This window comes from Schistocerca nitens, chromosome 1 (genome assembly GCF_023898315.1).
Source record: "Schistocerca nitens isolate TAMUIC-IGC-003100 chromosome 1, iqSchNite1.1, whole genome shotgun sequence".
Taxonomy (NCBI): Eukaryota; Metazoa; Arthropoda; class Insecta; order Orthoptera; family Acrididae; genus Schistocerca; species Schistocerca nitens.
Genome location: NC_064614.1, coordinates 1,001,184,973 through 1,001,473,330, shown reverse-complemented (window position 1 = coordinate 1,001,473,330; position 288,358 = coordinate 1,001,184,973). Strand labels below are relative to the sequence as shown.

The window sequence follows — 288,358 nt, the reverse complement described above, 5'->3', positions numbered from 1 at the left end:
ATATTTCCTCTCACTTTATTACGGGTGTGCCTACGTACTGAAACTATGGTGTCGTTATACGGCTGTAACTATGTAGGTGACAACTCAAAATCGAAGGTCTGATTCGCCAAATGTAACACGACTGGTAGTCATCTAGAAAACTTCGTGGTCCGGAAGCTATTAAACGGTTCTTGGCCTTACGCCTTGTCGGTCCGAAATAAATAAATACAGGAAAAAGATGCGGACATTTCGAGGACGGACTTGACACACTTGTGCAGTGCTGTTCCAGATTTTCCACCAGTTTACCTCTCGCTTGCAGCCCTCGAATTTAAATGTGGCTTCTTTGATGTTTACGCAATATCTGACGTCAAAGCTCCAATTGCCGAGCACGAAAAACCTCTTAATCTTATCCACACGAGAGCTTGAAATAGCAAAAGGCCCCCGGCATACATGTTTTTCAGCATCTGCCACGGATCTAAAATGAGACATCCGTTTTGAATATTCGCCATAGTCGAAGGTTCTCTTGTCTCTCTATCCCTTTTTAGGTTTCCTCGCCTCAGTCAATAAAAAACGGAATCCTTGTAGTATCGCCTTGTTCTCTGTCTCTCTGTTTGTCAGGCTGTTAAAAACCCTTTTTCTCAGGTACGGGTGCACGTACGAGGGGCGTTTGAAAAGTCTGTGCAAAAATAAAAACTACTTACGTGTCCGGAATAAACCTTTTTTTGTTTTTCGACATAGTCTCCTTTTAGACTTATACACTTCGTCCAACGCTGTTCTAATTTGTTGATCCCTTCCGAATAATAGGAATTGTCCAAGTCTGCAAAATAGCTATTAGTTGCTGCAGTCCCCTCCTCGTTGGAATAAAATCTTTGTCCTGCCAGCCATTTGTTCAAATTGGGGAACAAACTGTAGTCCGAGGGAGCCAAGTCTGGAGAATAGGCGGCATGTGAAACGAGTTGGAATCCTATTTCCATTAATTTTGCGACCACAACTGCTGAGGTGCGTGCTGGTGCATCGTCGTGATGGAAAAGGACTTTTTTGCGGTCCAATCGCCGATGTTTTTCTTGCAGCTCGGTTTTCAAACGGTTCAATAACGATGAATAACATTCACCTGTAATAGTTTTACCCTTTTCCAGATAGTCGATGAGGATTATCCCTTGCGATTCAGAAAAGACAGTCGCCATAACCTTTCTAGTCGAAGGAATGGTCTTCGCCTTTTTTGGTGCAGATTCTCCCTTTGTAACACATTGTTTAGATTGTTGTTTGGTCTCAGAAGCTTGTAAGAGGTCCGAGCAGATGTAATTTCGATGTATCGCTCACGCGCTGCCTGCGATATGCAAGGTATAAGAGATTCTCAGACCAGACAGCAGTGTTGACTGCAGTAGGAACTGTGCAACTGTAGCAGTAAGTTGTTGCTAGCGAGCTGTCTGGTCTGGTGTATCGTGTTGGCTGGGCCGGTCGCGGTGCAGCGATGCCGGAGCCTGAGCATTGCTGTATAAGGTAAAAAGCAGCCTCGCGCATATGTAGTATTGTTATCTCAAGTCCCATGTAAATGTTTTAAAAATCTCCTAATAATAATCTTTCTCATAAAAAGTAACTTTTAACAACCATTCACTTCAATTTAAAGAATTTACTAATTTCTCCAATCCATGATCATCCCGATTATTGCAAAAGAAAAATCAGTTGTTTCCTTTCATAAATGACAAATCTATCGGCCAGCATTGCACAGGGCTGTGCCAGAAAAATTTATTGTGAGAGCAGATATACACTCCTGGAAATGGAAAAAAGAACACATTGACACCGGTTTGTCAGACCCACCATACTTGCTCCGGACACTGCGAGAGGGCTGTACAAGCAATGATCACACATACGGCACAGCGGACACACCAGGAACCGCGGTGTTGGCCGTCGAATGGCGCTAGCTGCGCAGCATTTGTGCACCGCCGCCGTCAGTGTCAGCCAGTTTGCCGTGGCATACGGAGCCCCATCGCAGTCTTTAACACTGGTAGCATGCCGCGACAGCGTGGACGTGAACCGTATGTGCAGTTGACGGACTTTGAGCGAGGGCGTATAGTGGGCATGCGGGAGGCCGGGTGGACGTACCGCCGAATTGCTCAACACGTGGGGCGTGAGGTCTCCACAGTACATCGATGTTGTCGCCAGTGGTCAGCGGAAGGTGCACGTGCCCGTCGACCTGGGACCGGACCGCAGCGACGCACGGATGCACGCCAAGACCGTAGGATCCTACGCAGTGCCGTAGGGGACCGCACCGCCACTTCCCAGCAAAGTAGGGACACTGTTGCTCCTGGGGTATCGGCGAGGACCATTCGCAACCGTCTCCATGAAGCTGGGCTACGGTCCCGCACACCGTTAGGCCGTCTTCCGCTCACGCCCCAACATCGTGCAGCCCGCCTCCAGTGGTGTCGCGACAGGCGTGAATGGAGGGACGAATGGAGACGTGTCGTCTTCAGCGATGAGAGTCGCATCTGCCTTGGTGCCAATGATGGTCGTATGCGTGTTTGGCGCCGTGCAGGTGAGCGCCACAATCAGGACTGCATACGACCGAGGCACACAGGGCCAACACCCGGCATCATGGTGTGGGGAGCGATATCCTACACTGGCCGTACACCACTGGTGATCGTCGAGGGGACACTGAATAGTGCACGGTACATCCAAACCGTCATCGAACCCATCGTTCTACCATTCCTAGACCGGCAAGGGAACTTGCTGTTCCAACAGGACAATGCACGTCCGCATGTATCCCGTGCCACCCAACGTGCTCTAGAAGGTGTAAGTCAACTACCCTGGCCAGCAAGATCTCCGGATCTGTCCCCCATTGAGCATGTTTGGGACTGGATGAAGCGTCGTCTCACGCGGTCTGCACGTCCAGCACGAACGCTGGTCCAACTCAGGCGCCAGGTGGAAATGGCATGGCAAGCCGTTCCACAGGACTACATCCAGCATCTCTACGGTCGTCTCCATGGGAGAATAGCAGCCTGCATTGCTGCGAAAGGTGGATATACACTGTACTAGTGCCGACATTGTGCATGCTCTGTTGCCTGTGTCTATGTGCCTGTGGTTCTGTCAGTGTGATCATGTGATGTGTCTGACCCCAGGAATGTGTCAATAAAGTTTCCCCTTCCTGGGACAATGAATTCACGGTGTTCTTATTTCAATTTCCAGGAGTGTATATGCGTTATCCGGCGACTTCATTGAGGTAAAAATTTTTCTTTTTTATTCAGAATAATCTTTCAGGGCCATGACGCAGCACTGGTGACGTCCAAAATTTACCAGGTTAAATTCACAGTCAATTATTGAAATGTTATAAGTGAGCAACAATTTAATTGAGAGGTTAGTTACATTGTATTATTACCAGGTTACTGAATTTATTTTTTGTTAGGACGTTACACTGCATGTGAACGACATAATTATATTTTTTACTGTTGTAAGGTTGTGGGGAAGTTACACTAAATTAGAATATTATTCATATTCATATTATTTATTTTATTTTGTGGGGAGGTTACACTTGTCGACAACCTGCCAGGATCGTATTTCTTTGTGAATTTCTGAGAAGTAGTCAGTTATATATCTGCTCTTATTTACTTAAATGTGGTTTGCATCTGGCGCAACGCATTTACTAATTTGTCACTCTTTCTTTCACAGATCATCGGCAATTTATTGCTCTTTGTTGTAATTCTGTTTGTTCCATTTTTGCTTTGTCTTTGTTTCATTTTGTGCTTAATTTTGATTTGTGAAAATGCCGCGAGAAACTGTTAACAGTACATCGCGATGTGCAATGAGTGATATAGCCGACTCGAATAATTTGACCGATAATACTTGCGACACTCAGTGTAATAGTGACAATCCTCTAATTACAGATAATCAGTGCCTGCCGATCACTAGTATTGAGTTAAATCCTAATGATGGGCAAACAAATACAATTATGTCCACAGTAAATTTAACAATTGATGACGCAGCACGTTCCGTTACAATGAACGCTGCCCATTTTGAAACACCTGATTTGCAAAGTTTACACAGTGAACTGACAAATGTTTCTAACGAAGGTGAACAATATACACAAAACGCGTCAGATTTATTTGATTCCGGTGTAGTGACCAAGAGTGCACATTCAGTTGGCAAACTTTTTCAAGAATCAGAGAATGACCAAATGGTTACACAAAACGTGACAGTTGCAGATACGCCATCAAACAGCACAGAGAGTAGAGTAGGTAATATTGGCTGGGATGAAGTTATGGCAGTATTGCTACAAATTAGTGAATCGCATAAACAACTTAATGAAAATCTCAAACAACAAATTAATGAAAATAATGAAGATCTCAAACAACAACTTAATGAAAAACTAGACAGCAATTCCAAACAGTCGAATGATAAACAAGACAACAATTTCAAACAACTTAATGAACAGATTACAGCCGTTGCCGCGCAATGTCATGATACTAAAGAACAATTACGTGAGGAAATTAAGGCTTGTGCTAGGAACAGTAGTGAAGAAATTAGATCTATGGCACAAGAATTAAGTAATACACATGCAGCCACAACTAAATTACTTAGAGATGAAATTAGTGCAGTCGCTAAACAATGTTCTGAAAACGCAACACAGTTAGGCGACGAGTTTAAATTAATGTCAGCACTACTTTCACGCACACTGGATGCGAAAGTAGACACGAAATTTGACCAACAGAACAGCCAAATTGACTAACGTTTTAACCACCACCTACAAAACAGTGAAACGCGTTACCGTAAATTTATACAGGAACAGAATAAAGTAAAGCAACAAGTCATGGAAACAATTACTGCACAGAGATAGGAAGATAAGCGTAAATTGCTTACGAAAGCAAAAACATACGTAGACAGCAATATTGCTACAGTATCGGACGAAATCAAACAGTTGAACACCGAATTGCATGATGAAACCTCCGATCTTAAAACAAAAACAGACACACACACATTAGACTTTCAGACAATGACCAACAGACTTGAAAAGTTGGAACTAATACAGGATCCCGATGCCATCAAAGCAGACGTTAAAAAATTGAACAAAACCACACGTAAAATACAAAAACAAATTAATGCTTGTGATACTAAAAACGATGATCAGGTAAAAGCACTGACTGAAAAATATGATGAATTGGCCAGTCGTATTGATGTTGCCGAAAATAATAATGACACCAAATCAGACGATAAGTCACCAGTTTCGCTTAATCAAACACCCGAATTCCAAAATTTACAGCAGACGATCAGTGAGATAGGTTCGTCCAATAATACATTACGTAGAAAATTGTCATCTTTACAGCACGAATTGACAGAGATGAAAAATATTTCAGCCTTTAACACATCACAGCATACGCCACTTTCCGAACATTTGTCAGACTCACACAGCCTGCATAATTTAGGTAATTTACAGAGAGTACGTGAGTTAGATTCCGAACAGTCACAGACAAACAGATTATCATACAACCCTGAACCTGTTCATACATACAGAGATGATAATTTTGATTATAAGCACTTTCTATCCGTGAGAAAATTTAAGGTATTTAAGAATGACAGAACACAGATTCACTCTTTCGACTGGATACGACAATTTGCTTTTGTATTTTCACCAGCTTGGCCTGTAATGCAGAAACTAGCATTGGACTGGGTACAACAATTTGTTTTTGAATTTTCACCGGCATTGCCTGTAATGCAGAAACTAAAATTTATTTGCAGCACGTAAGAGACCTCAGGGGATTCATTATGCTTCGATGAATATGTGCCATAGCGTGCACAGGGCCCCGAGCCGTAGTAGTGCTATTTCATCTTTAGTTTTCTGCACTGCTGCCTTCTCTTCTACTATCCTTTATATCTATCAAAACAGCTCTTCAGCTATCGATCTATCTAGTATTATGAATGTGTAAAGAAAACCAGATGCGACAAGTTTTACATGAAAGTGACAGTTATCATTATACGCTTCAGAAATGGTAACCACGAGAACTTTAATACCAGACAAAAGTTTAATTATCAGTATCGTCAAAATTATCAGCAAGAGCAAACACATTTTGGTAACAGTAGAGGGTTTTCCCCGCAACAGCATCAAAGCCAGCCGGTTAGCATACCTAACCAACAATGTAATGTGCAAGGTCAACCAAGCTTTAATGTTTCGCCGCCTACACGTATAACGTCGGCTCCGCCAAATAGTAACGCACAGCAACAAGGAAATCACTACGTACAGAAGACACATCATTTCAATTCCTATCGCAACGCGCCGTATAGCAATGACTATCATGACAGACGTAAAAGTAATGAGCACAATTTTCAGCGTACGTTTAATAACAGTCGATCTTACCAGCAGCAAAATCATCCGCAACAACAGATTATCATGAATGAACCAGATAGTAGGTATCATCCCGAACCTAATGCGTCAGGAAGAAATAACAGAACAGTACAAATAGTCGAGATGCCACAGCATCCTCCCGCAAACAACAACACGTCAGAAAGAATTTGACTAGATACAGTACAGGTTGCATCTTCCAGCAACGCAAGCAATACTTTTGACACAGAGAATCTTGTTCACGAAAATGTTATTACTTTTGACGACATCCGAGACACACTTTTGCATGAAAAACCAGTTATTCAAAAAACCATTTCCCACCCTGTCATTGAAGTAAAGATTGGATCATCCAAATTTTCAACAGTAATCGATTCTGGATCACCTATGTCAGTTATAAATGAGGAAACCTTCAACGAATGTAACAAAGGGAATATTTATCTTACGTTACCATTAGGCAAAACTAGAGTAAAAGGAGCAGTATCTCGTAAAGGAGTAGATGTAAAGCTACAGACACACTTATCCTTTTGTATTGCAGGTCATACGTTTCACTCAAATTTTTGGATTGTTCCCTTATTGACAACAGACGTTATTCTAGGTACGAATTTTTTGGTACAACATGACGCAATTATTGACTTTCAAATTTCCTATTTAATGTTAAAGGATGAAAATGTACAACTGGCATTAGAATTTCAGCACGCTTTATCTGCAGATGAACAGGCAATTAACAGAACACAGGTCTTTTCTACATCGCGTAACACGGACTGCCATTCCACATTGTTCACAGATACGTATGTACACAACTATAATACACCAGACGAAGCCGACTATGACGTTATGCAAATGATTTCTGATACAGTAAAACAAAGCAGTGCAAATACAGACGACGAACGTACTCAACTACGCAATATTCTTTTACAGCAAGCTCCAGTTTTTGACAATGTCCCTGGTACTATGTCCGGTTTTATGTATGAATTTCAAGTTAAACAACACGACACATTTAAAGCCAAACATTATCCCATTCCTTATATTCACAGAGAACAAGTTAAGAAAGAATTGCAAGCTATGCTTGACCAAGGTATTATTGAACCGGCAGTTAGTCCGTACATAAACCCGCTCCATATTGTTAAGAAAAAGGATGGTTCACTTCGGCTCGTACTTGATTCGCGTAACATCAATGACATTATTATTAATGAAACAGATCGTCCACAGACACTAGAAGAACTTCTACAGAAATTTCACGGTACTGCTATTTATTCCACATTAGATTCGAAATCGGGATTTTGGCAAATTCAGCTCCATCCGAACTGCAGAAAGTACACAGATTTTCTCTGTTTTGGGGACTGTTATCAATTTTATAAATTACCGTTCGGTTTAACAATTTCTTCAGCAGCATTTATTCGTGGTTTGAATACTATACTTCCGACAGAACTAAAAGACAGAATCACAACGTATGTAGACGACATTCTTATTGCAGAAGCTAACTGGTCTGAACACAATTTGATTCTTGAACAACTGTTACAATCTTTTCGTGCACAAGGACTCACAGTTAATCTTAGCAAATCGCACTTTGGTAAAACTTCCATAAAATTTCTTGGACATGTAATTTCAGCAGAAGGCATTGCGCCTGACCCGGAAAAACTTCAGGCTTTACGTGACATTACTGTTCCAACGACGCAGAAACAATTACGGAGCTATCTGGGATTAATTTACTTTTTCCGTAAATTTATTCATTACGCTGCTTTAGACACACCTATATTATGTCAATTGACGGGTAAAAACACTATTTGGTCCTGGGATAGCCAAGCACATTCTGAATTTGTCAATCTAAAACAAGCTTTGTTGAACGCACCTCTTTTATCACACCCTGATCCTACCAGAAATTTTTCCATTGCCACCGACAGTTCTAACACCGCTTTAGGCGTACACGTTTTTCAGGAAATTGAAGAAGACGGTACTACAGTAATTAAAAACATCGCCTTTGCAAGTCGCATTCTGTCACCTGCTGAACGCAATTATTCTGTTACAGAAGTTGAACCACTATGTGTTGTATGGGCATTTACCAGATTTAGGCATTTTCTTTATGGAAGACACACTACCGTTTACACAGATCATAGAGCTGTACAGTTTTTACTTTCTGCAAAATTTACACACGACAGATCAAGCAGATGGAAACTTTATTTACAGGAATTTAATTTTGCAATTGTTCACATTCCCGGTACACAAAATGTTGTAGCAGACGCACTATCCCGTTCTCTCAGCAACAATCAGGAAGACATCGCAACCAACTTCTGCCAAGCAAATTCTAGCGTCATGTATATTCAGCAAGTCGCATTTTAAAATTTCATTTCATCATCATTACGAGACATAGCACAAGAGCAGAGCAAAGACAACGTGTGGAAAGAAATTAAACACCTTTGGCAAGATAGGAACAATGTTACCATCAGAAACCATTGCACTGTACGCAATAACATTCTGTTTCGCCGCTCTCACCCTGACAGCAACAATTGGTTACTATAGGTTTTTGCTACATCTTTGTCGCTGTTGAACTCACTTCGAAATTTGTTACATTCACTCCGTTACGCAAAGCTACTGCTAAAACTATTTCGAATGCATTTGTAAAACATTTTTTATTTCATGTAGGGCATGTATTGGAAGTTATTTCCGACAGTGGACCACAATTTCGATCTGCGATATGGACACGTATGTTACGAGCTAGAAACATTTCTCCGATCTATATATCCAAGTATCACGCTTCTTCGAACCCTTATGAACGACTAATGAAAGAAATTGGTAAACTATGTAGAATATACGGCCATAAAAAACATATTGATTGGGATACACACATACTCTCATTCCAGGATGTACTTAACTCCATACCAAATGAATCTACTATGCTATCTCCGACCGTTATATTGAAAAATGTTGAACCACCTAACAAAATTAAAGAACTCGTATATTTTCCTACATCTCGTCGACTACGCCACCATGAAATAATTGACATTGCGGTGAACAACATCAAACGCGCCGCAAAGCGCCGGAGGAGACAGCAAAAACAAGTTTGTACACGCCGTGACTTTCACATAGGACAGAAGATATTAGTACGTACACACTATTTATCCAACAGAGGAAAGAGTAGATGCAGTAAATTTGAGCTTCTATACGCAGGTCCATATAGAATTCGCAGCATTTCTCACCCCAATGTAGTACATGTTGAAACTTTGAGAACCAGAAAAAGCAAAGGCAATCACCATGTCTCCAATATTAAACCCTTTATTGAATGAACATACTTTACGATTTTTCACACTGTAATGCCATTTCCTGATATTTATATGAACACTTATGCAATTATATTTATGTGACCACTTACTGATAATGATCGTATTTTTTCTTGGCAAGTGCCCGGCAAGGTAAGGTTAGCAGGTCGCTTTTCTTGTCGTTACACATCAGACCGTGCACATTTTTCCAGATAAACTTACATATTTTATGACCACTTATGCAAATCTATCTATGTGACTACTTACTGATGATTATCATATTTTTTCTTGGCAAGTGCCCGGCAAGGTAAGGTTAGCAGGCCGCTTTTCTTGTCGTTACACATCAGACGGTGCACATTTTCCATTTTTTGTGTATGTATGATCGTTTTCCTATCGAAAGTAGAATTTTTGTCTGTATGCACTATGTAATCTTTAAGATATAACAAACACCAGTGAACTTTGACATTTTTGCCTTATGATATCTCAACATCGTGACTATTTTACATTTTTTTTGCTACTACATTATGATACTCTGTGTACTTTTTTTTTGCACTTGAAAACTGTCTATGTTTTTGACATAATACGTTTTCTGTCATGCTATGCTGTATGCTTAATTATATCACTAGAAACAAGTTTTTATTTAATGAGTATGTGATTTAAATGCAAGATATTAATCCTTATTCATCATTTTCAGAAAGCAATAACGTGTAAAAGAAATAAATTAAACAAACCACAGTGGATTACTATGAAATGGGAATTTCACCTTCGGAATGAACGAAAGAAAATGCAATACCTTGTCATGAAGAGTAAATGGATCAGAATTAACAAGCATTAACAAGAATATACTATACACATCGTATGATAGCAGTCTTAACTAATTATTTTTCTTTCAGAATACGAGGCGATTGATGCAGGCTGTCAGACAGAACTACACATCTTAGTTTTAGTGATGAAATATGCTAGAAATAAGAAACTCTATAATATGAATAGTTGTATGAAGTAAATGGTAATATGAATAATGAATAATGAAGTGTCTTTTTTGCAGATGATAATAAAAGATGATGAATAGTTATATGAAGAATATGCTAATATGAATAATAAAGTTTTTCTTTGCAGGTGATGATAGTGATGAAGTTATGGTAATATGAATAATGAAGTTTTTCTTTGCAGATGATGATAATGATGACGTTTATATATTTACTGTTAGTTAAGAAATGCTATGTAGTTATTTAAGTATTTGTTGCAGTTCCTTTTGACAGTATGTCTTATGTTGCATGGTATAATGACTGAATGTTTTGGAAAAGACAGCTAGAGTACATACATATTGAGTACACGTTTCATTACCTGTTAATTCGAAGTTCACTACTTTTCAGCATAACATGCATTTCTTTTTTCCGCTCAATAATCCATTTTGTATATTTTCCAGGAGAAGCTTTTCATGATATTAATATGCTATAAACACTTAGTTATGAAACCTGTTCTAATACTTGCATTTTTTTACCCATTTGTGTGTATCATTCATGAATGTGATCACATATACTCTACTTGTTTCATAACCTTGCTACAGCTGACTCATGACAAATGACGTTATTAATCCTTATTTCCAGCAATAAGTCAAAAGCAAATATTTTCACGTCCCAGCAATTAATGATCGATCTCAACGCAATGCATTGCTAGCACAAAAAAATCTATTAGCAGTCCCAAATAATGCTACCAGTTTAAGATATATTTCTAGTCCTAAATGTAACGCAAATTTCTCTGATGTATTGATTCCATTATGTCTATGTATTATTGTAATACAGACTTTGAATAATATTTCCAATGTCTTATATTTTAAATTCGTCTTATGTCACTTACATGATATCATATATGAATACCAGTAGCTTGATGCTACACTCATTAGCTCCTGTTTTGAATGATGACTTCTGAATAATGCATAAAAATGGTTTGTAACTGGCCAATGAGTGCCAGTAATTACCATAATGAGATGAGTTATGAAAAGTGTTTTGTAATATTCAATACTTGCTACATGTTTAGTAACTGTCCAATGAATGCCACTGTTTACTGTAATATGATGACTTATGTATAAATGCTATGCCATTAATTAACTCTTGCTTTGAATGATGACTTCTGAATAATGCATAAAAATGGTTTGTAACTGGCCAATGAGTGCCAATATTTACTGTAATCAGATGAATAATGTTCTGTAATACTCGATACATAGTACAGAAATGTTTAGTAACTAGGCAATGAGTACCAACAATTACTCAAATCGGTTGATAGACTAGTGTAATTCTCAATTATGACTAGCATAAGACTTAATGTCCTTCACCTTCTGACCTAATTACCAGAAATTACTGCAATATCCCTTTGTCCTGTCCATCCTCATGATCATGGAGCACTATATTTGGTTTTTGCACTAATTCTACGTTGGTGAAAGAGTATGGATTCTACAAGAATGTGGTGTTGACACATCATGCTGTCCACCACCTTGAACGATGGAGATGTTATTATGGTCCTACTGTTTGGTGTACCTAATGTACTACCAAAATGATAACATTGAATATTAATACAACATTTCAGTGTCTTGGCTACACTGATAAATACTTCAGGGAAGAGAACTTCAGATTGTCTCACTTGGTGTTGTGCTTCTGTAGAAAGATATGGACTTTCGGTGCAACTACGTGCAACCTACTGTGCTACAATCATGATGCAATCCTTCCCATTCCTTTCCTAGTTCTTGTAAAATGCTAAAGATTTTTACAGTGCGTGTGCACTTTATTTCATTTGATAATATGATCAGTCGTCCTAAATATGCTAAAGAGTTGTACAGTGCGTGTGCACTTTATTTCACTACATGATATGTTGTAAATATGTTAAAGACTTCTACAGTGCATGTGCACTTTATTTCATTTTTAGGGTAATCAGTTCTTGTAAAATGCTAAAGATTTTTACAGTGTGTGTGCACTTTATTTCATTTGTTAATAAGATCAGTTGTCCTAAAAATACTAAAGATTTATACAGTGCGTCTGCACTTTATGTCATTTGTTAATATATTTTGTATTCAGTGCATGTGCACTTTATTTCAGTTCATGATATGTTATGTAAAAATGCTACAGACTTATACAGTGCATGTGCACTTTGTCATTTGTTAATATCTTTTGTACTCATTGCGTATACATTTTGTCATTACTTAATATGTTCTGCACTTATCAATAATGCATTTACTCTGTGACTGTAGACTTAGTTAATTAAGTAGATTATCGAAAAATTTGTTGCTCATGGCAAATCCAATTGACTCACCATCGCTGCCAAATTTTTGCCCCCCCAGTGGAGGGTTATGTAAGAGGTCCGAGCAGATCTAATTTCGATGTATTGCTCACGCACTGCCTGCGATATGCAAGGTATAAGAGAATCTCAGACCAGAAAGCAGTGTTGACTGCAGTAGGAACTGTGTAGCTGTAGCAGTAAGTTGTTGCTAGCGAGCTGTCTGGTCTGGTGTATCGTGTTGGCTGGGCCGCTCGCGGTGCAGCGATGCCGGAGCCTGAGCATTATTGTATAAGGTAAAAAGCAGCCTCGCGCATATGTAGTATTGTTATCTCAAGTCCCATGTAAATGTTTTAAAAATCTCCTAATAATAATCTTTCTCATAAAAAGTAACTTTTAACAACCATTCATTTCAATTTAAAGAATTTACTAATTTCTCCAATCCATGATCATCCCGATTATTGCAAAAGAAAAATCAGTTGTTTCCTTTCATAAATGACAAATCTATCGGCCAGCATTGCACAGGGCTGTGCCAGAAAAATTTATTGTAAGAGCAGATATATATGCGTTATCCGGCGACTTCATTGAGGTAAAAATTTTTCTTTTTTATTCAGAATAATCTTTCAGGGCCCTGACGCAGCACTGCTGACGTCCAAAATTTACCAGGTTAAATTCACAGTCAATTACTGAAAAGTCATAAGTGGGCGACAATTTAATTGAGAGGTTAGTTACATTGTATTATTACCAGGTTACTGAATTTATTTTTTGTTAGGACGTTACACTGCATGTGAACGACGTAACTATATTTTTTACTGTTGAGAGGTTGTGGAGAAGTTACACTAAATTAGAATATTATTCATATTCATATTATTTATTTTATTTTGTGGGGAGGTTACAAGCTCTCCTGCGAACCTAGCAGAACTAGCACTCCTGAAAGAGAGGATATTGCGGAGACATGGCTTCGCCACAGCCTGGGGGATGTACCCGTTCATTTGACATGCCCACAGCACTAGTAATCTCCCGCACCTTAACTCCTCTGTCATCCATCACCGTATCATGGATTTTATCAATGATTTCTGGAGTCGTAACCTTCACAGGGCGTCCAGAACGTTCAGCATCACTTGTGCCCATATAGCCACTCCGAAAATTTTGAAACCACTTATAAACTGTTCTAATCGAAGGTGCAGAGTCACCGTAATGTTTATAAAGCTTCTCTTTTGTCTCCTCAGGCGTTTTGCCTTTCATAAAGTAATGTTTAATCACCACACAAAATTATTTTTCGTCCAGTTTTTGACAATTACTCGACTTGATTCACACGAAAGCCAAACACAAAGAAATAGACCAATATGGCTGAAAGTTGGTGTGCGTTCTTTCCAAAGATGATACTAACTAAACATGACTTCGATACGCGCCGGTGGTGCCATCTCTCGGAATTTGCCCGGACTTTTCAAACGCCCCTCGTATCAAGTTGAAATTTATTGATTGGCGACTCCATAGTGTCCTGTGCACTACGACCAGATAATGGGTATACTTGGAAGGAGAGACAGCATTGGTCGTATATTTTTGTTTATTATCGCAAAATCGATTTTCGGTCACTTCGTGACCATCTTCAGTGCTGTAATATATAACTTAAATTAGTAAGCACTGGTGTCAATAAGCATTACGGCGATCACATAGTCTATGTGATCGCCGTAATGCTTATTGACACCAGTGCTTACTAATTTATATATTACAGCACTGAAGATGGTCACGAAGTGACCGAAAATCGATTTTGCGATAATAAACAAAAATATACGACCAATGCTGTCTCTCCTTCCAAGTTGAAATTTATGTCCCATACTAAGGTCTATGGTCCCTTGGCGTTATAATAAACGTTAGCTTCTAAGTCAGTGCAGTGTAAAGGTACAGCAATTTATGCCACATATTTCGATATTCGCAAACTCATTCATCAAAACACATACGGTAATTTCCGTTGATTTAAAATGATTAAATTTGGCAAGAAGTAAGATTTCGCAGTACAAATAAAGAATAAATCCGAAAATTGTTGAATTGTAATTATGTCAAACGAAATTTTTTTATCTTTTGTCATTTGTTATCTGATGTCAAAGTTGAAACTAGATCAGTCAGCAGTTTTGCATTCAGGCTGACTGGGTCGCAATATTAGAAGTCAAACATTAGGCAAGGAATTACTTTACGGCCCATATGACGCGCTTAGCAATTTAGCCATCATCAGATATCTACGAGATATGGCGTGTCAAGTTGTATGTGAAACAAACATTCGCAGATTAGTCTGGGAATGTTTGCTTCACTTACAACCTGAAAATCTACGCTCAGCAATCGCTCCTAGGTATCTACCTGATGATGGACAAATTTCTAACTGCGTCATAAGAGCAATAAAATCATTCCCTGTCTGGTCTTTGACTTTTACCATTGCGACTCAGCCAGATCGAATGCAGAACTACTGATTATTATAGCAATGGTTGCCCGCCTCCTGCATGATTTATGACACATTTATGTTATTGAAATTAAAACATTCTAGAAAATATTGGAATTCCTGGGACCGATGTCATGCCAGTATTAGTGACGATAACATGCAAAAATGATGGAGATTATCGATTCTCGGAGTGTATGACTGTCTACATACATAACTAAGTTTATACGGAATACTCAGTGCGCAAGTCCTACACGCAGGAGACTAATTCCTTTTAGTTGCACGATGAAAGTAAGCATCTGCTTAACATACTACGCTTCATTCAACAGTGCGTTTTTCTAGGATGTTCCAGATTACAGTTGGCCACTATAATATGGTGTGACTGAAGTAAATTGTAAACAGAAAACAAACAGCATCTAATTTTCAAATTATTAAAATAACTGTTTTGACATTCACTTACATATAACCATTTATCCTGTTTAAATTGGGCACCTCAAGTATTTTACAAACTGTGATACTTCCAGTAAAATAAGTTCTGCATCCAAGATAGAATGTTAATTATTCTGAGACGGGACGTACCGTAAAGGCTACAGCGGGAGTGAAAATGCTCAGGTTTAATTTGAAGTTAATGGTAGATTTAAACAAAAATTCCCACTTAGCTGGAATATGCGCTGTGTTAACTTAGATTTTTTACCGTTCTGACAAAACCAGGCGCAGAAATCGCTACGGCAGAGCGATAAACTAGGTGGCGATTGAAGGTGTTAAAAATTTAGCATTGTGCAATGAAATACATCGTAGTCTTCATCAAAATTAATCGTATTTCGTATCGCAAACAATATTAGACGGCAGGTTCTGAAAGAGATACTGCAAATATGCATCTGATAACACGTGGATAACGCGTAATCGTCACATCGCTAAACTTTTCGGTCCCACCGGGGTTTATTAGCTGTAATATGTAACATGCTTGTACAGACAATTATTGACAAGTCAATTAAATCTTCAGAAAATTCATTATTCGCAAATTTTCTTACAATTGGAGATATGTCTTCCTTACATGGTCCTAGGCAGCGGAAGGAGAATAAATCAAGTTGAGTGCAAGAAAAACTCTTATTGTTGGATGTGAGGTCCGCCAGTTATGCAAAACACCGTTTTTTCTCAGTACCAAGTATGTTTCGGCACCGCTGTGCCATCATCAATGAGTTTTCGTTTTTATTTATTCTGTAATGTGGACATTTATGTTAAATGATTATAAAATTATGTGCATCTTGAGTTCAAACAATAGATCGTTACTTTTTGTAATTACCTTTACATTTGGTGAGCATGAATTTTCTGGACCACTTGTGTTTTAATTACTACAGGTAATGTGCAGCTAAACGATGGTGATGAGAAAGTTTTTTGCTGGGAGTTAACCTATCTTCTAGAATGTAATTAAGTTTGTCGCGATGTTTGCGCGCCTATTTTCGTTTTTACTTAGATTTTCGTGTGGCAAGCACTTCCATTCTCCGCATCATGCTGAGGTGTTGTGATGCACACATAAGTATAACAAGTATTTTTCACAAATAACTTAGGAGACACTATTTAACACATTAAATGAACTTAACAAATAAAAACAGCACAAACAGATAAAGTCTACACACACACACACACACACACACACACACAAATATAAAATGCAAACAAAATTCAAATTTGGCGCCGAACTCTCTGGTGAACAAATGAACACTGACTGGGCTGGGACACACAACAAACCACAATCACACTGTGTTTTGGTGAAGTGAAAAGTGTTTTACTACGTTATTTGTGAAAAACACGTGTTACAGTTACCTGTGCATCACAACACCTCAGCATGATGCGGAGAATGGAAGTGCTTGCCATACGAAAACGAAAGTAAAAACGAATATAGGCGCGCAAACATCGCGACAAACTAAATTACATTCTAGAAGATAGGTTAACTCCCAGGAAGAAACTTCTCATCAACATCGTTTGGGTACAGATGACAAGCTACCTGTAGTAATTAACACACAAGTGATCCAGAAATAAAGGTATTTACAAAAAGAAACGATATATTGTTTGAACTAAAGATGCACATAATTTTATAATCATTTAACAAAAATGTTCACATTACAGAATAAATAAAAACGAAAACCTACTGACGATGGCACAGTGGTGCCGAAACATGTTTGGCTACTGAGAAAAGACGGTGTTTTGCATAACTGGCGGACCTCACATTCAACAATTTTAACTGCAAATACGGCCAACACATGGAGCTGCAAATCAAAATGATGAAACACTCTTAGTCAGCCTCCCTTGGTTTCTTTTTTTAGAAAATATCGAAAATACACCATTGACTTTAGCACATTGAGTCCCGTGACGTACGTTCTCTTTTATCACATTATTTAAATAAGCGATATACACTCTATGGCAAAAATATGACGCACCAGGAAGGAATTATCCGAATGGGACGGAAATCGATAGATGTAATGTACATACGCATATTGCCGCCAACACACGGAATGTCATGAAACTAAAGAGGATGAAGCGGGAATATTCCATGGTGTATCACAACAAATCCTGCGTTTTTTTTAACCGGAACTGGCCGAAAAAAGTGTTACATCACCTATTCCTCACCGCTTGCAGACAGTCGTTTATCTCTCGCTCTGTTTTCAAGTGTATCAAATGGTTCAAACGGCTCTGAGCACTATGGGACTTAACATCTATGGTCATCAGTCCCCTAGAACTTAGAACTACTTAAACCTAACTAACCTAAGGACATCACGAGGCAGAGAAAATCCCTGACCCCGCCGGAAACCCGGGCGCGGGAAGCGAGAACGCTACCGCACGACCACGAGCTGCGGACTGCAAGTGTATCAGGAAAGGATATGATTAGCAGGGCCTAGTTGTACAGGGTACATGAACGTAAATGTCAGGACCGTCACCGTTATGGACCTTGTCCAGACATCCCGACAAGTCCCGATTTTGCAAAATACTGTTACTAGCTTGAATCAAGTAGTGAAATAACACCGTCTGTCGGCGCAACAGGTAAATGCAGCTTCAGTTAATTTTATTTATTTCAGAAGTTTATGTTGACAGGGTCGTCTCACAGATGGCGTTGCACGTTGCTTATCCTTTACTGACGATGCAAGCACCTTCTAGATCTAGCGCCATGATTCGAGAAAACACCAGACTTCTCCAGTAGTACGGGGCAGGAACTGTTTAAGAAGCGCCACGCGGAAGACTCGGGCAGTCCCCATTTGCATAGCTTTCTAATAAGATGATTCTTCCTAAACGTGATACCATCAGTGAGTGCAAGTTAGTCATATCTGAAGTGTTTCTTTTGGGTATACAGGGCATGAAGTGTATAGTGACGAGTACTTCGATGACTACAGTGTTGTTGTCGACTGTTTATCGTCGAACACACATGTCTAATCATAGCTTAACGAAAATGCCGAAGGATGGAAAGATAAAGTGTCACTTCTCGGATGATTACACGAAGGAGTCAAAAAAGAACGTACGTGCCGGGAAGCGTTGTGTGAGATTTGTAGCTATTTCATCTCAGTAACTTACGGAGATAAGGTAGATGTGAAGCATAACGTTTCTACGAAGAATCATACAAATAGATTCGCGGTAGCATCGACATCAGAGCCTGTTTCTATCTTCATGATTAAAGAAAATACCCAGGAAGAATTCCTCGTTGCTACAGCAGAACTAACAACAGCTTATAAAGTTGTCGAGCATCATCAGTCCCTCAGTTCTATTGACTCTACCGTAAAACTGAATGCCACAATGTATCAAGATTCCAAAAGTCGCCGCAAAGCTGTCTACAGCCAAGGCCATAGCTACAGCGATTGCTAAAAATATTCCCGCACCATACTTCGTGTCCGAATGCATAAGATCAGTTGCATGAACTATCATTTTACGGCATAGGCGCCGAACCGCAATGAAAAGATGTTTCCTTCAAAGTTGTTCAATACTTTACTGAAACAGACGGAATCCAAGAGAAGCTGTTGAAGTTTTATTCGCTGAATAACGAAACAATTGCAAAGCTTTGCCTAGACACTTCAAGACAACTGCAAATTTCATTAGATGAATTAATGGCCTTTTATGGAGAGAATACCAATACTAACTTCGGAGGGCTTCATCGACGCGGCCAGCGGAATGTGTTTCGCCGAATTAAAGAAGAACTACAAAAAAATGTAGAAAAATGTTTCGAATGGCTCTGAGCACTATGGGACTTAACATCTGAGGTCCCCTAGAACTTAGAACTACTTAAACCTAACTAACCTAAGGACATAACACACATCCGTGCCCGAGGCAGGACTCGAACCTGCGACCGTAGCGGTCACGCGGTTCCAGAGTGAAGCGCCTAGAACCGCACGGCCACACCGGCCGGCAATGTGGGTCTCACGGGGAGCGTGCAAGGAATAAATCCCTGTAGTAGCATTATCCTCTGTGCCCTCGGTGGCTCAGATGGACAGAGCGTCTGCCATGTAAGCAGGAGATCCCGGGTTCTAGTCCCGGCCGGGGCACATATTTTCAACTGTCCCCGTTGATGTATAGCAACGCCTGTCGGCAGCTTAGGGTCTTCATTTAATTATCAGCGTTAAAGTCTGATGTTAGTTCTGCCACAGTTCGCCGCCTGTCCTTTTTTACCAGTCTGCCCAGCCTACGACGTCCCACATTTGTAATGAGGGGTGGCCGCTCAACACCATGACGTCTGGACGTGGTTTCACCTTGGTTTCGCCACGTGTTGAAGGCGCTCAACAGCACTCCTTGAATCCCCAGCAAGTCGTGCAGTTTCCTCCGGACCGTCAAAATCTGCACTCGGTCAAACGCAGAGAGATCGCGCGCCTTCACCGTTCTACACACGGACGTGCCGGCCGTGGTGACCGAGCGGTTCTAGGCGCTTTAGTCCGGATCCGCCCGACTGCTACGGTCGCAGGTTCGAATCCTGCCTCGGGCATGGATGTGTGTGATGTCCTTAGGTTAGGTAGGTTTAAGTAGTCCTAAGTTCTAGGGGACTGATGACCTCAGATGTTAAGTCCCATAGTGCTCAGAGTCACTTGAATTTTTTACACACGGACAATTCTCCCACTGATACTAAACAAACCGTGCGCGTGTCTACCAGTCATTCTCGTCAGGTGACTCTGCCGTCATCTGTACGGGCTTTATCGGTAGTAAGTAGGTGGACATTATGTTCTGGTTGATCAGTGTAGCTCTCAGCTACGGAAAGTCTTTGATACAAGGCGGAAGGCAGTACCACCACAAAACACAACAGGCAGAACTACCATAAAAGCAAAGAAAAAAAGAAGTATCCATGTGCAACGATGATTATGGTTTTGTCGGTGGTTTTTCCGCTGATGTTCATCATAGTTCTACTATTGGTGGACTGTGGATTGAAGGTGATTGCTTCCAGAGCTACACTGATGAGCAAAAACATAATGACCATCTGGTTAACACTACATAGGGTCACCTATGGAACAGAATCCAACAATGATCGTGGAACGCCTGGATTCGAAGCCCCATGTTAGGTTTACGGAGGTGTGGCGGCAGATGTTTATGCACGGGTCACGCAATTCCCGCAAACTGCCGGGCCGTGGTCTGCGGGAGAGGAGCTGTCATCCGATAGCATCGAAGATGTGCTCCATCAGGTTCATATCAAGCGCATTTGGTGGCCAAGACATGAACGTGACTTCCTTAGCATGCTCCTCAAACGGAAGTAACATGATTTTGACCTTGTGATATGGACAGTTAGCCTGCTGGATGATGCCTTCGTTGTCGGGGAGGACACAAGCACAAAGCGATGCAGAGGTTCAGCCTGCCTTCGATTACTACGTTCCACAGGACCCATGGTGAATGTCCTTAACAGCGTAATACTGCCTCCACCGGCCTGCGTCCGTGGCGTAGCGCGCGTTTCGAGGAGACGTTCGCCCGGACGACGGCGTATTCGGACACGAATACCGACCTGGTGCAACAAGAAACTTAATTCTTCCGACTTGTTTCCATTGATCGACGGTCCAACCTCGCTGAACTGCAGTCTTAATTGATGATGTCCTCTGGCCAGTATGGGAACGCCTAGGGGTCGTCTGATGCAGAGTCTTACGTTCAACAACGTGCAATGAACTGGGTGACCGCACAAGCACAGCATTCTGTTGACAGACCTGTCACAGATCGCTACCAATTCTGCTTTACAGAACCGGGAATCCTCGGACTTCGACGTCCTTTGATGAGGCATGACTGCCCAACACATTGTCGCCTACTCGTGGTTTCACCGTCCTCAACGACTTTCCAGTGGTCCTCACGACAGCTACACGCGAACAGCTGACCAGATTCCCCGTTTATGTAATGCTCGTTTCAAGGCACCAGGCCGTAACAATCTTACATCAATGGAATTCCCAATCTGCACCCTTATTGCCGCTTGAATAATTCCCCATTCGTCTCTGCTCCGTTGTTATGTACGTTCCTGATCGCGTCACGTGCCCTTAATCCCATCAGGCGAATTTCAGTCTCAGGTTGGTGGTTACAATGTTCTGGCTCATCGGTGTCAGTGCGGCAATTGAGGGATGGTCGAGGAACTCCTCGAATCTTGTGGAGGAACGAAGGACTGTTTATGACGGGGAACTGAACACCTACCTTAGAAGCTGTAATGGCAGAACGCTTCAGAGAAAGGTGCAGATGGTTGTGAGTATATTCCTCTATTACGCTGTGGTAAAAGCGGGCGGGGAGGGGGGGGGGGGAATGCCGACCTATCAGCTATAGGCACTAGGGGACTCACGTGACTGGAATGGGTGGAAGGAACAGAGATTCATATGATGATGCATTACAAGGTGTACATTACTTTGAGGAGTTAGAGGACCGGTTCGAAAGGGTATCATGTTAGACGCGCTAGGGATAATAATTGCAGACTCAAGTTATTCGATTCCTTTAACGTAAAGTAGGGAATCGATAACAATACGGAAGTTAAATTAAAGTCAGAAGGTGTTAATAAGAACATTAAGAAAGACAGGATATATTTATACTTAGTACCTAAGTTATCACTATCATATACAGGGTGTTACAAAAAGATACGGCCAAACTTTCAGGAAACATTCCTCACACACAAAGAAAGAAAATATGTTATGTGGACATGTGTCCGGAAACGCTTACTTTCCATGTTAGAAGAGTAATTTGGCTTGGCATTGATTGACAGAGTTGTTGGATATCCCTTATCCAAGGAGTATCTCTGCTTGGAATTGACTGACAGAGTTGTTGGATGTCCAACAGGCGCGTTATATCGTCAAAATCCCGAGCTGGTTGCAGGGCGCTGTCCATAATGCCCCAAACATTCTCATCTGGAGAGAGATCCGTTAACCTTGCTGGCCACGGTAAGTTTTGGCAAGCACGAAGACAAACAGTAGAAACTCCTGCACGGTCGGGAGGTCATTATCTTGCTGAAATGTAAGGCCACGATGCCTTGTCATGAAGGGCGACAAAACGGGGCACTGAATATCGTCTACGCATTGCTGTGCTGTAAGGGTGCAGCGGATGACAACCAAAGGGGTCCTGCTACGACAAGAAATTGCACAACGTAACTCCTGGTTGTAGGGCCGTATAACGGGCGACGTTCAGGTTGACATAACCGCTGTATGGGACGTTCCCAGACACGTCCTCGGTGACCATCGCGGCACAGTTCGAAGCGGGACTCATCGCTGAAGATAATTCTACTTCAGTCAATGAGATTCCAGGACGAAGACGTATCTGGAGACGCCCCAGGCAGTGGTGGAATACCACCAACATGACAATCAATCTAGCACGTCCAGAAATAAAAGCCATGGTATGACAAGCAGCGTATTGGGATTTTATACACAAGTTACACTGATGGAGCTGCAGGCAGAGATTACAGAACCCAATTTAAAAAATACAGTGAGAGTTAAGATAGCTATAAAACAATAAAGTCTGGTATGTAAAATATTAAAAATATTAATCAGTTGCTAAAATGCAAAAAAAAGGGAGACTGAAGAGTTACGTAAACGTAAATTGGCAAAGAACTGGTCCAATACAATAAGCAGCCTCTACTGTAACGAATATTTTATCATACGTGGAGTGAGGACATACAGACAGTATCTTTGTTCAAAATAATAATACAGTATATTAAAATGTTAAGCAGGAAGAAGTTATTGTACATTTGTAAGTAGGCTGTTTAGGTTGTTTTGTTGGTGACGCCACGTAGCGCTCTGTATGAAAATCACTGACTGTGCTGTGTGCAGTCTGTGGCTGGTGACTCATTGTTGGGATATTCGCTTGTGTAGTGTTGGGCAGTTGGATGTATAATGAGTTTTTAACACTATTAAGGTAAATACATTGTTTGTTCTCTATCAAAATCTTTCATTTGCTAACTATGCCTATCAGTAGTTAGTGCATTTATTAGTTAGAATCTTTTATTTAGCTGTCAGTATTGACGCTCGCTGCATTACAGAAGTTCGAGTAACGAAGATTTTTGTGAGTTAAGTGATTCATGAAAGGTATAGGTTATTGTTAATCAGGGCCATTCTTTTGTAGGGATTATTGAAAGTCAGATGGCGTGGCGCTAACAATATTGTGTGTCAGTTTAGTGATGATCAGAATAAGTAAAGAGAGAAATGTCTGAGTACGTTAAGTTTTGCTCAGCTGTTTGAAAATCAAATAACGTAAGAGTTTTTCCAGCACTGTCATTCTTTACATACAAAGGGGAAGTTTCACATTAACTGAAAAACAATACTGCCCTGTAAGAGGAGTGGATGAGACTTAATAGAGACTATACTTAAGAACCTGAAGATGGTAATTGCAGACAGATATTTATAGTAAGTTTGCAGTCCAGGAGTGGGTTGAAAGAGAATCCAAAATCAGCATTTCCTGGATCGCAGTTGCTTCATAAAAACATGAGAAATCGACATCGTAACGAATTATCGCACATGTAGCTAGTGGAAAAATTAGCTAACTCAATGAAGAAACCACTGTAGTGCACCGCCCTTGACAGAAATTGTTAAACTCCCCGAATAACTAATTTGCGGTCTGCCAGCTGAAAGTGTTTACCAGCTGCAAGGACAAGACTCTTCTGGCAGATTTCCCGGACGTATAGTGGCCATTGCGCCATCCGTCCTTAGAGACGAACCCGTGGACAAGCGCGGACCAGTGGCCAGCTAATGACGCGAACAGCCGCCAAGTTCAGTGCCAGCCCTGTAGGCCGCCAGCGGCCTCCGCAGCTCAAAGACCCCCACCTCACAGAGGGGAACCAACCAGGCGACGGACTGCGATGCCACGGATGACCTTGTTGCGCGGAGCACTACAGCTGCTTTTAATAAGCTGTGCCACGAGGGGGAGTTTGAACCGGCTCCAACAAAAAAAGTATTTATGACAAACGATTCGATTTAGGAAGAGTCTTTCGCGGCTACCAAAGAGAACGCTTCTGCCAATTATCCCATATGTGTTACACTACTTTCCATTAAAATTGCTACACCACGAAGATGACGTACTACAGACGCGAAATTTAACCGACAGGAAGAAGGTGCTGTGATATGCAAATGATTAGCTTTTCACAGTATTCACACAAGGTTGGCGCCGGTGGAGACACCTACAACGTGCTGACATGAGGAGAGTTTCCAACCGATTTCTCATACACAAACAGCAGTTGACCGGCGCTGCCTGGTGAAACGTTGTTGTGATGCCTCGTGTAAGGAGGAGAAATGCGTACCATCACGTTTCCGACTTTGACAAAGATCGGATTGTAACCTATCGTGATTGCTGTTTATCGTATCGTGACATTGCTGTTCGCGTTGGTCGAGATCCAATGACTGTTAGCAGAATATGGAATCGGTCGGTTTAGGAGGTATAACGCCTCTTCTTCTTGATGATTTGGTCTGATTTGTACTTGGCCTCGGCTAAAACTCGGGGACAGTCGGTAGAGTGTTGCGATCGTTGTCAAGTTACGAAGACGATGTTACACAAAATAACAGTGCTGAACCGAAATGTCGCATTGTGTGAGATATTTACTTCACCAAGAATCGTAATTAATCGTTCGTAATCGATGTTTAACTGATTAATGATCAAATATTAATGATGAAACCAATACAGTCACATCCACAACAAATTCCCTACAAGCTGGTCGTAATTTCAAGTATCTAAGAAATCGTAACAGTGGGCTTGTTATTTGAGTCAAAGATTCTACACAAGCGCTACAGTCAAATATTATCGCTCCGCGTAATTATTACTCGGGAGTTTCATGTCAATAATTTGATAGAATTTTAAATCACAAATGCACGACTTGGCACGAGAGGGTGTTTTATTGCACAATATCAGTCACTTCCTAACCGAGCCTTGAGAAGAAAACTTTCCCAGGTGTTGGGGGGATTTAAATTATATGCTTCGGACCTATCACTGAAGTTCCATAAACCACTGGCTATTATGAATGAAAATTGTCTATCAGTGTTCGTTGCCTAAATCACTGTCTAAGTAATGTTTAGTTCAATTATCTAGTTAAAAGTTCACTTTATTCTAGTAGGTAAAAGTCCTCCGTTTGAATTCTAATGCCGTGATATTTGAAGTCAGAAGATCGTATTACTGCGTCATAATAGATCGCAATTATTCAATCTCAAACTCTCGTAACGTAGTGACAATGCATTGAATTATACTTAGTCATTACTCACGATTCCCAAAGAGCACTCACACGGAGTATTCTTTGGGATCGTTGGTTTTACTTTGCGAATGTTAATTTATGCTAATTTTGCGATTTATTATGATTTTGATTTTAATTTTACTGAAATTTAATCTTTCTTTCGTAGATTGCTAAATTGTCAAGTCTTAGATTCCTGATTTAATTAGTTGTTATTGTCCTAATAATAGTGATCAATGGAACTTCGTTCGCTTATTCACTTTTCTGGGAATTTGGGACTTGGGGGGAAATCTTTGGGGTATTGGGAGCTAATTTTTGATTTTTATTTCTCGTCCGAGGAAGTGACTTCACAGAGGGTAATACGGAACGCCGTGCTGGATCCCAAAGGCCTCGTATCACTAGCAGTCGAGATGACAGGCATCTTATCCGCATGGCTGTAAAAGATCGTGCAGCCACGTCTCGATCCCTGAGTCAACAGTTGGGGACGTTTGCAAGACAATAACCATCTGCACGAACAGTTCGACGACGTTTGCAGCAGCATGGACTATCAGCTCGGAGACCATGGCGGCGGTTACCCTTGACGCTGCACCACAGATAGGAGCGCCTCAACGACGAACCTGGATGCACGAATGGCAAAACGTCATTTTTTGGATGAATCCACGTTCTGTTTACAGCATCATGATGCTCGTATCCGCGTTTGGCGACATCGCGGTGAACGCACGTTGGAAACGTTTAATCGTCGTCGCCATACTGGCGTATCACGCGGCGTAATGGTACGGGATGCCATTGGTTACACGTCTCGGTCACCTCTTGTTCGCATTGACGGCACTTTGAACAGTGGACGTTACATCTCAGATGTGTTACGACCCGTGGCTCTACCCTTCATTCGATGCCTGCAAAACCCTACATTTCAGCAGGATAATGCACGACCGCATGTTGAAGGTCCTGTACGGGCCTTTCTGGATGCAGAAAATGTTCGACTGCTGTCCTGGCCAGCATATTCACCAGATCTCTCACCAATTGAAAACGTCTGGTCAATGGTGGCCGAGCAACTGGCTCCTCACAATACGCCAGTCACTACTCTTGATGAACTGTGGTATCGTGTTGAAGTTGCTTGCGCAGGTGTACCTGTACACGTCATCCAAGCTCTGTTTGACTCAATGCCCAGGCGTATCAAGGCCGTTATTATTGCCACAGGTGGCTGTTCTGGGTACTGATTTCTCAGGATCTATGCACCCAAATTGCGTGAAAATGTAATCACGTGCCAGTTTTAGTATGATATATTTGTCCAATATATCATCTGCATTTCTTTTTGGTGTAGCAATTTTAATTCCCAGTAGTGTATAAACGCGAAAGTTTGTATGTTGGTAACACCTTCACACTGAAACTGCTGGCCCGGTTTGGAAGAAATCTCGAATGCAATTATCTCATACCCTTAATTATCACATATACTACTTTTAAAAGTGTTAGTTCGAGATATTTATTGATTCGAAAAATACAACGCGAAATGTGGAACAATAATTTCTCTTACAAAAAGCTATTTACTCTTTGAGTTTTATCGTATTTGCAAAAATGCTTTTAGTATGTCCTACATAATACGATTCAACGTAATGAATACGATGCTTTTACAATCCTCAAATTGTTATTCCGTACTTCCACACAAGCCCGTTACATTTTAGCCGCTGAGCGCTAGGCGTGTCTCATAGTTTCTGACACGCTTGAAGACTCACAGCGACAAAGTAACGTCGTGCCTTTACATATGGAACGTGATTGTGATATATGAACGTATCCACTGGCAAAAGGTACACACGTGTGGGCAGATGGCGTTGTCACACGTAGAAATATTACAAAAGTGGCGCTGCACAGAACTAGAAATTGCTTTTTTTCTTTCTTCGTCCTTTCTGTGTCTAGGTAGTATGTTACTGCTTTTCGCTGATGCTCTGGACGGATTTCGACGAACTGTGGAATGGAGACAGTCTATACCCTGAAGTAACACACGGGATACCATTTATTCTGAAAAAAAAAATAACTTTTCTCGTCGGATGGTCAACGTGACTACAGTTCCCGTGGGATGCGTAACGTGACTATGTTTTCGCTGCGTAAGCAAACGTAGAAAGATTGCATCTCACAACTAATATGAGTATACAGCGTTACAGCGACACTGAGTATGACTTCTTTGCACAATACATCCTCGAGATAGCTGACGGCCGCCCGGCAATGGATGCGGAAGCCTTAATAAATTCTGAGAGCCGCGTCTGCAGTGTTGTAAGTTCAGAAGATAAGCTAATTAATGAGGTTTTCCCGAGCTTGCAGAAAAATTTTAGAAACGGTAAGTTGTTATGTGAAAGAGCAGTACTGGCACCCAAGAATGAATCCGTCGGAAACATCAGTAAAAAATGGTTCAAATGGCTCTGAGCACTATGGGACCTAACTACTGAGGTCATCAGTCCCCTAACCTAATCTAAGGACATCACACACATCCATGCCCGTGGCAGGATTCTAACCTGCGACTGTAGCGGTCGCGCGATTCCAGACTGTAGCGCCTAGAACCGCTCGGCCACTCCGGCTGGCAAACATCATTAAAAAACAAGTATTTATCAAGTACCTGATGAGATAACCACCTTCATGCCAAATGATACAGTGATGACAAGAGACGACGATACTACATACCTTGTAGAGTTTTTAAATTAATTAGACCTGTCGGGTGTGCCGTCACACAAGTTGCAACTAAAGCTGGGTGTGCCTGTCATACTGATGCCTAACCTGTGTGCTCCAATACTGCGCAATGGCACCAGGTTACGCATCACGGAGCTGAGAAGGCATGTCGAGCCGCACACGTTTGATTAAACGTTAAAAGTGGCAGGTTTTTATCTGGGCACACCATGTTTCTTTCACGGACAGCTCTACGTTGGCAGTTAGCATGTATTGAGAGCCATAACTCTCTAAATCTACGCAGAGAACAAGAAATCTCGGAACATTATTTACAGAGACGTATTACAGTAGATTTCTGGCTCTCTATACACATCACTACAGTCACGATCTTTTCCGAGATAGACACATCGCAAACAGTCGTGACATTGTTTACTCACTTTCCTGACACATTTTGTAATTCGATACTCGGCCACGTAAAAATTTGTTCCATTAAGTACATGAGTGAGTTGTGAGCGATATTTATTCTGTGAGCTTCTTCCATCGTTTTAAAATGCGGGTTTTTTTTTCGATGTCGCGAGGTTTGCTTGGCCGCAATTTGTTCGCTTTTGAGATGGCGCATACTATTGGATAGTAAGTTTCGGCGTTAACATTTCTTTATAAACAACTGTTTGAACGCAGGTAACGATGCGGGGCGCAGCTGGTATTGAATATCTCTCTAATTACCTTGTGAAGATCACTACATTAAATTTTTACATACTTAAAAGGTGAGTCAAAATCTTCGCTCATAACACTGATAGCCATAAAAAGAGCTGTACACAGAAGGACAAGGCAGATTGCAATAATTGTTAGTAGGCAGGCGGACGGTACTGCACATACGAAATGAGTACACTTTGAACTTTGAAGGGCGGACATTTATTCAGCTACACGCCACAAAACGCACATGTTAGTACGGCGTTGAGCCACCATGGTTGCGAATACGAGTGTCCATTCGCCATGGGTGACGTTTCACATGTCTCAGACGTAGTCCTGTCAAACCCCATCCCATGCCGCTTACTCCTGGGCGCCCATTTTCCTCAGACTGGTGGCTGCAGGTGAAGCCCAGCTGGGACGCTCCAAGACGCCCCCCTACATTCTCGATCGAGGAGAGGGTGGGCGACGCCCGTAGCAGACTATTCATAGTTTTTCAAGGCACGCTCAGGAGATGATAGCAGCAGCCGGCTGAGACACAAGCAGCAACAGGGAAGTAACCAAATTTGTGCCATTTTACGAGTTCCTAACCTGGAGCGAATTGTATAGTTTAATCTGTGTACTTTATTAGTTTAATTCCTTGACTTTCTGTGTGTTAATTTAATATTTAATAGATACAGATCTCGCGTTTTTCTCCGTGTCTACAGTAGAGTTCCATAGTGTGTGTCGAGTGCCCTTGTTTGTCTGTGTAATGTAGTTTTTCACGGTCTTGAGTATGGATAGGGATTGTGATTGCTGTGTGCGGATGCGATACAAGTTGGTGACACTTCGTTGACAGCTCCAGGCTGTGATGGCTTCGGTTACACACCTTGAAGCTGCAGAGGATGGGCCACACTGTTGCGGGCCGGCTGTGAGGAACCAACGGACGTCCGGCACATCTGAGACGGCCAATAGGTCCACACTGGTGGCCATCCCGGATACTGCCTGCACTGACGTTGAACCCTCACCTGTGCTTGATTGTGAGATCGCCTCAGGGCGTGGCAGGTGGCGAAAGACTTCACAGCGGGGCGTACATAACTCCTCCCCTGTTAGTCTGACAAACCCGTTACAGGTGCTGCCTGTGTCTGACACTGTCCCTCAGCCAGATGCAATCGCTTGTCCCTTTTCAGAGGAAACCTCTCAGCCTGCAAGATCCGGACAATCACAGAGGGTGGGATTATTGATAGTTGGGAGCTCCAATGTTGTTATGAGGCCCCTTAGGGGTGTGGCAGCCAAGAACAGAAAGAAAGCCATTGAGCACTCCGTGTGGCTACTAGGTGGAGTCATTTCAGGTGTGGAACCGGTCCTTTCGGATGCCATGAAGAACACACGGAGCAGTCAAATTCACGTCGGAACCAATGATGCATTTCGCTTTGGATCGGAAGAGATTTTCTTTGGTTCTGACCAGCTAACAGGAGTGGTAAAGGTTGCCAGTCATGCTTGCGAGATGAAAGCAGAGCTCACCATATGCAGCATAGTCGACACGACCGATTCCGTACCTCTGTGAGTGGAGGGTCTGAATCAAAGGCTAAGACGGTTCTGCGACCGTGTAGGCTGCAGATTTCTCGACATACGCCACAGGGTGGTTGGGCTTCCAAGTTGCGCTGAATAGGCCAGGAGTCCACTATACACAGGAGGCGGCTACAAGAGTTGGAGCGACTCTGTGACTTGGACTGGGAGGATTTTTAGGTTAAAGGGTCTTGGGGAAACGCAAAAAGGTCTTCAGTTGCAAAGGGTGCAGGTCGAACACAGGAAGAAGGTAGATACAGGAACCATCGGTATAACAGTTGTAAATTGTTGTAGCTGTGTTGAGAAAGTTCCAGAGCTCCTAGCGCTGATAGAAGCACTGATGCTCAAATCATTATAGATACTGAAAGCTGGCTACAAACAGAGATAAATTCAGACCAAATTATTGCGAAGAACATAAAGGTGTTCCAAAAGGATAGGTTAAACACAGTTGGGGGTGGCGTGTTTGTTGCAGCTAGAAGTAGTTTATCTTGTGACGAGGAAGTAAATAGTTAATGTGAGTTAGTATGGGTAAAGATCATTCTTGGCAACACGAATAAAATAATAATTGGATCCTTGGACCGACCTCCCAACTCAGATGATACAGTTGCTGAAAGGTTCAAAGAAAACTTGACTTTAATTTCAAACATGTATCCGACTCATACAATTATAGTGGTGGTGACTTTAGTTTATTCTCGATATGTTGGCGAAAATACATGTTTAAATGCGGAGGTACGCATAAAACACCATCCGAATTTGAGTAAACACTTCCTCTGAAAAATATTTCGAGCAGTTAGTTCATGAGCCCACGAGAATATTGAACGGTTGTGAAACACATTTGACCCCGTAGCAACAAATAATCCTGAGCTAATAACAGGTTTCAAACCGGATACATGGATTAATGAACAGAGGGTTGTCGTAGCAAGAGTAAATATTGTAACCCATAAATCCTCCAAAAATAAACGGAAGATATACTCTTTCAAAAAAGCAGATAAAAATTCACTTGACGCTTTCCTGAAAGACAATGTTAACTCCTTCCAAATTTACAATGTAAGTGCAGACCAGATGTGGCTTGAATCCAAAGAAATAGTACCGACAAAAGTTGAAAGATTTATACCACATTAATTAACAAACGACGAAGCTGATCCCCTTCGTACACAAAATGAACAAAAACACTGTTGCAGAAACAACGAAAGAAGCATGCCAAATTTCAACGAAAGCAAAATCCCCAAGATTGGCGATGTTTTACAGAAGCTCATAATTTAGCGCGGATTCAATACGAAATGCTTATAACAGTTTCCGCAACGAAGCTTTGCCTCGAAACCTGGCAGAAAATCCAATGAGATTCTGGTAGTATGTAAAGTATGCTAGCGGCAAAACACAGTCAATGGCTTCTCTGCGCCACAGCAATGGAAATATTATCGATTGCAGTGCTGCCAAAGCAGAGTTACTGAACACAGCTCTCCGAAATTCCTTCACCAAAGAAGACGAAGTAAATATTCCAGAACCAAGCACAAATTGTTCAAATGGCTCTGAGTATTATGGGATTTAAAATTTGAGGTCATCAGTCTCCTAGAACTTAAAACTACTTAAACCTAACTAACCTAAGAACATCACATACATCCATGCCAGAAGTAGAATTCGAACCTGCGATCGTAGCGGTCGCTTGGTTCCAGACTGAAGCGCCTAGAACCGTTCGGCCACAACCGACGGCAATCAAGAACAGCTGCCAACATGAGAAACTTAGAAGGAGATACCCTCGGAGTAGCGGAGCAACTTAAATCACTTAATAAAAGCAAGTTTTCTGGTCCGGACTGTACACCAATTTGGTTCTTTCAGAGTATGCTGATGCAATAGCTCCATACGTAACAATTATATACAACCGCTCGCTCAACGATAGATCCGTACCCAGATACTGGAAAGTTGCACAGGTCACACCAATATTCAAGAAAGGTAGTAGGAGTAATCCGCTAAATTACAGGCTAGTATTATTAACGTCGATATGCAGCAGGATTTTGGAACATATATTGTATTCGAACATTGTGAATGACATCGAAGAGAACGGTATATTGACACGCAGTCGACACGGATTTAGAAAAGATCGTTCATGTGAAACACAACTTTACCCACACGAAGTGTTGAGTGCTGTTGACAAGGGATTTCGAACTGTACTTCACAAGCGGTTTCTAGTTAAACTGCACGCTTATGGAATATCGTCTTAGTTATCTGACTGGATTCGTGATTTCCTGTCAGAGAGGTCACAGTTCGTAGTAACTGACCGAAAGTCATCGAGTAAAACAGAAGTGATTTCTGGTCTTCCTCAAGGTAAAATTATAGGCCATCTGCTGTTCCTTATCTATATAAACGGTTTAGGAGACAATCTGAGCAGCCGTCATAGTTTGTTTGCAGACGATGCTGGCGTTTATCGTCTAGTAAAGTCATCAGAAGATCAAAACAAATCGTAAAGCGGCTTAGAGACGATATCTGTATGGTGCGAAAATTGGCCATTGAGCTTAAATAAATAAAAGTGTGCGGTCATCCACATGAGTACTAAAACGACTACGCTTAACTTCGGTTACACGATAAATCAGTCAAATCTAAAGGCCGTAAATTCAGTTAAATATCTAGGAATTACAGTTACGAAAAGCTTAAATTGGAAAGAACACATAGAAAATGTTGTGGGGAAGGCAAACCAAAGACTGGCAGAACACGCAGAAAATGTAACAGATCTACTAAAGAGACTGCCTACACTACGCTTGTCCTTCCTCTTTTGGAGTACTGATTTGTGGTGTGGGGTCCTTACCAGATTGGATTAACGGACTGCATCGAGAAAGTTAGAAGAGTGGCATGTTTTGTATTATCGCAAAATAAGTGAGAGAGTCACTGACATGTTATAGGATTTGGGGTGGACATCACTAGAACAAAGGCGTTTTTCGTTTCGGCGGAATGTTCTCACGAAATTTCAGTCACCAACTTTCTCCTCCGAAATCGACAATATTTTGTTGATGCCGACCTACATAGGGAGAAACAAGCATCACAATAAAATAATGGAAATCAGAGCTTGCACGGAAAGATAAGGTGTTTGTTTTTTTCTCGCGCTGTTCGAGATTGAAATAATAGAGAGTTGTTGTGAAGATGGTTCGATGAACCCTCTGCCAGGCACTTGCGTGTGATTTGCAGAGTATCCACGTAGATGTAGATGAAGATGTAGGTGTAGAATGAGAGTTGTCCTATTGAAATAGGGCATGGGTGTTAACGAACTGGAGTGACCAGCATGTTCTCCAGTCATGAACCCTATCGAACATGCCTGGGATAGACTGAAAAGGGCTGTTTATGGACGACGTGTTCCACCAACCACTCTGAGGGATCTACGTCGAATCGCTGTTGAGGAGTGGGACAATCTGGACCAACAGTGCCTTGATTAACTTGTGGATAGTATGCCACGACGAATACAGGTATGCATCAGTGCAAGAGGACGTGCTATAGGATATTAGAGGTACCGGTGTGTACAGCATTCTGGACCACCACCTCTGAAGGTCTCGCCCGTATGGTGGTACAACATGCGATGTTCGGTTTTCATTAGCAATAAAAAGAGCGGAAATGATGTTTATCTTGATCTGTATTCCAATTTTCTATGCAGGTTCCGGAACTCTCGGAACCGAGGTGACGCAAAACGTTATTTGATGTGTGTATAGCTTTAAGTTTTAGGAATTTTTTTTAACGTATTTGTCTGGATGGAAAGATTCTGTAGAAATGAAACATCATCGGTAAACATTATAGTCAAGAAGAGGAGAGTATGTTTTGTACTTGCTGCTACAGAAGAGCCGGCCGAAGTGGCCGTGCGGTTAAAGGCGCTGCAGTCTGGAACCGCAAGACCGCTACGGTCGCAGGTTCGAATCCTGCCTCGGGCATGGATGTTTGTGATGTCCTTAGGTTAGTTAGGTTTAACTAGTTTTAAGTTCTAGGGGACTAATGACCTCAGCAGTAAAGTCCCATAGTGCTCAGAGCCATTTGAACCATTTTTTTGCTACAGAAGACTGCTGAAGATTAGAGGGATAAATCGGACAAATAATGAAGAGGCATTGAATCTATTAGAGAAAAAATAAATTTATGGCATGAATTGACTGAAGGAAGGAATCGATTGATAGGACACATCTTGAGCCACCAATAAACAATTAATTTAGTAACGAAGTGTGAGGTGTGAACATTGTAGAGGGAGACCAAAGCTTGAGAACGTTAAGCACATTCGAGTGTGTAGAGTCTTGTACCACAAGGAAGAGGATGTTGTTATGGATGGCTGATATGCTCTTTCTACAACACAAATGTACACGTGTATTAATACAGTTCTTTATTTACACGAATATTTACTTAACTTAGATAGAGTCCGTGTGTTCCTTTGCAGGCAATATTGGCAATCCTGCTATAGTCACTTATCTGGTCGCTACATATTGTCGTAGCCTGTGACGTGAACTGAGCCCGCTCAGCAATATACTGACAGACGCCAACTTGGATAGTGAGTCATTGAGGCCCTACGGTCGGCATCGGCGGCCTAAATACTTGCTGTCGAGAGGGCGTTGGCGGCTTGTTGCTTGTCGGTGTGTCTCTGGCCTGTCTCGGGATAGGCGCACTTGAACCAGCGCCTACTGTTGATCTTCACAGTACATCTTTGCCGACCGGCGTGCTGGCAACACCTAACGCCAGCACAGAGTGAATGTAGGTAGCAGTAGTTATGCAGAGATGAAGAGGTTTCCTGTACAAACCCATGACATGCTGCTAATCAGTGGACCATTTTTGCTTCTTATACTCAACCTACCTTGTAATAACTCCAGACTAACAAGTAATACTGAACAAAAAAACGCACATAGACGTTATAAGCCACATCATTTGTGGATGAATTATTTTTCTTACGATTGTTCCAGCGAATTTATCTCTCATGTGCCTTTTCTGGGATCAGTTTTACATTGTTGTGCTCAGCCATTTAGGCTGAAGACGTATACACGTAGATATTTTATAGGATTGAACACGCCAACAAATGTTAAAGACATTACACATACATTCGCTAAAAGAAGTGAATCAATGGGCTCAGTCACGATACCATTACTGTCGATAGTCCAAAGAATGTCCCTGATCCTACCACTACGTTTTTGCCATCCGCTACAAAACAAGAGCATTAGTGGAAATCTTCGAGGATCCCACTTCACCAAGAAACTGGTAAGCCAAACTTGTAAAATATCCTTTCAGACCCTACTGTATTGATTCATAAACTTCATGTCTGTCTTCAGAAGGTCCTTGATAGCATCCTCAGCCAATGAATCTACCAGTATGGTGGCTAAGAAGATATGAGCACAATGATTTATGACATCATCTTTACCTTCCCCTTCCTCGATTTATGATCCTCTTCCCTAGATTCATGATATCTATCGCCCCTCTCCCCCCTCCCCCCTCAGCCATCTAGGGTGATTATGAAGGGTAGGCTGTGGCTGGCTGTTATGCTGTTGACTGGATGGCAGATAAGGGTGTTTATTTTGCATACTTATTGCTACTCTTTTATTAACAAATAAGAGTGGGCTGTTATCCTATTTGTTGGATAGCAGATAAGGGTGTTTATTTAAATGATTAAAATTTCAGAAAAATTGGATGATTTACTCAAGAGAAAGAACTTTATAAATTGAGCTGCTCAGTAAAGCATTGGTCCTACCCTGGCTCTTACGAAAGCAGTTCTTCGGCTTGGCATTGATTAAAAGAGTATTTGGATGTCCTCATGAGGGCTATCGTGCCACATTCTGTCGAATTGGCAGACAGGTCATCGAAATCCTGAACTGGTTGGGAGGCTCTGCCCACAATGCTCAAAACATTTTCGGTTGGGGACAGATGCGACGACTTTGCTGGCCAAGGTACGATTTGGCAACCAAGAAGACAAGCAGTAGAAAGTCGCATCGTTTGTGGGTGGGCATTATCTTGCTGCAATGTAAGTCCTGAATGGCTTGGCATGAAGGGGTGTAGATATCGTCGACGTACCGCTGTGCTGCGCCACGGATGACAACTAAAGGTGTTCTGCAGTGACAGGAAATGGCATAACAGACTATCACTCCTGGTTATCAGGAATATAGTGGGTGACAGTCAGATTGGTATCCCACCGCTGGGGCATTTCCTAACATCTATTTGGTGCCCATCGGGGCTTAGATCGAAGCCAAGCTCGTCACTGAAGACAACTGTACTCCAGTCAGTGCGAGTCCAGGGCGAGGACGTGTGTGGAGACGCAGACAGCGTTGGGATACCAAGCCGACTGTCGCCCGCCTAACCACCTGACAACCAAGAGCGATGGTCTTTCTTAGCAGGACCCCGTTCTTTGTCATCTGCGGCACTCTTACAATACAGCGGTTCGCTCACGATGTTATATGCCCCGTTCTGCTGCCCTTCATGGCAAGCTATCCTGGCCTTTCATTTCAGCAAGATAATGCCCACCTGCACACGACGAGAGTTTCTACTACTTGTCTTTTCGTGCTTGGCCAGCAAATTGGCCGGCTGTTGCCTCAGGTGGTAATGTTTGCAGCATTATGGGCAGGGCCCTCCAACCATTTCTGGATTTTAACAATCCAACGAGCCAGTTGGACAGAATTTGGTTCGATGTCCCTCATGAGGACATCCAATACTTCTGTCAATCAATGTCAAACCGAATAATTACTTGTATGAGGGTCAGAGGTCGTTACCGCATTATTGGCTTACTCAGTTTGTGAAGTTCTTTCTCTTGAATAAATCATGCCATTTTTCTGAGATTTTAATCATTTGTTTGCCTGCACATTTGCATCACATCTGCCGATTTCCTTCCCCTTCGGATAATTCCTTCCTGACGCGTCATGTTTTTGAATTCGAGTGTATTATCCAATTAGCATAATTTGTTACCTATCTATCCTTATCACTTGGATAAGTTTTTTGCGCCGTCACCCCCTTTCCCTCCTTCTCCCCTCTCCTCTATTCAACGTTGGCATTCTAATGGTTGCCTCGCGACTATGTGTAAGAGACTTTTTTAAACAAAGTAGTCTCTTGCTACGTAACAACTACACTGCAGAAGTGTTGGGGTTCATTTTTTAAACAATGTACATCTTGCTAGATTACAATTACAGTGTGGAGGTGTTGTGGTTCATTTCTTTAAGCAAATTACACTCCTGCTATGCAACAGTTACATTGTGGAAGTGGTGGTGTTCAGTTTCTTTTACTAAAAAAATAATAACATTCTTGCCGTGTAACAGTTGCAGTGTGGAGGTGTTGGGATTCTTTGTGTTTCTTACAAATTCACTCTTGCTGCATAGCAACTACAATGTGAATGTGTTGAGATTCGTTTTTATTTTTAAAAAGTACAGTTTTCCTACTTAATAATTATACTGTAGAGCTACTGGGATCCATTTTTTTAAACAAAGTACACTCTTGCAATTACACCGTGGAGTTGGAGGCCTTATTTTCCGAAACAAATTACAATGATAGTCCCTCGTTCCATCATCGTATCATGTACATTTTTGCTTCAGGCATCGTCGCCTGTTTCAGTTTCAGACCGATACGGTCGCAGGTTCGAATCCTGCCTCGGGCATGGATGTGTGTGATGTCCTTAGGTTAGTTAGGTTTAAGTAGTTATAAGTTCTAGGGGACTAATAACCTCAGAAGTTAAGTCCCATAGTGCTCAGAGCCATTTGAACCATTTTTGAACCAGTTCCTCAGAATTTACGTGGTAGAACTGTGCAGATATCATACGTCATTGTTGCTGATGATGCATTTGCTTTAAAAAGTTGTATTATGAAGCCCTACCCTTTTAGATGACAACCAGTGCAAAATCATGTGTTTAACTATCGTCTGTCTGAAAGCTTTTTTGGGCTTATATGCACACGTTTTCGAGTATTACGAACGCAAATTCTTCTAAACCCAGAGAAATCGAGGCAAATTGTCAAAGCGGTTTGTGCTCTTCACAACTTTTTACTCACAGAAGAGAGAAGAAATTCTGTTTATGCCCCACCTGGCACATTTGATTCTCAAGATTTACAGACGCAAGGAGAATGGCGCAGATACATATGGACAGAAACGAATATACCAATAAACATACGTAATTGGCCACAGATGGCCAAGTCAGAAATGAATTCACAAACTACTTTGTTTCACCAGAAGGGGAAGTAGCCTGGCAATACACACGCCTTTAAATTTCAATTGATTTCTGATGAGCCCGCATCTCGTGGTCGTGCGGTAGCGTTCTCGCTTCCCACGCCCGGGTTCCCGGGTTCGATTCCCGGCGGGGTCAGGTATTTTCTCTGCCTCGTGATGGCTGGGTGTTGTGCGCTGTCCTTAGGTTAGTTAGGTTTATGTAGTTCTAAGTTCTAGGGGACTTATGACCACAGCAGTTGAGTCCCATAGTGCTCAGAGCCATTTGAACCATTTTGATTTCTGATGAGAGTGTAAACATAAATACATCTGTAATAAAAGTAATAAATACTATATGCAGAATATTAAATTTGTTTCACTTACCATATTATCTTCGGTTTGTTTTGGTGTGTAGGAACGAAACATAAATCTCATGGAATCAAGGAATTCCCATTTACTTTTATATAAGTCGTCTGAACTTTGTCCACTTTTTCTTTTCTTCGATTTATTTAGTTTTTGATTATACTGCGTACGCAAAGTGTGGATTTTTTCCCGTATTTCTGGCTCTGTAGTATTGAATTCTGACGCAGTAATTTCCAATGCGTTTTTGTTTTTTTAACCGATTTTTAAAGTCCGTGTGTTGTGTGTCCCACAACACGGGAAAACACTCCACTCGCTGAATAAGTCATTGTGTTTTTTCAACTCGTCAACACGAACTTCAAGACTGACATTTCGTGCTGTATACACTTCTGCAAGTTCCGAAAAAACTTCCCGCAACTGGCAAGTCCAGCAAGTAATTGCAGCAAGCTACAGAGAACCGTTTACACTAGCTTGGGGAGGCTACTTCTCCAAGTGGACGAAGACTGCGGAAGTCAACTTGCTGCGGGTGTTTCAACGTGCAAAGAACTTGCAGAAGTAGATTCTGCAAGCGACTTGCGGAAGTTTACTTGCTAGTGGACGCGCGCCTTAATACATGAGATTTCACATCCCAGCTATTTAATAGCATTTATTTGTCGTAGCGATTTGTCATCATTTATTATTTTTGCTCTTAAATGCTCCTTACCAGGAAATGATTTTATTTTAGTTTTATTTTACATATTGTCATATGATAACCATTTGCTGCCTTGTGCAAGGACTAAATTGAACTCTGTAATTTGTTTTCTCATTCCACTAAGATTATTTGATCATCCACAAAAAGGAGTGTATTTATAAATTTATTATTAAGCTTATAATGGTGCAGTACTTTATTGTGTCGGATTTATACATCGCCTAAGTCTCTATTAAATAATGTTGGTAATAAAGGACACGTTGTCTCCCTCCTTGACAGAAGGTACTGAAACGTCCCATTTTTAACAATTATACATGACTGTGCTTAAACTGACACAATATTTTTAGCGCAACGCAATCTGACTCTCAATAATCCCTACAAAAGAATGGCCCTGACTAACATTAACCTATACCTTTCACAAATCACTTAACTCACAAAAAACTTCGTTACTCGAACTACTGCAATACAGCGAGCGCCACTACTGCCAGCTAAATAAAAGATTCAAACTACGGAAGGCACTAACTACTGACAGGATTAGTTAGCAAATGAAAGATTTTAATAGAGAACAAACAATGTATTTACCTTAATAGTGTTGAAAACTCATAACATACATAGCAGGTCATGACATCCAGTCACAAATTTCAAAACTCCGCCATCTCTCTCCCCACATGCATCACTGCTGGCGGCTCACCTCCAACTGCGCAACGCTACGCGCTGTTCGCATCCAGCTGCCGCTGCCCAACACTACAATGGCAGACAACAATGCAAACTAGCCACAGACTGCACACAGCACAGCCAGTGATTTTCATACAGAGCGCTACGTAACGTTGCCAATAAGAAAACATAAACAGCCTACTTACAGTACTTGCGAACAGAATTCCTTTTTTTGATTTGATTTTGTGGTGTGTATACACATTCTGAATAACACTTATTAGACGCTGGAGTATACCATTATTCTGTAAAATTTCCCATAACTCAACTCTGTTAACTTCATCAAAAGCTTTCTCAGAATGAATAAAAGCTACGTATATGGGATGATTTTATTCTCTGTGTTTTTCAGTATTTTGGCAGGCTGAAACAACACTGCTTAAGAAAGATCTTCCCATCCGAAAGCCATCCTGTTCATCTCTAAGAAACGTTTCCGAAAGTACTTTTAATCTATTTATTATTAGTTTCGTATATATCTTGTATCCACAGTTCTGTAGATTAATATCTTGATAACTACCACATATCATTTGATATCCTCTTTTTTTAAAAAAAATATAACGGGGTAACAACTGCAGTTTGCTAATCTGCTGGTATATTGCTGTATTTCCAAGTATTCACAAAGTTCAATAGTTTTAAGAATAGTGATTTTGAAGCATGTTTACATAATTCACCACTGAGGCTGGCTTTGCCCTAGTGATATTCTGTTTTTGGGTGTCTTTAACGCATCCTTTTGTTTTCTGTATACTCATCAAATGATTGGTTCTCATAGAAAATGTATTCTGTAAGCTTCTTCTTGTGTTTGTTTTTCGACTATGCTTTTATTACTGTACAGTGGGATTCATAGGTTTGATATTACTAGAAAATGGTAATCATATCCTCTGCAGATTCTGGTGTCTTCTATTAAGGGGATCGTTTTCTCATTTGTAATAACTTAGTCTATTGTAGATCTAGTACCCCTAGCACTCCATGTAAATTTACGAATATCTTTATGGGGGAAAAAGTTATTTGCAATTCTTAAGTGGCTGAAGGCAGAAAAAATCTCTTAACTGATCTCCATTATAGTTTATAGCATGTTCTTCATGTGGTCCCACTATTCGTTTAATGGTAGATTTACCTATCCCCACACTGACATATCCAGCAGTTATTAAATATTGTGCTTTACATATTCCATTAACCGTCTTCTGAATGCATCGTAGATTGGATGCGTTTCTTCAAAATGGTTCAAATGGCTCTGAGCACTATGGGACTTAACATCTATGGTCATCAGTCCCCTAGAACTTAGAACTACTTAAACCTAACTAACCTAAGGACAGCACACAACACCCAGTCATCACGAGGCAGAGAGAAAATCCCCGACCCCGCCGGGAATCGAACCCGGGAACCCGTGCGTGGGAAGCGAGAACGCTACCGCACGACCACGAGCTGCGGACTGCGTTTCTTCTCTCATCAGTATTTCATTTATGAAATCATATGAGTGCAACCATTTTGTGAGGGTACATTTGATCATAGCGGCGAGTCCAGTTCTTAGCTGTTCAGTTCTACTTACTCCTCTCTCTCTCTCTCTCTCTCTCTCTCTCTCTCTCTCTCTCTCTCTCTTCTTCTTTGTTTCTCATATTACAGCAATATCAATTTTTCAGTCTTTAGTTTCCTGGTTAGTTGTTCGTCTTTAGTTCCCATTCCTCTCACATTGCATGTGGCTATATTCAAAATTTTCCCACTCATTTTGTGCTCAACCTTTTTTTTCGTTGCTTTGGTCGTCATTAAAAGATCAGTTAGTTTTTCTATTTGATTTTTGTGAGTAATGTTGTAATTCCCCCATTACAGGGTACCAACTTGTAGCCAAAGTAGCTAGGTGGTGGGGATGCCTATTTTAGGTATCCCAGCTCACGTGATTTCTCTTGGAGTTGTCTCCTCTTAACCTTCACTACGGCTATGGATTCATCTCTCCAGGTTTTGTAAAGTGTCCTTTCCTGTTTTGAATTAAGGTTGTCTCCTCTAGGAGGTTCGGCTTCCCTACGCGTAGGAACCCCCCCCCCCCTCCCTAACCCCCCTCCTCCTCCACCACCACCACCACCACCACCACCACCACCAACTCCGTGTGTCGTGGACTGCTTTTCGTCTGATTCCTGCCCAAAAGACCTGTCTGTCCGGGTGGTCCTCCCAGAATAGTTGTCTGGGTCACAGCAAGGAGCGCAAACCTCTTCTGCACGGTAAGGCAGCAGCCGTCGAGGAAGCAGCGCCACGTTCCATGTTTAACAATTATCGCAGGCATTTTTTATATGGTATCACTGTACTGCAGAGAATAGTAGGAAGGAAGGAAACAATAACAAAATTTTATTATTGGAGCAGTACAGCCAACAGATGCTTGTCTGTTTCGCCTGAAAATACGCTTGTAAAAATTCAATTTCCCATTACCGCATTAGGGGGGGGGGGGGGCGGCTCAGTTCATGTTTGATGCGCTTTTAGAGAGCTGTGAGACGGCGGACTTAACGCAGGCAGTCACGCACTGCGGTGTGCACACCGACGCGCCGTTCTGCGAGTCGCCTGTTTTGTTATAATGTGCGTGTACCTAAGGAAGATGGGTGTTATGTCTACACCTTAGTTAAACACAATACGGTTTATAGCAGTCGCCGCATAGGATAAGCCATTACAACTAGTGCCACATGGCATCAATCTCACGTGTTTTTTTTTCCCGCACAGATGCAGACAGATTTTTCAGCTGTAGTAATATTAAATTTTTATTGCATCCACTGGCCGACACTGACGGCAAGGTACCAAACGCGACCAGATATGTAACATAGATTTCTACCGTTCCATTGAGGCTATGTCCTGTCGTCAGTTGTGGCTCTTATAGTAAGATACCTCATTTAGCTTAGTAACAATTGTATACTGCTTACCATCGTATCAGCAGGCCAGCATTACTTAACACAATGTCGTCTTCCGTCGAGGGGGCAGCACAGCGAAGAGCTCTTTAAGAGTTCAGAAATGCGAATGTGATTTCAAAAGTTCTGCAAATCGTAAAACAGAATTAAAGAAAATAACTCGTTTTACAAAATACCTTTGCAGTCCTTCAATATAATCTCCGTGCGTGCTTATGACAGCTTCCCAACGTTTTGGCAACTTCTGTATTCTTCTTCAGCTGCTTGATTACTCAGATCGCCTTACTGGAAACTTCATCAGTTACATCAAAACGCTTTCCACGGAGTTGTTCCTTCTGCTTGGGAAACAAATCAAAGTCTGATGGACTCATATCAGGACTGTTTGGTGAGTGGGAAAGTATTTCCGATCCGTATTTGTCGAGCGTTTCTCTCACAGGTAGGGCAATACGAGGGCTTGCCTTATTGTGCGAAATGAGGACACCAGTTGCAAGCATGTCCGCCGAATTTTCAGGCCCAAAACATTTTTCAGATACAGCTTCTAGTACGCACTTATGACAGACGTCCATCGGGGCACTTCGTAGTTATGATTCCATTCATGTCATATGCAAAGATCATCATCAGTTTCTCCTTTGTTGCTGGCGGGTTAGTTTTTTCGGACGTGGAGATTCGGAACTTTTCCATTGTGACGAGTGAGACTTCAGTTCTGGCTCAAAATCTCGTATCTAGGTTTCATGTAGTGCAATAGATCTTTTCAGAAAAGTTCGATAGCTTTGAAGCAGTTGTTCTGCGATTATTTTGCTTCTTGTTTTCTATTCTTCACTTGGATCATGCGGAATCCATCTGGCACAACTTTCCTCTCTTTAACTTTCCAGTTATGATTCAGTAAACTGAAGTGATAGACATTGTGGCCTCATACGCACTTTCTTCACAAGTTTTTCGTCGATCCTCTTTAAAACGTCGTTTACGATAACCTGTGAGATGTACGTCTTTTGCAGTTGATGGCCTTCCACATCTTGGGTTGTCCTCAGTGCTTGCCCGGCTTTCACGGAAACGTGTAAACCACCGTGATATTGCGCTGCGATCCACTACACTACTCCCACACACCTCTCTCAGAGCGTTGTAAATTTCCGCTGCGTTCTTTCCACGAGGTAATTCGATTTTGATGTAGGAACGCTTGTCATTACGTGTAATACGATCTGACTCGATTTAAGCCTCCATTTTAAAACTGAATTACTCGCGACACTGTCACAAGCAAACAAATAATTGTACGATCGTCGCGCCTAAAGTCTCGCTCACAACTGACATGAATTTCAACTTCATGACGCCACTATAACGGTCGCGCATGTGCAGTGTGCAGGACTTTTGAAATGACCCTCGTATTTAGATGTCTGTTTTACGAACAGTTAATTTTTTCCCATATACTAGTCGAGAGCAGAATGGCTGATATGGCTGGTTTTGAAACTGTTTTTTGCCTAGATGGTGACACATACCTCCTGCCACTTGGGCATTATGCATGCCAGAACTTGCCGTACTTCTCAGTTGCTTGTAGTGCGCTGTGGGATATACAGAACAAAATCTAACTATTTAACAAATTGTAGGTTAGAGTCTAGGATTGGGGAGAAGAGGAGTTTGTGGCACAACTTGACCAGAAGAAGGGATCGGTTGGTAGAACATGTTCTGAGGCATCAAGGGATCACCAATTTAGTATTGGAGGGCATCGTGGAGGGTAAAAATCGTAGGGGGAGACCAAGAGATGAATACACTAAGCAGATTCAGAAGGATGTAGGTTGCAGTAGGTACTGGGAGATGAAGAAGCTTGCACAGGATAGAGTAACATGGAGAGCTGCATCAAACCAGTCTCAGGACTGAAGACCACAACAACAACAGGTTAGAGTCTCTAGATTGCAGCTAAGGTTTGCTGAAAGCTTCATGTGACAGCTTGCTGAGAGAAGATATTGCAAGAACTAGAGTGTCATGGTTCGATGGTTACCTCTACGATCACAGAAACTGCATGGAGAAGAAGCTGAAAAGATTAAAAAAATGTGGAAAAAGTATGTGCTCGATTTTTTTCTAGCCTCTTTTTACCTACTCGTATAATTTGTTATCCAGCTCATCATCTTTCGAGACAAGAAGATAACCTTCGACAAAGCTGAGAGATGTGCTCGAGATTTGCGACCGTTTGTTAAGTACAAAGACCAGCCTGAGAGTTGCTTTGGATGGTTTTTGATATCCGCATATGAAAAACTCGGGCTGGTTTTTCATCTCTGCATTATAAATAGTATTTTGTGCATTTTAGGTGTTTCATTTCGAGAAACTGTAGAGTAATATTCCTGGTAATTCTCTCGTAATCATGTCGCAGTGCAACAGTAACATCTCTTTAGATAGAAAGCTGTCTCCGCCCAGCCTCTCACTGGCTGTGTAGACCACTGTAACAATGAAAAAATAAAATGCTAAATATTCAAAAGCATAAAATACACAGCCATGCAGGATTTCCTATAACATATCCGTCAACACAACGCACGTACCTACGCCGACAGGCAAAGGATAAAAAAGAAATAGAAGTGTGATGACTGAGAGTCAACCCCGAGCTTAAATAAATGCAACGTACTGCACAAAAATACAGGTAGATCTGTCAGTGTTGAACTAAACTAGTATCAATAGTACCAACCACAAAATACCTCATCAGCGCTCTGTGGGTCACTGCAGTGGCTTATCTCGTTTGCGTCAGGCTACAGGAATAAAAAGAAGATAAGATAGTCATTATTTTGTGCTGTCTGGGCTCAGTGTGAATATGTCATTACAGCTTACTGTCAGATTTGAAGTTCTGTACGGAAACATTTTGTTGACTCCTATCTACGTAAGGACAAATGGTCATCGTAATAGAAATTAGAGGTCGTGTAGAAAGAATTACGTGTTCAAAAAATTTTATAGTATTGTCCGAAATACGAAATATGTTATTATAATTTTGTGTATTCAGCGTATAGAACGAGTCTCAGCCACACTAAAACCATCGTATTTGCAACGTTTTTAAGTCTTCACTCGAGGAGTACTTAACTAATGAGCTAATAGAACCAGTGCACTATACCGGATGTCTCATATTTCAGTATACTTAAACGATTTAGCAGACAGGATGATCAGCACTATAAGACTGTTCGGTGACGATACTGCCGTGCAGGGGTATCATCCCTGCACAGTCATAAAGAATTGTGTAAAACCGAAGATAAAATTTCCTCTGGATATGATGAAAGATGTTTACTTTAAATATACAATAATGGCTATGACGCAGAGGAAGGAACTTACAGTACACAATTACAAGATTACCGCCGAACATCATACACGTATTCATGTGAAATGCTATTAAATGGAGCGATCATGTAAAATCATTATTAGGGAAGGCAAGTGGAAGCGTTCAGGGAAGCTGGGACAGGTTTTTTTTTAAAAAAAATTCATCGATTCAAGTTGTGAATTGTGTTCCATACTTGAACGTTAACAATTTACACGACAGCAATTTATATCCTTAGGTTTCTGACGCAATGAGAAAGACTTATGTAACGCATAATTCAGGCTTCTGTATAGTTTGCTTCAATAAAGCTCCAATTAGGATAATTTATTACCGTGCTATCCTTATCACTAGGATAATTTATTACCTACCACTCCCTCTCCCTTTCACTCCTTCTCCCCTCTACTCTATTCGTGGCTGGTTATCCTTTTGGTTACATCACTTCTATGTGTAAGAGACTGTTTTAGACGAAGTAAACACTTGATATGCAACGTTTACACTTTGGAGTTGTTGGGGTTAATTTCTTTAAACAAGTTATACTCTTGCTGTGTAACAATTACACTGTGAGGGTGTTGGGGTTCATGTCTTTAAACAAATTACATTCTTGCTGCGTAACAGTTATACTGTGTAGGTGTTCTGGTTCGTTATGTTAAACAAAGCACACTGTAACTGAATAAGTTGAGATGTTGAGATTCACTGTTTTTAAACAACGTACACTCTTGCTACATAACAGTTGCACTTTGGAGATGTTGGGATTCATTTTTTAACACAAAGTACGCTTTTGCTACGTAACAATTTCACTGTGGAGTTGCGGACTTCATATTACACTGATAGCCCCTGGATCCATGTTTAACCATTAACGTTGAAACGCGGAAAGCGTTTTACATTGGGGTTTCGTCAATGAGTAGAACATATTACTCATTCTGAGGCTGACTGTAGGGAAAATCCGTATAGAAAATGTTATTGATATTATAAAACATGGTGGCGGGCAGTACGTTATCCATTTAACATTGCGCACAAATATTTAGAGGTTAGTTTTTAAAGAGGAGTCCAGCCTGAAATTAGTTTTGGAGGGTTAAGGGAAATTCTATACCGCGGAGATTTTGAAACGCAGGTGTTTCTTTTTGTTTGGTCCCGTTGCACTGCTCAGTGTAGTAGCAAGCAAGGGAACAACCACAACTTTTTTTTTTTTTTTTTTTTTTTTTTTACACAGACATTCACTCCACATCTCCACCAGCCAGCGCAAACAACAGCCATGGTGTCCCTCCTCTTTGCTCTCTCAATATCAGACGGTAAACACCAGGCGCTGTAAGGGGCCCTGGTGGGTAGGAGATTGCCGTGAATGTAACTGTAGTCTATGAAAATGTCTTTACGTGGGAAAGCGATGAGGATATATGATGCGCCACTGCCGTGGGCGGTAAGCTGGAGGTGGGAGCCAGCCAGCTCTTCGATCAGGATGCCTATTAAGCTGTGCTGGCATCGGATCTACAACTTGATCATCGTTCTGATGTAGAGGGCAGCCGCTCGTAATTCGACGATGACGAGACCTAGGCCGCTGTCGCTGATAGGAAGGGTGAGTGTATCATATCGAATGTTTAGTATCAGTCCTGCAGAGTGAAGTAGACAAATACCGCCATCAACTTGTGTGGGGCATGATCAATGGCATCGATAAAATGGTAGCCAAGTGGGGTATTCTGGAAGCCAAATGAACGTTGACATAAGCAACCGTTTGAATCATGTTTAGTGTCCTGAGTAGATTGCCTCGCGCGTATTCCTTCAAGCATCGGGTACAACTAATCACCGCCGTCCTCCTGGAGTCGGATATGAAGGCAGTCCCTAAACATTTAAGTGTATGTTGCAATCGGAACAGGGTCACACTTCCTTCTTTGAGACCCTGCCACCACCACTGCTTAAGCACTCCGTCTTCAGGCCACAAGTGGTCCATCGGTATCATCGACTGCCGTGTGATCCTCAGCTGAGAATGTGGCTAGGAGGGGCGTGTGGTCAGCACAGCACTCTCCCGGACGTTATGGCGGTTTTCTCTGACCAGAGTCGCTACTATTCGGTCGAGTAGCTCCTCAATTGTCATGACGAGGCTGAGTGCACCCCATAAAATGGCAACAGCACATGGCGGCCCGGATGGTCACCCATCCCAGTTCCGGCAAAGCCCGACGGGAACCGGTGTACCCACCGTTGCCCACCACTGCTTAGGACTTCATTAAATTCCTATGGTTATCTGCAGCAAGTCCGAATGTGGCAGTCCATTCCAGCGTCCCTTGCACTTCGTCACCCGATCGCGCCAGAAGCACCAGATCGTCCGCATATGCTCGGCATATGAAGGCATGACCTTTCAGTGCAGTTCCCGTCAACCGGCATCGCAGCCAATGTAACAGTGGTTCGAGGGCTATGGCATACAGAATTACTGATAGTGGGCATCCTTGCTGTACCGATCTGGAGATGGCCTTTGAGCCTGCCATGTGTTCATTGATTATCACTTGTGACGTAGCACCTGGGAGTAGACGCATGACTGTGTTGATGAAGGCCGGGGGAAGGCCATTCGTCACAACACCGCCCTCAGGTGGTCATAATTCATTCTATTAAAGGCGTGGTCGAAGTACATCGACAACATAACTCCACTGAAGCGACAAGCCTCTGCCGGGGCGATGGCGACCCTATGATCTTCGAGTGCTGTCTGTATATTTCTGTTACTGTTCAGCCAAGGAAACAATTCGGGCAGGACACACCGAATGCGAGTGGTTAGAAACCGGTTAAAGAGTCTGAAGTCACTATTAAGCATAGTGAGAGGGCGATAATGTGCAACGCCACTGCCGCTCGATGGCGTGGCGATCGGAGGAAGGAGGCTTCCGACGAATTCAGGTAGTAGTGAGGAGCCATAAGGTCGTTTAAAGCGCAGCGGAAAACCATCCACATCTGGTGATTTGTTATTAGCCCCTTTGAGAAGAGCAATTTCAATGTGATCGGTCGGGTTCAGGCTCTTAACGTCGTCTCTCCATCGAGAACACCAGCCAGCTAATGGAGAAGATCGTCACTCGCTGAGGCATCGTGGTTCTCTGCTATTAGAACCGCCGTCGATGTTCCAGAAATGATTCTGCAGGCGTCGGCCAGCCGGCATGTCGAGGGCATGTACCAACGTCCTCCGGCAGCGCTGTTTCTCGCGGATGATACGGTGAATGGATGTAGGTTCGCCTCCGATCCAATCCTGACAATGCGCGCACGTACGAGTGTACGCTCCAGACGGCGTCGTGTGAGGGTGATGATATTCGCCTTTATCCGCCGTAATTCCATCTGTCCTGCTTCAGTTAGCACTTGGGCGGGGATCTCCCATAGCAGCATGAAATAGTTCGCCATTGTTTGGTGACGCCAACTCATTGTTTCGCAGCCGTATTGGATCAGTGTGCGTTGGAGGGCGGGCATGGTGCATTCGAGCCACCACCTAAGCGTGGTCGGATGTGATGGTAGGCATCTCTCACATTCCCTCGGCTTCTCTGTTATCAAATGTCGGCACTGTGGTTCCTTGAGGAGCACAACATTCAGTTTCCGTAAGTCCCGCCCATGTTGCGCCTTCTGCCACGGTAAGGATAACGTGCAGACATAAGCAACATAGTCAGTGAATGCCGTCGGAAATGGTTTCACATCAAGCGTCCTGTGGGGATGTAGACACGATCAAGGCGGCTCGCCGAGTGGCTGGTTATACAAGTGAATCCTCGCTGGTTGCCGTGTACGCGTAGCCATGTATCTTTGAGGTGCAGTTCATTTACAAGCTGGCTCAGTTCTGCGTATTTAGTGAAGTGTGGTATTCAGTCCTTCTGGGATAAGATGCAGTTCAAGTCATTCCCAAGGACGATGTGGTCGTAACGACCTCCAAACAGTGGCGCTATCTCTTCCATATTAAATTGGATCCGTTCTCTTCGTTCATCAGTACCAGAGGGAGCATATTATAAGTTGAGGATCCTGACATCCCGAAAAGAGACGACCGGATTGGAGCTAGATCACGTTGTCCATCTCAATACCTTTCTTCAGGAGTATGGCTGTCCAAAGGCCATTGTCCATGCACAGTGTATGGTGGATGTCGCACACATAAATAGGTGAGAGCAGATCAAGCGAAGCTTCTTGCAGGAGAGCCACATCAAGACCTGCAGCCCTCAGCATGTTACAGAACATCTGGAGCTTGACACGTGTACCGATGGTACAGAGAGCAACAGCGTCTATCCGATAAGGTGTTCGCTGAACGGAGAAATTAGAAGCGCTCATGAGGGTATGAAGAGCCGCAGTATTTCGGAACGACTCTGCCTCCGCCAACACACCCTTTCATAAGTCCTTCATCAGTCAAAATTCGCGGAGTGGCGTAGTTGCAGTCGGCACAACCGCCCCATAGAATGGGCTTTCATCGACATCGTCGGACAACAGCAGGATTGGTTGTCGTCCTGTTGAGGCACTCTGCCTGTAGTGGTCAGTATTTTATCTGCTGTGGAGTCGTGGGATAGCTCCGTTGTTGTCCTACATCTATTGGCATTTCGCTGTATGTGTGTGTTGCCAATGCAGTCGCCACCAGGGGACGGACTGGAGGTTCTGTCACTATTTCGTCCTGCAAATAAGGATGCTGCCATTGGGGTCATCTTCTTCCTGAGACAGTATCCGGCAGGAATCCACTGGACCCAGCCGGTGTTTCTTCCTTCGCTTTGGAGAGGTTTGTTTGCACACATGGGTGTCAGTGTCCGAAAACGCCTGAATGTCCGCCAGGGACGAAGGCTTTGGTTGGCTCAACCGTGGATGCGACTTCTATCCCCAACGCCTGTGTCACCCGTCGTCTCGTGATGAAGGCTTAGCCGGAGAGGACTCAGCCGACATCTTCATTCCTTCTGCGTTGTCCTGCTGCTGCTCGAGAGGCGACGATGGTCGTGATAAAGACGACGACGCGGTCGGTGAGTGGTGGTCGACTTAAAGAGCGTACGTCAATGAGAACACAGTTGGTGTAGGCATCGTCTGCTGCTCCTCTGGCAGTAACTGGGTAATTCGACGTTACAGACAGTTAGAACGTACATGACTTCTTGACTGCATTTCGAAAGTGTTCTTCGGTTGACGGTCATAGATGATGATGGCACGACAGCTGCCAATGTATAAATGGGACGGGACATGTTTGGAAAGTTCAGTGCAGATCTGTCGCACCCCAATAAGAACTAGGTATGCGGTGACGTACGCCCATTTTCAGCCGTATTGGTAATCACTTTTCTATAGGTGCTCAACGCAGTAACCACCACGTCGTCGGGACATTCAAACAGTCATTCAAAGACCCGAATAGTCGTCTGTCTGAACCCCACATGTTCCATCTGGACATTACTTATACGCCTGTCCGAATGTCGAAATTCAAGACCATCTCGCGTCGCATTAAAAATCCTGCTGCAAGCAGTGACATTGACCATCATCACGTGTACCACACTGCTCACGATTGAAAGATGAATGATGATCATTATAATCAGTCCGGACTTCGTGTGTAGGAATCGTTAAATTTCTAATGGCAATAAGATGAAGAATCCCACACTAGCCGTACTCAGCTGCGAAGTTTCCGGTGTGAATGCGCTAGTCTTTTCCTGAAGAATACACAGTTTCGTTAACGTCCGTGATTTTGTTAATGAAGTGGTCGTAATGTAGAACTAATTATTTCGAATTTTGTTGTCTGACGCTGAATTTCACGACGTCAGCTTTAGTAGGCATAGATCTGCTACCCAATAGAGACATACGAAAATTTATGGCGGACAGGGACTCTAACCCAGATTTCTCACTTGTCACAAGCAGTCGCCTTAACCACTTCGGTTATCCCTGTACGCTACCCAGATCGACCCAAACTTCCTTATGCCACACTGACTACATCCTTATATCGCAGTCTCCTAAATTCATCAACTAATGCTCGCAACATTATTTGGATTCCCGCAACAGGAAAAATGAAACTATGAAAAATCGGGACAAATGTTGTTATCATCGTGTGCCTGCCTAGGCCTGTGGTACCAGGTGGTCATTATAACAATGCAGATTCTCACAGTGGTCCACCAGGTGCGTATCTGGCGCTCACAGCATCTCGTTAACGTCTCCGGTGCTCATATTGAACAAATTGTGTCATCAGTGGCATAATCTACATTATGCCTTTCTTACTTGTTTTACCTTTTCTGCCCACATCCTATTTCTAATATATCACAAATGGAACCATTTCTATATGTCTTTCTTGCATTCACAGCGCCAGATTTGCACCTGGTGGCCAAAATCGGAACTACACTATTGGCCACTAAAATTGCTACACCAAGAAGAAATGCAGATGATAAACGGGTATTCATTGGACAAATATATTATACTAGAACTGCCATGTGATTACATTTTCACGCAATTTGGGTGTATAGATCCCGAGAAATCAGTACCCAGAGCAACCACGTCTGGCCGTAATAACGGCCCTCATACGCCTGGGCATTGAGTCAAACAGAGCTTGGATGGCGTGTACAGTTACAGCTGCCCATGCACCTTCAGCTGGATACTACAGTTCATCAAGAGTAATACTGGCGTATTGTGACGAGCCAGCTGCTCGGCCACCATTGGCCACACGTTTTCAGTTGGTGAGAGATCTGGACAATGTTCTGGCCTGGGCAGCAGTCGAACATTTTCTGTATCCAGAAAGGCCCGTACAGGACCTACAACATGAGGTCGTGCATTATCCTGCTGAAATGTAGGGTTTCGCAGGGATCGAATCAAGAGTAGAGCCACGGGTCGTAACACATCTGACATGTAGCGTCCACTGTTCAAAGTGCCGTCAATGCGAACAAGAGGTGACCGAGACGTGTAACCAATGGCACCCCATAACATCACGCCGGGTGATACGCCAGTATGACGATGACGAATACACGCTTCCAATGTGCGTTCACCGCGATGTCGCCAAACAGGGATGCGACCATCATGATGCTGTAAACAGAATCTGGATTCATCCGAAAAAATGTCGTTTTACCATTCCTGCACCCAGGTTCGTCGTTGAGTACGCCATCACAGGCGCTCCTGTCTGTGATGCAGCGTCAAGGGTAACCGCAGCCATGGTCTCCGAGCTTATGGTCCATGCTCCTGCAAACGTCGTCGAACTGTTCATGCAGATGGTTGTTGTCTTGCAAACTTCCCCATCTGTTGACTCAGGGATCGAGACGTGGCTGCACGATCCGTTACAGCCATGCGGATAAGATGCCCGTCATCTCGACTGCTAGTGATACGAGGCCGTTGGGATCCAGCACGGCCTTCTGTATTACCCTCCTGAATCCACCGATTCCATATTCTGCTTAGTCATTGGATCTCGACCAACGCGAGCAGCAATGTCGCGATACGATAAACCGGAATCACGATAGGCTACAATCCGACCTTTATCAAAGTCGGAAACGTGGTGGTACGTATTTCCCCTCCTTACACGAGGCATCACAACAACGTTTCACCAGGCAACGCCGGTCGACTGCTGTTTGTATATGAGAAATCGGTTGGAAACTTTCCGTATGTCAGCACGTCGTAGGTGTCGCCACCGGCGCCAACCTTGTGTGAATGCTCTGAAAAGCTAATCATTTGCATATGACAGCATCTTCTTCCTGTCGGTTAAATTTCGCGTCTGTAGCACGTCATCTTCGTGGTGTAGCAATTTTAATGGCCAGTAGTGTAATTTTTGCCAGTATAAATCGGTTCCGCCTTAGCATATCCGCTAGGAAGTTTCATACCAACGTACACTCCGCTGCAGAGTGAAAATTTCATTCCGGAAACATCCTACAGGCTGTGGCTAAGTCATGTTTCCGCAATATCCTTTCTTCCAGGAGTGCTAGTTCTGCAAGGTTCGCCGAAGAGCTTCTGTGGAGTCAGGAAGGTAGGAGACGAGATATTGGCAGAACTGAAGCTGTGAGGATGGGCCGTGAGTCGTGCTTGGGTTGCACAGATAGTAGAGCACTTGCCTGCGGAAGGCAAAAGTCCCAAGTTCGAGTCTCTGCTCGGAAGTTCCATACCAGCGCACACTCCGCTGCAGAGTGAAAATTTCATTCTGGAGACACGTTTCAGTTATTCAGGCATTACTTCGAGGTGATAAAGAAAATAACGTAATGTATGGTGAGTTGTCGCTTAAAAAAGTTTTGGATGGCGGACTTGACTTTCGAGTTGTGAAGCTTGATTTTACCTATCGGGCCATGTGAACAGGTATACTAATTGCTACTGGTCAGTGCAAACCCTCAAATCGCGCAACAAATTACGCTTCACAGTGATTTCTGGCAGTCAAATTACCGTCTCGAAGTTCTGTGAAACCACTGTCAATATGGACGTTTATCTCCAAGTAGTCGAATACCTCTAGTCTCAGGTAAAAGAATATGAAAGGCGCTCTGCTTTTTCCAGCAATAGGAGACTACATGCCACATATGTCGTTAGTTGCTCTCTCGTGTTCATGAAGCCTTCGCAGAAGGATGCTCGATAAGCAAAGGTTTGTAGCCGCCACGTTCGTCGGATCTGTTTTTGATTATTGTCTATGGGAACACTGAAAGTAAAAGAGGCCGAAAATAACCCTAAAACGGCAGATCAGTTGAAGGGAAATATAAGTCGGAGTACTGAAACAATGGATGTTAAAGTTCTGCGTAAAGTGAGTTTGAATGTGACAGATGGAACACAAAAATGGAGAGCGACTGTTTTCAACAATGGTAGTTTAAAAGTACTTTCTGATTATAATTTTCTACGACTAACCGTGCGTATTATTGCCTTGAGCCACATTCATATTGGAGATCCTGTATGTCAACGTCAGCTCTACGCGCTACGAATCCGTCCCCGTTCTCAGCTGTTTGCCGCCCTCTTTTCTGCTCTGCCTTGCGGTCGGGACTAGACGCAGACTGACAGACAAAAAAGATGCGGCACCAGATGATGAAAGCGGCGCAGATAGCTCCAGAGAACAATTCAGCCGAAAGCGGGCCGACGCTTCCATATAGCCTGATAGCTTTTCAATTAGAAGATTACTGCACAACAGGGTGGACCAAGGACGTCGGCAAACGAACACAGCTGGATGTTCTTTTGAAGTCGAAGAAAAGTTCTGGTTAACGAGATCCCTCAGCGCTACTATTTCTTTGATAGATGACAGGAAAAATTAATTAATGTCAGCGATAATTACGATAAAAATGAAACCGAGAAGCACTTGCTGACGATACAGGCTACATCTTTGGCTTTGAACTCAGGGGGACTTGCTGATGGCACGACCGAAAAAATTTTTATCGGTGCGTCCACAATTTTTCTATACGAACATGGACTGCATAAGCCTGAAGCGTCATTCCAGTAATGGGTTTCATGAGTACCAATGAGATAGTAAGACAACGTAGAAGGACAGCTGAAATAAATCAGTGTAGCGTGAAGTGACCCGCAGTTTTTCTGTAGATTTAGTCATTTTTTCTAAACAGTCATCAGCAGAGATCGGGTTTCCGAGGAAAATGCTAGATAAGCGAAATGATATACTTCGTAAGAAGTTATGATTACGACTGATATTGCTTCTAAATGTCTCTTAGACGGAAGATCTTTGCTAGCTTACTTTATAATTCTGAATTAAAGCTGTTATGATAAAGGTGTGTTTTACTTCTAGCCATGGTTGTTGACATTAGCTTTTTGTCGGGTTTTAAGGAGCTTAAGTTGCATGCGCTAAAAAGGAGCTATGCTGCGGTATAATTATCAATGTTGCGAAATTGTATTGCGTAAGTGAAAACCGGAGAGAAGTTCGGGATTCCCCGGCGAGCTTGTAGTGCGACTAAGCAGTTGAACGTATTATCAGTGGTGCGATTACGAGTTACAAAAAAAATTGACACTGTTGTGTTATGAAATACGTCGCGACGTAGTGAAGAAGTCAGCACAAAAAAAGTGCGGGAAGTCAATACAACATTGAAGAATTTTGTAGTTAGCGCTGTTGATCCACTTAAGAGTGCCTACAGTTCTAGGTACACAGATGGCACGTTCCCTAGTGGTGTTTTTAGTTCATCCTTGATTGTGAAGAAACTAATTTAGTTAGTACAGAAGACAACTTTATGAAGATTTGCATTGAAATTTGTAGTTTCTTCTTGCCCGCATCTCGTGGTCATGCGGTAGCGTTCTCGCTTCCCACGCCCGGGTTCCCGGGTTCGATTCCCGGCGGGGTCAGGGATTTTCTCTGCCTCGTGATGGCTGGGTGTTGTGTGCTGTCCTTAGGTTAGTTAGGTTTAAGTAGTTCTAAGTTCGGGGGGGGGGGGGGGGGACTGATGACCATAGATGTTAAGTCCCGTAGTGCTCAGAGCCATTTGAACCATTTTTTTGTAGTTTCTTCGTTGCTGAGTTCTTACAGAGCATAAAACCTGCAACATAAAGACGACTTCTAGCTAATCTCAGTCTCAGTGTCACAATTCATTTATTTCTGTAACAATAGCTTACTGTCTTCGGTGACGATTTTTTAAGTGCTGGAGTTACTGCAGCACAATACACTCTTCTACTCTGATGCACTCCAGAACTCGTGATGGTGTAATCATCAGAATCCTCGATTCCCTTAAGTTTCTTTTTTGTCTCACTTATTAGAGTTCCGTGCTTCAATACATAAAAACTGAACCTTATAGAATCACTCTGTTGTCCGTCTGTCCAGCTGTCTGTCCGTTCAACTGTTCAAAACCCTTTTTCTCAGGAACGGTAGCCATATCAATTTGAAACTTATGTGACATATTAAGGTCTATAGGCACTTGGTGGTATAATAAATATAAGCTTCAAAGTCAAGCTACCGAAAGATACGGGCCATTTATGTCACATACTTCGATACTCGCAAACGTACTCACCGAAACCTACTGAATACTTTGGACTCACGTACAATCATGAAATTTGCCATGAAGAAATGTTTCGTGGTTCAAGTAAAGGAAAAAATCCGAAATTGTTAATTTGTAATTATATCAAAAGAAAAAAAAATGGCATTTTTTAGCTGACACTCCGTCCTCTGTATGTGAAGACATTTCTCAGGAACGGGTATACCTATCAATTTGAAACTTAAGTTACGTACTCAGGTCTATAGTTCTTTGGTGGTGCAAAAATGTTAAAGTATCTAAGGCAACGCAGTTAAAAGATACGCAATTTATTCACATATCTTGCTACTCGCAAACTCACTCACTGGAACCTATAAGGTAGCCTTCTTCCCTTTGACGTGGAATCATTAAATTTGGCAAGAACAGTGATTTCACAGCTGAAGGAAAGGAAAACATTAGAACATGCTACCAGAATGAGATTTCCACTCTGCAGCGGAGTGTGCGCTGATATGAAACTTCGTGACGGATTAAAACCGTGTACCGGACCGAAACTCGAACTCGGAACCTTCGCCTTTCGCGGGCAAGTGCTCTACCATCTGAGCTAACCAAGCACGACTCACGATCCGTGGCAAAAAAAATGGTTCAAATGGCTCTGAGCACTATGGGACTTAACATCTATGGTCATCAGTCCCCTAGAACTTAGAACTACTTAAACCTAACTAACCTAAGGACAGCACACAACACCCAGTCATCACGAGGCAGAGAAAATCCCTGACCCCGCCGGGAATCGAACCCGGGAACCCGGGCGTGGGAAGCGAGAACGCTACCGCACGACCACGAGCTGCGGACTGCACGAGCTGTCCCCATGTCTTTGCAGAAGAGCTTCTGTGAAGTCTGGAAGGTAGGAGACGAGGTACTGGAAGAATTGAAGCTGTGCGGACGGCACACAGTTTTAATCTGTCAGGAAGTTTTAGAACATGCTAATTTATAATATATGTCACGAAAAAATATTTCTTTTGTCGTTTGTTAATCGGCTTTAAACTTTCTCGAAAGTAATGGAATCCCTGGGCCCGTAGATTGCCAATATCGATGCCGATAACAGGCAAAAATCGTTGTAATTCTCGATTCGCGGAATCGATGAACTCTTCATATTTACACTTAAGCTTGTAGGGAAACCTCAGTTCGCGAGCTCTGCTCGCACCTAGCCAGTATTTTATGTACCGTTTCTTTAACTTGCCATTTAGGTCTTGCCCTTTGCTACATTCTACATGGCAAGTGAATTTGCACTTAATACGTAATCGTATGTCTCTTTATTCGCTTAGTTTGTCTCTGCTAGAATTCTCTGCTTCTAAATGACTGAAAAATAGCCTTGGCCGCTTTATGAACGCACTGTAGGATGAACCCAGTACTGGTTCTGGTTTTGAGGCGGCGGCGTTTGATATCAAGGTTCAGTACATTACGGATGGTGCTTTAACCGCGTCTCCAGAGCGGTCTCTACGCTGTGAAGAAGGACACACTTCGTTTGGCTCCACTGACAAGGTCTGGCCGACTTGAGTATTGCTCACGCTACCGCCGGGAAGGAGCTCAAATGCCTCGAAGAAACAGTGCGGAAAAGAGCAATAAATTCTCGAAGAAACATAACAAATCCAACAGAAATAAACAATTTAATATTCGCAGAAAGGCAGGAAAGGTGTAGTCCCCAGACGTGGGATGGAGGACATTTCACTTATTTCTTTATGTAAAACGGAGGCTTCATTTACAACTTCGTGAGGCAAGTAGAAGACTGAACCACCTCTCTGCGGCAGAGGTATGAAGTGGATTCTGGAATACGGCAGTTCATATTTCAGTCATCCAGAATTAGGTTTTCCGTGATTTCCCTAAATCGCTTAAGGCAAATGCCAGAATGGTCCCGCTGAAACGGTCACGGTTGATTTCCCTCCATTTCCTTCCCGAACGATAGCTTTGCTTTCTAAGACATCGTCGCCGACGGGGCGTTAAATCCTGATTTTCCTTCCTTCTACTACCTTCCTCGACATAGACCATATCCTACATATTTGAAAAGAATTGATAGGAGACAGCGAACAGATAGTAAAAATGGAACACCATATCATGTCTTACAGGGCTATACCCTAGCTGAAGAAACAGACAGAAACGCGAGTGTTGAAGGGTAAAAGTGTCCACGAGGCAGACACCACAGAAAATTCAAGCAAGTCCAGTAGACGAGCGCAGGGAACAAGAAAGCAGCTCCAACATCTATACAATTGCTTGAGCGAGCAATGGAATAGTGGAAAAAAGCAGGCACATTTGGTACGTGGCGAATGAGCTGTATAAACTGAAGTTACACGTTCTAGACTGTCATCACGTGATCTGGACGGAAAAAATTTTGATGTGCTCAACGACATGACAGTCTGGCACATAACGTATAGAAAAACTCCTCACAGTAATATAACAGTAAAATATATGCCTCTTCTTCAAACTAAAATTGGAAAAATACGACTATAGGTGACAAGACTGACATCTCCTGAAATGTACGGTCCGAATCGGTGGGCAAACCGACATAAAAAGCAAAAGGGAATAGTAGTCGTAGTAGGACTGTAATATTAGCGCCGTTCGTATAAATATTACTAGTAAAATCAAAGTATTGGTAATAGTAACAGGGAATTCAGAAGTTAGTTCTAATAGTAGATGAAGTGGAGTATAATTGCAATAGCAGCAGTGGTAGCATCGACAACATTAAATATAAAAGAGGGATCGGAAATAATGCAAATCCGAGGTTGAGACTCTGTGACTGGAAAATGAAAAAAAAAGAAACAGCCAACTAGGAACGGAGAATAATACCAATAAAAGCTACAGTAAGGTGAAAGTAGGCTGATAGTTACAGAAGTAAAAGAAATGTAGCATAATTAATAAGAGAAATATTGTAAATTTTAGTATTTGGTGTAGAACAAAGCATACCAACTAAAAAGGTCATATTTTATTGTCGACTAATTTTAAACTTTGCTCTCAAAACTGGGCGCTTTTAGGAATGGGTAAATACGAAGATTAAGAAAATATTTTAAGGTAGGCTAAGTTTTTCATGGACACTTTCCTCATTTTCATACTTGATACCAGCAGATCTCTTTTGTTACAGAAAACTGTTTGCTCCGTCATATACTTCTGATATCTTCCTTACTTTGGCAGCGTTGAATGATCTTCCTTTCAGGGAGGGAGAATGATTTAACTTATCCTACTGCTGTGTCTCTCAGTTATAAAGCTCAACATGTAGCAATTTACCTTTCTTCTACTCTACATTTTCTTTTTCCTACTTTGGTTATATTTACCCCATAACTGGAGCTGAGTACGCTTTCCATTAATTCCAGTATATCTTCGAAGTCTCCCTTACTTTCGTAGACAATACCTGTGTCGTCTGTATACCATAGAATACAAATCTGTCCCACTTATTTTTTTCTAAAACCAAATTAAACTCCGTGCAGTAACTCTTCAATTTTCTTTTCTGTTCTCCTGCAAATCATTCTAGAGACCCATTTACAAACTTGAAATGTCAAACAGATATTCCAACAGCTTGTACATTCATCCGCACTTGTCTTTTTACACGGTATGATGATGACGCTCTTGTAAAAAATATGATAATACATACCTGGTTATCTACAGTTTTAACGCTAAATGTAAAATATGTTCTTATATCTTCAAATAAATTTAGCCACTCCAGAAATACGTCTTCGAATCTAAGTACTTTGAGTTCAGATCATACATAGCTCTGTCCTATTCTGACTGGTAGACTGCATAATATGTTTTTTCCACATCAACACCGAGCGAGTAGACGCAGTTATTTGGAGTCGTATTCAGGAGGATGGCGGTTCAGATCCCGGTGCAGCCATCCAGTTTCAGGTTTCCCGCGGTTTCCACAATTCAGTTTTGGTAAATGTGTAGGTCAGTGATACTCAACCTGAGGGTAATTATCCACTAAGGGATAAAATGAAATTTTCTGAGGGGGAAAAACATAACGGTGCACTTACGTTTCGGTCAAGGAGCTAAATAATCTTTTAAGACCATTATTGTTACCACTGTTTGGTAAGACTGTAATACTGATTACAAGTTTCCAACAAGTCCAATTTATTTCAAAATATTAGCGTTAAAACCTGACACGGTGTGAAGGAAGTTAATCTTGTCATAGAATTTTCTATCAACATTTTCCTCACATAGTCCACCCGCTAAACACTTAATTCTCTGTTGGTCCATACAGGACAGGGGACATTGGCTGGTTAAATAACTGTCAATGTCAATGACATTCACCAACAGCCGTGTAACTTATGATGTTATTTTATTTTATTTTGATGGCTACCAGTTGGAGAGAAGCGTATGGGGCCTGTTGATAGCATAGTGGAATGCTGAAACTGGTGGCCTTCAAAATAAAAATAACATCTTAAGTTACACAGCTGTTGGCGATTTTCATTGACATTGACAAACACATGCTTTGTTCTTTGTGCTATTGATCATTTATACAGAAATATCTTAGTAAAATAGGTTTTCACAGTTGTTGGTAGTTCCCGGAATAGACCACAAATTACTTCATTATGCATTTCGCGACAATAAAAGAAGTAATTGATAGCACAAGAGTAAATCCACTGGTGCTGTCAAAACCATGGAATAGCGATGTGCACATATAGCGGCAGTGCCTTGGCGGAGCTGTCATTTGTCCTCAGGTGATTCACGTGGAAAGGTTTCCGACGTGATTGTGACCACAGAACGGGAATTAACAGACTTCGAACGTGGAGTGGGAGTAAGAGCTAGTCGCATGGGTCATTCAATTTCGGAAATCGCTAGGGAATTAAGTTTTCCGAGATCTACACTATCAAGAGTGCGCCGAGAATACCAAATTGCAGGCTTTATCTCTTATCATGAACAACGCAGCGGCCGACGGCCTTCACGTAACGACCGAGAGTAGAGGCGTTTGCGTATAGTTGCCAGTGCTGACAAACAGGCAACAGTGCGTGAAAATAACCTCAGAAATCAATGTGGGACCTAGGATGAACGTATCCCTTAGGACAGTGATGCGAAATTTGGAGTTAATGGGCTACGGCAGCAGACAGCCGACGTGAGTGCCTTTGTTAACAGCACGACATCGCCTGCAGCGCCTCTCCTCGGCTCGTGACCATAACAATTGGGCCATAGACGACTGGAAAACCGTGGCCTGGTCAGATAAGCCCCAATTTCACTTAGTAAGAGCTGATGGTAGGGTTCGAGTAGACCCACGAAGTCATGGACCCACGTTGCCAATAAGCCACTGTGCAAGCTGGTGTGGGCTGTGTTTACATGGAATGGACTGGGTCGTTTGGACCAACTAAACAGATCACTAACTGGTTCGATTATATTCGGTCACTTGGAGACCATCTGCAGCCATTTGGGGACTTCATGTTCCCAAACAACGATGGAATTATTGTGGATGGCAATGAACCATGTCAGCGGGTGACAATAGCTCGCGATTGGTTTGACTAACATTCTGGACAATTCAAGCGAATGATTTGGCCACCCAGATAGGCCGACTTGAATCGCATCGAAATTTATGGGACATAATCGAGAGGTCAGGTCGTGCACAAAACCCTGCACCGGCAACACTTTATGGATGGATTTAGAGGCAATATGGCTCAATATTTCTACAGGTGACTTCCGACTTGTTGGGTGCATACCATGTCGAGTTGCTGCACTAAGGCAAAAGATGGTCCGACACGATATTAGGAGGTGTCCCAGTGTATATAATGGCTACTACACTGCAGTAGCACCTACACATTATTATTATTAGTGGCAGTGGTCTGACACAAAGCATTCGCAGCTTGCAGACTTCCAGTTTCTGCCAGTTCAGAAGTAAGGAGTCTTGCAATAAAATGATTCACATGCGACAAATGTAGTGCATAAATTTTAATTTGATTGATTTTACATGGGTATGCGGGGTGTGAGTGAAGCAACTGTCAGTAAGGAGAGGAATGGTGTAGAGGAATCATATTTTGTAACATGTGGATAGTCAGTTTCCTTTTCCGGAAGGGAGTCCTTGTAGCACTCACGATGCACTGAGAATTGCTTCATCGTCGTATAAAAAGGGTTGTTAGAAATAAACAGTTCCAGTTGTCTCATTGATCAGTAGTTCATGGGTAAAAAATTAAAAAAAGACACAAAAGAAATACAAAACAGCTACAAAAGTGAAATAAAATTTATCTTTCATCATTTTAAAAACGGTAACGTTCAAAGAAATTGGTTTTTCATTCTAAAGTTTATGCAGGCCTCATGCTGATGATCGTGTGTGGGGTTGGGTGGGGGACGTGGGGAGAGGAGGGATTACTTGCTTATATCTGATTGAAATCAGGGGTAATGGTCTCAGAAAGGCTGGGAACCACTGGTATAGACAGTCCTTTTTGGAAAGGCCACTGCCGAATTTCTTCTCAATTCTTCTCCAACAGCAGCTTGTGCTCTGTATGAAATGAACTTCTCGTTGTTGTTTGGTCTTTAGTACGAAGACTGAGTCTCCACGCTGTCCTATGCAAACTTATTCATCTCCGAATCGCTACTGCAACGTACATCCATTTGATCCTGCCTGCTGTATTCGTTTCTTCGTGTACCTCTGAGTACACCCCACAGTTGCGTCTAACACTAAAATGATGCTCTCTGGAGGTCTTAGAATATGTCCTATCAACAGGACCCTTCTTTTAGTCAAGTTCTGCCACAGATGTTTCTACCACAACTGTATTAAGTACTTCCTCAGTAGTTCTCCCTCAAGTTTCGTTCCTTTTCAGAATTTTTCTTTGGCTTCCTTTACTTTTTGCTCAGTGTACAAATTGAATAACATCGGTGATAGGCTACAGTCCTGTCTCACTTCCTGTTCCACCAGTGATCCTCATTGATGTCTGGTCTCTGTACAAGCTTTTTCTCCAGTCTTCTGTAAATAATAATTCGTGTCAGTATTTTCAACCACGATTGAAGTGATAGTTCGGTAATATTCTTACTGTCAGCACCTTTTCTTTTGTAATTGGAATTATTACAATACTCTTGAAGTCTGTGGGTATTCCACCTGTTTCATAGATCTTGCGCACCAGGGGAAACTGTTTGGTCACGGTTGTCTCTCCAAAGGATATCGACAGTTTTGAGGGAAAGTCTCCCGGCTTCGACTTAGGTCTTTCAGTGCTCTGTCAAATTCTTCTCGCAGTATCGTATCTCCCACTTCTACGTGCTCTTCCATGTTTATGATGTTACCTTTAAGCTCATTTCGCTTGTATAATCCCTGTATACACTGATAAGCAAGAACATTATGACCAACGGCCTACTATCAATATGAGCCAGTCTAGGCGATAGCAGCGTCACCTGGCGAGGAATGACTGCAGGTGAAATCACGACCAGACGTCGTGAAGTTGGGCGGCAACCCCTCATTACAGATATCGGAGGACGTAGGCTGGGCACACGAGTAAAAAAGGACAGGCGCCGAATTGTGGCGAACTAACATCAGACCTTAATGCAGGGCAGAGTACAAGACTGTCTTATCACACAGTGCACCAATAGACGTCCATAGCTAACGACCCATGCGTGTGCTAATGTTAACTCCACAATATCGGTAACTACGACTGAAATGGCCACGTGACCATCGGCACAGGCCGTTCGCGCAGTGAAAGAACATTGCATGCTCTGATGAATCCCGATAGCTGCTTCATCATGCCAGTGGGAGAGCACGAATCCGTCGCCTTCCAGGGCAACAGCTCCTTGACACCTGTACTGTGGGGCGGAGCCAAGCTAGGGGCGACTCAGTTATGCTCAGGGGAACATTCTCTTGGGCATCCATGAGTACAGTGGAGATCAGCAACGCACCGTGACGGCCAAGGAACATCGTACACTGGTTGTAGACCACGTACATCCCTTCACGACGATAATGTTTCCCAACATCAGTGGTATTTTTCAAAAAGCTAATGAGCCATGTCGCAAGACCAGAAGTGTGTTGTAGTGGTTCGAGGAACACAGTAATGAGTTCCAGTTGATGTGCTGGCCCTCCAACTCGCCATATCTGCACGCGGTCGAACACATCTCTCATGTGACTGACCCTGGCGTCAGAGCTCAACGTCCTCTTCGGAATTTACCGGAATCAGGTGATGTGTGTGCAGATGTGGTCTCAGCTCCCTCCAGCAACTTACCACGGCCTCATTGCTTCCATGTCACGATGAGTCGCCGCTGTTCTCGTTGCCAGAGGTGGACACACCAGCTATTGGGTAGGTGGTAATAATGTCCTGGCTAATCAGTGTATATTCCTTCCTCCTTCCAGTTTTATCTTCTTTGCTAGGTACTGATTTTCCATCTTTCTTAATATTCAGACTCCCACTTCCCTTTTCTCCAAATGTCTCTTTAATTGAAATATAGGCGCTATCTACCTTTCTCCTAGTTATATTCTGAAGAGTCAAGGAAACTGGTACACCTGCCTAATATCGTGTAGGGTGCCCGCGAGCACGCAGAAGTGCCGCAACACGACGTTGTATGGACTCGACTGATGTCTGAAGTAGAGCTGGAGGGAACAGACACCATGAAGCCTGCAGGATTGTTCATAAATCCGTAAGAGTACGAGGGGGTGGAGATCTCTTCTGAACAGCACGTTGCAAGGCATCCAAGATATGCCCAATAATGTTCATGTCTGGGGAGTTTGGCGGCCAGAGGAAGTGTTCAAAATCATAAGAATGTTCCTGGAGCCAATCTGTAGCAATTTTGGAAGTGTGGGGTGTCGCATTGTCCTGTTGGAATTGCCAAAGTCCTTCGGAATCCACAATCAACATGAATGGATGCAGGTGACCAGACAGGATGCTTACATACGTGTCACCTGTCATTGTTGTATCTAGACTTATGAGGGGTGATGATTCACTCCAAATGCACACGTTCCACACCATTTCAGAGCCTCCACCAGCTTGAACAATCTTGCTGACATGCAGGGTTCATGGATTCATGAGGTCAGGAGACATATCCTAATTTCGTGTCGGACCTTCTTTTGCCTTAGTACAGCAACTAGACGTGGTATGGACTCAACGAGTCAGAAGTCCCCTGCAGAAATATTGAGCCATATTATCTCTACAGCCATCCATAATGAAAAACAAAACTGACGTGTGCGAAAAGACACGATTCTTGTGGCCAAAACGTCTAAATTTCACACAGATTCACTGTGAAATTCTGGCGGTACATGGGCCGAATACAACGTCGCGTCCAGCCCCAGTGAAATGGTGTCAACACCTTTACCAAGAACGCACAGTCGTCATATGCAGGAAATAACTTTAGAATAGATCTTTAAAATTACTGGAATAAGTGTGGCTTGAGAAATCTGTTTGTTCATTTAACATAGATTCTGTGTTTTGATTTTGTGTAGGTATATCTCTAGTTACTGTAACGAATTTAGGGTCTTACCATCGGCTTCATTATGTACTACTATCAAATTGTTTTCATGACTGTTGATGACATGTTTCGTTTCCAACATATGTTGTGCAGTGACTGATTTTTCGAAGTGGTTGAGCCTTAAAGCAGTTACGTGTTCTTGAAAACGGGTTTGAAGCTTCTGCCTGTTTTCCCTACATAGTAGACAGGACAACTGGGGCATGATACTTTGTACACTCCGCTGTTGTTGTATGTTTGCGTATTTGATTTTATGTTATGGATAGGAATATGCATTCCATAGAAAAATTAAAGCATGTATTAAGAAAAAATTACACCTGATAAGGGACCTACAGGGTCCGAAATGCTTCGTGCACTCAACTAAACACGAAAAGTTGTGACAGAATGCGTTTTTAATTCATACCTCCATTGTACTGAATACAGTCACGTCTGAAGCTGCGAAATACGCATAAAATTAAAGTAAATATATATTGCCCCACAAAAAAAGTGAAGCATCAAGAATGGGAAGAGGAAATGAAATGAAACTTCACCCGTTGAGGCAATTTATGAAATTTTTCAGTGACTACAAAATCGAGAAAAATTTACAAAGAAGTTGGCACCATAACCCCACTCATCAGTATGCGTTGCACCCCTCGGGCCTGGACGAATGCACTGAGTCGGTTAGGAGGGGTTTCATAAAACCGTTGTATCGTCTCCTGAGGCAATCAGGTCCACAACTATTGTAACTGGTCTTTGGTACCCGGACACAGCCACTGGGATGGAGTTGGAGTTCGAGCACTTGAAACGTCCCCTTAGAAAAATTTATGAATTACTATGCTTGTTGACCCCTTACTCAGACATTTCGCTCTTTACTTATTCTGATCAACACTAAACTGACACACAATATTTTTAGCGCAACGCAATCTGACTTCCAAAAATCCCTACAAAAGAATGGCCCTGACTAACATTAACCTATACGTTTCACAAATCACGTACCTCACAAAAATCTTTGTTACTCGAACTACTGCAATACAGCGAGCGCCACTACTGCCAGCTAAATAAAAGATTCAAACTACTGAAGGCACTAACTACTGATAGGCACAGTTAGCAAAAGAAAGATTTTGATAGAGAACAAACAATGTATTTACCTTAATATTGTTCAAAAGTCATATTATATATATCAGTTCATGACATCCAGTCTTACAAATTTACTCTTTCTTAATGAGACACGTCCAGATCGTCCGCTCTCAAAATTCCGCCATCTCTCTCCCCACATCCACCACTTCTGGCGGCTCACCTCCAACTGCGCAACGGTACGCGCTGTTAACATCCAGCTGCCCAACACTACAATTGCAGACAACAATGCAAACTAGCCACAGACTGCACACAGCACAGCCAGTGATTTTCATACAGAGCGCTACGTGGCGTTACCAATAAGAAAACCTAAACAGCCTACTTACACCCTTCCGACATATATTCTATTGGAGACAGATTTGGAGATCTTGGGGGGAGGGGTCAAGGGGGTACCTCAACGTCGTGCAGACAGCTCGTAAAAATGCGTGTCTTGTGTGGACGAGCATTGTCCTGTTGGAAAATGGCACCACGACACTGTCGCATGAGAGGTAATACTTGAGGATGCAGGATGTCTATGACTACCGCTGTGCCCTCAGAGATCCCTCAATAACTGCGAGCCGTGGCATTAAGTCGTACTCGATTTCTCTCCACACCATGACGTCATGAGTTAACAGCACTGTGCTTTTCTAAAATGTTGGAAGAATGGGACTTCTCCTTAGGTCGCCGCCATAGTCGTGAACGGTGACCTCGGTGGTAGGGAAGAGCCGCAATTTATCGCCGAACACAATGCTACGCTATTCATCAGCAAACCGTATTTCCTGAGCACGGTACCACTCCAGACACAGCGCGTGGGATGTTCTCGGATGGCTAACGCAACGTGAAGGGGTAACGCCACCATAAGCTTGACGGCTAGAATTCCTGTCCTGATGCAATCCAACATCGAGCCACTGTTACATCCAGTTGCCTACAAGTCTGGATGCTGCATCTGTCATCTAACTAGCCAAATTTAGAGCCACAGTGATACACCTTTCACTCTTTGTGAGGTACTGATAACACTCTCTCACATGAATATTTGACAACTACGTGTCGATGACAATGATCATTCAACATCTGAAGCTATTCACGCCGACAGCAATAAACACCAACTACAGTACTGCACTCTGGTGGCCCGTGTATCACAAAAAATTTGCAACTCTAATTATTTACATACACTAGATCACGGTACACGTACGTGTACGAAGTCACGTTAACATTACGCCATGTGTTTTGAGTGCTTCACTTTTTTATCAGGCAATGTATATATGTAATAATACAAGGCTTCTTATTTATAGGGTAAGATGAAAGACAATATCGACAAATTACAAATAAAAAATGGCTTGGTGAAAGTTAAAATCAGATGCAAAAACAGTGAATATGTGGTAGTTACAACGGAAATGGAGTAGCGAACATGTTCCAGTACGATTGTGACCTCTTGTTCACACACTGGTTGCGATCGTACGGATAAGCAAAGACTTCCTGCATGCTATATGTGCTCCTGATTTATAGTTGGAGATACTGGCTTCTGACATAATGTTTGACAGTAGTTATGGGTTGTCATACATTTGAGTAGGGAGTCACAGTACACCTGAAGATGGTCTGTTTATGCCTGAAACTGAGTGTGTAATAAACTGCCGAATGAGGCTGCGTGAAAGCATTATTTTCCAACAACTTTTAAAATCTGTAAATCATCGCCTCCTCAAAATATAATCTGCTGAGTTCTGGTAAAAAGCTAAAGCAAGTACGAATTTATTTGCAGTGTTTACACCGTTTACGAAGGATCCAACTAGTCTGTGCATCGTCGTCCACCAGGTCGAAGCGAAATAACAATCAAAGCAAAAAGGGAAGTCGTCAGGGGGAAAGCTTAAGGCCTTCTTTTTGCGGCATGCGAAAGCGAACTCTCTCTTTCTACTGTTATGAAATAACAATTTTTTGACCTAATAAAACACAGCCTTTCACTGGAAGTCTGAGAAATTTTACTGCAGTGTTGCTATACTGTATCTGTCTTTGCCTCATCCAGTGAAATGAAATTCCGAGGGTGGTTTGAAAAGTTCTCGGAATCACCATGAGAGGTCAGCGCTAGCGCAACGAGTTGTTCACGTGACATTCATTGGATTGTTGCCTGTAAACACGTGCTGCGTTGTTTGAGACACCTTGTCACGGATTGCGCGGCCGCTCCCGCCGGAGGTTCGAGTCCTCCCTTGGGCATGGGTGTGTGTGTTGTTGGTAGCATAAGTTAGTTTAAGTGGCGTGCAAGTGTAGGGACTGATGACCTCAGCAGTTTGGTCCATTATGAATTCGCACACACACATGTGCCACGTCATTGCTCTTGGAAGACAGCTGTGGCGATGACGTGGCTCTGTTGTTGTTCCCGCGTAGTGATTTGCGAAGATCGAAAAAATCGAGATTAAGTACTTCGTAAAGAAAGGTATAAAAGCAAAGGACATTCATGCCAATTTACAGAATACATTGGGGGACTCTGCTCCTTCATATTCAACCGTGGACAAATGAATTTAAATTTGGTCGGGAGTGCTTAGACGATGATCGGCGTAGTGGTCGGCCAAGATGTGTCACTACTCAAGAAATCTTTGCAAAAGTGCACAAAATTGTCATGGAGGATCGCCGATTGAAAGTCCGTGAAATTGCTCATGGTTGCTAGATGTCATCTAAAAGGGTATATTACATTTTAACTGAAGAATTACAAATGAATAAATTATCTGCAAGATGGGTACCGCGACTCTTGACGCTGGATCAAAAACGCATGATACTGGACATATCGGAACAATGTTGGCCCGTTTTAGGAGAAACGAACAAGTTATTTTGCCCCGGTTGTGACCACAGATGAAACTTGGGTGCACTACTATACCGCCGTGCGGTTAAACGCGCTGCAGTCTGGAACCGCAGGACCGCTACGGTCGCAGGTTCGAATCCTGCCTCGGGCATGGATGTTTGTGATGTCCTTAGGTTAGTTAGGTTTAACTAGTTCTAAGCTCTAGGGGACTAATGACCTCAGCAGTTGAGTCCCATAGTGCTCAGAGAGAGCCACTACTATACCTAACATGCTGATTCTCCGCCGCCAAAGACAGAAAAGACTTTCTTCTGCGGGAAAAGTCATGGCATCAGTGTTCTGGGATGCGAATGGGATTCTGTTTGTAGATTACCTCCCCACTGGGCAAACAATTACTGGAGAATACTATGATAACCTCCTGGACAAATTGCAACAAAAGATACACGATAAAAGGACAGGTTTAGCAAGGAAGAAAGTCATCGTCCATCAAGACAATGCGCGCCTGTACATGTGTGCCGTCGCCATGGCAAAATTACACGAACTAAGGTATGAATTGTTGCCACACCCGCCTTATTCACTTGATGTGGCTCCGCCAGACTTCCATCTCTTCCCAAAATTGAAAATTTTTCTTGGTGTACGAAGATTCAATGCACACGAAGAATTGATAGCTGGAGTTCATAACTATTTTGCAGGCCTGGAGGAAACGCATTTTCGAGATGGGATCAAGGCAATGGAACATCGTTGGACCAAGTGCATTAATCTACAAGGAAACGACATTGAAAAATTAAAAAAATGTTTCAGTGATGTAGGTACTTTTTTCTCATCCGATCCGAGAACTTTTCAAACCACCCTCGTAATTCTCTCGATGCAGCGACAAAATCTATTAAAATTTGAATGTGTACGGCGTAAGTAGTGTGCATCGAAGTAGTTTACGTTTTAATGCTTCGATAAAGTGTTGATACGTTGTAAGTAAAGCATATTTCTGCAGACGAGTTTCGTGTCGAATGTGTTTCACTCCCGTTAGTCTTTTCAATAATTTCCCATAGCAAACAAGATCACCACTTAATGGTGGTGGTGGTTAGTGTTTAACGTCCCGTCGATAACGAGGTCATTAAAGACGGAGCGCAAGCTCGGGTTAGGGAAGGATTGGGAAGGAAATCGGCAGTGCCCTTTCAAAGGAACCATCCCGGCATTTGCCTGACCACTTAATGGTCCGCCTGCTTAGCTGCGTAGTAACGTTCATGCCACCCATGCACTCGGCCCGGGTTCGATTCCCGGACGGGTAGGAGATTTTCGTGAACTGGGTGTTGTGTTAGCATCATTTCATCCTCATCATCGGCCGCAAGTCGACCAATGTGGTGCCGAATGAAATAAGACTTGCAGTTGGCGGCAGAACTCGAATGGAACATCCCGCTCAACAATGCCATCCGATTTTTTCATTTGATTTTACTACTTAATGCAATTTATTCCACAAGTAGCATTCATATTAATAGATAACCAATATGTACTGTTTACTTGATAATTAGTCCAACGTTGTTAGAAAGAATTCAAGAGGTTATGCTGCACACATGTTGAAAGACGAAAAGGGGTTCTTCTTTATGCATTTCTGACAATTATTAAAGTAACGCTTGCTTAATATCAAACAATTTTCAAGATTAACTGGCCGAGAAAAATAATCAGAATAGGCATGGTTTGCAAAATAAAATAAAATCATGTTTCATCACGGTCAGACATATAACCATAAATGCATTTTGGCAATGAGAAAACTGAGGTTTTGAAATAGAAATTTTGGGATTATTCTCCCTATTCACCCGATTTGACACCCTCTGGTTTCCATGTATTTCCACATCAAAATAAATTTGTGATTGGAAAACGTAATTATGTCACCCTTGGACAGTTTTCAGACCTTCTGGAATCACACTCTAAAAGAAAGATTGGAAAAAAGCACACTGACGTAGAAGAAGACTGTATCGAAATGTAAATAAATTTTTTGATTAAAAATCATTTGTTCACGGAAAGAGCGAGTAATAATTCTTCCTTAATATCGTAGCTGACGCTACTTTGGCGACTGGATCTGAACCTTATAAGCGGCATTGACCGTGCCTCCATTAATTGAGGAGTCGTGTCCGCTGATGAAAGTAAATCTGGGGAACATTGTTCTTCATTGCCACACCGTTAACGGTGCTGTTGTTGATGCAGGCCAGCAAAGCAGTGCTTTTTATAATCGTGAAAGGGGCTGACGTGTGACCACCACGCTGCGGCGTCCTGTTGGTTATCAACGCTAGATCCAGTGACGAAGCGTTACGTGACCAGCATAATACAGTATACTGAAAAACGAATACTGAAACTGAAAATATATTACAGATCTATTGTTAATAAAATTGTAACTACCACACAGTACATAAATCAGATATCCATTCAACATCGCAGAAAGCGGCTCATGAAATATATAGCTTCGGTTATATAAACCTGGTGTTTCGGAATTAAAAGTGAGAACGTTTGTGTTATGACAGTTGGCTGGCGACTTGTAGGACTTATTAACAGGGTAAAGTTGTGAAATAAAACGGATGACCAGAACGCAGGTTTACACTTCGTTCCACTGTGTTTAAGCAGCACCCAACATAAACATGACTGAAACAGTCGTCAAAGATCGTCACAGAAACACCACAATCTGAACTATGTAATGTATTGTATGTCAGGTAGTGGAACTGTTTATTTAACAAGCTAGTTACATTATTGTAATTCTTCATGATTTCCCGGCGATCTGTTGACATCTTAGACATTCGGGAATCTAGCCGGATATTCGCGTCGTTCCCGCACGATATTTCAACAGCGTGCCTCGCTGTCTTCTTCAGGTGTTACCTCAGACAGTCTCAGGTAGCACCTGAAGACGACAGCGGGGCACGCTGTAGAAATATCGTGCGGGAACGACGCGAATATCCGGCTGGATTCCCGAATATCCTATTTACAATATTGTTGCAGTAGGTACAAGATGTCGGTGTTTACGTGACATGACATGGAGAGCCAATTTCAGAGTAAAGATCGCGGCGTACACCATTATAAGTTAAGACCCATGGAAGTTCACCCTTGTGAGGTCGGTAAATACGTGATACATGGTCTGTCACCCATATATACAACCTATGCTGTAATATTATTTAAGCATATGTTTCAGATAACTGGTAAATGTGTAAACACCATTGGTGTTTATTACTACATTACTATATTTATAAATGATGAATTGTCCCATACAGCCGGCCGAAGTGGCCGTGCGGTTAAAGGCGCTGCAGTCTGGAACCGCAAGACCGCTACGGTCGCAGGTTCGAATCCTGCCTCGGGCATGGATGTTTGTGATGTCCTTACGTTAGTTAGGTTTAACTAGTTCTAAGTTCTAGGGGACTAATAACCTCAGCAGTTGAGTCCCATAGTGCTCAGAGCCATTTGAACCATTTTGTCCCATACATTTTATGTTTTCAGTTTTTAGAACATTTACAAAATGGTTCAAATGGCTCTGAGCAATATGGGACTTAACATCTGAGGTCATTAGTCCCCTAGAACTTAGAACTACTTAAACCTAACTAACCTAAGGACATCACACACATCTATGCCCGAGGCAGGATTCGAACCTGCGATCGTAGCGGTCGCGTGGTTCCAGACTGAAGCGCCTAGAGCCGCTCGGCCACTCCGGCCGGCTAACTCTCATACAGTGAGAGGCTTACCTTCTATCTTAAACACATGGTTAAGTAATGTTGCAGTATAGATTGAATATATGGGTTACACTGTGAACATTGGTTCCCTCTCTCTCTCTCTCTCTCTTTCCCTCTTTCCCTTTCTTCTCCAAGTACATAGTCGGCCTACCTCACCTTACCTCCCCTCCCACACCACACACAACCCTCCACCCATTCTCTAGCCTTTTCTTCTGATTTAATTTTGTCATTTCCAATCTGCGTCTTACCCTCGTCCACTATGACTCACGCTTGAATATTTCGTCTTTTATACGATTCTTTAAAGGTTTTATATAAAACGGGTTGTAACTTTTATCGATATTGATAACCATTTATTTTATGTTATGGACCATGTATCAAACATGCTCTTGTGTATGGTGCTTGTAATCTTTAACGATATTTACAAGTATTTATTTTTGTGACGGATCTTGTACCAAATATTTAACGATTTCACAAGGTTGAACTTTTATGTCACTTAAATTACAATGGTATATGTTGTGATCTTTACTGTGAAGTTGATTGAGGACGCCATGTATTGTAAATATTTTCATCTTGTACCTACTGCAAAGATAACGTTAAATAAACAGTTCCACTACCTGACATATCACAGATTATGCTGTTTAGACTATGGTGTTTCTGTGACAATCGTTTCATTTATCGTATGTTGGGTGCTGCTTAGACACAATGAAACGAAATGTATATCTAGAATCTGGTCATTCGTTTTATTTCACAGCTTTGTCACGTTAATAAATCATGCAAGTCGCCAGCCCATTCATATATCATAAAAATGTTCTCACTGTCCTTTCGAAATATCAGGTTTATATAACCAAAGATAAATACTTTAACGACTGCTGCTGACAGCCCGCCCCAATGAGGAATTGAAATACAATAAATAAAAAAAAATTAACAATTATTCTCCAAAGAAATTTCAACCGTCTCCCTCTCCCGGACAACGAACTAGACACTGACACATATCCGCCCTACTACCAACTCTGAATCCATCCTACCCTACCAACACCCCCCTCCCAATCCTCTCCCAAGGACTCCCCCTCCTCCTCCACAACCCCCCCTTCCTCCCCCCTGGAATCTGTAGACCGATACCAATTACCGCTCTCTCCATGTCTCCCACAGCTCCTCCTGCCTCGTCACCACCTCTTACTAGTCCTCAGTCCTCTTCATCACCACTCTCCTATCTCCTTCCATACCCACCCTTCTTTTCCTCTACAATCTACTGTCCCAGGTCAGGTCGTTTTCCAGTTTTAGTGAAAATGCATGGTGCTCCGTTTTTACTGGTCTGTTATCTAGCGTCTTTTTCAGCGTTTCTTCAAGTGCTTATTGTTCTTCAAGTGTTTACCAAGTATATTTAACTGTGCTGTCTGTCCATATTTTTATCACTGTTTTCAAACAATTCATGAAGCCTGCATTGTATTATTTATATTTCTATCATTTATGTCACCTTCTCAAATAATTTTAAATTCATAGTATATATGTCTCCTTGTTGTTTTTGTTTTAGCATTTAAGTTAGCCTTAAATTCTAGTGGCTGAAGAACGGGTTATTTGTACCGCTGAAACAACAATGAAGAAGGAAAAAGAAGTTTAACGATGACTTGTGTTCCACAAAAGTAAGATGATATTCGACATGTAAGTAAAAAAAAAATCGTATAATCTATACATTAATTATATTTTTGCCTTATTTTTCTGCAACTCATGCTTTTAGTGTATTTTTTCACTCCAGTCGTAACACTTGAAAATGGCCTGAGTCTGAAATCTAGATCGTACAATAAAGGGTTTCATACATTCAAATACGTGTATATCTTTCCGTAAGTTTTATATAACTTTGGTTCCAGATGAAGGAAAAAATTGAGGCAGGACTGTTACAAGTAATACGAATATTAATACATCTTTCGGTACCACAATTTCGTGCGGTAACGTTTTCGCTTACCGCGCCCGGGTTCCCGGGTTCGATTCCCGGCGGGGTTAGGGATTTTCTCTGCCTCGTGATGACTGGGTGTTGTGTGATGTCCTTACGTTAGTTAGGTCTAAGTAGTTCTAAGTTCTAGGGGACTGATGACCATAGGTGTTAAGTCCCATAGTGCTCAGAGCCATTTGAACCATTTTTTTGGTACCACAATTTCGCCGCTGCGGTGCATTCAAAGATTCGTTGGCTATTCGCAGTGTACCGTATTGTAAAACGGCATTACTGCATTCTTTCCGTTTGTTTCTGTACTGGTATCAACTACACACTCTACACATAGTTCATGAAATAACTAAACGACTGAAGCCCTTAAAGGATTGAGCCAAAAATTTTTAGAGGTAAAACTGAACCACTCATCACATGACAGGTAATCGTCTTGAATCTGAAGGGTTCTTAAGAAACGTACAGCAATGAAGCACAGAATGCTGCAATACAAAGCATAAACCACGTATGCGAAATGTGCATACACTGTACAGTAATATGATTTCATAATACCGCTAAGTAATTGCATGAAGATGTTGTGGTAAACTTAGCAGTTACCGTCTTTTCTTTTATTTACTGGGAATGGAATAACATTATGTGAGAAGCGGGGCTAAGCGTTCCACCAGACCAACCTATTTAAGTTTCTTATGGCGAATATCTACACTCCTGGAAATTGAAATAAGAACACCGTGAATTCATTGTCCCAGGAAGGGGAAACTTTATTGACACATTCCTGGGGTCAGATACATCACATGATCACACTGACAGAACCACAGGCACATAGACACAGGCAACAGAGCATGCACAATGTCGGCACTAGTACAGTGTATATCCACCTTTCGCAGCAATGCAGGCTGCTATTCTCCCATGGAGACGATCGTAGAGATGCTGGATGTAGTCCTGTGGAACGGCTTGCCATGCCATTTCCACCTGGCGCCTCAGTTGGACCAGCGTTCGTGCTGGACGTGCAGACCGCGTGAGACGACGCTTCATCCAGTCCCAAACATGCTCAATGGGGGACAGATCCGGAGATCTTGCTGGCCAGGGTAGTTGACTTACACCTTCTAGAGCACGTTGGGTGGCACGGGATACATGCGGACGTGCATTGTCCTGTTGGAACAGCAAGTTCCCTTGCCGGTCTACGAATGGTAGAACGATGGGTTCGATGATGGTTTGGATGTACCGTGCACTATTCAGTGTCCCCTCGACGATCACCAGTGGTGTACGGCCAGTGTAGGAGATCGCTCCCCACACCATGATGCCGGGTGTTGGCCCTGTGTGCCTCGGTCGTATGCAGTCCTGATTGTGGCGCTCACCTGCACGGCGCCAAACACGCATACGACCATCATTGGCACCAAGGCAGAAGCGACTCTCATCGCTGAAGACGACACGTCTCCATTCGTCCCTCTATTCACGCCTGTCGCGACACCACTGGAGGCGGGCTGCACGATGTTGGGGCATGAGCGGAAGACGGCCTAACGGTGTGCGGGACCGTAGCCCAGCTTCATGGAGACGGTTGCGAATGGTCCTCGCCGATACCCCAGGAGCAACAGTGTCCCTAATTTGCTGGGAAGTGGCGGTGCGGTCCCCTACGGCACTGCGTAGGATCCTACGGTCTTGGCGTGCATCCGTGCGTCGCTGCGGTCCGGTCCCAGGTCGATGGGCACGTGCACCTTCCGTCGACCACTGGCGACAACATCGATGTACTGTGGAGACCTCACGCCCCACGTGTTGAGCAATTCGGCGGTACGTCCACCCGGCCTCCCGCATGCCCACTATACGCCCTCGCTCAAAGTCCGTCAACTGCACATACGGTTCACGTCCACGCTGTCGCGGCATGCTACCAGTGTTAAAGACTGCGATGGAGCTCCGTATGCCACGGCAAACTGGCTGACACTGACGGCGGCGGTGCACAAATGCTGCGCAGCTAGCGCCATTCGCCGGCCAACACCGCGGTTCCTGGTGTGTCCGCTGTGCCGTGCGTGTGATCATTGCTTGTACAGCCCTCTCGCAGTGTCCGGAGCAAGTATGGTGGGTCTGACACACCGGTGTCAATGTGTTCTTTTTTCCATTTCCAGGAGTGTAGATACTTCCTTTTAAAAGGGCACAAATAGTCTCTACACAGATCTTTGTCCAGTTCTAGCTCAGGTTGGATCTGTAATGACGGTTAACGTGCACGTCGGTTCTGGACTGCCAGAAACTCCCAGATAATATTTCATACGTGACTCATGTTCTAAAGCTGGTATGCTCCCGGGACCTCCATTTTGTGCTTGGTTTACTGGAGGTATCCGGTGATTAGCGGACTGAGAAGAGCGAAAGTTCATAGCGCTAGGGGATAATTTTTGTGGAAATCGTTTGCGCGGACTAGGTAAGAAACGCTATAAAAACTTTTATCTAAAAATCTCTCTAGAAAAACAGGAAAGTAACGGTTAGAATATCGAGTAGACGAGCTGAACAAAGGAACTAAGAAAATGTCCACAGTGAAATGTAGTATGTAAGGAAATTTGAATCTCCACTCACATTTACTCTAAAACGCCAAAGAAACTGGTACAGGCATGCAAATACAGAGATATGTAAACTGGCAGAATATGGCGCTGCGGTCGACAACGCCTACATAACACAACGTGTGTTTGGCGCAGTTGTTATATCGGGTACTGCTGCTACAATGGCGTGTTATCGAAATTTAAGTGAGTTTGAACTTGGTGTTACAATCGGCGCACGAGCGATGGGACACGGCATCTCCGAGGCAGCGATGTAGTGGAGATTTCCCCCATGACCATTTCACGAGTGTACCGTGAATATCAGGAATCCGGTGAAACATGAAATCAGCCACATCGGTGTGGCCGGAAAAAGAAGAACGGGACCAACGACAACTGAAGAGATACGTTCAAGGCGACACAGAAATGCAACCATTCCGCAAACTGCTGCAGATTTCAATGCTGGGCCAGCAAAAAGTGTCAGCGTGCAAACCATTCAACGAAAGGCCCACTCGTCTACCCTTAATGACTGCACGACACAAAGCTTTACGCTCTCCTGGGCCCGTCAACATCGACATTGTACTGTTGATGACTGAAAAAATGTTGCTGGTCGGACGAATCTCGTTTCAAATTGTATTGAGCGGATGGACGTGTATGGGTATGGAGACAACCTCATGAATGCATGGACCCTGTATGTCAGTAGGGGACTGTTCAAACTGGTGGAGGCTCTATACTGGTGTCGGCCATGTGCAGTTGGAGTGATATGGGGCCCGTGATACATCTAGATACGACTCAGACAGGTGACACGTACGTAAGCATCCTCTATGATCACCTGCATCCATTCATGTTCATTGTACTTTCCAGCAGGACAATGCGACAATCCGCAAGTCCAGGATTGCTACAGAGTGGCTCCAGGAACACTCTCCTGAGTTTAAACACTTCCGCTGGTGACCAGACTCCCCAGATATGAACATTATAGAGCATATCTGGGATGCCTTGCAACGTGCTGTTCAGAAGAGGTCTCCACCGCGTTACCCTTACGGATTTATGGACAGCCCTGCAGGACTCATGGTGTCAGTTTCTTCCAGCACTACTTCAGACATTAGTCGACTCCATGCCACATCGTGTTGCCGCTCTTCTGCGTGCTCGCAATGGCCCTACACGATATTAGACATGTGTACCAGTTTCTTTGGCTCTCCAGTGAAATTATTTTTCTGTTACAAGGGCACACAAGGAAAGGAATGAACAGAAACTATAGAATGAGAAACAGAAAAATCTGTTGCTCAGTAGTTTATAAATAATACAGAATGTCTGGATAAAATACTACACAATGTTATTTTCAGGGACAAGATGGTTCTTGCTAATCTCACATCTGTGTAGAAATGTGTACACGAATCAAAGGAAATACTGCAGTAAAATTTTCCTCGAATATCCTTTTTGAAGGTACAATTAACGACTTCACAACGACGGTTTTTACTCTCTCAGTTGATGTCTATTATATTCTGTTTGGATTGCGCTCTGCGAAGCTTATAGAGTTGTCTGAGAGAACGAGGCTAATCAGAAGCCAGCTGAGGGCATTACAAAGGTGTTCATTAAGACATAGAGTTGAAGTACAAAAGGGAACGTGGTGCTCTTTCCGTCAGCGCCATGGACATTAGCTCTTTAAGGATACCAGTCGTCATCACCAGCCGTCACCTCGAAGAGTAGAAATTTTCGACACGCCGGTGCGAATCAGTTAAAAGTATTTTTCTAGATGTCATCCCTGCGTGTCCCAGCAACATGTAGTTCCTTGCGTCCTGCAACAGAGATCGGTCCGCGAACTCTGCGTAGTGCCGTTGTGATAGTGAGTCGTAACGAGTTCCTGCTCCATGAAGTTGAGTTGCCTTCAGTAAACATGTACGAAAAAATAAAAAGGATTTCATCTACGACGATTTCAGTTAGTTTGTGATGCAGCCCTTTGCAAACGATCGCTTCTGAAATGCTAGGTAAGTTATACGCCTGTCTGCGGGCAACTGCATTAAGAGCATCTTGGTTTCAAACCGCTGTTGGGGATACAGGCCAGCAACTGGCAACCACAACGCTCGCACGCACTCACTTTGATTGTTCCACGCCTGCATTTCCACGAGCAGTTCGCGGGAGAGCGTTGGCCGTAACTGGCCACTGTTACACGCAATTGAAGTTTAATGTCACGGAGGGAAGCATTTTACGTTAAACTGAGATTCCGCCGCGCCAGCAGACTTCCAACGGTAAATATTACCTAACCGTCTGATGTCGGCATTTTCTTTAAGCTTGTTACAGGTAGCAACAGCAAAACACCACAGTTCTTGGACAAATGTTCTAGGTGGTGTTGTCACCTGTTAACATTGATTAACACGTTGAAACCCACCTCCGTAGCCGAGGCAGCTAATGCACGCTTGTGGGCTGTCACACGGCTCGGAGGTAGCTGGTTCAAATCCTGGTACAGAAAGAAATTTCCATGTCCAGTATTTGATCCCCAAAGTGAAGTGAGGTGGTCGCGTACAGCTTCAAATACCACATAAACATTCATAGCGACAATTTCCTGAAATAAATTACAAATCTCTCCTGCGGTGCTTCATAGAGTGAACTGATGTTGTCGATGGTTTTCCGTCTATCGGATGGGGACGTTAAGTTCGACCACTCCCTTGGTGCTGTGAGAGAGGAGAGGCTATGTTACGGCATTTGGTTTCGCCCACTGTCTTCTTTTATCATCATACAACAAAAACACTGCACTGATATGTGTCTCGATGGCAGCACAAATATCCAAATAGCAATGATTGAACCAATTTATTTAGGAAAGACAAATAAAATAAACAAAAATAAGTCACTACTTGAAATAGAACACACTTTTGGTGGTTGAAGGCTGGTTAGATCGTCACTGAGACTAACTTCATTAAACACACACTCTGTAAAAGTTCGAGTCCGATAGAACGCTCCGTGCTGAAGTACAAATTGAATAAACAACGGTTAATTCCCATAGGAAAGCTGGATTACATCAGGGTCAGGCAGAGATTCTGAAATCAGATATTGGATTGTAAGGCGTACCCAGGAGCAGATACAGACAGAGATCACAAAATACTCGTAGTAGTGATGAAGAGTAGGCTGAAGCTTAAGACATTAGTCAGGAAAACGAATACGCAAAGAAGTGGGATACGGAAGTACTAAGGAATGACGAGATGCGCTTTAACTTCTCTAAGGCTATAGATACAGCATTAAGGAATAGCTCAGTAGGCACCACAGTTGAAGAGGAATGGACATCTCTAAAAAAGGCCATCACAGAAGTTGGGAAGGAAAACATAGGTACAAAGAAAGTAACTGTGAAGAAACGATGCATAAAAGAAGAAATACTTCAGTTGATTGATGAAAGGAGGTAGTACAAAAATGTTCTGGGAAACTCAAGAATACAGTAATAAAAGTGACTGAGCAATGAAATAAATAGCAACTGCAAGGAAGCTAAGACGAAATGACTGTTGGAAAAATGTGATTCCATCAGAATTTCTAGCCCGCATCTCGTGGTCGTGCGGTAGCGTTCTCGCTTCCCACGCCCGGGTTCCCGGGTTCGATTCCCGGCGGGGTCAGGGATTTTCTCTGCCTCGTGATGGCTGGGTGTTGTGTGCTGTCATTAGGTTAGTTAGGTTTAAGTAGTTCTAAGTTCTAGGGGACTTATGACCACAGTAGTTGAGTCCCATAGTGCTCAGAGCCATTTGAACCATTTTTTTTCAGAATTTCTAAAATCATTGGGGGAAGTGGCAACTTCGCTTTGGTGTGTAGAATGTATGAGTCTGGCGACATACCATCTGACTTTCGGAAAAGCATCATCCACACAATTCCGAAGACGGCAAGAGCTGAAAAGTGAGAGAATTATCGCAAATCAGCTTAACAGCTCATGCATCCAAGTTTCTTACAAGAATAATGTACAGAAGAATGGAAAAGAAAATTAAGGATGCGCTAGATGACAATCAGTTTGGCTTTAGGAAAGGTAAAGGCACGAGAGAAGAAATTCTGACGTTGCGGTTAATAATGGAAGCGAGACTAAAGAAAAATCAAGACACGTTCATAAGAATTGTCGACTTGGAAAAAGCGTTCGACAATGTAAAATGGTGCAAGATGTTCGCAATTCTGAAAAAAGTAGGGATAAGCTATAGGGAAATACGGGTCATACACAACAAGTACAACAGCAATGAGGGAATAATAAGACTGGACGGCCAAGAACGAAGTGCTCGTATTAGAAAGGGTGTAAGACAACGATGTAGCCTCTGTCCCCTACTGTTCAATCTGTACATCGAGGAAACAATGATGAAAATAAAAGAAAAGTTCAGGAGTGGAATAAAAATTCAAGGTGACAGGATATCAATGATACGATTTGCTGTTGACATTGCTACCCTGAGTGAAAGCGAAGAAGAATTACGTGATCTGCTGAACGCAATGAACAGTCTAATGAGTACACAGTATGGACTGAGAGTAAACCTAAGAAAGACGAAGGTAATGAGAAGTAGTAGAAATGAGAACAGCGAGAAACTTGACAACGGGATTGACGGTCACGAAGTAGATGAAGTTAAGTAATTCTGTTACCTAGGCAGTAAAATAACCAATGATGGACGGAACAAGGAGGACCCCAAAAACAGACTAGATATGACAAAAAAGGCATTCCTGGCCAAGAGAAGTCTACTAATATCAAATACTGGCCTTAATTTGAGGAAGAAATTTCTGAGAATGTACGTCTGGAGTACAGCATTATATGATAGTGAAACGTGGACTGTGGAAAAACCGGAACAGAACAGAATCGAAGTATTTGAGATGTGTTGCTACAGACGAAAGTTGAAAATTAGGTGGACTGATAAGGCAATGAATGAGGAATTTCTACGCAGAATCGGAGAGGAAAGGAATATGTGGAAAACACTGAGAAGGAAAAGGGACAGGATAACAGGATATCTGTTAAGACATGAGGGAATGACTTCCATGGTACTACAGGGAGCTGTAGAGGAAATTGTAGAGGAAGACAGAGATTGGAATACGTCCAGCAAATAATTGAGGACGTAGGTTGCAAGTGCTACTCTGAGATGAAGAGGTTAGCACAGGAGAGGAATTCGTGGCGGGCTACATCAAACGAGTCAAAAGACTGGTGACAAAAAAAACCGTGTCTATGTCCGACGTGTAGCCATTTGCAAGTCAAACAGGAACAAATTTTCAAGTCCACAAGTCTGCCACGACGACAGAGTCCCTGGCGTCTGTGGCGAGGAGACCACGAACATTCTTAAGTCCATAGCTGGCAGCACCTAGGGTTACGAAATCAGATGTGAATGGCACTGACGTCGTGGAGGCGGCTCTCGAGTGAGACTCCTGATGGACGGAATGCTTGCGAAATAGGTGCCTGGCCCAGGAATCTCACTCGGAGCCGACTGGTCTGGTCTGGCCCAAGCGCTGCTCTAAGTACCGCTCAGTGCCGGATACAGTCGCGTCTATTTCCTATCAGGCGTCCATGCGGTCCACGCTCTCTAGTGGAGCTCGGGTCGCCTCCCGATGAACCGTCGGAGCATCGACCTCTTTCTTACGGTAAATAGTCCCCTGTGTGCTAGGCATCTTCAAGCACACAGGTTGCAGGCATCATAGGTGTTAAGCCTCGGTACAGCGGTCACTACGCTATAAATAAATAAATAAATAAAAAACCCTCAGTACAGGCACCTACATTCAGCAGACACATTTATGCCACCACTCGAGCACTTTGTGAAGCAAAATTTTCGTTCTGCATGTCATTGCGAACCTTGCGACATGACCTTGTCATCTAACTGTAAGTGAAGACATGTAAGCAGGTGGAGAGACCAATTATCACTGGAAACATTTATACTTCAGTCTCTGTAGTTGTATTTAACAGCACGACATTCAACGTTGTCTTTCGTCTTTCTAACTAACGTACTGATGTTACACCAAATTACTTTCTACATCAGTAAATTATCGAAACTATCAAACTGCTTTACAGTGTCTTTTAAGTGAAGACAACAGATTAAAATTCCATTTTTTTTAATATAACAGCGTTTCCTGAACGGCCTTCCACTTCCGTCCCTCAAGAATGTAGCGGAAGAAACCAAGTTTATTAACTAATGAAAGACAATTTCGTTTTTGGAAAGTTTTCCTGGTCAATAATTCAGATCTGAAACTACAAAGCTTAAATTATTATTAATTCGCTACGTTGTCAGTAAAATAAGAATAAGAAAAGCAGTAGATGAAACTTCATCAACGGAATTTTCAAATGCAAACAGTTTTCTAAAAATTTCACTCTAAAACCTTTCTCTGGCACGATTCAATTATTTATTCTCCTCTCAATAATCTTCTTTCTTCCTTGTAAAACAAAATATTGAAAAATGAGCAGAAAGACAAAGGTAAGGGAATAATCAAACGAACTGGGAATAAGTAATAAGATCCAACGAAATAATTTCCAAAAAATTAACAAAAATTCGATAAATCTACTTTCGGCGGAGCTGGGCCTTCATCATAAATGAAAAATAATCGCCTTTAAGCAACTTGGATGCTTCAGATGCTAACAATTTACTTGTGAAATTAAGATTCTAGAAACTGGCACACAGCTTTATTGTTCTGTCATGTTGGTGTCAGCTTGCGTTCATTTCCTGATTGGAAGTTTTGCTGTTGGCGAAAATAGAAGAAAAAGAACAGAAAATTCATACGCATGCTCTCTCACAGCCATCTACATGTGGTAATTCATGCAGATCGTGTCAGCATGCCAGGTAAACAGATCGATGTGTTAACTCTTTGTACTCGTACATTTTCATTCCTATTTTCTTGTGACATATTCTACTGTAACTAACAAGAAAAAGATAGATTAAAACTGTAGTATTCTTCGAAGGGTAATTTGCACACGAAAATCTAAGTAGTTATAGTATTTTTTTAGAAATAAGCAATACGAATTTTTGCAATGTGATCAGTTAAATTATTCACAAGACGACCAAGCTGTAGGACTGAGCGTCCGTCATTGATGAACCACAGGCGGGAAAACGCAATACAGTCTCTCTCCGCAAACACGAGAGAAATTTTTTGTGGTCTTGTATTGTGCGCTTCCTATTCGTTGGGAGTTGATTTTTTGCGGTCTTACATTGTGCGCTTACTATTCGCTGGGAACCATTTTTCACAAATGTATTTTTCGCGGTAGTTGCTACTAATGGCGTTATCCTGGGAATGAAACTGTACCATCTCGCTGTATGTTAGTCAATATATTGGCGCTCGGAACGTGGAGAAGTTGATCCCATATAAGCGCCCGTGCGCAGCAGGCGACTTAAACAGGCATTAATAACGGAATATCGGATAACGATAGAGCCCCGGTATGCAACGGAAATTAATTAAACTAACTTCGAATTTGAATGAGTTTCTGGGAAATTGCTTGTTTTGCACTGCTAGGGTTCACTTCATCATACTCTCGAAATTATTAACGGCGAGGAAAACCATTCAGTTTAAAGTGGGAGCAACTGGATAGAATGAACAGTAATTAACACAAACTCGCATGACTTTTTAGCAGTGGGCAGCAGATACTGTTTAACCATTTCCCTGCACTACATGGACCAGAAGGTGCATATTGAACGCTTATGTCTGATTCGCCATACAAATAATATATGTTATTCAGTCTTTGTAATTTGAGCCGTTTGTTGTTTGGTACATACCAGTTGACGAGATTACTGTTTAAATAAATAATTGACATTTTTCTGTCGGTGATTTAAAACACGAGAAGAATTTCTTTCTTACGAATACGATCATTATTATCAATGCAAAGGAAACAAAAGACAAGTTTGTAATCTCAATTCTGTAGCTTTTGCTGCAAGGTTTATTGAAATCATTCAAATATCTCACATCATAAGCTATCACTATCTAATTCACGTATTTTACTAATACGATTGACCTCTGAGGTTTAGTGGGCACGTCATCTTGAAAAAATAAATAAATAAATAAATAAAGCCCAGAAAATATCAGTTTCGTTTACATCAAACGAGATGGCGCATTAGTTAAGATATTCAACTAATCTTGTAGAGAAACAGTTCTCAAACCTTTGTCTGACCACCTTGATATTGATTTTTCGGTGTTGCATTTGAATAGCTCCGGAAGCGTATTTTCATTACATCTCGCAACATTCACGCCGCGTCCATTGTAGGTTAGAGTTCAGTGACTTTGAACTCTGATGAATCTACACTCATGCTCATAAATTAAGGATAATTGCAGAATGTGGTGCCAAACAACGTGGCACTACACAAAACTGGCGCTAATAGCATAGGCACATAGGAAACACACACGACACAGATCTGTAAGTCGAAAGTATTGGCGATAAGTTGAGAAAACCGTCCCGAAACACATGTGCTACAGAACGCCACTGTTTCCTGCGCATGTACCCCGACATCAGTTTGGGATATGATCACCATGCACACGTACACAGGCCGCACAACGGGTTGGCATACTCTGGATCAGGTGGTCGAGCAGCTGCTGGGGTATAGCCTCCCATTCTTGCACCAGTGCCTGTCGGAGCTCCTGAAGTTCAAATGGTTCAAATGGCTCTGAGCACTATGGGACTCAACTGCTGAGGTCATTAGTCCCCTAGAACTTAGAACTAGTTAAACCTAACTAACCTAATGACATCACAAACATCCATGCCCGAGGCAGGATTCGAACCTGCGACCGTAGCGGTCTTGCGGTTCTAGACTGCAGCGCCTTTAACCGCACGGCCACTTCGGCCGGCTAGCTCCTGAAGTGTCGTAGGGGTTTGAAGACGTGCAGCGATACGTCGACCGAGAGCATCCCAGACGTGCTCAATGGGGTTTAAGTCTGGAGAACAGGCAGGGCACTCCATTCGCCTGATATCTTCTGTTTCAAGGTACTCCTCCACGATGGTAGCTCGGTGGGGCCGTGCGTTATTATCCATCAGAAGGAAGTCAGGACCCACTGCACCCCTGAAAAGGCGGACATACTGGTGCAAAATGACGTCCCGACACACCTGACCTGTTACAGTCCCTCTGTCAAAGACATGCAGTGGTGTACACGCACCAGTCGTAACCCCACCCTACACCATCAAACCACGACCTCCATACAGGTCCCTTTCAAGCACATTAAGGGGTTGGTATCTGGTTCCTGGTTCACGCCAGATGAAAACCCGGCGAGAATCACTGTTCAGACTATACCTGGACTCGTCCGTGATCATAACCTGGGTCCACTGTTCCAATGACCCTGTACTGTGTTTTTGACACCAGGCTTTACGGGCTCTCCTGCGACCAGGGATCAGTGAAATGCACTTTGCAGGTCTCCGTCAAAATAAACCATGTCTGTTCAGTCATCTGAAGATGGTGTGTCTGGAGACAACTGTACCAGTGGCTGCGGTAAGGTCCCGAGCAAGGCTATCTGCAGTACTCCGTGGCCGTCTGCGGGCACTGATGGTGAGATATCGTTCTTCTTGTGGTGTTGTATATTATGGACGTCCAGTACTGTAGCACCTGGATACGTTTCCTGTCTGCTAGAATCGTTGCCATAATCTTGATATCACACTTTGTGGCACACGGAGGGCCCGTGCTATGACCTGCTGTGTTTGACCGGCCTCCAGTCGCCCTAGTATTCTACCCCTCATAACGTCATCAATATGTGTTCTTTGAGCCATTTTCAACACACAGTCACCATTAGCACGTCTGTAAACGCCTGCACACTTACTCGCTGCACCGTACTCTGAAATGCACCAACACACCTTTGCGTATGTGGACTGCTGCCAGCGCCACCGCATGGCCATACCTCGAGGTGATTTAAACCCGCAAACCGCCCACCAGAGCGTTGTTTCACCATGTATCAGCATTATCCTTAATTTATGAGCATGAGTGTAGTGAGTGAGTTACTTGTTCCATAGATCATATTCACTGTGACGATGGAACAAACATACAATGCCCGCACACACATACAACACACTCACACGCACGCAAATACGCGACTCAATAGAGCTGTAAGCTTGGCGGTAGCAGTGGGCGTGGACCGGGCCAGCGCTGCCGCTGTTGCAGTACTGGTTATTATTCGAGTTTTGCTGTCCCTGTTAATACATGCCGATAAAACGGATATCGGACTAGACTAATCTGGGACCTCTCTATTGAACGGGCACTTCAAATTTCGCTTTAAAAATCATTTTGTTTACAACGGATAACAAAGCGACGCTTTCCGTCGACACTGTGCGTCGCATGAAAGACGTGACAAGCAGTATTTGTTTGGGCTGACTCCAGATACACAATACAAGAACGAAATTGCAAATATCTGATGAAATACTAGAGAAAATGCGCCTGACGATTCTTAGGAGAGACACCTCGTATAGCAGTAGTCCACCTATTGGTGGACGTTCACATGGGAGGTGTCCACCCTTCGCATTTGATATTGGATTGAACTCCACTGGGGCCACTTTAAATGATGTGTCAGAATGTCAGTGGAGGAACGGCAGCCCATTCTTCCTCCAGAGCCGAAACCAAAGAAGGTGGTGATGTCGGACGCTGGGGTCTGGAGCGAAGCAGACTTTCTAATTCATCCCTAAGGTGTTCCACTGGGTTCAGGTTGGGACTCTGGGCAGGCCAGTCCAGTACAGGAACGGTATTGTCCACAAATCATTGCCTCGCAGATGTTGCTTTATGGCATGGTGTACTGTTCTGATACGAACTGTTCCTCTACTGTACGCAGCACACAAGGCTGTTAAAATGGTTCAAGTGGTTCAAATGGCTCTGAGCACTATGGGACTTAGCATCTGAGGTCATCAGTCCCCTAGAACTTAGAACTACTTAAGAACGTAACGAACCTAAGGACATCACACACATCCCTGTCCGAGGCAGGATTCGAACCTGCGACCGTAGCGGTCGCACGGGTCCAGACTGAAGCGCCTAGAACCGCTCGGCCACACAGGCCGGCTCACAAGGCGTAGAATGCGATCATATCCACCCGCATTTAGCGTTTTCTTAACCACAGTATGGGAATGAGCCGCTAATAACAAAAAAATATCGCTATACCTTAACGCCATCTTTTCTGTCCTTCATTGCTGGCACCACGCATGATTGCAGATAACGTTCCCCAGGCATTCGTCAATCATAAGCCTTTCCATCACACTGCCGCAGAGTATAGCGTGATTCATCACTCCAAATCACTTGTTTCCAGTTGTCCACTGTCCAGTGTTGTCGCTCTTTACAACAAAGCCAAAGTCGTTTCGCCCTGACTACAGAAATGTGCGACTCATGAGGTGCTGCTCAACCACTGCACACCATTCTTTTTTACCCCCTACGCAAAGTCGCTGTGCTTGCTGGAGCGCTGCAACGCTTTGGAACTCAAGCTCAGTGCACACAAAGTGTTTCAGCTGTCGGGTGCTCGACGGTCCCTGTCCTTCGGTACATGAGGTCTACTTCGGTTTAGTTTAGCTGTGGTTCTGCCTTCGCGTTTCCATTTCACAGGCACATTAGCAACGGTCGATATGGGTAACTTTACAAGAACTGAAATGTCTGTGATGGACATCCAACGACTAAACCACGTTCCAAGTCGCTGACCTGTCCCGCCCGACCCATGGATCTGTTACTGCTTCTTTGCTGACAACAGAAAACTCCCTCCCTGCTATTGTACCGGTGCGACCGCCTCTCATGTCTCATGAGATGTAGTGATTATCGTTCAAATGGCTCTGAACACTATGGGACCTAACATCTGAGGTCATCAGTCCCCTAGAACTGCGAACTACTTAAACCTAACTAACCTAAGGACATCACACACATCCATGCCCGAGGCAGGATTCGAACCTGCGACCGTAGCGGTTGCGCGGCTCCAGAGTGAAGCGCCTAGAACTACTCGGCCACACCGGCCGGCCTCTTGTGATTAGTTTCGCATCACGTATGGGTGTCCGCTTACTTGTGATCGGATAATGTATGTAAAGATGAAAAAAAATATTGATTCCCTACAAGCTGGCCATTGGAAGTATTTTCTGTAGAAATGACTACTTATTCCCACTAAAGAATTCCTCTTTGGTGTAGGAGTTGGTAAGGAGAACTGTACTTAATCTGTCCTCTACCTGTCAGACATTTTATTTCCATGCGTACATTTCATTTATTTTTATAGCTGCGTATTTCACCCCTTCCCGTACTAAAGTTAGATTCATAAAAGAGTGACAATCCTTCTTCCTTTTAGAGTTGCACTTGAGAAATCTCTGTTATTCTTGGACCGAGATGGATTAATTATAACAAATTTCGTGTTTCTTTTCTATATTTTTTTACAACCTTCCACTCCATCGGCGAGGGACATGGCAGGCTGCAGTGGGCAAAGTACCTCTTCAGCAATGACCTGTGCGGCTGTGATTAATGTTCCCAGTCGCTTAAAGAGATGCGAGATGCACGCATATGAACCCCATATATAACTCTTGGTGTCGTGCAATAAATTCTCTTTGCTTAAGTGAAGAATTACCTCAAAATATTATTCTATAAGACAACAGCGAAAGAAAACGTGCAAAGTTCATTAACTTACAGAATTCTTTACTCTCAGTGTTAGCAATCACTCTTATGGCAAAAGAAGCCGAACGGAAACATTTTAGCAGATCTAGTATATGGTTTCTCCAGTTTAAAGTTCATCAATATGCACAACTAAGATCTAAGAAATTAAGACCAAGCTATCATGTTTATTGTTTATTACTGGAATACTAGGTTAGTATGAGGTGGAATCTCTTTGCCAGTACAAATCCAGAGGTGCTGTTTCTTTCTTTTTTTAATAGTTTAAAACTAACCCATTTGTGGAAACCAGTCGACAACTTTCACAAACTCGTAATTTACTGTTTTCCTAGTTGATGCTTCTTTGTTCGGCTTAACAACAATGTTATGTAATCTGCAAACGGGATCAATTCTGCTTCCGGATTCAAATAAAGATTTGTTTTATTTATATTTAAAGACAATCATTTTACTGTTAGCAGAAATTAAACTGGTTATCCGAAAAGGACAATATGGGGCAATATAATTGATTGTAGCAGATTAGCTCTGGGAGTAAAGAAAAGTTACAGAAGAAATTAGCATAGAAATGTTGCTTTATAGATGATCTCTTAGCTTACTTACTGTTTACGTAAACTATCTTCAGTGGCCGACACCTTACGCCAGAATGGTGATGGGGTGCGCCTTAAAGCGCTTACCAAGCAACATTCCACCATTATTTAGACCATGAATTGGATTTCTAGGTAAGTCTAAATCCTGTTTTCATTTGAACTAATTTTCGAGCTCTCTTTGCTACATTTGTTAATTTCTGTACCCAAACAAAGAGCTTTACTGTAGAATACCCGATTTCTCATTGAAGTATTTATTGTATAATGTAAGTATATGATTGTAAGAACTACATATGGAAATGAAATCAAATAAAAACGAAAACTTAAAGTTGAACATTGCAAGTAAAGTAATACACACATAAAAAAATGTTTCGCATCACCTCGGTTCCCAGAACTGTTGAAGATAGACGTTGACTGTGGATATTGTATCACAGACACAGTCCCTTTGACTGTTCAGAGGTGTCACTAAAACCACCCAAAGGTGTAAACAACTATGCATGAACAGCGCCTGTTAAACGGAGAGGGTCCGACAACCGATCAGTTCCAGTCATTCCACCAGAAACGAGGTACACGACTCGTGTCAATACCGCGACTCGATCGCGTCCGCATTGTTATTTTGTGCCAGGAAGGGCTGTCAACAAGGAAAGTTTGCAGACGTCTCGGAGTGAACAAAAGCGATGTTGTTCGGACATGGAGAAGATTGAGACAGGATCTGTCGATGACATGCCTCACTCAGGCTGCCCAACGGCTACTACTGCAATGGATGACCGCTACCTACGGATTACGGCTCGGAGGAACCCTGACAGCAACGCCACTTTGTTGAATAATGCTTTTCGTGCACCCACAGGACGTCGTGTTACGACTCAAACTGTGCGCAATAGGCTGCATGGTGCGCAACTTCACTCCCAAGGTCCATGGGAGGGCCATCTTTGCAACCACGACACCATGCAGCGGGGTAGAAATGGGCCCAACAACAAGCCAAATAGACCGCTCAGGATTCGCATCACGTTCTCTTCACCAATGAGTGTCGCTAATGCCTTCAATCAGACAATCTTAGGAGACGTGTTTGGAGGCAACCCGGTCAGGCTGAACACCTTAGACACACTGTCCAGCGAGTGCAACAAGGTGGAGGTTCCCTGCTGTTTTGGGGTGGCGTTATGTGGGGCCGACGTACGCCGCTGGTGGTCATGGACGTAATGGCTGTACGATACGTGAATGCCATCCTCCGACCGATAGTGCAACCATATCGGCAGCATATTGGCGAGACATTCGTCTTCGTAGACGACAATTTGCGCCGCCATCGTGCACATCTTGTGAATAACTTCCTTCAGAATAACGACATCGCTCGACTAGAGTGGCCAGCGTGTTCTGCAGACATGAACCCTATCGAAGATGCATGGGGTAGATTGAAAAGGGCTGTTTATGGAGGACGTGACCCACCAACCACTCTGAGGGATCTACGCCGAATCGCCGTTCAGGAGCGGGAAATCTGGGCCAACAGTGCCTTGATGAACTTGTGGACAGTTTGCCGCGACGAATGCAGGCATGCATCAATGCAAGGTATTAGAGGTACCGGTGTGCACAACAGTATGGACCACCACCTCTGAAGGTCTCGCTGTATGGTGGTACAACATGCAATATATGGTTTTCATAAGCAATAAAAAGGGAGGAAATGGTGTTTATGTTGATTTCTATTCCAATTTTCTGTACAGGTTCCGGGACTCTCGGAACCGAGGTGATGCAAAACTTTTTTGATGTGTGTATTAGAGCGACTTGGATAGGATTATATTTTTTGTGTAATAATCTTGTATTTCTCATGAAAACAGAAGCGAGTTGACATAAGAAGAACGCAGAAACTTAATTAGTGTGGGTATAATGAGAACTATTATACGGGGAATATTTTTCTAGCTTCTCTGAAACTTAAATGCTATTTGGGGTTGAGCGTTACTGGCTGTGCGTCTTGGTTACTTTGATGCCAAACAGTCTGGATTAGTAGATGTACTGTTGTATGACATGATGTCTCAGGCAGCTGTCTCATGACTGTATGCAATGCGACGTGTGTTAGGAAATTGCGATTCCTTGGCATATCACAGTATCTGTCAGCGTCATTGAAATTGCTTCAGAAACTGGTAGTCAATGCAGATTCATCTTCAACAGCATCTATCGTCAAATCTGCGTGGGTGCTGTCAGGAATTGGCGCTTCTACAGTAGAGCATGCCTAGTGAATAGATGACTGCAGTAGAAAGAATTGGTGGCTGCCAAAGGTTATGTGATCACTGTATCAGATGCATCTGGGGGTCAGCTCAATAACTGTCATCTGACGTAACGAATGCCAAATGAACGAGACCCACAAAGCTCCCGTCGTTTTAACGGTTCAGGTTCCAGTCTTCTGCATTGTTTCAAATATCTGTGTCATGATTTTTCTTCCATTTGTTACAAGTTTTCTGTCGTTCCAACGACAGTGTGGGTTTTTTGAAAAATAATCGCAATTCTTTTCCATAGTCACATTATTCGGCCACTCTTCATTTACCCACACGTTGCTAACTTATTCCAAGATGTGCGCAAAGCTTCTGAACATGCTCAAGTTTGTAGTAACGTCTCTACATGTACCACTGAAGATCCTTCAGTTTTTCAGCGTGTGAGAATATTTCTAGCTAGCGTAATTTTCTGGACGTCATTTCTCGCGTCCTGGAATAGGGTCCATACATATGTGAGCGAGACCGAGGGAGGAACGGGGTCTTTCTGTTGATGGCCTTATTTTTGACTTTTTCAGAGCATCGCTAATGCTTACGCCTTTCTGGTGTCAGTTCAGCGCCAATTACTTGCAGTTTTCGCCGTATAGTTGGTACTTCATTATGCTGGTTTGGCTTGAATTTCCCGGAATTCTCAGGCAGAGGGTGCGATACCAAATTCTCAAGGGAGGGCGACAACAAGATAAAAAATTATAATTACTTACACAGCCTGACAAAAGGTGAAGCGCTATCACAAGTAGATGCCTTCGGATTGATGCCCTGACTGGGAAGCATGGACTGCAGGTGAATTTTGTTCAGTGATGAATCAAGGTTCTAGATTACTGGGATGATCATCATTGGCGAGTATGGCGGCGTGGCGGCGACGTGTGGAGCAGTCCTATTTTTCTAATGATTTGGAGAGGTACGATGTTGGAAGACATCGGGTATGACTTCAGGTCATGGCTGGTACTGCTTGATGGACCTCTGATGGCACAACGGTACGTTAGGGTCATACCATGTCCTCGTGTGTTACTCCTCATGCTACAGTATTGTGTCCACCAGGAAAATTCTCGTCCACGTATAGCAATTGTCTCTGTGAACTGTCTGTCTCATGAGGTATTCTAGCAAGATATTCAGATCTGTCCCCGATAAAACATGTGTTGGACCAGCTCGAACGTCAATTCTTTTCCAGTGACAATATCCTGCATATCAAGGACCAGTTACAACAGCTTTAAGGCCCCTTTCCAACCGAATCGGTGCACGCATTCAGGCAAGAGAGTGGGAAATGTCATACTGATTAATAGGTTCATGCTGCCAAGTTCTTTGTAAAGTTGACTCGAATTTGCAAACTTCAACGTTTGTGGCAGAGCTCGGAGTGAATGACCGCGTGTCGCAGTCGATGAGATTAATCGGAATCGGGTTGATGAACGCATCAGAGCAAATCGTCGGATAACACAGACTCAGCTCTCATGTATGTGTGGCATATCACGAGAGCGTGAAAGGCCATCATTGCAGAACTGCGCTACATTAAACTGTATGCACAGTGGGTACCTCCAATGCTCACACCTGGTTTGAGACAGAGGAGTTCGAACATATTTCAACAATATCTTTTGCGTTTTGAGGATGATGGGTGTGGTGTCACCGCCAGACACCACACTTGCTAGGTGGTAGCCTTTAAATCGGCCGCGGTCCGGTAGTATACGTCGGACCCGCGTGTCGCCACTGTCAGTGATTGCAGACCGAGCGCCGCCACACGGCAGGTCTAGAGAGACGTCCTAGCACTCGCCCCAGTTGTACAGACGACTTTGCTAGCGATGCTATACTGACAAACTACGCTCTCATTTGCCGAGACGATAGTTAGCATAGCCTTCAGCTACGTCATTTGCTACGACCTAGCACGGCGCCATTACCAGTTTATATTGAGATTATAATTAATGTATCAAAAAGAGCGATGTTCTCCAATTATGGATTAAAGTTAAGTATTCCAACAACTAAGTTCTTTTCTAGATAGCATAATTACTTTACCTTGTTCCAGACCTCACGCCAGTCTGCGTGAGCTTAAACGCGTGCATTTCGGCCTCCTCTAGCAACACGGTGTTGGCTCTTCTGCCAACACATCAATGGGTTCCTTAATAACACTGTGACACGACACAAAGGATCGCCGACTCCAAAAATTTCATGACCATGCCATCATCAGGTAAAGCAACGCTAAAATAGAAATAAATTACATAAAAGCTCCGCAAAGTACTGCAAGACCCTCAGGAAAGTGAAAGAACGTATTCGAAGAGTTCGTCCGCACCTGGAGAAACATAGACCCGACTTGACTTCATCCAATTTTCATCTATTTCCAAAACGTAAAAAATATCGTAAAGGACTTCACGTTGATAGTGACAAAGTGGCCCAACCAGAGGTAAGGTTGTAGAACCGTCAACAAATTCAAACATTCTACAGTGGCGATAACAACAAACTTGTCCCTCGTTGGCAGAAATGTCATTGTCGCCAAGATGACTATGTTGAGAAACAACTACATAGATATGAACAATAAAGTTGTAGAATGTTAATAAAATTTATTATAGTTAAAATGTGTTAACAGATTTCACGTAAATAATTCGGAGATACCAGTTTTCAGCACACCCTCATATATTAGTCACTACAATTCGTCCCCCCATTATAGTTAAAATGTGTTAACAGATTTCACGTAAATAATTCGGAGATACCAGTTTTCAGCACACCCTCATATATTAGTCGCTACAATTCTTCCCCCCATAGAAATTAACTTTCCAAAATGGACTCTCAGTGTAACCTACTGCAAGGTACAATTGTCAACAAGGCAACACAATGACACCTAACTATGAACAACACTTTAAACAAAGACAGACAGACAACCTGGACAACATACACCATTTATAGGCACACAGTAACCCAAAGTAGGTCATCAATAATCATGGCTCACAGAAACGTAACTTGACTCACTAAAACCTAGTTGCTAAAATACAATTCCTCACGTAACTCACTGCTTTTTAGTATCCACCCACAGACGGCCTCACTATGTTTCGGCCAGCCGCTGTGGCCGAGCGGTTCTAGGCGTTTCAGTCTGGAACCGCGCGACCGCTACGGTCGCAGGTTCGAATCCTGCCTCGGGCATGGATGTGTGTGATGTCCTTAGGTAAGTTAGGTTTAAGTAGTTCTAAGTGCTCGGGGATTGATGACTTCTTAAATCCCATAGTGCTCAGAGCCATTTGAACCATTTTTCAGTCACTTCCCACAGCGGCCAGACTTAGTTTCCCAGTCCAAGTTACCGCTCCAAGTCTCCGCTTCAAACTTCAGGCTGCCCTTAGCTATTCCACACTGCTACAGCAAACCTTGGCGTGGTGCTGCATTCACCAGCTTACTGATCCCCACACCCTCTGGTGCGACTGCAGCTCCTGACCCGTGCTAGTGAGAACTGATGGCCAAGGTGGGAACTCAGATATGCCATGAAAAAGCTGTTACACAGAAAATGAGCGTAAAAATTTACGTATCAGTTTTTTGTGTTATGCAAGGATGATCAAGAGGTATAGAGGTATATTCGTCCAGATTTTTGTAACGCAATATTTAGTTGTGTTAAAAAACTACTCAGTTAAAAAGCTACTCAGTATGAACTTGAACACTCTCATCCCAATACCTGGCCACGTACCATTCCAGATTGATCATTCCACAACTCCTACAAAAGATACAAGAGGCCATAAAAAGTAATGCAACTTTGGTTTGCCGACTGTTTTCTTTGGGAGCAGAGGTTTTAAATAGTACAATAAAAGCGGTGGCTCTCACTTTTTGGCCTGCCTTCAAGAGGTCAACATGCGCTTCTGCGATAGGTACAGTCAACCTCCTAACCATTTAGACCTACAGTTTTGGCGCAGTGCGGTGAAAGTCTTCCTGGGTGCTGAAGCCTCAGACTTTTGGTGAAGAATGACAGTTTTCGACAAGCAAATTTTTTAAAGCACTTTGATACTTGCTAGTCGCGACAACTTTTTTGACAGGTATTAAGATGACAGCTCGAAAGAACGACTAAAGCCAAACCACTAAGTCACCCCTACTGCCTCTCAGCTAACAGCAAATGCCTGCTGGCATCACATCATAGTTTGACAGAATCTCTCTGTCTCATTCGCCTTCATTTTCTTGTACATTTCAATGATTGTTCCGCGTGATTTTCTCCTACTGACAGAGCAGTAATTTCTGGACCAATAACCTGTAAAATGTGGACAGTCTAGCACACTTTGCCACGCATTTAAGGAATATCACATTAACTGATTGAGTAGGCTTCTTGTATCTCTAACTGAAGGCTTTATTCTATTATTTATTTCTTCCGCTCTCACTACAACTCCTATTTATGAAGCATTATGGTATGTTCATCTGTCTTCCGTTTCTATTAGTAGGTCGACCACAGTGATTAACCGAGAGGCCAAGATTAACTACGCCTGCAAGTATCAAAGGGAGTTTATCGCTTGTGTCACGAATAGGACAGGAAGCTGTAAGGCAGGAGCCCATTTTATTAAAAAGAGATTCAGAAATGCGCGTTTCATCCAGACACGACATCATTAGGTTGTCTTGTCTGAAGTACGTCATTCATAGCAGCGTAGAACAAGACCATGGTCCCAGAACAAAGTGCCGAGGGCCTATAAGCGCTTACAAAGTGTAAACACAGTATACGTGTAATGTATACATAGCTTCACTATATGTATATTGTGTATACACTGTGTGAGCGTGGGTCGCCTCTCGGCAGTTTGTTCCGCGGCCATGTTTACAGTCTATGAGCGAGGTCTTGTTCTATGCTGCTATGAATAATGAATCACATCACAAGAGATATCCTGATGATGGACTACCCGGGTGAAACGTGTCGGTTTTGAATCAGTAAACAATATTGTGCAACTTGGGACTGTTTTTAATGTTTATTACAATAGGTTATTGCTGTACCTCTGTGCCACAATGGATTTAAATAAAAACAGACGGCACCATGAGAGGATCCATTACATGCGTTGAACTCGCAAGCGAACTCTGGTTTTTGACTGAGTGACGCACTAAGAGTTGATTTAATGAGGAACTTAGTTCAAATCCATATACTGATCTCCAGATTTAGTTTTGTGTGGATGTTCTATATCTGTTACAGTGAACGCAAGGATAGCTGCTTTGGAAAAGAGATAAGTGGCTGTCTCTACCGCTCTTGTCGTATCCAAGCTCGTGTCGCATTTCGACAGAACGTTAAATTCTAATCATCTTTCCGTCCATCCTAAACAAATTCCTTTTCTTCCTCATACCTTCGGAGTAAGTGAGCCACAATGTACTGTGCTGTTAACTTTATGCTGCAATATTTATTTTATGTTAATTTATTATGGATAAAATTAGAATTTGTTCTTACAATAATGTCATCCTAAGGAAGTTGTCCTACTATTAGACGGTTTTTTAAATCTTTCCTGAACTTGTGTCATGCATGCGCAACATCATGTGTGCTCTGTTATCAATAGTGTCTGCCCTGTGTATGTCTCTGCCCCGCTTCTGGGAAACTGGAGGACCCTTTCAGCAACAGGGCACATGAGCTGAGCAATGTCGAGGGGGGGGGGGGTAAGGGGAGGAATAGGGGCGAGTGCAACAAGCAGAAGTAGGAGCACATACTGCGATCGGTGTGGAGAGTTCGAAGTCCGGTTTTACCTAGGATATGTGAACGCTCTGTTGGGCCGCACGTAGTTCGAAGGTGACGGCATAGCATCTGGAGTGTTATTGGAGCCATCTCACCGGTTGGAGTTCAACTGTCAGCTACTGGACCATTGGTAGATGCGAAACAGTTTGTGGAACAATTGCGTGCCTACATTGTGGACTTCATGGAGAGCCCTATTCTGTGACAGGCAGTAATTTTGTTGTTGACTGGCGTGTGACCTGCTGCATCCTGCTTCGTTTCGGATCTAGGTGGGATTTGTGGACGTTGCACCGATATTTATTATGAACGAAGGTGTTTTTGTATTTTTCTACCAGGATGTGTTCAGCCAATTTTCTGGACATGTATACGCGATTTGTGGTGAATGTGGATTGTAATTTGGGTTTTGATACCTGCGTACCATGTTACTGGGTAGCACGGCTTGGTTGATTGTGTACGCAAGCCCGAGGTTACTGTTAAAATTTTTCTGCAAACTACTTGTCACTACCAACGACCTTGCCGCAGTGTTAACACCGGTTCCCGTCAGATCACCGAAGTTAAGCGCTGTCGGGCTGGGCTAGCACTTGGAGCCGCGCGGGACTAGCCGAGCGGTCTTGGGCGCTGCAGTCATGGACTATGCGGCTGGACCCGGCGGAGGTTCGAGTCCTCCCTCGGACATGGGTGTGTGTGTTTGTCCTTAGGATAATTTAGGTTAAGTAGTGTGTAAGCTTAGGGACTGATGACCAGCCCCCAACTAGCTCCCTACAATTGCAGAAGCTTTCAGTAAGCCGTACAATTATTAGGCTCACGTAATCAAGTTCAGCCATATGATTAATGGCTGCCAGCATCAAATTATAATGAAACTATGGTGAAAGTAAATAGAAATTGTGCACTACAATCCGCGGTCGTCCTACATCCCCGGTGACCCCGATATCGACAGAACCCTGAGTACTAAATATTCTTATCACTTCCTTAGTAATATTGCTATGCACTCTGATTGTATTCCTCGAGTCCCCGGATTCCCCGCAAAAAAGGCAAGTCCACTAGGTTCATACCATCGTTCCGTTCAAAATTTTCACCGCCTGAATTAACAGTTATTACATGATGCGCGCAGCATGGGTGCATGTTCTTATGATAACCCATCAGCACTTCACAGGGTCACTACTAGCCTTCCGGCAGTAGCTGCCTTTTGTTTTAAGTGTGTGGCTATGGATGAGATGCGCACATTTACGTTTCTGCTATAAGTTAGATAAATGTAAAAACGCAGTCATGGCTCTGGAAAACATAAAGCAATAGAAGCATAAGTTGTGTCTAACAACAGTAGCAAGCCACTGAATTATCATATGCAAACAATCAGCGCTGCAATTATCTTGCTTTATCTACATAAACAAACAAAAATCCATGTTTGAGGGCAGGTCTACAGGCATTATTGCATACAGCATACTAATAATTCCATTCTCAACACACTTTGCATACAGCATTCATATATACCATTGAATGTATCTCCAAAATTATATCCGGAAAGCCAGCCTGGTTTATTTAACGCGCGAATTGTGATGGTTGGTCTTTGGAAATTTAGATGAGTATCAGTCACTTTGTCCTTGTCTTGTTTATGAACTGTGACAAGGGCTTCTAGCTGCAGGTACGGCATCAGTCACTTTCAGCTGAAGACGGCCGATGGCTACAAGGATGGGTAGTTGTTTGCTGTTATCGACTCAAAAGGAAAAACTGCGACCACTCTGCCTTACTGCAGCCACAGGAAAGGTGATGTAGATCTTTCATCGTAGGCTACAGGTAGATGGTACGTATGCGAGACTATCAGACTTATGTGTAATGGCCAGCAGGTGGCGCAGGAGGAATCATTTGCTACGGAGACAGAAACTTGTACGATGGTCTGTAGACCAATGGAGTAATGTCCTCTTGTCTAATTAATCCTATTTCAGTAGACATGTTTTTACTTGACGATAAGCCGGAATGCTGTTAAACAGTTGTGGAAGGGATGACTTCAAACGTAGCAGCGTCAGCGTCTTGAATGGTGTACACGAATGAGTCAACACATTATGACCACAAAAATGGTTCAAATGGCTCTAAGCACTATGGGACGTAACTGCTGTGGTCATCAGTCCCCTAGAACTTAGAACTACTTAAACCTAACTAACCTAAGGACATCACACACATCCATGCCCGAAGCAGGATTCGAACCTGCGACCGTAGCGGTCACGCGGTTCCAGACTGTAGCGCCTGGGTCCTAGAAGCGCACGGCCACTCCGGCCGGCATTATGACCACAGACCACGCGAGAGTGAATACGGCTTGGTAGCGTTGTGAGCACGAGACGCGGTCTGGAAAGTGGAGCAGTGAGGAATGCGGAATCATTCTAGCGACGATACGGGCCGATTCTTTTGGCCTGGCGTCTGGGAATGAGCATGTGAGCATGATCAGCGTAGGTGATCGGCTGGTCGCATGCTACTAGTGTGAACATCTACGTAAAGTAGTTGAAGGACTGTGAAAGGACGAGAAGGCGAAAGAAGTTCAAGCCTCATCACAGAAGGTGGAGGTCGGATGCAGGATAGGCATCAGCCTGTGGCAAAAATGACAACAGAGAACACTGCTGGTGCAGCAGCCGTTTCGCGCGCATGGGATGTCCGTAACAGTCGACCCCTCCTGTTTTGACGCAGCGACATCGTCAGTTACAACTGTAGTGAACGCGGCCTCATCGAGACTGGATCGACGATCAATAGAAACGGGTCGCCTGATCCGATGAATCACGTTTCTTGTTACACTGGGTCCGGATTCACCTTATTCACAATATACATAAATGACTTTGTGGATAACATCGGAAGTTCACTGAGGCTTTTTGCGGATGATGCTGTGGTATATCGAGAGGTTGTAACAATGGAAAATTGTACTGAAATGCACGAGGATCTGCAGCGAATTGACGCATGGTGCAGGGAATGGCAATTGAATCTCAATGTAGACAAGTGTAATGTGCTGCGAATACATAGAAAGAAAGACCCTTTATCATTTAACTACAATATAGCAGGTCAGCAACTGGAAGCAGTTAATTCCATAAATTATCTGGGAGTAGGTATTAGGAGTGATTTAAAATGGAATGATCATATAAAGTTGATCGTCGGTAAAGCAGATGCCAGACTGAGATTCATTGGAAGAATCCTAAGGAAATGCAATCCGAAAACAAAGGAAGTAGGTTACAATACACTTGTTCGCCCCCTGCTTGAATATTGCTCACCAGTGTGGGATCCGTACCACATACGGTAGATAGAAGAGATAGAGAAGATCCAACGGAGAGCAGCGCGCTTCGTTACAGGATCATTTAGTAATAGCGAAAGGGTTACAGAGATGATAGATAAACTCCAGTGGAAGACTCTACGGGAGAGACACTCAGTAGCTCGGTACGGTCTTTTGTTGAAGTTTCGAGAACATACCTTCATCGAGGAGTCAAGCAGTTTATTGCTACCTCCTACGTATATCTCGCGAAGAGACCATGAGGATAAAATCAGAGAGATTAGAGCCCACACAGAGGCATATCGACAATCTTTCTTTCCACGAACAGCCGGCCGCTGGTGGCCGAGCAGTTCTGGCGCTACAGTCTGGAACCGCGCCTCGGGCATGGATGTGTGTGTTGTCCTTAGGTTAGTTAGGTTTAAGTAGTTCTAAGTTCTAGGGGACTTATGACCTCAGCTGTTGAGTCCCATAGTGCTCAGAGCCATTTGAACCATTTTCCACGAACTATACGAGACTGGAATATAAGGGAGAACCGATAGAGGTACTCAAGGTGCCCTCCGCCACACACCGTCAGGTGGCTTGCGGAGTATGGATGTAGATGTAGATCCAGATGAATTACTGCTGCTGCTACGCACCACACCACGCACGCAGTCAATTGGAGGCAGTAGTATGATACGGGTAACAGTGCTCTGTGCTTACATGGAACCTGCGTCAGTAATCGAAGGAACCATGACGGCTGTGGACTACCCAGACGACCTGCATCCCTCCATGCTGGATGTCTTTCCCCACGGCGATAGCATTTTCCACTAGGTTAACTGTCCGTGTCAGAAGGCAAAAATCGTGCTACAGTGGTCTGAGGTATTTTAGAGTGAACTCAAGTTGATCTCTTGGCCTCCGAATTCGCCTGACCCCGAGGTGTAGCACAACTGTCGCCAGCTCGGCGCCCACAATCCACCGGCCCGTAATGTACGGGAATTGCGTTACCTGTGCGCAGGTCATTTGATGCCAGATACCTCCGAAAACCTAATAAGGGCTTCTCGAACCCATGCCACGCAGAATCTCTACTCTAAAGGTGGACATACACACAATTAAACAAGTGGTCATATTGTAAACGCAGGCTTCCGCGGCCGCTGTCACAGTCAATAAAATTCTGCTGGGTTTGAGGCCGCATTGTCAACTATAAAATTCCGACGTTTCGCCTGAGGAAGGCGCCCTGCGACAGTCCCCGAAACGTCGGAATTTTATAGTTGACAATGCGGCCTCAAACCCAGAAGAATTTTATTGAAAGTGGTCATCAGTGTGTCGATAGTTTTCTTTCCACGGGGAACGGTGGCTGTGCTGAGGTATAGAATTTTCGATACTTACATACTTCATTACAAACCTTAAAGAGGTGATAATTTTTTATGATTTTTTTGTCTAACTTGTTGGCAACACACTGCCATATTTCATTTATCTGATATTTGATTTATATGATAGAGTGGTTCACAACCTGGGGTTGACTATTCCTGGATGGGGGCTGGGAGCACTGGGACGGAAATAAAATTTTCTGACTGGTAAAAGAACAAAATTGTCCGATAAAGGTTCACCCACTGAATTTTTTTCAAAAAGTTTTCGTTACGCTCTAATATTTGCTGCATATAATTTTCAAATTCGAGCATTAACAAAAGCCACAGCATGTGAAACAAACATACGAACGACGTTATTTCCAGTTCGCGAGCAGTTGTCGTTGACCATAACCATGTTTGTATTTGTGTGTGTGTGTGTGTGTTTTTGTGGCGGTGGTGGTGCGATACCGCAGCATTCAGCTACCCCACAATTTACCGCAACGGTACATTCGTATTTTATTGGCGCGAAACGTCCAGTGCTTCGACCGAGTTTTTGTCGTCCAGTGTTTCGCCAATAAGCTCTTCGCTCGCAGACCTAGCCAAAATAACAGATAATGTATTTATTACCAGAGTGAACTCGCCCTGACGATTTATTTGTTGAATAAATTCGCTGAACCTCGATTTGCAAGGAATTATGGTAAATATTTTATCGGTACAAGATAGAGTTGCCACTGTTTTTTCAGATTAAAGTTTCAGCAAAGCAGGACTAAAGCCGAGTACGTTTCTATAGCCTCAGGACTGCCAGTTTTGCCTAATGCAAGTAATGTGCAATGATTTTTCACGGCTGAGGTAAGTCAACACTTGTAATCAGTAATAAATTAAGTTAGCAACTGTTTTTCTGATTTTGTAAATCGACAAGTAAATGTCTTTCCAGTTAAGGAAGGAATATTTTAAGATAGTGACATTCCAGTCAAAATACAATTTCTTGGACCCTCGAACTCAACTCACTGAGGTTAGGTTTTGGTAAATCAAAAGTGCCGACATTTTGACGACACTGAGGGTGGCTATTATCTGTTATTACTGAAAAAGAATACTAATTCATTCGCCACAACTTGCAGCTGTGAATGGAGATTTTAGACTGTGGTATCAACGCAAGCAAAAGCAAGGAACAAATTGGACTTCTATCATGACGTAATATGCGCACTGATCGAGACCAAAACGAATGTCAAAGTTATTTTCCAGAGAGAGTTTTCACTCTGCATCGGAGAGTGCGCTGATCTGAAACTTTCTGACTTATTCAAAATGTGTGCCATACCGGCACTGAAACCTGCGACCATTCTTCCAGGAGTACTAATCCCGTAAGGTATGTAGTAGAGCTTCTGTGACGTTTGCATGTTAGGAGATGAAATCTCGAGGAAGAAAAACTGTGACGGCGTGTCGTGAATCATGCTTGGATACTTTAGGTAATAGAACACGTGTCCGCGAAAGGCGAAGGTCCCAGATTCGATTCCCTATTCAGCGAACACTTTTAATAGCCAAAAAATGTAGAATAAAACATTGTTAAAAATCAGCGGTAGTAATCGTCTCATTATCGCGTTATCTCTTGATTGTTTGAACAGTAACGAAAAATTATTTGTCGTAAGTTATTTTAAAATAATACATCTTTATTTTCAGTAAAAAAGCAAATTTGGTGCTAAACTTTGTTGGAGATGATGCGCCGGCCGCGGTGGTCTCGCGGTTCTAGGCGCGCAGTCCGGAACCGCGCGACTGCTACGGTCGCAGGTTCGAACCCTGCCTCGGGCATGGATGTGTGTGATGTCCTTAGGTTAGTTAGGTTTAAGTAGTTCTAAGTTCTAGGGGACTGATGACCACGGCTGTTAAGTCCCATAGTGCTCAGAGCCATTTGAACCATTTTTGGAGATGATGCATTGGATGACATCTAGTCTAGTTCTTGTATGTCGGTCCAGAAAGGTTCAGAACCACAGGTCTTCCCTTGCCTTCACCAGTAAAAAACGATTCGAATGGCCAGCTCGATATCTCGATCTGAATTTCATGGAGCTCGTTTGAGCTGTTCTCGGAAGATGTATCGCTTCTTACAATACTCCTCCCCCCCCCCCCCCCTTTCCCCGAAAGTAGCTTGAAGTACGTCCGCCATGCCGAATCGAACTCGCGCTTGTCTCACATGCCATCCTGAAAGCAACCGTTCAGGGTAGTCGGGTAGATACAGTATTTCTTGACTTCTGTAGAGCATTTAACTCAATAGAACACCAAAATTTATTAAGAAACGTAATATCATATGAGATATCAAATGAAATCTGTGACTTTACTGTGGATTTCTAGACAGGGAGAACGCAGCATATTTTCTTTGTTGGGGAGTCGTCAACAGCTGTAGAATTGTCTTCAGGTGTGCCAAAGGAAACTGCGTATGTACCCTTGCTATTCAAGTTGTACACTAATGACATGTCAGACAGTATTAACAGTAACAGACTTTGATGCAGTTATCCGTAACGAAGTACTATCTGAAAAACGTCTCACAAATATTGAGACAGTTCTTGAAAAGATTTCAGAGTGGTACAAAGAGTGATAACTTGGTTTAAAAGTTCAGAAATGTGAAACTATGGACTTCACTAAACTGAAAAACGTGATAGCCTATGACTACGGTGTCAATTCAAACGAATACGGAGCTATAACAATTTGCTGTGATATGAAATGGAATGATGAGATAGTCTTGGTTGTAGGTAAAGCAGGTGTAGACTTCGTTTCGCTGGTGAGATGCCGCAAAGTTGCCGTCAGCCTATAAAGGAGATCGTTTAGAAAACACTAGTACGATTCATACCAGAATATTGCTTAATACCATTGCTTAAGTGTATGGGCTGCATACCAAATAGGATAAATAGGGGACACTGGACGTACGCACAGAAGGGCAGAACCAATAATCACTGACTTGTTTGCATGTTGGAACAGCGTCACGGAAAAGCTGAGAAACCTGAAGTGGCGGACGTTTGCAGCTAAAGCCAACAATCCCCTGAAAGCCTACTTTCGCTCACGTAAGGACCGCGAGGGCAAGACCAGTAACAGCGAGCACGGAAGTATTTCCGCAATCATTCTTCCCGCTCTGCATACGAGATTGGCATATGAAGAAACACGATACATGATAGAAAGGGATGTACTCTTTGCCATGCACTTTGCAGTGACTTGCAGAGTATAGATGTAGAGGAGGGTCGTTTAGTATCTATCACGAAAGCTTTTCCGAAATTATATTATTTTCTGAAGGTTCTGTTGGAACATTCTTCACATTAAAAAATTCTGTGATACGTTACTTAATAGAATTAAAAAACTCTTATGTCATAAAAGTATACATTCATTGATTTTTTAAATATTTTTTCTTCATTTCGCAATTCGGTCATTTAAATTTTTGGAGGGTTCTCCTACGTTAACTTGTAATGTGCAAGGATGTAATTTTTGTTGCAAAAAAGTTTTAATTGAATCGTAAATGGTGAAAAACTTGACCATTAGCTCCCCCAGCTTGTCAAGAAGTTGGCAGTTGATGGCTGGAGAGACGACACTACAGTTACAGATAGTCTGCGTATACTAGTTACGATGGTCACTGATGCTTCGTAAATATGTAAATATTGATAACTCCTTGATCATTAACAAAGACCTGAAGATGGTGCACTGAAGCGCCGAAACTGGTAGCTACACAATAAATGACATCACAAAGACGGCTGTAGTTGTTTCATTTTCTTGCAAATGTTAAAGGATCTGTCGACTTATTTCTTGCTAAGTCCAGCTGTCTTCAGCCTTAAGTCTACTTTTAATTAAACATGAGTAAAATCTTTACCCGCTATCAAATGGCTCTGAGCACTATGGGACTTAACATCTCAGGTCATCAGTCCCTTAGAACTTAGAACTACTTAAACCTGACTAACCTAAAGACATCTCACACATCCATGCCCGAGGCAGGATTCGAACCTGCGACCGTAGCGGTTGCGCGGTACCAGACTGAAGAGCCTAGAACCGCTCGGCCACCTGCGGCCGGCTTTACCCGCTATCATTTTTGTCTTATTGAACCGATTTTTATTTGCAGTTGCTCTCCATATTTCTATAGTAGAAATAAGATCCCATTTTTACTCAAAAGCATAAGTTCGTAAATTTGTCACCTAATATACGGGTCTTCCATAAATCAAACAATGAAAAATTCTGGATGGTATAATGACAATATTATGAAAAGGATAGATTGCTACTCACCATATAGCGAAGATGTTGAGTAGCAGGCGGGCACAACAAAAAGACTACTAAACTCATAAGCTTTCAGCCAAAAGGCCTTCTTCTGAAACAAACAACACACACACAGACACACACACACATTCACACAAAGGCAGTGACAGTGGTCATGTGTGTGTGTGCTGCGTTTGGATGAATGTATATTTGTGTGTATGCTGTCTACTTCAGAAAAAGGCCTTCTGACCGAAAGCTTACGTGTTTAGTAGTCTTTTTGTTGTGCCCGTCTGCTACTCAACATCTCTGGTTTATGGTTAATAGCAATCTACCCTTTTCATAGTATCGGGCTCTCGTTTTCAAAAATACATATTTTACAAAGTATAATATGTACAGATATGACTAATGCGTGAAGGGAACCGTAAACTCACCAAGTTTAAAGTTGAGAAAATGTGCACCAAGTTTACGTTTTGCATTCCACAGCTGTTGTATGAGTGCTCTTCTGGTAACACGACACACGTCCAAGCGGTAGCTAGGTTCGTTTCACACCGTTTGTAGGAACAGCCTATCAGTGGTCAGCACAGCAGCATTGATGTGTTCTCTGAGCTGCTCCAGTTTTCTTGGCCGTGGAGGTACAGAGACACGGTCTTTACTATACACACAAAGGAAAAACTCACAAAGCCTTAGATTAGTTGATCTGGGGTCCAAGGGAATAGACCTACATCATCTTCACCATGCACTCTCACATTCTGGCGATTACCCTTTGCACGTAATGAAAAGGGCAAATAAACATCTCGCTTATTCCAAAATACAAAAACTCTTTTCTGGATCTGTCGTCATTATGTCAAGGTACTGCACTCGTAACGACAGCTGGTGGATGCAATGCAAACTCCGAGAGTTTACAGTTCTGATTATTAGTCAATCATATTTCTGCATTAGTTTACGGTACTATTCCTGCATCAGTCATATTTGTACATGTGATACTTTGGAAAATATAGAGTTTTGAAACCGAAGAAATCATTTACAGCTCCCCTGTACTTCTTCAAACTGATTATTTTTCACTAGCTTCTCGCCGGCCACTGTGGCCGAGCGGTTCTAGGCGCTTCAGTCCGGAACCGCGCCGCTGCTACGGTCGCAGGTTAGAATCCTGCTCGGACGTGGATGTGTTTGATGTCCTTAGGTTAGTTAGGTTTAAGTAGTTCTAAGTCTAGGGGATCGATGACCTCAAATGTTAAGTCCCATACTGCTTAGACCCATCTGAACATTCTGAACTAGCTTCTCACATTGTCATCTCAAGAAGCCTGACTTATCCTACTACTTCCTACATAAATATTCCTACATGATTTTTCCATCTTTTGTTGTTAAAGAAAACATAGCAAAAATGTGTTTACACCATATGTTTTGTCTGATACACTAAGCGATCAAAAGTACCCGAACACTCCCAAAAACGTACGTTTTTCATATTAGGTGCCCTGTGGTGCAACCTGCTGCCAGGTACTGCATATCAGCGACCTCAGTAGTCATTAGACGTAGTAAGAGACGACAATGGGTCGCTCCGCGGAACTCACGGACTTCAGGTGATCGGGTGTCACTTTCGTCGTACGTCTGCATGCGCGATTTCCACACTCCTAAACATCCCTAGGTCCACTGTTTCCGATGTGATAGTGAAGTGGAACGTGAAGGTTCACGTACAGCACAAAAACGTACAGGCCGACCTCGGCTGTTCACTGACAGAGACCGCTGACAGTTGAAGACTGTCGTAATGTGTGATAGGCAGACATCTATCCAGACCATCACACAGGCATTCCAGACTACATCAGGATCCACTGCAAATATTGTGAAAGTTAGGTGGGAGGTGAGAAAACTTGGATTTCATGGTCGAGAGGCTGCTCAAAAGCCACGCATCACGCCGCTAAATGCTAAACGACGCCTCGCTTGGTGTAAGGAGCGTAAGCATTGGCCGATTGAACAGTGGAAAAACGTTGTGTGTAGTGACGAATGTACACAATGTGGCGATCAGATGGCAGGGTGTGGGTATGGCGAATGCCCAGTAAACGTCATCTGCTAGCATGTGAAGTGCCAACAGGAAAATTCAGAGGCGGTCTTGTTATTTTTCGTGGCACTATCACAGCACAGGCCTACATTGATGTTTTAAGCATCTTCTTGCTTCCTACTGTTGAAGAGCAATTCGGGGATGGCGATTGCATCTTTCAACATGATCGAGCAGCTGTTCATAACGCACGGCCTGTGGTGGAGTGGTTGCACGACAATAACATCCCTGTGATGGACTATCCTTTACAGAGTCCTGACCTGAATCCTACAGAACACCTTTGGGATGTTTTGGAACGCCGACTTCGTGCCAGGCCTCACCAACCGACATCGACTCAGTGCAATGTTCCCTGACGAATGGGTTGCCACTCCCCAAGAAAACTTCCAGCACCTCATTGAACGTGTGCCTGCGAGAGTGGAAGCTGTCATCAAGGCTAAGGGTGGACTAACACCATATTGATTTCCATCATTACCGAGGCGGGCGCCACGAACATGTAAGTCATTTTCAGCCAGTTGTCTGGATACTTTTGATCACGTAGTGTACAAGGGGTACGTACTGTGGTAATTTAACATTCCTATTGTGACTACTTGGCCTGGGTATGATCTTAACATACAATACAGAGAATAATAAAAATATTGTATTACTTACTTGCAACCAAAACAAAACACTTGAAAATTACGTTCGTGGGTCGAAAAATTGACTAGGAACAGATAACTTACTGGCCCTCCGAAATGTACTGTTATTTTGATTCAAAATCGGGTATGTGGCTTTGTTCTTCCATACTTCACACTGCAGAAGCCGTGACAGACGCTGTCACTAGCGCCAGAGTTTAGAAACAGCTCTTATCCGATACATTCTACTGTCCTGTACTACCCGACCTTCCGCTAGCTGTACTGCGTTCTGGGGAGTCACTATTCGTTATAACTGATCTATGAGCTAAACGCCTAACCCGGTTCTGGTTCATGGATCATGGTGCAGAGTCCCAGTTACATTGGGCTCGGTCAAAAATATGGAAACACGACTAGAAACGCAGGCCTGTACATAAATACAGATGAAGTAAAATCTTCTGGGTTGTTAGGGCGCGCCATATTTCTTGAAACAATCGTCGTTTCACAACTCTGCTGTGATATTCTTTAAGACCACTATAGATTGGAGTGGACAATCTACAGAGGACACCACAAGATACTGAAGAAGATCCCAGCAGAGGGGTCGAAACATCGTTTGTTTGAAGAAATATGACGCGGCCTAACAATCCAGCAGATTTTAACTTCAGTGACAACGGCCAAGAAAGCCTACAGACTTACATAAATGCAGATGATAGCCGCACCTGCAAGTGGTACTGTTGTACTTGACCACCAACGGCACCTGTGCAATGTTCTCAATACGTGGCAAGTATAAGTCGTGGTCAAAACAGTGTTATGTATAGTAGTGAGTGCATTATGTCGGAGCAAAGTGAATTGTTGATGCTCGTATGGTGAGTACTTCTGTAACCAAGGGAGTCGAAGTGTTTGGTTTATCCAGAGCCAACGTAGCGAAGTCCTATACCGCGTACAGGGAAAGCTGAATAACATCATCCGCTGAATCACGCAAGCCTGTGTTGAGTGACCGTGACAGACGGTCACTGAATAGGGGTATGTGAAAAATAAAGGGACGACAGCTGCAAAAGTCACTGCGTAACTGAATGTCGCTCTTGCGAACCTTATCAGCACCAAAACAACACGAATGGATCTCCATCAGCAGGGAATCGCAGGATAAACTGGAATTCCAAACCTCTCACCAATGACTGAAATGTTCGTAACAGCAAAATTTAATGTCGAAACCATAAAATTTAGGACTGTGGAGCAATGCAAGAGTTATTTGGCCGGAGGACTTTTGTTTCACACTGTTTATAACTCCCAGCCGAGTTTGCCACTAGCGTACGCCGTTCAAAGTGGACGATGGTGACTGCTTGATGCCAAGAGTGAAACGTGGTGAGCGTTCGGGGATGATTTGGGTAGCCATACCGTGGTATTTCATGGGCCCCATGGTTACTCTACAAGTTCGCATCACTGCCAAGGATTGTGTGACTATTTTGGTAGATTATTTCCATCAGATGGGGCAGTATTTGTACCTCAATGTAGACACTGTATTGCAAGACGACAGGTCCCCTGTCTACAAAGCTTACATCGTCCAGGACGGATTTTGTGAGTGTGAGGATGATTTGTCGCATCTGCCCTGGCCATCACAGTCTGAGTGTTATTGAGCCTTTGTGGTCTATTTTGGAGATCATGGTGAGTCATCGTTATTAAGCCCCATGTTTGTAACCTGAAACTGCCACTGTTTAGCAGGAAGAATGATACAAGATTCCCTTGAAAATCGTACAACAACTGTATTTACCCAATCCGAGACGATTGAAAGTTAGTTTGAATGGCAGCGGGTTTCTTACACCTGATTAGGCATGGTAATGCGTTGTGTTTTTGGTGTTTCCACATTTTTGTGCACTCCTGTAGTTAGCCTAACAGCTCCCAAGGGGCAACATTAATGTGATTTTCAGTGTTTCATATAATTATTGACCGAGTTCAAAAGTTCGAAATGCTGTCTTAATCTACTCACTAAGACCTACAATCCTATGTTAAAGTTTTACCACAACAAGTCAGTTTGTCACAACATGTACATGCGAGTACGTCTTGAGGCTGCGTAATTCGCGGCACCCATATTATCCAGAGCAAAAAAACGCCTTTTCTTGCTGCACTGTATTTTTTCTCCCAGATGCGTTCCGCCTCTTTTTAACTTTAAGGCATCATCAATGGGCTCTGTAGTGATAAAATTACGATACAATTTTGTTTTGATATGTATTATTCGTAGGTTATAAAACAGTTTCTCGCTTTTTATGTAAATAAGTGGTTACCTACAGTTCTTCGCGTTTTTAGTTGGCATCTCATCTGGTCACATTCTGGAGGTGGCACTACCGCTCTATTTACGAAACATAAGCAAGAACTGCAAGTAACCACTTATTTACATAAAAAACGAGAAGTGAACTGTTTTATAACATACAAACAATATATATCAAAATAGAAGTCTATCATAACTATATCATTATACACTCAAGAGCCAAAGAAACTAGTACACCTGCCTAATATCGTGTAGGGCCCCCTCGAGCTCGCAGAAGTGCTGCACCACGACGTGGCATGGACTCGACTAATGTCGGAAATAGTGCTGGAGGGAACTGACACCATGAATCCTGCAGGGCTCCCCATAAATCCGTGAGAGGTCGAGGGGGTGGAGATCTCTTCTGAACAGCACGTTGCAAGGCATCCCAGATATGCTCAATAATGTTCATATCCGTGGAGTTTGGCGGCCTGCGGAAGTGTCCGAACTCAGAGAAGTGTTCCTGGAGTGACTCTGTAGCAATTCTGGGAGTTTGGGGAGTCGCACTGTACCGCTGGAACTGTCGAAACCCATCGGAATGCACAATGGACATGAATTGAGGCAGGTGATCAGACAGGATACTAAGGTACATGTCACCTGCCAGAGTCGTATCTAGATGTCTCAGGGATCCTATATCACTCCAACTGGACAAGCCTCACACCATTACAGAGCCTCCACCAGTTTGAACAGTCCCCTGCAAGTCCATGCAAGATCCATGGATTCATGAGGCTGTCTCCCTACCCGTACACGTCCTTCCGCTTGATACAATCTGAACCGAGATTCGTCCGACCAGGCAACATGTTTCCAGTCATGAACAGTCCAATGGTGTTGACGGGCCCAGGCAAGGCGTAAAGCTTTGTGTCGTGCAGTCATGAAGGATACACGAGTGGGCCTTCGTCTCAGAAAGCCAATATCGATGACGTTTTGTTGAATGGTTCACACGCTGACACTTGCTGATGGCCCGGCATTGAAACCTGCAGAAATTTGCGGAAGGGTTGCACCTCTGTCACATTGAACGATTCTCTTCAGTCGGGTTTGGCCCCGTTTTAGCAGGATCTTTTTCCGGTAGCAGCGATGTAGGAGATTTGGTATTTTACCGGTTTCCTGATATTCATCGCATACTCGTGAAATGGTCGTACGGGAAAACCCCCACTTTATTGTTACCTCGGATATGCTGTGTCCCATCGCTCGTGCGCCGACTGTAACACCACGTTTAAACTCACTTAAATCTAACTGCGCCGACACTTGTTGTCTTTTATAGGCATTGCCGACCGCAGCGTCGTGTTCTACCAGTTTCCATATCTCTGTATTCGTGTACGCGTGCCTATACCAGTTCCTTTGGCGCTTCAGTGTAGATCCCACTGGATGCCTTAAACTGAAAAAAAGTCGAAACGCATCTGGGAGAATAAAATGCACTGCAGCAAGAGAAGGCGTATTTTATATTTACAAAACGAATATTTCTGTTCTTGCTGCTGAGGATGGCCACGCAAACAAACTCGTTACCCAAACCATATCCATCCAGAATTTGAGAATGAGAGTACTTAATCACTTCCAACAAACTTTACACACAATTTAAAACCTTTATTAACTTTTATTCTCTGACCCCCTCCCCTCCTACCCCCTAAAATGATGAAAGGAAAAATCTTATCCCTTGCCACTTTTTCGCTGTCCAGCCAGAATCAGGCCTGAAGTAATTTATTATTTCCATACTACCAATTCCATTAGCAACACACTTTACAGATAGGACTCACATATACCATTGAATGTGTCTCCAAAATTATATCATCCTACGACACATAGTTAGGTAAATACAACATTTTATACATGGGAATTAGATTCTTTAAAGAATGTTCCACTGCAAACCTAAAATATCTTCGAAAGTGGAACATTCATTCTTTGCTTGTAAACATACCTTTTTGTTTTATTTATACCATGTTAAGTGTTCTGCATTTTATCTGATTATTAAGCTTGACATCCTACTGAGGTACCCTTATTTCAATGATTCATGCAAGATTTATGAAGCTAGTATCTTCTTCGCGTTTGTAAGCAGATTAGGTGCGACGGGACTTGGTAAGAATATCTGTAACGTTCTTTATGCCAGCCGTGATTTACGTACCGTATATACATTGTCTTCATTTGACTTCTATTTTTGTTTTTCTATGTAAAAACACGTTTTGTAATTAAAATCACAATAAAATCGTTTGGTCAGGGACTTAACGACAAAGAGGCCAAACTGAAACGCAATCTGCATATCTCATGCTGCAAAACAAATGCTATGGCATTTTATTTCTTCTCAGCATTCTGTGCCGTCTTTTTTGCCTGGCTGTTGCAGAGCAAGCAACGTTTCTATGTGCTTTGTTATTAGATAAAACATATATTTTTTGAAATGTGTAACTAGAATTATAGTATCAAATTTAATTATAGTATAGTATTACAGTACCCAATCATAATAACCATAAATTTGTGTGAATACTTGCATCTTTCTTTTCAGAGGCCGTAAAGTAAGGATTGACGACGAATTGTTCGAGGGTTGAACGATCGAACACGTTGTGTTGTCTTTCATTACCGATTCATGGTTCCCTCTCTTAGTGCGCATTTTTATTTGATTTTTTTATCTATAATTTTTAAGAATGGATGACCGTATTGATCTTACTTGGTCGGCGGTTACGCGATGGGAATTGCCTTAATGATTTACATAGACGCGCGCCGCAGCTGCTGGGCGTGTGAGAACAATGAAATGAATACAGTGACAAAGCACAGAAAATTGCCTTGCGTATGTCACTGTTAATTATTTCACATTACGTAAACAAAATATTTTGAGATGTTGTTAAAATTAATCTTTCGAACGAATATGTCTGATAAAGCTACGTTTATATGACGTCAATAATATGAAATAGTTTAGGTTCACCCAACATACAAGGTACACTATCGACAGGGATTACCAATACAAATACTCAAGTAACGAAAAATTATTGTAATGAAGTAAGTCTTATCATTTGAGCATCCAGAATGAAAAAAACTCGACTTAGATTATATGTTCAGTATTTGTCTTGAAGTTATTTCCTTAATAAAACATTTACTGTCATCAGATTTCGTGAAGGAAATCGATGAAGTCAGAGCGAAAAGAAAAAAAAGAAGAATTATTCCTGAGTACTTACGTTTTTTGGTATAATTAAAAGACTAAATATTCTACTCATTTTTATTTCTGTAATATTATTCAAGAAGACAGGTCAAGCCCGCAAATTATTACGTAAATATGAAGCTATTAGCTGTTTATAACCACGATGTACCAATGAGCTGAAATAGCTTATGGCCATTAGAAAACTCTTACGTACTTACTTACTAATTCGAGGGGAGTAGCTTTTCAGAAAGGAACAAAGTAGGTTAATATTTTAACCATAGAATTATATTCTGAAACTAAGCACAAACTAATACATTTACAATACATACGTTTTCGTTTTACAAACAGTAAGCATCGGAGGTGGTATTATACAACAACTTCATTCTTGTACAGCGAGACAAGAGTTAGTTAATTTTCTCTCTGGCGGCGCTTTATATGTTTATGACGACAGAGAGGTTTATGAGTTTATCAAAAAGAAAAACATTACATCTGCCATTCTTCATACATTTTATATGTTGTGGACGCACTATATTGGCTTTCGCTTCACACTTTACCATATTTTCACAATACGACACTGTTTCTTCGCGGGCCGCGGTGGCCAGGGGTTCTAGGCGCTTCAATCCGGAACCGCGCGACTGCTACGGTCGCAGGGTCGGAATCTGCCTCGGGCATGGATGTGTGTGATGTCCTTAGGTTAGTTAGGTTTAAGTAGTTCTAAGTTCTAGGGGAGTGATGACCTCAGCAGTTAAGTCCCATAGTGCTCAGAGCCATTTGAAGTGTTTCTTCCTTTATTGGTTCAAATGGCTCTGAGTACTATGGGACTTAACTGCTGAGGTCATCAGTCCCCTTGAACTTAGAACTACTTAAACCTAACCAACCTAAGGACATCACACACATCCATGCCCGAGGCAGAATCCGAACCTGCGACCGTAGCAGTCGCGCGGTTCCGGACTGTAGCGCTAGAACCGCTTGGCCACTGTGGCCGACTCTTCATTTATTGCCATGACACATATAAGTCTTAAACAGGAATGTCACAAATATCGCTAAGCAGTACCACCCTGAGATCGTATTGCCGACCTTTTATATCCACTACTTAGGCGTATTTCTTGCGTAAGAATCATGTTAGATTGATAGGTCAGTTACCTTCTATCAAAGACATCGGCAGTCTCTTGAATCGCTTGATGTATAGTGCCTCACGATATTAAAAGGCGGTATACTCATAATTACGCGAATACGTGGTTTAATTTATATATGTTTTCTGTTCAAGTTTGCCGTCTTTGAATGTTTCCTCACCCTCCACGCAACTGCATAATAATCAATACTTTTATTTTCCGTTACGTACTGGAAAAAGTTTTCACAATAGTAATACCCCACATCTTACTCTTCTACTGTAAATTCCAGAGGGAAACGGTTTAGTTCAGAAGAGGACATCTGTGGAAAAAAACATTGAATTTTGTGCACTACTTGGCGGAAAGGTAGCTATCTGGATTTGAACCGAACGAGACGCTACTCTGCAACAAGAGAAGCAGAAGGGTTGCCTCTATGTGGTAATCCACTGTGGCTGTATCGCTGGAGAACTCGACTACAGCACCGGCTTAAGAAATCGTTTTTCTCTCTCTCTGCCTCTCGGAAACTGTCCGAACAGATCCCGCGTTCGTCGCTATAAACAAGCGGCGCAGTTGCCGCGTCGCAACAGAAAAGACGGATCTCCCCGGAGTGAAGCCTGCGCGACGTAAATACGGAATCCGTGGCGGAGCGGCGAGGGAAAAACGCTACCGCTCTGCTGTCAGCGCGCCGGCGAGAGGCGGCCCCCACGCGCCCTCCCTCGCACACACACACACACACACACACACACACACAGAGCCCGAGCCGCGCCGCTATATATACGAGGCGGGCGCGCCCACGCGACAGACGGGCGCCGGCAGCAGCAGCAGCAGCAGCAGCACGCGCGACGCACCGACGATGCAGCTCCTGGTGAAGGCGACGGCGCTGGTGGTCCTCGTGGTGGCCACCGCGGGTGCGGGGGCGGCGCCAGTGCACGACGGCGACCGCTGCCCGGACAAATGCGACACGGCGCTGTGCCCCCGGTCGGAGGCGGCCTGCCCCCGGGGGCTGGTGCCCGACCCGTGCGCCTGCTGCCCCTCCGGTCTCTGCGGCCTCGAGGAGGGCGAGCGCTGCTTCGACCCTCGGGTCACGCCAAAGAAGTTCGACAGGTTCGGCCAGTGCGGCGACGGGCTCGTCTGCAAGTCCCGCCACGACCTCACCTTCCGGGTGAGTACCTCGGCGTCTGCTGCAGCTGTAGAAGGCAGGACGCGTGCTAAACTTTGCTGGGGGCATTGGCTGACATGTAGTCTTGCTCGTGGGTAACAGCTTCAGCAAGGTTGGGTGTCTACATCTACATACATACTCCGCAATCCACCATACGGTGCGTGGCGGAGGGTACCTCGTACCAAAACTAGCATCTTCTCTCCCTGTTCCACTCCCAAACAGAACGAGGGAAAAATGACTGCCTATATGCCTCTGTACGAGCCCTAATCTCTCTTATCTTATCTTTGTGGTCTTTCCGCGAAATGTAAGTTGGCGGCAGCAAAATTGTACTGCAGTCAGCCTCAAATGCTGGTTCTCTAAATTTCCTCAGTAGCGATTCACGAAAAGAACGCCTCCTTTCCTCTAGTGACTCCCGCCCGAGTTCAACACTCGCGTGATGATCAAACCTACCAGTAACAAATCTAGCAGCCCGCCTCTGAATTGCTTCTGCGTCCTCCCTCAATCCGACCTCAGTGCGAATCTCATAGAGTATGATGTGATTCTTGAGTTTCTCTGAGCAGCCATAGCGTACGGATCTCCGTGCCGGCACGTTCACAGGAGCTCAGTCCCTCAGTTCACCTGATGATGGCGACATGTACGATCGCCGAAATATTGTGCCCGTTGGACACTATAGACCGGCAGCACACCCGTGGATATTTTGATTCTCATACAGTATGTTTGCCATGTTCTCAGAATAGAATGTTCGCCACGATAGCTGAATGGTCAGCGTAACGGACTACTCTACTGACGGGCCCGGGTTCGATTCCTTGCTGGGTCGGGGATTTTTACCCGCTCAGGGACTGGTTGTTGTGTTGTTTTCATCATCATTTCATCCCCATCCGGCGCGCAGGTCGCCCAATGTGGCGTCGAATTAATAAGACCTGCAACAAGGCGGCCGGACCTGCCCCGTAAGGGGCCTCCCGGCCAATGACGCAAAACGCTCATTTCCATTTTCCATTTCGGAAGAGAATCACTTCTGCTCATGACAAGACACTTGCTAAACACCTTCCTTTTCAGTCCCAGATATCCACTCGTGGACAAAGGCCTCTTTCAAAGACTTCCGTGTCGATCTTTGCTGGACGGTTTGGATCTAGTTTCTTCCTGCATGTCGGTGGATGTCGTTCCCCATCTCGCCAGAGGTCGTCCGACATTTCTCTTTGACTCCCTAGGACGCCACTGTATCAGTGTTTTGCTCCATATGAAGCTGCTCCTGGGCATATTTCCTGCCCAAAGCCCCTTCAGTTTCGCTACCCTCTCGAAAAAGTCGTGGACTCCTATTTTTCTCTTTGTCTTGATCCCTTCTCGCAGATTCAATCAGAGCATTGCTCGCTCAATTGCCCTTTGACACACCCAGGGACGATCTGTGCTGTTTGTTGCGTCATTTATTCGAGCAATTATGTTGTTACTGGCAGGGTGCATGTATCATAAGCCTTCCTCTTCGAATTTATGACGGAGAATGAACCAAGTTTGCCAAATGCCACCGAGGTGAGGGCGATTCTCTGGGTGTTATCTCTGCTCATATTTCAGATAAATATATTCATTTCCTACTTCCAAAGCACGGTTTTTACGGAGAAAATAATGCTCTTGAAGTAGCAAATGTATACACTGGTATAGTGGACGAATATATTCACCAAATTTTTCTCGGTGAGAATCTCACAGAGTATGTTTGCGATTTTCTGGGAAGGTACATCGCTTCTGCAGAAGGCGAGGCGCGTGTTAAAGAGTTTCTTCAAGACATAGTCTCAAAATGACTCTGAGCACTATGCGACTTAACTTCTGAGGTCATCAGTCGCCTAGAACTTAGAACTAATTAAACCTAACTAACCTAAGGACATCACACACATCCATGCCCGAGGCAGGATTCGAACCTGCGACAGTAGCGGTCGCTCGGCTCCAGACTGTAGCGCCTAGAACCGCACGGCCACTCCGGCCGGCACATAGTCTCAATCATGGGTAATAGTGCCAGAAACATTGGGAGTGGAAGAATATATTCGCAAGTAAGCAACTTACCGAATGGAGCTCCAAGTACGACCTCTCGAACTGAAGCAAATGGAACGTGTTTACAGCGCTCCTGAAATGTTCATTCATAAGTAAAGATTTATTTTCAAATGTGTCTATAAAAATATGCCAGTAATTACAAAACTGTGAGCGTTTACATTACAATAAAGACACCAGCAAAATGCAGGAGTTCATACATAGGAAACATCACATTTGAAAGTATCCTCGTACGAGGAAAAACGTACTTTAGAACGAGAATCATTTCCCGAAACGTATTGTGAATAGTAGCAGTAAATGTTATTTTGTAACAAACAGAACATTTTTTTTACAACGGCAAGCATTTCTAATGGATATGACTAAAATGCGTGGCTTCTGCACAAGACAGGATAGGTATTTCTCAGTTACTCTAATCACGAAAGAGAATTGCATTGGTGAACGTTCGCCCTTGCAAAACACAATAATTTATTATTGTTATACCTAAAACATATTTCAGTGTAATTATTGGCCTTTAGATTTCTACCCATCTACATAGAATCTCCAGTCCTTAGTAAGTAAATTACGATTTTCAAGTTAATTCTGTCTTACTTTAACAGTCATTTATCTGTAAGTTCAGCCGGCCGGTGTGGCCGTGCGGTTCTAAGCGCGTCAGTTTGGAACCGCGTGACCGCTACGGTCGCAGGTTCGAATCCTGCCTCGGGCATGGATGTGTGTGATGTCCTTAGGTTAGTTAGGTTTAAGTAGTTCTAAGTTCTAGGGGACTGATGACCTCAGTAGTTAAGTCCCATAGTGCTCAGAGCCATTTGAACCATTTTTTTCTGTAAGTTCTGTCCTATCATTTATACACATTCAATGCAATTCGTTACCCGCAGTGTGTGCTCTTTATTTAATGATCTAAAAATTTGTTCGAAAATGGTTTGTAAGATAAAGGCAAGTATTTTTAGCTTACAATATGAAGTCAGTTATGAGATTTATCTTTCACTAGTCTGTGTAATGTATCTCTTAATGAGCCTCCAAAGTATTTCTCGCATTAATAAAATGTTAGTTATATTGTTAATAACATTTTCGAACAAAATTTCAGTTACCTGCGTGTAGCACACCAACGGGACGATGCTACAGCTGTACTGAAACATGTTTGAGGTATACAATAAAAGTGGCAGTAATTGTATTGTGTACAAGTCTCTGAATCGTAGCAAATAGGTAATTACCTTCATAATGATTTAGAATCTCCTTAATATACAACAGCGTCTCAAAATTTCATTAAAATTTTTCTTTGTTCGTTTCATACCGCATGTAGTTAAATAATAGTTATAAGAAACACAGTTTGTATTTTCTCGCTCATTGATTCAAACAAGTTGTCAACGTATGTTTACGGTCTTTTCAAGAATGTGCTATATGAGAAGTTCAGAATTCCTACTCTCTTCACGAATTCATTGAACGTGTTGTGTACAACGTCTAATATGACAGAGGCTGCTGTCTCCTCAATTATATCTCAAAAATAATACAAGTAACTTTTTGTAATCCTACTTAAATAAGGCGAGACGATACTGTCATTTGATCGAAGGTGGGAACAAGTTCGGGGGACAGGGATGTGAGGTTGACAGGAGGAGCGAGAGGCATAGAATGTAACATCTTCCTTCCATCAACTCTACTCCCTGTCATTTTCTGAAAAACCTTTGTGCTCATTGGTTGTTATTATGGTGTTGTCGACTGTTCAGTTACATGAAGAAACTTACGTGCTCACTGAAAAATAATGGACGAATCGTTTGTTCATAACATTGAGAGCAGCAAACATTACTTTGTAGGTTATCCTGAAAAGACCTTGAACAACACGACGGTTCCCGTTTCCAGAATTTGATAACTGTAACTACACACAATATCTCAAGTGACGGAGGTTGCCCTATAGGTTACATATAGATGTCGAATGAACTGCTCATTTTAAATAATTATGGTTGGAATATATTTGTCACAAACTCTAACTGGCTTTAGTCGAACAAGTCTGATTCGTGACGGAGCTCATCGTTGATAATATGGCCTGAAATACTTTTTGAGATAAATTCCATATTAGCATTAGAAAACTTATTTTTGTTTTAAAGTTTTCTTTTTGTGCTATTAAAAATAATATGATGAGTACTTCAACAAATGTGTTTCACGCCGTTGTACTGTTGAACAGTGTTATTACGTCTGTTTACAGATGACTAGCAAATATACCTGTTTATAGAAGTTGTCAAAGAGCGTAAAAACATCCCTAAATAACTCATTTTGATAATACTTAAGTTGATGATAATAATTTATGATATTCAGTTAAAAACCTATAAAATGTGTAATTAACTCAAAAATATTTTGCGGCAGTTGTCATTTTCCGCAGCATTGATGCAAATACTCGTTTACAACAAAAACTCTCTGGCCTGCTCCAATGTTCATAGTTATTATCCCAGATGCGATTCGTCTACTATGTGAGATGCATCTTCAGTGGGTATTCTGAAATGTGATGCAGTTTTGGCGTTACACATATTAATTACAGTTCTAAAAAAGTGCACTTCCTTCGTTTTTCGTGATGACTGGGTGTTGTGTGATGTCCTTAGGTTAGTTAGGTTTAAGTAGTTCTAAGTTCCAGGGGACTGATGACCATAGATGTTAAGTCCCATAGTGCTCAGAGCCATTTGAACCATTTGAACCTTCGTTTTTTTTACATAACTTGATATTGTACTTCCAGTCATTTTTAGTTGTTCTGACGAAGGTCGCTATTGTCCTTTATTTGGTTATATCTTCGGCAAAGCTCATATTGTTATCTTGTCGTTATGATGCCTTGTTCTCTGTACATTGTTTGCTATGAACACTTCAGTGATGACTTGGCAACCAATTCATACGTTTACCACCACAGATGCCACAGTCGTGAATGTAGAATTGTACAGGGTGATTCAAAAAGAATACCACAACTTTAAAAATGTGTATTTAATGAAAGAAACATAATATAACCTTCTGTTATACATCATTACAAAGAGTATTTAAAAAGGTTTTTTTTCACTCAAAAACAAGTTCAGAGATGTTCAATATGGCCCCCTCCAGACACACGAGCCATATCAACCCGATACTCCAACTCGTTCCACACTCTCTGTAGCATATCAGGCGTAACAGTTTGGATAGCTGCTGTTATTTCTCGTTGCAAATCAACAATGGTGGCTGGGAGAGGTGGCCGAAACACCATATCCCTAACATACCCCCATAAGAAAAAATCGCAGGGGGTAAGATCAGGGCTTCTTGGAGGCCAGTGATGAAGTGCTCTGTCACGGGCTGCCTGGCGGCCGATCCATCGCCTCGGGTAGTTGACGTTCAGGTTTCATAACTAACTTTTTTCGTAGGACTCTCCATACAGTTGACTGTGGAATTTGCAGCTCTCTGCTAGCTCTGCGAGTCGATTTTCCTGGGCTGCAAACAAATGCTTGCTGGATGCGTGCTACATTTTCATCACTCGTTCTCGGCCGTCCAGAACTTTTCCCTTTGCACAAACACCCATTCTCTGTAAACTGTTTATACCAACATTTAATACACCACCTATCAGGAGGTTTAACACCATACTTCGTTCGAAATGCACGCTGAACAACTGTCGTCGATTCACTTCTGCCGTACTCAATAACACAAAAAGCTTTCTGTTGAGCGGTCGCCATCTTAGCATCAACTGACGCTGACGCCTAGTCAACAGCGCCTCAAGCGAACAAATGTACAACTAAATGAAACTTTATAGCTCCCTTAATTCGCCGACAGATAGTGCTTAGCTCTGCCTTTTGTCGTTGCAGAGTTTTAAATTCCTAAAGTTGTGGTATTCTTTTTGAATCACCCTGTATATTTGTTTGTTTGGAGACAGGTGTCTAATTTGTATCTCAACAATATTTGTGTACTGTGGGCAAATATGTGTAAGTTCGAGTTTCGGTCCGGCACTTAACATTCACGCAACTTGGAAAGTCAATAATGTGTCATCGCCGCACTACTGTTCAAGTCTTGGAGAGAGCACAATTTTTCTGTAAATCAACTCCCTCACCCGACATGTAATCCTGGATTGGTTGGTTTGGGGAGGGGACCAAATAGCGAGGTCATTGGTCCCGTCGGATTAGGGAAGGATGGGCAAGGAAGTCGGACGTACCCTGTCAAAGGAACGATCCAGATATATGCCGGAACCGATTTAGGGAAATCACGGAAAACTGAACTCGGAACGGCCAGTCACGGGTTTGAACAGTCATCCTCCCGGATGCGAATCTATTGTACTAACCACTGCACCACCTCGCTCGGTCGTAATCTTGGAGTTACGCACATTGTAGCGTATCCTGCAGAACACGTCAGGTAGACCATGTTCACTTAGTTTAGAGGCAGCCACAGACACTTCCTTTTCAAAGGGCGTTCCCTTCGCGAAGAGAGAAACTTTCAGCGATGGTAGAGAATGGCAAATGTATCAGTTTGAAATAAGGGACCCCGATCCACAAACGAGAAAGTCGAAGGTTACAGATCCAAACGTGTTGTACGTTAATTATGTCCCTGGAATGCCAAAGGCTACGAGTCGTTGGTTATGCGACGTAATAAAATGATTTATCACGTAGTTAAAAACATTTCAGGAATGAAGTTATATCGACCCCAGAAACGGGATGCTCAGTAATGCTAATAGTCGTGTACGGGGTTCTGAGGATTACCACGCTACAGCTTGGTGGAGTTGTTAACACACAGTTACAATGAACATGTGAGTGAATTCTGTCAATGTTTGATTGACAAAATAGGGACTACCAGCTCTCATTTAAATTCAGTGGTGCACTCTGTGTTTCTGAGAGGCATACTCTGTTATTGGACGATATCCCACTTGTTCTTCGTGGTTTCATCGTGATGGGGCTCCAGCTTAATTTGAACATCTCGCTCGCGAACATATGCGGTACGATTTCCTTGAAATTTGTGTAAGAAGTAGAGGGTTTGTTTCGAGACCAGGCCATTGTTCGAATGGGTACAGAGGAAGTCTGTGCGAGAATGTCAAGCGTGGATGGAAGCTGGGGAACATTACTCTGAAGTGTTGCGAATATAGCACTTATGTAAATGTACGGATAAATAAAATTATTACAAAAAAGAATTTTTGGATTTTTATCACCGTCAGCAGACGAATAGTAAAAAACATTTTTCATTTCAAATATTGCATCCTACTCAGTCATTTACCGATCAGGTATCCCCTTCTCAAGTTGACACATTTGCTGATCTTGATGATCCTTGAAAGTCTGTATAATCTTTACTAGAAACACTCTGTAGTTATTCATTTTTTCAATGAAGCATATAAAAACCAAGTAGACGTCGTCAATCAATGTAGCACTTTCAATACGAGATTCTGGTTCGATCGCACTTTATCTACAGCCATACACAATTTTGTATATACTGTTCAGGTGAAGTCAACATAAGAAATCATAAAGAAGAAGTATAGATACACAGTATGAGGTCAGTTTGATAACAATGTGTGTACCCTATACAAATGCCTGCTTTCACAGATGTGCTGGAGACATCTGTATAGCACGATTGTGCGACCTCAAAGCATCACCCATAGAACGTCCCAGACATAGCTAACAACTGTTAACTACTAACCGCGAGACTATTCAGTTATTGTCACATAGCCTCTTACAGCGATTGAAGTGGGGTAGCGGTTAAGGCAATGGACTTGTATCGGAAAGAACGGGCATCAAATCCTCATTATATCATCCAGAAATAGGTTTACTGTGATTCTGCCGTATTGATCTTATCGTGATATGGTCAATGGCCCCCGAGCATTCCCTAACAGCCCCTGCCTTCTAGTGGTCACATGATCTGTAATCATGTAATGCCATCGATGTCGACGACACGCTCAACTGTACCATTCCTTAATTTCCTTTCTCTAAACCTCTTAGCGGCTACTCCGCGATAAAGAATTTTTCTGGCATTCAATTCTTATTTATTCCTCCCCACCACGAAGGGAGAGGTGTGGGCTGGCAGTAACCACGTTGTCGTTCATTAGTCTTTGTTTAAAATGGCTGACAAGAACGTAAAAATACAATGGCATGGAAAGAAAGTCTTTATGTCGATTTGACGAGACGGTGATGCGCATGGCATAAGACTGAAAGGGTGATGATATTGTGGGCTGCTGCTAAAAGTTACGATATGCATACATTAGGATTGGAAGAGAATAATATGGGGAAGGATGTGGGATAAGTACTTTGCGGGGGTTGGGAGTGGGGGTGGAGGGAGTGAGCATCTGGAGACTGAATGTACTTGATGGGTGATGCCTAGGACTGCGGTTGCCCCCGTTTTGGCTGGAACTTTCATCGGAAAAGGGAAAGTTGAGGTAGGCTATGTTTAACAGAATGATCTCAGAAATGATGTAACCCTGTGGAAGGGAAGACGGCTGAAATTACCTTCGGAAAGGACATGGATATTATGGAGATGTAAGGAACGTTGGATGGGGTGACTGAGGCGCGGTGCTCTCAAGGATGAGGTATCGAGGGCAGTGTAGTAATTCAAATGGTTCAAATGGCTCTGAGCACTTTGGGACTTATCTTCTGAGGTCATCAGTCCCCTAGAACTTAGAACTACTTAAACCTAACTAATTTAAGGACATCACACACATCCATGACCGAGGCAGGATTCGAACCTGCGACCGTAGCGGTCGCGCGGTTCCAGACTGCAGCGCCTAGAACCGCTCGGCCACCCCGGCCGGCTGTAATAATTCGATTTAGAAGGAGACATGGCTCTGGAAACTTTTTAATCTGTCACAGGATACGGGCAGGGAATGGTAAACGGATACGGAATGCGAGCTGAAGCTCAAGGCGCTCGACGATTTAGAGGAAGAAGTAAAGCTAGAGAGAGGCGTTGAGCCATGCAAAATTCGCATATGTGAGGATGTGATGGATGAGGATCTCGTAAGTACGTATGATAGTCAAGGGTTTTAGTCCCCACTTTCGGACAGTAAGTTTGGATGGTTGGTATGTGAGAAATCCAGTTTCGCTTGTGATGGAGCGTCACTCCAGTGTATTTTAGTGTTTCACTTAGGTGACTAGGATCGTTAGCGACTGCGAGGTAGAGACCTCGAGAACGGAAAGCGCAGGTGGTTCATCCTATAATTATTTTCTGACTTTTTTCAGGAATGTTCAAAATGTATCATTAGTTATACAGGAGATGAAATTATCGAGATGGATTTGGATGCGCTATAGCGAGGTAAGGAGGATGAGGTGAACGACAAGGAAAGCGTTGTCGTCGTCATATTGAAGTAGGCAAGCATGAGAGGGTGGTTTAGAAACACGGGCTGTGGTTAGGACATAAACAATAATACATGACAAATATTTACAGCTGAAACAAATAAGGTAATGTACCTTCCGCAGGTCTCAAGTAGAATGATGGTCACTTTTTCTTAATGAACACTGTATGAAAGAATCATTTTACAAACACTAATGCACTGAATTTAAAATAAACAAAGTGTTTTTTATTTATAAGGTAATAAACATGTAGTGGAACTACTATAATACTTATTTACAATGAACACATTACTGCACTGAAATTGTGCAGAATTTATATTGCACTTATACAAATCAGTTGGTTCTACTGAGAAATTCATCAATGGAGTAGAAGGAGTTGGCCACCAATAAATCCTTTAGGCTTCTCTAAGAGCGATGACGGAGCGGATCCTGGGGGCGTGCATACAGTTGTATAGAAAATGCGGGAAGAGACGACAAACATTAACGGAAAGCTACCTCACTTCTCCAGCAGGCTTCTTAGCAATTCATCGCCTGTACGTGATGCACGTACAGTTACTTGAATGAACGAAGCTAATACATAATCAGATTTGTAAAACAAGTTTGTTATGAGTGCAGACTGACGCCTCTTACGACTGCATCAGACGGCAGTCGCTATCCTCCGCACTGTTGTGTACCACGCGGTACAGCGCCCACCCCACGAGGAAGCTCGCCAGCGTGACCTCGGGACCGCCAGGCGTGAGAAGCGAAGTGCGCGTTGTGTCATCGCCGACACTCGATCTGTTGACGGCTGGCTGCTGCGAGGTACGGGAGCGGGCGCCGCTGGCTGTCACCAGAGCAGACATGCGCTCCTTGTCTCAGAGATGTACATAGTTACTGAGCAAGTCAGTTTACTGGCTTTTCAACAGCATTTTTACTTCGACAGTGCACATTCTCAAGTGCAGCTTCATCATCAGGACTTCTGTTGCTTATCGAACAACCTACAGTTAGATCTTAACTGAAATTTTCCAAGTTCTCATAGAACGTATACAGAATTACAGTGAAATATATGTAGATTATTTAACACTTACCGTAAAATAGGGTAAAATAAATCAAAATTTCAAGTTTTCTTAAGAAATAAGGTTTTCAACGATTAATGAGACTCAGCAAAAATATTTGCTGGTACTTTACATTTAGGATCTTTCAGATGCCACTAACATTCTTTTTACTGTATACGGTTACCAGCATACAGAATATTCTGATCCGCTGTAACCTACTACATTGGGTAAAGGGGAACATCTATATATTTTCGTACACTACTGGCCATTAAAATTGCTACACCAAGAAGAAATGCAGATGATAAACGGGTATTCATTGGACAAATATATTATACTAGAACTGACATGTGATTACATTTTCACGCAATTTGGGTGCATAGATCCTCAGAAATCAGTACCGAGGACAACCACCTATGACCGTAATAACGGCCTTGATACGCCTGGGCATTGAGTCAAACAGAGCGTGGATGGCGTGTACAGGTACAGCTCCCCATGCAGCTTCAACACGATACCACAGTTCATTAAGAATAGTGACTGGCGTATTGTGACGAGCCACTTGCTCGGCCACCATTGACCAGACTTTTCAATTGGTGAGACATCTGTAGAATGTGCTGGCCAGGGCAGCAGTCGAACATTTTCTGTATCCAGAAAGGCCCGTACAGGACCTGCAACATGCGGTCGTGCATTATCCTGCTGAAATGTAGGGTTTCGCAGGGATCGAATGAAGGGTAGAGCCACGGGTCGTAACACATCTGAAATGTAACATCAACTGTTCAATGTGCCGCCGATGCGAACAAGAGGTGATCGAGACGTGTAACCAATGCCACCCCATACCATCACGCCGGGTGATACGCCAGTATGGCGATGACGAATACACGCCTCCAATGTGCGTTCACCGCGATGTCGCAAACACGGATGCGACCATCATGATGCTGTAAACAGAACCTGGATTCATCCGAAAAAATGACGTTTTGCCATTCATGCACCCAGGTTCGTCGTTGAGTACACCATCGCAGGCGCTCCTGTCTGTGATGCAGCGTCAAGGGTAACCGCAGCCATGGTCTCCGAGGTAACAGTCCATGGTGCTGCAAACGCCGTCGAACTGTTCGTGCAGATGGTTGTTGTCTTGCAAACGTCCCCATTTGTTTACTCAAGGATCGAGACGTGGCTGCACGATCAGTTACATCCATGCGGATAAGATGCCTGTCATCTCGACTGCTAGTGATACGAGGCCATTGGGATCCAGTACGGCGTTCCGTATTACCCTCCTGAACTCACCGAATCCATATTCTGCAAACAGTCATTGGATCTCGACCAACGCGTGCACCAATGTCGCGATACGATAAACCGTAATCGCGATAGGCTACAATCCGACCTTTATCATAGTCGGAAACGTTATGGTACGTATTTCTCCTTCTTACACGAGGCTTCACATCAACGTTTCACCAGGCAACGCTGATCAACTACTGTTTGTGTATGAGAAATCGGTTGGAAACTTTCCTCATATCAGTACGTTGTAGGTGTCGCCACCGGTGCCAATCTTGTGTGAATGCTCTGAAAAGCTAATCATTTGCATATCACAGCATCTTCTTCCTGTCAGTTAAATTTCGCGTCTGTAGCACGTCATCTTCGTGGTGCAGTAATTTTCATGGCCAGCAGTGTACGTAAACCAAGTTAACCCAAGTTAACCCATTCGAGGAGGAAAGTGAATCACTGTAAGATTTTATAGAAGAAATAATCGTACATCTTTAAGTAAAAATAACTATAACATTCAAATTACAATCGGAAATACAGTAAATGACCAATATTTTTGAGAATTTAAAGTCAAAACCACATTGTAATGTAATAAAATCAGAATCGCAATTCTATCTACTCCACTTTGTTCACATTAATGTCTGCGACATCATATCAGCCCCTCCTGAAATCTTTCACCTTTACCTTACAAATAACGTTTGATATCGAAAACGTTCGAATGTCAGCAACATCAGGATGCACAAAATATCTGTTTCTTGCCATATTTTTTTTCTTAAAAACTGTTCAGCGCAGTGTCTTTATCCGTCTCCAAGACTTTTTCTAATTGACACCTATCTTTTTTGTCAGTACTGAAGCAAACGAAGACATGACATCGTTTGTCATAATGAAATTCAGAAGAATTTGGTAAAGTCATTTCATTGTTCTTTTCTTTTCTCATGCTTCGCGAAAATAAAGTTCACTATAATATTTTTTTCCTGTGCTCCAAACTTCCGTATTTGTTTTTGGGGCTTGATACGCTTTATCCCTGAAATTACATTGGAAGTCATTTTTGGCACAATACCGAAAACAAAAACTACGTTAAAATGTGAGTTTCACATATATTGCAGATGCAGTAGTGCTTTGATACAATTCAGCTAAAAAATAGATGTAGCTTCTCACCTATGGGCGCTGTGCCAGTCTGTTTTCATCGATATTACAAAGCTTTAAAGGCACCCTTGATAATAACAGCTGATGGTTGCCACAATTTTCGTTTCTCGTGATACTTATGAAACAGATAACGAACGTACAGATCACAGCTTTCTAAGTACGTCTAAGTTTTTGTGTTTCTTTCTCCTGTCAACCAGGTGGCAATGATTCAGTACCCTAACGTATCTTGCATCCACTTTACCCCCTGTGACCCGCTTTACCCCATTTTACACCTATTGAAGTAACTTTCACATTTTTTTTACACTATTCGTGAAGTTCTCAAAGCTACCTACAGCTTAAAGTTTTGAACATGGCTACGCGGTCAGCGACCGTTTACAAAGTAAAATTGACAGTGATAGCAGCCCTCGGTCGCAGAAAAGGGATTTTGACCTAGGTTTCGACACTGCTGTGAGTGCCTTCATCAGAAATAAAACTCTCAAATTTGCAGGTCACGTGTAAATTAAAAATCAAGCGATAAAGCTTTAGTCATAAAATTTGTAAAACAGAATACATAAAAGGCAAGCCACTATTGGCTGCTCACATGCGTCGAGCTGCGGTAGCATCAGACTATCTGGAAATTTCAGCAACACAAAGATCATAAATAACTCGCGTGTTATACAGCACACCTCAATGTTTAAACAAATTTTTTACTTAAATATTTTATAGAAAAGTCGTAATATCGTCTTTCAAATGTTTGAAATTACACTCCTGGAAATGGAAAAAAGAACACATTGACACCGGTGTGTCAGACCCACCATACTTGCTCCGGACACTGCGAGAGGGCTGTACAAGCAATGATCACACGCACGGCACAGCGGACACACCAGGAACCGCGGTGTTGGCCGTCGAATGGCGCTAGCTGCGCAGCATTTGTGCACCGCCGCCGTCAGTGTCAGCCAGTTTGCCGTGGCATACGGAGCTCCATCGCAGTCTTTAACACTGGTAACATGCCGCGACAGCGTGGACGTGAACGTATGTGCGGTTGACTGACTTTGAGCGAGGGCGTATAGTGGGCATGCGGGAGGCCGGGTGGACGTACCGCCGAATTGCTCAACACGTGGGGCGTGAGGTCTCCACAGTACATCGATGTTGTCGCCAGTGGTCGGCGGAAGGTGCACGTGCCCGTCGACCTGGGACCGGACCGCAGCGACGCACGGATGCACGCCAAGACCGTAGGATCCTACGCAGTGCCGTAGGGGACCGCACCGCCACTTCCCAGCAAATTAGGGACACTGTTGCTCCTGGGGTATCGGCGAGGACCATTCGCAACCGTCTCCATGAAGCTGGGCTACGGTCCCGCACACCGTTAGGCCGTCTTCCGCTCACGCCCCAACATCGTGCAGCCCGCCTCCAGTGGTGTCGCGACAGGCGTGAATGGAGGGACGAATGGAGACGTGTCGTCTTCAGCGATGAGAGTCGCTTCTGCCTTGGTGCCAATGATGGTCGTATGCGTGTTTGGCGCCGTGCAGGTGAGCGCCACAATCAGGACTGCATACGACCGAGGCACACAGGGCCAACACCCGGCATCATGGTGTGGGGAGCGATCTCCTACACTGGCCGTACACCAGTGGTGATCGTCGAGGGGACACTGAATAGTGCACGGTACATCCAAACCGTCATCGAACCCATCGTTCTACCATTCCTAGACCGGCAAGGGAACTTGCTGTTCCAACAGGACAATGCACGTCCGCATGTATCCCGTGCCACCCAACGTGCTCTAGAAGGTGTAAGTCAACTACCCTGGCCAGCAAGATCTCCGGATCTGTCCCCCATTGAGCATGTTTGGGACTGGATGAAGCGTCGTCTCACGCGGTCTGCACGTCCAGCACGAACGCTGGTCCAACTGAGGCGCCAGGTGGAAATGGCATGGCAAGCCGTTCCACAGGACTACATCCAGCATCTCTACGATCGTCTCCATGGGAGAATAGCAGCCTGCATTGCTGCGAAAGGTGGCTATACACTGTACTAGTGCCGACATTGTGCATGCTCTGTTGCCTGTGTCTATGTGCCTGTGGTTCTGTCAGTGTGATCATGTGATGTATCTGACCCCAGGAATGTGTCAATAATGTTTCCCCTTCCTGGGACAATGAATTCACGGTGTTCTTATTTCAATTTCCAGGAGTGTAGTTCTCGAAATTAGTGTTACAGGTTGCAAAATATACGTAAATTATTTTAAAGCAGGGATACTTACTAGCATGTTGTGCAGGAACATAAAACGCAAAAAACTGTTTATTTGTACAACAAGGCTACAATTTATTAATAATAAACCAACAGGTGCAACGAGAGTCGGTAGTACGAGTACGAAAGAGTGACTCGTAGGGAATTGCAAAACGTTGGAAGAAAAGGAGAGATGGAATTGTAAAACCACCTTTGGTATGGTGTGTGTGAGAGGAATTGTTGGGTATCCTGCTGAGGGATACCGTGCCAAATTCTGTCCAATTGGTGCTTTAAACGCAAAATACCGTTCTGATTGCAGGGCTCTGCCCATAAAGTTTCAAACTTTCTCAGTTAGGGTGAGATCCGGCGACCTCGCTGGCCAAAGCACGGTTTGGCAAACTCGTAGACAAGCTATGGAAACTCTCGGCGTGTGAGACCGGACATTATCTGCTGAAATGTGGGCCCTGGATGGCTTGCCATGAAGGCAACGAAACGGGACGTAGAAAATCGTCAGCTACTGTTGTGCTGTAAGGGTACCGTGGACGACAACCAAAGGCGTCCTGCTTTGAAAGGAAATGACACCCCAGACCATCACCACTGGTCGTCCGACGCTGCAGCGGGCGGCAGTCTGGTCGGTATTCGACCGCTGTGCAGGTTGTCTTCTGACACGTCTTCGGACTGGAATCTCATTGACTGGGGTAGAACTGTCTTCAGTTATGAGTCCGAAGAGGGCCCCGTAGACCAACTAAAACGTCTCTGGAGATGCCCCAGACAGCAGTGTAATACCATTCTGGTTGTCACCCGCCATATGACCCGACAACCATGAGTGACGGTCTGGAGTGTCACTTCATATCATAGCAGCACTCTTTTGGTTGCCATCCGTGACACCCCCCACAGCACAGCGGTACGTCCACGATATTCTACATTCCGCTATGTTGCCCTTCATGGCAGGCCATCCTGGGGTTACATTTCAGCAAGATAACGCCCGGTCGCACACTGCGAGAGTTTCTGCTGCTTATCTTCGCTCTTGTCGAACCCTACCTTGGCCAGCGAGATCGCCGAATCTCCTCTTAATTTGGAACGTTTGGAACTTTATGGACAGAGCCCTGAAACTAGCACGGTATTTTGTCGATCTAACGCGTCAATTGGGCAGAATTTTGCACGATATCTCTCAGGAGAACACCCAGCAACTCTATCAGTCTATAACATGCAGAATAACTGCTTGCATAAGGGCCGGAGGTGAACGAACACGTTATTCACTTGCTCAATTTGTGAATCTCTTTCTCTTGAATAAATCAACCCAGTAACTGAAATTGTGTTCATTTGTTTTTGTCTGTACATGTGCAACACATCATCAAATTTATCAATTTCATTTCATTTCGGATAATTACTTCGTGGTGCCTCGTTTGTTTTATTTATTTATTTTTGTCTTAGCGTGCACTGCTTTATGCAATGCAATAATCCAATTTTCACAGCTACAAATTTGCCAGTGTCTCTCTCATATATCCCGAACTCTGCTGAAGCACATCACATTTATTGCTGAACATTCACTACCGTAGAAAACAGTATCGCAGCGAATGGTTTAAATAGAGAAGAGGAGTTGTTTTCAAATATTTTTTCACTCTCTAGTGGAGGGTGCGCTGGGGAGATTTAAGTCCATAGCTGACACACATTTTTAATTTCAGGAAGCTTCACAACAGCGCACAGAGTGAAATATTCATTCTGGAAAGTTTGGCACAATGCGTGAACTCTATTATTATGAAATGAAAAGCGGAAATCAGTTTTGGCGCCTAAATACCAGTCTAACCACAAAAAAGTTACTTCTGATGCGCATCTAAACATACACTATGTGATCAAAAGTGTCCGGACATCCCCAAGACCATATGTTTTTCATATTAGGCGCATTGTGCTGCCACTTACTGCCAGGTACTCCATATCAGCGACCTCAGTAGTCAATAGACACCGCGAGAGAGCAGAATGGGGCGCTCTGCGGAACTCACGGACTTCGAACGTGGTCAGGTGACTGCGTGTCACTTGTGCTATACGTCTGTACGCGTGATTTCCACACTCCTAAACATCCCTAGGTCCAGTGTTTCCGATGTGATAGTGAAGTGGAAACGTGAAGGGACACATACAACAAAAAAGTGTACAGGCCGACCTCGTCTGTTGAGTGACAGAGACCGCCGACAGTTGAAGAGGGCCGTAATGTGTAATAGGCAGACATCTATCCAGACCTTGACACAGGAATTCCAAACTGCATCAGGATCCACTGCAAGTACTATGACAGTTAGGCGTGAGGTGAGAAAACTTGGATTTCATGGTCGAGCGGCTGCTCATAAGCCACACATCCCGTCGGTAAATGCCAAACGGAGCCTCGCTTGGTGTAAGGAGCGTAAACATTGGACGATTGAACAGTGGAAAAGCGTTGTGTGGAGTGACGAATCACGGTACACAAAGTGGCGATCCGATGGCAGGTTGTGTGTATGGCGATTGGCCCGTGAACGTCATCTGCCAGAGTGTCTAGTGCCAAGTGTAAAATGCGGAGCTGGTGGTGTTACGGTGTGGTCGTGTTTTTTATGGAGGGGTTCTTGCAATGCTCGTTGTTTTGCGTGGCACTATCAGAGCACAGGCCTACATTGATGTTTTCAGCACCTTCTTGCTTGCCACTGTTGTAGAGCAATTCGGGGATGTCGATTACATCTGTCAACACGATGGAGCACTTGTTCATAATGCAGAGTCTGTGGCAGAGTGGTTACACTACAATAACATCCTTGTAATGGACTGGCCTGCACAGAGTCCTGACCTGAATCCTATAGAACACGTTTGGGATGTTTCGTGGAGGCCTCGGCGACCAACATCGAAACCTCTCCTCAGTGCAGCACTCAATGAAGATTGGCCTGCCATGCCCCAAGACACCTTCCAACACCTGATTGAACGTATGCCTGCGAGAGTGGAAGTTGTAGTCAAGGCTAAGGGTGGGTTAACACCATATTGAATTCCAGTGTTACCGATGGACGGCGCCAAGAACTTGTAAGTCATTTTCAGCCAGGTGTTCGGATACTTTTGATCACATAGTGTACTTCAGCTACCATCGGTCTATAACACCGGCATCGTATCAGACAATAACACAACAATTGCCACTAGACTGACATAAGCAATCAAAGAAGACTGCAGCGAAATGCAGGAGGAAAAGCTACAGGGGAGCGACTATTGGGGCAGGGACTGCTGGTCATAATACACGGGGCATAAATAGGCAAGAGATCCATTACCTGCCCGCATCTCGTGGTCGTGCGGTAGCGTTCTCGCTTCACACGCCCGGGTTCCCGGGTTCGATTCCCGGCGGGGTCAGGGATTTTCTCTGCCTCGTGATGGCTGGGTGTTGTGTGCTGTCCTTAGGTTAGTTAGATTTAAGTAATTCTAAGTTCTAGGGGACTGATGACCATAGCTGTTAAGTCCCATAGTGCTCAGAGCCATTTGAACCATTTTAGATCCATTACCAGACGTATCCTCCGCCACACACCGTAGGGAGGCTTGAAGAGCATAGATGTAGATGTAGAAATACTAACTTCGGAACTTCAAACTTCCCTCTTTAAGATGATGCTAAATATCATGTCTGTTTGTACAGTGCTGGAGAAATCATTGAATACGTGGTCATCACACAGTTCTTCAAACCAATATTATTGAACAGCCAATCACCTGGCGATGTGAGAGAAACGAAGGATACAGCGTTGCAGCTGTGCTGGTGGGCGAACTGGTCTCTGTTCTGTCGGCGGTGGCAGCTGCTCCCACGGCTCCCACCCACCTCCCTCGCGTTAGCCAACTCATCGGCGCACCTCAGCAGCCGGCCCGTTACTTTCACAGACTGCCTGTCTGAAGCACTGGTCCTATAAGACCAGCCTCTGTTGATGGCTATTACGTCCTCGTCATCATTTCATCCTCATCACCAGCACTCGAATCGCCCATTGTGGATTCGAATGAAAAAAGACTTGCACTCGGCTGCCGAGCTTCCCCGGATGGGGCCTCCCGGCCATCAATGCCACAGAGGAACAGTTACTAGCATTTTGGTGCAATTTGATGTTTTCGATAGCTCTCTGTTCAATAGGAGCTTACCCTAAGGAAAACCATTCATCCTTTACAGCAGGGGTCTCTAACTCACGGTCCAAAGCAAGTATCAATACGACCCCAGAAGTGAGCATCTATCACATGATCAGTAAAAAAAAAAAAAAAAAAAAAAAAGTCTATGTAAAGTTATAATAAACTGCATACTTTCAATTTGCTACTCCCGGTGCACGGTGCTGTCCTCTCATTTGTCCATCCCCAGCCCTTCTTCTTGCCTTAGTGTTTCTTTTTATAGCTGGAGTTATGAACGATGGCGGTCGAGTTTAGGCTTATTCTGCGCACCTAGTTTATGCATTCTACGACAGCCAATGAGCATTCAGTAGTGTTCTGGGCGCCCTGCTGTGAACGTCATAGCAAATGCGAGCATTAAACGTGACCGTATCGAGATATTCTGTGAACTTTTATTCCACTTGTTGCGAGTTGTCATAGCTGACGGTGGTTGTAAGCGACAAATTCTATAGAAGGACGGGGGAGGCATAATTTGCAGGATACATGCTTTCTTCAAACGCAATGTACATGCATGCGCCTACCGCAACTGTCGGTTGGAAGCGAGAACAGTGGCCGAGCGGTTCTAGGCGCTACAGTCGAGAACCGCGCGGCCGCTATGGTCGCAGGTTCGAATCCTGCCTCGGGCATGGATGTGCGTGATATCGTTAGGTTAGTTAGGTTTAAGTAGTTCTAAGTTCTAGGGGACTGATGACCTCAGAAGTTAAGTCCCGTAGTGCTCAGAGCCATTTGAGCCATTTGAACCGACAACAATGTAATCCCTGTCCGTTTCTCCACCTGCACAAACCGCCATCGTTCGTGAATCGGACTACAGTGTTAAGTATATCCTGCGCGGTCCAGATATACTCGTCTTCTTCCATTGTAGGCCAGGTAAGCTAAAAGGTAGGACACCCTTTTTTACAGAGAACAAAATCAAATGACTGTAAGCACTGTGGCACTGAGGTCACCAGTCCCCTAGACTTAGAACTACCTAAACCTTAGTAACCTAAGGACATCAAACACATCCATGCCCGAGGCAGGATTCGAACCTGCGGCCGCAGCAGCCACGTGGTTCCAGACTGAAGCGCCTAGAACCGCTCGGACACCGCGGCCGGCTACAGAGAACAGGTAGACCCATAATGTGTTGACTTCTACGCACTGTTGTTTATCTGGGTGTGCGAAATCATATGAAAATCCCTCATGAAATTATCGTAGCACGCCGATAGAGAAGTCGAAACAAAACGCCTGTTGCTGATGTTCGAGATGGGCTGCGCCAGTTTGTTTTGACTGCTGTAGAGGGGTGCTATGTTACTCTGGTGCTGGTATTTCAATGTGTACCAGAACTGCAGACATTAAACTGCAAACTAAAAGGTACTAATTACAGAATATAGTTTTGGAGGAGATAATTAAGGCTTTAAGAATGCCCTTCGCAGATGTGCGTCGGCAACTGACACTTCATTGGCGTAGCGTGAGCACGCGTACAACGTGAAATAGCTAATACGATAGCATACAGCTGGGCCGTCCGGTGGGCAATTTAACATTCGAGGTAGGGCAGTCAACACAAATAACAAGGCTGACCCAAGAGAGAACCAGAAGAAAAGTCCGAGTGGTAGGCAGGCGTCGCTGATTGCACTGCGTAACAGGAAGCTTAGAGATTGCGGCGTCACGAAAGCAGGAACTGAACTGCTTGTTGATGGCTGCTGTGGGCAGAGAAGTGCTGCCAACGGTTTGCTGATCCGCCGCGATTTGCTAGCGGGACGTCGCTTTTGTCGTCTCCCCCCTGGACGGACAGTGGACGCGAAACGTCCGCCGCCTCTCTGGTTTGATCATCGATATGTTGGTTGACGTCGCTTCACTGGGTCCGGCAGGTACAGTATCTTCTTATGTGCCATTCAGACATCGACTCTCGAGAAAACCGTGATCACTCAGGAACTAAGAAGTGCTCGCTTTCGTTTTTCGGAATGCCCGTCACTCTCCCGAGGTGTTTAGAAAACACACTGTAAGTGTAATGCGAAATGGAGGATTTGGGTTCCATTGTTCCTAAAACAATGGAAAGGCAAGCTGACGTCATTCTCAATAGGGATAGAACACAAAATCGTATTTTGATAATGATGGGCAAGAAAACTTGTGGCCTTTTTTTATGATGCTCTCTTGGTGTTCGCCTCGTGGTTTAGTCTAACCGTGAGATACACAAAACTACGGAACTGAATGTGGATTGACCCCACTCTTTTCGAGTATGTGTCCAGAATCCAGTGTCTCATTTATTTCACCGATCAGTTCGGTACTTTAGAACATATCTACTGCTGTACAATTTGCCATATCCGTGCAGCGAAAAGTTTTCATTTTTAATTCAAGAAACTGCACACCCCAAATGAGCATGCTATCAATATACATTTTTGCGAATAAAGCCGTCCAGATTGTGTAATATGTTGTCACTTATTATGACGTTGATGCAACGTTTAGCAAAAGGTTTTATCGCAGCTGACACTGAACTTTTCTTTAAGAGTCCTAAGTTTTGACCTGATATGGCTATAGGCGAAACGTGTCAAAAAAACTGAAAATATATTAAGCGATCTAGACGGAAGTACTCATGAAAAAAAAAAAGACTTCATTTTCGTCATTGGTAATTTTCTTTAAGGTCAACGTTTCGATGACGGAAAATTTAAAGTAAATTTCATTCTCAAATGAAATGTACATGCCTTTGGACCAGTGAGCGATGGAGTGCATTGTGGAACGTGGCAGATAGGAACTGGTGTTATTGCTGTTTTGAATCTGTTTCAGTTAGTTATAGTGCAAACTAGTGATGGATAGGAGCGACACGAGTTGTAAGGCAATAATAGTGATAGACATAGATTTGAAAGTAGGAGTAGTTCTTATTAATAATAGGAATATTTATGGTGATGAGACGAAATACTGTGTTGTATGTAATGTTGAATCTTTAGCTGTCGATGTGTAGGAAAAAGTGTTGTTGATAATAATGAAATGAAATGATCGTACGGGATTTTCGGTCGGGAACTCCCATTTGGGTTCGGGCGCCTAGTGCAAGTCTTATTTCAGTCGGCGCCACATTGGGTGACTTGCGGCCGATGATGAAATGATGAGGAGGACAACACAACACCCAGTCCCCGAGCGGAGAAAATTCCCAAGCCGGTCGGGAATCGAACTCGTGCACAGTGCATAGGAGGCAAGCACGTTACCACCCAGCTAAGCAGGCGACCGTTGATAGTAATAATTTGTGTAAGAATGAATACAACTGTGTTTAAATTACAGGTAACATGCTACAATGTAACAAATAAATAAATGAGGTATATAACTAGAGAAATTAATTGCCGTGATGCTTGTGGTAGAAGGAATCAAACAATTCTAAGGGCGATGTGCAATTTTTCAGTCACAAATCTGTTGAAGAGTTAAGTCTAAGTGGCTGCATACAGTTTCAACCTATTTATCATTTCCAGTTCCCCAACATCATACGCTATAAATGATAAAAAGTGGGCTTTTATCTATTGATCAGACTTATGTGTCTCCCGGGGACTATACGGGACCGAAAGTGGCTTCAGCGGACATTACGCGCGTGCTTTTAAGTCGTTCGCGGTGAGAGAGGGCAAGCTCATTTTGGTGACATCGTTTTCGGTAAAAATGGACTTCAACCACAGATCTGATCGTACTGAGAAGATTTTTGCGGTTTTCTTTGAAAGAACGCAGGCCAGTGTTCGTTCGTAATGGGTCATTACTTTCAAATTTTGAAAATTTGACCCATTCAGGTATCTTCTACAACGTCATAAGCGTTAAATTAATCATATCTGACTGTGCTATTCCAGATCCATAACAGTATGGCTAGTGATCAAATGAGCGCTGAAATGACTTTCATTTGGTTACACTGTGGATGTTCGTTGTTGTGTAGGTCATTCTCAGGTTTCAGTGTTGTTTTAGCACTAAACTGGTACCTCACTGATTTCACCACACACTTCTGTCTAAAAGTAATTTCGCTAGAGACTATTTGTATCTCATGACGTAGGTCGTACGGAATTAGTATTCCGCATCTTCATGGTATTATGTACATTTGCAGCTGGAAGGGATTTATTTTGTACAATAATTTCGCTTCAGGTGCAGTATACGTATAGTGCACGTTCTTCATAAAATTAGGACAAATTGCACACTATTGAGTCATTTGTGGACTACAAACCGCGAATTTCTACACCTCATCTCTCAAACACTACTTTTTTGGAGCAAATCATATTCTTTAACGTATCAGTTCGTTGCCTACAATTGTACCTCCAATCTTTACCAATCTACACACCGTACAGGTATCTCTAGGTATATTTCCAAAGTTTATGCATCCAATTTTAAAAACAATAATTTTAGATTGACCGGTTCCTCTTTTTGGCTTGGTACATTTTACTTCGTCTTCGTTCACACATTCGTGGACATAGACACTACACCGGATCTACTCAGAACTCTTACCGTTTACATAACCCCGCCTCCCAACTATCTGCCTCCATCCCCTCTCCCCCCATCCTCACTATCTGTCTCTGTCTCTCTCTCTCTCTTTATCTCTTTCTCTCTCGCACACGAATAGTACACACGCACACACACACACACACACACACACACACACACACACACACACATACACTGCGTATGCATGGCGTCTTCAGTAACAATTTTCTTTAGTTTAACGTATTTTTGTTGCTTTCCGGCCCATCCTCGTTAACATAAGAAATAATATCTCTCTTTAATTTATAACTTCACTACATTAACGAAGCGGGAAAATTTGAAGCTTCGTTGATGCTTGAGGTGATACATGTTAAGGTTATTAAGTTAAATCTTATAGCCTGAGACGCGGAAGAAAGACTTTATGCCTGAGAGACGCTTCACTCCCTCTTAATACCATTAAACGCTAAAATACTCGACACTCCCGCTTTCCGTGCTGCTCGGAGTAATGCAATACAGTTTTTTACGACACATATGCGGGAGAGCAGTATCGCTTGTGTATCTGACAATGGTAAAGGAAAAACAGTCTCGCATTAGGACAAAGCCGGCGCCATCCTACTAATGGACGTTTTGCGAGCACCAGATGTGAAAGGAACTCGTCAAGAACGCAAGATAATGACACGGGACGGCCACGCGAGAACGTAGCGAAAAGTTCTTGTTATGTCATTCTCCATTAGCACGAATATTTTGTTTCACTTTCACTCCTTCAGTTCAAGTCTGTTTTGCAGCCACGTGGTTGCAACTCGGACGTTTTTATATCGATTAGTCAGAGGAGCTTTAAAACTCGCCGACACATCTGTAAACATGGCGGAGAGGTCATCTTTTTTATGGCACCAGATATCCGGGCCAGGACGTTTTATCTCACCCGGAAAGCTGAATATAAATGTTCTGCTGTTCAGTTGTCCATCAACGCTGCCATCTGTCTTCCAGTGCCTCGCGACACAAAAACCCACAGGGGCGAATTCCTTATTTGAAAGAAACGCAAGACTGGATTACGGATCATCAGCCGTCACACATCGTTGAGGGTTACTCGCATAATGAGCTCTCTAGTAAAATGACAAATATCAACTGCGTATATTGTTTCATTTAAAACAAATGACATCCTGTGAAATTCTAGAATGTTATTTACGCAAATACAGTAACCTACAAACTAGTTAAAGCATGGAGAATGAATTGTCTTATTCTATGAATGACATTTGGTGCTTTCATTATATGTGACAAACTGAAATTGTGTGCTGGTCCAAGATTCGAACATCTACGTGGGTGAGTCAAATGAAAACCTTAAATTTGTAATAACAAATCGAAATTTTACGCCGTTATCCTGTAAGTTGGTAAGCGTGGTACAAACAGCGTGCAGAATGGCCTGTAGGTGGCAGCGAAGTGCAGATGCACAGATGCAGAATCAGTATAAGGATGGCCGCTCCACTTGCGACTTGCACCAGGAAAGAACAGTGTTCTGTTATTCGGTTTTTGCGTGGTGAAGGTGTGAAGCCTATTGAAATTCGTCGACGAATGAAGGTTCAATACGGTGATGCATGTGTGTCACAGCAGCAAATCTACGAATGGAGTAGGAAGTTCGCGAATGGTGTGACTTCAGTGGAAGATGCTCCTCGTCCAGGTCAGGCACGAGTTGTGACTCCACAGAACGTTGCAGCAGTTGAAGCTACAAAGAAGGAAACCCGCCGAGTGTCACTGAATGACATTGTAGCATGTTTACAGATTAGTCATGGGTCGGCACACCACATAACGTGCTCCAGTTTCACAAAGCGCCTGCAAGGATGGGTGCCACGGCAGCTGACTCCTGAAATGAGAGAACGACGTGTTGATGCTTGTGAAGAACTTCTTCGGCGCTTTGAACGAGAAGGTGATGGCTTCCTTGCAAGAATCGTTACTGGGGACGAAACCTGGGTTCACTTCCACCAACCGGAAATGAAGAGAGCGAGCAAGGAATGGCGCCATTCATCATCCCCAAAACCAAAGAAGTTTCGAACAGAACCATCAGCAGGGAAGGTTATGCTGACTCTCTTTTGGGACGAAAAAGGTGTCATTTTGGAGCATTACATGCCTAGAGGGACCACTGTCACCAGTGCATCATACACAGATCTCCCAAAAAAATCATCTCTGGCCTGCAATCAAATCAAATCGACTTGGATTGCTGTCAGCAGGTGTCCAATGCAAGGTTGGTTCAAATGGCTCTGAGCACTATGCGACTTAACAGCTGAGGTCATCAGTCCCCTAGAACTTAGAACTACTTAAACCTAACTAACCTAAGGACATCACAAACATCCATGCCCGAGGCAGGATTCGAACCTGCGACCGTAGCAGTCGCGTGGTTCCAAACTGAAGCGCCTAGAACCGCTCGGCCACCGCGGCCGGCTGTAATAATTCGATTTAGAAGGAGACATTGCAACAAGGCCCCACACCGCCCGTACAACAGTTGCAACAATCACAGACGTGCATTTTGAGTGTCTTCCTCATCCACCATACTCACCAGACCTTGCCCAAGTGATTTCCACATGTTTGGACCACTCAAAGACGCAATGGGAGGAAAGAAGTTCCGTTCTGATGAAGAGGTACGCCACGCGGTGCATATGTGGTTGCGCGGACTACCAAACGAATTTTTTTTTCTAAAGGAATTTATGCACTTTATAAGCGCTGGAGGACTTGCATTGAGCGTGGGGGAGATTATGTTGAAAAGTGATACGGCTTTGTACCACTCCTGCACAATAAATAATATTTAAAAAATATTTAAGGTAGTTAAATGAAAACGAGACAGACGAGAAAACAAGTAAACTTAAAATTTTAAAAGTAATCACCATAACTGTGTCCGCCTCCGTAGCGTAGTGGTACCGTTACCACTTACCCAGCAGGGGGCCCAGGTTCGATTCCCGGCAGGAGACTGGGTGTTGTGTGTCCTTCATCATGATTTCCATCATCACTGACTCGCAAGTCGCCGAAGTGGCGTCAACTAAAAAGGACGCAATACGGCGCCCGCATTCCCCCGAATGGGGCCTCCCAGCCAACAATGCCATACGATCATTTCATTTCACATCATAACTGTGAGACAAGATGGTGGATGAATTCATGCAAAAATGTTTGCAGATGCCTACGGAACCATGATTGCATCCAGGCGTGCACCTCTTCGTCCGACGCAAATCGACGGCCACGAATGACTTTCTTCAGAGCTCTGAAAATGTGGAGGATGTCTAAGGGATTTCCAGAGAAACTTCTGCAGTGTAGTCGAAACAGCAGGCACCCCATCTCCGGGAAAGTCATTTTCTTTGACTACAAGGGCCCATTGTTCACTGAATTTCTGGAACACGGTGTACATTTTGCAAAAACTGAAGAGCGCCATCAAGTCCAAACGCCCAACAGATGGCATCGTTCTGTTGCAAGATAATGCCCACCAAATGTTGCCAAGATTGTTTCGATTATGCTGCATACATTTCGCTGGGAAGCCCTTACACATCGTTCATACAGTTTCCATCTCTCCTCATGCAATTTCCATACTTTTAGAGCCCTAAAGAAAGCAGTGACGCCAATTTACATCGGATCAAGCGGTTCACATTTCGCTAGAATTATGTTCCTTAGGCAACCATAAACGTTTTCCATGAACGTATTGATCGCGTTGTCTCACAGTGCAATACAGGTACGAGTAGTTATGGCGATTATTTTTGAAATAATAAACGTTTTACTCACTTTTTCCGGTCAGTTTCGTTCTCATTTGACAGTGATTTGCCTCCAGATTTACCGACCAAAATCACAAAGGCTTTTTTGCGATTTTTCTCAGTTATTTAGAACAGCGCTTGGTGGAATGACAAATTCTCACCTACATTTATTTAGAAATTACGCATTTTGAAGCAAACTACATTATGACAAATTTTTCTCTTTTGTAGAATACTGCACTATCCGGCGTTCAGAGATGAACGTTTATTTTTGGCCTTGGTGGCACATAGTAACTTGGACGTTAATACTAGACGTGAGAAACAAATGTAGGCTCTATGACCCTCCTATCACGTTCACTCTACAATGGAGCAGTTTTAATGTATGAAATTTTCCTTCCATGTTATTTTTAGAAAGTTGTAGCCACATGCTAGCAATAATTAGGCGTGTTCGTTATTTCATTTGAAAAACTGCTCAAATCTGTGTCAATTCCTAAGGGACCAAACTGCTGAGATCATCGGTCCCTAGACTTACACACTACTTAAACTAACTTATGATAAGAACAACACACACAGACACCCATACCCGGGAAGGACTCGAACCTCCGGCGAGAGGGGGCGCGCAATCCGTGACATGGCGCCTCTAACCCCGCGGCCACTCGGCGCAGTTATTTCATTTCAGTCGCTGGTATGATGTCATGGTAGTTTAGAAGTGAGAACCGGTTTAGTTTCAGATATGACTGGTTCTGAGACATTTGAGATCCTTTGGTTTCTTGCTCTTTTTAAATAACACTATCTTCTACACACTCTGCACAATGTTTTCTTGTAGAAGTCTCGTTTTTCACTGTCTGTTAGAAGAGCTGTAATCAGTAAAACAGACGTTATGTACGAGTCAAGGATGGAAATCATATAGTATGTGATCAAAAGTATCCGGACACCTGGCTGAAAATGATTTACAAGTTCGTGGTGCCCTCCATCGGTAATGCTGGAATTCAATATGGTAGTGGCCCACCCTTAGCCTTGATTACAGCTACCACCCTCGCAGGTATACGTTCAATCAGGTGCTGGAAGGTTCCTTGGGGAATGACAGCCCATTCCTCACGGAGTGCGGCACTGAGGAGAGGTATCGATGTCGGTCGGTGAGGCTTAGCATGAAGTCGACGTTGCAAAACATCTCTAAGGTGTTCTATAGCATTCAGGTCAGGACTCTGTGCAGGTCAGTCCAATACGGGGTTTTTATTGCCGTGTAACCACTCCGCCACAGACCGTGCATTACCAACAGGTGCTCGATAGTACTGAAAGATGCAATCGCCATCCCCGAATTGCTCTTCAACAGTGGGAAGCAAGAAGATGCTTACAACATCAATGTAGGCCTGTACTGTGATAGTGCCACGGAAAACAACAATGGGTGCAAGGTCTCCTCCATAGAAAACACGACCAAATCGTAATACCACCGCCTCCGCATTTTACAGTTGGCACTACACACGCTGGCAGAAGATTTTCACCGGGCATTCGCCATACTCACACCCTGCCATCGGATCGCCACATTGTGTAGCGTGATTCGTCCCTCCATACGACGTTTTTCTACTGTTCAATCGTCCAATGTTTACGCTCCTTACACCAAGCGAGACGTCGTTTGGCATTTACCGGCGTAATGTGTGACTTATGAGCAGCCGCTCGACCATGAAATCCAAGTTTTCTCACGTCCCACCTAACTGTCATAGTACTGGCAGTGGATCCTGATGCAGTTTGGAATTCCTGTGTGATGGTGCTGATACATGTCTGCCTATTAGACATTACGACAATCTTCAATTGTCCGCGGTCTCTGTCAGTGAACAGACGAGGTCGGCCTGCTGTACGCTTTTGTGCTGTACGTGTCCCTTCACGTTTCCACTTCACTATCAGATCGGAAACAATGGATCTAGGGATGTTTAGGAGTGTGGAAATCTCGCGTAAACACGTATGGCACAAGGGACACCCAATCAGCTGACCATGTTCGAAGTCCTTGAGTTCCGCGGAGCGCACCATTCTGCTCTCTCACGATGTCTGATGACTACTGAGGTCGCTGATACGGAGTACCCGGCGGTAGGTGGCAGCACAATGTACCTAATGTGAAAAACGTATGTTTTTTGTGGGTGTCCGTATACTTTTGATCACATAGTGCACCAAGAACTTACAGGGGAATGATCAAATAAACCAGACTGCAGGAATTGCAGATGCAATTCTGAAATTCATTAGAAGTATCTTAAGGAAATGTAATTTATCCACGAAAGAAGTGGCTTACAAAACGGTTGTAACGCAGATTTTTGAGTACTGACGCTTGTAAGAGACATTCTTGAGTACTGGCATTCATTTTGTGACAATCTACTGCGTGGATTAATAGAAGAGACACGGAACATCCGAAGACGAGCGGCACAGCTTGTCACGGGATCGTGTAGTCGGCGCGAGAGCGTTATGGAGGTCCTCAACGAACGCCTGAGGCAGAAGCTACAAGAGAGGTGTTTGCATCACGGAGGGGCTCACTGTTGAAATTCCGAGAGAGTAGCTTACGAGAGGAATGGGGCCAAGTCGTATCACTTCCTCCCACACACATCTCGCGAAATGACCACAATGAGAAAATTCGAGAAATTAGAGCGAATACGGAGGCTCCCCGACAGTCGACATTGCGCCCTACCATTCGCTAATGGAATGAGGAAGCGAAAGAAATTTTAATGGCACCAGAAATACCTTCCGCCGCACACCGTCAGCTGGCTTGCAGAGTATGGATGTAAATGTTTTCTATTTCCGGTCAATGTTCCACATTATTCGACTCACAATTTTTTTGGTTTAGTGACTTTTGAGATCTTTCCTTGACTTGTTGCGCGAACGTAACTCAGTCTATGATAAGGCATGGGATTGTGTACTGAGTATTGTCCAGTCCTGAAGCGGGAAGTGCGCGGCTGCTCCGTGGCCGCCCTTTGCACTCTGCTTGCGCTCTGCAGTTCCGCGACGCCTGGGTCAGTGACTCTGTGGGCCGGCGCGCTAGTGGACGCAGCACGCGCGGAATGTCCTGCTGCACACGTGGGCGCCACGCTGACGCCGCGCACAATACCGAGCCGCGTGCTCCGGCTGCGCTGCCCGTGCTCTTCACACGACGCTCCACGTTCTCTTTCTGCGCAATTCTTTACCATGTAGAGCCCCGTAGTCAGCGTCTTCACAAACGCAGTTACTTCAGGCATTGCAATTATTCTTACAGAAAGGTAGCCGTGTGAGCATTCCCGTTGTAACTGTCCTTTGCGCCGAATGGAGCAGCAAGGCGAGCCCAGGCTGATCGAGATGATGCACTGGTTAAGACAGTAGCCCTGCATTTCGGAGGACGCAAGTTCAAATCCTCGTCCGGCAACCCAGCTTTAATAAAATGTTCTCGGGTTTCCAACCGCGCCAATTGCTTAAAACCACACGAGCTTTCGGCCAAGCACTCCTTGGCCATTGTCAAGTGTATGACTGGCAGTGGGCTGTTGCTGCGCCCTTATATAAGCTAGCTGCCGGCTGTGACGTCACTGGTGCCCGTGACATTGCCATATATGGGCATGTTTTGATTCGGCGTTCGATGTGTCCTCTGCAACCGCGCCATCGCTGCATCCCACGCAGCGCTGAGCTGTAAGCCACCGTCTCTATTCAGGGTGTTTGCGGTAATTTTTATTTCAATAGCTTCCTTTATTAAACTGTCCCAGAAGCCCTTAGTGCGAGCCACGACAGAGATATCGTCAAATTTAATGTGGTCACCGTTTTCTAACGCATGCTCAGCTAACGCAGATTTCTCTGGATAGCGTAGGCGATAATACCTCTCATGTTCTTTCCTGCGTTGTTCCACAGTGCGAACTGTTTGTCCTATGTACTTCTGGCCACACTCAGAAGGGATTTCGTAGACTTCAAGTGTTCTGAGACCTACTGCGTCTTTAACTGGTCTCAGTAATTGACGGATTTTCGTTGGAGGCCCGAAGATCGATTTGATTTCATTCATACAACTCAGATTTAGGTTTCCCGTGGTTTCTCTAAATCACTTACGGCATATGTCGGAATAGTTCCTCCCAAAAAGGGGACAGTTCATTTGCTTCCACAGTCAGAGCTTGTGTTTCGCCTCTAATGATATCGTTGTGGGCTAGATGTGGAACCTCGCTTTCTCTTCCTTCTTCCTGCGTAAACGAGCTCCGAGAAGTTTCTCAATCAGAGAAGGTTATTTGGCGCAATGCTACAGATGTTGAGCGGAGCCAGACAGACTCACACTGTCCACTAGACGATCGTAACAGTCCCATAAATTTCTAAATCACAGAATTTTCCACATTTGACGGTAATTATGTTGATTACGTGGGCCGCCTCCATAGCTGAGTGGTCTGCGCGGCTGACTGTCAGGCGCAGGACCCGGGTTGGATTCCCAGTACTGCCAGGGATCTGGCGTGAGGACTGGAACGGGGTGTAATAAGCCTCGTGATGTAAGTTGAGGAGCTACTTGACCGAGTAGTAGCGGTTCAGGTCACGAAAACTGACAACGACCGAAAGCGGTGTGCTGACCCCACGTCCCTCCATACCGCATCCAGTGAAGTCATTGGCGGAGGATGACACGGCGGTCGGTCGGTGCCGCTGGGCCCGCCAGCGCTTGTGGATGGAGTTTTCATTATTATGCAAGCAGTGCAGTTTTGGCTTTGGAGCCATTTTCAAGTTGAATATAAAATCCCTTAACATATGACAAATACGTCACAGAAATCTGCATATGCTGTCGTCGTCAAACAAACCCCACTTCGCATTTTCCGTCATGTTCTGTTCTAATGCCAATAACTACCATACACGAGTAAAAGTTGCATCACAGAGTGTTACCCGTTGCCATTCATAAGAGCAACTTAAAATACCGTCGAGTAAATACGAGGAGACTTCAAAAAGTACGTTACACATTATTATGGAAAGCCAAGTGATGTTCACTGTATACTGCACAACGCTTCAAACTGACACATTTACATATACTACTTTTCATCATAGTCACAAACTCTCTATAAACAATGATCGGAACGTTCAACCAGTCGTTTGGTTCTTCGATGGTAGGAATCCACTTCTTGCTCACGGTGATATCCGAGAATCGCTGTGTGAACGACCTCAGCGTCGAAAAATCTATCGCAAAATCTACGATTGCTCCGAATCAGTTCCTCGATTGCTTGGACATAATATCTGTGGTCCACGTCGGTGGCTTTCATTCCCGATCAACGTCACCCACGTACGTGCGACCTGCATCGAATTCTTGGCACCATTTCAAAGTCATGTGAAGTTGGCACTCAACTTTCGAGAAATATATATTTTTTCAGAGTTCTTGATAGGTATACCATAATTCTAGAGTTCTCTGTGCAAATTTTGAATAGTTCAGCAGAATTTCGCGAAAAAATGCTAGTAATCGTGAAATTTTAATGTTGTAAAAAATTATTTATCAGATTGCGAAAGTAAATTTTTCATCACAATTCTCATTAGTTCTCCAAGAGTTCTACAGAAAACTCCAATGAAATTTTTCGTGCAGGTACTAGTATATGAGATAACTGAAATAATGGGGGACCCATTTTCACTACCGAAAATATACGAAATCGCACTTGAGTTCTGATGACAGTTCCGATCACAGTTCTGGACAGAAAGACTTAATGTATTTTTTTTTTGAAGATAATCGTTTATAACGGCAATAGCGCGCAACCCACTTCACTAACACATAAATTTTCGATCGGAAGCTGAGCTTCGCTGTCCCAGTTATGAACGATACTTGTAGGTACAAGTCGGCACACATCGTGCCGACTGTCGTTATGTATCCGAGTGCTGACAACCTCAGCAATCTAACGGTGGTTGCCAGTTTTTCGTCTACTTATTGCGCTGTATTACCCAACTTTAATTTAATTTGATATTCTTTGCTACAATTAAGAACCGGATTTGAAGATAGATGTCTCTATAAAGTGCTTTCATGAACTTCTCTTACTTCAGTGTTGGATACATACGCATACTAGGATTTTCCAACATTTAGCAAGACGTACACTCCTTTTTTTTCAGGGACGAATTCAGATGCATCATACAATTCAAGCACTTTTATATATCAAACGTTCATTGCCGGGGTTGGAAAACAGAGTTAGGGGTAGGATCTTGTTCGCTTAGACGTGGTTCAGGAATGAAATGAAATGTCGCGTGACTAGGGCCTCCCGTCGGGCAGGCCGATCGTCGGGTGCAAGTCTTTTTAGTTGACTCCACTTCGGCGACTTACGTGTCGATGGGAATGACATGATGATGAGGACAACACAACACCGAGTCCCTGAGTGGAGAAAACGTTCCACCCAGCCTGGAATAGAACCCTGCCCCGGGCGTGGCATTTCGTCGCGCTGACCACTCAGCTGTCGAGGCGGAATAACTGATTCATGCATTTAAATCAATTAATTTACGTCAGTTCAGAAGATACACGCTTATTGGAGTACCAGTAATTGATAGACGGAAATCACCTCTCGACTGTCATACTCGGTCTCCAAATGTTTGCACGCTATCTTAGTAATAAGGGTGTTGAACTGAAAGCCAAATAAAATGCTACATCACGACAGACAATTATGAGACGAGACGAGGAACTCTCAGGACGTAACTCAGCAACTGAAGACCTTGTCCAGTCTTGTACTTCCTTTTCTTTGGATGGATCAATGGACGTACGCGATGTTACCCAGTTTACCAATTTTTTAACTGGAACTGATGTTAGTTTTAATGTCTTCGAAGAGCTCGCCAGTCTGGAAGCACTGCATGCTAAAACAAGACGATCAGAAGTATTCTAAAAAGGAAATTATACCTATAAGAATTTAAAAGCAGATTATAGTAAAATCACCAATGTGTGTACTGACAGAGAGCCCTTAGTTATAGGTGGGATGAATGTCACTGCAAGTTTGCTCGAAAACCTTTTAAATCACCATGTACTAAAATAACACTGCATTAAACACTAAGTGTTAATGTGTGGAAAATTCTTGAAACCTAAAACATTTGAGTAAACCAAGAACAATGGCACAACTCCACGAGAATTCTGAGGGCACTGTGAATTGCTGGATTTGGAGTATCGTGCACTTGTCGTACATTTTGAGGCCCAGTATGTTTAAAAGAAAGTTTGTGAATACATTTTGTAAATAAAAAACGCTGGATTTGGAGTATCGTGCACTTGTCGTACATTTTGAGGCCCAGTATGTTTAAAGGAAAGTTTGTGAATACATTTTGTAAATAAAAAACGCTGTTTCTGATATTTTTAGAACAGGATATACACTACGTGAAAAAGAATCCTATGAAGTGACAACTACCAGTTTGATTTGGCATTTTTAGTTGCAGTTAGCTGCCATCTCAAAGCCTAAATTTAAAACTAGAAATCAAAAGCATCAGTCCATTCAAAATCATATTAAAACTGATCGTCTCTCAAGTAAAAAAGGAAGATTTGAGTCAATTTCCATAACTGAAAGAAAAGAGTGAATGTACTGCGGGTAACAGCAATATTAGCAAGCACATTTAAAAACGTAAATACTACAACGGTCATTTGAAAGTTGTTTTCACAAATTAAAAACCCATTTTCAATTAGTGAGAAAACTCTGATGCAGATTTCTAGTGACAAAGTAATAGAGCTGTTTAGTTTAAAAATAATTTCATTGTTAAAAACGGAATCTGACAAGCGTTTTTACATCAAAATGATTCTGCCATAATTAATTTCTGGCATTCATTATGTAGTGAACATTTTCTAGAAGTAAGAACATTTGCGCATGGTATGTAATGTTCCTGTCCCGTAACATATGTTGTTTAAATACATTAATTAAATATTTTAAAAACTTTAATTAGGTCTACGAACATGCTCTAATAGGCGTGTGTGTTCTGAATTGGCATTAACTGATTTAAATGAGTGAGTCAGTTATTCTTGTAGCAACACTAGCGAACAAGATCCTATCCCTATCTCTGTTTTCCAATCCCGTCAATCGACGTATGAAGGTACAAAAGGTGCTTGAATTGTATGACGTATCTGAACGCCTCCACGAAAAAAAAAAAAGTCTTCGTCTTGCTAAATGTTGAAAAATTCCGGTAAGTATCCAACAATGAAGTGACAGAAGTTCATGAAAACACATTATGGAGACAGCTGTCTTCAAATCCGGTACTTACTTGTAGCAAAGAATACCAAATTAAATTTTGTAGCAAAGAATATCAAATTAAATTAAAGTTGTTGTAATGCAATGCAATTTTGTTTGAGTTATTATTCTTCTGACTGGTTTGATGCGGCTCGCCACGAATTCCTCTCCTGTGCCAACCTCTTCATCTCAGAGTAGCACTTGCAACCAACGTTCTCAATTATTTGCTGGATGTATTCCAATCTGCGTCTTCCTCTATGGTTTTTGCTCTCTACAGTTCCCTCTAGTACCATGGAAGGCATTAACTGAAGTCTTAACAGATGTTCTATCACCCTGTCCCTTCTCCTTGTCCGTGTTTTCCACACATTCCCTTACTCTCCGATTCTGCGCAGAACGTCCTCATTCCTTACCTTATCAATCCATCTAACATTCAACATTTATCTGCAGAACACATCTCTAATGTTTCGATTCTTTTCTATTCCGGTTTTCCCACAGTCCATGTTTCACTGTCGTACAGAAGCTGTGCTCCAAATCTACATTCTCGGAAATTTCTTCTTCAAATTAAGGCCTATATTTGATAGTAATAGACTTCTCTTGGCCAGTAATGCTCTTTTGCCAGTGCTAGTCTGCTTTTGATGTCCTCCTTGCTCCTTGCGTCATCGGTTATTTTGCTACCTTGGTAGCAGAATTCCTTAACTTCATTTACTTTGTGACCATCAATCCAAACGTTAAATTCCTCGCGGCTCTCATTTCTGCTAGTTCTCATTACTTTCGTCTTTCTTTTAATCTCAACCCATATTCTGCCCTCATTAGATTGTTCATTTCATTCAGTAGATTATGTAATTTTTCTGCAATTTCACTCAGGGTAGCAATGTCATCAGCGAATCGTATCAATGATATCATTTTACTTTGAATTTTAATTCCACTTCTGAACTTCCTTTTATTTCCATCATTGCTTCTTCGCTGTACAGATTGAACAATAGGGGTGAAAGACTAAATCCCTAACTTACAACCTTTTTTATAAGACCTTTCTTGGTCGTCACTCTTATTAATCCCTTTTGGCTCTTGTACATATTGTGTATTATCCGTCTCTCCCTATTGCTTACGCTTATTTCTCTCCGAATTTCGAACATCTTGCACCAATTTACACTGTGAACGCTTTTTCCAGGTCGACAAATCCTATGAACATGTCTTGATTTTTCCCTTAGTCTTACTTCCATTATCAACGTCAACGTTAGAATTGCGTCTCAAGTGTCTTTACCTTTCCTAAAGTCAAACAGATCTCACTGAACACATACTAAATTTTCTTTTTCAATCTTATGTATATTATTCTTGTCAGTAACTTGGATGCAAGAGCTATTAATCTGATTGTGCGAGAATTCTCGCACTTGTCGGCTCTTACAGTCTTCGAAACTGTGTGGATGATATTTTTCCGAAAGCCAGATGATACGTCGCTAGACTCATACATTCTATACACCAACCGGAATAGTCGTTTTGTTGCCACTTCCCGCAATGATTTTAGAAATTGTGACAGAATTTTGTCTATCGCTTTTGCCTTATTTGATCGTAAGTCATCCAAAGCTGTCTTGAATTCTGATTCTAGCACTGGATCCATTATTTCTTCTAAATCGAGTCCTGTTTCTTCTTCTATCACATCAGACAAATCTTTCCTGTCATATGCAGGCCTTCAATGTACTCTTTCCACCTATCCGCTCTCTCCTCTGCACTTAACAATGGAGTGTCCATTGCATTCTTAATGTTACCAATAAGTAGACGCAAAAATGGCTACTACCGTTAGAGTGCTGAGTTGTCAACACTCGGGTATATAACGACAGTCGGCACGATATGTGCCGACTTGTACCTACATGCTTTATTCCCAACAAGGGCAGCGAAGCTCAGCTTCCGATCGAAAATTTACATGTTAGTGAAGTGGATCCCTCGTTATTGCCGTTATAAGGGAGTATCTTCACAAGAAACTGCATTAAGGTTTTCGATAAAACTCTTGGGGTGTTACCTAGAACTGTGATCGGATGTGTCACCAGAACCCTAGTGGGATTTCGTACATTTTCTGTAGTGGAAATGGGTACCTAATTATGGTATTTATTTCATATAGAATTATCTACACAAAAAATATCATTAGTGTTTTCTGCAGAACTCTTGGAGCGTCGTTCAGAATTTTGATTATTATTTTGCTTTCGCATATGCGGCCATTGTTTTTTCTTCAAGATTAAAATTTTTCCAGCTGTTATTGTTTCCTTCACGAAATTCTGCGGATCTATTGTAATTCTGTACAGAGAACTCTATATCTATGGTATGCCTATCAAGAACTGTGAAAAAATGTTTGTTTCTCGAAAATGAGGTGCCATCTTCACCAGATTGCATTTGAGTACGGCTGAACGCGACATTACGTATGTCTCATAAGCCTGTAAGAAATTTAGACGCCTTGCCTACAAGTATCACACTGTCCAGCCTATTTCAACTTCGTAGTACGTTTCCAGTTGCCGTATCATTTCACTCGCCCTCTGTGATGCATCTTCTGTCCGTACCTCAGCACAAATGTATCTGCAGGAAGCCCGGGACGTGTACTCTCTTATGACAATGGGACATTATTGCTGCGGAATGGCCGTAGCGTGGAGCGACATCTGTAGGTTAGTTTTCCAAGGCTCCTCGTACAAAGCTTCTCTGTCTACACTCCTTCGGTCTATGAGTAGAGAGTTTCGATTGCATGCCGACCTACTGTTTTTCAAAAACAGATCCACCATAAATTTCGTTTCCACTAACTGCATGTTTCCTTCATTTCTAATGTTTCTTTCGAACAAATATGTGAATTAATGTCGCGTCGTCATTTGGTTTAAATACTTCAAAATCAATAATGTTGGTTAAAGCACTTTCGATTCAAGTTTAACTGTGTTCAAATGCAGCTTACGAAACTAAATGTTATAAGGTATTTAATTGTGTTCAAATTGTAGATGAGATAATTTCGTTCCGTGTATTCAGGCTGCTCTGGCTAGCGAGAACGTGTAGAACGAGTAATAGTTTGAAGCGAAGGCCTTTGGAGGAATAATCTGAACGAAGTGTTTATAATCCCACCAAACAACACGGCCAGTGGCACAGTGACCTGTGACACGCAGTCAGACAGGCAGATACTTCTCGGCTGCTCACACAACATGGAGATTAGCTGTTCCACTGTAGTAACACAAGGAATATGTGCCTCGAATTTTGTCTGGAAATTCGTGGTGTTTGATGTTGTTAAATGATATCATTGCTATTGTTCTGAACGAGATAACACGCTGCAGATTTCTAAATTACGAAAAATGTAGAAAGTATATCTCTCTACTGTCCTTTTGCTAGACAAAAGTATTTAAAAAGCGTAGAAAGTTAGTTTTGAAATCTACCAATTTCCTTTGGTTTCATAAATGCTGTATTAACTTAGGCCGGCCGCGGTGGTCTAGCGGTTCTAGGCGCTCAGTCCGGAGCCGCGCGACTGCTACGGTCGCAGGTTCGAATCCTGTCTCGGGCATGGATGTGTGTGATGTCCTTAGGTTAGTTAGGTTTAACTAGTTCTAAGTTCTAGGGGACTGATGACCATAGATGTTAAGTCCCATAGTGCTCAGAGCCATTTGAACTATTTTATTAACTTAGCTCTTGTTGTGATCTTCCACAACATGGGCTAAATGATTCTTATAATATCTGTTCTATGGACGACGCAGAATCGCAGAAAGCAGACCTAAATTCCCTCTGATGCACCTGAACTTGCCAGCATACCTCTCAAAGAAATTCCATTACCGAAACTGTTTCGTCTTGAGTATCTTTTAAAGCACCGTGTGTCTGCCCGCTGTCTGTCGTTTGATGTTGAATTGTATAGTATTTTTTTAACTTCGTCCGTTGGAGGTACGCCAGCATTTGGAATAAGGAAGCGATTTATCGCTCGGTCGACTACAGACGACCCTAATGACCAAGTTAATGACAAGCCCAGAAACCTGAATCACAGAAGCCAGGGAAACGTTCCAACTATCGTGATGGCCGAAGCTGCGAAAACTCAAGGGTCCTCCAGTGCGGAGGTGCGCATTTGGTCTTCCGCCAAGAGTCGCACTCCTGTGAGAAACTTCAATTCTTTATCAAAGAAATTAACATATACAAGAGCAATGTAACAATTCTGGTTTCCTAAAGATTAAACGGGATAAACATTGTAATGGCGCATTAGAGGAATATTATAAGCAGTCACTGTTTGTTAGTTAGGCAATAGAAAAAAATGCGCAATGATTTTAATCAGAGTATACTCAAAGTGATGAGCGTTGAGTATTGTAACACACGTCTACTGCTACTTTAGTGTTGACATAAAGACGAAATGGTTCTTACAGGAAATGTTCCAGGTAGTATGGCAGCCAGTAGGGCTGTAACAATAACTTCACTAGTCAGCTGCGTGGGGGTGTTGCTGCTTACTGAAAACAAATACAGTCACAAGCACCTAATACTCTAAATCAGGGCCATGTCCCTCGCATAGCTATCTCTGCCAGTCGCATCCTGCAGTCATAAGTTCTAGACAGCTTCCTTCTTAAAAGAGTGGAATGTCGAAACGGTTAAGCACTGAATTCGAAACGGAATGAAACTGGCTTGGAAACCTACCCGCCCACATTAATTTTGATATTCACCAACACTCTGCTCTTAAGATGGTGCTGTCATTGTCGAATTCTACTACCATCGTTGCCCGCCACGGCTTCAGTGTAGACTAGACAGTCCCGTGATGCCAAATGTGTATTTCACCTCATAAAAACAGGAACTGATATTTGGGAGCCATTATTAACAAAGATGTATCGAGTAAAAGCGAAATTAATAACTGCATTGGCCAAGGTAGACAATCAACTAAACATTTAAATTAAGTTTTGTGTGGCAAACAGATCAGAAGCGAAGATTAGGGCATTTAAAAATACTGTAGAAGGTATAGCAACGTATGGAGCAGTACCATGGGAAATAACGGAAATAGTGACGAGGACCTTCTTCTCAATGGAGATGGGATTTTGGAAGTGTTCAAATGGTTCAAATGGCTCTGAGCACTATGGGACTTAACATCTATGGTCATCAGTCCCCTAGAACTTAGAACTACTTAAACCTAACTAACCTAAGGACATCACACACATCCATGCCCGAGGCAGGATTCGAACCTGCGACCGTAGCAGTCCCGCGGTTCCGGACTTTAGCGCCTAGAACCGCACGGCCACAGCGGCCGGCTTTGGAAGTGTTGCTGTAGGCTAAAGTTAAAAATGAAGAGACACATAAGAGAATGAACCTGGGTATTACGTAGTGGATACAGTCGAAGCATAACAATTGAGACGGTATGGGCATGTATGTCGTTTGGGTGATCATAGATCCTAGGGATATAATGGAATGTATTCCAACTTTAGAAGAAAAAGAAGAAGAAGACGAGGAGAAGAGAGGGCGTCCGAAAACAACATGAGAAGAGGGAGTCGAAAGAACTACATCAGAGAAGAATTTGCAGACAGAAGATTGAAAAGAAAGGAGATTTCGGAGGCTAGGATGCTAGAAACAACGGTAATGTTGTGTTGAATACCAGTTTAAAAAAATAGAAGGGACACAGTCCGACCTCTAACGCTTCTGGCTCTTATCAAACAAACCATGCTAACAACAATGCATCAGGCGTACCGATTTGGTAGCTATCTATGTACAAAGACATTTGTTAAAAGTGCAGCACCAATAATATACATGACTGTAAACAAATGATTAATATTACAGAACTGACCATAATAAATTATAGGTACCTGAGATGAGAAGCTCCCCTTTGCTGTACGTGGCGTGGACTCAAAAGAGTGCGTGGATATACTTATGAGAAATCCTCTTCCACGTGATATGTTTACGACGCCAAAAAGGCTCAACGCTGTCAGCTGCTGGAGCACAGTGATGAACAAATTGCAGATTAACCATATCCCAGCAATGTTTGATGGACCACACGCAAATGATGGAATTTCAAGGAAAAAGTGGTACATATCGTTGTGCTCATGTGGCTGATCGTTGTCCAACTAAAACATTGGACACAGGTTTGTCTAAAAACGAACAGAACTGTGTGCTCCAAAACATCACCGGTGGAAGAATTGTAATTTAGGTGCCGTCAATACGTAGAAATCGGAATCTGATGCTCTATCCAGTGACCCTCAAACATTTACATTCGACATCGCTAGCTACGCCACTCAACAGAGCAGGCTACCGGGTAAATGTCACTACGGCAATGTCTAACAAGTGGTGACCGCCACTCTGAGGGTACGTTCACGCCGCAGCCTCGCACCTGGCACATCGCTGCTTACTGGTCTGTCAGGCATCTCGCTTCTCTACAATAACCTTTACCCTGGAACTGTTTACATCGCAAGTTGACTGGATTACTAGCAGTGTGCGAAGCAAAAACTATGTTCTATGGATTATCTGATGACAATAACGGTGAATGGTTCACGCAACGAGAGAAAAACAGAGATATGCACTCACCCATACAATGTAGATCGTCCTCATTGCAGATACTTATCCCATTTCTAACAACTGTGAAAATTATCCATAGCATTCATTCAGACAGTTACAGATGTCATAACAAATCTTTCGGTTTATTTTAAATATTATTGAGCCAGAGTAATTTAAAGTATGAAGATACGACCAAAAGTTATTAATGCAATTTTTCTTGAAGAGCAATTCGTATGCTTAGTCAGTCTGAGATAATATTTCGTCAGTTTTTATCCGCATTTACTTCATATACTATATCTTCTACTTGTCGATTTTTGTGTTGAAATTCTAACGAAAGAAACAGAGGAATTAATTTCGGAAAATTATTTCATCTAGTGTTACCCATCACGAAGGGGTATGATAATCTTTATGCCTCCTGTCTCAAGTAGCTTTGCGTCCTACAACTGCTGGAATATGTGCTGTTTAAAATCATCAGTTTTAATTCTCACAACATTATTGCCCCAGTGTAGCGGATTCATTGGGAGGATGCAGTAAAACGTAAACTGGTAAATGCTTTATGTTAGCCGAAAACTATCTCAGGCAAGAGTGCTCACAATGTATCAGTCACCAGTATTAAGTCAGAATCTAGGAATACACTACAGCTCCCTTCGTACTGATCTTATAGTGATCACGAACGGGGTGTAACAAAGATCTTCCTTGTTACACAAGAAAGGACGCAGCTGACATGTCGTGTACGCCATGTCTTTGTAACCTCGATGCCTTGATGATATAAGAAAATCTAATGTCATACTTAAAGAGCTACATCCAGATTTATGGAATGAGAGTTTTACCAAGGTTACAAAAAAGCGACTGCATAAGGTGTCATTTAGTTCGCAAGTGCGGACACTGAGGAAGAAACTGAAAGAAATACTGCAAGCAATGAAAATATTTTGGAGAAGATATTGCAGACCACAATAATGGATAGGACAAGGAATGGATCAAAGTCTGTGCATTAAGCGAATGGTGGATATGACTGCAACTTTGATACAGTGTACAGATGGAAAACAACTAGAACTGCGTAACAGAATGCCTCAGGAAATGTCTAGAAAGCACCGCAACGCAGGAGCTGCAGAGGCTACTCAGGAAAGACAGTTGACAGATTCTTCAACAAGTAAAGAGCCATAGATATGGGTTGGGTTGGATGGCTCACGATGCTGCAAAATAAACAATGCATTGGCACCTATAGGGTGTATCATCATTAATAGTGAAAGCAGACATGGGTGAAAATATACGATAAGAGCAGCAGAAAATATGAGCTCATAAACGACTACGTGTGCTAGCGAGCGGCCACTGACTTCAGCATGCAATTATATCAGACTGTGTGTGCTTTACATTCCATAGATCCTTAGTGAGGAGATCCTCCAAGTTGTAGAACGTGTCATAAAGCAAGAATACACCGTATATATGCTAATACACCTTCCACATATCCCAAGTGAAATGGTCCTCGTAATTGTGGAATAAGTAAAAAAAGATTTAAACATATTTTTATTTAAAAGGCAATAACAAATCTGTCGCAAAACAGTTACACGTAGAATACATTGAGGTGAATATGATAATTCTTAGGCTACTGCAGCCACAAATCGCCAAAGAGAAAAATCACCTCACAAGACTCATTTACAATGATCACATTACTCTACTGAAGCTATGTAGAAGTCATGCTTTATGTAATACGCACACTGCTTGATATTATTTATAATATGTACACATCAGTCGGCTCTACTGACTAATAAATCCTTTAGGCTCCTCATACACTGAATTTTATTAGCATTTAAAAGTATTATGGCTGCTGGAAATTTAATGAAAATGTGTGTTCCTGAATAATAGACATCTTTCTGGTGTAAAATAAATGACTTTCAGTCTTTATGAGAATTATTCTTGTTTAAAGCATTCATTGAAATGTCGTTCTACTTAAAACAAAATTTAAGCTTGTCGATTGACTAATCACCTAATTGGGCTCAAATTTCACACGTGCTCTACCTTAACAAGAAATGAGTGCTTCATTCAGCACGTTACATCTTAAAATTTACTCTACACTCCTACCTGTTACGAGAGCAGTTCAGTGTGTCGTTGTGGCATTTTGACGTAATACTGCGCTTGTTTCTGCTGTGAGTTCGAATTGTTTCAAAGACGCACGGATCATCTATTAATCTTGACAGTACTATGCAAGGCTCCAGTTGTTCAACCACATCAAACGAAATGCTGTACACTTCACGTGTAAGATCATTCTGGGCAGAAAAATCAACAGGTCAGGTCATTTTGAAGGACTATGTATCTTGCACCATACTGGCGCGTTAGATGTCGCCTAAATCAGTAGCAAAATGTACCGGTGTCCTGTGACGAATGTACCACATTTCCCAACCAAGGGCCATAGATGATACTGGAGCCCAATTAGTTTGGGATTTAATCGAAAAATTTACATTTCAATTACATTGTACTTGATAGGACAATATGTTATGCTGAAGTCATTGGCGGCTCGTAGCCATTCATCCATCACCGTCTCGCAAACTACTCGTTTGCGGCTCCATGTTTACCAGAGCGTTCATTATTCTGTTATCATATACAGAATAATATGGATTATCTGAATACCGGTCGGCCTAAAACGAGAGTTGACCAAAAGCTTTCCTGTCTTCAAATTCAAATTTGCGCGTGCACCATCCAAAATTTCCATTGGCCTGGACTGACCGTTACGGCGGTTTTCCTTTACCCATCAAACGTCATTATTTGTGTTGTGTGTACTGGCGGAAGTAACACTGTGAGGACGATTCATGAGTCGGGCTATGATAGCTCAGTTGTGGAGCATTTTCCTGCGGAAGGCAAAGTTCCGAGTTCGAGTCTCAATCCGACACACTGTTTCAATCTGCCAGGAAGTTTCTTTAGAACTATCCAGCTTTTCAGAGCCTTGGGTGGGCTATGAAGTACTTAGAACAAGAAGAAGAACGTGGTGCTGTCCAATCGCTGCCTGGAAAACGTTTGCGAGATTTAGTGGCCTAAATTTTATGCCTACATTAATGCCCGTTTTTAACTTTTCAAACTACAGTATGTACACTGTGTGACCAAAAGTATCCGGACACCCCTAAAAAATACTTATTTTTAATGTAAGGTGCATTGTGCTGCCACCTACTGCCCTGTACTCCATATCAGCAACCTCAGCAGTCAATAGACACCGTGAGAGAGCAGGACGGGGCGCTCCGCGGAGCTCACGGACATCGAACGTGGTCAGGGGATTGGGTTTCGCTTGTGTCATACTTCTGTACCCGAGATTTCCTAGGTCCACTGTTTTCGATGTGATAGTAAAGTGGAAACGTGAAGAAACATGTACAGCACAATAGCGTACAGGCCGACTCGTCTGTTGACTGACAGAGACCGCCGACAGCTGAAAAGGGTCGTAATGTGTAATCTATCCAGACCATCACATAGCAATTCCAAACAGCATCAGGATCCATTGCAAGTACTATGACAGTTAGGCAGGAGGTGAGAAAATATAGGTGGTGGTGTTATGGTGTGGTCCTGTTTTTCATGGAGTGGGCTTGCACCACTTGTTGTTTTACGTGGGACTGTCACTGCACAGGCCTACATTGATGTTTTAAGCACCTTCTACTTCTCATTGTTGAAGAGCAATTCAGGGATGGCGATTGCATTTTTCAACACGATCGTGCACCTGTTCATAATGAACGGCCTGTGGCAGAGTGGTTACACGACAATAACATCCCTGTAATGGACTCGCCTGCACAGAGTGCTGACGTGAATCCTACAGAACACCTTTGGGATGTTTTGGTACGCCGACCTCGTGCCAGGCCTCACCGACCGACATCGATACCTCTCCTCAGTGTAGCACTCCGTGAAGAGTGGGCTGCCATTCCCCAAGGAACCTTCCAGCACCTGATTGAACGTATACCTACGAGAGTGGAAGCTGTAATCAAGGCTTAGGTTGGGCCAGTACCTTGTTGAATTCCAGCATTACCGATGGAGGGCGCCACGAACTTGTAAGTCATTTTCCGTCAGGTGCCCGGACACTTTTGATCACATAGTATATTTAGTAAGGCGACTGGGGCAAAATGTGCAGGGTGTTTCAAAGTCTGTGCATCAGACGTCTAGTGGTAATAGATCATACCGTTTTTGCTAGACAGAGAATGTTCGCCGTTGCTTCCTGGCGATGTTAGGCGACTTTTAAGACTGGTTGTTGCCCCGAGTGACGGCTGGGCGATGTCACCCTACGGTATTCGTATGTAATGTGTGTTGCCTATCATCCAGTCATCTGCTCCACGTGAAAGGCGGAAGCTCGGGCAGAACTTAAGTTCCTGATTCGCTTCTAAACTATCCTTCTCTGCTTAGAGACGCTCATTACCAAGCTTTTCTTGTTGAAAACGAGTCTATCAATTTAGTTGAGTATGCAGTATTTACATACAGCGTACCCTGCTAGTTCTGTGATATCTCGTCGAGCCGGCCGGGGTGGCCGAGCGGTTCTAGGCGCTACAGTCTGGAACCGCGCGACCGCTACGGAATCCTGCCTCGGGCATGGATGTGTGTGATGTCCTTAGGTTAGTTAGGTTTAAGTAGTTCTAAGTTCTAGGGGACTGATGACCTCAGAAGTTAAGTCCCATAGTGCTCAGAGCCATTTTTTTTTTATCTCGTCGACCCAGGACCGGCGAAATCACTAAAAGGCGCCCAGTGTGGCCAAGAAGCGTCAGCAAACATTTTGCCTCTAACAAAAGTTGTTCCCCATGACATGATCTATCATCTCTCGTCGACTGATGCAAGGATTCAGAAACACCTTGTGTATGTTCAGTTTCCTATTTAATTCAGATCTTTCTTTCATATTCCTACGTACTCTAGTACAATTCACAGAGGTGATAAAATCATGGGGTACCTCCTAATATCGTGCCCGGCCTCCTTTTGCCCAGCATAGTGCCGAAAATCGACGTACCATGGTCTTAACAAGTCGTTGGAAGTCTCCTTTAGAAATATTGAGCCATGCTGCCTCTATAGTCGTCAACAATTGAGAAAATGTCGCCAGTGCAAGGTTTTGTGCGCGAACTGATCTCTCGATTATGTCCCATAAATGTTCGATGGGCTTTATATCGGGCGATCTAAGTGCTCCAAATGATTTTCTCCAACTGTCCAGAATATTCAAACCAGTCGCGAATAACTGTGACCCGGTGACACGGCGCATTGTCATCAATAAAAATTCCATAGTTTTCTCGGGAACGTGAAGTACATAAATGGGTGCAAATGGTCTCCAAGTAGTCGAACGTAGACCCAGTCACTTCGATGTAAGCACATCCCACATTATTATGGACCCACTACCAGCCTGCAGAGTGCCTTGTTGACAAACTAGGTCCATGGCTTCGTGGGGCCCGCGTCACATTCGAACCCTACCATCAGCTGTGACCAACTGAAATCGGGAATCATCTGGGCAGGCCACCGTTTTCCAGTCATGTAGGGTCCAACCGTTATGGCCACGAGCCCAGGAGAGGTGCTGCAGGCTACGTCGTGCTGTTAGCAAAGGCACTCTCATCGATCGTCTGCTGCCACAGCCCGTTAACGCCAATTTTGCCACACTGTCCTAACGGATAAGTTCGTCGTACGTTCCACATTGATTTCTGCGGTTATCTAAAGCAGTCTTGCTTGTCTCTTAGCACTGACAACTCTACAGAAACGCCGCTGCTTTCGGTCGTTAAGTGAAGGTCGCTGGCCACTGCGTTGTCCTTTGTGAGAGGTAACGCCTGAAATTTGGTATTCTCGTCACACTCTTTACACTGGATCTTGAATACTGAATTCTGTAACGATTTCCGAAGTGGAATTTCCTATGCGTCTAGCTCCGACTACCATTCCGCATTCGAAGTCGCTTAATTCCCGTCATCCGTCATGCAGCAGTAATCATGTCGGAAACATTTCACATGAGTGAGCTGAGTACAAATGGCAGCTCCAACAATACACTGCCCTTTTATACATTGTGTGCGCGATACTACCGCCATACCTATAAGTACATATCGCTATTCTAAGACTTTTGTCATCTCGGTGTATACAGGGTGGTCCATTGATCGTGACCGGGCCAAATATCTCACGAAATAAGCGTCAAACGAAAAAACTACAACTTGTATAGCTTGAAGGGGGAAACCAGATGGCGCTATGGTTGGCCCGCTAGATGGCGCTGCTATAGGTAAAACGGATATCAACTGCGTTTTTTAAATAGGAAACCCCTATTTTTTTATTACATATTCGTGTAGTACGTAAAGAAATATGAATGTTTTAGTTGGACCACTTTTTTCGCTTTGTGATAGATGGCGCTGTAATAGTCACAAACGTATAAGTACGTGGTATCACGTAACATTCCGCCAGTGCTGACGGTATTTTCTTCGTGATACATTACCCGTGTTAAAATGGACCGTTTACCAATTGCGGAAAAGGTCGATATCGTGTTGATGTGTGGCTATTGTGATCAAAATGCCCAACGGGCGTGTGCTATGCATGCTGCTCGGTATCCTGGACGACATCATCCAAGTGTCCGGGCCGTTCGCCGGATAGTTACGTTATTTAAGGAAACAGGAAGTGTTCAGCCATATGTGAAACATCAACCACGACCTGGAACAAATGATGATGTCCAAGTAGCTGTTTTAGCTGCTGTCACTGCTAATCCACACATCAGTAGCAGACAAATTGCGCGAGAATCGGGAATGTCAAAAACGTCGGTGTTGAGAATGCTACATCAGCATCATTTGCACCCGTACCATATTTCTATGCACCAGGAATTGCATGGCGACGACTCTGAGCGTCGTGTACAGTTCTGCCACTGGGCACATGAGAAATTACGGGTCGATGACAGATTTTTTGCACGCGTTCTATTTAGCGACGAAGCGTCATTCACCAACAGCGGTAGCGTAAACCGACATAATATGCACTATTGGGCTTTGGAAAATCCACCATGGCTGCGACAAGTGGAACATCAGCGACCTTGGCGGGTTAATGTATGGTGCGGCATTATGGGAGGAAGAATAACTGGCCCCCATTTTATCGATGGCAATCTAAATGGTGCAATGTTTGCTGATTTCCTACGTAATGTTCTACCGATGTTACTATGTTTCACTGCATGACAGAATGGCGATGTACTTCCAACATCATGGATGTCTGGCACATAGCTCGCGTGCGGTTGAAGCGGTATTGAATAGCACATTTCATGACAGGTGGATTGGTCGTCGAAGCACCATACTATGGCCCGCAGATTCACCGGACCTGACGACCCTGGTTTTCTTTCTGTGGGAAAAGTTGAAGGATATTTGCTATCCTGATCCACTGACAACGCCTGACAACATGCGTCAGCGCACTGTCAATGCATGTGCGAACATTATGAAGGCGACCTACTCGCTGTTGAGAGGAATATCGTTACACGTATTGCCAAATGCAGTGAGGTTGACGGACATCATTTTGAGCATTTATTGCATTAATGTGGTATTTACAGGTAATCACGCTGTAACAGCTTGCGTTCTCAGAAATGATAAGTTCACAAAAGTACATGCATCACATTGGAACAACCGAAATAAAATGTTCAAACGTACCTACGTTCTGTATTTTAATTTAAAAAACCTACCTGTTACCAACTGTTCGTCTAAAATTGTGAGTCAAATAAAACATTCATAATTCCTTACGTACTACACGAATATGTAATAAAAAATAGGGGTTCCTATTTAAAAAAAAAAACGCAGTTGATATCCGTTTGACGTATGGCAGCGCCATCTAGCGGACCAACCATATCGCCATCTGGTTTCCCCCTTCAAGCTAGACAAGTTTCGTTTTTTGTAGTTTTTTCCTTTGACGCTTATTTAGTGAGATATTTGGCCCGGTCACGATCAATGGGCCACCTTGTATTTATGTTTGATCATGAAACGTAGCCATGATACTGTTCCTGTCTGATACTGACTCTGCTTTAAATTCACTGTGTCAGTTTCCGCCATTAATTATGGTTCATCCAGTACGTATCTCTCGCTCTTTGACTCTTGTGAGTCGTTCTTCCTATGCGCTGCTATTCTGGCAGGCATTGCTGAAATGTCTGTAGCTAATGGAGGTCGGGAGGCGCAGCAAGTACGGCGCGCACCCGCAGTGGCGCCACGGCTGCAGCCGGCCGCGTGCCGGGCGCGCCTGTCTGCGAGCGCCGGCTATCTGGAGTGGCGGCCATTAGCGCCCCCCTGACTTACGGCTGGCCGGCGTGTCGGCCGCAGGCACCGCTTCTTTGCCTGCTCTAGCATGTCATCCGCCGTCACCTTCTTTTTTGCAACAGCCGTCGGACAGATTTAAATTTGTCTTGGCGTCCAGAGCGACGCGGTGTTGCCGATAGGAGTCGCTGACATTTCGTGACACCCACACACAGGAAGAACTAACGACATCGCAGCTCGTCAGTAACGAGTTGTCGATACCATTGCTCTTCTCGTTACTTGTGACGCTTCCGCAAGTTAATAATTCTCCACGCGGCAGCGATACACAGTTTTTATTTGTCAGAATTGAACTCTAGCGTTCCTTCTTTTAGGTCAGTGCACTTCATCCAAAGATTTTCTAGCCGGTTGATTACATCCATGTAGTCCAATTCCGGAAAGCCTAAAAATCCAAACCTGCAGCTGCCAAAACCACACGATTGGACCCAAAACGTTTTCGACTCATCAATTTTTTTAGATGCCCGAGTAGGTTGAAATTAAAAGCACTTCGTCTTCAGGCCATGAGTGGCCTACCGGGACCATCCGACCGCCATGTCATCCTCCGTGGACGATGCGGACAGGAGGGGCGTGGGGTCAGCACACCGGTCTCCCGGTCGTTATGATGGTTTTCTTGACCGAAGCCGCTATTATTCGGTCATGTAGCTCCTTAAGTGGCATCATGAGGTTGTGCACCGCGAAAAATGGCAACAGCGCATGACGGCCTAGATGGTCACCCATCCAAGTGAGGTTGAAATTAGGGGGTCCCGTATCTATTGAACAGAATTGAGAGAACTCACTTATTCCAATGGTTTCCACCTTTAACTATCCTGTTGAGGGATGTTTCTAGAAAGAGCAAGAGTTTGCATTATCAAAGGGGCTAGGGGAGAGTGTTACCTTCTTCCCAATACTTGGTGTCAAACATAAACCGATGACAGGAGAAAAACCACTTAACAACCGAAATTATCTACTTTTATGAATTTGTTTGCTTGCACGCAGCAACTTTACATCTTCGTTACAGGGTGCAATACGATCAGGCAACAGCTAAATAGCCGCGCGGGATTAGCCGAGCGGTTTAAGGCGCTGCAGTCATGGACTGTGCGGCTGGTCCCGGCGGAGGTTCGAGTCCTCCCTCGAGCATTTGTGTGTGTGTCTGTTTGTCCTTAGGATAATTTAGGTTAAGTAGTGTGTAAGCTTAGGGACTGATGACCTCAGCAGTTAAGTCCCATAAGATCCCACACACACATTTGAACATTTTTGAACAGATAAATAAAAATATAAGGTTTATAATTTAAGCAGCGACTCACAAGTATGGTTTAAAAAAATGGTTCAAATGGCTCTGAGCACTATGGGACTTAACTTCTAAGTTCATCAGTCCCCTAGAACTTAGAACTACTTAAACCTAACTAACCTAAGGACATCACACAGATCCATGCCCGAGGCAGGATTCGAACCTGCGACCGTAGCGGTCGCGCGGTTCCAGACTGTAGCGCTTAGAACCGCTAGGCCACTCCGGCCGGCTAACTCACAAGTATGGTTTAAAAATTTTATTTAAATCTAACCATTACCGGCTTCGGATTTATTACAAATCCATTTTCAGATGGCTCTTGCTGATTTCCCTGCTGTCCTTATGGGACCTGGCTTTGTACTAACTACTGATTTTGTGATCTAAGATAAACAACACGTTTGTCGTTCAAGATTCGGTAAACTTACTTTTTTCTATCTTCAGAGAAACATTCTTGAAACGATTTTAACGGTAATAAAATATGAGATGTTACGTTTAAAATCATTTCAAGAATGTTCCTGTGAAGATAAAGATACGTGAGTTTATCTAATCTTGAACGAAAAACTTTTTCGAAATTCATTCACTGACTGCGTATTCGTAGACATCAGCCGTATTAGGTATGGGCTTCTACCCAGCAGTTTGGCGGAGGGGAACCTGAACGCGGATTTCCCTCTTATCGCCAGCAATTGTCTTAACTATTTCGGCTATCCGTGCAGGCCGCTGGAACTGAGCCAAACTTCTACAGATCACACTTTCTACGTCCTTACAGTGTCTGTCCTTTCACACATGCACTGCAACCCTAGGCGGTCATACGACGATAACAACACTGGTCTCGATTCTCCCAGGCGCTGGAGTCCAACTAGTGTTGCAAAGCATTACCTGATGAATTTAGGGGACTACGATATAAGGATGTGGTCAATACGATTTATGGAAGAGTTGGTTGGTCCAAAGAGTTCGTGGGCAGCCGAAGTGGTTAAGGCGACCGCTCGCGATAAACAGGAAACCTAGCTTCGAATCCCGATCCGGCACAAATTTTCGTATGTCACTGTTGGGTAGTAGATCTAGACCCAACAGAGCTGTTGTCAGGGAATTCTCACTCAGCGGATTAATTTCGAGGTGTTTCATACAGCTGTGTTTCGTTCGCTAACAATGTCTGATTTTTCAGACATGCTTGCAGGGAAAACTCTTAGTTTATCTTGTTGTTAGAGGGCAAAACCAGTAACGAGTACAAAACGGGATCCCAGCAGGACAGCACGGAAATCTTCAGAAGCCGCCTGAAGATGGATTTGTAATAAATCCGACACCAGTAATGATTTGCTGTAAATAATCCTTTTTAAACCATACTTGTGGCTGGTTGCTGTTTAAATATCAACAGCGTTAAACAAAAATATTTGACAACAAATATTAGTAGCAATTTACAATAGTTCATTAAAATAAATTACACATTACTTAAATTGAGCGTGAAGACGATGTGTAGCAATGATTAAATGTTCATTTGAGCAGTGGTGTAGTCCTGAGTCCAGTGAACGACGCCTAATATAACTAGCAGAATGTCCGGTTGGGCTCTTCTTGGCAGCTACTGGTGGCACGGTCCTGAATCTGATACGCTGTCGCTGATACTAACTGATGAGTGGAATTGTTTGCCTTTCTTGTCGTTTCATTCCCCCTTGCGAGGGCGGGCTGGCAGCACAGATGTAGCCTCTATTCAGCCTACAGTTTTGAAACATATTAGTTGTATTAAAACATAAAAAGGTGAACAAAATGTACTGAATATTTCTGGGTGATGATGATGCAATGGAGTTGGCGTTTCATGGGTAGCTGCTAAGACGTGGCGAGTTGCAAGCGGTAACGCTGGTGTGGTATCTGCTTGATGACCAGCTCCAGGTAAGGGGAAGGTGGAAGAGATCGCGGTAGTATGGTAAAGAGAGAAACAAAAGATGAGGGCACAGAGTTAGCACTGAAGATACGGAGAAGGAGAAAAAGCTGTTGGTGTGGCTGTGAGAGGGATGGTGGCGGAAGAGAAGAGGGTGCTTTAGGGTTGGAGGGGCTGCTCAAGGTTGGCTGGTAATGTATTAGAAGAGAGTGTCTACTCGCAGAATGAGGAAGTGGGAATAATTTTAGAAACACGTGGCAATGGCATTTAAATGAAATGTGGAATGGGCCTGATAGAGGTTGTGTGAACACCTGAATGGGTGAATGTTTTTGAGGACAGTGGTAATGAAGCGGATGATGTCTTCAGTTGTAGGAGTAGGACATAGGGAGTTGTTTCGGTGAAGTGGTCTGTCGATAGGGCGGAATGGGATGGCCATTTCAGTATTGGTGGGAGGGGGTTTAGCAGTACTCTTACAGGAAGAGGTGGAATGAGATTGGCTGCAAATGTTGCAGGTGGGTAGGGACCGAAGTTTGGAACAGCGTTGGTTCAGGTGGCTGGCTTTGAAGTGGTAGTAGAAAGGACAGTTTTTGCAGTCAAGAATTAATCACTGTAGATGATACATTTGTGGCAACAGTAGGCTTGGGCTCAGCTTTGTGTTTAAGGTAATAGTTGAAAGCCCATTCTAAAGAAGGTGATCTATGGTTGAGAGACCTTGAGAAAAGACGTGAATGAGGAATGCAGGACCGGAATGTTGGTGAATTCGAGGGGTGTTTCAGATTTAAGAGTCAGTATTGGAATTTAGCTCTCACCCAACTTCCCCCACTGTGATCTCAGAGTCCACCCCTTGATCCCAGCAGAAAGTCGATATCTGTGGAGGGGGGGGGGGATGGTGGGTTTATCTGTGTCGTGGTGGACTGAGTGGGAGCAGGGAGGCATGTAGATCATAGCTGTTGGAAGGTAGTTGTTGCAGAATGAGGGTTTGGAGATCAGGATCAGATGATTTGATGATTACAGAGTCTTTGTGAGGTATGAATTGTGATATGTTGAGGTTTGGAAGGTACTTTTTTATTTCGAGGGAAAGTGTTTTAGGACTGAGGAATCTGGTGGTGGGATGTGATGAGATGAAGGAATGTATTGGAGGAGATTTGAGGGGGAGGGGGGAGGAAGAGAACTCCATAGGTTTTGGTGTGTGAGGATAGTGGCGGAGGGGGCAGGGAAGTTGGTTGTCGGAAATATGTGATATCTGTGTTCTAGATGGGTTGCAAGGATCGTTTGAGGATGAGGTGACAGAGAATATTGACGGTGGTCGTGGGATGAGGTTTCGCACGACTTTTCTTATATTTTTTACCTGGAGTGGTGGGGGGGGGGGGGGTGGGGGTGGGTGGTGGAGATGGGGGATGGACTGCAATTGATGCAGATATGACTGATGCGGTCACAGCTGTAGCATATGTTGTTGGTATGGGTCGGGTTGTTGGAGTAGGTGAGGCTGGTGCTTTCTACTTCTGTACCCAAAAGTAGTGATAATAGTCTTGGCATTTGAGCAGCAGTAGGGTATGATGGCGTTACTACTTGGTACAGTACTGACAACGGTGGCGGGGATATCCGTGGTGGCTGCAGCGGGTAGCGAAGGTGATGGCAAGCAGGCGATGATGGAGAAAAGACTGGCAGTGATGACGTGGGCTGATGACGACTGTCGATGTCGACGGCGAGGGCGAGGTCTGGTGGCGAATGTGGTGACTGGTAGCGACAAGGGCTGAGGGTGGAGGTGATGACTTTTAGAATGATGGGTAGCAAGGACTGCTAGTAAGGGTGACGACATAGAGGGCAACGGCTGGAAACTTTTTCCCTAATGAGATTCCGACCTTAAGAGCAGCCCAGACAGTTCTTATTCCCAAGGGGAAGAGGGGTTCTTACCCTTGTATGGACGAGTGGAGCCGTGTGTCCGCCTATATCCGCGTTTGGTGCATGGATGCCCACTTCGGAAATGTTTCACTGACATAAAGAGGAAATATAATATTGTAAGTAAATGAAACCCTTACAACAGCCCTTATGATCTTATTTATTCTGCAGCTACTAGTTTCGGCGCTTCAGTGCACCGTCTTCAGGCCTTCGTTGATGATGAAGAGGTTATCACGATCCATGTATACGCTGCATCAGTGGCCAACATAACAGATTTACGCAGACCATCTGTAACTGTGACGTCAGCACTCCAACCATCAACCATCAACTGCCTTCAGCATCAACTAACGCCTGAAGATGGCACATCGAAGGACCGAAACTGGCAGCTACACAATAAATAAGAGCACAGGACGGCTGTAGGTGCTTCATTTTCTTACAATATTAGACGGCCGTGGTCCCCAAGACCTCCAGTCAAAAGAATAGACATACAGAAACATAATATAACGTATTGTGTATACCCCCTATGGCGTCTCGCTGTAACTATTCTGAGCCTCTTCAGGTTGACCCCCTCATGTGGCGCCCTCTCTGTGTATGGCTCTGTATAAACCGGTTAAAGCAAATGCTGGGATGTTTCGTTTGTAAAGAATACGTGCGATTTCCTTGCCGATCCTACCGCAATCCAGAATTGTGCTTCGCCTCTTAACGACCTCGTCTGCAGGGTACACTAATTTTTGCAAGTATCGATTGGCGAAAGAAAGCGCCCAATGATTTGAAAACACGAAGTCCAGTTTGCCCAGTTTTAAACGGACAGACATAACACTTTAAAAATGCTATAAACTTTCACCGGCTGAAGTTATCTTTTGGTTTACTGTATCCCGCAACATGCACTAATAGAAAAAAAATAAAATTTTGTGCTTACCGATGGCATAGCTATGCCAGGCTGGAAACCTTTCACCTTGTGTAAGTATATATGCTCCAACTCAAATTACATACATTCGAAGAACGGCGTCATGGAATCTGTTGAATACCGCGACCATCTTGAAGTCGCACTTTAACGTTACATTACGTGTAACGTTTTGTGACATGAAATACTTAAGAGGGGGAGGGGGTTCCAAATGTAAGTTATAAATGTCATCCGACGTTAAAAACATAACGCAAGGAGAGTGGCGCATTGTCGGAAGAGAGTACATGTTCTGGGTTTCCTGGAGACGCAGTTCTGCTGCGGTACGGATAACACATCACACTGTGGGAGTGAAATGCCGCAGCGACTGGAAACTTATTCCAAAAGTGAAGTGGCAGGAAAGTACGATTCTTGTGGGCAAAAAGGTGAAGTTGCACACAGATTCACCGTGAAATTCTGGCAGTGTGTGATCCCCATACAGTGTCGCGTCCAGCCGTAGCAAAATGGTGCCAACAGTTTCACTAAGGACGCAGAGACATGGGTGATACTATTCGAGATGGAAGGCTGTCGATATCGACCACAGACGACTATACCCAGGCACTCGAGGAACTGATTCGCAGCAATCGCAGATTCACACGCGGTTCTCGGATGACCGACTGAGGAACGAGCGAATTTCTGTCATTGAGGGGCTCAGAGGTTTGTAGAACCCCCCGATCGTTGTATACAGAATATTGGTGACTATGTTGAAAAATAGTGTCATTTATCTGCGTCGGTTTGAAGTTAGTGCAGTATTGAATAAAAGTTACTTCGCCCACTGTAGTAATATGTAACTTACGTTTGAAGTCCCCACCTAATTGTTTTTCATTATCTTATACATTTTATCAGTCATCATGAGCAAGAATCGACATTCCATTACAGCGTTAAGCGTAATGTCTGGCCAAAATCGTACCATTCTTTGCAGAAATGATTGACTGCATTCTTCAACTCATTAATCGACGTGACAATAATACTGAGCTTCAATACTGCGTTCTTAACGAGGTTCTGGTGGTGGATGTATGATAAATGCCACTTGTTAATTTTTAAGTATTATTCGTAAGTTATGAACTAGAGTAGGTGAATGCTTGGCTGTGATAAAAACATTGATCTCTCGGCCGTTAAAGTCGACTTTTGAAGCGGGGAATGCTACTTGTTCTACAACTACCTCTTTATTTATTTTTACGAAACAGAGTGAGCTCATTTCCAGTCTTTCAGACAATGAAAAATATCCTAAATTACTGACGGAAGAACCTAAGTCCATCGTTTAGCATCCATCATAGCGCTACCTGCAACAAACTACCGGTGAAGTTTCACATAAAAGAAAAAAAGTGATAGGTTCACTGCCTCAAATTTATGTTGTCTAGGAGATGATCAAATGTTTGGTACCAGTTATCGAGTTGCTTCACGCTTTTTCGTGCCCATGCAGCTAGCCTGGCAAAAAGAAAATCATAGTTAAAATAAATACTTTATTTCTATCATGATAACGCTTCTAAACTGCTCCCAGCGGAAAGACCACGAGCAGCATGTGCCTAATTTCCTCCAAACCCACGCTACTTGCGCTGTTGAAGTTACAGAAATTGTTTTCCTACGAAATACAATAAACGTACAATTTTCACACATTCTGGCTTTCTAAGCTTTATCATAAATACTAAATCTAAAACTTTGAAACTTTCCATTTGAATGTAATGAATGACTGTGCTGGTAAACTTCTACGTTATTTGATACAGAAACCGCTGAGTAAAACTGAACGTACTCAGATTTCTCTTTACTCATTCTGATCATTTCTAAACTGACACACAATATTTTAGCGCAACGCAAAAAATGGTTCAAATGGCTCTGAGCACTATGGGACTTAACATCTGTGGTCATCAGTCCCCTAGAACTTAGAACTACTTAAACCTAACTAACCTAAAGACATCACACACATCCATGCCCGAGGCAGGATTCGAACCTGCGACCGTAGCAGTCGCGCGGTTCTGAACTGAGCGCCTAGAACCGCGAGACCACCACGGCCGGCAGCGCAATGCAATCTAACTTTTAATAATCCCTACAAAAAGAATAGCCCTGACTAACAATAACCTATACCCTTCATGAAACACGTACCTCACAAAAATCTTCATTACTCGAACTACTGCAATACAGCAAACACCAATACTGCCAGCTAAATAAAAGATTCAAACTACTGAAGGCACTAACTACTGATAAGCATATAGTTAGCAAATGAAAGACTTTGTAGAGAATAAACAATGTATTTACCTTAATACTTAATAGTGTTCAAAAGTCATTGTATACTATATATATTTATATTATTGACATCTATCTTGACAAATTTCCTTTTTCTGACGGACACACGTCCAGATGGTCCGCTCATATTAACATCTCAAAACTCTGGCGTCTCTCTCCCCACATCCACCACAGCTGGCGGCTCACCTCCAACTGCCCAACGCTACGCGCTGTTCACATCCAACTGCCCAACACTACACTAAGGAATAATCCAACAATGAGTCCAACCAGCCACAGACTGCACACAGTGCAGTCAGCGATTTTAATACAGAGCGCTGCGTGGCGTCACCAACATTAAAACCTAAACAGCCTACTTACAACTTATTTTAGAAATACAGTTATTCTGTTCTATTCAGTTTCTATAATGGTTTGCGTGTGGGAAGCATGGCGTTCACAATGCCTAAGAAATCAGAATTTCCGATGGAGACAACTGGCGTGCACTAACAGTATCTTTTATACCGTCAGAATCTCTAGGGCTGCTGTAAGACAGAAGTTAATCACGAAGTCAAATATATTATTGTGATGTTGTAACACGATGGATACTCAGACACGAAGGCGGTCAATGACCCGAACGCTCAGCCAATGTTATTGTGGTGTCACCGCCAGACACCACACTTGCTAGGTGGTAGCCTTTAAATCGGCCGCGGTCCGTTAGTATACGTCGGAACCCGCGGGTCGCCACTATCAGTAATTGCAGACCGAGCGCCGCCACATGGCAGGTCTAGTCTAGAGAGACTCACTAGCACTCGCCCCAGTTGTACAGCCGACTTTGCTAGCGAAGGTTCACTGACGACATAAGCTCTCATTTGCAGAGACGACAGTTTAGCATAGCCTTCAGCTAAGTCATTTGCTACGACCTAGCAAGGCGCCATATTCAGTTACTATAATCTGAACAGATAATATTGTGAATCATGTACCGTCAAGAGCGACGTTCATCATTAATGGATTAAAGTTAAGTATGAAACTAATTACGTCCGCTTTCTGAATTCTCATCTCACGTCAGTATACACTCCTGGAAATGGAAAAAAGAACACATTGACACCGGTGTGTCAGACCCACCATACTTGCTCCGGACACTGCGAGAGGGCTGTACAAGCAATGATCACACGCACGGCACAGCGGACACACCAGGAACCGCGGTGTTGGCCGTCGAATGGCGCTAGCTGCGCAGCATTTGTGCACCGCCGCCGTCAGTGTCAGCCAGTTTGCCGTGGCATACGGAGCTCCATCGCAGTCTTTAACACTGGTAGCATGACGCGACAGTGTGGACGTGAACCGTATGTGCAGTTGACGGACTTTGAGCGAGGGCGTATAGTGGGCATGCGGGAGGCCGGGTGGACGTACCGCCGAATTGCTCAACACGTGGGGCGGGAGGTCTCCACAGTACATCGATGTTGTCGCCAGTGGTCGGCGGAAGGTGCACGTGCCCGTCGACCTGGGACCGGACCGCAGCGACGCACGGATGCACGCCAAGACCGTAGGATCCTACGCAGTGCCGTAGGGGACCACACCGCCACTTCCCAGCAAATTAGGGACACTGTTGCTCCTGGGGTATCGGCGAGGACCATTCGCAACCGTCTCCATGAAGCTGGGCTACGGTCCCGCACACCGTTAGGCCGTCTTCCGCTCACGCCCCAACATCGTGCAGCCCGCCTCCAGTGGTGTCGCGACAGGCGTGAATGGAGGGACGAATGGAGACGTGTCGTCTTCAGCGATGAGAGTCGCTTCTGCCTTGGTGCCAATGATGGTCGTATGCGTGTTTGGCGCCGTGCAGGTGAGCGCCACAATCAGGACTGCATACGACCGAGGCACACAGGGCCAACACCCGGCATCATGGTGTGGGGAGCGATCTCCTACACTGGCCGTACACCACTGGTGATCGTCGAAGGGACACTGAATAGTGCACGGTACATCCAAACCGTCATCGAACCCATCGTTCTACCATTCCTAGACCGGCAAGGGAACTTGCTGTTCCAACAGGACAATGCACGTCCGCATGTATCCCGTGCCACCCAACGTGCTCTAGAAGGTGTAAGTCAACTACCCTGGCCAGCAAGATCTCCGGATCTGTCCCCCATTGAGCATGTTTGGGACTGGATGAAGCGTCGTCTCACGCGGTCTGCACGTCCAGCACGAACGCTGGTCCAACTGAGGCGCCAGGTGGAAATGGCATGGCAAGCCGTTCCACAGGACTACATCCAGCATCTCTACGATCGTCTCCATGGGAGAATAGCAGCCTGCATTGCTGCGAAAGGTGGATATACACTGTACTAGTGCCGACATTGTGCATGCTCTGTTGCCTGTGTCTATGTGTCTGTGGTTCTGTCAGTGTAATCATGTGATGTATCTGACCCCAGGAATGTGTCAATAAAGTTTCCCCTTCCTGGGACAATGAATTCACGGTGTTCTTATTTCAATTTCCAGGAGTGTAGTTCTTCCCTCCTCACGCCAGCCTGCGTGAGCTAAAACGCGAGCATTTCGGCCTCCTCTCGTAACACGGTGTTGGCTCTTCTGCCAACACAACAGTTATCATTCGAGAGAGGTATTATGGTTATTGCAGCTTACTAGAATGGTACTGACAAGTGGCTGAATTGTTGTGATTAAAATACGACACCGAAGCCAGTAAGAATGACAGTACCGCTACGTTCTGCAGCGCAATAACATCCATTTCTGCAATGTAGTGCTCACACACCGTACAAACAGAGCTATTCAGACGTCAGAAGACAATGAGAGCGAACGTCGGATATCATTTTTTCGGGAGGAAAGAGACACGGGCAGGACTGCGAGTGATTTCGTAGTAGACTGAGAGCGATCGGCATTACATCAGGCCTGTTATCTGGCGGGCAGGATGTGCAATTGTGATGCAAATGCGGCCGCTCGGCGTGGCTGGGCTCGCCTCCGCCACGGTCCTCTTCGCAGGAGATTAATCCGGCCTTTGTGGCTGGCGGGCGCTCAGTGTACGCTGCGCCCGCACGGCACTACACGCACACCACGGTACACGGGCCGGCCGGGTTCTGCGTCAGGCGCGTAAATCACGGATCGCCAGACACGCGCAGCCGCTGGCCGCCGCAGTGACTGCCTCTGGTCCGCACAACTCACAGGCGCTTGTAAGTTAACCCGAGATGTGTGTACTCCGATACCCTGTTATGCTTTCCGAGCTGCATTTCCTGTTCGTCATGACAGCGTCACTTGCAGCTAGTATCGCCAGATGGTCTGGTTTTTTGCGGGATATCCCGATTTTTAGGATTGTCATGACTCTTCCCGCGTGTACCTTATGTGTCATGCCATATATCCTGACATTTGGCCACTGGTAACTGAAATAAAATGAGTATTCACTTCAAAAATGGTCGAGTATGTATGTCAAAGTTCTGCAATGAATCTCTGAAAGCATCGATAGAAGTAACCACGAAATTTAGAATATGGCGTCCCAGGGGAATGCTACCAGTTGGAAACCTAAAGGGACACCTCAGCATAAACCCGAACTGCACGTTTCGAAAACACTCAGCCGCATAGCTTTCATTGTTGTATTACTACCACCACGCCGCTACTGTCTAAACAGTTTTGTCACGTCCTTGAATACACTACTAGCCATTAAAATTGCTGCACCACGAAGATGACGTGCTACAGACGCGAAATTTAACCGATAGAAAGAAGCTGTGATATGCAAATGATTAGCTTTTCAGAGCGACACCTACAACGTGCTGACATGAGGATAGTTTCCAACCGATTTCTCATACACAAACAGCAGTTGACCGGCGTTGCCTGGTGAAACGTTGTTGTGATGCGTCGTGTAAGGAGGAGAAATGCGTACCATTACGTTTCCAACTTTGATAAAGGTCGGATTGTAGCCTATCGCGATTGCGGTTTATCGTATCGCGACACTGCTGCTCGCGTTGGTCTAGGTCCAATGACTGTTAGCAGAATATGGAATCGGTGGGTTCAGGAGGGTAATACGGAACGCCGTGCTGGATCCCAACGGGCATCTTATCCGCATGGCTGTAACGGATCGTTCAGCCACGTCACGGTCCCTGGGTCAACAGATGGGGACGTTTGCAAGACAACAACCATCTGCACGAACAGTTCGACGACGTTTGCAGCAGCATGGACTGTCAGCTCGGAGACCATGGCTGCGGTTACCCTTGAAGCTGCATCACAGACAGGAGCGCCTGTGATGGTGTACTCAACGACGAACCTGGGTGCACGAATGGCAAAACGTCGTTTTTTCGGATGAATGCAGGTTCTGTTTACAGCATCATGGTGGTCGCATCCGTGTTTGGCAACATCGCGGTGAACGCACATTGGAAGCGTGTATTCGTCATCGCCATCCTGGCGTTATCACTCGGCGTGATGGTATGGGGTGCCATTGGTTATACGTCTCGGTCACCTCTTGTTCGCATTGACGGCACTTTGAACAGTGGACGTCACATTTCAGATGTGTTACGACCGTGGCTCTACCCTTCATTTGATCCCTGCGAAACCCTACATTTCAACAGGGTAATGCACAACCTCATGTTGCAGGTTCTGTACGGGCGTTTCTGGATACAGAAAATGTTCTACTGCTGCCTTGGCCATCACATTCTTCAGATCTCTCAGCAATTGAAAATGTCTGGTTAATGGTGGCCGAGCAACTGGCTCGTCACAATACGCCAGTCACTACTCTTGATGAACTGTGGTATCGTGTTGAAGCTGCATAGGCAGCTGTACCTGTACACGCCATCCAAGCTCTGTTTGACTCAATGCCCAGGCGTATCAAAGCCGTTATTAAGGCCAGAGGTGGTTGTTCTGGGTACTGATTTCTCAGGATCTATGCACCCAAATTGCGTGAATATGTAATCACATGTCAGTTCTAGTGTAATGTGTTTGTCCAACGAATACTCGCTTATCATCTGCATTTCTTCTTGGTGTAGTAATTTTAATGGCCAGTAGTGTACTTCTTTAACTTTTACTGAAACGTGTCGGAAATTTTTTATTAGTGGGCTAAAGTTAGTGTATTTGACGAACATTTCAGTACTCCTGATTACAGTTATACCAGTTTGCTAACTTTGTTGATAACGCATTCCGTGACACAATTAATTTTCAACACCCCGTGATTATTTCCCATTGAAATCTGCCTCAAATGTGTCTACAATTTCCTCTGTAATGGTGCAATAGCGTGTTACCCTGCGACGTCACTGTTGGGCCAGATGACGCCTCAACTGTAAGGTGTCGATACATGCGAAAGAAAGGCCACAGCTTAGAGGTGCAAGAGAGCCGTATGGTCACATTGGCACAAAACGTCACGGCAATTGAGCCCAACTCCACCGTGCACTTGTCACATCTTACCCACGCTTTACCCCTTTTTTAAACTCTTCCACGATGAGATTAGAACGGCTCCTCCCAGCGTTTAATTCACGCGTTTTTCGTATGTGTGACGGAGGAAAACGTTTCAGACGCACTGCTGACACCCCACAGACGCTTCAACCTTTCTGTTAGGACATAGTGGACTAGCAACGATACTGAATGTGATATCACTCCTTTGGAGTGCAGTGCGACCACCATTTTCTCTCGGAACGCGATCCGAAGCAGCGAAGGGTGCTTATGCATTTTCAGGCTTCCTATTTTGCGCCGTCCTGTGGTGTGATCCTGAAGGGGTGACACATTAACGTATGCATGAATAACATGGCAAAGCGCCTCTCTACGAACGGAGAGGTGTCGAGTGGTTGCCTTTCTGCAGGCACCTAGGACTCTCGTCACATTTTTTCTCTGTACAAGTGTCCACCTGCTTGGCTGGGTGGGAACGTGCTCGTCTCCCATGCAAGAGGGCCCGGGTTAGATTCCCGGGCGGGTTGGAGATTTTCTCCGCTCGTGATCTGGGTGTTACGTTGTCCTTATCATCATTTCATCCTCATCACCGACGTGCAAGTCGCCCAATGTGGAGTCGAATGAAATAAGGCTTGCACTTGGCGGCTGAACTTCCCCGAATAGGGGCCTCCCAGCCAACGATGCCATACGCTCATTTCCATTCTTTCTGTACAGGTACATTTTTAAAGTGCTCAGTAAACATGGGTGGGTGACACTGAGGGTGTCGCCGAACTGGAGGGTCTCAGAGGGAGCCTTTCCTGTTTCATTTACGCATGTATCGACATGATACCCCTCAATGATCACGCAGCTGGAAGGCGCAAAATCAGGAGGGCTGAAAATGCAGAATCACCCTTTACCGTTTCGGATCACGTTCAGATTACGTCTAATGGTTTTCAACGGTGCCCTGTGGTTCCACGCTGTACACCAGAGAAAAAATTGCGGTTGTACTGTAATCCAAATGGATGCTGGCCCACGACGTCTTTAGAGAATGGATGAAGCGTCTGTGGGTTGTCAGCAGTGTCAAACGTTGTCAAGAACGTCTTCTTGTTGCTAATCGATCTTGAACTGTCGTTTTCGACTGCAAAAGTGAGGAAATCAACACCTAAAGGGAACTGGTGGTTTCATTGACGCCCTCTATGCCACCCCCTGAGACGTTTTCATGTGGATTCAGAGCGGTGGTTTTTCTTGGGTACAAATAAGAATACCGCGGATTTCAACGCTCGGTGATGCAATTCAAATATCCCTTGCGGACGCATCAAAAGAAGGGGTGAAATGTGGGTAACAGGCGTGAAACGGGAAATAATTTCAAGATTTCGGAAAAGCTATCCTTTAATTCCGTTGTGCAGTGTATATTGTAAGTAAGTATAGGGTTATTCATAATTATGTCCGGGGTCTCAGAAGACGACTGGACGAAAGCTACGAGGAATACAGAAAAATGACACATATCAGTGAATATAGCATCTGTCCAAGTTTCAAATCGTAATGTGTGCCGTGGCTTTGCTGCACTGGGGACATGGTGTAGCTGAACATATAGACATACCACCCACTCTGTACTGTCGCATCGAATTAGTCGTGTCTGAAGATAAGCAATCCAATCGAGAGATTTCCAAAGTGGGCTGCTGTCGAGTCTTCCTAGGCAATTCGTGTTAGCGGGATTGCCATTTCTCACATCATTAATGGTGCCCACGCTGAACACCCGTAATTTGAGTTGGATATGTGGAGAGATGCTCTATCCACTGACGTCTGTCTGTTTTCTGTCTGTCTTGTAGTTTTTACGTAGTAGTCTTGTGAAATCCAGGAGGTACTTATGAATAACCCTCTACTTATGTAATGATGAAAATGGTACCAAATATCCCATTTCATGCTGCTAAAGGGTTCTGTATATGAGGGCACTGCCACCGACCGATGATACCTATCGTGCGTGTGTCCAAACGTTCGTACCGTGTTATCAACAAATAATGATATGTAGTCATTATTCCAGGTAACAATTTTCTATATCTTGGACGATCAGTGGTAATATTCGTGCACCAACGATGTATTTCTCTTCCCAATGAAGAGCGATCACAGTATGAAACAGTGACCACAGAAAGTAAAGGATTCTGGATGACTGCACTACTCGCATGTTGATATTCAACGTTGGAATAACGAGCGATTTGCTGCATGGGCGTTCGCGGAAATTTATCCAGAGGGGGTCAAGACTCTAAAGGTGCCATTTCTGTATCTAAATCTACGTTTACGTGATTACTCTACATTTCACAGTTAACTGTCTGGCAGAGGGTTAATTGAACCAATTTCAAGCTATTTCTCTACCGTTCCGCCGTCTAACAGCGCCCGAAAAAACGAACGCTTAAATATTTTAGTAAGAGCTCCGATTTATTTTATCATAACGATCATTTGACAAGACTGGGGGAAAGAAATACAGTAGTAGAAGAATGAGTAACTTTGAGAGACGAAATAGTGAAGGTATCAGAGGATCAAGTAGGTAAAAAGACGAGGGCTAATAGAAATCCTTGGGAACAGAAGAAATAATGAATTTAATTGATGAAAGGAGAAAATATAAAAATGCGGTAAATGAAGCAGGCAAAAAGGAATACAAACGTTTCAATAATGAGATCGACAGGAAGTCCAAAATGGCAAAGCAGGGATGGCTAGAGGACAAATGTAAGGATGTAGAGGCTTATCTAAAAATGGCTCTGAGCACTATGGGACTCAACTGCTGTGGTTATCAGTCCCCTAGAACTTAGAACTACTTAAACCTAACTAACCTAAGGACATCACACACATCCATGCCCGAGGCAGGATTCGAACCTGCGACCGTAGCAGTCGCACGGTTCCTGACTGCGCGCCTAGAACCGCGAGACCACCGCGGCCGGCAGAGGCTTATCTCACTAGGGGTAAGATAGATACTGCCTACAGGAAAATTAAAGAGACCTTTGGAGAAAAGAGAACCACTTGCATGAATATCAAGAGCTCAGATGGAAACCCAGTTCTAACCAAAGAAGGGAAAGCAGAAAGATGGAAGGAGTATATAGAGGGTCTATACAAGACCCTCTATATTGTTCTTAAGAACAACATTATAGAAATGGAAGAGAATGTAGATGAATATGAAATGGGAGATATGATACTGCGTGAAGAGCACTGAAAGACCTAAGTCGAAACAAGGCCTCGGGAGTAGACAACATTCCATTAGAACTACTGACAGCCTTGGGAGAGCCAGTCCTGACAAAACTCTATCATCTGGTGAGCAAGATGTATGAGACAGGCGAAATACCCTCAGACTTCAAGAAGAATATAATAATTCCAATCCCAAAGAAAGCAGGTGTTGACAGATGTGAAAATTACCGAACTATCAGTTTAATAAGCCACAGCTGCAAAATACTAACACGAATTCTTTACAGACGAATGGAAAAAGTGGTAGAAGCCGACCTCGGGGAAGATCAGTTTGGATTCCGTAGAAATGTTGGAACACGTGAGGCAATACTGACCCTACGACTTATCTCAGGAAATAGATTAAGGAAAGGCAAACCTACGTTTCTAGCATTTGTAGACTTAGAGAAAGTTTTTGACAATGTTGACTGGAATACTCTCTTTCAATAATAAATGAAAAGCACCAGTTTGCTTTTGACAACACTCTTTCAAATTCAGGTAAAATACAGGGAGCGAAAGGCTATTTACAATTTGTACAGAAACTAGATGTCAGTTATCAGAGTCGAGGGGCATGAAAGGGAAGCAGTGGTTGGGAAGGGAGTGAAACAGGGTTGTAGCCTCTCCCCGATGTTATTCAATCAGTATATTGCGCAAGCAGTAAAGGAAACAAAAGAAAAATTTTGGAGTAGGAATTAAAATCCATGGAGAAGAAATAAAAACTTTGAGGTTCGCCGATGACATTGTAATTCTGTCAGAGACAGCAAAGGACCTGGAAGAGCAGCTGAACGGAATGGACATGGTCTTGAAAGGAGGCTATAAGATGAACATCAACAAAAGCAAAACGAGGATAATGGAATGTAGCAGGCTCTGAGCACTATGCGACTTAACTTCTGAGGTCATCAGTCGCCTAGAACTTAGAACTAATTAAACGTAAGTAACCTAAGGACACCACAAACATCCATGCCCGAGGCAGGATTCGAACCTGCGACCGTACGGTCGCTCGGTTCCAGACTGTAGCGCATAGAACCGCACGGCCACTCCGGCCGGCGGAATGTAGTTGAATTAAGTCGGGTGATGCTGAGGGAATTAGATTAGGAAATGAGACACTTAAAGTAGTAAAGGAGTTTTGCTATTTGGGGAGCAAAATAACTGATGATGGTCGAAGTAGAGGGGATATAAAATGTAGACTGGCAATGGCAAGGAAAGTATTTCTGAAGAAGAGAAATTTGTTAACATCGAGTATAGTTTTAAGTGTCAGATAGTATTGTATGGAGTGTAGCCATGTATGGAACTGAAATGTGGACGATAAATAGTTTAGACAAAAAGAGAATAGAAGCTTTAGAAATGTGGTGCTACAGAAGAATGCTGAAGATTACATGGGTAGATCACATAACTAATGAGGAGGTATTGAATAGAGTTAGGGAGAAGAGAAATTTGTGGCACAACTTGACTAGAAGAAGGGAACGGTTGGTAGGACATATTCTGAGACATCAAGGGATCACCAATTTAGTATTGGAGGGCAGCGCGTAGGGTAAAAATCGTAGAGGGAGACCAAGAGATGAATACACTACACAGATTCAGAAGGATGTAGGCTGCAGTCGGTACTGGGAGATGAAGAAGCTTGCACAGGATAGAGTAGCATGGAGAGCTGCATCAAACCAGTCTCTGGACTGAAGACCACAACAACAACATCGATCATTTCACCGTAGCCGGCCGCTGTGGCAGAGCGGTTCTAGGCGTATTAGTCCGGAACCGCGCTGCTGCTACGGTCGCAGGTTCGAATCCTGCCTCGGGCATGTATGTGTGTGATGTCCTTAGGTTAGTTAGGTTTAAGTATTTCTAAGGGACTGATGACCTGAGATGTTAAGTCCCAACCATTTATCCGTATGTAGTGGGCGTCAACAAAATATTTTCACTCTATGAGGCAAAACTTGTTGATTGACATTTCATAAGAAGATCCTATGGAAAAAAAAATTGTTTTGGTGATTGGCACTCCAATTCTCGTATCATATCCGTGGAACTCTCTTCCCTATTTCGCGATAGTACAAAAATGAGTTGGTCAGTTACGAGATATGTCATTCGACAAGATCGATATTTTATAGGGTACTCAGAACTTACTATATCCCAGAAAGGTGATACTTGTCCACTCACTTCTAGAAGAGTCTGAGAATTGCCCCCAACCCCTCCCTCCTCCGTCACTCCCACCTCTCTTGCGGATGCCTAAGATCCGCTGCGCTGTAGTCCATTCTTGCAATCCGAGCTAGCCGACGTTGAACCTTGGATCTACTTGTTCTTGAGCATTGTAGCAGCAATTTCATCTGTAAAGAGATGATTTCACATGGTAGCTGATAAAGGTTTCATAACTGTAACGACCAGCACCTTACGTGCTTCTAGCACGGCTGATAAGCTCGCGATAAAATGCCACGACTCGTATTGCCTATTGGTGTACGATTACAATTTTACATTGCATTGCAAGCTTTGATGTCACACAAAGTCGATATTGTGGGTTCGAATCCGGCCTCGGAATGGATTTCATTCTTGAAAATTATGCGTGACATCTTTTTGGTATTGAGACTTTGTGCACAAATTTGTGCGTTCGTGGATGAAGCAACGGGTGGATCGTCGCAAATTTGTCGATGGTTTGAAACTGAAAAATGGAAAGTGTTTGATTACCTAAGAGATCTCGAGTAACAGAGTGTTTTTCAGAGGATGCAACAGCAACGTTACCAATGTCATTGCCATTAATGGGGAAAGACGGTGCAACTAGGCTGCAGAACGCTACGTGCAGCATTTGAGGTCGATTGGCGTTGCGTCACCCCAACGCAGCCGCGCCTCTGCTGACGCGATCTCCTAAATAAACCAGATGAGTGGCTGCGGTTGCTCTCTGCAGTGTTCAACTAGATGCACTTATCACATCTTGCACACTTTTGGCTGAAAGGGGTCAAACGGCTGCAAACCAAGCAAATACGTTGTGGTCTGGAGTTGCGAAACTGTCTTTCCCTCTCAAGATTAGGTATTCTTTGAGAAGATCAAGGGAGAAAGGATACCGTAGGCAAGCAATTCCTCCTACAAAGTCACACCCAGTTGTACTAAATTCGTGAGTTTACTTAATGTATACAAATGAAGACGCCTTAAAGCGTTTTATTTAGTAGAACAATACCTGAAGTGTAACATTACACCGTTGTTAAACCTCTACTGTCGGTGTCTCCACAGTGCTGGGAACTGTGAGGACAAGTGTTCAGTGTTTTATTGTGGACAATAAAGACCATTCTCTTCTTAGTTGATCTCCGCTCAGTCATATTTATTATGTCTTGTGTATGTGGTATAGATTTCTAAGCGTCACAACTTCAAGTACTTTAACTCTTTGATCGACGTCATATGCCACCGCTAGTACATCTGATTAATGGAATCCAGCATCCTTACCGAGCGAGGTGGCGCAGTGGTTAGCACACTGGACTCGCATTCGGGAGGAGGACGGTTCAATCCCGTCTCCAACCATCCTGATTTAGGTTTTCCGTGATTCCCCTAAATCGTTTCAGGCTAATGCCGGGATGGTAGCTTTGAAAGGGCACGGCCGATTTCCTTCCCAATCCTTCCCTAACCCGAACTTGCGCTCCGTCTCTAATGACCTCGTTGTCTACGGGACGTTAAACACTAACCACCATCAGCACCTCCAGCATCCTTTGGGTGTAGTTAGGATAACACACTTGATGGCGCTGGATTACACTCATCAGATATACCTATCACGTAATATAACATCGATCAAAGAGATAAATTATTTGAAGATGAAGCCGTAAAGCTTAGAAACCTATAATAAATAAACAAAAACCAATACAAATAGCTGAGTGGAGACAAAGTAACAAGAGAATAATCTTTATCGTCTATAACAGGTCTTATAGTTCACTGCAGATGGGTTCTACAGGATGCTTCACGTACGACGCAAGCGCTGTAGGCAGTCTGCCATCACCGCACGACGCTTTGGCCCTCCCCTCTGACTGTAGCAGGAGGTGTGTAAGTTTTAAGCGAGAATACACAAGACCAGTTGGATGTGGACTTGAGAATTCGGAGAAAATGGCTGCGGCTTTTTGCACTTCAGACTAGTATGTCGGTGACATCTGCTGACAGAGTTGTGCGCAAACTCAAACTGGAGTCTCAACGCCACTCTAAAAGGTCAAACAATTTGTCAAACTTTACTAGTTTCTCAAATCATATGGCAGTGTGCAACTTTATTTCACGTGTTTGTCAAAATAGGCTGTGTCTGATAAGTTTGAGAGAAGTTTTGTATGATTGCCGATTTGACAGGGTTGGGGGGAGGGGGGGGGGGGGGTTGATTAGGTGGAAGAGACCAAACAGCGAGGTCATCGGTCTCATCGGATTAGGGAAGGATGGGAAAGGAAGTCGGCAGTGCCCTTTGAAAGGAACCATCCCGGCATGTGCCTGAAGCGATTTAGGGAAGTCATGGAAAGCCTGAATCAGGATGGTCGGATATGGAACTGAACAGTCGTCCTCCCGAATGCGAGAATGCGAGTCCAGTGTGCTAACCACTGCGCCAACTCGCTAGGTCTGACAAGACGGCGGACGTTGTTTGTATTGATGTTCGCCGAGCATGTTCAGCGAAAAAGAGTTTCTTTACGATATCTCTGTATCGTGAATTGATTGAGGATAAAAACAAAATAGTACTGGCAATTATCAAAGTGACTTTACCAGTCATAAATTACGCAGAAAGAAGATAAGAAGATAATCAATACTCTGTATAAACACATGTCCTATCATCCTCTCCCTTCTTCTTGTCAGCGTTTTCCCTGTGTTCCTTTCTTCGCCGATTATGTGAAGAACTTCCTCATTCCTTACTGTCACAAGCTACCTGTTTTTAACATCCCTCTTAGCACCTTATCTCAAACGCTTCCACCCTATTCTGTTTCGTTTTTCCGACTGTCCGTGATTAACTACGGTAAAGTGCGGTGCTCCATACGTACATTCTCAGAAATTTCTTCCCGAAATTAATGCCTTTGCTTAATATTAATCGAATTATTTTGGCCAGGAATGCACTCTTGGCTTGTGCTAAGGTCCTCTTTGCTTCGTCTGTCATGGGTTGTTTTGCTTCCTAGGTAGCACAATTCATTAACTTCGTCTACATCATGGCACCAATTTTGATGTTAAGTTTATCGTTATTCTCATTAATTCCATCTTTCTTCGGTTTACTCTCAGTCCATATTCTATACTTATTAGACCGTTCATTCCATTCAATAGATGTTGTAACTCTTCTTTACCTTCACTGAGTCCGCAGCTCGCGGTCGTGCGGTAGCGTTCTCGCTTCCCGCGCCCGGGTTCCCGAGTTCGATTCCCGGCGGGGTCAGGGATTTTCTCTGCCTCGTGATGACTGGGTGTTGTGTGATGTCCTTAGGTTAGTTAAGTTTAAGTAGTTCTAAGTTCTAGGGGACTGATGACCATAGATGTTAAGTCCCATAGTGCTCAGAGCCATTTGAACCATTTGAACCTTCACTGAGGTTTGCAATGTCGTCAGGGAATCTTATCAGTGATATCTATTCACCTTAAATTTTCATCCCACTCTTGAACTTTACTTTTATTTCTTTCATTGCTGCTGCGAAATACAGAGTGAACAGTAGGACGAAAGACTGCGTTCCTGTCTTACTCCCTTTTTAATTCGAGCACTTCGTTCTTGGTTTTCCAATCTTATTGCTTGCTCATGTTTCTTCTACATATTGTATAATACTCTTCTTTTCCTAAATCTTACTCCTGCTTTTCTCAGAATTTCCAATATCTTGCACAATTTTAGACTATGGACGCTCTTTCCAGGTTGACAAATCCCATGGATGTCATGCTTCCATTATCATGTATGCATCGTCAGAACTGCCTCTTTGGTGCCTTTACCTTTCCTAAAGTCAAACTAATCGCCATCTATCAGTGCCCCAATTGTGTTTTCCATTCTTCTGTATATTATTCTTGTCAGTATCTTGGATGCGTGAGCTGTCAAGCTGATTGTGTGTAATTCTCGCACTTGTCGGCTCTTGCTATCTTCGAAATTGAACGGATAATATTTTTTCGAGAAAACGGGTACGTCGCCAGTCTTATAGATTCTATTCACCAACTTGAATAATCTTTTGTTTGCCACTTCCCCCAATGATTTTACGAATTCCGATGAAATGTTGTCTATCCATTTGCCTTATTTTATCTCATGTGTTCCAGAGCGATCTTAAATTCTGACTCTAATACTGGATCTCGTATCTCTTCCATATTGACTCCAATTTCTTCATCTATTACATCAGGTAAATTCTCATAGTCACAGGGACCAACGTACTCTCTCCACCTATCCGCTCTCTCCTCTGCATTTGATAGTGGCATTCCCTTTGCACTCTTAAGTGTTGCCGCCCTTGGTTTTGATTTCGGCTAAGATTGTTTTGACTTATCTGTATTCCGAGTCCGACGGTCATTTCTTTCTCGATTTTTTTCACATTTTTCTTTAGCCATTTCGCCTTGGCTACCCTGCACTTTCCATTTATTTCATTCTTGGGTAATATATATTGCTGTATTCCTGTCTCTCCCTTAACATCTCGGCCAAAACCGACACACCACCTCGCACAAGGCCTGAGTAACAAGGTGGCGTGTTATGTGATGATCGCAACCTGAAAGAGTACTGGTTCCCACGCAACTCCAACACTCCACTTGCACCACTGGGATCACTCCGCATTTCACATTAACAGTGAATGGCGAGATTGTATACTAATGTTGTAACTTGGTGCCTTAGGCTTCGGTTTTGATTGGGAGATTGTAAAACCGGAAATTTTGTGACATCCACGTTCGTATCCTGGCCCACTCGCCAACGTGGTTCATGTGCGTCGAGAAATACAGTACTTGGTTTGTGATCAGGGAATGCATTCTAGCCACTTACCTGTATTGATTGCTTCGAGCATCTCTCTTGTGATTCTGCTTTCTTCATGATGTCCATGTGGTACTTGCTGTGTGGGCCGCAACTGAAATGCGTCTCTTCAATTGGGGAGTCACAAAAAAGCCTAGGATGCCACTTAACAATTACAGTAATTACCGAGACGATGTCCAGTATGGACTTCGGTTACAAATAGTTCCGTTGACTCGCACAGGCGTGCGCCTACAGCCAGTCTTAGCTCCAAATGTGCGCTAGTTGCAAAAGAAAGGAAATAACTCACACTGACACGCATTCACACACACACAACAAACATGTACCATAAATTTTAATTTTTGTATGGAACAATTGATAACATTTTCCCAGAAGTAAATTAAAATAGCCTCAATCTCCCAGTTCCGACAAAGGTTTCCGGAAATGGAAGTCCCCTTCACTCAGGCAGCCCGCTCTGTTCCGTGGAGCAGAAGAAGGAAGAGAAGGAAGGGAGGAAGGAAGGAAGCAAGGGAGTTTCAGAATTTAAATGTCCCGTTGATATCGATGCCATAAGAGTTCGACTATTTGGTGGGCTGACCAAGGAAGGCTGAAGGAATCGGCCATGACTTTGTTGCACAGTTCATACTGGCAATCGACAGAAGTAATTTGAGATACAAACACAATTGACTTAGTTGCAGGCTCCGTCTGTCGTGGAAGATAACAGTAAATATTTTTCTGCTATGTGTATTCCTAGGACGCTAACAATCTTACTCCTGAGCGCCCTAAATCCACAAACTCACACAACGATAACCTTACGCAATGACTGGGTTCAAATGGTTCAAATGGCTCTGAGCACTATGAGACTTAACATGGTTCAAATGGCTCTGAGCACTATGGGACTTAACATCTATGGTCATCAGTCCCCTAGAACTTAGAACTACTTAAACCTAACTAACCTAAGTACATCACACAACACCCAGCCATCACGAGGCAGAGAAAATCCCTGACCCCGCCGGGAATCGAACCCGGGAACCCGGGCGTGGGAAGCGAGAACGCTACCGCACGACCACGAAATGCGGGCGAGACTTAACATCTGAGGACAGAAGTCACCTAGAACTAACTAACCTAAGGAAAACACACACATCCATTCCCGAGGCAGGATTCTAACCTGCGACCGTAGCAGTCGCGCGTTTCCGGACTGAAGCGCCTAGAACCTCTCGGCCACCGCGGCCGGCAATGACTGGGTCGGTAGCGTATTTCTTCGTATAGACACTATGGCGTTAGAGAAAATTCAAGTTAACTGATATAGTTTGCTTGCCAGAGCCACACCACAAGACTCGATTGATGCTGGTATTGTGAAATCTAATGGGAAAATAAGGCTACTGTGTTGCCTGGCGGACTTTATCGACAACATGCCAGACTGAAATACCTAATTCGTAAGTTCATGACCAGTATACTATCCTAAAATTTAAACCTCTTTCCAGAAAGTGTTAGATACAAGGAGTAATTGTTGATTCGTATCGCCTCTTACAATCCAAGAGATTACTGCATATCTCCTTGCATTTTCGGTAGTGAAATTCGCCATAAATAACCCATCAGAACTAGAAAAGAACAGTGATGTACGTATGGAAAATACTAGAGGGAAAATGACCTTTACTCCCCAGTATTAAAGCTGTCAGTAGCTCAGAGAGCAGTTCAAAATGAAGCAATAAATATCTGATAGCTAGCGAAACAGGAAAGAAAGATTTTTAAAAGTGTAGTTGGATGAATAGGAATAAAATGGTAATGTTTCATTAATGTTAACACCAATCATCTTTACCCATCCTGTAAACCGACATCTTTTCGACAAATGCACAGCTAATTCAGAGTAGCCACTTAATCCATAGATTTAAATTTGAAACACAAAGCACAAAGATCAGAGAGAAACAAAACATTCACGACAGGACCCAACTCTAAGCCGCAGTAAGCGGTTCCTTAGTTCTCTATAAGTCTATGATGTCCAGAATTTTATTTTTTTCGTACCTGTATAATTCCTTTCTTTTTTTGTTGGAAATCTGCCTTTTGAAAACTATTTTATTCCTTTTAGTCTCCTGAAAACGTTTTGAAGCCTTCTGTAGTGATGAACTGCTGTAAAAATACTTAGCGTTTAATCTCATTTCGCTCATTAATACCTACAGCATACGAATTATTATATACGACCCTATTTCTCTGTCGTTTTCGATATTTCGTCGCATTTATATTTTGACGCACAGGATGATATTCTGTGGTGTAATGTAAGAACTCACATCTAGTCACCGCTAAAATAGCGATGGAATAGTGTTTTTTACCCTCAGAAAAGAAGAAAACTAAAAGTTTTATGACTGAATTATTAATAGTTTTTACCATTTTATTATTATTGCGTCTGACTCAATAGCCGGGTACAAGTCTTAAAACTGGCTGTCACTTCGGCAAATCATGTGTCACTAATCTATCGCCGGCCCCTGCGACCGAGCGGTTCAAGGCGCTTCAGTCCGGCACCGCGCTGCTGCTACGGTCGCAGATTCGAATCATGCCTCGGGAATGGATGTGTGTGATGTCCTTAGTTAGGTTTAAGTAGTTCTAAGTCTAGGGGACTGATGACCTCAGATGTTAAGTCCCATAGTGCTTAGAGCCAACTAATCTATCTGTTATGCAACCAGAGAACGGGGATCTGCCGTTCGACTTGGAATCGGAACCACGCGTTGATCGTGGCGACTCCTCACGTCGTTCAGACTTCAAGTCTTGAATAAAGTCAGACTGAAAATTTCCGTTACGCAGCCGGGATTCGGTCCTGCTACCTCTCGCTTTCCAGGCACGCGCACTGCCGCTATACTAGGAGGCCTGACTGTGCTTTTTGCCACAATATAATCACTTGCTTTGTTGTCTGTGAGTTTCCTTATTTTCTTGTTGTGAAAAATATTTTCCTGTTCGGTGTTTCACTTAAACGGCCTGGCCGCAATGGGTACAACAGTTCCCATCAGATCACAGAAGTTAACCTCTGTCGGGCATGGCCGGCACTTGGATGGGTGACCATCCGGACCGCCATGCGCTGTTGCCATTTTCCGGGGTGCAGTCAGCCTCGTGATGCCAATTGAGGAGCTACTAGACCGAATAGTAGCGGCTCCGGTCAAAGAAAACCATCGTAACGACTGGGAGAAAGATGTGCTGACCACACGCCCTCCACATCCCCACTGAGGATGGTTTAAATGGCTCTGAGCACTATGGGACTTAACATCAGTCCCCTAGAACTTAGAACTACTTAAACCTAACTAACCTAAGGATAGCACAAAACACCCAGTCATCACGAGGCAGAGAAAATCCCTGACCCCGCCGGGAATCGAACCCGGGAACCCGGGCGTGGGAAGCGAGAACGCTACCGCACGACCACGGGCTGCGGACACACTGAGGATGACACGGCGGTCGGATGGTCCCGATGGACCACTTGTCGCCTGAAGACGGAGTGCCTGACTGCCGGACCTGCCTGTTTCACTTAACTATGACACAGACGTCATCAACAAACACCACGAAATGACGAATATACTACGGTCATAGGCAAACACAACTGCTTCCACGTTGCTGCTGTTCAGTCGTTCCACCAAGACAGTCTGATACTACGCAGTTTTTTGAACATTGAACTTGTATGTCAGGAACACGTGTGTCTCTGTCAAAGAAAATCATTTTGGACGAGAAAACAGAGTATTTCATGGTGTCATTCAGCACAGTCGGTTTAGAAAGTTAAAGCATACATGTTTATTTGTTGTTGAAAGGCATTAACAACAACAACAGTAACGTATTCTGGAAGATACTATGTATTTTAGGCTAAAAATATTAATATTCAACATCGCACTCGATGTGCGCAGTCCATGGAGTGGGTAGGTACAATGGACACATCGACCTTACTACGTCATGCACTTAAACTACTACTCAAAGGTGACCCAGGTCTCATCTTTCACTGGACTTATTGTCCTAAAATAAATTAAAGATAGAAAATGGCGGAAATGGTATTCTAATATAAAAAAAATGGTTCAAATGACTCTGAGCACTATGGGACTTAGCTTCTGAGGCCATCAGTCCCCTAGAACTTAGAACTACTTAAACCTAACTAACCTAAGGACATCACACACATCCCTGCCCGGGGCAGGATTCGAACCTGCGACCGTGGCGGTCGCGCGGTTCTAGACTGTAGCGCCTAGAACCGCTCGACCACTGCGCCCGGCTTCTAGTATCACATATTCCAAATTAGGACTCCATGTGCCCCACTTACAGATGGTCTAGTATTCGCTAAAAAGGACAGGACTCTACAATAGGTCGGATATCGAACATACCATTCCATCCTTCATGGTACGGACGGACAAAACCAAAAAAGAAATGAAAACATGCTTCAAGTAAACGGCAGAACACGTCGAGCAAATCATGGATTTCAGAGCTTAAGGTACACAATCAGCTACTTGCACAGTTTTGATTAGGATGTTAATGTTCCACCAAAATATTTTCAGTCTGTCGTTTCCTACTGGGGTTTGGAAGGTTTTCTTTGGTTGTGACACAAATGTCAGAACTGGAAATATCCTCATAAATATTTCCAATTCGAAATTCCCTACGGCTAGCCTCGCGGTCTAAAGCGCTGCTTCCCGAGCGAGAAGGTGTGACGGTCCCCGGCACGAATCTGCCCGGCGTATTAGTGTCGAAGTCCGGGTTCCCGGCCAGCCTGTTGATAGTTTTTAAGGCTGTTTTCCATCTCCCTCGGCGAATGCTAGCGGGTTCCCCTTATTCCGCCTCAGTTACCTATGTCGGTCATTGCTGCGCAGACACTGTCTCCACGTATGCGTACACCATAATTATTCTACCATGCAAACATTTGGGGCTACAGTCGTCTGGTATGAGGCGTTCGCTGGAGGGAGGTCCACTGGTGGGAGCGGGGGGGGGGGGGGGGGGGCGGGTGTAGGGGGGGGGGCTCCAGTAACCTGTTGTGGGGTTGTAAACCACTGAGGGCTCCGGCGGGACGAAGCCTCCTAGATCTCCGGTTTAATACACAATAAAACACACAAACAGTGGACCGAATCCTGAAACACCCCTTACTGACCATTAGGACACGGAATGAATTGTGTTAAAAATACTGAAGTACTATATATATTCGGAATAATACACAAACAGAAAAGTCACAAAAAAAAGAAAAAACAATGCAAAAGAAAAATTCTGTATAACTTAATTTACTTCGCAGAACAGGCGTGAATAAAAGAGGACATAGTTATAATAATTACTGTACTCCAGCTTGTTTTAAAAAAGTGAGCTGAATAGCGTAGCATGTAACAATGGCACGTGTAGATTGTCTCAAGCGTGAGTTTTGTCATGTATATTTCCGCACAAATACTCACAGTTCCGCACCGCCCCAAGTTGGCTTGGAATCTTCCAGTCGATGGATTACGGACGAGTTGTAGATCTAGCAACTGAACGTGGTACTGATATGGACTTGCCACGCGGGATAAACGCGCTGCTTCTCTGTCGCACCTTGGGTGGTCTCTGACAGCGGCGGTCACTTAAACAAATTGACAGCCAGCGGCGCAATCGACACTTGGAGGAAACAGCGTTGTGGACAAGGGACGCCGATTCGCTCCCAGGAGACTGTCGCCACTACCGTGAAAGCACACCGCTTCGCGCGACAAAGAACTGCAGTGCGCGTGTCTCACGAAGCGCTTCAGAATCTTTCTACGGAGAAGTAACATGTCATTGAAACTCCATCTTTATGTGAAACAAAAGTCAACAAAATTCAGTTCCATGCAGCCTGAAAAAGTGGGCTTCTCTGTCTTATACAATCCTTGTCATTTCATTAAGGCGATGAAACAATGACATGACCTTAACTTCCCAAATCAATAAGTCAGTCGTGACAGTTCTCCAAGTCTGGAATAGTCTTCAGAGCGTGCTAAAACCAGTTCATGATTATATCAGTTTTGGTGACATAAACATCAGGTGTAGTTGAACTGCGTAGTAGATGTGAAGCATAAAATCTGCCTGTTTGTTTTAGAACTGGCTCTCAGTTTTTTTCGTGCCACATCTCGGCAGGGATTGTTTTGAAACCGAAGCAGTGCTATCTGCCTACACCGCGTCCTTGTCCTCCCTGACCATCGGCTCATCGTGCCAGAGGCCACTCCGCAATCTGTTTCTGGTCAACGAATCTGTCCAAAACAACAAAAGTATCGATGTTACGATATTTCCCAAAAGTTTGCGGGCATTATAATGTCGTCATGTATTTTTAATTAAAAGAATTTTAAATATCAACACATCACGAGGGTAATCACTGCCTATGCCTTCCAAGTGCAATATCAATATATAGCTTTGCAAGGGTCATTCGCAAAATGGCAGTCGTGCCTCAGTTTGTTAGGATCGATGTGAACTGTACTGGCTCCCCAGACCTCTTGTGGCACTTGAGCAAATATCACACCATTTTTCAGAATTTTCGCTTAGAAAGCGTCTCGGAAACACAAGAAGCAGACACGCTGTCAGCCAAGTACTCTTGACTGTTTGGTAGTTGCCATCACTATGCTGACGGGAATTATTTCATAGCATTGTGGACCCCGACACAGAGAAATGCTCTATTTTCAAAATACATGACACAGCGTGAGATATGAACCAGTAACAAGTAAAGTGTATTACAGATGTAGACTAAACGGTATATTTCTTGAAGTAACGAAAAATAAACAATTTAGAGATAAAAATGATCTTGGTGAAGTAAGTAAAGAGTAAGCATTCGAGAATAGTAAAAACAGAAAGAAAAAAAGGCATCCTAAGTTTAACCGCTCACGACGAGATTATTAGAGACGGCCCACAAACTGCGTCATTACTGCTTCTGACAAAGTAAAATAGTATTATGAAAATATTTCTCGGTTATTTGTCTGTATATATTTAAGAGGAAATATATGTTGCGTCTGGTCGACCGGATTTGCACATAGGATTTCATAACGCTTAAGTTTTCAGGAAGCGAAAATCGGCAAGAAGTATGGCGCTTATAGTGAACACATGACTTGTTAGCAGCTGAATATTGTATACACAAATATTAAACTTGCACATGCGATGAAAGAATTGACGGTAGGGGATAATTTCCTGCGAAAATAATTAATATCTATCTCGATGTATTTGACTATTTGATGGACTCGGAGAGCCTAAATCGGTTTTGGAAACGTTATAATTTATTTACATTCAATTTGTTGCAAATATCTAGATGATTAAACGGACCGCTACTATCTACGTTTGTAATCGTTCGTCGAATCAATGTGTTGAAAAACCTAGAAATGTAAAGGTATGCCTCTGCAGCTATTTAAAGCGAAAACGACAACGTAAAAGTACTTCCTATAAACGCAAATGCCAGACAGATTCATTGAAAGAGTCGTGACAAAATGTAATCTCCTTACGGAAGGAGTGGCTCGGAAAATCGTTTTTACACCAGTTTCTCACTATTTATCGTTGGTCTGTGATCTTTACAAGCTTGTATTAACAGATGAGATAGAGAAAATTAAACGAAGAGCACCACATTTCTTCATAGGTTTGTATGATAAACTCAGAGTGTTACGGAGATGGTCAGCAGACTCCACTGCAGACGCTACAGAGAAGCGTCGTGCACCACGGAGTAGTTTAGAGCATGGCAACGTACTGCCTGGCGACATATTACTTCCTGCCTTATACAACTCGCAAAATAACCACGACGGGAAAATCAGGGATATTTGAGATCATTCGGAATCTCACCGACAGTTGCTCTTGTAGCGTATCGTTGACGAACGGAACAGGGAAGAAGGGAAATTTAGGTGGTACCCGAAATACCCTCGACCGTAAGGTCGCTTGCAAGATATAGATGAAGATATAGACTTATTCAAGTAACCTGCACTGATGGTTCTTATAATCGTAACTCCAGTGAGTACGACGAACAATGAAATTTTAGTTGCCACGGAGTGGCCGCGAAGTATGAGGCGCCATGTCACGGATTGCGCGGCCCCTCCCGCTGGAGGTTCTAGTCCTCCCATGGGCATGGGTGTATGTGTTGTTCTTAGCATAAGTTAGTTTAAGTAGTGTGCAAGTCTAGGGACCGATGACCTCAGCATTTTGGTCCCTTAGGAATTCACACACATTTGAACATTTGAAATTATAGTTATTGCTTGTATGCAAAATAGGGGGAAGAATACATTATTACTTTTAGAGTACATAAGAGTGTGACATTCAGTAAATAGGGCTGCCATTCCCGGTGGAAACAATGGTTGTAACCTGTTAGGCATCGAGGCGAAATGACGTTGAATGGCAGCTATGGGTAGATCATTCACTACTGCCCCAGAGTTCATCATTCGTACTGGTTAACGAGTGACGGCGAGGTACTCTGTCGGCTAATCCATGGCCAGCTGTTTCCAATGAGTGAGAGTTCTGAAGAGTGTCATGGCCAGGGACAACACGGTCAACGTACGGCCTTTTACTATCTTGTTTAGAGATAACGTCCTGGAGATCTCGAAAGATATGGCCTTAACATATCAGAAATGTAACGGGTGCTGAGCAGATTTCCGGATGATGGTCTTGTGTGTTCAATGGCAACTCGTACCCACGCCAACTTCTAGGCGCTAATGACGATGACGAATGCAGTCTGGCAACGTTCGTTCTCCTCCGAGCCGCCGCGTAAGGATATGTCCATCATAATGCTACATGCAGAATCGAGACTCGTCTGAAAAGACCATCCTGTGTCCAGTGTTATTTCTCGGTGTATCACTGTGCCATCCTTTGCTAACAGTACGTGGTGCTCCATACGTCATCGTAGTGTCCGTGTGCTTACTTGTCTAGCAGCAAAAAAGTCCATTTCCAGTGTTAGGGCACGCGACGTTCCTGCGCGATCCTGCACGACAGAGCGAACAATATGTCCGCCCCCTCGGGCGCTTGAGACATAGAGCCGTTGCGGTCTACCATGCGCTGGTTATGACCCTCCTGGTTCTATTGATTTCATGTTCACTCGACAACTTTGGGATTTCGATCAACGAGAGCAGCGATGTTGTGAAACGATAAACCAAAGTCCTAATAGGCGACAGTCCCGCCGCTCTTGAATTCCGACACGTACTGGAATATGTTTCACCTTCTTAGATGAGACATTAAAACTTCTCAGGAACTCCTAACATTCAAATGCGATTTCAACACGAGAAACCTGCTACGTAATCTTTCCATATTTCCAGAATCTAGATGGCACAACTTCTAAGTACTTCGTGAGGTTGTGCTGAAATGCTGATCTTTTGTCTGTAGTACTCTTCAGGACAATTTGCTGTTTGCTGCATGACGCCTTCATGGTGTTACAATTTTTATGACCAGCAGCGTGCCACGGCAGACTTCATTCGCCACATAGCTCGAAACTCCGCACCAGGAAGCAGAAGTTCAGAGTGGGAATGAGTTATAAGTTACTGGGAATCTGTTCTTGCTCCTCACCTTAAGTGAAAATGAACTGGCAGAGGGGAAGGCCTGGGTTTAATGTTCTGTCGACGATGAAATATTTAGAGGCTGATCACAAGCTCAGACAGACTAAGTTTTTGAGACTTTCATGGCCACTTGTTATTTGGTGTCTGTTCTTTCTGAAGTGGCTCGAACTCTTATGGGAATCGGCAAAATGCCGCGATTAATGATAATGGGCAAAGGCCACTACATCAGTAGTGTGTGGATAAGTTGAGAACTTGGGTCTCACAGGAGGCGTGCTAGGGTCATCAGTGCAGTGTCCGGAAGTCTTAGAGGTCAGAGCACCTGCCTAGTGAGCAGGAGACCTGGTTTCGAATCGCGGTCTGGCAGAAATTTTCCGATTGATTTCAATCAGTTTCCTCTCACAGCCGTTGTCCGTCATTACTTTGTGTCTTAATTCATAGTGGCCGCTGGATCATGTCCGAAAGAACAGACGCCTCACGTACGAGTATATACTTGTTATATTGTCTGTTGGCTTTGTTTCGGGATCTTTGACCGACGTTTGCTTAAGAATTTCCTTTACGTTTCGCCAGCACGAATGGCTGACATTGTCAAAGATTCTTCCTCCACAGCTGGATGCGCACTCGAGTTGTGGCGGTGCAACATGCCCTCACGGCTAGCCGCGTGGTCTAACGCGCTGCTTCCCGAGCGGGAAGGCGTGCCGGTCCCCAGCGCGAATCCGCCCGGATCCAGTGTGCCAGCCAGCCTGTGGATGCTTTTTAAAGCGGTTTTCCATCTCTCTCGGCAAATGCGGGCTGGTTCCCTTTATTACGCCTCAGTTACACTTTGTTGGCAATTACTGTGCGAACACTGTCTCCACTTACTCTACCACGCAAACAGAGGTTACATTCGTCTACTATGAGACGTTCCAGGGGGAGGGGGGGGGGGTCTAATGGGGGGCCGAACTGCACAATAACCCTGGATTCTGTGTGGGACTGCGGCATGGTGGGTGGACTGCTGTGGCCTACTGTGGGGTTGTGGATCACTGTGGGCTATGGTGGGACGAAGCCTCTCCGTCGTTTCTAGATCCCTGGATCCATACACAATACACACGTGCAACATTGTTTATGTTACATGATCCTGAGAGTGATGGATTGTACAGTCATTCAGGAAAAACACTTATCGACGTATACTCTCGACAACTGTCCTTTGCCAATCTGAGACTCTATTTGATCTTCTTGAAGGAAGGTAAGCGGCCATGTTATTTTCAAAGTGAGCTACCTGCAATTGGCCTTAAGCTATTTATAATGTCAACAGAAAGCGCAAACCTTGGAGGCTGGACGGGGACTGAGTACCGCTTTCTCTGAACACCAGTGCGCTGCCTCATCCACTGTGTCACCGCAGTCCGTTTTCATGTTTGAGGCAGGGTGAACGATTGCCAGTGGTACGCAAAGATAAAAGTACCTATAGGTAACATTTTCATTGTTCTTACGCAATAATCTTGTTTATGTGCCTTTTTATAATGGTTAGTTTGCATACAAAACTGAATGGTCAAATGTTACAGAAACGGTTAGCCCATTTGAAAATGTACCGTGCGATGCAACAGACGGGATAATGTGGGACATTCTGCTGCCAATTTGAATGTGGGACGTCAGGACTGTAACGGAGACAAACACAGCTCATAGGCTCCAGCAGCCTTTCACTGACTTCGGATCAAGTTCCTTCTCATGAATTATGACCGCTCGATGTATTAATATAGTTACGAGGTATCTGAAAAAAATTATGTGCCTGAACTGATTATTTGCCAGTCTCAGTTGCATATTTCTATGGTGTGACTACTTTCGGCTACATAGATCTGTAGATGATCCAGGTAGATCGAAAGTAGTCATACCATAAAAGTATGTAACCGAGACTGAAAATTAATCGACACATAAATTTTTAAAAAAACTTCAGTACTGTTGCTGAATTCTTTCGAGACAAAGATGTTTGCTGTAGTGTAAAGACGTATCATTCGTAAAGTTTTGGAAGCTCATCGAGGTCAGTTACAATCAAGCTGCTTTTAAGTGATTACGATGAGCGACAGACGACGACTTGACGTGCTGCTTTCGTAACAACGTAATGGTTTTGATGGTGACTCATTAGAGTCGAAACTATTAACTGTTATAAATACAGTGGTTAAGAGTTCTGCACACATAAACTGATCAAACGTCCTGGTTTGGTTGGAACAGTTTTGATTTTTGGAGTTTAGTCCTTTTGTTCCCATCGGAGTCTGCTTGGACGCCTAATTGTTCTGGTTTTTAGAAATCAAATCAAATTCTCGGTCATGAGAGGTTTCAGTACATAACTTTTTATATTTATATTTATTTATAAAAGTATCTATACTACATTTCAATATCTTATCCATAACTTAACATACCACGACGCACAGTATTACGAAATGCGTTCACACAGCCTACCTGACGACGCGTTCAACTTCGAGATTTTCAGTAATTCTTGCACTGAAGTTGGTATTGCTGAGCTGGTTTTTTTAACTGGTAACGCTAATTCTTTCGCGTGATTTCGTTGGCGTAAGTACTGTAGGACGTATAACACATTCAGATGAAACTAGAGACTTTGAAAGAAATACTGATGGTGAAGGTTAATTTCAAGTACAGTTGTTCGGAATTCCATGACGTCTTAAACATAAACATAAGGGGAGCAAACATCTGCTGAATGAAATTAATTCATTACATAAGTATGAGGCATAAACAACTGAAAGTTAAAACCTTTGTGTAGTTACCTAAGCAAGTGTTGTGTCCTGTTTACCACTTTTAATATTTAATTGCGTTATAATTATACGCTAACTACGAATGGGTCTGTCTTTTAGATTATACGTGTCATATTATCATTTGGTGCCTACTACTCATTTTATTGTAAGCTTTGATAATGTATAACAGTTACAGAGCATTGCTGCATACTGAACAGTGAGCTGATCCCAACTTCGACTCCCAGAAATATGGTCAATTAAAATACATCAAATGCAATCAAGACATTTGCGAATGAGTAAAGAGAAAGAGTTCTCGAATTAATTTATCAGTGGCAGTGATGTGACCACGTTATTCCGAAATTTTATTTATTTACTTTTATCATTGCCAGTCATGTGTAGCACTAATTTCGTTCCCTGCCGAAGAGTAGTTAGAGGTACTGTCAACGTTTCCTCCAGTTTACAACTCTAGTTTCACATTTAGAAGAAACATGGTGCTACTAATTCATCATAGACTAGGAAACGATTCGTAAACAGATACACATGGTCACCGAGGACAGTGAAAAAGTTGGAGATGTGGCGTTAGAGGAGAATGCTTGTGATCACGGACAGTCAGCGACTCGCACTAGCGCTGAAAAGGAGGGAAATGCCAGGAGCGTACTTGATACAGCCTGCCCTAGGGAGACTGATTATTCACCTACTCCAACGTCATTCGTGTCAGTTCACTGTCTGATCGAAGGAACGACGGAGTGAAGAAAGTAAAGTCGACGGCCAGGGCGGGAACTCACGGATGAAGTAAAGGTGGCCAGTAAATGTCAGAACGTCAACAGACTGAATTCAGTAATGCTGCACAGAAAAAGAAAAGATATAGGGTGTGTAATATCTGTCTGGCAACCCTTCGCTTAGAATCCCTAAATCGGTTGAGACAAATGATCGGACAGTTCCTTTGAAAAATTCACAGCTAGTTTCCTTCCCAGTCTTTGTCCAATCTCAGATTACGCCTCGTCTCGAATGATCTTGATCGTAATGGTATGCGAGGGTTTACCAAATCTTCTTATTTTTCGGCATAGTCTAAACCCAAAATTGTGTTGACTGCACAGGTATAAATACGAGCTGATTTTTTTGATTGTGATGCTGGTATTTTTTTTGGGTGTGGGGTGGTGGAGGGTGGGGGTGTCATCAGTCTTCTGACTTGGTTTGATGCGGCCCGCCACGAATTCCTCTCCTGTGCCAATCTATTCAACTCAGAGTAGCACTTGCAACCTACATCTTCAATTATATGTTGAATGTATTCCATTCTCTGTCTTCCTCTACAATTTTTGGCCTCTACAGCTACCTCTAGTACCATGGAAGTGATTCCCTTAAGTCTTAACAGATGCCCTATCATCCTATCCCTTCTCCTTATCAGTGTTTTCCACATACTTCTTTCCTCTCCGATTCTGCGTAGAACCTGCTCATTCCTAACCCTCAACATTCGTCTGTAGCACCACATCTCAAATGCTTCTATTCTCTTCTGTTTCGGCTTTCCCACAGTCCATGTTTCACTACCATACTATGCTGTACTCCAGACGTACATTCTCAGAAATTTATTCCTCAAGTTAAGGCCTATGTTTGATACTAGTAGACTTCTCTTGGTTAGGAATGCTCTTTTTTCCAGTGCTAGTCTGCTTTTGATGTCCTCCTTGCTCTGTCTGTCATTGGTTATTTTGCTGCCTAGGTAGCTGAACTCCTTAACTTCATCTACTTCGTGACCATCAGTCCTGATGTTAAGTTTCTCCCTGCTCTCATTTCTGCTACTTCTCATTACGTTTCGTCTTTCTTCAAGCTACTCTCAATCCATATTCGGTACTCATTAGACTGTTCATTCCATTCATCAAATCATGGAATTCTTCACTTTCACTCAGGATACCAATGTCATCAGCGAATCGTATCATTGATATACTGTCACCTTGAATTGTAATTCCACTACTAAACCTTTCTTTTATTTCCATCATCGCTTCTTCGATGTACAGATTGAGCAGTAGAGATGAAAGACGACATCCCTGTCTTATAACCTTTCTAATCCGAGCATTGCGTTCTTGGTCGTCCACTCTATTACTCCGTCTTAGCTCTTGTATTATTGTATATTATCCATCTCTCTCTATAGCTTACTCCTATTTTTCTCAGAATTTCGAACATCTTGCACCATTTTACATTGTTGAACACTTTTTTGAGGTCGACAAATCCTATGAACGTGTCTCGATTTTTCTTTAATCTTGTTTCCATTATCAATTGCAACGTCAGACTTGCCTCTCTCGTGCCTTTACCTTTTCTAAAGCCAAACTGATCGTCATCTAGCACATCTTCAGTTTTCTTTTCCATTCTTCTGTATATTATACTTGTCAGTAATTTGGATGCATGAGGTATTAAGCTGATAGTGGGATAATTCTCGCACTTGTCGGCTCTTGCAGTCTTCGGAATTGCGTGAATGATATTTTTCTGAAAGTCAGATGGTATCTCGCCATACTCATTCATTCTACACACCAACGTGAAGTCGGTTTAATGCCACTTACCCTAATGACTTAAGAAATGCTGACAGAATGTTGTCTATCCCTTCTGCCTTATTTGATCTTAAGTCGTCCAAAGCTCTTTTAAATTCTGATTCTAATACTGGATCCCCTACCTCTTCTCTTCTGTTTCTTCTTCTATCACATCAGACAAATCTTCCCCCTCACAGAGGGTTCCAATGTATTCTTTCCACCTATCCCCTCTCTCCTCTGCATTTAACAGTGGAATTCCCTTTGCACTGTTAATGTGATCACCCTTGCTTTAACTGCCACTGGAGGTTGTTTTGACTTACCGAGTCTGTCCTTCCAACAATCATTTCTTTTTCGATTTATTCTCATTTTTCATGCAGTCATTTCGCCTTAGTTTCCCTGCAGTTCCTATTTATTTAATTCCTCTGCGACTTGTATTTCTGTATTCCTGTGTTTCCCGGAACATTTTTGTACTTCCTCCTTTCATCGATCAAGTGAAGTACTCCTGTTACCCATGGCTTCTTCGCAGTTACCTTCTTTGTACCTATGTATTTCTTTCCAACTCCTGTGATGGCCCTTTTTAGAGATGTCCATTCCCCTTCAACTGTACTGACTACTGAGCTGTTCCTTACTGCAGTATCTATAGCCTTAGAAAACTTCAAGTGTATGTCGTCATTCCTTAGTACTTCCGTATCCCACTTCTTTTCTTATTGATTCTTCATGAAAATGTCTTAAACTACGGCATAAATGGTTCAAATGGCTCTGAGTACTATGGGACTTAACTTCTGAGGTCATCAGTCCCCTAGAACTTAGAACTACTTAAACCTAACTAACCTAAGGACATCACACACATCCATGCCCGAGGCAGGATTCAAACCTGCGGCCATAGCGATCGCGCGGTTCCAGACTGCAGCGCCTAGAACCGCTCGGCCACCCCGGCCGGCAAACTACAGCATACTTTCTATCACTATTATATTGTGATCTGAGTCTATATCTGCTCCTAGGTATACCTTACAATCTAGTATCAGATTTCTCAATCTCTGTCTGACCACGATGTAATCTAACTGAAATATTTCCGTATCACTCGGCCCTTTTCCAAGTATATCTCCTCCTCTAGTGATTCTTTAACAGAGTATTCGCTATTACTCGCTGAAATTTCTTACAGAACTCAATTAGTCTTTCTCCTCTCTTATTTCTTGTTCCAAGCCCATATCCTCCTGTAACCTTTTCTTCTGCTCCTTCCCCTACTACTGCATTCCAGTCACCCACGGTTATTAGATTTTCATCTCCCTTTACGTACTGTGTTACTCTTTCAGTAACCTGATATACTGTCTCTATCTGTTCATCTTCAGCTTGCGACGTCGGTATGTATACCTGTACTATCGTTGTCGGTGTTGGTTTGCTGTCGATTCTGGCAAGAACAACCCTATCACTGAACTGTTCACAGTAACACACTCTCTGCCCTACTTTCCTGTTCATTACGAATTCTACTCCCGTTATACTATTTTCTGTTGCTGTTGATATTACTCTATACTCATCTGACCGGAAGTACTTGTCTTCTTTCCATTTCACTTCACTGACCCCTACTGTATCTAGATTGAGCCTTTGCATTTCCCTGTTGGCATAGCGGACCTTAAACGCTAAGAAACGATCTGTGCTGAGAACTGCGCATCTGCGTGCAAGACAGGAACAGCTGCCTGAGAATTTCAGTGAGTTGCCGAGAACTGCGCAGAAGCCAGCGGTGTGGTGTACACACAGAGACGCGCATCTGTCAGGAAGGGGCAGGACGTCTGTCAGCAGAAGCAGGCTGAGTCAGCGCCCCTAGGGCATTCGCATCCTGCTTTATGCTGTAGCAACAAAACATTCTCGCGCGTATAACTCAACGCGTGCAGCATTTGAGTGAAGGAAGAGGTAAACAGAGATAACTATGCACAAAATTAACCGCAACCGTCACAGCGGAATGACGATTTATTTTTATTTTTATTTTATTTGTTACTATTTACAAATCACCAGCCACCCGGTGACTAACAGTATTAAATTTTAGATATGCATAATATGAAGCTTATCTGATTCCTCGTTGTTTGAACAAAGTTCTAACAATGTTGCAGCTATAAGTATTTGTGCACTGAAAACTTATATCATGAAACAGAATTGCTTAAAATTAACAATTTCCTTATTAAATAAATGTGAAAGAGTTTATAGGATGCCACAAACGTTGTCGTCCAGGTAAGAGTACCTTTGAAGGACGTTGAGCCTCTCCCTCCAGGGAAGCCACCGCCCGTTCTAATACCACTCGTCATCCGAGGACGAGGATCTCAGAAACACTTTGAGCCGATCACCCTTAGATGGCGTGACCCTGCATCTGGATTAGATTACTCTGCACAGCAGCGTGTGCATTCTTCTGTTTCTACATTTCTCCTACAATCTAATATTACTGTCTAATGGACACTTGTTTTTGTGAGACTCCAGTGATTGTACATTTAGTCCGTCGTCTGATCTGCCACTAGTGCTAGTGCTACTGTTTTCTGCCCCGCTAGTGTTTTAGGGGAGACATTCGCCTCCTGTGCTGATTGCCGTCTGTACTCTCATCACCGAAAGCAGTCATTGTGCAGAGCTCTAGATATTCTGCCTGCACAGTCGTTGACGTCGGCCCACGAGATCTGATCTCTAAATGGTTGTATTATATCGTCGTGTGAATGTGTTAGTCGTCTTTCCTGCGATAGACGATATTAGTACAGAAGTATGTGTTGGAAGGGAGGGGGGTCCTACCTCTTTCCATAGGCACAATCATTCCCCTGACTGTGATTTTCACTGGGCAAACGAGTGCGGTATTGTCCAGAGCTGGTTAAGAAATGAATCAAGCCCCGGCTGGCATTGATATGTTTCATTCTGTCACTCCCCATCGCTGAGGAAGAATGTGTATCTCGCGAGCCTTTTCGCACTTGCATCACTCTCTTTGTCTAGGTTTGTCTAGGTTTTGAGCTCTGTCAAGGCACGTTATTTCCTTTCTTAAGAGGTTTCTCACTGTTATTTGAATTCACAGTGTCTATTCCTTCGAGAGAACAGATCCTACAGCTGTGAATGTAAATTGAAGGGGGTGACTGCTATCAGCTGGGGCGGGACATTAAGCGGAATCAGGGGCGCCGAGCGAAAATTTGTACTGGACCGGAATTCGAACCCGGGATCTCCTACTTACTAGACAGGTGTGGTAACCACGTGCCATCCAGGACACAGCGTTATTGAAACTGCATGGACTATCTCGGTACGCCTCATTGGCCGATCCAGACAGCCACCGAACGCCAGCTGCTAGTAAGAAGGAAAGCCCGGATTCGACTCCCGGTACCGTACACATTTCCGCTTAATGCCCCGCTGCAGTTGATAGCAATCATCCCCTTTCAATTTACATATAGTCTCACTGTGTCTGCTTTGCCGTTTTCAGCCAAAACGGTGCCGTGCGGTACTTAATAGGTATGGGTATTGGGTAAAGCACTACGCATGATGATAAGGAATAAAAGTCATCAAAAATGAATCTTTCACTCTATAGTTACTCACAGATTAAAACTCTGTGCCGGACCGTGATTCGTACCTGGAACCTTGCCCATCGCAGGCAATGCTCTTACCAACTGATCCATACAAGCACGATACCCCCTTCTCAGAACTTCACCTCTGCCACTACTCCCTCCTACTTTTCAATTTTCACTGAGCGTCTTACGCGTACCTCTCAGCAGTAGAACTCTTGGACTATACGATGCCGTGGAGAAAAGATACAAAACACATTTGCTGTCACGTTAGATGTCAATGGCAGCGTGGGGTTTTTCCCAACACTGCATCGGAGCATTGTGGCTACTGACTTTTACAGATAAATGAGATGTTACAACTCATAGTGGTTCACTCTGCCGCGCGGGATTAGCCGAGCGGTCTCAGGCGCTACAGTCATGGACAGTGCGGCTGGTCCCGGCGGAGCATGGGTGTGTGTGTTTGTCCTTCGGATAATTTACGTTAAGTAGTGTGTAAGCTTAGGGACTGATGACCTTAGCAGTTAAGTCCCATAAGATTTCACACACATTTGAATTTTTTTTTTTTTGGTTCACTCTAGATCCCCGAACCTTCTTCGAAAAAAAGAATAAAATTTTCACAGTGCACATGTTTCTTTAGGAAAACAATAGGCAGCAGTTTGTGTATCTGCTGCAGGTTATTTGGGATGCACTGTAATAGAATGTTCCTTCCAGTTGACGTTGGTTCTACATCTGTCGGCTAGCTCTTTGCAATGCTCTCTGCAGGTCCTGCAGAAAAATTTGAAGCCGGCCAACTTTCTCAGAAATTGGAAGTGTGGACCGAATAGGGACTCGAGCTCATGGTTCAAATGGCTCTGAGCACTATGGGACTCAACTGCTGTGGTCATTAGTCCCCTAGAACTTAGAACTACTTAAACCTAACCTAACCTAAGGACATCACACACACCCATTCCCGAGGCAGGATTCGAACCTGTGACCGTAGCAGTCCCGCGGTTCCGGACTGCAGCGCCAGAACCGCTAGACCACCGCGGCCGGCCTCGAGCTCATGCTTTTGCCTCTTTCCGCCAATGGTTTTGCTTATTGAATAATAGAACTGCGACTCATAAGCCACAGCTTCAACGCTCCATACTGCTCTTGGTCTCTGAAGGAAAGGGTACCGTGGAGAATGGCGTAACCGCAGCTCAGAGTTTGAGAAGAGGCATAGCCATAGCCTAGAGGATTGTTCTCAAAATGGATCTTTCACTCTGCAGTGGTGTGACGACTGTTGTGGAATTTCCATGTCCACGATCGATACGCTATCTTCCAGAAAATTCCGTAACAAAGCGCACTCCCTTGTAGATTGAAATATTCAGTCTGGAAACAACCCTCTATGATGTTGTTGTGCCTCTTCTACGCAATCTCCTCTTTTCTAGGAGTGCTAACACAAGAAGGTACGAAACAGAAACTGGGAAGGAGCAGAGAGGTCCTAGCAGGTCGTGGGTCACATCTGGGCACCTCAGTAATTGCTCGCGAACCGCAAGTTTCCGGGTCCAAGTCACAGTACGCAGTTTTAATCTGCCAGTAAGTTCCAATAACAATCACGTTTAAATCACCACATGATCAAGGAGTGACGTGGCTTTTGTAGAGACACAGAAGTCCTCCCCTGTCCTGTCTAATCAGCTTTCGATCGCTGCTGTCTAATTATGTCAATGGAAATAAACATACTCCTTTGTACTTCTCCAGCTCATTGGCATAAAAGCGAAGACTACAGAACCATACACATTCTCTGGAGGTAATTCCATTGCACATTGTGATGGGTTATTGACACCATTGTGAAAATTTTTGTGAAATGTCGACGCAATAAAAGCTTCATAGAGTTACAATCGCGTCATTCCATGCCGCTTCAGGAAACACATTGGAAGGGCAGAGTAGTCTCCCGGAATGTTATTCTAAGAATTAACGCGCTTAAAATCCCAAGTAGTTATTATCTTGACGCCACAGGACGGATTTGGGCTAAATACAGAAGTAGACCGTATTTTTCATTTTTTTCTAAAGGAGTAACATAAAAAGGAAAGAAAACTTTACAAAGAGAAATACTGCGATAAAAAGAGTATCTTCATCTATACTGCGCAAACCACTGTGAGTATATTTCTTTAATTCAGGCTTACTTCCCTATGGAAAGCGGGAAGAATGCTCCCTTAAACGCCTCTATGCGAGCTGTAATTAGCCTAGTTTCGTCCTCTCTCCCTACGGGAGCGATGCGTAGGGAAATGTAATATATTCGTATATTCCTCATTTAAAACTGGTTCTTTAAATTCCATAACCAGACATTCGTGGGATAGCTGACATCCATCTTCAAGCGCATAATAGTTCAGGTTTCTCTGGCAAATGTGACAGTTGTTGAATTTTTGACCATGGACTGATTACACACAAACATAATACTTTACGACTGCTGCTACAGGAGACAACAACTGTAAATTTACGAGACACTACTCAATAAATGGCAGTTACATACCTAGCGTGAAAGTAAACATACTATAGTCGAGAAAGAAAATGATCCGTAAAGAAACGTGTTGGAGTTAACCAAGACTGCCGTGCAACTGGTCCACAATTGTGACAGGACGCACTTATTTTTAAAGTGTCTGAAATGCAACACTGGTGCAGGGCTGCTTCCAGTCCACGCCTGGTGACTTGGCGCGCATGCTCCGCCCACTTCCGACAAACCCATTCGCTCGACTCCAGTTAAAGGCGGAGAGTGCGTCTCAAAACGGCGCGCCACTGTCGTGGGCGGAAATAGCAGGTGGGAGCTTACGTCAGCGACAATTTAGCTGCCGGCAATCGGTTCACGCATTCTGTGGTGCCGACGTCGTTCGTGGAAGATTTAAGTTTGTGGGAAGGGTTTGGGAAAGCGCAGTGCACATGTAAACGAAATCGCATACAAAGCCCATCTACAACTACACTGCTGGCCACCGTAAATGCAACACCCTGAAGGAAGCATCCGAATCAAGTGAAATTTACACCATGAGTTTGCAGCGATGAGATATGCAACTGATTATAATTTCAGCGCAGACGCACATCACGCGCGCCTGTGGCGCCACCTCATAGCGCCATTTAAGGCTTGGTGATTTCGACGAGTGTACATTCGGCACGTGTGTTTACCTTGTGTTTGTTTCACAAGACGATCAGTTATGCCTTGTAGACAACAGCGAACATCTTTTGATCAAGTATCCGAGTTCGACAGAGGAAGGATAGTGGCTTACCGAGATTGTGGATTATCATACAGAGAAATCGCTAGTCGTGTTGGACGAAACCAAACAACTGTAATGCGGATATGTGACCGTTGGATGCAGGAGGGTACGACGGACCGACGTGGTCGATCGCATTCACCTCGGTGCACCACTGCACGTGCTGATAGGCAAATTGTGCGCATGGCAGTGACGGATCGCTCAGTGACATCCCGAACCATAGCACAGCACATTGCGTCTGTAACGCATCATCCAGTGTCTGCGCGTACCATTCGACGCCGTTTGCAGCTGAGTGGTCTGTCCGCAAGACGTCCATTGCTTCGTCTACCATTGACGCAGAACCACAGACGTCTCTGTCGCCAATGGCGTGATAACAGACGGATGTGGACGGCAGAATGGAATGACGTTGTCTTTACTGACGAGGCACGCTTCTGTCTGCAGCACCACGGTGGTCGGATTCGAGTGTGGAGACACCGAGGAGAGAGGATGCTGGACAGCTGCATTATGCACCGCCACACTGGTCTTGCACCGGGTATTATGGTATGGGGCGGTATTGAATATTACTGTCGCACGCCTCTAGTACGCATTGCCGGTACTTTAAATAGTCGGCGCTACATATCCGAGGTGCTGGAGCCAGTTGTCCTTCCTTACCTTCAGGGCTCGGCCACAGCCATATTTCAACAGGATAATGCGCGACCACACGTGGCACGCATTCTCCAAAGATTCTTCGTCAATAACCAGATTGAATTGCTTCCCTGGCCAGCTCGCTCTCCGGATCTTTCGCCGATAGAAAACATGTGGTCCATGGTTGCTCAACGAGTGACCCAGATTACATCCCCAGCTGCCACACCAGATGATCTTTGGCAACGTGTGGAAGCTGCTTGGGCTGCTGTACCCCAGGAACATATCCAACGTCTCTTTGACTCAATGCCGAGACGTGTGGCAGCGGTGATCTCCAACAATGGCAGCTACTCTGGCCACTGATTCTGGCAGGAACCACATGTCACAGACGTCTGTAAACGTAATCATTTGATACTTGGTCAACATGTTATCTACAAAATAAATTTTGTTGTGCTACCTCTTGTCTTTCTTGGTGTTGCATTTACGGTGGCCAGCAGTGTACATACGTGCGCCGTAAGCAACCATACGGTGCTTGGCGGAGGGTACCCTTTATCACTACTAGTCGTTACCTTTCCTGATCCACTGGCAAAGAGAGCGAGGAAAAAACCACTATCTACATATGGGTAAAAACAAAAAAAAAAAGTATCCACTGTTTAAAAGTCCATAACTTGTAAACTAATCGACGGAGTTGTCTCATTTTTGGTGAAAGTGTAGCTTAAAGTCCAACTTAAAGATATCACTGTAGGTGTGCGAAATGGTTACCATTAACATCCACACACAAACGATGCCGCCGAACTGCAGCACGAACTACTCACTGCAACGTGTTCAGCTGGATATTTGCACGTGAATGTACGATGGATTCTCGTAGTTCATCCAATGTGCATGGCTTTTGTCGATAAACGACGTCCTGTAGTGTTCCCCACAGGTAAAAGTCCAGAGGAGTTAGGTCTGGGGAACGTGGTGGATACTCCACAGACGGCCTATCCATCTTCCTGGTAGGTTTTCGTCGAGATACGCCCTAACACGATTTTGGTAGTGGGCTGGGGCATCATCTTGTTGAAAGTAAACTCTTCCGTCTCCATACAAGTCTCGGATGGCAGGTAAAATGGATGTCTGAAGCTTCTGAAGGTACACCTCACCGGTAACTGTGCTGCCAAAGAAGAATGGCCCAATCAAGCCCCGGTAAGACAACCCACACCACACATTTACTCCTGGCAAATTCACGGCTTTGCCTACATGGACGTTCGGATTTTCGGCGGCGCAGTAGATGCAATTGAATTTTAACTGTGCCTCATCAGACCACACAATCATCTCTGCAAACTCTTCTTCGTTGTACACCATGTTAGTAAACCACTCGCAGTACCCCATTCTACAATCTGGGTCGTCCTCGTTTATTGCGTGTAGCAATCGTGGGATGTAGCACTTCCACTTTGGTTGGTTGGTTTGTGGGATTGAAGGGACCAGGCTGATACGGTCATCGGTCCCACTTCACTCTGCTGTCATCAAAATTCGCCAAACACTTGAGCGACTCACTCCAGTTTCACGGGCACACTGTCTCACAGACTTCTGTGGTGAGCGAGTGAATTGCTGTAACACACGACGGGAGTTAGCTGGACTTGTTACTGTTACAGGTCGTCCAGATCTTTATTTGTGTACATCTTTAACACAGCCTTCGGCCTCAAATTTGTCTCGAATTCGACGAATCGTTAAACGTGTCGGTGGCTCTGTTTGATACTCATTTCGCCATTGCCGTTGAATCTCATTAATGTTTTCGTACTTAAAATACCAGTTCAAAACAGACTTCCTTTCATCGAATGTAAGCCTTGCGCCAGCCATGTTTACTCGAGTTACTAGGTGCGACTAAGAACAAAACACTGACTATCTGGCGACTGTCATCTGACAAAACAAAACAACGCAATACAACGCTTACGTGGCGATTGCCGGAACTACAAACTATTACACTACCAAAGATGAGACAACTACGTCAATTAGTTTGCCAGTTATGGACTTTTAAATAGTGGACACACTTTTTTGAACCCCTCTGTATATGCCCCCGTATGACCCATAATTTCTCGTATCTTATCTTCGTGATCCTCACAAGAAATGTATGTTGGTGGGAGTAGAATCGTTCTCCAGTCAGCTTCATATGCTGGTACTCTAAATTTTCTCAATAGTATTCCTCGAAAAGAACGTCGCGTTCCCTCGAGGGATTCCCGAAGCATCTGTGTATAGTTGCGTGTTGTTCGAACCTACCGAAAAAATTTCGCAGCCAGCCTCTGAATAGCGTCGATGTCTTTTTCTAATCCGACCTGGAGCAGATCCCAAACACTCGAATAGTTCTACAGAATAGTTCGTGATGGGGTCCAGTGTGCTTTCTGCTTTACAGATGAACCACGTTTTCCTAAAATTCTTCCAATAAACGAAAGTCGACCATTCGCCCTCCCTACCACAGTCCTCACATAATCGTTGCATCTCATATCGCTTTGCAACCCTACGCCCAGATATTTAACCGAAGTGACTACTATTGTTGTATCCTAATATTACGGGTTGTTTCTCCTACTCATCCGCATTAGTTTACATTTTTTTTTGGTTTTAGAGCTAGCTGCCATTTATCACAATAAACAGAAATTTTGTCTAAGTCATCTTGTATCCTCCTACAGTCACTCAACGAAGACATCTTCCCGTATACCACAGAATCATTAGCAAACAACGGCAGATTGCTCCCCACCCTTTCCGGCGTATCGTTTATGTATATAGAAAATGAGAGCGGTCCTGTCACACTTCTCTGGGGTACTCCTGACGATATCCTTGTCACTGACAACATACTGAGTACTATGACTGAAGAAGCATTCGAGCCACTCACATATCTGCGAACCTATTCCATATGCTCGTAACTACGTTAATCGTAAATTACTGCTCCAGTCCTTGGAGACCTTATCAAGTAGGCTTGACAATAAACCTCGAACACATTCAGAGAAGCGCTGTTACGGTCCTAAGAGGTAGGTATAGCGCATATGAAAATGTAGAAATGCTCGAGGAGCTTGGACAGAAGTCCCAGAGCCGTATTTGCAGACGGCAGATAGTTTTCGGCCTCTCGCCTTCCCCCAAATTTTTCTACCTGCCTGCCACTCTTCCTAATTTTTCTTGTCAGGAGCTGTGTCCTCCTGTATTCCATCGTTTCCAGATGCTGGAGACCCTATACTGTCACCACAAGTCCCTATTTTTAACCCTTTCAGACAAGAATTTTTTCTGGAGGAAAGAAAATTTTTATTTATGTGGTAATGCTCTTAGATGATTTTTTTAATGATTTTAGATGCAAGATTTACACAAAAATGTGTACCTATTTTCAAAACACGCTTGGTACACTTGGCTTCATTTTTTGCACTAAAATGACTACTTACGAAATATTCTTTATTGTAATAAATAGTAAAATGATAATTTAATAATTACCATGCAAAATAACAGTATTCAGTTACACAGTGGAATACAGCAAACCAACCACTTTCGTGTACTGTGGTGGTCACGAGCTGCTGCGCACTGCTACATTGACTTGCTGATTTTTTCATAGTGCTGCCCAACCATAGTAGCACTTGCGCAAGATGAAAAGGTTGATCATTCACAAATGCGTACCTCAGGTTGCAGCTAAGACACAGGAAATTGTAGCCTGAGGGTCTGAAAGGGTTAATGCGTCTTCAACATCAACACCAACGACAATGTCGCTTCTACTTCTAATACCACCACCACTGTCGCCACACGATTCACCCTCGTCAGCGCTTTCAATAAATTATGCTAAAATTTAATCCTTATTGTTAATTTTACTACTGGCGGCCGGCTAGTTCAGATCTGCACTTCCAGACTTAAAAAAAATATTCCCTACCTGTTGTAGCCTGAACGAAGTCTTCCTTTTCCCATTCAGTAGTTTGTTTCTTATTTTGTGTACCACTCAGCTTCCTCAGCTGCTATATAATTTTGTTTATGACAAGAGACGTTTTGGGCTTTCGTCCAGCTTCGGACTGACCTAACACATATTTGATCTTCAGTTAGTAAATCGTTAGAAACATTGACTGCAAATTGGATGCTGCAGCTGTCCTTTTATTCTGCTCCTTGTTGCAATTTTCGCATTTATAATCGTGGCACACTTTTTCATTCGTATGTTACACAACACACAGAATTGTTGCTAACGGCTGATAGATACAATATCTACACTTGTATGTTGAAAAATATTCTTCATGTGGTGTGGTGTCACCGCTAGACACCACACTTGCTAGGTGGTAGCTTTAAATCGGCCGCGGTCCATTAGTACATGTCGGACCCGCGTGTCGCCACTGTGTGATCGCAGACCGAGCGCCACTACACGGCAGGTCTAGAGAGACGTACGAGCACTCGACCCAGTTGTACGGACGACATTGCTAGCGACTACACGTACGAAGCCTTTCTCTCATTTGCCGAGAGACAGTTAGAATAGCCTTCAGCTAAGTCCATGGCTACGACCTAGCAAGGCGCCATTAACCATATCTGGAGAGAGTCTCACTTGTATTATCAAGAGAAATGTACCACAATGAATTAAAGTTAAGTATACGAGAAGCTCCGTTCTTTTCTTTATAGCTTTCATCACGTATCCTGTTCCAGACTTCGCGCCAGTCGGCGTGTGTGTACGTGTGCCTTTCGGCTACCCGTCACTGTGGACTGGCTGCCTTGTCAGTCCACTACATGTGGAATGAAAGATTTTCATGGGGATACTGGCACTTCAAAGAACAGAAGACCATCACTACAGAAAATTGGTGAACCAGGAACTGTACAGCCAGACAGAGAGGATTTCACACAAAGTCAGGAAAAGAAAGACCGCATTCTTCCACTACATCATTAGAATGTCCCCTTGGAAGTTGACAATCAGATACTGGTACTGAAGTTCCTAGCGAACAAGAGAACGAAAGTACACTGGACCCGAGAACTGTAATGGGAACTACGCTAAATGGGAATAAAGAACAGAGATTTACGACAGGGCAAGGTTTAAATAGAAAATTGAGCCTGCCACAAATTTCCAGGACAAAAACGTCATAGACAGAGAAGTAAAGACAGCTGCAATGAATGAAAATGAAATAATATTGGAAAAGAGTAAATATCAGAAAAAAGGAGATCCAAATTAACGCTCCATTACACGCTATGTATCTCACAGATACACAACGTGTTTGATAACAGGTTTAGCTGCGCGAGGGCGACGTTGTCTTCTTCTTTCTTCTTCCTCAAGCATGTGTTCCTCAATGAGTTAGTCGAGCGCTGTCGTGCGTTTCACCCACAAGAGGCGATTAATTTACTTCTGTATCTGACAGATACATCGTGTGTTTTTAAGCAAGTTTTTAAATATTACCCTTATATTTTCTTTTTGGATACGCTGTGATACCTTGTGATTATAATTATTTTTGTGAAAATGGATTTGTTTACTTGATAACCCGTCAGGGTAGCCGAGAGCGCTAATGCGCTGCTTCCTGGACTCGGGTAGGCGCGCCGGCCCCGGATCGAATCCACCCGGCGGATTAACGACGAGGGCCGGTATGCTGGCCAGCCTGGATGTGGTTTTTAGGCGGTTTTCCACATCCCGATAGGTGAATACCGGGCTGGTCCCCCAGTTCCGCCTCAGTTATACGACTCACACACATTTGAAAACGGTCGCGCTATTTCATGACTTACACTAGACACAGACAGCTCGGGTACACTCCTTCCATCCCGGGGGGTTCGGGGTGGCGGCAGGAAGGGCATTCGGCCATCCTCTGCCATTAACACTGCCGAATCCGTCATAACACAGCCAACCCCACATTAGAGCGGGACACAGGCCTGAGAAAGAAAGAAAGAAAGAAAGGATTTGTTTACCTGATACACCCTCATGTACCTCTCTGATACAACGCGTATATTTATATTAGTATGACTAGTCCAACTGTTCTGAGTAATTTTGTTTTGTGCAAAGCCTCATGGGGTAGCTGCGTGGTCTTGGGCGCCTTGTACCGGTCTGCGCGGCTCCCCCCGTTGGAGGTTTGAATCCTCCCTCGGGCATGGGTGTGTGTTGTCTTTAGTGTAAGTTAGTTTAAGTTAGATTAAGTCGCGTGTAAGCTTAGGGCCGATGACCTCAGCAGTTTGGTCCTATAAGACCTTACCACAAATTTCCAAATTTTGCTAATCGTACATAATTTGTTTTTCCGAAACCCAGTATTTTTCATTCTTAGGTTCAAAATGACGACAAAAGCAGTATTTCAATAACCCCGCAGGCATCTGGTAAATTCACTAACATCTATTTGATGGCTTTGACCAGAATGATGACGAAGTAAGTCTACCTTCTTTAGCTTCAGTCCCTGAAGGAGAATCAAACCTCATTCCAGAGGTTCCAGAAGAGGAAGCCGACACTGATGCCGAAAAAGACGTTCAAGAATGCGAAGAGAACTCTGACACTGAACAAAGTGATTCAGACACACTACCTGATTGTGAAGACGACGAGACCTCTTATGTCTGCCTAAAAAACCAAGAAAGAAAAATACTGGATTCAATTTCATGGAGAAAAACAGCTTATCCATATAAGAGGAGAGGTAAACGCAATCTCATAAGACAGCCTCCAGGCACAGTAGGAAAGGCAAAAAGAGTCACAAACCATTCTGGAAAACAGACTCTGTTGATTCGATGACAATATGTTAGAAATAGTTGTGATGCTCACTAATCAATATACTAATAGCATCTGATACAATTATTGACGTATCAGAGATGCTAAAAACACCGACAAACGCGAAATAAAAGCATTTATGGGACTTCTCTATGTTGCTGGAACTTATAAAGCATGGAAACTGAAACTTTCACATTTATTGGGCTAGTGATGGATTCGATATTGAGATATTCCGTTTCACCACGGGTATCAAAAGGTTTCGTTTCTTACTTCAAACTCTAAAATTCGATGACAGGCAAACTGGAGAAGAGCGAAAGGCGCTCTATCGCCTTGCCTCTATCAGCGACATTTTTGGGAAATTCCTCAAGAACGGTGAAGTGAGTTATCAAGTGATAGAAGGTGTCGCCATCGATGAGAAATTGGTGGCTTTTAGAGGTAGGTGCAATGTTATTCAGTGTATCCGTTCCAAGCGAGCTAAATATGGAGTTAAAATATTTGCAGCCGTCGATTCAAGCTTGTATTATACATTATACATGGAAATCTACGCAAACAAGCAACCTGACGGCCCTTCCCAGGTTTGTAATAAATCTGTGGATGTCGTTCAACGCCTGTTTGTCCCATTTAGTAAATCAGGACGCAATACACTGAAGAGCCAAAGAAACTGGTGCACTTGCTTAATATCGTGTAGGGCGTCCGTGAGTACGCAGAAGTGCGGTTACACGACGTGGCATGGACTCTACTAATGTCTGAAATAGTACTGGAGGGAACTGACACAGTGAATTCTGGAGGGCTGTCCATAAATCCGTAAGAATACGAGGGGGATGAGATCAGTTCTGAACAGCACGTTGCAAGGCATCCCAGATATGCTCAATAATGTTCACGTATGGAGAGTTTGGTTGCCAGTGGAAGTGTTTAAACTCAGAAGAGTGTTCGTGAAGGCATTCTATAGCAATTCTGGGCGTGTGGGGTGTTGCATTGTCCTGCTGGAATTGATCAAGTCCGTCGGAATGCGCAATGGACATGAATGGATGCAGGTGATCAGACAGGGTGCTTCCGTACGTGTCACCTGTCAGAGTCGTATCTAGACATATCGGGGGTCCCATATCACTCCAAATGCACACTCCCCACACCATATCAGAGCCTCTGCCAGCCTGAACAGGCCCCTGCTGACATGCAGGGTCCACGGATTCACTAGGTTGTCTCCATACCCGTACACGTCCATTTGCTTGATATAATTTGAAACTAGACTCGTTCGACCAGACAACATATTTCCAGTCAACAACAGTCCAACGTCGGTGTTGAAGGCCTAGGCGAGGTGTAAAGCTTTGCGTTGTGCAGTAATCAAGGGTACAAGAGTGGGCCTTCAGCTTCGAAAGTCCATATCGATGATGTTTCGTTGAATGGTTCACAAGCTAACACTTGTTACTTGCCCAGCATTGATATCTGCAGCAATTTGTGGAAGGGAAATCTCATGTGCCGACTATAGCACTACGTTCAGACTCAGTTAAATCTTGATAATCTACTATTGTAGCAGCAGTGACCGATCTAACAAATGTGCCAGATACTTGTTGTTTTATATAGGCGTTTCCGACCGCAGAATTGTTTTCTGCCTGTTTACATATCTCCGTATTTGAATATGCATGCCTATACCAATTTCTTTGGCGCTGCAGTGTATGACAGCTGACAACTGGTTAAGTGAGCTTACTCTGCTTTATACCTTGTTAAGGAAATACTGCCTGTCTATATAGGGACTTTGAAAAAGAACAAATGGCAAATTCCAAAAGAAATGAAGGATTTGAGAAACAGAGAGGCATTCCCCAACGTTTTTGCTTTCAAAAAAGAGGGCACTATGGTTTCATTTGTGCCACAGAAGAAAAAGAATGTACGGTACTCTTGATGTCCAATAGACATTTGGACGAAGCAATTGATGGAGGAAATGGAGAGAAAAGAAAATCAGAAATGATTACGTATTATAGTAACATAAACTTGCTATGGACATTGTTTGACAAAATGTGTTCTGCTTACAGTGTCCAAAGAGGCACGACAGTGTGGCCAATGGTTGTGTTTTCCACCATTCTATACATGGCTGGTACAAAGAGGCAAGTCATTAGCCTAGGGAATGGACAAAACGTGCCATCTTCACAGAGTTTTCTTTCGGGAGCTGGGAAAAGCGCTTGTAGGTAGAGGGGGGCGGGCATGGTAATTATGACAATAAATAATCACTTGTAATCCCATCACTTACTATGAATTCTTTTATTCTCGCAGTGTATACACAATGTGTGTAGAATAGAGCACTTACTAAGGAGAACTGATCTGGCAAAGATACAGTTGTTCTTGCTGCGGAAGGACAGTGATATTATTGGGGAGGAGTAGAACCAGTGGTTCTATGTCCCCATAAGCTCATAAAGAATCACTAGATTAGGCGATCACAGCTCACATGCTTGTCACGCACTATGGTCTTACATCTTTGAGAGCTTCTTCAAGATCAAGTACCACAAACTTCAAGCAACTCTGCAACAACTAGTACAGAAGCCCGTAAACAAAAACACTGCCAACCATGTTGGGGTGATGATACTAAAACCAAATAGACAAGCAAAGGATGTGGCCAATATTTATGCCCACAACATTGGGACTATTTTTGTGTTGGTGATTGTAAAATTGATCATGACAGTGATGAAAGTAATACAGACTGGCATTTTGTAAAAGTAGAAGTTGTTAGGGACATTTTTTCTGTTTGTTTCTTTTTTACTAGTACTAGTAGTACTAGTCAGGTTTAACTCTTTGGATTGAATTTCTATGAACTAGTTTATACTAAAAGTTTAAATATAATTTATTTAATTAATAACCTTCTTAATTTGATGTATGTGTACTTTTTCACCTGGGAAATCAGAAGCATTACTGTTTTCAGTTAACTAAATATGTATATCACAGACACAAGGCATGTACTGGTGTTGGGCGATGCATGTAAAGGAGTGTTAATGTGGTTCTCAGATGACCAAAACTAAAAGAAGAAAGACGAAGAAACATGAAGACGTTTAAGAACTGTGAAAAAGTATAGGACTGGATTATAATATCAATGTGAATAATGATTGGCTTATACTGGCAATCATGTTTACAGACATCCAGATATTTGGTTCAAGATTAAATACACCAAGACCTGTTTGAATTACAGAAAGTAGCAGAAGACTATGATTTATACATTTTTTTTAGTTACAGAAAGTAGCAGAAGACTATGATTTATACATTTTCTCAAAAATTGTATTGTTACTCTTTTGTGGTGCCTTGTGAGGCTGCTGCACATTCGTTTTCAAGAGCACCTGCAATAAACAAACTGACAAGTCTACCATTCTTGTTTGTAAATTTTCTCCTTTTTGTGAAAGTTGATCATTTAAATATATAAACCCACAGATATTATTCTTACATGAAACTTTGTCATTATTCAAATGGTTTCCTTACATAAAATGTGTAAGACAGTGTTATACAATTAGTTCGTGCATACCAGTTCCATATTTAAAAAGTCACAGAAAAGCTAAAATGTTGTGCAGTGCAGTAAGCAGAACCATGATAAACACAGAAAGGATAGCAACTGCCGGAAGTTAGCAATACTATGACAATATCAAGAGGCTTGGATGAATCATTACTGAGAAGTAACAAGTAGAGTCTAGAATTTATTCAATTTATTTCTGCAGCAAGGAGTGATGGAATCTGCTAATGACTCAACATCAAAAGCCTAAGTTGTGGTAATACCACTACAGGTGGAGAAATGAAGAAAAGATGAGCCTTGCATGTCTGTAATGTGTTATCAGACTAGCAGCTTCTGCAGGCTACACTGATTGAAAGCCAGATCAAAAGAAAAACAATAAATAAATTCTCAAGTTCGCAATAAGCTCATGATTTATTTTGTAGTTAATGTGCACAAATTTAATCCTGTATCACTGCCCTAAAATGTTTCTTGACACTTGGCGAGCTGCCTTTTTTGGAAAGTTATGCAAAACGAGGAGCGATTTTTCATTTTTTAATTCCTTGCCCTTTGATTAGTTGTATGTGCCTCAGAGCTTTTATAATCTTCAGAAGACCTTGTGCATTAAATCTTATGAGACACAGAATGAGATTTTTCACTCTGCAGCGGAGTGTGCACTGATATGAAACTTCCTGGCAGATTAAAACCGTGTGCCGGACCGAGACTTGAACTCAGGACCTTTGCCTTACGTGGGCAAGTGCTCTACCATCTGAGCTACCTGAGTACGACTCACATCTTGTTCTCACAGGTATAATTCCGCCAGTACCTCACCTCCTACCTTCCCAGCTTCACAGAAGCTCTCCTGTGAATCTTGCAGAAATAGCAATCCTGGAAGAAAGAATATTGCGCGGACATGGCTAAATCACAGCCTGGGAGATGTTTCCACAATGAGATTTTCACTTTGCAGTGGGGTGTGTGCTGATATGAAACTTCCTGACAGATTACAAATGTGTGCCGGACCGAGACTTAAACTCAGGACCTTTGCCTTTCGGTCCGACACACAGTTTTAATGTGCCAGGAAGTTTCATATGAGACATGTTTTGTATCTGCTACACAATAATTTTAAATTGAAAACTTTCACAATATTTTATTTTTGCTATCATCAACCCACTCAATTAACAAATGATGTCACTAGGTCTAGTGAAACATCTCCATTTGTCTCTGACTTGCATTCATTTTTTCCTTAATATCTTAAATGTTTAATTACACTCCTGGAAATGGAAAAAAGAACACATTGACACCGGTGTGTCAGACCCACCATACTTGCTCCGGACACTGCGAGAGGGCTGTACAAGCAATGATCACACGCACGGCACAGCGGACACACCAGGAACCGCGGTGTTGGCCGTCGAATGGCGCTAGCTGCGCAGCATTTGTGCACCGCCGCCGTCAGTGTCAGCCAGTTTACCGTGGCATACAGAGCTCCATCGCAGTCTTTAACACTGGTAGCATGCCGCGACAGCGTGGACGTGAACCGTATGTGCAGTTGACGGACTTTGAGCGAGGGCGTATAGTGGGCATGCGGGAGGCCGGGTGGACGTACCGCCGAATTGCTCAACACGTGGGGCGTGAGGTCTCCACAGTACATCGATGTTGTCGCCAGTGGTCGGCGGAAGGTGCACGTGCCCGTCGACCTGGGACCGGACCACAGCGACGCACGGATGCACGCCAAGACCGTAGGATCCTACGCAGTGCTGTAGGGGACCGCACCGCCACTTCCCAGCAAATTAGGGACACTGTTGCTCCTGGGGTATCGGCGAGGACCATTCGCAACCGTCTCCATGAAGCTGGGCTACGGTCCCGCACACCGTTAGGCCGTCTTCCGCTCACGCCCCAACATCGTGCAGCCCGCCTCCAGTGGTGTCGCGACAGGCGTGAATGGAGGGACGAATGGAGATGTGTCGTCTTCAGCGATGAGAGTCGCTTCTGCCTTGGTGCCAATGATGGTCGTATGGGTGTTTGGCTCCGTGCAGGTGAGCGCCACAATCAGGACTGCATACGACCGAGGCACACAGGGCCAACACCCGGCATCATGGTGTGGGGAGCGATCTCCTACACTGGCCGTACACCACTGGTGATCGTCGAGGGGACACTGAATAGTGCACGGTACATCCAAACCGTCATCGAACCCATCATTCTACCATTCCTAGACCGGCAAGGGAACTTGCTGTTCCAACAGGACAATGCACGTCCGCATGTATCCCGTGCCACCCAACGTGCTCTAGAAGGTGTAAGTCAACTACCCTGGCCAGCAAGATCTCCGGATCTGTCCCCCATTGAGCATGTTTAGGACTGGATGAAGCGTCGTCTCACGCGGTCTGCATGTGCAGCACGAACGCTGGTCCAACTGAGGCGCCAGGTGGAAATGGCATGGCAAGCCGTTCCACAGGACTACATCCAGCATCTCTACGATCGTCTCCATGGGAGAATAGCAGCCTGGATTGCTGCGAAAGGTGGATATACACTGTACTAGTGCCGACATTGTGCATGCTCTGTTGCCTGTGTGTATGTGCCTGTGGTTCTGTCAGTGTGATCATGTGATGTATCTGACCCCAGGAATGTGTCAATAAAGTTTCCCCTTCCTGGGACAATGAATTCACGGTGTTCTTATTTCAATTTCCAGGAGTGTATTTTCAGTAGTGATACACAACCTTTTGTTGTACCTTTCTCTTCATCTCTTACTTTCACTTTTCCTCATCAATTTATTTCCTATATGCTCGTAGTCTCAGCTTTATATCATGAACTGTAATTTCGATGTTTTTACAACATTGTCCTGATGAAATTCCTACAGCAGCTTGTCAGTTGCATTATGATTTATAATTGAGGCTAATCGTGACTAAAAAGGTAAGAGAGAGTAACAATTTGCCAAAAAGTCTGGAAAAAATGGGGCTGAGACAGTTTGAACAGCCATGACATTTTGCTTCAGTGTTCCGCTAAAGACATTCTGTGCAGTCACATGTGTGTACAACTGAAGTAATTGTCAATCATTTTGATCATGTGGAAACACAATTGAAAAAAAATTTCACATAGAAAATCTGTCAGTATGATGAGGTCAATCTGCAGGATTTCCTTTCATTAATTAAATTCTTTTGTACCTCTCCTAAGAAGAAAGTGAAACTTACAGATTTGTGCTTTCATGCTATTAAGAGCTACAACATTGAGGGAAATACTCATTCTTTCTATCTTTGCTCAAGCATTTCTATTGCACCTTGACAATGGACTAAAAAATGCCTTTCGTAAAAGTGTACACTTTGCACATGAGTTTTCTGTTAAATTTTCTAAATTGTTTATTGTATATTGTTGGGTAAAAGATCTGATTTATAACTACAAAATTCTGTTCACAGGATGAGCCTGAGTCTTTGTGCATGTGTAAAGATTCACGTGAAGCATGTGGGACAAATAACAGGACATATGACTCCATTTGTCAGTTGAAAGCAGATGCTAGTAAATTTGAGGAACAACCCTCAATTCGACTAAAGCACTGGGGACCTTGTGAAAGTGGTAAGACCTCAAGAACACTTTTGTACAGTAAAATAATTTCTGAATGTGTAATAATATAACAAAATGTATTTGTGAGATTGAATATATATAAGTATAAATCACTGTACATTAAGAATAAATGAATGTCACTTAGGACAATCATGTAGATGGTTCACTGAGAACGTGTGTTAAACACAGACTTGTGCCTCATTAGAAAGACCTCTATTAGATCCATATCATATATATGTAATTAACTACCTGTAACTACAGAAATTTGAAGAAATCTACCTGAAAGTCACTTACACACTGAAAATTTGTGAAACTTATCTGTTTATGTTGAGAGGGATCTCTTTTTGTTTTACATACTGAGTATCACAAATAGACAGACTATGTTACCAGAAGTTATGAATTTCAGTTCCATTTGCTCAGTGTGACAGTATTACGTGAACCAAGTATGTAGGTACAAGAAAGGCAAAATCAGCTGTTAATATGAACCCATTTTGCTGTTATTATTGTTACTGTTAATAAGAAATGCCAGGAAATCAGTAAAATCAGCCATCACTTTAGTAGACCAGCACCTGTAAGCAAGCAAAGTCAGTCTAAAGTATGTTGTGTTAACTGATTAGAAAGTATCTTCAACAGCAACAAGGGACTGTATTACAACTAACATTGTTCCTGAGGACAATTCCAGGGTTTGGCCTTGTAACACCTAGCAAAACGCCTGAACAGCTGAAAGCAAGGGGAAACTACAACCATAGTTTTTCCTGAGGGCATGCAGCTCTACTTTATGGTTAAATGATGGCGTCCCCTTGGGTAAAATATTCTGGAGGTATAATAGCCCCCATTTGGATCTCTGGCAGTGAGTACCCAGGAGGATATTGTCATCAGGAGAAACAAAACTGGCCTTCTACTGATCAGCTGGATCCCTTAATTGAGCAAGTAGGTTAAAAAATTTGGAAAGCAAAATGGATAGGCTGAAGTTAGATGTAGTGGGAATTAGTGAAGTTCAGTGGCAGGAGGAACAGGACTTCTGACCAGGTGAATACAAGGCTATAAATACAATCTCACATACACATAATGCATGGATGGGTTTAACAATGAATAAGAGAATAGAAATGTGGGTAGTGAACACATTATTGTAGCAAAGATAGACATGAAGCCCACACCTACCACAGTGGTACAAGTTTATATGCCAACTAGCTCCATATACTATGAAGAAATAAAGAAATGTTTGATCAGGTAAAAAAAAAAAAATTCAGATTGTTAAGGGAGACAAAATTTTTTTATTTCAATTGGGTACTGGAATTTGACAGTAGAAAAAGGAAGAGAAGGAAAAATAGTAGGTGAATATAGACTAGAAGAAATTAATGTAAGAGAAAGCTGCCTGGTAGAATTTTGCTCAGAACATAATTTAATCATTACTAACACTTGCTTTAGGAATCACAAAAAGAGGCTGTACATGTGGAAAGACATGGAGACACCAGAAGATTTCAGATTGATTATATAATGGTAAGACACAGATTTCTGAACCAAGTTTTAAATTGTAAGACATTTCTGGAGGCAGATGTGAACTCTTGACTACAAGTTATTGGTTATGAACAATAGAGTAAAACTGAAAACATTGCAAAAAGTCAGGAAATTAAGGAGATTGGATGTGGATAAGTTGAAAGAACCAGAGGTTGTTGGGAGTTTGCATTAGACAATGGTTGACTTCAAGCGGGAAAAGAAATGTAGTACAAGATGAATGGATAGCTTTAAGAGATGAAATAGTGAGTGCAGCAAAAGATCAAAAAGGTAAAAAGACAAGGCCTACTAGAAATCCTTTGATAACATAGCTGATACTGAATTTAACTGAGGAAAGGAGAGATTATAAAAATGCAGCAAATAAAGCAGATGGAAGGGAATACAAATGTCTAAAAAATGAGACTGATAGGAGGTGCAAAATGGCTAAGCAGGAGTGATTAGAGAACAAATGTGAGGATTTAGAAGCATATTTCACTAGGTGAAAAATAGATACCATCTACATAAAAATTAAAGAGACTTTCTGAGAACAGAGAAGCAGTATATCAATATCAAGAGCTCAGATGGAAAAGCAATAATAAGCAAAGAAGGGAAAGGTGAAAGGAGTATGTGGAGGGTCTATACAAGGAAGATGAACATGAATTCAATACTATAGAAATGGAAGAGGACATAGATGAAGATGAGATGGTAGACATGATATTGCAAAAAGAATTTGAGAGAGCACTGAAAGACCTATGAAGATGAGATGGTAGACATGATATTGCAAAAAGAATTTGAGAGAGCACTGAAAGACCTAAGTTCAAACGAGGCCCCTGGAGTAGAAGAGATTCCACCAGAACTGCTGACAGCCCTGGGAGAGCCAGCCATGAGAAAACTTTTCCGCCTGGCGTGTAAGATACATGTTGTTGTTGTTGTGGTCTTCAGTCCTGAGACTGGTTTGATGCAGCTCTCCATGCTACCCGATCCTGTGCAAGCTGCTTCATCTCCTAGTACTTACTGCAACCTACACCCTTCTGAATCTGCTTAGTGTATTCATCTCTTGGTCTTCCTCTACGACTTTTACCCTCCACGCTGTCCTCCAATGCTAAATTTGTGATCCCTTAATGCCTCAGAACATGTCCTACCAACCGGTCCCTTCTTTTTGTCAAGTTGTGCCACATACTCCTCTTCTCCCCAATTCTATTCGATACTTCATCATTAGTTATGTGATCTACCCATCTAATCTTCAGCATTCTTCTGTAGCACCACATTTCGAAAGCTTCTATTCTCTTCTTGTCCAAACTATTTATTGTCCATGTTTCACTTCCATACATGGCTACACTCCATACAAATACTTTCAGAAATGACTTCCTGACACTTAAATCTATACTCAATGTTAACAAATTTCTCTTCTTCAGAAACACTTTCCTTGCCATTGCCAGTATACATTTTATATCTTCTCTACTTTGACCCTCATCAGTTATTTTGCCCCCCAAATAGCAAAACACCTTTACTACTTTAAGTGTCTCATTTCCTAATCTAATTCCCTCAGCATCACCCGACTTAATTTGACTACATTCCATTATCCTCGTTTTGCTTTTGTTGATGTTCATCTTATATCCTCCTTTCAAGACACTGTCCATTCCGTTCAACTGCTCTTCCAAGTCCTTTTCTGTCTCTGATAGAATTACAATGTCATCGGCGAACCTCAAAGTTTTTATTTCTTCTCCATGGATTCCCAGACTTCAAAAAGAATGCAGCAATTCCAATTCCAAAGAAAGCAGTTGCTTACAAGTGTGAAAATTACCAAACTATGAGTTTAATAGGTCATGGTTGCAAAATACTAATGCAAATTCTTTACAGAAGAATGGAACAACTGGTAGAAGTGAAAGTCAGACATATATGTCTGCTTGTGTCTGTATATGTGCGGATGGATATGTGTGTGTGTGTGTGTGTGTGTGTGTGTGTGTGTGTGTGTGAGTGTATACCTGCCCGTTTTCCCCCCCAAGATAAGTCTTTCTGCTCCCAGGATTGGAATGACTCCTTACCCTCTTCCTTAAAACCCACATCCTTTCATCTTTCCCTCTCCTTCCCTCTTTCCTGATGAAGCAACTGTGGGTTGCGAAAGCTTGAAATTTGTGTGTGTGTTTGAGTTTGTTATTGTCTCCATCAATGTACCAACGCTTTCGTTTGGTAATTTACAGAATCTTTGTTTTTAGATATATTTTTCCCACGTGGTATGTTTCCCTCTATTATATTCACAATATTGTATCATATACTTTGAATTTGATACCAAATGTTCCAATTTTTATAGAGAGAGAACAGGATTTGGTTTTCTATCTCAGGCATGCACAAACACATCACTGGCTTTCAGTAACAAAAACCTCTTCCTCTAGTAAGAAATGATTAAGAAATGGAGACAAATCAGGGAATAATTATAAAAATTCTTTGTGATTTGAGACTGAGATAGATACTGGGAATATCTAAGTAGATACTGGGAATATCTAATTTCTCATAACCTGAGTAAGAAAAAAGTATAAGCACTTGGAAAGTGCAAATTGAAAAAGATGGACAGGGAGGAAGGGGAAGGCAGAAAACAGAACCGTGGGTGATACTGAAGTGAACAGTAACAAAGGATAAAAAGGAAAGAAAGACCAAAGTGGGGAGAAAAAGATGTTGACACAGAAATGTAGTGGTCCTGTGGGCAAAAATTGCTACAGTGGGTTGGTGATCTGTTCCTCTGGTTTGTCAAGATGACATTCAGCTCTCTCACCTGTGTATTGGAGGCTTTGATAGATTCATGAGGGCTATGTGGTACTGTCAGAGCAGTGATTTGGCTGCAGTAAGATGGATGCTGCTCATGAAAACTCTTCACTGTTCTGACAAGCTGAGAGCAGATACATGTATGCACAACCCTCAGGCGACACATTTTTCTGACACTGACCCACAGCATTTGTGTTCAATAAGTATAGTCAGGTGTTGGTCTCTGACTCGTGTGAAGTGATGCTGGACTGCTGCTGGGTGACGGTGCAGTGACTCTGTAGGACTGACCCACTGGGAGGCATCTGCATATGAATCTCGGACCTGCATTTGACTGGCAATGACCGACACTGGTGAGTGTCCAATCAGTACGGAGACTAGGAGGGCCTCAGTTCAACTCTGGGCTCACCAGATGGCAGCTGGAACCCGTTTGGCCTAAGGCTTTAAATAGAGATTGGAGTTTGTGTTGGACTTCCGGTATAGGATCACTTGGTAGAGTTTATAGGTGGAGGAGTCAGATAGTGGGCGGAGGCCTTCTGCTAGGCAGTCACTACAATTCATGTCCGCCCCCGGTAGCTGAGTGGTTCGATTCCCAGCTGGGTCGGAGATTTTCTCCGCTCAGGGACTGGGTGTTGTGCTGTGCTATTCATCAACATTTCATTCCCATGGACGCGCAAGTCGCTGAAATGGCGTCAAATCGAAAGACTTGCACCTGGCGAACGGTCTACCCGATGGGAGGCCCTAGTCACACGACATGACGTGACTACAATTCATAACAACATTGGTGAGACCTTTGTCTGCAGGTAAGATGATTAGGTCAGGATTTGTTTTGAGGTTGCTTATGGCTTTTCTTTCTTCTACTGAAAGGTTGGTGTTCTGAGGAAAAGACTTGGCGAAGGATGGTGAGGTAAGTTGGAGGTAAGGAATTTCTGAAAGGTGACTAGCAGGTCTTTAGGTGGGAGGGGCGAGGATCACAGTTGGATGGTGCTATGAACTGGAAGAGGCAGGGTTCAATTTTGGAGTTCCAGTGGTTTTTGTTGGAGGGAATGGTGTCAAAGAAATGCTTCCATTGTAGGGTTTGGGAGAAGGCATAATACATACGAGTATTTAATCCTCAGTTAACTCATTGTCAGAAACACTGACTGAAATTTGGATGCTATAGCTGTCTTTCTATAATGATTGTTGTTGTACCAATTTTCACATTTATATTCATGGCACAAGCACTTTTTTCATTCATATGCTGCATATGACCAGTGCATTGTGCAAAAACTGTAATAACAAACAAGCAGAACAGAAAGGCAGCTGCACATCCAAATTACACTCAGCATTTTTAATGATGTGCTAACTGAAGAATAAATATGAGTTAGGCCAGTCAAAGATGAACAAAAGCCCACAACACCCATTGGCATAAATAAAAATATACAAAAAATTGCTGATTGCTGTATTTCTTAAAATAAAGCGTAAACCAATAAAACAATGATGGAAACCATGAGTGAAGGCTTTGGGATGAAGAGGATTGCTGGGTCTGATCATGGTGCTATAGAGGTTTGGGAAAGATCACATGATATTAGGAAACTGTCGACTCCAGTGGAAAATTTAATTACTGGCTACTAACTTTTCAGCAGAAGTTCTTCACAAGTCAACAAAACCATTTAAGTTTGTTAGTTACCAGTTAATCACCCATACTAAGAATCTGATTTCTTCCAAGTAAGACTGCTGTGTCTTTTCTGGCTAGTGAAAAACTGACATTGCAAATATCATGCATTAGCTATCATCAAGTGCATTACTGTGTGTCGTATTGCAACAAGAAATTTTATACAATTTTTTCTGTAGGCATTTGGGCTTGATGTAAAAAATACTACAAAATTAAATAACGTTAATACTATCTATAGCTCATACATTTTAGGCACCATTGCAGTAGTGTCATATACAATAAATTTTAACTATAAAGTTTTCAGAAATAGTACTGCATTGTAATATATGAAAACAGATACAGCTCACTTAAAGTAAGCTTTTATTAGTAGCATATGTACCACACTCTTGAAGGAATAGAGTATGCCAGTTCATTGTATTGTATAATTTATCTCATGATGTAATTTTACTGTTAAATATATTTTCAAATTTCAATTAAATCCACTTATGAGCATTAATGCTAATAAAACATGAGCTAATTCTCTAGAGCAAGATATTAACACTGCAATTACCTTTATCTCATCACCAATAGAATACAAATTTTATTTGATATTTTAGTATATCTGTTTTATCGTGCATGAATGAAATGGAAGTCACCTGTAGTACAGAAGAAATAAGAAATGAAAGTCAGAATGAATTAAAATACTGTTAAATATAATGGAAACATCTCAGACAAAAGAGCAATTTCTGAGTTTATGCATCTGTCACTATACTTCAGGTTTTCCTGTTTCAGGACTTGTAAGTGGACAACCCAATCGCAAATACTGCTAAAAGTGCTTGGAGTTTAGTTAATTTATACAATTAAAAGTTACTTGCTGATTTTTATATTATAAAATTACAGCATTTTTTCTTTTGTCTCAATTTCAGCTCCATGGATCACTTCAGGACCTGAAGATGTAGTAGTGCCATTAAACTCTGGCTTATCACTTGACTGTGAAGCTAAAGGTTATCCAGTACCATCTATCCACTGGGAATTCAAGGCTGAAAATGGTTCTGTCAGGTTACTGCCAAGTAAGTAGTTTCTTCATTTTAATGTACATAAAATTATGACTGCTATGGCTTGTAGCTAACAGTTACTCATTATCAGATGATGATGTTATGGAATCAGTTCCAGCGTGTCATCTAAATGTGTATTAAGATATTCCTATGTCACATAACTTAATTTAATTAAAAAGTACTTTATATAAGAAACAATGGAAGGAAAAGATTGAAAATGATTACTCAGTGCCCTCACTCTGTACTCAGGTACATTAGTTTGGTGCTCTTCAGCTGATTTTTTAAAAAAATGTTATAACTGTCACTGATACAATTTATTCTCAAAGATAAAATGTAAGAACAGATAAATTAAACACTTTAAGGAAGAACAGTAGCCTTTTTCAAAGTATTTGCTTTCCTCCTAACATATTTGTGTATACACACACACACACACACACACACACACACACACACACACACACACACAGGGGTTGGACAAAAATACGGAGCCACCACAAGGGATGCCTGCTTAACCATAAATAAAAATACTAGACAACCCTGCAGGCTATTGTATTTGACTGCTAACGGCACCTATGCAACTTCCTCAATATGTTGGAAGTGTCAGTCATGGTCAGAACAGAGTTCTGCACAGTTATGAGTGCATTATACTGGAGCTAAGTAAATTCCAATGTGGGCAAATTGTTGGTGCTTGTGTGGTGGTTGCTTCTATAACCTAAGTAGCCAAAGTGTTTGACGTTGCAAGAGGCATAGTATCTAAGGTTTATATTGCACATACAGGAAAAGCAGAAAAATGTCATTCACTAAGTCAGATTGTGGATGAGAGTGTGTGTTGAATGATCATGACCTATGTTTGCTGAAGAGGACTGTGACAAAAAATAAAGGGCCAACAGCTGCAAAAGTCATTGCAGAACTGATTGCCACACTCATGAACTCTTTTAGCACCAAAACAACATGATGTGAGTTCCATAGGCAGGAAATTGCAGGGTGAGCATGAATTACAAAACCAGTTTTCAGTTATGTAAATTATGATAACAGGGAAACAAGCTGCTGAAGCCATAAAACTTGGACTATGGAGCAATGGAAGTAAGTCATTTGGTTGGATGAGTCTTGATCCATACCGTTTCCAATTTATGTCTCAGTTTACATCCCAAGAGTGAAATATGATAGGGATTTGGTGATAATTTGAACAGCCCTATCATTTTATTCTAAGGTCCACATGGCTACTCTGCAAGGTTGCAGGGAGAGCTCCTACCTGTGCAATTCAGAAAAGCTGGGCAGAATACTACCATGGGGTAGGAGTAGGGTGGGGAGGATAGTATGTAACATTCCTCATTTCAGGGTATGATGAGAGATAGTTGAAACCCTGGCAGAGAATGTGATTCAATTACTTAGGTCCTGGGTGGTACTTATTCATGAAAGGAATTTTCCTTTGTGGCTGCATGGTGACACTTCAGTAGGTGATGGATGACTGGAGAGATAAGGCATGGAAAAATCTGTTTCTGTACAAGGTTAGAATGGTAATTTCAATCTGTGAAGGCCTCAGTGAGACTCTTGGTGTATTTTGAGAGGGGACACTCATCACTACAGGTGCAATGACCACAGGTAGCTAGGCTGTGTGGAATGGACTTTTTGGTGTGGAGTGGCTGGCAGCTGTCAAAGTAAAGGTATTGGGGGTGGTTGGTAAGTTCAGTATGGACAGAGGTACTGATGTAGCCATCTTTGAGGTGGTGGTCAACATCAAGGAAGGTGACTTAACGGGTTGAGGACAATCAGGTAAATGAATGGGGGAGAAGGTGTTAGGGCTCTGTAGGAATGTGGATAAGATGTCCTTGCCCTTGATCCAGATGACAAAGATGTCATCAGTGCATCTCAGCCAGCTGAGAGGTTGGGGATTCTGGCATTCCTCTAAATGGCCCATGAGTAGGTTGGCACTGGATGTAGTTATGCAGGTGCCTGTTGGCATACCATGGATTTGTTTGTAGGTGATGTCTTCAAAGGTGAAGTAATTGTGGGTGAGGATATAGATGGTCATAGTGACCAGAAAGGAAGTTGTTGGTTTAAAATCAGTTGGGTGCTTGGGAAGACAGTGTTCAATAGCAGCATTACAGATGAGCATGGCACCATGTGGTAAAGGAACAGGAACTGTGGAGAGTCAGTGGAGGAAATGGTTGGTATCTTTTCTGTAGGAGGGCAGGTTATGGATTACAGTCTGATGGTGTTGGTCTGTGACAGCAGAGATCCTCTCAGTAGGGCACAGTATCCTGCATGGTTGGGTTTGTAGATACAATGAAGGCTTTCATGACTGGATGTTTCAGCTGCTGAGAATTCTTCTGGGTTGTATGGCCATAGTCCATGGAACTCTTCAATCCCTAACGTTTCATCCAAGGCAATGTTGGACATATTTGGAGATGCTCCTGGTTGTGCAAGGCTCAGCACAACCAGGAGCACCTCCGAAGATGTCCAGCATAGCCTTGGACGAAATGTTAGGGATTGAAGAGTTCCATGGACCACAGCCATATAACCCAGAAGAATTCTCAGCAGCTGGGTTTATAGACTTTAGGAAGCATTTAGAAGTTAGAAGTGCATGGAGTGGTAGGGGGTGAGAAGAGAGAGAGAGAGACTCCAGGGGTAGGTCCTGGGATGGGACTAAGGATATGAGGAGAGACTGGAGATTCTGTTCAATTTCTGGAATGGAATCTTTTTTTTTTGTGCCTGTCTGTGACTCAACATCTTCACTATATGGTGAGTAGCAATCTATTCTTTGATAATAATATTGGCACTATTCCATCCTGGATTTTCTACTGTTTGATTTTATTTTGAGCAGATGGTTAGAGAACCAACTTGTGAAGGTAACATCTTATTCTTCTTAACAACTAACAGATCTGAGCTTATTGGATCATTTAACATAGAGGAATGTATCAATGATCATAAGGCTGTGATAGCAACTACGACCATGGGTTTTACAAGGGGTGTTAAGAAAAGTAGGAAGACATTTTTGCTTAGCAATAGTGACAGCATACTAATTGCAGAGTACCTGAATAGTCAAAATCAAATATTCAATGCTGAGGACAAAGATGTGGAGCACAAATGGAAACATTTTGAAAACACTGTTCAATACACATTAGAAAAGTAAGTTTAGGGGAAGGTATTAAGGTATGAGAAAGACCCACTGTGATTTAATAGCCATGTTAGAAAACTGTTACATAAATAAAGAGAACTTCATCACATATTCCAGAGAAGTCAAAACGTAGCTGACAAACAAAAGCTGAATGACATTAAGGAGAGCAATGGGAGAAGTGTTCAATGACTTTAAAAGTAAAATTTTTTCAACCAATCTGTATAAAGGCCTTAAGAGGTTTTGGTCTTATGTAACATCAGTAAGTGGTTCAAAATCCTTTATTTGTTTTCTCAGGGACCATTCTGACACCAAAATGGAAGATAATAGATGGAAGGCCAAAGTACTGAAATCAGCATTCTGAAATTGTTTTGCCACAGAAGATTGTAGCACAGTCTGTCCTTCTAATCATTGTACCAATGTCAAAATGGAAGATACTGATAACTGATAATGGCACAGAAAAGCAACTAAAATTACTTACTAATGGAAAGGTATCAGGAGCAGATGAGATAACTATAAGATTCTACAAAGATTATGCAAAAGAACTTGTCCCCTGTCTAACAGCAGATTATCAGAGATCACTCAAGCAATGAAGGGTACCTATTGACTGGATAAAAGTGCAGGTCATTCCATTTTCAAGAAGGGTCATAGGATAGATGCAGATAATTAGAGGCCTATATCACTGACGTCTATTGTAGAGTTATGGAACATGTTTTATGCTCAAGAATTATGATGTTTTCAGAGAACAAAAATCTCCTCTATGAAAATCAACATAGGTTCTGCAAACATAAATCTTGCCAAACACAGTTTTCTCTGTTCCTCCATGAGATTCATAGTGCTGTAGTGGTGCTCAGGTTGATGCTGTGTTTATTGCCTTCAGGAAGGCATTTGACACCATACAGCACTAGTAATTAATGAAAAGAAAAGAAGCTTATCAAATGTCATATGAGATTTGTGAATGAATTCAAGACTTACTTTCAGATAAAACTCAATATGCTGGTCTTAACGGAACAAAATTGGCAGATATAAAGGTAATTTACAGATTACCCCAAAGAAGTGTGATAGGTCCATTACTGTTTAGAATGTATGTAAATGATCTAGTAGAAAGTATTAAAAGCTCTTTAAGACTATTCACTGTTGATGTGGTTGTCTGTAGAAAATCAACAACACCAGAATACTGATCTGAATCATAGAATAACCTGCAGAGGATTGATGAATGGTGCAGGCTCTGATGTATGTAAATGCAACATATTATGCATACATAGGGAAAGAAATCCAGTGCTGTGTAACTAGACTATTTATGAGAAAATGCTGGAAACAGTATCACTGTACACTATCTAGGAGTAACTATCCAGAGTGAACTTAAGTGAAACAACCACATAAAACAAATAGCAGGAAAATCAGACACCAGACTGAAATTCATAGAAAGAATCTTAAGGAAACTCATCCATGAAGGGAGTGGCTTATAAGGCATTTGTTCAACTGATTCTTGAATACTGTTAATCAATGTGGGAACCTCACCAGGTAGGACTGATGGAAGAGCTCGGGAAGACCCAATGAAAAGAGGCGCGATTCATCAAGGGGCTGTCTGGTCAGCATGAGAGCATTACTGAGATGCTCAACAAGCTCCAGAGACAGATTTTGTGAGAGACTTGTTGTGCTCCATAAAGGTTTACTATAGAAATTTCAAGAGAACACTTTCCAGGAAGAATGAGACAACATATTACTTCCTCCAACATACATCTCGTGGAATTACCATGACTAGAAATTGGAGCAAATGTGGAGGCTTACAGACAATCATTCTTCACATGTACCATTCATGAGTGGAACAGGGAAGGGGGGATCAAATAGTGGTACAGAAGTACCTTCTGCCACACACTGTTAGGTGGCTTGCAAAATATGTTGTAAACATAGATGAGCTACCACAACCAGAGCATGTGGTATTTCCAGTGTTGATTATTCATGACATTTATTCATGACACTGCCAACAGAGTGTACTGCCTGGAGTTACCTGCAAGTTGAGGTCACTACATCTCTCTCTCTCTCTGTCTCTCTCTCTCTCTCTCTCTCTCTCTCTCTCTCTCTCTCTCTCACACACACACACACACACACACACACACACACACACACAAATGATAATATTATTAATAAATTTAACTGATCTGAGCTAGGAAATGTCTGCTGGATCGAAATGCCGCTCCACTTTTTACTCATAATGAGTTTCCACTGGGGCTGGATGCTGGTGAGTCAGCTCATCTGGGTGGGCAGCAGTAAGTCAATTTCCAGGTTAGTGGCATTGCTTTGGATAATACTGCAATGCAGGTGGCTGTGGTGTAGTGGGTGTTCTGTGTCCAGTTGATGCATTGTGTTTTCATGGCAACTTCTGCACTTCGATAGGCTGGCTTGCTGTGGTTGATACACTACTGTATCTGCAGAGAGTGAGTGTCCTATCATTTTGTCCCATAATTGTGTATGAGTTTTTGAAGGGAACTTCCAGTGATCTGCACAGTGGGTTGCATTGGAGGAATTAGATTAGATTAGATTAGATTAGATTAATACTTGTTCCATAGATCATGAATACGACACTTTGTAGTGGTGTGGAACATGTCAGGTTAATAAAGGATGTCTGTACAAGATATTACATTACACAAAATATTGCATGACACTAATGTTTAAGTTGTTTTTGTTGGTTTTTTTCCCTTAATTTATATCTGAAAATTCAGCCAATGAGTAGAAGGAGTTGTCATCTAGAATTTCTTTTAATTTATTTTTAAATGTTAGTTGGCTGTCTGTCAGGCTTTTGATGCTGTTTGGTAGGTAACCAAAGACTTTTGTGGCAGCATAATTTACCCCTTTCTGTGCCAAAGTCAGATTTAACCCTGCATAGTGAAGATCATCCTTTCTCCTGGTGTTATAGCTATGCACACTGCTATTACTTTTGAACTGGGTTGGATTATTAACAACAAATTTCATAAGTGAATATATATACTGTGAGGTTACTGTGAGGATCCCTATATCCTTAAATAGATGTCTGCATGATGACCGTGGGTGGGCTCCAGCAATTATTCTGATTACACGTTTTTGAGCAATGAATACTTTTCTACACAACCATGAATTACCCCAGAACATGATGCCATACAAAAGCAGTGAATGAAAGTAGGCATAGTAAGCTAATTTACTGAGATTATTATCAACAAAATTTGCAATAACCCTAATAGCATACGTAGCTGAACTCAGACGTTTCAGCAGACCATCAATGTGTTGCTTCCAGTTTAACCTCTCATCAATGGACACACCTAAAAATTTTGAAAATTCTACCTTAGCTACAGACTTCTGTTCAAAGTCTATATTTATTACTGGAGTTGTGCCATTTACCTTACGGAACTGTATATACTGTGTTTTATCAAAATTTAAAGAGAGTCCGTTTGCTGAGAACCACTTAATAATTTTGTGAAAAACATCATTTACAATTACATCACTTAGTTCTTGGTTTTTGGATGTTATTACTATACTTGTATCATCAGCAAAAAGAACTAACTTGGCATATTCATCAATGTGGAATGGTAAGTCATTAATGTATATCAAGAATAGTAAAGGACCTAAGACTGCCAAGACTCTGGAAACCAAATTAGTCTATTTTATGTGCCATGTAGTTCCACTAGTTGAATAGCTTCAGTTTGCCTCTGGCGTTCTGCTGTGTAATTTTGAGTAGAAAACAGTGGGTGGCATTCCGTTTGAAAAACTTTTCTGGTAGACAGAAAGGTTTGTCATACACCAGCTCTACTGGGGAGGCCTTTTAATGCACTGTGGAATCCCAGCAGCACTACTGGGAAGGCATATACACAAATCTGCCATGTGGCCTATTACAGAGGCATTAAAGAAATATTTTAAGCACTCTCCAGTGCCATTTGCAACTGCATGAAAGCGGGAAGCTTTTTCATGTGTATCCCATATCGTCAGGCCATTGTGGAAAATATTTCTGCCTCCACTGCTGACCCTGGTTGAAAGTCACTTGCTCGGGCTGCCAAAATGTGAACTCCAACTTCAAAGTGAACACACACACCACTTTCTCAGTAGTTTGTTTTTTTGGTGGGAATATCTGATCATCTGATATAAACGTCAATCATCGTGGGGTGTTATGGTAGATCTGTGTGATCTGGAGCGAGAATTGCACTTCTAGGATGTCAAAATTTCTAAGTGGAACTTGTATGTGCTGTGCTGCTTTACACTTCTGGCAGGGCATGCAGATCTGAGACCATGTATGGCAGTCCTGTATACTGGATCATGCAAATGCAGCATTAATAGTGCCTTCACAGTGAGATGGTAGTGGTTATGGTATGGGATGTGGCAAGTGCTGCAGTTATTCTAGACAAATTACATGGAACCTTATCGTAATTCACCAATGTTGCCTGCAGTAGCATGCCGTGCTTGGTACACGGCCCAGAGAAAGAAAGAAAGAGAGAGAGAGAGAGAGAGAGAGAGAGAGAGAGAGAGAGGATCCAATGCTGTATGATCAATGAGCAGCAAACAATAACTGTCCCTGTTCCCACTCCACTGTCTTGCTTTCTTGTTGGCTCATTCCTCGTCGTCCACCAGCTTGATGCACATGCCTTGCTTAGCCATTGGTCAAAGAAATTGCTTGCTGATCCCAGTGCTAGCCACAATATTTATCAGAGAATGATAGTTGGAGGGGTCACAGTGATGGCTCACATAACACAGGTTCCCAGATGACTGAGTCCAGATAGTATGTAATGGGGTGTTGGCAAATAGGTATAAAAGGAGGATGGTTAGCATGAGGCTTGTCTGGAATGCTCCAGATGCTGCCTGTAGTTTATCAGTCCTATGATAGATGTGCAACCATGCACTTTGGAACCTGTGAGGACAGAATGGAGTGGCACATGGGATTCAGCAGCTTGAGTTAACAAACTGTGGTAAGAGCTTAACCACCCCAGGTACTGATGCCTCATTGCAGACTATTTTCAGGTTTGGTATGTTGTAGGAGAGGAAATGTGTTCAGTTCAGCTGCTGGATGTGTACCAGTCACAGAAACACGAAACCCAGAAATTTCATTTAGTTAACACTGATGACAAATTTAGCTAGATGTAGGTGGATTATGTAGTCATCAAACCTTTAGAAAAGTATGCACAGATGTCTTTTGCATTCTTCTGATGACAATGATGCCAGCAACATCTCACCAATATACCAAAGAAGAAGTCCAGTTCCCACAAAACTTCATTGATAAAGTATTGAAAAGTTTTTGCCACATTCTATGCATTATACAGTGAGTATGGGAATTCAAACAGTCCAAAGGGCATAGTTATTTCAGTTTTCTGGAGGTACTCTATTGTCACACTTTGAGAGAACAATGTGTCACACCAAGTGACAAGCAAAATATCTAATGTGACATGCCGGTTGGCAACTGTCCAAGCTAAGAGTCCTCTACAATCACTAAAGGGGTGCAAACTGTCTAGTTTCTTTGGTACCAGATGAAGAGGGGGGAGGGGATCCCAGTTTCTTTATGAGGGTTATACTGTGCCTGCTTGGATCACTACATGGAATTATGTTTTACAAGGCAAAGTTTACGGGGCAGTAAATGGCTGGGCTGCAAGAAAACATGAGGATCCTGGAATGATCCTGATATGATGAACTGTTAACTGGTGAGGTGATGACAGCATTCTGGCAGGTTACATGATCGATGAGAACTGGTTTAGTAGGGACGCCAGTGGTGGCAGCTTACAGTGAGGAAGCATACCAATGGTTCGATGTACTGTGTAGGCTTGCATACAGCCTTCAGTGATATTTGACCTGGTTCAAATTGGAAGCATTCCTCTCATGTAGGATGAGGTCATAGAAGGACAGCAAATTCTGCTCAATGATAGTGTGGGTCCGTCTGCAATGATAAATCATCAATTGAATGGCCTTCAGAAACCAATACTTCAGAAACCAAATCTGTGAGCCAATATGTAGCTTGTATTTACAGCTACTATGTCATAATTTGTATGTAATAATTGTTCCATTGCAATTGCCTGGGAAACACACACATGCCTGCCTGCCAGATGTGGGAAGCTTCAATTTGTGTTTCCTGTCCAGGAACACAGTGATCTACACCTACTTGCTCTGTTGTAAAAATGATGGTGGTAAAAACACATATCCCAATCTGGTAATGGGAAGATGCACCTGCTGTGGTTGGCAATCTAGTGCCTGGTCATTCACTTTCAGGTTTGTGTGAATGTGGCAACATCTGTTGTTCCACTGCAGATAGCCCTCTGCTTCCAGCCATGTTTGTAGCTGCTCCCGGTATTGCTGTTGCAGCACAGCCATCTTTTCCACGTGCTGCCACTGCTGATCGAACAGTAGCTGCTACTGCTGTTGTATCAGTTGCTGCTGGTACTGTAATTGTTGCTGTAGATGTTACATCAGTTCTTATTGTTGTAAATGTTCCACAATACATCATTTTGTCGGTACTTAATATGTTGATATGTTTCAAAGATAAATAACTACTACCACATGCACTATTAATGACATACTGGCTATTTCATGTAATGTACATCCAACAACTGCACACATACTGCTGCTTGTGGCACAGTAGGTAGTGGTCTACTGCCACTGGAGAGCACAGTCTTTTAGGTGTTGATCATTCATGACTTTGCAGCAGATATGTGCAGAGCAACCTAAAAGTTGAGGGCACTGGAAATATAAATGTGAGTTAAATGAGTGTAAGACAGACCCTTTATAGAGTTACAATATCACCAACAGAAATAGACAGTGCTTAGTATAAACTTATTGTAACCAGAACACATGCTTCAGAATCGGGAGAAAAAGAAAATATATCACCAAGTACAGTAGAGGCTATCATGGATTAATTCAAGGTTTGGGCAAAAGAAATGAAGCTGTTAATAGAACAGAATGCAGTAAAAATGGCAGCTCAAGTCAGTCATAAAAGAGTATACCATTACGTTTGCATAGAGTGGATAATAATGTATCTATAGGTAGCTGTCAGCAATTTTACTTTATAAGTATAAAAAAATGAGAGAAATTATCTGAATAGAAGGCAAGTCAAGCAGAGAAATGTGTTTGTGAGTGTAAAAGAGACTAAGAAATTGGAATATATATCGTGTATCACGAGAGACTCATGAGAGACACGAAGTTGTGCAAAATTCAGAATTGATGACTGGTTGTACCCTGCCTGACAGAATGCAGATTAGATCAAAATAAAATTATTTAGCTTATAAATGATGAAAATGTCAAATTTAATGAAAAATGCACCCATTAATGCACTAAAGAAGAAAATATGAAAAGGTACAAGTGTAAGTAATGATGTCTGAACACATGTTCATCCTGTTCCTTCATCTTGTTAGTGTTTTCCATATGCTCCTTTCTTAGCTCAGTCTGTGGTGAACTTTGTCATCCCTTATTTTATCAGTCCACCAAATTTTCAACATTTCTCCATAGCACCATGTCTCATATCCTTCAGTTATCTTATATTCCAGCCTTCCCAGTATCTGTGCTTCAAACATACATTCTCAGGATTTTTTCCTCAAAAAAGGGCTGTGTATGGTACCAGTAGACTTCTCTTGGCCAATAATACCCACTTTGCCTGTGTTAGCCTGCTTTCTATGTCCTCTTTGCTTTGTATGTCAAAGGTTACTTTGCTTCTAAGGTAGCAGAATTCCTTCACTTTGTTTACTTCATGATCACCAATTTTAATGTTAAGTTTTTCACTATTCCCATTTTTGCTACTTCTCATTACTTTTATCCTTTTCTGGTTTAGTCCCAATCCATATTCTGTATTCATTACACTGTTAATTCCATCCAACAGATCCCGTAATTCTTCATAACTTTCAGTGAGGATGGCAATGTCATCATCCGCAAATCTTGTCATTAATATCCTTCACCCTGAATTTTAATCCCACTCTTCAACCTTTCTTTTATTCCTGTCATTGCTTCTTCTCTGTATAGATTGAACAGTAGGGATGAAAGGCTGCATCTGTGTCCTGTTTCATTCTTAGTTTTCCTGTCTTATAGTTGCACCCTGGTTCTCTTACATAATGTATATCAACCATCTTCCTCTATAGTTTACTCCTATTTTCTCAGAATTTAGAACATATCTCACCATTTGACCTGTCAAGTGCTTTTTCTGAGTTGACAGGTCCTATGAATGTGTCTTGATTTTCCTTTAGTCTTCCTCTTGTTAATCAAGTGCAATGTCAGAACTGATCATCATCTAATAGTTCCACAATTAGCTTTTCCATTCTTCTGTATATTATTCTTGTCAGCAACTTGAACGCATGAGCTGTTAAGCTGATTGTGTGATACTCCCACACTTATCTGTCCTTGTTATCTTTGGAATTGTGTAGATGGAATTTTCCAAAAGTCTAATCATATATTGCCAGTCTCGTATATTCTACACACCAGCTTGAATAGTTGTTCAGTTCTCACTTCCCCTATTCATTTTAGAAATTCTGATAGATGTTATCTATCATTTCTGCCTTATTTGATCTCAAGTCTTCCAGGGCTCTTTTAACTTCTGACTCTAATACTGGAAACCTTGTGTCTTCCATTTAGACTCCAATTTCTTCTTCTATAACATCACCAGACATGCCCTTCTCCTCATATAAGCCTTCAATTTACTCTTTCCATCCATTCTCCTCTGTGACTAACAAAGGAATTTTCACTGCACTCTTAATATTATCAGTTTTGCTCTTAATTTTCCCAAAGGGTGTTCTGAGTTTTCTATGTGTTGAGCCAGTCCTTGCTTTTTCAATTTGTCCATGTCTTTTCTGCAACCATTTCACCTTGGCTGTCCTCTTCCTATTTATTTCATTCCTAAGGAGCTTATATTGCTGTATTCCTGTCTTTCCCTGAACATTTTTGTACTTCCTTCCTTTGCAGGTCAGATGAAGTTTTCCTTCTGTTTCCCAGGATCTGCCTTGTACCTGTGGTTGTCAGTCCAACGTGTGACTGTCTTTTTTAGAGATGTCTCTTGGTAGGCCCTTCCCAGCAATCCAGATTGGGGGCTTATCTGGAATCTTTTGCCAATGGGGAGATCATCATGACACTTTTTCAGTTACCGGAAACATATCCTGTAGATACACATTGTGTGCCTTTAATGCAGTGATTTACAATGCCTTCTGAGTATTCATTTTATTGATCATTAGTGATTCTTCCACCTTTTAGGGGCAGTTTCCCATCCCAAGGGCAAGAGATTGCCCTGCTCCTCTGCCCTACTTGAGAAGGCTGTAGACAGAATAGGGGTGACTTCATATACCAGAAGTCCTTGGCTCTAATTGCTGATGAGAACTATCCTATCATGCCATTACTCATAATTTAAGCAGTGCTTGGGTTAGGACTCAGGACATTTTTTTACTAGTCAAGGGTGCCACCACTAGATCATGGGTTATTGAATATATGTTTGATACAATTACATACACCCTGTAGGCCAACCCAGTATTTAATATCAAACAAAGAAGTGGATGTTTATGTGGTACCAGAGTTACCACAAACTGTACCACTCAAAGACATGTTATTCTGTAGTTGAAGTAAGAACTGTGAAGTCTTGTGAAAAAAAATTGTATATGTGAAGCATGCTCTTAAAAATACAGAGTGGAATCGTATGCAAATCTGATGAGGATTAGAAGAAATAATAATGATTTGTGTGATCCAAGCCTGGAAAGGTCCAATAAAAGGTAATCCTGTTCAGTCTTATGACTGATCTAATGTGGTTCACCATGATTTCCTCCACTGTGCTAATCTCTACATCTGAGAGCAGCACTTACATTCAACAGTCTTTTTTTGAATGTATTTCAATTTCTGTCTCCCAGGTTTTATATCTCCATCAAGTACAGGGGTGGCTAAGAATTCAGCTCACAGGCCAAGCAATGGGCTGTATGCCATAGTGCTAAGTGAAACTGCATGTTTCTTCCACCAACATGCCACATTCTATGAGTGGGAGGAGGGATACATTGTGGACATACTATATTTAAATGGCAACGCAGTTGTACTGCATATGACTTGGTTTCATATCTCTTAACAACATAGATCACAAACGGAACAAATTATCAGTATTATTTAATTATTTTTGTCACACTGATGACATAGTACAATTTTTATTTGGTACAAACTGTTGGAACACAGACAGACTATTTCACAAGTTTTTGCACTCCGGTATCCATATAATCATGACTTATTTAGTTTCATGATAGAAAAAAAGCCTTCCACACACATATTCTGACTGAATTATTTTATCACACATGCAAACTCATTTGAAGATGTGGAAACTCTCCCTGAAGAAAACTGTAGATCTGCCAGGCATTATTAATGTAAAAGGATATGTCTTTAAAATGGGACTTAAACTGCAGATCAATCAGTTACATTTGCATATGCATAGGGGTACTTTGAACTGAAAGTGGTCTTGAAAACAGACATTGGATTGGCAGCATCCTCAAAAATGTTTAAGTTATCCTTGTAATTCTTTCAAGTCAACTATCAATTTATGAAATCTCACATTTTCTTTAACATCTGTGAGCTTAAGGGACTGGACTCTGCCTTTTGTTAGAATTTGTCCCTTTTACAGTGCAATTTTTCTTTGTAAATACATCCACATCAAATCAGAAATAAGTTGTTTCTCCCCTTGCAGTGTCTTACCGTGGGCAGTGTGCAGCCTAGTCCACATAAAATGCGAGGTCTGCAATCCATTCCACATGTTCTAATTTTCATTCCTGCACCCTTTTTTCCTTCACAAATCCAATAATAGCAGGCTTTATATTGAAGAATCATTCCAGCCTGCCCCTTGACTTAAGCAACATACTTTATAGTTGTATGTAAAGTCTCCATACTCTTCATTCCATTCCATCAAAAACTGTTGCAACAGACAATAGAATGATGAATGTAACTTCAGAAATTCAGTTCAGTTTTGACACATGCTCCCTGCCTGCAAATTTAGCACAAAGTGCTTCTTGAGGTACAGAACAATAAGCCCCATCTGTTTATAATGGTAAATTTTTGCTCTTTCATTATGAAATAAGTCTTTTAATTTTTTCTGCACAGTGTTAGAATGTTATTTCATAGTAAATTTGCAGTACATGTCAATTATGCAAGTGCATAATAGTTATTGAGAATTCTCAGTCCTCTCTTCTGTCATTCACATTCATTTTTAAGGTTTACGACAGTAAAATTGTAGACTGCCTCTTTCTGTGAAAACAGCCAATGGACCTGTGAATGTCTGTCATATGATGAACAAACAGTGATGTGAACTGAAGAGAGCCGTGTTGGCTGAAAAATGTCGCACAAAAATACCAAATGAAATGTTGTAATGACTACTTCTAGGAAGAAATGAGAGAAGCCAAGACAGAACAACAAATGGCCTGCCTGTGGTCTGCTCATTCTGCATGTATGAAATTTTCCATGCTGTGGCCAGCCCTTGTCTAGTACCATGGAAATTGCTCCCCGCTGTTTTAATACATATCCTATCTCCCAGTCACTTCCTTTAGCTTCCCACCTATTCCTTTCTCACTGATTCTGTGGAGAACCTCCTCATTTCGTATTTCAGCAGACTATTTGCAATGGAGTTATGTAGTCTAGTGGTAAGACATTCAATAAGATCCTATCTAACATAAAGCAAGAAATTAGTAATCCTTAGCAACACAAAAGAAAATTAAAAACATAACTTATTACTCATTCTTTTTACAATTTATCTGAATATGTGGATTCAAGGACTGAAAGGGTCTGTTAGCTACATGACAATCAGCAATGTTTGTTTTATAAAGATGAATGACAAGCAGTAACATACTAGAAATAGGCCTCAGTATTTATGCATGCAAAAAATATTTTGTTTGTAAGATACCATTGTAATTAAGTAAATATTAACATACCATTGGCAGGTAAACAGCAACTATGTTCTAAAACTCAGAAACTAGCAGCTGTTCCCAAAGTAGGAATTTCATTTCTAATTTACTTGGTTTCCTTAGATGGCATTAGTGTGAGCAGCATTCGGAAGTGTAGTGATAATATGTTGTTAATACAGTATATAGATTAAGTATTAATGATGTCTTTGTCTTTTGTTAATGTATATCTTGACTCCACATACATGAAGATTCTCCTCCTTGATGGGGTCTATCGAACATGATTTTAAACTGCAAGTGCTGCTAACAGTAAATGTCCGTTTAGGTCGTTAGGTCGTAGTTATACCCCACTACCCATATGATATTCCATTCCAGCAGTACAATACTTGTTTTGTGTATATGAAATGTATTTTTATAAATTCTAGAAGGAGCTAATACTGAATTATATTCTGTATAAGTTACATGGAAAAAAGGAAGGTGTCGTTTCCTGTGTGAGAGAAATGTTTATTATAAATTAATGGGTAAAAGGAGTAAGCTCACACAGGTGTGATGTTCAAATTAATTATTTCATGGTTTTTGTCAATGTTTTCACTGCTACGATACTGGAAGCTGATGTATTATTATAGAAGACTAGAATAAAGTAAACTTGGAAGCAAGGAAGAAAGGATAATTTGATACTAAAACATCAGAAAGAATACACTTGTACTGTTACAATCTATAACAAACCATGCATTTATCTGTGTGAGATGTGTTGAGTATTTGTACATAAGATTACTGCTTCTTTTCCATTAGCATGAATTTTAAAGAGGTACTGTACCACTTCACAGTGAATGAGTGGTGCGGTGGTAAGACACTGGATTCATAGTGGGGAGGAGTGTGGTCACAACTTCATTTGGCCATCCAGATCTAGGTTTTCTGTGATTTTCCTAAATCACTTAAGGTGAATGTCAGACTGGGCGCTTTGAAGGGGATGAGCAATTTCTTTCACCATCCTTCTGCAACACAATCCTCATTTTAATGGTAGATGCCAGTTCTCAAAGTGTATGCTTTTTAACTTCTATCACGAAATGGGGTTATTTGCTAAAAGAATATGTTATTTGTTATTTTTTTTCAACTAAATGAAATAAAACTGTTTTTGCTATTAAAAAACTTACTTAAAAGAAAGATAACTTTAAAAATATAACTAAACAATCTGACTAATAATTTATATCTAAAAACAAAGATGATGTGACTTACCAAATGAAAGTGCTGGCAGGTCGACAGACACACAAACAAACACAAACATACACACAAAATTCTAGCTTTCGCAACCAACGGTTGCTTTGTCAGGAAAGAGGGAAGGAGAAGGAAAGATGAAAGGATGTGGGTTTTAAGGGAGAGGGTAAGGAGTCATTCCAATCCCGGGAGCGGAAAGACTTACCTTGGGGGGAAAAAGGACAGGTATACACTCGCACACACACATATCCATCCGCACATACACAGACACATGTGCGAGTGTATACCTGTCCTTTTTTCCCCCAAGGTAAGTCTTTCCGCTCCCGGGATTGGAATGACTCCTTACCCTCTCCCTTAAAACCCACATCCTTTCATCTTTCCTTCTCCTTCCCTCTTTCCTGACGAAGCAACCGTTGGTTGCGAAAGCTAGAATTTTGTGTGTATGCTTGTGTTTGTTTGTGTGTCTGTCGACCTGCCAGCACTTTCATTTGGTGAGTCACATCATCTTTGTTTTTAGATATATTTTTCCTATGTGGAATGTTTCCCTCTATTATATTCATATGACTAATAATTTACATTTAAAAAGTGTTGATGGTTCTGTTCTAACCCAACAACACTGTAATTTATTGCTCGAACAGTACACACACACATGGAGGGTAAGGTACACTATAATTAACAATATACAAGTGGCCAGCAGAGCCTGGAACTCTGACCTATGTAGTAATTAGTTCCAACAGGAAGCACAGCTGGCAGGCTGTGCACGCTATTGCTGCTGAACTAGGAAGTGACAGAAACACAAAATTGGTAGTTACAACAGTCTCACAACACATTTTCTTTCAAAAATAATTTTTGTGAACATTATGGCTAATACACAAAATAGCAAGCAAGTTAACTGGAATTCATATGTAATTACCACATGTCAATGGATTAACAGGCACTGTTGAAGCAAGGAGAAGTTGCAATGTCATTGCAAAGTACTTGCAAATCATTGCAGGGGCTGCAGCAGGGATAATGGAGATAACAATTGGGGCATGAGATGCATCATGACTAATACAACTGAACTGTCAGAGCTTCAACCTTATAAAGCCTTACTCACAGAAGAGTGTGTGACTTATTGTCCATTCCTAGTAGCCAAAGAGGCTAATCTGGTTTATGAAATAGTTTTTTTTTACAGTTTCTTCTAATCATTGTATGGGAGTGATTGTCTCTTCCCCCCACCCCCCACCCCCAGCAGTGCCCTTCCTGTAGAAATCACTATGCTTCTTCCTCTCTCCCCACAAACCCTACTGAGAGGAGCTCAGCATAACTTTTACAGACTGTCCGCTGGAAGGAAGGAAGATTAGGGTTTAATGTCCTGTCAGTATCAAGGTCATTAGAGAATGAGCACAAGTTAAGAATGTTTCTAGAATGGGGAAGGAAATCAGCCATGTGCTTTCAAAGGGACCATTCCAGCACCTGCCCTGAGAGATTTTGGAAAATTAGAGGAAACCTAAACCTGAATGGCTGGACATGGACTTGAACCATCATCCTCCCAAATACTGGACCAGAATGCTAACTGCTGTGCCACCTCACTCCATCCCTCTCCTCTGGAAATCTCCCTGCCCTCCCCTCCCTCCCCCTCCCCCTTCAGTTTGGTGATCAAGAGAACAGCATGCCACTGTGTTGGACCTTAATCTTCAGTCTGCTTCTGAACTGTATTTTAGTGTTTCTTCACCTCACTTCCTATAAATCAGTTTTCTGATAAATGAATTAATTAACCAGCTTATAAGATTTAAGAAAACTCCCTCTTCCAGTCAGTCAGTACTAGTACAACTTAAGCTTTCTTTTTCCTATTTAAATTTAGTTTGAGTAAGAATAAATATTTCATAACAATTTAAAAATAGTTAATTAGTAATGCTGATTATAAAATCAGCTTTGCTTTGTTTATGGATTCTCTGACTTTTTCTACATCCTAGAAAGGTCTCCTTCACAGTCAGATCAGTGTAACACAATTAATGACTTATAATATTTATTGCTGTATTTTCTTTCCTGTTGTTTCCTTTTGTTATTTTATTATATGACTGTTGTTCTTTTCTTCATCTGTGTCCATTTTTGAATGAACTGTTATTTGAATACTGAAGTCTCTTTTGTTATCTCTGATTTGTTATCATCACTTTTAACTTTTCGATATTTTGTAACTTGATTGTTTTTTGAAATCTCCTGATTAATTAATGTCTCATACTCTTACTTTATTTATTCTTTGACCTGTAGTTCTCAGTGACTTCTGTGTGTAGTCCTAAAATTTCATTATCTCCAATCCTTTTTTATCAAAGGAACTCTGTATTACAAGAACTGAGGATAGACCACCTTTTGTATATGACTATCAGGTTGCTGTCACCTTAGTCTGATATTTCTTTTCTAGTTTCCTTTTGTTATAATTTAATTTTTGGATATTCCTTTTTTACAAAAATCCTTACATTATAGGTGATGACCTGTATGTAGCAGTACAAGTACGTGGTGGTCCAGAATCTTACATGGAAACATCATGGGTACAAATTGTTGATTTACGTAAATCAGATGCTGGGACATACACCTGCATTGCAGTCAATTCTGAAGGAATGGCCAGTGCTTCAGCAAAAGTTACAATTCATGGATAGGTGAGTATATATATAAGCTGTGGAAGTAGTTTTGAGTTCATTAGAAGTCTGAAACGCTTAGTAACACAGATATCTTAGCTGCATTGGTCACTTCATAAAATAAAATTGTGTATTAAACTCAGTACTATACACACTGTGAAGATGTTAAGGTATAATAATGCCACATGTAATATACCTGTGAAATGATAGGATGGTTTGAGCTTATAGTTGTAGACAGCTAATGTTTTGGTACTACCATGAATTCAAGTACCAGATGTGATATTTGAGGGACTGATCATGTTGACTGCATTTGAGTGACATTATTTCATTCTGAAAACTATCTATCATCATTTCCAAGCCACTATAATACAGGGAAATGGTTCTTATTTTTGAATATCTGGAGGTAATTTATACTGCAGTGCTCTACCATAGTAGGTCTGTAGAATATATAATAACATGATCTGTATCTGTATAAGTGCACATGTTATTCTCACAAAGATGGTACAACAGGGATACATCTGCACTGCTTGAAGCTATTACATGAACTGTCTGACACAAATAACTTGTGCACAGTCTCAGTTGATTACCAGTGATATTATTTATCATCACGGAGTTCCCATAGAAGCTCCCTCTCGCCATAGTGCAGAGGACTGTGAGCATAGATATGAAGAGTGTAGAGGCAAAGAGACAGAATGGCAGTAGAGAGGTCGTCAGGGCACTGTGTGGCAAGACAGGAGTATTGTCATCTCTGCGAGTTGGTTTGGGGAGGGGAGGCATACAGGTGGTAGTCATGAAGTTGTGCTGGTACATGGTGAGGCTAGTTGAAGCATGACTGTGTGGTGATATCAAAGTTTGGAGGGGTAGTGGAGAGGTCAATGGGGAGAGATGGCACTGGTGCGGCTGCATGATCAGAAGAGGGCAGGTGGGGAAGCATAATGGTGAGAAGACCATAGCAGAGAAGCAGAAAGGGAGAGTGGCGGTATTGATCTCATGTGGTATCTTAAAGGTTTCCTTCAAGCAACAGGTAATAGAGCCATCTGCAATCTGCATGCTGCCTCTCGATTAGGAGGTCATTATAGATCAATCTGATGTCAAGGCCTTCAGGAAGAAAGTCATGGACATTGAGGCACAACTGAAAAGTCAGTGGTACATCCATCACCAGGCCACCTAACAGAGCAGTGGAGTGAGATTATCAGGGATCATTTCTAGGTAAATCGTCTTGTACAATCCCACTGGCTTAAGGTGACTGACAGTAACTGTTGTAGGTTTCCTATGTAACAGTATGTCAAAGGCACAGTCATCCCATCAAAGTATCTTGTGTGGACCTGAGTATAGGGGCTGCAAAGCTGGTCAGATTGTATCATTACACAACATTACAAACTTATAATCTTTTAGAGTCATGTGGAGGAATACTTTAGGTGCTGTGTAAGAAAAAGGGTAGAAATGTGGAGCTGGGCGATGCAGCATTTTACTCATGAAGCCAGGCCAGGCAGATCAGGAGTCAAAGGTTTTTGGAACACAAAGTCACCATTCAGGGAGAGCACTACACCATACAAATTTTCAGTGAACAAATGTCACATTTATGGTCTGCACACACTCCCAGGAGTACCCATGGTAAGCCTCTGTCCAGAGTGTGATATGGCATATTAGAGCCACCTTTAAGGTGTGATGCCACTGCTTGATGAGCCTGTTACTCTGTGGATGACACACTGTCATTCTAAATTGACTGCTGCTCAGCAGATCGCACAAATCAAGGAATGGAGTCGATTCAGAGTGCTGACCTTGGTCAGTCATAATGGATATGAGACAACTGAAGGATGAAATCCATGTGTTGACAAAAGTTATGGCTGTGAATTCAGCCATAATATAAGTGGTACAGCTTCTACTCATTGAGTGGTGTGCTTGATCTCCGACAGGACGTACCAATAGTTGTCAGAGGTGGGTAGTGGCCCTACAAGGTAGACATGTAACGCCAAAAACGTTCTTTTGGGACGTCAAAGCAAACCAGTGGTGGCTGAGCATGGTGTGATACCTTGCTCCTTTGGCACAGAATGCATGTATGAGTCCAAAGCTTACAGTCCTTCACATTAGGCCATACAAAATGGTCTGGCACCAGGAATGAAGTCAGATGCATGCTGGGTCATGCCACGTTATGTAACTGGTCGAAGATGACATGGTGAAATGGTCAAGGAACAAGTGGGAATGGCTGTTATTGTGTGATGTCACAAGTGATGGGACGGGTTGCACCAGGAATAGGCTGAAGTTTGGTGCATAGATTCATGGGCAAGTTGTGAAGAAGAGCCTGTAACTGTTGGTCTTGCTGTTGCATTTCCTCAAACTGTTCATAGTCAAAGTGTGATGAAGTGACATTTGTGCAAGAGAGCTAATCTGCCATGACGTTTTCCACGCCGTTCAATGACAGATATTGGTAGTGAACTGTGCAACATAATCTAAGTGCCAAAACAGTCAGGGGCAAGAGTTCTTTGGTGAATTTCAGATAGAGTCTGTGAGCAATTGGTGGTCTGTATAAATAATCAAAGGGCATTGATGTCTTACCAGAATTAACATGCTGCTTCATAAACTGATAGTAGCATTTAATCATATGCTGGCCACTTGCACTATGGAAGGGAAAGTTTGCATGAGGAAAACAGAGTGATCATTTGAAACCCCCACTTCTTGTTGCAGAACTGTGCCAACAGGGAAGTCACTCATGTCCACTGTTATGATGAGCTGGATGTCATGGAGAGGGTGCACCAAATTAATGACTTGGAGGAGACAGTCTTTAATATGTTCGAAAGCAGATTGCATCTCTGATGTCCATGTGAGTTTAAGTTTGCTCTTAGTGCTCTTGCCAACAAGGGATTGAGTGAGAGGCTCCTGAAGAAAAGTTACCTGCATAAGGTGCTGTCAATAAAAATTTATCATGTCTAAAAACTGACATAGTTCCTGGTAGTCCTGTGGCAGTGGCAGTTGTTAAATGGTCTCTGTGTTCTGTGGCATAGGGAAAATGCCAGAGGCATTTACTATGTGGCTGAGGTTAAGACTTCCTTTTATCAGAGTTGGCATTTTTTTCATTGATCACAACATGGCGGTCAGACAGCACACCAAAAATTTGTTTGAGATGCATGTTATGGGAATTCTCATCTGGTGAAAAAATAGGGGTATCATCAGGTTAAACATAATGGAATAGGAACTTGAATAGTACACTATCAATAAAGCACTGCTATGTTTGAGTGGCATTCTTAAGTACATACAGCATAGATATAAACTCAAAACAACCAAAAGGCATGATAATAGCCATATTGTAGGGATGATCCAGACACATAGGGATTTGCAGCAATGCTTTTTTGCAGTCAATGGCACTAAACACGGAGACATCCACCAGATAACAAGTGAAATCCTGGATGTTTGGAACTGGATAACTGTCCAGTACAGTACAAATATTGAGAACTATGTAATTACCACAGAACCATCTTTTGTGGGAACTAATTTGATGAGTGAAGCCCACAAACTGTCAGAGTAGCATACTTCATCTACCACTGCCTTGTGACCCTGAGTAGACATATGAGTAGTCTACATGGTCTGTGATGCACCAGTGATTATCCTATGAACTGTTTCATTTTAATAGTTCACTGCACAAACTGGTCTTGTGGGGAAAGCCCAAAGACATGTCAGGGGGAGGGCAAGTGAAAAGCGTGGTACTGACCTTTGTACTTTGTATCAGCAGATAGTGGTAATACTGTAGGTGTATCTGCAGATGACAAAATGACTTTGGGGTCAGGTAAGTGAAGAGGGACAGAGGGTACACTAAAATTTGGTCGAGGCAATTGACGAAGCTGGTCAAAACGTCACCATGCCAGTTGGAGTTCCTCCTCAACATAATGAATTCTTTGCTGGGTGGTGTCATTTTCTGTCTGAAAGTGATCAGTGTTGGGAAGTCACTCCTGAAGGTATTGGTGGCTGTGGGACTTCCTGGTGAGTGGTGGGAACTGTTGTGTAAAGTGGGTGTCTCCATTGTACCAGACTGCCTTGGGGGCAAGGCTGATGTCATCATTGTGTCTAGGCAGCTTAGATATACTGCATGGTTTAGTGTGTCTCCTGCAAAACATACATTGAGTTTAGGAAGTCACAAGGTGAATGACAGTTGTGGGCAGAGTCACTGAATCATGTGTGGTACCAACAGAAGCAGTTCTGTGCAGGCACAGGTGAAGTGCAGTTGGTGAGTGTGTAGGGGTTTGTTGTGGTAGCATGTAGGTCATCCCTCCAGCCAGCAGTGGTAACATCATGGTTGGCAGAAGTCAGGCAAGATCAGCTTAGCTCATATTGGGCAGGAGGTTCCATTCAATGCCATTGTTGTCTGCATTATTTACACATTGTCAATGTGGACTCATGGTAAATGTTCTGTCCACTAGTTTGAGGTGAGCCTCTAGTGTGTCTTACTCACAGGAGACCAGTGGCCAGTTAAACTTGAAGGCAAAGCTTGACAGTCAATAATGTCTATGGTGTGTGATTTGGCATGAGGTGCAAGTCAATCTGAGTATGTAACTGATGCCATAGTTGCCCTTTAAATGTTCATCTTAGACGATGTGGTGCAACAATTCTGGGAGTGGGTGTGGCGATGGAGGACTTCAGTTTTTACAGTCTTGTATTTCTTGTCCAGGACTGGGGGAGGATTACTTTGCTGGTTGTATTAAGAAATGACAAAGCACTGTGAAGAATTTCATGTTGTCACTGATGACATAACCTGCAGCAAAAATGCTTTACACAGTGGCAAACCACAGGCTTCGCTGATCCAGCCAAAAAGGTGGCAGCTGAAGTTGTGTACCCTGTCCAGTAGGTTGTGACTGTCATGTTCATAGAGCAAGAACAGGTGTGCAATTAGACAGCATAAGTGGCACAACTTGATGCATAGTAGATGAGTGGAAGACAATACTGCCGTCTGCCTTAGGCCTGGAGCAGATGATCTTGTTTGCATTCCAGGTGACCTCTCAGCCAAAGTGAGTGAATGCAAATCTGACCATTGGATTAATGTGGCTTTGAAGTAGCCCAGTTTGTAAGTTTAGCAGAATCTATTGTGATATCACCGAGTAGGTTGTATGATGCACTCCATTGTTCACTGTTTGAGCACCATCATGAAATATTTTACTACCGCTGTGGATAATCTGAGATGCCTGGGGGTGGGGGGTCTATCCATGACCACAGATATCATAACTTGAGAACTGCTGTCTGGATGTGTGAAATGTGTAGCACAATCATGGGATGATGACAGCACTGTAGTGTGCAATAATCGTAGATGTCGCAAACTGAAAGCAAAAATGGTCATTGTAGGTCATGAATGTAGTGCTCTGCTATAGATGGCATGTAGAATGACTAACAACATGATCTATAGCTGAGTAAGTGCACAATTTACTTTCACAAAGTTGGTACAACAGAGGAACATCTGCACTGCTTGAAGCCACTGCATGAACTGTCTGTCAGAGATTATGCGTGGTCTCAATCGACTGCTATTGATATTGTTTATTGTCACAGAGTTCCCACATATATTTAACTTTGCTTTAGTCTAGTGCAGTAGTATGTAAGGATATAGTTGATATACAAGAAGGATAAAGGATGATTGACTTCTGCAATTAACAATGTAGGAAAAGATAGATCACTAATTGCAGTAAAGAAGACACGTCAAGTTGCAGACTGGCACAATTAAAAGACACTCATATAAAGCTTTTGCATCCAGCCTTCATCAGTAAAAGAGAGAGAGACACACACATCATTTGTGTGCATGCACACACACACACACACACACACACACACACACACACACACACAACACACACACATACACACATACACACAAGCAAGCACGCCTCATGTACACATGAGTGCCAAATCCAGCCTCTCAGGCCAGCCCGAGATGCTGGAGTTGGTGGTCATGTGTGTGTGGGGTGTGCTTTCTTTTGTGTGTGTGTGTGTGTGTGTGTGTGTGTGTGTGTGTGTGTGTGTGTGTGAGAGAGAGAGAGAGAGAGAGAGAGAGAGAGAGAGAGAGAGAGAGTGGTGTGTGGTGTGTGTGGTGTGTGTGTGTGTCTCTCTCTTTTACTGACAAAGGCTGTGGCCAAAAGCTTTATGTGAATGTCTTAATTGTGCCTGTCCGCAACTTGAGGTGTCTTCTTTATGGTAAGTAGCAAACTGTCTTTTCCTACATTGTTGATATTCCTACCTGGAGTTGCCATTGTTTAACTCCTGGAACTGAAGTATCTTATGATTGTAAGAGAGAACTCTACCTAATTCAGAGAACAAGCTGTAATCAAGCTTGATTACAACAAGTATTGCGTAACCCAGTAATTAAGCAAATGCAACACATGCCCTGTGCAAACCTTCCCTAAAAGAATAAGGTAGAAACTGCCTGGAGCATTATTAAATAATATACAAACAAAAAAGTGTCCCAAATGAAACTAAGTCACAGAGAATAGCTCTGACAGAAATTATGACATTTTCAAATCATTGGCCACAAAGTTCAGTGATTACTTCCTGAAAGTGGCAGCAAACATTGCACGCATCAATAAACAACCAAATACATAGGCATCACATTTATTTGTGTAGATACTGCAGGGATCACCAACAGATGTTAGTTTCAGAAATAAAAACCTCGAGAGGATTACAAAATTTATTGGGACATTATACTGTAACAATCTACCAACTACAGTGGTGTTTCTAACAGAATATTAAAATCTTGTGCTGACTTAACGGAATCACCCTTCATCTATTTTTGTAACCAATCAATAACTTGGGGGATATTTCCTGGCTGACTCAGTAATAAAAAAAAAAATATTTATATAATTTATTTTCCAGTCTCAGTTGTATATTTTTACAATATAACTAATTTTGATTTCTTTGGATCATCATCCGATGTATGTAGCTGCTTTGAACAGCAACCCATCAAGCAGTTCTCAGAACTATACATCATAACACAATCTCATGATGAATGTCACCAGGGTTGCCAGAAGTTTCCCCAAGTGAAATTCCCTGATATTTCCCTGATTTCCAGACAATTTTTTGCATTTTGCATTTTACCTGACAAATTTTTAGATCTTAAGCGTAAGTAAAGATGTAAGTTGACAAAAAAATGTAAGGGCTTTTGTATTTCTAAACATATTATTAATCCTCTCATTCTGAATGAACAGTAAATTGTCCCCTTTACAGGATTTATGGTCTCAAGGGCAAGAAAGTTAAATACACAGATGGTGAACATTATATTGTAAAGGTAAAAATGCTACAAAAATATCAGTGCTCTTCAATTGCAGAACAGATATTGACACACATCTGTATGTCTATGATGTATCCTTGAAAATACAAATTTATCAGTGCAAAGAATTAAAGTGTGTAGAGAAAATTTTACTTGGCTAAAATTTTTTTTCATCTAAAAGCTATGACAGTGACGTATTTGGAAATCATCATTTAAAAGAAACTCTTTTGGCAGAACCCAATATTTAATTACAGTTTAACACTCCAAAATGTCATACGTTATGTTGAATACTTGAATTTTGTGTTTTTATTAAGACCATCTGATCGCTTCCATGAAAGCTTTTAAAGGTAAAACATGTTTTACATGGAATCAAACCTTTTAAATATATGTGATGGCATAAAGTCATGATGCAAATTGTTTGAATCAAAGTGCAAGAATTTAATAGGAACAGAAAACTGTTCATCAGATTAAAATCAATAACAAATTTGAAGTTTGTGGAAACTGCTTTTATATCTACATCTCTGACAATCTAATGATTAAATGAAAACTAAACAGATGTTTTGCCTTTTAAGTAGGTGTTGCAATATGTGAAAATGCAGTAATTTTCAGCAAATTAGGGACGCTTTCAGCCCTTTCTTGTAAAATTAGAACAGATTGTAAGCTGTGAGAAAGCACACTGTATGCATAAAATGAGCAGTCAAATGATTCAGGCATTATATTCAGTCTTAAATGATAGTGTTTATTTTTCATAGCTGCAGTCCTGATAATTACCAGCAGTCCCAATAAATTCCATCTGAGAATGGAGGGCTAAGCGAATGGAACAACTATGTACAAGTGCTGAAGTAATGTAACAATATATACATATAAAAATAATTACAGCACATTTCTTCATCCTTTGTATACAAGGGCTATCACAGGTTTTATTAGGTGCAGGTGTAGGAAATTTAAAAATTGTACTTGAAGTTTACTTTCAGCAAATAACGGAAGTTTATCTGCCTAAATTCATACACAACATACACAATACATCCACTGTTTTAGGAGTCTGTCACAACTGCAAGTGAATTGGGATGTTAGTGAGTTGACATTGTGCAAATTCCACTTTATTTTGCCAAAGAAAGTAAATTTTAACAAGGAAATGAGAGAAATGTAGCTGTTACATGAAATGTGCCACTTTTGAGTGAGTGGTTTTCAAGAGACAGCAAGTTTTAGTTGCTACAAATATAATAAAGGGTTTGGACCAATGTCTGTTATTTTACAGGTATTGTGTGATTTTTCTTTTGAGAAATGTATGAGTACACAGCATACAAGCTGCCAGCAACTGACACAATTTTTTTCCTTATTTTCCATGCTTTATAATTTATAATCTACTTTTGAAGTGCCAAAATATACAGAATAAATAAAATGTTTGTAAAACGCTGCACTGTTCAATGTACTTGTGGTGAGACAGTCGCAATTCCTGAAATCCATTGGCTATGGTCTCTGGACTGCCAAAAAGCACCGCAGTCCTGGGTCCATGGAAAATCTGCTGCATTACCCTACACACAAACAGACCCAGTCTGTGGGAAGAATGGTGAGACTAGGTCTAGTGGAAAGGGCCTGAACATTAGTGGGGAAAGACAGGCTTCAAATTGGCAGTCCTGATCCATTAGAACCACGAAAATGGCCTGTCGTTTTGGCCCGCTGAGGGAATCCATTCATGTGGCCTCTATTCACGAGTCATGGACAGCATGTTGATGAAATGAGACCACGGTGATCAATCCACATAACAGTAACTTGTGCATATAGTCTGAGAATCAATAATAATGAGGATAGATAGCAACTTACCATGAAGATGATCACTGAGCCATATGCAGACATCTAGAAAAGGGATTCACACCCCCATAACTAAAATTTTGGCCATAGCCTTTGTCAGAAAAAGAGAGCACACACACTTTCACACAATTACCCAGACACAAGTCATGCACTCATGAATGCTGCCTCTTGCCACTGCGTCTACAGCCTCTGAGAATCAGATTCAAACAAACTGCTCCTCATGCCTCCCTACCTCTTGTTCTCAGCTGCTAGGCTAGTGGCAAGAAGTGGTGGCAGCACTGACTGCAAGCTGAGGGAAGTGGTAGGAGAGGGAGAATCAGTAGGAATGAGGGAGTAGCGAAATGGTGCACATACTCAGCTGTGCCAAGCCAGCAATGATGCATGATATTTCAGTAAACAAACCTCTTCATCTACTGAGACAAAAACACGGTTTTTCCAGTGTTTTTTTAATTTTTTTTTGAATATCCCTGATACTTTCCTTCTCTGGTGCATTTTAAATTCCCTGATTTCCAGAACTTGTGGCAACCCTGGTTACCTATAATGAGACTTAAATATGCTACAGAAAGAATCATCTGTAAAACAGGTGATAAGCAGACTTCCTCCAATTATAGACTTACTTCACTGCTTTCAGAGCTCTTAAAAGTGCTTGAGGAAGGAGTCTTTTATAGAATATTGACTTATTTAAATGAACAAAAGTTGTGAACTGCCTCTGAGTTTCGTTTTTCAGAAGGATTATCCACAGAGAAAGTGATATATTATCTCAGAAATGAAGTGCTGGCTGAGCTAAACAAGAAAAATTAACTTGTTGGTATGTTCTGTGATTTTGCCAAAACCTTTGAGTGTTTGAATCACAAAATTCTCCTAAACAGGCTGAAATGTTATGGCATGAGTGACATCCCTCTTACATGGAAGGAGCCATACCTTCATAACAGAAAACAGAGTGTCTTATTGATAGACGTGTCACAGACATAAAATTAAACACAGAAAGAGAGAACGGAACATTTAGGATCCTACAAGGATTGATCATCAGCAACCAGTGAAAGACAGTGCCACAAGTTACCTAAAAGCTGTACATCTAGTATGTCCACTCATTATCAACTGACATAAATCCACCTAGTGATGAATGTATAATCTGCCAAAACACATGGTAGAAATTATAATGTATGAGGGTCACTCCAAAAGAAATGCACACTATTTTTTTAAAAATCCATCTTTTATTCTACATGTTTGAAAGTTTTACAGTGTGTAGATACATCTTTTAGGAACAATATTTTCACTTCTCCACATAATTTCCATCCCTCTCAACTGCCTTATGCCATCTTGGAACCAGCGCCTGTATACCCGCACAGTAAAATTCTGGACCAACCTGTTGGAGCCACAGTTTGGCAGCATGCACAAGGTAGTCATCATCTTCAAACCTTGTTCCATGAAGAGACTTTTTCAGTTTCCCAAAGAGATGATAGTCACATGGAGCCAGGTCAGGACTGTAAGGCAGATGTTTCAGTGTTGTCCATCCGAGTTTTGTGATCGCTTCCATGGTTTTTTGACTGACATGTGGCCAAGCATTGTCGTGCAATAGCAAAACATCCTGCTTTTGCTGATGTGGTTGAACACGACTCAGTCGAGCTTGAAGTTTCTTCAGTGTCGTCACAGATGCATCAGAATTGATGGTGGCTCCACTTGGCATGATGTCCACAAGCAAGAATCCTTCAGAATCGAAAACACTGTAGCAATAACTTTTCCAGCAGAAGGTGTGGTTTTGATTTTTTTTTCTTGGGTGAATTTGCATGATGCCACTCCATTGATTGCCTCTTTGTCTCTGGTGAAAAATGATGGAGCCATGTTTCATCACCTGTCACAATTCTTCCAAGAAATTAATCTCCACCATTCTCGTACTGTTCAAAAAGTTCGCTGCATACCGTTTTTCTTGTTTCTTTGTGAGCCACTGGCAACATCCTGGGAACCCACCTGGCACAAACCTTTTTTAACGCCAACACTTTCAGTATTGTGCAAACACTTCCTTCCCCTATCCCAACGTAGCACGACAATTCATTCACTGTGATGCGTCTGCCAGCAGTGACCAATTCGTTAACACTCTGTGCATCTTCTGGAGTGTGTGAAGTACGTGGCCTGCTGCTGCGAGGACTATCCTCAATATTGCCGTGCCTGCTTACATCACATAACCTTCTTGCCCACTAACTAACTGTACTGCGATCGACAGCAGCATCTCCATACACCATTTTCAATCTCTTGTGGATGTTTCCCAATGTCTCCTTTTCACAGCGCAGGAATTATATGACAGCATGTTCCATCTGACGAACGTCAAGTGTAGCAGGCATCTTGAAGACATACTGTGATGGTGCCACTCATGGGAACAGGTTGAACTAAGTTTGAAAATAAGTAGGAAGGATGTATCTACACGCTGTAAAACTTTCACACATGCACAATGAAAACTGTACTTTTACAAAAGTAGTGTGCATTTCTTTTGGGGTGACCCTCCTATACTGGCTACAGCAATTTTTTACCTTCAGTTGTTTTTCAATTAATCTCCACAAGAAAGTAATATAACAGAGAGATTAAAATAAGCTTGTGTAAAAAAACTTCTAAGAAAGGGTGATACAACTGACATATCAAACTAATGCTCATTCTCTCCGCTAACAAAGCCAAGGTCCCAGAAGAACTGATGTTCAGAAGAACTGTTGATTGCTTGAATGTCACCTCAATTTCAGTTTGGTTTCCAAAAAAGAAGGTTAGGATTTAATGTCAAATTGACATCAAGGTCAGCAGAAGCAGAGCACCAACATTCAAGGATGGGGAACGAAATTGGCCATGCCGTTTCTAATCTCAGAATTCGTCTGGAGTGATTTAGATAGATAATGGAATCCTAAATGTAGATGTCCAGATGGAGATTTGACTGTTTTTCCCCAAACCTGAGTCCAGTGGCCTAACCACTGCACCACCTTACTCAGTATAGGTATTCAGCAAGTGCTGTTAACACATAACATTATGTTATCCTTTAGTGATTGTATTCTGAAATCTGTAAACAGAAAAATGGTACCAGTCAGAATCCTGGGTGAGCTGTCCAAAGCCTTTTGCTGCATGAACCATGAAATTCTTCTAAAGAGAGCATAATTCCATAGTTTGAGCAGAATAGTGCGGACATGGACTAAGTTTCATTTAACAGGCAGGAAATACATACTGATGATAACTGGACAGATAAAAAATTTCAGAGCCAGTGGCGCCTTTTTCTGATAGAAGGGTTGAAGGGGAAGGAAGAAGGATGAAGGGAAATGAACTGGAGATGATTAGGAAAAGTGGTAGAGTTCAGAAAAGTCACCCAGAAACCAGGCCAATGGAGACTTACCAGCCTTAAGTCCGGTAAGTCTCCACTGACCCAGACTCCTGGGTGACTTACCCAAACTCTACCCCAATTCCTACTCCTCTCCACTTCCTTTCCCTTCACCCCTCTTCCTTCCCCTTCAACCCTTCTGCAGAAGAAGGAGCCACTGGCTCCAGAAGCTTACATAAGTAAAATCTTTTTATATGTGTGTTCTCCTGCCATCACTTGATGAGTAGATTTTTTATCCATCCAGTTACATTATGTGATCAAAATTAATTATTTTAATTGTTACTGATAATGGAATTCAAGCTACATCAGAGCTAGGTGCAGTGGATGTAGGAGTTCCAGAAGAGACCGTTGCTGTTTCTTACATCAGTAAAGGACCTCCCAATCTTTTATATTACCAAGAGCAAGTTTATCATCTCAGAAACAAATTACAGCAGCAGTTGCAATTTTAGTTTTTAATACCAGGAGCAGTTTCAGCCTGCTAGGCTATTTTCAATTATTTATGAACCTAAGATTATGCAAGCACACAGACAGACAGACAGGCAGGCTTACTGACTGACTCTGTCTGTGAACCGCCATGACAGTAGGCTCATAACCACTTGAAAATTGCCTTGGTGGCTGAAATCAATCATGGTGTTAGAAAATAAAATTGCACTGGAAGAACATCTGCTAACCAAGTCTTCCTTTGTATACTCAGCTGATTATTATAAAAAATATGAATTAAAAAACACAAATTGCTTCAACTTTTGGCTTCCAAGCTCATGTCAAAACACACACACACACACACACACACACACACACACACACACACACACACACAAACTATCTAGTAAATAGGCGGAATAGTTTAGCATGGGCAGTAGCTGTACTCTCCAACACAACTAACATACACAAGAAAGGTAGTATATCACCCATATTTTGAATTAGTTTGAAATATTCAGCCATCATATGAGAACATCTATGTCTACATCCACATCCATACACCACAAGCCACCTGACGGTGTGTGGCAGAGGGTACCCTGAGTACCTCTATCGGTTCTCCCTTCTATTCCAGTCTCGTATTGTTTGTGCAAAGAAGGATTGTTGGTATGCTTCTGTGTGGGCTCTAATCTCTCTGATTTTATCCTCATGGTCTCTTCGCGAGATATATGTAGGAGGGAGCAATATACTGCTTGACTCTTTGGTGAAGGTATGTTCTCGAAACTTCAACAAAAGCCCGTACCGAGCTACTGAGCATCTCTCCTGCAGAGTCTACCACTGGAATTTATCTATCATCTCCGTAACACTTTCGCGATTACTAAATGATCCTGTAACGAAGCGTGCTGCTCTTCGTTGGATCTTCTCTATCTCTTCTATCAACCCTATCTGGTACGGATACCACACTGCTGAGCAGTATTCAAGCAGTGGGCGAACAAGCGTAGTGTAACCTACTTCCTTTGTTTTCGGATTGCATTTCCTTAGGATTCTTCCAATGAATCTCAGTCTGGCATCTGCTTTACCGACGATCAACTTTATATGATCATTCCATTTTAAATCACTCCTAATGCATACTCCCAGATAATTTATGGAATTAACTGCTTCCAGTTGCTGACCTGCTATTTTGTAGCTAAATTATAAGGGATCTATCTTTCTATGTATTCGCAGCACATTACACTTGTCTACATTGAGATTCAATTGCCATTCCCTGCACCATGCGTCAATTCGCTGCAGATCCTCCTGCATTTCAGTACAATTTTCCATTGTTACAACCTCTCGATACACCACAGCATCATCTGCAAAAAACCTCAGTGAACTTCCGATGTCATCCACCAGGTCATTTATGTATATTGTGAATAGCAACGGTCCTATGACACTCCCCTGTGGCACACCTGAAATCACTCTTACTTCGAAAGACTTCTCTCCATTGAGAATGACATGCTGCGTTCTGTTATCTAGGAACTCCTCAATCCAATCACACAATTGGTCTGATAGTCCATATGCTCTTACTTTGTTCATTAAACGACTGTGGGGAACTGTATTGAATGCCTTGCGGAAGTCAAGAAACACGGCATCTACCTGTGAACCCGTGTCTATGGCCCTCTGAGTCTCATGGATGAATAGCGCGAGCTGGGTTTTACACGACCGTCTTTTTCGAAACCCATGCTGATTCCTACAGAGTAGATTTCTAGTCTCCAGAAAAGTCATTATACTCGAACATAATACGTGTTCCAAAATACTACAACTGATCGACGTTAGAGATATAGGTCTATAGTTCTGCACATCTGTTCGACGTCCCTTCTTGAGAACGGGGATGACCTGTGCCCTTTTCCAATCCTTTGGAACGCTATGCTCTTCTAGAGACCTATGGTACACCGCTGCAAGAAGGGGGGCAAGTTCTTTCGCGTACTCTGTGTAAAATTGAACTCGTATCCCATCAGGTCCAGCGGCCTTTCCTCTTTTGAGCGAATTTAATTGTTTCTCTATCCCTCTGTCGTCTATTTTGATATCTATCATTTTGTCATCTGTGTGACAATCTAGAGAAGGAACTACAGTGCAGTTTTCCTCTGTGAAACAGCTTTGGAAAAAGACATTTAGTATTTCGGCCTTTAGTCTGTCATCCTCTGTTTCAGTACCATTTTGGTCTCAGAGTGTTTGGACATTTTGTTTTGATCCACCTACCGCTTTGACATAAGACCAAAATTTCTTAGGATTTTCTGCCAAGTCAGTACATAGAACTTTACTTTCGAATTCATTGAACGCCTCTCGCATAGCCCTCCTCACACTACATTTCGCTTCGCATAATTTTTGTTTGTCTGCAAGGCTTTGGCTATGTTTGTGTTTGCTGTGAAGCCCCCTTTGCTTCCGCAGCAGTTTTCTAACTCGGTTGTTGAACCATGGTGGCTCTTTTCCATCTCTTATGATCTTGCTTGGCACATACTCATCTAACGCATATTGTACAATGGTTTTGAACTTTGTCCACTGATCCTCAACACTATCTGTACTTGAGACAAAACTTTTGTGTTGAGCTGTCAGGTACTGTGTAATCTGCTTTTTGTCACTTTTGCTAAACAGAAAAATCTTCCTACCATTTTTAATATTTCTATTTACGGCTGAAATCATAGATGCCGTAACCGCTTTATGATCGCTGATTCCCTGTTCCGCGTTAACTGTTTCAAATAGTTCGGGTCTGTTTGTCACCAGAAGGTCTAATATGTTATTGCCATGAGTTGGTTCTCTGTTTAACTGCTCAAGATAGTTTTCAGGTAAAGCACTTAAAAAAATTTCACTGGATTCTTTGTCCCTGCCACCGTTATGAATGTTTGAGTCTCCCAGTCTATATCCGGCAAATTAAAATCTCCACCCAGAACTATAACATAGTGGGGAAATCTACTCGAAATATTTTCCAAATTATCCTTCAGGTGCTCAGCCACAACAGCTGCTGAGCCAGGGGGCCTATAGAGACATCCAATTACCATGTCTGAAGCTGCTTTAACCATGACCATCACCCAAGTCATTTCACATTTCGGATCTTCGGCAATTTCCTTCGATACTATTGCACTTCTTATCTCTATAAACACGCCTCCCCCTTCACTGTCCAGCCTGTCTCTGCGGTATACATTCCAATCTGAGTTTAGGATTTCATTACTGTTTACGTCTGGTTTCAGCCAACTTTCTGTCCCTAGTACTACATGGGCGTTGTGACCGTTTATTAATGAGAGCAGTTCTGGGACCTTTCTATAGACGCTCCTGCAGTTTACTATTAGCACATTAATATTGTTATTCCCTGTTGCATTTTGCTTACTCCTACCCTGCCGCGTCTCAGGAGGCGTCTTGTCGGGCCTAGGGAGGGAATTCTCTAACCTAAAAAACCCCCATGTGCACTCCACACATACTCCGCTACCCTTGTAGCCGCTTCTGGCGTGTAGTGCACGCCTGACCTATTCAGGGGGACCCTACATTTCTCCACCCGATAGCGGAGGTAGAGAAATTTGCACCCCAGATCTCTGCAGAATCGTCTGAGCCTCTGGTTTAAGCCTTCCACTCAGCTCCAAACCAGACGACCGCGATCGGTTCTGGGAATGATACTACAAATAGTTAGCTCTGATTCCACCCCGCGAGCGAGGCTTACCGCCTTCACCAATTCCGCCAACTGCCTGTACAAACTGAGGATGACCTCTGAACCCAGACGGCAGGAGTCATTGGTGCTGACATGAGCAACAATTTGCAGTCGGGTGCACCCAGTGCTCTCTATCGCCGCCGGTAGGGCCTCCTCCACATCTCGGATGAGACCCCCCGGCAAGCAGACAGAGTGGACACTGGCCTTCTTCCCCGACCTTTCCGCTATTTCCCTAAGGGGCTCCATCACCCGCCTAACGTCGGAGCTCCCAATAACTAATAAACCCCTCCCCCCCCGTGTGCCTGCTCGGACCTTGCTGAAGGAGCAGCCACATGTCCACTCACAGGCAGAGCGGATGATGCCATACGGCCAGCCTCCACATTTACCCTCCGCCTTGTGCGCCGCGAACGCCGCTGAACCCCCCACTCCCCTTGGGGAGAGGGTGGCCCAACCGCGCCCGGTACCCGCGAAGATGTCTCGACAGCAGGGACAGTGGGTGAAGCATGTAACACCTGGGGTGTACCTTGCGACGCACCAGACTCCCCACTGCCGCTACACTCCGAGGCAGCAGCCTGAAGATGGCTGACCGCGGTCATCAACATGTTCAGCTGTTCGCGAACAGTGGCCAGCTCCTCCTGCATCCGTACACAGCAGTCACACATCCTATCCATCCTAAGGAATCAATTTACTGAAGAGAGTTAATCAACTTTTAACTAGACTGCTAATTCACTGAAGGCGGCTGATTATTGACTAAACTGTGATTGCTAGCCACTTCTTGTAGAAAACAATGAAAATAGCACTACCTGTCTCTGTATTGAAACCAAACACTAGCACTACTGGCACTATGGTTGACTAAAGGGACTCTCTCTGACTGTATTCAAAACAAACACGAAATATATGGAACACTATTAATAGCACTCTACAATTAAAGCTTCCTAAAAGCAAAAACACATGGAAGAAGAAGCGACAAGTAAGAAAAATACAGTTAATACCTAAATTAAGGTAGCTCGCTGCACAGCAGACGTGAAGCAGATGGCGGTTAGGACTTGCAACTTGCAAGTAATGTGTCAAAAATATTATTGTTGCAGAAGAAAATAATTTAAACACATGTAACACAAGATATAGAGGCACATACCATCCTTTATTAACAGATCAAAAGCTATTAAACATTCTTTCTCTGTGAATGTTTTAGCTAATTTGCTTCTTGCACTCCTAGATTAGATATATAGTCTATGACTCCTCAATACAAGTATATGAACATTTAAAACAAATAAAAGGAAGAAATATCTGCTTTATGGAGCTAGGGATATTGAAGAAGACACTATACAAGTTCCCCAGAACCATGATGTGTGAAGAAAGTGGGTAAGGGAAACTGGCTCTGGTGTTTGGATCTCTTCACCAGCCATTGCAGGGTTTCTCTGGCATCTGATGGTTGTCATAAAGAGTGTGCTGTCAGCCTTGTACTGATATATGTCTCAGGAATGTTGTTCCACTGTTTTGTATGGACGTAGTCCAGTCATGTTTTGAGCTGGTATCATGTACAAATGTCAGATGTCTCTCATTGGTATCAAGCATAATTTTAGAACTGTACTGTCTTGGGAAAGTATCCTCCAAAGTTCTGTTCAGAGATGCAGTCAAAATTTTAGTGGTGAGTTCACCTTTCAAGTTGAAAATGCTTGATTACACTGTGCCCACCTCATCAATATCGTCCTCAAGTGATCAACTAAATAGAATGACCTATCGTATCTTCTGTCATAAAACAAATTGAGCATGCTTCGAACCAGTTGAAGCTAGCAGTTGATTTCTGCAGGAATCTTCCTCAGACACTGGATCACCTAAGAAGGGCTGCTGTCAAAGGATGCAACATGCATCAGCAGCAACATCTCAATCACCTTGATGATTACTTGCCAAGGAAGACCCAAGCATTTTTCAGTGTGCAGGGTTAAGCAATGTAGCAACAGATTTCATTTCATAATTATGTAGAAGTGTATACTTTGGAACTAGTTGCCTTTATTTAGATTATTGTTTAATTTTTTAGTTCACAGTAAAGTTCTATTTTCTGTTTCATGAGGCTTATTTTTTCATTTTCTGCTTTCCTAGAATCTAAAACCACAAAGTTTTACAGATGTGCAACTGATACAAATCTTTTTGTGAGGCATTCATTTTGACTTTCAGAAATAGTATTGGAGATTCGTGTAGTATATACACAGAAAAGTTATAGCATCTTAAATTTTAATCCAAGCTTCATTGGCTGTAGCTAATGAGAAAGTAAATCAAACTAAATACACCTCTGAGTGAAAATATTACAATTACTATCTGCAATGAGACTGACTGCCACCTGATGGCACTATGACACATAGCACAGTCAGGAAAGTATGTAAGTGGGACAAAGGTAACTATGGAATCATTCTAGAAATGACACAATTTGCAGATGAGGAAATCAATTGACATAAGTGATTTTGACAAAGAACAGATTAGTCTGGACTGGCAGCTCGAAACAAGCATCTCATAAATGTTGAGCCTGGTTGGCTGTTTGTGTGCTAGTGTTGTGAGCATGTACGAAAAGTGGCTGAAGACTGAAGAACCAAAAGTAAGCAACAAAGTGTTCGACATCCGTGCCTCATCACAATACAACAGAGGTGTGTGCACTCTGTAAACCAGGACAGGTGATGATCTATAGCAGATCTGATGACAAAGTACAGTGCTGGTGCAGGCATGAGTGTTTTGGAGTGCATCCTTCAGTGCACAGTGTTGAACTTGGGGCTCCATAGCAGATAATCCCTACATGTATTCATGCTGACCCAATAGTATCATCAGTTATGACTGCATTGGGCATGAGAACATGGAGATTGGACTGTGGATTTAATAAAAAGCAGGTCAACAAACAGATGCTCAAAACATGTTCCATGCCATGGTTGCAGTCTGATGGAGGCAGTATTAAGCTCCCGTGGACATTTACCTGGGGTTCCATGGGATCTGTAGTAGTAATCAAAGACACCATGACTGCTGTGGACTACACGAACATTATTATGGGCAACCTGCATCCCTTCGTGTTTTATGTGCTCCCCCTAGTAATGCCATCTCCATCTACATATGAAAAGGGCAGAATCATGATATAGGGGTTTAGAAAGTGTGACACTAAACTTACATGATGCCTTAGCTACCAAATTTGCATGATCTGAACCCAATGGAACACTTCTGGGATGCTACTGGGTGCCAAATCCAAGCCCACAACACAATAGCCTTTAATTTAATGTCACACAATGTGGAATTGCCACTATGTTATATCCCAAAAATGGACAAACATACTATTAAGAAGATAGTCAAAATGTTTTGATTTTTCAGTATATGTGGCACATAGTAGAAGTGAAGTCTGGCTTGGATAATGTATCCAGAAGCCCATACCACAATTGAAACATCTAGAATAGACTTTACTGTATCACTGTGGTGCATTTCACTACTTAAGTGGAATTATTTTATTTGTTGCTCCATAATTTGAAATTTGGCGCTTGTACCTTATGACAAAAAGTACACTGATGTTCTCAGATGTGACAAGAAGGCTAAATTCATGTGCAAAATGTGTGTATTTTAGAGTCAACTGTTATGAAATGCTGATTCTCAGAATATAAAAATGTGTCAGAGCTTACAGTGCTTATAGATTGGGACACCAATTACAAGGATACACTGGGTATGTGTATAAGTTGACACTTTGTTACTTGATGTCTGCTTCTTTATATGTAAATGAGTAAGAGAAGAGTAATGAATTGTAGTTAATTCAGTCTATCTCCATTAATGAATGCCTAACTCTGTGGTAAAAGCCAGTAATGGGGCTACTGACCTGACTGCAGGTAGAGTGCAGCCTTTTTTCGCTGTGGCACTAAGAAGGAGTGGGTGGTGGGCCCATCACCCTGGCCACCCTTTATCCTGGTAAAAATCCCCAGTAATCATTTGGCAGCAGGATGAATGCAATGGGAGCCACTCTGGAGGGACTGAAATGAGGAAAAATCTCTTCTCCTGTCTGAGATTGAACTTGGGTCTTCGAGGGCCAGAATCTAGTTCTCTACCTGTTGGACCACACAAACAATCCCTTACTGTGTGGCCATCATCTGTGACAGTCGTCTGAATGATCTGGGTTCAGATCCTAACATTCCGAAGTTTTTTGTTTTCTTTAGGTGTGTGTGTGTGTGTGTGTGTGTGTGTGTGTGTGTGTGTGTGTGTGTGTGTGTCTTTTACTGATAAAGGCTTGAAAGCTCTGGCCAAAAGCTATGGGTAAGTGTCTTTTTATCATGCCTGTCTGAAACTTGACATGCCTTCTTTATGGTAATTAGCAATCTGTCTTTTCCTACACTGTTGATATTCATACCTGAAGTTTCCACTGTTCGCCATAATAAATTATAGTATTTAAGGGTTTGGTGCAAGTCAAACAGACACTTCATATTTATAGCAATACTAGAAAATTAAATTATCTGTTCAACTAAATGCTAAAATAAAGAGATACATAACTGATAACATGATTCAAGTGCTATGACATACAGAAAACTAGATACACATTCTTTTGCCTTTACTGGTATCTCTTCAGACTCAAGTAATGAACATATTAGTAATAGACGCACCATCCTCCATAGTGATCATCAGGAGAGAAGCCTGAGTAAAGAGTGATGAGTGAGATTAAAAATTGTATCAAAAGGAAAATTTGATCAAGAAAACTTTACAATTATGAGATGCCAGATTGGTTGGCCCTCACCAGCCTTCAATTCAAAGTACTGCCAACGTACACATTTTTCTACTTTCAAATGTGTCTATCTGCAGCTTCAAGTTAAATGTTATCATGCAGAAGAAGCCATTAAAGGCTACTTCTGAGCATCTTAGGAACCAGTTACAACTACTGCTAATCTACTCACATCGTTAACTACAGAAACTAACAACAGATTACTCTCTTTAATAAATTGGTTTTAAGCAATGATAAAACTTTAGAAATTTAGTTATTACTTTATAAAGAAATGAGGGAACACAATACACCTGCTTAGATTTAAGGTCTACGAGTATAATGCTACCAGATATATACTAAGCTCATGACTGTGTGAAAGTGAACATATGCAGTCACCTGTACAAGAATTAATGTTAAAAACAGCAAAAAAAGAGAACTGAATAGAAGTAAAAATGCAAAATAAGTTTCTTTACAGAAATTTTTGTAGCTTTAATGTTTGACTGCGAAATGGGGAAAATTAATATTTGCAGAAAATATGTACTTCACTCAGTTTTTAAAAAGTACCATTCATAATGGCATGTGTATCTTGATTGATGATAAAACATTTTATTGTTCATTCATTTATATGAATAGCCATATCTTTAGTGACACATAGTGTTGTATCAATTTATTTGTAATTTGAAATGAAATTGCATCAAGGTAATTAATTCCAGATGTCATTATATGTTACAAAAGCACGAGACTACATCTCATTTTATTGTTTATTCAACACTAATAAAGTAAATATTGTAGTGTTTCATTTATAATTTTTCTTTTACAGGAGAAGCTGAAGAATAAACCATCTAACAAAGCAAAAAAAAAAAAAAAAAAAAAAAAAAAGGATTGCAATAGACACTGTTGTGGTGACAATAACTGCATTTTAGTGTGTATAACAGAAATTGTAACACATTTAGAACAACAGTTGTATTATGTCACTACAATGTATTGCTATTAATTTAGAATGTACCTGACAATAATATATATAGTCTTTAGTATTAATAAGAGTAATACAATATGTTACCTTTCTCATAATGTGTTAATTTTTAGTAATGTTAATGAATATTTGAAGGAAAGAAATGATTGTAATAAAATTTTTCATTATAAAATTACTAACTACATATTTATTATTACTATGCTTAAGTAGAGTCATGTACAAAATGTGAACAGATCATAAGTGTCAAGGGTAAGCGATCTTTTGGAATAATTATCAAAATGTGCTTGTGTAAGTAATGTCTTTTCACGGTAAGCCAGATAATTTGCCTTCATGGATTCCTGGGATATGATGAAGGCATTCAGTTATGTTGAAAATGAAATAGTATTTGGGGGACCAACCATTATGAGACCAATTGCTCTCCAGGCTTGGTTGGAATTGTGTCTGTCTAATAAAAAACACACAGGCTTAGTTAATAGCAAACTCTGAGATGGAAAATATACTAAGCTAACATTAGACAATTGTAGCTTACATCATTCTTCATGGCTCAATATTTGTCACTAAATTTGTACATAATATACAGGATACTTTAAATGATCGTAATGCCTGGTTATGACATGAGCTTCTTGATCAAGAGCAAGAACACAATAGCTTCATATGCAAACAATGTAAAATCCAGGATGGAATGTAACAATATTATGAAAAGGATAGTGGAGATGATGAGACACAGATAGGCAAAACAAAAAGACTGTTACAAAATAAGCTTTTGGCCACCCAGCCTTTGTCAAAATTAGATCACACACACACACACACACACACACACACACACACACACACACACACACACACACACACGCATATGTCTGCAGTCTCTGGCAGCTGAAGCGACACTGTGAGCAGCAGCAGCAGTGCACAATGAGAGAGGCAACTGGGTGGGAGTCAGGAGGAGGCTGGAGTGGGGAGAGGCAAGAATAGTAGGGGAGAGGTGGGGGACAGATGAGGTGAAGAGACGGTAGGGCAGCTAGGTGTGATCAGGAGATTAGACAGAGGGCTGGGGAGAGGTGAGGGGGGGAGGGGGTAGTGGAAAATGAGAGAAGTAAAAAGACTGGGTGCATTGGTGGAATAGAGGGCTGTGTAATGCCAAAATGGGAACTGGGAAGGGGCTGGATGGATGAGGACAATGACTAAGGAAGGTTGAGGCCAGGAGGGCTATGGGAATGTAGGACTTATTGCAGGGAGATTTCCCACCGTGCAATTTGGAAAAGCTGTTGTTGGTGGGAAGGATCCATATCCCACAGCCTGTGAAGCAGTCATTGAAATGAAGAATGTCATGTTGGATAGTGAGCTCAGCAATGGCATGGTCCAGCTATTTCTTGACCACAGTTTGCCAGTGGCCATTCATGCCGACAGTCAGCTTTTTGGTTGTCATGCTCACATAGAATGCAGCACAGTGGTTGCAGCTTAGCTTGTAGATCACATGACTGGTGTTACAGGTAGCCCTGCCTTCTCATTATTTTTACCATTCATTTGGGTGTATTTTTGCAAAATTTTCGAACATAATTCTACATTATTTATGTAATTTCTTGCGTTTTCCACCACCATGGGTCCCTGATCCTTCCATCTGCATCAGTATCAAAAAGTTTCCTTATCCCTAGCTAGAACTCAGTCCCACACACTGTTCCTGTGTTATTGCTTGGCTCATGGAATCCCCACAATTGGCCTCACCATCAAATTACCCATCTCCAGCTGCCACCGCTCGTTCCACAATGACCTCTATCTGTTCATATTCTGCCAATCCTTAATCCTCACCAACATAGTCCTGCAAAATCTTATAAACCAAGCCCAAATCACCTTGCAATACCTTCTCTCCACCTGTAAAATTCTCCTGCTATGCAATCCCAAATTCCTGGAAACCATAGCACACACTGAAATTCTTGCTCTCCAGAAACTAGAGCAACATGCACAATGCCACCTTGAAAAACTCTCCACTCTGCTCGCTTCCTGCTCCTGCCTTTCACTACAATTGTCCACCACCTCTACAACAACCTCAAAACCTCCCCCACATCCCCTCATAGCTGACAAGCCCTGTCTTATAGCCCTACTACATTTACCTAGCCCTCCAAAACTCTCTCCCACAGCCACACAGAATCCAGAACCTAAAAAGACCCAAAACACAGTCATGAAACTTCCCTCCAGAAGCATTAGCCCCACAGAAACATCAATCCTTTCCAAAGGCTTCACTTTTTGCCCCACTCCCAAATTCAGTCATGCAGGACTTGTTAAAGACCTCCATTCCTTCCTCCCGTCCTTACAGTGGGAACACTTTGTCACCACCAAACCTACCAATTAGACTCAACCAAAGACCATTGAACCCTGCCTGACTTAGTACACTCCTCCATCCAACTGTGATCCACCCCATTGCCCCCAAACCACCCCCTGTTAACTTTCCAAAATTTCTTAACCTCAAATCTTACCTCACCATCATTCCCCAAACCCCTCAACATGCAAACTAACCTTACATCTGCAGAAAGAACTACAGTCCACCATCTAAAAACTTGTTTGACCTTTCCTGTGGACAAAGGCTCCACCACTGTTGTTTTGAACCACAAGGATTACCTGGCAGAAGGACTCCACCAGCCGTCAGATACACCCACCTACAAATCTTGCCACAGTGACCCCATTCCAGAAATCTAGCAGGATCTCCAGTCTCTCCTGAAATCCTTAGGCCCATCCCAGAATGTCTCCACAGAGTCCATCTCTCTGCTCAGCTCTACCACTCCCCACTCTCCTACCTCCTACATGACTCCTAAGGTCCATAAACCCTACCACCCTGGATGCTCCACTGTGGACAGTTACTCTGCCCCACTGAGGGGATCTCTGCTCTTGTAGATCATCACCTTCAGCCTATTACCCAGAATCTATTCTCCTATGTAAACGATATCAATCGTTTCCTCCACAGACTGTCCACAGTTCCTGTTGGCTGCATGGGGTAGCCGTGTAGTTGAGGCATCTTGTCACGGTTCGTGCGGCTCCCCTGTCGGAGGTTCGAGTGCTCCCTTGAGCATGGGGGTGCGTGTTGTCCTTAGCATAAGTTAGTTTAAGTTAGATTAAGTAGTGCGTAAGCCTAGAGACCCATGACCTCCACAGTTTGGTCCCATAGTCCTTACCACAAATTTCCAATTTCCAGTTCCTGTCCCTTTACCACATGGTGCCTGCTCATCACTGTTGGTGTCATCTCCCTTTACACTAACATTCCTCATTCCCATGGCCTTATCACTATGAACACTACCTTTCCTAGTGCTCAATGGATTCCAAACCAACAATCTCCTTCCTAATCATCATGACAAACTATATCCTCACCCACAATTACTTCTCCTTTGAAAGAACTACCTACAAACAAATCCAGGATTTGGCAATGGGCACCTGCATGGCATCATCCTCTGCCAACCTACTCATGGGCCATCTAGAGGAATCCTTCCTAAACACCCAGAATCCTAAACCTCTCGCCTGGTTCAGATTCAGTGATGACATCTTTGCGATCTGGATCTAGGGTGAGGACACCCTATTCACATTCCTACAGAACCTCACAGCTTCTCTCTCACTTGCTTCACCTGGTCCTATTCATACCAACAAGCCACCTTCCTAGTTGTTGACCTCCACCTCAAAGATGGTTACATCAGTAACTCTGTCCAAATCAAACCTACTAACCACCAGCAATACCTCCACTTCGACAGCGTCCACCTATTACATACCAAGAATTCCCTTCTATAAGGCCTAGCCGCCCATGGTCATCACATCTGCAGTCACAAGTGGTTCCTCTTAAAATATAATGGGGGTCTCTCTGAGGCCATCACAGACTGTAATGATCCTCCCAACCTTGTACAAAAATGAATCTCCTGTGCCTTATCTTTCCAGTCTCCCACCAACTCCCAAAGTCTCACCGTCCAGCCACAGAGAAGTAGTTCTCTCATAATTCAGTATGACTCAGGACTGGAGCAACTTAATTACATTCTCTGCCAGGTTCTCGACTACCTCTCGTCATGACCTGAAATGAGAAATGTCCTGCCCATCATCCTTCCCACCCCTCCCACAATGGTATTCCATTGTCCATCTGACCTAAAAAATATACTTGTCCATCCCTACACACCCCTGCTCCCAATCCTTTACCTCATGGCTCATATCCCTATAATAGACCTAGATGCAAGACCTGTCCCATACATCCTCCCACTGCCACCTATTCCAGTCTGGCACAAACATCACTTATCCTCATCAAGGCTGCCTGTGAAACCAGTAATGTGATTTATAAGCTAAGCTGCAACCACTGTGCTGCACTCTATGTGGACATGACAAACATGAATAGCCACCGACAAAATGTGGCCAGGAAACATCTGAACCAGCCCGTTGCTAAACACTCCACCCAACACGACATTCTTCATTTCAATGACTGCTTCACAGCCTGTGCCATTCCCACCAACACCAGCTTTTCAAAATTGTGCAGGTGAGAACTCTCCCTGCAATATATCCTAATTTCCTGTAATCCTCCCAATCTCAATCTTCGTTAAACATTGTCCTCACCCATCCAGCCCCTTCCCTGTTCCCATTCTGGCACAACACAGCCATCTATTCCACCATTGCATCCAGTCTTTTTAGTTCTCTCCTGTACTACTACCCCCCCCCCCCCTAAACTCTCTCCTGCCCTCCATCTAACCCCCTGACTGCACCTAGCTGCCCTATTCCATCTCCACTTCATCCCTGCATGCTTCCCAACAGCACTTCACCATCCCTCACCCCTAACCTGCTATCCTTCCCCCTCCCTGCCCCAGCCCCTTCTTACTCCCATCCTGTTGCCTCTCCTATCATGCACTGCTGCTGCTGCTGCTGCTGCTTGCAGTGTTGCTTCAACTGCCAGAGACTAGTCATGTGTGCATGAACTGAGTTTGCGTGAGTGAGTGTGTGTATCAATCTTATATTTTTGAGAAAGATCTTGTTGGCCGAAGGCTTATTTTGTGACAGTCTTTTTGTTATGTCTATTTGTGACTCAGTATCTTTGCTATATGGTGAGCAGCAACTATTATTTTCATAATATTGTATTCATATACAGTGACAGCTCATAAATATGCTGCTGCATGCTTTCCCAATGTAATAGCTGCTTAAATAGTTTCTCAGGCATTGCAAAGGCTGGTGCTATGAAAACTGCACAATATATCTATGAGGCAGTTACTTGTCATTTCAGGTGTGACTGTGACACATGAAGATGATGAGCAGCTGCCTTGTAGCAGTACTTTTTAGTTTTTGCAACACTAGTTGAAGAAATGTCTGAGAACTTTTCAAGTGCATGATAAATAGTTTGCTGTATATGTCCATTTGATCTCACTGATAACTTAGAGGTTCTTATGTCAAGCCAAAAAGAAGTGCAGTGGTTACATAGTTGATGGAGTTTGTGTTATGAGGAAAATGGAATAGGTACTTTCAGGAGATAACTAAGACAAGTGGGGACAATCTGAAGACTATGAACCATACTGAAAGAAAATAGGCTGAAGAGGAACAGTGTCTATCCATTATGGTATGGCAATTGTATGAGTACAGTGTAGTGAGCATAATTGGCAAGATGTGTGTTATTTCACACAATGACTTCAGAAACTCATAACGCAGGGGAAGAGTTGGTTGATACATGGTACGCAAAGCATGCATAACACTTTGTGTGAGAAGCAAAACATTTTTTTCTTTTCTGAGGAGTGACAATTTCTGAGACAGGCTTAGGTGACACAGGAAATAAGCTTTGGTTTCCCATTGATAGTATAACAGTGAGAAACAAATTATAAGTTTACTTGTTTATTTCTGTAGCTTGTCTACATTCTTGCATGAAAGTCAACACTTACAAAAAGCAGTAATTAACAAGGGAAACTATGAAAGTGGAAGAGCAGTGTCTGTTGATAGGATGGACATGTTGAAGCATGGAGATGATGGTAATGCAACTGAGGTCAGCTAACATGATGCGTGATTTATAGTAACACCTGGTAAATTTTCCTTGTGTAGGTCAATTCATGGTACCTACAAAGATGACCTAGATTGCCTTCAGAGACCAGGAATATTATCAACAGATTAGAATCAGAGAAGTGACTGAAATTTTGTTGATTCTTGGAAACCTCATTAAAAGGTTGTGATACTAACAAACCATCTGAATCCCCTCAGATAGACTCTGATCCATGTGCTCATTTCTCTACAACAAAAGTGGTAAGTATAAAATTGATTAATGTGAAGCAAAAGAGTGTCACATTAAGTAGATCATTAAAAATTTATTTAGTGTTAAATGGAACATATGTACAAGAATTTATGATGCAAATTTAGTTGCCTCAATAAAGACAAATAAGACATGTAGTAGTTTTATTGGTTTGTATGAAACTGAATAAAACAATACAAACAACTTCATTGCTTGACTTTTATGTGCCAATGGCTTGAGAAAATGTTCGGCAATGAGAACATCATTTCCTGGTTGAATTTCAAAGTTAACTACTGGTTACATAAACATTAACATAAAGCTTGTGAGACACTACATCAGTCACATGGTGCACTTTTACATATGTCCATATTGACTGTAATGCAACATTTCTTCACAAAATGTTCACAGTGGCGCTGGCACCTGGTATGCTACAGTGCCGCTCTCAAAAGCCAGGAGCCTTGATGGATATTTACAGAGTAGTTAACAGCTAATACTATTCAGATAAAATTTAATGACAGCACTGTTATAAAATGTATTTGAAATGGTAGAGACCATGGGGATGGTGTATGGAATGTTCTGGTGCTCAGACTGGACATATGATAAATAAAATTTATTACATCAAACAGTTAAAAAACTACACTTCACTGGAGAAAGACAATTAACAATTCAAAAGGTACCACAGGCTTTAAGTAACAATGATGGCAAGATAATTCAACTTCATTTCAGAAGACACTGATATTTGAAGAGTTCAGGAAAGGAACATTCTTTGACTATGTTTTTTCAAAAATGAGTTACATGTGCTATGAGATGTAGGACTCTGTGATCTTTAATATTGTTAACTGACCAGTGTGATTATACGAATAATCCATGTTCTACAATCCATTTTAGATAAGGTATGCAGGGAAAGAATGTGCTAATGTCTCTTACTACAGGGAATAAATGTACTTTGTCCAATGTTTTGTATTAATTTTTAAATTCCTTGTGGGTTGGCAAACAACATTAAAGCAAGAAACAGAGAACTTTCCTTCACTGTGCACTGTTATTACTAGTGAAAACCTTTACTTTAGTTTGAGGCATTTGATTTAGAAATGCAGTAGTTGTAAGTGATTAATTTCAGTTTTAGTAATTTGTTATTTATACTGGATGATGAGTACTTCATCTGAGGATGAAAGATTAATACCTTCAGATTCTAACTGTGTTAGGGAGATATCAAAAAAATTCCGTTCCACCCATATTTTACATTCAAGGATTCTATCATGTTTGTATTAATAACATCATTATTATATATCTAAAAACAAAGATGATGTGACTTACCAAATGAAAGTGCCGGCAGGTCGAAAGACACATGAACAAACACAAACATACACACAAAATTCAAGCTTTCGCAACAAACTGTTGCCTCATCAGGAAAGAGGGAAGGAGAGGGAAAGACGAAAGGATGTGGGTTTTAAGGGAGAGGGTAAGGAGTCATTCCAATCCCTGGAGCGGAAAGACTTACCTTAGGGGGAAAAAAGGACGGTTATACACTTGCACACACACACATATCCATCCACAAGGTATATGTGTGGATGGATATGTGTGTGTGTGCGAGTGTATACCCGTCCTTTTTTCCCCCTAAGGTAAGTCTTTCCGCTCCCGGGATTGGAATGACTCCTTACCCTCTCCCTTAAAACCCACATCCTTTTGTCTTTCCCTCTCCTTCCCTCTTTCCTGATGAGGCAACAGTTTGTTGCGAAAGCTTGAATTTTGTGTGTATGTTTGTGTTTGTTCGTGTGTCTTTCGACCTGCCAGCACTTTCATTTGGTAAGTCACATCATCTTTGTATTTAGATATATTTCTCCTATGTGGAATGTTTCCTGCTATTATAACATCATTATTAATTATATTATGTCTAATTAATGCTTCCTACAAGGGTGAATGCACACAGTTAGTCATATGAATTAGGAGAAGACTGCAACAGTTAATGTGCTTTGAGGAAGTAAGTGCTGAAGAATGACCAAATATTATAAGAAAATTGAATGATATGGGAGACTGGAATGAATAAAAATTGTATTTGACAGGTCTCATTACAATACTTCTGGATCAAACAAGAATGAAGATGAAAGACAGCTTTGAGAGTGTAATTTCAACTACAGAGTGAGAGTCAAATGTGACAACGTTCCTATATGCGCAAAAGCCTTAGTGGCAGTACATGAAATGATAAGACAGTGGTTAATGATAGGTGACAAATTTATAAAGAGATAAGCATGGAAATAGGCCTTGGAAAGTTATGCAAGAAGTAGAAGAGGTAATTTATAATCACAGTGATTCATTTAAGGGTAGATCAACATATTACAGCAACACAAAGAAGCTGCTTCTCCTAGAGGAACTTTTGATGAAAAAATGCATGAAATGTTCCAGGAAATATACCGGAAATTGGACAGTTCATATGGATCATATACAACAGCATTCAACACCAAATTCAATATAATTTTTGGGTATCCAAGGAGTGATACGTGCTCAACCTGTGATAAGTACACAGCTGAGATGAAAGTACTGAATGCAAGTTTATCTGAAAATTTAGATGATGACATGAAGAAACAAGCCTTCAAAGAAATTAATATCACTGTTGACCACAAAGTACACAAAGTGAAAGCCATAACGTTTTATTTCAGGAAAATAAATGCTTGCTTACTTAGCCAAAGGTCTACTGAAAAAGAAGCAGTCATCATGGACTACCAAAAACATTTATACTTCCCAAACATATGTACTAATGATGTCTATTATAAAAGGCAGTTGTCTGTTTACTATTTCAATATTCATCAGGGTTCAAATTCAACTTCAGTGTTCTACACTTACACTGAAGACTCTGGAAGAAACTGGGTCAGTGCAATGGTTTTATTTTTAAATCGTGCTTTCATGGAAGTATTGAACAAGAAAGCCAAACATCTTGAAATTTTTATTATTCATGTTCAGACCAGAACAAGAATTACGCTATTGTAAGGTATCTTAATTATCCTGTGAGTGAACTGAAACTTTCAGAGACAGTGTAACCAACATTCTCTGTTAGTATACACTCTTTTTTATGTAGTGTGATATGTATGTGGGACCGATTAACACAAAGGCAGTAGCAGAAGTTCCAATGGATTGCATATAGATCATGATTAAAGTTTGATGCAAACCTAAGGATTCTGATGTTGTGGTGGTCAATCAAGATAATTTATGGTACAAAATTTGGAGTCTTTCCTGGAGAAGAAATATTCGAGGAAATGTCCATTGCTAACAAAGGTCACCAGAGTGGTAGCCATCACAGAAAATGTACCTCTCTCATTCGGCATCAAAAAACTTATAATGAAGCTGCATTTCACAGGTGGTGAGAGCTTCACAGTGACTGGAAAAGCAGCAATCTGGAGAATACTCAACTCCTGCTTACAAAGGTAGAAAATAAAAATTTAATAAAATATTATTTCAGAATAATTTTATATCCTGCTAAACATAATAATAATAATTAGTTTTTACATGTTCTCTGGCAATACTGAAAGAAAAGTATCAGGACCTCTAGGTTTTAAAAGATTGCTGTGAACAAAGAGCTCAAGTGTTTTACACAAAGTTTTTACACTAGGCTGACAAGTGCATGTTAGTAAAAAGTGATATCATGTTTTACTTTTCTTGCCACTTTATCACATGAAGTTAAAATAACAAAGAAAATTTTTTTAACAAGAAGTATTTTTATTGTTTCAGTCATTGTTTTCATTACAAAATACTCTGACACATTAAGATTAGCAACAAGTACAGTTTTACTCACAATATCTTCTATCCCATTACATATAAGTAGTACATTTTTCGCTTGTAACACATGACACTAGTTTAAATATCATGCCAATAAAACTACAATATCAATATTTAAGTTATCAGTCTATATTAAATTTAATATGTATAACATCACTTCCAAATGACTTTAATATTAATAATTTTATCCATTACTACTCATGAAATTTGGTTTCAAACTTTAAAATTATTCTCCTGAACAATTTAATAGTATGGACAAAGCACATTCTTTTCCTGTGCTCTTCATTTACTAACAACAGCAAAAAATGGTTCAAATGGCTCTGAGCATTATGGGACTTAACATCTGAGGTCATCAGTCCCCTAGAACTTAAAACTACTTAAACCTAACTAACCTAAGGACATCACTCACATCCATGCCTGAGGCAGGATTCGAACCTGCGACCGTAGCAGCCACGCGGTTCCAGACGGAAGCGCCTAGAACCGCTTGGCCACACTGGTGGCAATAACAGCATTTGATTTCAATCTATGTTTTTCTTTTTACACAAAAGCTTCAACTAATACTGTAAGCAAGTAAGTCACAGGCATTCATAAATGCTTAATATGCAATTATACATGCATGTTCGAGGCCCTTAGGTAATTTTGGACCCAAGGACATGCCAAATACTTAAAAAATATCATTAGAACTACTAACTATATATATCAATGAAAATAATCAATTATTGATAATATAAAGTAACACACCCACCACACACATACAGAAGGGTTTAACTCCTACAAGCTTTCGGAACCAATGGCTTCTTCATCTGGCAGAAGAGTTGAAAAGGAAGGAAGAAGTGTGAAGGAAAAGGACTGGAGACGTTTAGGGGAAGGAGTACAGCTCAGAACAGTCACCCAGAATCCCAGGTCAGGTGAGACCAGAGGGAATGAGAAGGAAAGATGGATTGTTGGGGACTGAACCATATGTGATTTGAAAATCTGAGAGCTTAAAGGTGGAAGACAGGGTAATATGCTAGATAGTGATTACTACTAAAACATGATGCATGAGCTAACAAAAGTGAAAAGCTAAATGAATTGTATGCAACAGAGGTGGGAGGTGGGACAGTGAGCAATACATGAGTCAGAAAATGAAAGATGTAGAAAACTAAAATGAAGAACAGAGTAGCTACTGTGAAGAAATGCTGAAATGGAAGGAATTAATGTAAATTAAAGTCAGTTTAGAAGCTGATGGAAATATCTTTCTAATATTTCACAATTTTCATTATTGCCATTCTCATTTTTGAAACAGATGTTTGGAGGTTGGTACTCCTTTAATTTGTTCTTAAAAGTTTGATAAAAGTCAGAAGTATTATTTTTATTCTTAATTTTTTTGTATATATCCAAAAATTTCTCCTTTTCAAAGGCTTGTTTGGTATATCTGATTAACCTGGCTGTTTCCTTTCTTTGTTGTTTAAGCTGATCATAATCTTCAATTTTCTTTGAGCATTTCAATTTTTCCCCCTTTTTAGTTCTTTGTGCAATGGCTTCTTCGCATATTTCATTCCTCCATATTTTCCTTTTATTTTTTTACTGGCCCAAATATTTTCTGTGCAGCATTATTAATTGCTTGGGGTATTTCTTGCCTGTTGCTATGTTTAGCCACTTTAATTTAGTTTTGATAGTTTTTAACTCATTCTTTTCGTATAGTTTCCCATCTGTATTATATTTTATTAACCTTTGTGATTTTCTTTGTTCTTTATTAGGTGAGAGGTTGACTTTAATTTTAGAGAGGTCATGATCTGAATCAAATTCACCATTCCTTACTACTTTCACAGTCATAATTTCCAATGTATTTTTTGCGAAATAGGCATGTGATCTAACTTAAATTCTCCTAACATTGGGTTGGGAGATAGCCACGTTTTAGCTTTTCTTGGGAGTTTCCTAAAGAAGTTTGACATTAGTTTCAGATGAGAGATTTGATACAAGCTGATTAGCTTCACACCATTTGTGTCGGTTCTTCTAAGAGCTGGATAGCGGCCTA

At 42.7% G+C, this 288,358-nt stretch overlaps 1 protein-coding gene across 1 annotated transcript; it reads left to right on the top strand.

Annotated features, from left to right (window-relative positions):
- Positions 1–118,800: 118,800 nt before the first annotated feature.
- LOC126195411 (insulin-like growth factor-binding protein-related protein 1) lies at positions 118,801–254,209 on the top strand. The gene is made up of 4 exons (XM_049934010.1): positions 118,801–119,153; positions 228,316–228,472; positions 235,271–235,414; positions 254,033–254,209. The coding sequence occupies exons 1-4, from the start codon at positions 118,845–118,847 to the stop codon at positions 254,203–254,205; spliced, it is 783 nt and encodes a 260-aa protein (XP_049789967.1). The 5' UTR covers positions 118,801–118,844; the 3' UTR covers positions 254,206–254,209.
- Positions 254,210–288,358: the final 34,149 nt, after the last annotated feature.

Excerpts from the sequence above, each read along its gene's own strand:
- LOC126195411 (XM_049934010.1), top strand. The coding sequence starts at position 118,845 with ATGCAGCTCCTGGTGAAGGCGACGGCGCTGGTGGTCCTCGTGGTGGCC. Across the intron at positions 119,154-228,315 it reads GCCACGACCTCACCTTCCGG|GATGAGCCTGAGTCTTTGTG; the intron begins GTGAGTACCTCG and ends TTCTGTTCACAG. Across the intron at positions 235,415-254,032 it reads TTCTGTCAGGTTACTGCCAA|GTGATGACCTGTATGTAGCA; the intron begins GTAAGTAGTTTC and ends CTTACATTATAG.